The sequence below is a fragment of the Mustela erminea genome, chromosome 2 (assembly GCF_009829155.1).
Source record: "Mustela erminea isolate mMusErm1 chromosome 2, mMusErm1.Pri, whole genome shotgun sequence".
Taxonomy (NCBI): domain Eukaryota; kingdom Metazoa; phylum Chordata; class Mammalia; order Carnivora; family Mustelidae; genus Mustela; species Mustela erminea.
In genome coordinates, this window is record NC_045615.1 from 28,483,887 (window position 1) to 28,772,244 (window position 288,358).

The window sequence follows — 288,358 nt, forward strand, 5'->3', positions numbered from 1 at the left end:
GACACAATGTATATATTCTCTTTGGAAAAATGTCTACTGAAATTCTTTACCAAATTCCAATTATGCTGTTCTCTTTGTTCTTGATTTGTAGATATTCTTTGTATATTTTATATAAAAATCCTTACCAGATACATGATTTGCAAATATTTTCTCCTAGAAGGTATCTTTTTATTTTCTTGATAATGTTCTTTCGTACACAAATGTTTTTAATTTTGAGGAAGAAAGAAAGAAAGAAAGCGAGGGAGAGTGGGGGGAGCAAGGGGGGCAGGGGAGAGAAAGAGAGAATCTCAAGCAGATACCCTGCTGAGTGCAAAGGCCAAAACAGGGCTCAGTCTCACCGCCCTGAGATCATGACCTACGCTGAAATTAAGAGTTGGATGCTTAACCAGCTGAGCCATGCAGCCACCCCTCTACCTATGTTTTATTTTTTTTTTAAAGATTTTATTCATTTATTTGCAGAGAGAGATCACAAGTAGGCAGAGAGGCAGGCAGAGAGAGAGAGGAGAAAGCAGGCTCCCCACAGAGCAGAGAGCCCGACGTAAGGCTCGATCCCAGGATGCTGGGATGGTGACTGGAGCCGAAGGCAGAGGCTTCAACCCACTGAGCTATCCAGGTGCCCCTCTACCTATGTTTTCTTATAGGAATGTAAAGGTTTAGCTATTGAATCCATTTGAATAAGTTTGATATGTATCACTGATGTATATATATATATACACACGCACACAGACCTATGTGTGTATGCATGTATATATGTGTGTGTGTGTGTGTGTGTGTGTGTGTGTGTGTCTATGGCTTTTACTGATAAGAACAGATACTACACTTGATCTTAGCCAAAAGGCCGAGAAGCAGTGTGTCTATGGCTTTTAAACCAGGGGAGTTCTCTTCCAAATTTATTCTTTGTATTCAATATTGTTTCGGGTATTCAACATCCTTTGCTGTTCTATTTAATTTAAGGTTTGTCTTTTCTACTTCTTCAAAAGGGATTATGGGGATTCTGATAGGGATTGTAGTGAATCTATGGATCACTTGGTAGCATTGTTGTTTTATCGAAATTAACTCTCCCAATCCATAAACAAAATGTGTACTTCCATTTTTAGCTCTTCTGTAATTTTTTTTAGCAATGCTGTAGTTTTCAGCATACAAGCCTTTAGCCTTGGATGAATTTATCCTTAGGTATTTTATTTTTTGGATGCTATTGTAATTGGATATTTTTCTTTAGTATCCTTTTCAGGAAGTACCTTGCTTGTGCATAGAAACATAACTGATTTTTGAGTGTTGATATTGAACTCTACAACTAGGAAATTTACTAGCTCTGATACTTATTTTGTGGACTCTTCAGGATTTTCTATACATGGGATCATGTCATCTGTGAGATGTTTAGCTTTCTCCTTTCTAATTTGGATGCCTTCTTTTTTTTTTTTTCTCTAATTGCTCTGGCTAGTACTGTTGGTAAAATGTTGAATAGCAATGGTGAAAGCAGACATCTTTGTTTTGTTGCTGATTTTAGGAAATGTCTTTTAGTCTTTTAACATTATATTAGCTGTGAGCTCTTCATAAATGTTCTTTCTTATATTGAGGAAGTTCTCTAGTATTCTTGGTAAAATAAGTGTTTTTATTGTGAAAAAGACTGTTTTCAAATGCTTATCCTACACTAACTCAGGTGATCCTATGGCTTTTTTTTCACCTTCATTCTAGTAATGTAGTATATCACATTGATTGATTGTCTTATGTTGAATTACTCATGCATTCTTGAATAAATCTCACTGAGTCATAGCGTATAATCTTTTAAATATGCTGTTAGACTCTCCGTTGGTATTTTGTTGAGGATTTTGCGTCCTCAACTATTTTATGTTTTAAAAATAGTCTAAAATAAGGTATATTGGTGTTTACTTTTCTTTTCTTGTGATGTCTCAGTATGATTTTAGCATCAGGCAATACAGAGCTAACAGATGAGTTATGACATATTTCTTCTTCTTCTGTTTTTTGGAAGAGTTTGAAAAAGATTGGTACTTATTCTTTACATGTTTAGTAGTATTTGCCAGTGAAGCCAGCTGGTCTGGTCTTTTCCTTGTTGGGAGGCTTTTGATAACTGATTCAATTTCTTTACCTATTATAAGTTTTAATAGATTTTCTATTTCTTTTGAGTTGGCTTTGGTAATTCATGTATTTCTAGGAATCTGTCCATTTTGCCTGGATTATATAATTTTTTTGGTGTACTGTTAGTTGTATTTCATATTTTGTATTCCTGTAGCATTAGTAGTAATGTCCCCATGTTCATTTCTGATTTATTTATTTGATTTTATTATCTGATTTTATTTACATCATTTTTATTTTCTCTGTCAATCTAGTTAAATGTCAGTTTTGTTTATTTTTTTTCTGAGATCCAAATTTGTTTTATTGAGCTCTCTATTGTTTTCCTATTCTCTGTTTTATTTATCACCAACTAATATTTTTTTTCTTTAATTTTAATTTTTTATTTTTTTTATAAACATATATTTTTATCCCCAGGGGTACAGGTCTGTGAATCACCAGGTTTACACACTTCACAGCACTCACCAAAGCACATACCCTCCCCAATGTCCATAATCCCACCCCCTTCTCCCAAACCCCCTCCCCCCAGCAACCCTCAGCTTGTTTTGTGAGATTAAGAGTCACTTATGGTTTGTCTCCCTCCCAATCCCATCTTGTTTTATTGATTCTTCTCCTACCCCCTTAAGCCCCCATGTTGCATCACTACTTCCTCATATCAGGGAGATCATATGATAGTTGTCTTTCTCTGCTTGACTTATTTCGCTAAGCATGATACGCTCTAGTTCCATCCATGTTGTCGCAAATGGCAAGATTTCATTTCTTTTGATGGCTGCATAGTATTCCATTGTGTATATATACCACATCTTCTTGATCCATTCATCTGTTGATGGACATCTAGGTTCTTTCCATAGTTTGGCTATTGTGGACATTGCTGCTATAAACATTCGGGTGCACGTGCCCCTTTGGATCACTACGTTTGTATCTTTAGGGTAAATACCCAGTAGTGCAATTGCTGGGTCATAGGGCAGTTCTATTTTCAACATTTTGAGGAACCTCCATGCTGTTTTCCAGAGTGGCTGCACCAGCTTGCATTCCCACCAACAGTGTAGGAGGGTTCCCCTTTCTCCGCATCCTCGCCAGCATCTGTCATTTCCTGACTTGTTGATTTTAGCCATTCTGACTGGTGTGAGGTGATATCTCATTGTGGTTTTGATTTGTATTTCCCTGATGCCAAGTGATATGGAGCACTTTTTCATGTGTCTGTTGGCCATCTGGATGTCTTCTTTGCAGAAATGTCTGTTCATGTCCTCTGCCCATTTCTTGATTGGATTATTTGTTCTTTGGGTGTTGAGTTTGCTAAGTTCTTTATAGATTCTGGACACTAGTCCTTTATCTGATATGTCGTTTGCAAATATCTTCTCCCATTCTGTCAGCTGTCTTTTGATTTTGTTAACTGTTTCCTTTGCTGTGCAAAAGCTTTTGATCTTGATGAAATCCCAGTAGTTCATTTTTGCCCTTGCTTCCCTTGCCTTTGGTGTTGTTCCTAGGAAGATGTTGCTGCGGCTGAGGTCGAAGAGGTTGCTGCCTGTGTTCTCCTCAAGGATTTTGATGGATTCCTTTCACACATTGAGGTCCTTCATCCATTTTGAGTCTATTTTTGTGTGTGGTATAAGGAAATGGTCCAATTTCATTTTTCTGCATGTGGCTGTCCAATTTTCCCAGCACCATTAATTGAAGAGGCTGTCTTTTTTCCATTGGACATTCCTTCCTGCTTTGTCGAAGATTAGTTGACTGTAGAGTTGAGGGTCTATTTCTGGGCTCTCTATTCTGTTCCATTGATCTATGTGTCTGTTTTTGTGCCAGTACCATGCTGTCTTGATGATGACAGCTTTGGAATAGAGCTTGAAGTCCGGAATTGTGATGCCACCAACGTTGGCTTTCTTTTTCAATATCCCTTTGGCTATTCGAGGTCTTTTCTGGTTCCATATAAATTTTAGAATTATTTGTTCCATTTCTTTGAAAAAGATGGATGGTACTTTGATAGGAATTGCATTATGTGTAGAGTGCTTTAGGTAGCATAGACATTTTCACAATATTTATTCTTCTGATCCAGGAGCATGGAACATTTTTCCATTTCTTTGTGTCTTCCTCAATTTCTTTCGTGAGTACTTTATAGTTTTCTGAGTATAGATTCTGTGCCTCTTTAGTTAGGTTTATTCCTAGGTATCTTATGGTTTGGGGTGCAATTGTAAATGGGATTGACTCCTTAATTTCTCTTTCTTCTGTCTTGCTGTTGGTGTAGAGAAATGCAACTGATTTCTGTGCATTGATTTTATATCCTGACACTTTACTGAATTCCTGTACAAGTTCTAGCAGTTTTGGAGTGGAGTCTTTTGGGTTTTCCACATATAGTATCATATCATCTGCGAAGAGTGATAATTTGACTTCTTCTTTGCCGATTTGGATGCCTTTAATTTCCTTTTGTTGTCTGATTGCTGAGGCTAGGACCTCTAGTACTATGTTGAATAGCAGTGGTGATAATGGACATCCCTGCCGTGTTCCTGACCTTAGCGGAAAAGCTTTCAGTTTTTCTCCATTGAGAATGATATTTGCGGTGGGTTTTTCATAGATGGCTTTGATGATATTGAGGTATGTGCCCTCTATCCCTACACTTTGAAGAGTTTTGATCAGGAAGGGATGCTGTAGTTTGTCAGATGCTTTTTCAGCATCTATTGAGAGTATCATATGGTTCTTGTTCTTTCTTTTATTGATGTGTTGTATCACATTGACTGATTTGCGGATGTTGAACCAACCTTGCAGCCCTGGAATAAATCCCACTTGGACGTGGTGAATAATCCTTTTAATGTACTGTTGAATCCTATTGGCTAGTATTTTGTTGAGTATTTTCGCATCTGTGTTCATCAAGGATATTGGTCTATAGCTCTCTTTTTTGATGGGATCCTTGTCTGGTTTTGGGATCAAGGTGATGCTGGCCTCATAAAATGAGTTTGGAAGTTTTCCTTCCATTTCTATTTTTTGGAACAGTTTCAGGAGAATAGGAATTAGTTCTTCTTTAAATGTTTGGTAGAATTCCCCCGGGAAGCCGTCTGGCCCTGGGCATTTGTTTGTTTGGAGATTTTTAATGACTGTTTCAATCTCCTAACTGGTTATGGGTCTGTTCAGGCTTTCTATTTCTTCCTGGTTCAGTTGTCGTAGTTTATATGTTTCTAGGAATGCATCCATTTCTTCCAGATTGTTAAATTTATTGGCATAGAGTTGCTCATAGTATGTTCTTATAATAGTTTGTATTTCTTTGGTGTTAGTTGTGATCTCTCCTCTTTCATTCATGATTTTATTTATTTGGGTCCTTTCTCTTTTCTTTTTGATAAGTCGGGCCAGGGGTTTATCAATTTTATTAATTCTTTCAAAGAACCAGCTCCTAGTTTCGTTGATTTGTTCTATTGTTTTTTTGGTTTCTATTTTATTGATTTCTGCTCTGATCTTTATGATTCCTCTTCTCCTGCTGGGCTTAGGGTTTCTTTCTTGTTCTTTCTCCAGCTCTTTTAGGTGTAGGGTTAGGTTGTGTACCTGAGACCTTTCTTGTTTCTTGAGAAAGGCTTGTACCGCTATATATTTTCCTCTCAGGACTGCCTTTGTTGTGTCCCGCAGATTTTGAACCGTTGTATTTTCATTATCATTTGTTTCCATGATTTTTTTCAATTCTTCTTTAATTTCCCGGTTGACCCATTCATTCTTTAGAAGGATGCTGTTTAGTCTCCATGTATTTGGGTTCTTTCCAAACTTCCTTTTGTGGTTGAGTTCTAGCTTTAGAGCATTGTGGTCTGAAAATATGCAGGGAATGATCCCAATCTTTTGATACCGGTTGAGTCCTGATTTAGGACCGAGGATGTGATCTATTCTGGAGAATGTTCCATGTGCACTAGAGAAGAATGTGTATTCTGTTGCTGGGATGAAATATTCTGAATATATCTGTGATGTCCATCTGGTCCAGTGTGTCGTTTAAGGCCTTTATTTCCTTGCTGATCTTTTGCTTGGATGATCTGTCCATTTCAGTGAGGGGAGTGTTAAAGTCCCCTACTATTATTGTATTATTGTTGATGTGTTTCTTTGATTTTGTTATTAATTGGTTTATATAGTTGGCTGCTCCCACGTTGGGGGCATAGATATTTAAAATTGTTAAATCTTCTTGTTGGACAGACCCTTTGAGTATGATATAGTGTCCTTCCTCATCTCTTATTATAGTCTTTGGCTTAAAATCTAATTGATCTGATATAAGGATTGCCACTCCTGCTTTCTTCTGATGTCCATTAGCATGGTAAATTCTTTTCCACCCCCTCACTTTAAATCTGGAGGTGTCTTCGGGCTTAAAATGAGTTTCTTGGAGGCAACATATAGATGGGTTTTGTTTTTTTATCCATTCTGATACCCTGTGTCTTTTGATAGGGGCATTTATCCATTAACATTCATGGTAACTATTGAGAGATATGAATTTAGTGCCATTGTATTGCCTGTAAGGTGACTGTTACTGTATATGGTCTCTGTTCCTTTCTTATCTACCACTTGTAGGCTCTCTCTTTGCTTAGAGGACCCCTTTCAATATTTCCTGTAGAGCTGGTTTGGTGTTTGCAAATTCTTTCAGTTTTTGTTTGTCCTGGAAGCTTTTAATCTCTCCTTCTATTTTCTATGATAGCCTAGCTGGATATAGTATTCTTGGCTGCATGTTTTTCTCGTTTAGTGCTCTGAAAATATCATGCCAGCTCTTTCTGGCCTGCCTGGTCTCTGTGGATAAGTCAGCTGCCAATCTCATATTTTTACCATTGTATGTTACAGACTTCTTTTCCCGGGCTGCTTTCAGGATTTTCTCTTTGTCACTGAGACTTGTAAATTTTACTATTAGGTGATGGGGTGTGGGCCTATTCTTATTGATTTTGAGGGGCATTCTCTGAACCTCCTGAATTTTGATGCTCGTTCCCTTTGCCATATTGGGGAAATTCTCCCCAATAATTCTCTCCAGTATACCTTCTGCTCCCCTCTCTCTTTCTTCTTCTTCTGGAATCCCAATTATTCTAATGTTGTTTCGTCTTATGGTGTCACTTATCTCTCGAATTCTCCCCTCGTGGTCCAGTAGCTGTTTGTCCCTCTTTTGCTCAGCTTCTTTATTCTCTGTCATTTGGTCTTCTATATCACTAATTCTTTCTTCTGCCTCATTTATGCTAGCAGTGAGAGCCTCCATTCTTGATTGCACCTCATTAATAGCTTTTTTGATTTCAACTTGGTTAGATTTTAGTTCTTTTATTTCTCCAGAAAGGGCTTTTATATCTCCTGAGAGGGTTTCTCTAATATCTTCCATGCCTTTTTCGAGCCCAGCTAGAACCTTGAGAATTGTCATTCTGAACTCTAGATCTGACATATTACCAATATCTGTATTGATTAGGTCCCTAGCCTTTGGTACTGCCTCTTGTTCGTTTTTTTGTGTTGAATTTTTCCATCTTGTCATTTTGTCCAGATAAGAGTATATGAAGGAGCAAGTAAGATACTAAAAGGGTAGCAACAACCCCAGGAAAATATGCTTTAACCAAATTAGAAGAGATCCCAAATCGTGAGGGGGGAGGAAGGGGATAAAAAGAGGTTCAAAAAGGAAGAAAGGAAAAAAAAAAAGAAAAATGAAAAAAAAAAGAAAAGAAAAGAATTTAAAAAAAAGAAAACAAATAAGAAAAATATAAAAAAGAAAAAATATATATATTAGATAAACTAGTTAAAAAACGTTAAAAAAGAAAAAGGTAAAAGTTAAAAAAAAGATTTAACCAGAAGGTGAGAAAAAAAACCCAAAAAATGAAAAAGAAAAAAATTAAATTAATCCCAAGACTAAAAAAAATCACAGGGAAAAAGCCATGAGTTCCGTGCTTTGCTTTCTCCTCCTCTGGAATTCTGCTGCTCTCCTTGGTATTGAAACCGCACTCCTTGGTAGGTGAACTTGGTCTTGGCTGGATTTCTTGTTGATCTTCTGGGGGAGGGGCCTGTTGTAGTGATTCTCAAGTGTCTTTGCCCCAGGCGGAATTGCACCACCCTTATCAGGGGCCGGGGTGAGTACTCCGCTCGGGTTTGCTTTCAGGAGCTTTTGTTCCCTGAGCGCTTTCCGTAGAGTTCCGGAGGATGGGGAATACAAATGGCGGCCTCCTGGTCTCCGGCCCGGAGGAGCCGAGAGCCCAGGGCCCCACTCCTCAGTTCGCCCTCGGAGAACAGCGCCCAGTTACTCCCATCTGCCTGACCTCTGGCCGCACTCTGAGCTCACCGAGTCTGCGACCAGTTCAAGGTAACACCGAGCTGTGAGCTTACTGTCGGCTCTGTCTCTGTAGCCGGCTTTCCCGTTCCAATACCCGCAAGCTCTGCGACACTCAGACACCCCCGATCCTTCTGTGACCCTGCGGGACCTGAGGCCATGCTGACCCCGCGTGGGCTTCACCCCAGTTTAGCCTCTGGAGCATTGTCCCTCAGTGGAACAGACTTTTAAAAGTCCTGATTTTGTGCGCCGTTGCTCCGCTGCTTGCCAGGAGCCGGCCCCTACCCCCGGGGTCTATCTTCCTGTCGCTTTGGATTCACTTCTCCGCCGGTCCTACCTTTCAGAAAGTGGTTGTTTTTCTGTTTCCAGAATTGCTGTTCTTCTTCTCTTCGATCTGCCGATGGATTTTCAGGTGTTTGCAATCTTTGGATAAGCTATCTAGCTGATCTCCAGCTAGCTGAAGTAGTCTCAGCCTGCTACTTCTCCGCCATCTTGACTCCTCCCCAACTAATATTTTTTATTTATTTATTTCTGCTACTTAAGTTTTAGATTACTGTCTTTTTTCTAGTTCTTTGGGGCATAAAATTAGGTTGTTAAGATCTCTCATTTTTTTCAATGAAAAAGGCATTAAGTGGTATAAATTTCCTCTGAGCACTATTTTCCTTGTGTCCTATAAGTTTTGGTATGTTGTGCTTTGACTGTCATTTACATGATTTTTTTTTTCTAATTTTCCTGTGATTTTTTGTTCTCTGACCCATTGTTTGTGTGCTATTTAATTTCCATATATTTGTCAGTTCTCCAATGACCCTTCTGTTGACGAATTTTAGCTTCACTCCTTTATGGCCTGAAAAGATACTTTGTATGACTTAAGTATTTTTAAATATATTGAAACTTGTTTTGTAGCCTAACATACAGTCTCTTCTGGATAATGTTTGTATTCTCTTCTGGATAATGTTTGTATATGAGAAGAATGTATGTTCTGCTGTTATTGGGTATATTGTCCATTAGGTCTACTTGGTTATGGTATTGTTTAAGTTAGTTATTTCCTTATTGATCTTCTGTCTAAATGTTCTATCTATTATTGGAAGTAGGGTATTGAAGTCTATTATTTTAGAACTGCCAGTTTCTTCCTTCCATTTTGTAATGTTTACCTCATATATTTGAAGGTTGCTTTGTTTGGGGTTTACATATTTTTACTTGTTATATCTTCTAGATGAATTAAAACTTTTATCAATATATAGTCTTTTTAAAATCTCTTGTAACCGTTTTTTTTTTAAAGATTTATTTATCTATTCCAGAGAGAGAGAGAGAGAGAGAGAGGAAAGGACAGAGGGAGAGGGACAGAAAGAGTCCCAAGCAGACTCCCCACTGAGTGCAGAGCCCAACGTGGGGCTTGATCTCACAATTCTGAGATCATGACCTGAGTCAAAATCAAGAATCAGATGCTTAACTGACTGAGCCACCTAGGGACCCCCTCTTGTTACAGTTTTTGACTTAAAGTCGATTCTGTCTGATATTAGTATTAGCTACTCAGCTCTCTCTTATTTGTTATTTGTGGGGAATGTCTTTTCCCATCATTTCACTTTTAACACCTTTTGTCTTTGGATCAAAAGTGAGTCTCTTACAGTCAACATATAGTTGAATTGTGTTTTTTTTTTAATCCAGTCTACAATCTTTATCATTTGATCCATTTACATGTAATCCATTTTATATTTAAAATAATTACTCATAATGAAGAACTTACTTTTGTTGTTTTAATATTTGACTTTTATGAGTTTTATGCCTTTGTGTTGTTTGTTTCTTGGGGATAGTTTTTAGTAATTTCATTTGTTAATGAGTATACTTTTGTGTTTTTTCATGCTTCATAAAATTTTTTGAGAACTGTATGTTTTGAATATTATGATGTGGTAATTCTAGAATTTTTTTCTTCTTAACATTTGTTTTTGTTTCTAGCTGTTCACTGTAGCTGTAGTTTTATTTAGTGACTTTTATAAATAATCTTTATAGTGTCTATATTTTTCATCCTATGTGGTCTCTGAAGCCCTTGTCTCTTTAGCTTATATTCAGCCACTGTTTTGACAGATATTTCTTTGAACACAGGAATGAGCAAGAAAGAGAGAAGAAGAGGTGGGGGAGGAGGAATTAAAAAAAAAAAATTCTTCCATGTTTTGTAGATTGGCTGTGCACTGGGTTACCCCTTTCAACATTTAGACCATTTACAACTCTGCCTTGCCCTTCACTTTCCGCTTGGACTAATTCTAGACACCAGTCAGTTGAAAACTTAGTATTTTTTCAAGTGTTTTTAGTCATGAGTCCTGCCTTAGGCATGTGCATGGCTTTCTAAATCCCCTATATATGAGGAATGTATAGATTTCCCAAATTTTCTTCACAGGTTTTCGTTACTTAATTGTACTGCTTCAACTGTAATCTTTTGCCCTAGACAGCTGCAAGTGGTTCATTTGTCTTAAGATTTTTCCTCCTTGAGTGAATTCTGAGTTGGACAAAACAAAGACAAGTGCCTCACCTTGGTCCTTTAGGAAGCTCCCAGACAGAACAGACAAACATATTCTTTGTTAATAAGCCAAATCTGCTCATTCTAGAACAAGGAGCCAGAGGTCCACCTTGGGGACAGGTTGCTGTCCTCAAGACGCCACTTAGCTAGGAGGAGAATGGGGAAAGAATGAATAAAAATGTCACAAACTTTTCTTACCTTCTGTAACTTTTTTCTTGACTTAGAGTTAATTACTATTTTCCAGAGTTCTGGCAAATTTAATACTGACAGTTTTTGCGTGATTATTTTTGATGCTTCTGTGGAGAGATGGGCACCTACTGTGCCATTTTCAGTGACATCACATATTTGGCACTGTTGTTAACATATGTGAAATATTTAACTTTGATAATAACAATATGCTATTATCTAAGAACACTACAAGTTTAACTGATTTAGAGCTAAACTGAGCATAGTAAAATACTGAATGCAGTGGACATAAACACCTATCTGCAGTCTTTCCATATCTGATTTTATTTTGTCTCTGGAATGGCCAGCAATTCAGTGGTAATTTACTTTCCTTTATTGTAGACTGGTAACACACCAAAAGCAAATTTATTCCTTAAAATTTTTTTTCTCTATAGGTTAAATATGGGGGAAGTTTTTAATTAAATCAAACATATTTCACTTGTTATACAGTCCATCAGGTGTAGTAAACATTTGAAGATGATATAAACAGCCAAATATCATTTAACACAAATAACAATGATAATAATTTAAATACTTGATTTTTTGGAGGACTTCACTAAGTCCTCCAATTCACTAAGTGAATTATATGATGGTGAAGATGATAATGTTGTATTAGCATTTAAACAACTGAAGTGAAGCATTCAAGACAAAAGTTTGAAAAAAAAAAAAAAGACATTGATGTTGTTAATCTTTACCTAAGCACTGTGATCCTGGAAAATAGAAATGACCCAGAAATGTTCCCGCCCATTTGTATTTCAGAAAATGGCTTAAAACTTAGAACCATTCTTTCTCATATGACTCAGGCGACTTGCTGATGATCCCCTGTTTACCAATAATAGTCCTCAACACACCCATCAAATTCCTGTTCTTTGCCTCATAAATGATTAGCTGAACTGTTTTCCCCTACTGACTAATCTGGACAAAATACATAACTTGACTAAACTTTACTCAAGTTTCTTTCTTCCCCATAGATCCCTGGACTTTAATCCACCCTTTAGCTCCTGCTGAAAACTAACTGGAGGCTTTCCCAGATGAACTGAGATCCACTGTCCAATCTCAGATCAATGACTGGCAATGTTAACCAAAGACATTCCCAGATGAATTGTCCAATCACACCACAAATTCATCCCTTCTCCCACAACTGATTTTTTTCTAGCCATGTCTATAACGTAAAAATCCTTTTCTGGCTGGCCCTTGAGACCCCTGTAAATCTCACAGTCAGAACACCCTCTTTGTGGCAGTCGTCCCTCTTTCCCTAGTGCAGCTCTTCCTCCTACTTACTTGCAATATCTTTTTGAATAAAACCCCTTTCTGTACAAGTCCAGATTTGTTTTTGATTTGATGACACCATGCCTTACCAAAGAAATAAAAGGTATTACCTAGCAAAAGTATAAATTTTAGAATTTATTGAACTACTTACACAAAAATGTCCTAGTGAGGAAACATTTCATTTAAATATCTAAATTCTCAGTAGGAATTCTAACATTTTTCTTGTATTAAAACTCTTATCTAAAAAAATTATCTGGAAGAATAGCTATGCTAAATATCTCAAATAATTACTACTTTTGACTAAAATATTAAAGTTTTTTAAAAGATAAAAATCAAAGCCAATTTAAAATGATGTGACATCATATGTCACAGCAGTAAGTTCAAACCTCGAAAGTGATTTCAGAAGTCTAATTATTCTTAAATGTTTCATGTTGTGCCCAGTCGCTGTGTTCTAAATGTCCAATATCATTTTGCCTGTAAGAAAACAGGTTCTGAATACAGCTTTCACTTCTCCTGAGACTGGTGAAGACAGATCTACAGGGACTGGATTATAAGCTATTGAAAAAGAACCCTCCATGTGGAACAGAGCACTACCATCAACTTTGCCAGGTCATCTAGATTTATTGCATGTGTCCTCATTTTCCTTGCTTGACTTCATTTACTGCTGCTTCCTGTGATCTTGGGTTTTTTTGTGTTTTCCCTTGCATATATTGGGAGCCCTCTCTTGTGGATTCATCCATATCTGTTTCTGCTTTTAGTCTTAGCTAGTTTGTAGCATCAGTCTAGAATCTCTCCCAAACCTACTTCAATGTTTTTCCTTTGTTGTTCCTAATTTACTGAATTTTCAGACACATAAGGAGCCAGCCTTTACTGATGATACAAAGCACATAATAGCTTCTAAATGGCTTTGATGTTGATGTTAAGCAGGGAAGACAAAAGCAATGAGCAATGACTTTTCTGACACTGACAGGCAAATACTGGGTTGGTGAGGCATTCAAAAAAAAAAAAAAAAAAGTTAGGTAGGGATAAACTGCCTTTATTAGAATGGTTGTCAAATACAGCCACCAGACACACACACATCTACATTCACACACAGACCCATACACCCATTTTTACACCCAGGTCTCTTACATATCAAAGCCTGACAAGGATCTGTATGGCTGCACTTTGCTGTTTTATATCTTCATTTTCTTTTAAATGGACACAGCTTTAGTTGTTAACTTTAACTTTATTGCATTTGTACAAAAATTTTGAAAATTTCTCTAAGGGGGTTGGCCCCACACCATGTTTTCCTCTCCCCAACCATGCTAAGGACAGGTATAAGCAGATTTTCTTGTAGGCAACTGACAGTTTGCATTTAGATAAAATATATTTCAATGAAATTATTTTTATTATTCCATTATTTTATTATTCCATTTAGTAAACTGCTGATTTGGGTGATAAGTATATACCCACTGTCATATATTTTATCAATAGATTTTTCTTTGGCTTAGAATAATTTTAAAGATAGAAGAGAAAATTAATTCTATAATTTAGCTATAATGCTTCTAACAAGGCAAACTTCTCACAAACTCTTTATTTAGACAGGTCTGTAAATAGGAATGCTGTGTCCTCTGCCTCCTTCTTTTGACTCAGTAGTCTTCAGCATCACCAGCACAGATGGCAAGCAGAGATTTTTCATAATGCCCTGAAGCAAAATTCTGAAACAACCAAACAAAAAAACAATGTATCTGAAATAAAATGTTATAGTATTTCTAAAAAGAAGCATGGTTCCTCTGAATTACAACGAGAAAGATCCATGGGCCATTACCGTTTCCAAAACTTCACTCTTTTCATCTAAAAATTTAATATGTTCTGAGAACTATTCCCACTGGAAGTTATTGGAAAATAATAGCATGGTTATAGTCAATATAATAGGGTTTATATAAAGTTGATTGAACCCTAATGTATGTTTATGAAAAGAATAACTCACAGTAGAATTAAATCTCAACTTTAAAAGAGGTGTACTAATATTGTTGTTATAAATCAGCTTACAGTCTGGAGGGCAAATTGACAATACGCCTCCAAAGTCTTAAAAACATTTACACTCACCAATGCAGTAATTCTACTTCAAGAAATGTATCCTAAGGAAATAATGATCTATTATTGATGAGCACAAAAATTTACACTAAAAAATATAGACAACATTATGCATAATAGTGAAAAAGGAAAAATCAATATTTAAAATTTGGGATAGTTTATGTATTTTCTAACTTATACAGTGGAATACCATGATTCAGTAAAAGTATTCCTTTTTGTAGTAAAGCATATTAATTTTATATATATTTTTAAAAACATAGCACCTACAACATTTCATTACTGATTGTGGTGAAGAATAAGGGCAATTTTTACCTCCTTTTTATGATCTTCTATAGTTTCTAAGTTTTTTAAAACAATAAGAGTAAGAAATAAAAGGGATTATAAAAACTATGTTAAAAATCAACTATCATATTAATGTTCTCTTACAAAAGTCATGCAATTATAATTCAGTGTTTTAAATGCATTTAGTAAAGTTATATTAATTACATGTAGACTTTGAGGTGGCTTGGTTAATTGAAGTATACATGTTAGAATCCACTTATTCATTTAGAAAATGAGTTATGACATTTCTCAATGAGAAATGTTCATCGCCGCTTAAAGTTTAGGGTTTTGAAGGTAGGTGCAAGGGCAGTTTTATCAAAATAAAGGAATAAAATGTCTCTTAACGCCTGCAATGTCTTTTTTGGAGTGACTTTGGTTATGCAAAGGCTTACAGGGTCTTCTGTTATTTTTATGGTCTTTTGGTCCTTAGGTTGTCAAGTTGCTTCTGGATCACTTTTAATATAATAAACTAAAAAGCGATTTTATGCAATTGAAAATTTCAGTGTAAAGCAATGTGAACAGGTAACAGCACTCAGCTACATGCAAAGTATAAGGTAAGATATATTATCAGGGCCTTGTGCTTGGTTTAATACTCTGGTGATGCCATCCCCAAATTCTTTATAATTATTTGAATGAGAGGTGAAATATTTTAATTTTAGACTGGGTGCCAAAAATTACATGTGTAGCCCTGTATATCCTAATAATTCTTTGCTAAGTTTTATCAAAATCCAGACTAAAGCTTAGACATATTAGAATGGAAAAATTTGTTTGTTTACTTCAGAATCATTGCTGCTTTGACCTTCAACAGCTAAAGGGGTGCATAGAATTTTACATAACTATCAAAGTTAAATTCCTGCACGTTACCAGTTTATGAGATTCCACTGGCTGCTCTGCCTTCTATGACAATATGAGAAGAGAACTGAACTGATCTAAGAAGCCTTTTCACAATTAGTGTGGCCTTATTGTAAATTGTACCTTTCCTGATACTGATCATGCTCAAAATTTAACTCACAAAGCCCAATTACACAATTAAGGGAAGAATACTTTACATGACTCCATCAACAATTTTTGTTTGAAACACATAAAAAATTCCCTTACTGAGATGAAGGGCGTTCCTCAGTTAGCCCTTGTTGATGCACTAAATACTGTCCAATGGACTAAAGTAGATCATCTTGTCAGAATAGTTAACTTTTTAGATTCTAACACAAGGTTACTTAAAGCTCTCATATCAGTTTTAAAAATGATAATGAACATAAATCACGTGTAGGAGATTTACTTTGATGTCATGAAACAGCGATTTTCCATATCTCTCTTTGTATCGTTTCCTGATGGTCATCAGATCTATTTCACTTCTGGCGATTAGAATCCTGATTACAGTTTTATTATGGAAACCGAAGTCCTAAAAGATACAGAAAAGGAGAGAAAAAAATTGGAAAACGGTACCTTAAAGTTAATCTATCTAATATAGACTCAACCTCTTTTCTGTGGCTGTTTATTCATGCTGTACTCCTCAAACACTGGCCTGATGATTGGGGGAGTGCCCAAGTCAGACTCCCATATCCTCCGAGACTTCGCCTTCTCTCATACGTGTACACACAGTGAAGTATTCTACCTGTTTGACTTCTTTCCTTTGCTTTATTTATTTATCTTGTTGAAGTAGAATTGACATACTTTTGCCTATTAGTTCCAGATGTATGTCATAGTGATTCTGTATTTTTATACATTACAAAATGTTTCCCATCAATCTAATTTTTCACCATACAGTTTTTTGCCTTACAGTTATTGCATTCCCTAAACTGTATGTTAAATCAGAGTGAGTTATTTATCTTATAACTGGAAGTTTGTACCTCTGAATTCCCATTAGCTATATCACCTGTTTCCCCATCCCTCTCCCTTGGTGACCAGCAGTTTGTTTCTTCTATCTGTGAATCTGTTTCTGTTTTGTTTATTCATCTGTTTTGTTTTTTAGATTCTACACATAAATGAAATAATATGGTATTTGTCTTTCTCTGACTTATTTAACTTAGCATAATGTCCTCTAGGTCCATCCATGTTGTTGCAAATGGGAAGATTTCATTCTTTTTAATGGCTGAGTAATATTCCTGTGTCTGTGTGCATGCATGTGTGTGTGTTTGTGTGTGTTTGTGTGTGTGTGTGTGAAACACTCTTTATTGATGGAAACATAGGTTATTTCTTGGCTATTGTACATAATACCACAATGAACATAAGGTCACTTATATATCTTCAAATTGGTGTTTTTATTTTCTTTGAATAAATACTCAGAAGTAGAATAGATGAATGGGATGGTAGTTCTATTTTTAAGTTTTTCAGGAAACTCAATACTGTTTTCCATATTGGCTGCACCAATTTACACTCACACCAACTCTGTATGAGGATTCTCTTTTCTCCACATTCTTGCCAACGCATGTTATTTTTTGTCTTTTTGATAATAGCCAATCTGGCAGGTGCAAGGTGATATCTCATTGTGGTTTTGATGTGTATTTCCCTGATGATTAGAGATATTGAGCATCTTTTCATGAGCCGTTGGCCATCTGTATATTGCCTGTAGTGGAACTGCTGGAGTGGTGTGGGTCAGGGGCCTAGGGCAGGCTGGGGCTGCGCTAGCAGGCCGGGTAGAGCATCTGGACCCTGTTTCTGTCTCTGCTATCAAGGTGGAGGAGAAATGTGAAAATTGGTACTTGTTCGCACCTCTGACCCTGGAGAGACTTCCAACAGTTCCTCACCCATGTGGTGGATGTTTTACGGTTAATGAATGAATTTCCTTTACTTTTACTTACAGTATATTTGCCCTTTATACTGCTGTTTCATCGCTATGCCCAGTGAATCTGGTTCATAGTGATCTGTGCACAGGCACCTCAGTGATATCCCTCCCTACTATAGGTCTTTGTGTAGAGGTGACTCTGTCTCCAACTCTCCTATCCTTCTCTGTGTGGACTCTTCATTATTTGTTGTGCAGAAGCTGCTCAGCTTTCAGTTCTTCTTCAGGAGGAATTGCTCCATATATAGGTGTAGATTTGGTGTGTTGGTGGGAGGAAGTGAGTTCAGGATCTTCCACATTAGCATTCGAGCCCCCTTCCTATTTTACTTCTTAAATGTCCCGTAATATCTATTTTCATTGTCACTACCTTGATCCTGGCCCTTATCATTTCACCCTGATTCTGCAGTAGTTCCTTCCTTTCACCACCTGGCCAACCTTCACATTCTCTCCTTCCTGATTCTGCAATAGTTCCTTCCTTTGAGCCTGGTCAACCTTCACACTGTCTCCCTCACACTGCATTATAAAATACAAATCTGATCATTTGCTCTTTCTACGTAAAAATTCTAGACCAGGGAGGGAGGGGGTTTCGAATTATGTTAGAGGAACATTGATATGTCTGAGTGAGACAGCAATTACATTTTTATTTTACAGTCTATTACTAAAAATTGTAAAAATAAAAATTACAGGTATTTGAAATATTTTTGGATTTAAACTCAAATACTGAAAAATAAAAAATCGATTCCTGTATACTAGCTCCAGAAAGAATATTGCTTTATAAACCAAGTTCAATTTGTCTTTTCAAATGGAATAATGGGGACATCCAGTGGCCAAGAAGCATAATGTATATATGTGTGTAGAGATACACGTGTGTGTGTGTGTGTGTGTGTGTGTGTGTGTATAGGCATAATAAAATTTTTGATGTCTGAATTTTTTGGGTATAGACCTCTAAGCAATCTTTTCATAATTTGAGGTAAATAAATTATTTACCCAAGTTTCCATATTTAAATTGTGTATCATTCACTTAGAATGCACCAGAGAAAAATACCTGCAGTTTTCTTTGGTTAGGTGTAGTGTAAACAGCTTTGACCAATATTTTACTTTTAAGGTAATCATATGTCAAAAATTAAATTATTTGAATATACAATCCTCCTCTTTACCTCTAAACCAGTTGTAAGTACTTGCATTTTCATTTTTGCATTGAAACACACACAGAAAGAATCTTTATTTATTATTAGAATAAGTAGCCCTCAACTTGGACAAATTTGGAATCAAACTAATTATGCTTATTTCCTCATGGTCATTCACAAGTGAAACTTCATTTTTTTTTTTTTTTTGAGAAGGACACTGTTTAAATAATTCTATAGCATTGCCCAATACATTATTTAAAATTTTTTAAAAAATCAAGTCAATTTTTTTCTGCTTGGAAATAGAATAAAATAGAAACAGAGAGCTGTGAACATTGGATACATGTGTCCTGAGGATACATAGGTTGGTCCTTGTAAGTAAATAAAAAATACTCTTTACAAAAGATATATAATAGAAATATTCTCAACTATTATCATATTATCCCAGCTTGCTAGCTACTTTTAATAAGTTGGTCTGCAAAAACAACTTTGAGGATAAAACAGACTTTTAAAACTACTGACTTTTAAAAAATTAATTTTCACAGAATTTTTGAGATATGATATATGTATAATGATTTGTATCAGAACTTTTCTTTCTCTAAAAATGTGTTATGCATATTATGGATAAAATATGCATTGTCTCATGCATTTAAATGTTTGTTTCTTTGAAGATAAATGCACCAAAGGAAGTGTGATTGACTGTCACACTAAATATGAACAAATTTTCATTTAATTACAAAATAGATTATTATTGTCTAACCATCTCTTCTTAAAGTACTTTCTAAAATAACACTTCAAGTTTAAAAATGGCATTATTTCATGTTTTTTTTTTTTTAATTTCAGAAATGTAGCAATTTCTTAATAAGGGTTTATAATGTTTTGAGTTATGTGTGAAGTAGGGGTCTTTGGCAAAATACAAAAAGCTTTTGGATTTACTAGCTTCTTCATATGCTAAGAAGTGCTAAACCACCTGGGGGAGATAGATCCCATGGAGTGTTACGTCTCAAGTAACTCAATTTGACACAGAAAGTAGAGCATTATTTATTTGGTGTTCTCATTTTGGTGTATAATACATTTTTCCCCACTTGAGCATATTTTGTTTGAAACAAATATATTTGTATACAAGTCCAAAAATGTAAACCTGGCGATTCACAGACCTGTACCCCTGGGGATAAAAATACATGTTTATAAAAAAATAAAAAATTTAAAAAAATGTTTAAATAATAAAAGTAAACCTAGTGCTTTGAGAAAGTAAACATGATTATCTTGGAAAATTTTAAAAATATGTGGGTCATACTTACATGGATTGCACTATATAGTCTATAAGCAAAATAGGCTGGTTTATCTCGAATACAGAGAACTAGGAAAAATCAGAAAAAAAAAGAAAATTTGAGAGTGACAACATATATTTTCTTCAGAATTTGGGAAACAATGAAAACACTTCTTTTTTTACTGTTAAAATCCTGGGAGAGTGAAACTTTTTGAGTCCTATGTGGGAAACCTCATTGTACATTGTAGTAAAATTTCAATATTTAAAATAGTGGTAAAACCATAACCTATAGAAACATGTAAAGCAACAATATTATAATGACTCATTCAGGTTTTCATTTAGTCTATGTCTTTCTCTTGGAGATCTCTTAGTTCTTTCACAGTGTCTAGTGAAGAAAAATGTGTCCCTTTTACCTGAAAATTAAATAAAGCTTCAAAGAGATCCAGGCTGTCACCACTATTATAGATTTTTATTATTATAAAACTCAATATACAATTGATTCATTTTCCCAAACACTATTTTTAGTCCCTCACAGACTTGTGAATAGATCTGAGGTTTTTCTCTCTTCTTTTTAAAGATTTTTTAATTTATTTGAGAGAGAGGAAAGTTGAGACTGAGAGTGGGTGGGGAGTAGGAGAAAGAAAGTGAATTTCAAGCAGACTCCCCACTGAGACTGAATCTCCATGGGACTGAATCTCCAACCCTAAGATCATGACCTGAGCCAAAACCAAGAGTCGCATGCTCAACCAGTTGAACATCCCAGGCGTCCCAAATCTGAGATCTCTTAAAAACAAACAAACAAACAAACAAACAAACAAAAATCTGGATGGGTCATAAGGGGCGTGGAGTAGTGTTAGGAGTCATCTAATCAAAACCATTATGACATTAGAACCATTTAGAGCCTAGTGAACAGTTGTCCTTGATGGAGGTCATTTGATGATTACTGACAATTCAATAATGTTTATTTGAATAAGTAAATAAATTAATAAAAAAATGAGTAACATATGTGAGGCTATAACTTTTGGGCAAAATAAAGTCATCACAATAGTTGTTTTCTCTACAGTTCAAATGATAATTTTAGGTTGTAAGACCATGCCTTCATCTTTTACATTTATGTATAACTGTGAACTTCATAGAACACTCTTGAGTCTCTGCTAGAATGTGGACACTTTCAGGAGAAAGAGCTTTTGTTGTTGCTTTTATTGTTGTTTTACTGTTCCATTTGCACAGCCTACATCAATGGCCACAATAGTGGATGACTCAATAAATGAATAAATGAATGAATCAGTTAAATTATTTTTTGCTATTTCTCATGTCCACCATTTCCTCTTACCTACTGCTTTGTTTGTGGTTTGGTATATAGTGGAAAGAGAACAATCTTGGAATTCAAATGACATGGGTTCTAGTCATAACTTTGTTGCTCATTAGTTGATGGACTTTGAAGTAGTCAATTAGCCTCCTTGGCCTTGTTAAATGAGTTGCAGTGTGATATGTTATTAAACTATTTTCATACTCATATATTATATAGTATTTTAAGGATTTCATAGACCCCACCAAACCTTTTTAATGGAACCCTAGCTTGAAACTCCTTTAGAAGCTAAGATATAAAAATTATGTTTCTTGCCATCTCAAATGCCCATGTATGTTTGTGCCATTCTAGGAATGGAAAATCATAATATACATTTATTCAACAAATGTAAGTGGTTACTTGATGTGTGTTCTTTATGGGGACATTTCACAAAGACGTTTTGTTTGTAGTTCCTACAATGTATGCTGTCAAGTCACAGCACAGAACAAGGTACAGCATAGTGGTTTCATAGTAGTTGTTATGGAAAACTGCCACTGTTTTCCTCTCTATGGGAAGATATCTTTTCTTAGAAAAGAGATGGAAGTATGTTCCTTTCACAATAGCCTGGAGAAATCACTATTGAGTTACAACTTGGTAAATTTTTGTTTATGGTAGAACTTACTCCTAAAGGCAATATATTAAAGATGATGACAAAAAGACTCTTCCACTTGGAGAAAAGGAAGCCAAATTTCTAGCATTTATCTGCTTTTTAACAAGGGAATGGAAATCAGTACATATAAATGAATTCAAAGGTGTGAGATCCCAGTTACCTGAGAGAGTGAGATTTCAATGTTTCCCAGTATGAAAGTTGAACCAGCTATTAGGGAAGGGTATTTGTTCATTCAAGTTATCAAGTTGCCAGTTTAGTGCATTGTATGAGTAGCTAATGTGCTTTTCCTCTATAGAGTTAACATCTTCACTAAATAATTAAATTCAGAGAAAGTAACTCAATGAAGAGCAAAGTCATGCATGTTTAATTCAATCAGAGCTAATCAGCACTTATTGTGGAATCCAAGGTCTGCTGTACACCAAATAAATCATTACTCACCAATTGCAACTAGCAACTCTTGGAAGTATCCATCATAGCATTCATTAATGGCATCTACTATGTCTTGCCCAGAAATATTTTGAAATTCCTGGAAAACTTCAACAAATTCATATAATTCAAAGGAGATTTTGTACATATTATGATTTTAAAATATAAATATTGTAAATTTAAAATATAAATATTGGTTAGCTTGTTACACATAATGAAAGTAAAGTATAGGGGTACAGGTTGAGTTGGAGTAGGCTATCTTTCACAATTTTTATAGTGTTTTATATATGTAGAAAAAAAAAACAATTTTTTTAACTGAAAGAAACAGAAAAGTATAGAAGCCAAACAATATACAAGCTAATATGAGTGTACCTCTAAGACAAATATGATGGCTTCACATAAATCATGACATTAATAATAATCTCCTTGACTTGTAATGAACTAGTTAAACCATGATTACTATATTCTCTTCAAGAAAACATCTAATACGCCTAATAGAAAATAGCTAATTTATTTGGGTAAGTTCTCCATCAGAAATAGAGATGATTTTGAAAGATTCAATATTTAAGTTTATATAATTCAATTTTTGGAAAAAATAAAATTATAAGAAAAAAATCATTCCTTAGTAATGTCATTAGATAAGACATTCTGTATAAATATAATTCAAAATAAGTACCTTTGTGATCACTGACTTTCCTCTATATGTAACATTTCCCTTTTTTCCCCTTCTAGTTAACTACTTGCTTTCTATTAAACTATCAGTTAAGTAGCTGAAAAGAAACCTGATTAATAATTACCAAGCCACAGTTGTTGATAGCTTTTGTTGCACAGGATCATTTGCAGCATGGTTTTGTGTTCTCCTGTCTTCTGCTGACAGGCTTCCCACAGGACCTGAAACATCATATTGCTAGGAAGTAGCCCCATAACCACCACAGACCATTTTAACAAAGGTTTTTCATAGTCCCTTTGAGATCTGGTTCTAGTTACCATTGCATCCTGAGCAGCCATAGCAGGGTCTGTATATCCTTCCTCTCTGGTTCCCTGTAAAATAAGCACAGGTTTTCCCTTGTCAATTTTCTTAATTAACAACCCATATAGGATTATTGGGACAAAAATCTTTGAATCACCAAAAACATTGGTAATTTCTTAAAAAATTCTATCATTATTTGAAATTAGTCTACATTTGTTGAATATTATATGAAACATAGGTCCTTTTTAAAAATGTGGGTTTAATCTTTTCTTTGCACCAGTGGTAATCTTTCAAAGGCATTGAAGTGTTTTTACTCTTATGACTCTCTGTGCAGTGTCTTCTTCCCATCAAACTGGGCATCATCCAAGGCCTGGCAGTGGGTAGTACTATTGGATTTAACGTTGTTGGAGTGAAAATGCAGAGAGAAAGAATGAGTTAATATTCAGTCTCTACCTTGTCAAATAGGATACATGCAACAAAATAATAAAGAAATCCAGATTTTGTGGAGTAAGAATATTTTACAAATTTGTATCATGACCATCACTCCCACCCATTTATCATATAAAGAATAAATATGGCCAAGTTGATTAGAGATTCCATTACAAACAGGAGGGAAGGAGGGCTAGCCAGTGCAGGAGCTTCTGATCTCCAAGGATTATGACTATACGGTCTGGGTGGAAGAGTTCAAAGAGACATGCGATTAGACCATTCGTTTACTATTGCCCTTGGCTTGAGATCTGGAGGGAAGGCTTTTTCTTTTCCCTTCCCTTCTCTTCTCTTCTTTCTCTTCTTCTTCTTTATTTTTTTCTCCTCCCTCCCTCTCTCCCTTTTTCTCTTTCTTTCTTTTTTTTCCTTCTCTTCCTATTTCTTTCTTGTTTAACTATGCTGAGAGAACATTGAGAATACAGTGGCTTCTGATCCTATCATCTTTTTGGACTCTTGAAATAACCACATTGCTAGGAACTCAGTGATATAGCAAGATCAAACAGAGGGAAGTCCTAAATACAACTCTCTTGAATTGATCTCAATCCCTAAGTAGCATCAATGGGCTCCAAATTTCTTATCTGCTTCTAACAGAGGAACTTGCATGTTAGCTAGAACCTGGTTGGGAAGCTTGACAGATGGAGTTGTTTAGGGCCATAGCAGGGACAGATTGTTCTAGTAGCCAGGAGCTATAAAGTAGATCACATTGATAGACTATGTGAGACTGAGAACTTAGGGAGATTCTTTAGTTCCAGTAAGAGGAAAGATGAGGCTAAAGCAACATAGAAGTTTACTTGGCTCTGACAAAATTGAGACAAAAAAGATAGTAAATTAACCAGCTGTATGGTTTGGCAGCTGATTTTGAAAAATGCTCATACTGTGGACTTCTATATCTCATCACCTACATGTCCAGAGTTGTCCAGAACTACCATTCCAAAACCAAGATGAGCAAGGATGCAGGAAATATCTTAATGACCCGAGGCATTATCACTCTCATAAACTAGCTCCTAAATATTCAGATTTCTCTCCACCAAGTGTTCTCTTGGTGAGAAGGAGAGGGGAGGGTCAGAAATATGAGAGTTGTGTGTTTAATCAATAACTGTGTAAATGATATTGAACATACACTCGCATTGACTATTCAAAGTATTATATGGATTAAATTTGCTATATTAAATTAAATACTAGGCTTTTCCCCTTGCTAACCCAAAGCTGGAAGCATATGAGAAAGATCAACTTATTCATAGAGAAATAAATAAACTACAAACTTTTGTAAGTAAATGTAGCCCTAGAAGAGTTAATATGTTTAATCATAACTTGGAAGTTGTGTATCACTTAGAAGTGTCCAGCTAAGGAAAAGTTGATACAAACTTTTAAATTTCAGTACCATTTCTGGCCTGAGATTTGGTTACTATACTCTCCCCTTAGCCTAAAGAATTCAATATTTTCAGATAATATCCTTTGGTCAGTCCCTTATGATTTTAATTTGCTCAAGCAACAAATGATTAAAAGCAATAAATATGCTATATCTTCTATGGGTATATGCCATTTCTTTAATAACATAAACTTTTCATGGTAATTCATAGTCTTCCTCTTATTTGACCATCAGTAGGATTTGATGTAATTGCTCACTCTCCTCCTTGCTATGTCTTCATCTCCGGGCTTCTAGAATCTGCACTCTCATTCTCCTTCCTTCTACTTCCTTCTCAATCTTGTGTATTGGTCCCCTTTACTTTTTAATCTCTTAAATACTGGAAAGTTTTAGTACTCAGTTTTTGGTACTGCTCTTGTTGGCATCTACAGTCCTTCCCTTGTTAATCCTGTTCTTGTGGCTTTATATTCCATCTATGTTGTAATGATATCCAATTTGACATTACTAGCTTAGATCTACCATCTGAATCTCAGGTGCATATATTCCAGTTGCCAACCGAACATCTTCACTTGGATTTCTAATATACATATTAGACAAAACATGTTCAAAATCTATTTCCTGGTTTCCCTCAAACTCAAAAACCTCTTATAAACCTCCACATCTCGGTTTATGACAACTCCATCATTCCTACTGCTCAGACTTAAGAATTGAGTAACATTTTATTCCTTCTTTTTTACATATGCTACACCTAATTTCTCAGGAAATAATATAGACACTACCTTCAAAATACATGCAGAATCTGGGCACTTTTCATCACTGCCAGTGCTCTCCTATGGGTCCAAATTAATATTGACAAAATTCTTTGCTGGTAGCATCCTTACAGGCTTGTTTCTATCCTACGTTTCTCCCTACTTTATTGTCAACATTGCATCTAGTGTGAACACTTTAAAGCATAAGGTCATATCATCGTTTCTCTCAAAATCCAGTAATGATTCTCCTCTCCCCATTTCATTCAGAACAGAAGTAAAAATCCTTACGAGGCTACAGATTTGACCAAATTTCATCACCTGTTACCTTTCTGACATTGCCACTATTATAGAACATTTCCTTGGCTTGCTCAGATGGCACCAGCTGCTCTTCTTGCTATTCTTCACAACTGGCAGCCATTCCCTTGTCCTAGAATTTTCCCGTAACTTTTCCCTTTGCCTGGAATGTCCTATCATCACCACTCATTTGTCAACACATTTTTTCCAAATGTTTGCTCATATAACCTCTTCTCAATGAGATTTATCTGACCATTCTATGTAATACTGCAACCTACCTACTATGCCCAGCCTCAAGATGTCCATTTCCATTATTCTCCTCTGCCATATTTCTCACTGCCTTCTAACATTCTATATAATGTACCTGTTTGTTAGATTTCTCTTGAATTTTTCCTATTCCCCCATTAGAATGTAAGCTTCTCAAACACTGATGAGGTCTTTGTCTCTTGTTCACTGACAATTCTCTGTTGCCTGGAATCATGCTTGGCACATTGTAGGCACTTGACAAATACTATTTAAATCAATACTAAATGAATGCAGGAAAGCTAAAGAAATAATTTTTAGATAACAGAATTCAAAGATCAGTTATATTAATATAGCTTTGTAATATAACTTGAAGTCTGGAATTTTGATACTTCCACTCTTGTTTTTCTTCCTTGAGAGTGCTTTCACTGTTTGGGGTCTTTTCTGGTTCCACACAAATTTTAAGATTGTTTGTTCTAGTTCTATGAAAAATGTGGTTGGTATTTTGATAAGCATTCCATTAAATCTGTAGATTGCTTTGGGTAGTGTAGACATTTTAACGATATTTGCACTCCATAAGCATGGACTGTCTTCCCATTTCTTTTCTTTTTTTTTTTTTTTAAAGATTTTATTGACAGAGAGAAATCACAAGTAGATGGAGAGGCAGGCAGAGAGAGAGAGAGAGAGGGAAGCAGGCTCCCTTCCGAGCAGAGAGCCCGATGTGGGACTCGATCCCAGGACCCTGAGATCATGACCTGAGGTGAAGGCAGCAGCTTAACCCACTGAGCCACCCAGGTGCCCCTGTCTTCCCATTTCTTTATGTTGTCTTCAATCTCTTTCATCAGTGTTTTACATTTTTTCAGACTACAGGTCATTCGCTTCTGTGGTGAAGTTTATTCCTAGGTATCTTATTATTTTTTGTGCAATTGTGAATGTCATTGTTTTCATTTCTTTCTCCTGCTTCAGTATTAGTGTATAGAAATACAACAGATTTTTATAGATCAATGGACCAGAATAGAAAGTCCAGAGATAAGCTCACAATTATATGGTCAATTAAACTTCAACAAAGCAGGAAAGAATATCCAATGGGAAAAAGTCAATCCCTTCAAAAAATGGTATTGGGAAAACTGGACAGCTGCATTTGAAAAAAATGAAACTGGACTGCTTTCTTGCACCATAAACAAAAATACACTCAAAATGAATTAAGGACATAAATGTGAGACCTGAAAACTTAAACACTCCAGAAGAGAACAAAGATAGTAATTTTTCTGATATTGGTCATAACAACATCCTTCTAGATATGTCTCCTGAGGCAAGGGAAGTGAAAGAAAAAATAAAGTACTGGGACTACATCAAAGTTTAATGCTTCTGCACACTGAAGGAAACAACCAACTAAGCCAAAAGACAACCTACTGAATGGAAGAAGATATTTCCAAATGACATATCCAATGAAAGGTTAGCATCCAAGACATGTAAAGAACTTATACAACTTAACACCAAAAAACCCCCAAGTAAATCCAATTTAAAAATGGGCAGAAGACCTGAACAGACACTTCTCCAAAGAATACATCCATATGACCATCAGAGGCATGAGAAGATACTACTCAATATCACTCATCATCAGGGAAAATAAAAACCACAATTAGGTATCATCTCACACTTGTCAGAATGGCTAAAATAAAACCCTCAAGAAGCAAGTGTTGGCAAGGATGTGGAGAAAAAGAAACCTTGATGCAGAGAATGCATCAAGAATCCTAACTGGTGTAGCCACTGTGAAATAATATAGTGGTTCCTCAAAAAATTAAAAATAAAGCTACCCTGTGACCCATTAGTTGCACTACTCTGGGTGTTTAGCTAAAGAATATGAAAACATTAATTTGGAGGGTTGTAAGCACTCCTATGCTTATTGCAGCATTATTTACAACAGCCAAACTATAGAAGCAGTCGAAGTGACCATCAGTAGATGAATGAATAAAGAAGATGTGCTATATATACACAATGGGATATAACTCATTCATAAAAAGAATGAGATCTTACTGTTTGCAAAGATATGAATCTAGCTAGAGAGTATAATGCTAAGCAAAATAAGCCAGTCAGAGAAAGACAAATACCACACAATTTCACTCACACATGGGATTTAAGAAACAAAACAAATGAACAAAGGGAAAAAAAGGGACAAACCAAAAAACAGACTTTTAAATATAGAGAACAAATGGATGGTTACCGGTGGAGGATGTATGAAATAGTTGAAGGGGATTAAGAGTACATTTATCTTGATGAGTACTGAGTCAATACATGAAATTGTTGAATCACTATATTGCAGAGCTGAAGCTAATATAACACTGTATGTTAACCACACTGGAATTAAAAAAGAATAATAAAAAAAGGTCTAATATAACTAATATAACACTGTATGTTAACCACACTGGAATTAAAAAAATAATAATAATAAAAGGTCAGTTAGTAGATGCAGGAAAATTTTATGGATCATTGAAATTTTCTTAGTGATTTCTGACCAAACTACATGGCTAAGTAAACACCTACCCTTACAAAGTTTGTGAGAAATATTTAAGAAATTTCTGCAGTTCTCTGTGCAGAAATGAAATATTTTTGAAATGTAAGTTTTGACATCGAACTTGAAGTGGTGCTTGTCTGTTTACTTTTTTGTGCAGTTAATTACCAAAAGCACTTTAAGCAGACTGGTAGATTTAAAAATGTGAATAGGTAGGTTTGTGTTTTAGCTTTTTCCACTGTCAGAGTCAAGCTGTCATGTAAAAAGCCTAAGATAACAACATGGTGTGTCTAACAGAGAAATGGTATATATGAGTACAGAATTTGAGTTGGGGCAAAATAAAACTGTGAAAAAAAGATGTTAAGGGAATGAGAATCTAGCTGAAAATATTTGAAATGTGTAAGTTGACTACAGATGATTACTGAAATCTGATGGCAATAACATCCCCAGAAGTCTTGCTGTACAAGTTTGAGAAACCATCGTAAGGAAAATCCTAACAGCTATGATGAGTAAGCATTCAGTTGGGTCATTTCCACCCCTTCCTTGAGAACATTTATCATCTCCTGTGTGATTTGCACATTAATTAATCTCCAAGTGATTAATTTTTTACTATTTGACAGATAATTACATCTCCCATAAATCTAGTTAATAAAAGCAAGCATGGAATGTTGTAAGCCCATTTAATGATTGGCATTAGTTTTCAAGAAGAAGGTGTTCCAGCTGAGTTGTTTCCTTATTATAAATATCCCTTTTGGAAAATACTTTAAGATTAAGTAAAAAATCTTCTCTCCCAGAAAAATATGACAATAATTCTCAACACTTTCCATTTCATGAATATCTTAAGGTTCCTATGCTCCAATTCTCTTGGTCTCTATTAATTCACAAAAGAGATGTGCCTGATTTTCATGATGTTAAGAAGTTGAAAGCCACAGACAGTCTTTACTTGGATTCTGAGAGTCAAATAAATGCAGATGGAAGTAGTGGATGTAATTAAAATAATCGAATTTTAGAATATTTGTGTTGGAAGAGAATTGAGGGAAGAATGGTTCACATTCCTTAATTTACAAAGTAAATCTCATCTGAATCTCAAGAAGGTAAATAATAAATATAAGGAAATACAACCATGGCTAAGAGGAAAATCATCTATATATGAGAAAAAGGGAGATTGAGGAAGAGAAAGACAAAGACAGACATAGAGAGATTGAGAAAGAGAATAACGATTCCAACTACAGGGTAGAAGAAATTTGTTCACACTGAAGTAACCCTCAGTTATCTGGCTGGAATCATCAATCTAAATTGCACAACCTTTAGGAAGGAATTCCATTTCCTTTTTGTAAAATGTCTAGCCAGTTTCTCTCTGAAGTGATTTACACCACAGATAGTGGTGAGGGGCAATGATAAACTTTTCCGTTCCCTAACTCACTTTTTATCTTTTCCCAACCTTCTAGATTTACTAATCCAAATGGTAAATCAGAGGCTCCAAACAGAAGAACCATTAATGTAGAAGTTGGGAGTCAATGGGAAATCTTTAAAATATTAAAAAAACTAAGAGAAATTGTTCATTTAATTATATGTATAATTATTTATACATAAGAAGTATGGATTAACATGAGACTTCTGATCTTCAAAAAGACTATTATTAGAGGAAATTATACTAAGATACCTCTTTTTACTTCCATTTTTCTATAGTAATATAAGTAATTTCTATGAAATGCATATTGTTTTATACTTGTAAAATTTGTTTTACATTTTAAGAGAAATGTACTATGAAACCTTATAAGTATTTAATCCTTAAGTAAACTTAATTATTTTTCCTTGGCTTCTTATAAAATCTAGGTTTCTATTCACCCTCATTTTTTGATGTTCTCTATTGGAAGGAAAAACTTTACTACATTGAAAAGCTATTTCAAAGTTAAACACACAAACACAATTTAATGTTCCAACTCTAGAAACTGAAATTAATTAATAATACTTTATACTATAAAGTCATAATCCAAATTAGGTAAAACCATGTTAACATAAATTAGTGCATTGTTTTAAAATATGTATGTCTATATAGATAATATTACTATATATAAATATGCATAAACACATATATACTTTATCAATAATAAGCATTATTATTTAATTTCATGGAAAAGGAACCACAATTATTAATAAGATTGATTGCCTTATTACATTGAGAAGACATTGTTCACTGATTATTTCCCTCATGACTTATTTTCTGTCATGCTTAATTTTCAGAACTTTTTTTTTTTTCTGGAATATAAGAATCTTTGCTTTAAAAAAATCCACTGCAATTCTGATTCTGAGAGGTCAGTACCTCTAAGTGATTTATAGCTCAACTATTTAAGAGGTAGAGAAATTTTAAGAGGTTATTTGGGTATTGGTCATTGACATTTTATCAAATAGAAGTAGAACTGGAGTGGAGTCAAATGGGGCTGAAGATAGAAATTAGATTTAAACAATGGGGTGATAGTACTTAGGCCTGTTTTCATATTGTCCCTCTCATTCAGTAGATATGTAAACATAATCCCTCTAAACCTGGGTCTCCTTGTCTCTACATGGTGGGGATATAGCCTTTGGATTCCTTGGAAAGCTGACTCTGATATGGAGATCAGCACATGTCTTATTTATTATGGAGTGTTCTTGGGAGAAACACTTATGGAAAGGAGAGGAAGGAAGCAGGATTTGAGAGAAACTGGACTGTGATATAGCTTTAATGGAATACAAAGTTATCCTAATAAAATAAATTTTATTTCCTACCAGACAATGTATATTTTTCATCAATAAATTGAAATAATTTTCTATTTGAATATTAAGAAAATAAAAACTTGTTTGATATTAGGATTCAACTTATGGATTTACAATGGGATGTTGGCTTTTCTTTATTAGGGCAATGCCTATGCCAATATGAATTTCTGACTGGGAAATTGTTCTTTTAATTTATATTTTGTAGCATTACTTGTTGAAAATTTAAAGAATTATAACCTTTTTAAATTGAGAGAATTTCAAGAAATTTTTGTTTAAATTCCAGTTAGTTAATACATAGTATAATATTAATGTAATGACACAATGATTCAGCACTTTGGTGCTTTCAGCATATTGGGGGCTCATCACAAGGACCCTGGGACCATAACCTAAGCTGAAGGCAGACACTTAACCAACTAAGCCCTCCAGGAGCTCCTGAAAATTTTAAATTTAATTGAAAGTGGATTTGCTTAGTACTATATCATCTTTTTCAAGTGAACAATTTGAAGAAATCCAATTAGTCCAAATTACCAATATCTCCTTGATCTGGTACAGTTAATACTTGGCTTTCTCAGCAATGTTTTCCTGAGAAATTTTTATTCCTAATTCAAAACTGACAACAACTTGGGCACACACACCCATACCACATATAAGAATATAAAATAATTAAAATCCATGTTGTCTGGCAATGAGTGGAGAGTTAGTGTGCCAATCTAATATATTTATTAATTCTTGAATTCAATCATACAAAATAGGTGTGAAGTACAACAATGAAGTTTTTAATCACAAAGGACACATATTAAGGGAAACCATACCACCTGTGTTTGATAGACATGTTAATCCACCCTGAATGAGGAAGACAGAAAAATAACATAACAAGAAAAGAAGGAAAATGAAGCAATAATTCACTGCTATTGACTTCTTAAAGGAAAAATTCTTTAATAATTCTGATGCTTTCTAACTACTTTTGTATACACACTAGTTCTAGACAAGTAGAAACAATTCTTAATTTTTATCTCTCTTGTGTGTAGTAATACAATACTTAACTTCAGAAAAGTTTAAGAAACTTTGTTTTGTTATAGAATTAAAAAAATAGAAATCTCTGTAAATATTTGAATTTGTAGCGGTGCCCGGGTGGCTCAATCCTAAAGTTTCTACCTTCCGCTCAGGTCATGATCTCGGGGTCCTTGGATTGAGCCCCACATTGAGCTCTCTGCTTGACAGAGAATCCTGCTTCTGCCTCTCAATCCCCCTATTTGTGTACCCCCCATCAAATAAATAAGTAAAATCTTTAAAAATTACTTGAATTTGTAATTTTGGGGAAAAATCAGCATATGGCTGTGGGTCTATTTTCCTGAAAAGCTGGGGAATATTCTTTTTTTTCCATTATTTTATTTTATTTTATTTCTTTTCAGTGTTCCAGCATTTGTTGTTTATGCACCACACCCAGTATTCTTTATTTTTTCCCTAAACTGAATGCTTCCTTCTTTCTTTTTATTCTTTAATCTTAGCGGAATATCAAGAATTCTAACTTTGCTTCCTGCTGAAAGATGGCCAGTAAGACAATCTGAGTCATAAAAGAGAGGAATTTTTAATAGCTTTTTCTTGCCTAAATACATGTTTTCTTTGTCTCCTGCTGAGACTTCTCATTGTTTCTTGTCTCACTTCAGCATATATTCAGGTTATATCTGTTTGATTTGATCAATATGAACTCAAAAAGAATGGAATTAAGACTTAAAGATGATAAAAAGGGGAAGTCAGTTTTTATTTTTAATAAGTCAGATTCTCTTAAATTAAGTCATACGTGAGGCTCTCACTATAAGTTTCTTTCTATTTGTTGTAGTAAATTATCATGACGTATGCAACTTAATTTTTTTTCCTGCTTACACAGAGATGATAATAGATAAAATCTTCCCAATCATCTCACATGCTGCCGAAAATATGTCCTTGTGGCTCTCTACTGCTTACAAGAACCTTGTCAACCTGGCATCTCAACCAGCAATTTAATCAGACAAATTTTTCCTATTAAGCAGGAGTCCTTCAAGCCAGCTTGTATGCTCATGCAGGACCTCTCCATTCACCCTGAACCACCTTCCCTCCTCTTCTCCAGATGTGTGAATGATGCTCACTCTCCAGAACCTTGGTACAAACCCATTGTATATGAAGCCTCTTACTTTAGCAAGCATTGAACTTTATTTACTCAGACTTTTAAAAAATTTTTTATTTTTTAAAAATTTCTTTGCAATGTCCCAGAATTCATTGCTTATGCACCACACCCAGTGCTCCATGCACTATGTGCCATCCATAATACCCACCACCAAGCTCACTCAATCTCCCACTCCCCTCCCCTCCAAAACCCTCAGTTTGTTTCTCAGACTCCACAGTCTCTCATGATTTGTCTCCCCCTCCAATTTCCCCCAACTCACTTCTCCTCTCCATCTCCTCATGTCTTCCATGTTATTTCTTACGCTCCACAAATAAGTGAAACCGTATGATAATTGACTTCCTCTGCTTGACTTATTTCACTCAGCATAATCTCTTCCAGTCCCATCCATATTGATACAAAAGTTGGGTATTCATCCTTTCTGATGGAGGCATAATACTCCATTGTATATATGGACCATATCTTCTTTATCCATTCGTCTGTTGAAGGACATCTTGATTCTTTCCACAGTTTGGTGACTGTGGCTATTGCTGCTATGAACATTGGGGTACATCTGGCCCTTCTTTTCACTACATCTGTATCTTTGGAGGTAAATACCCAGTAGTGCAATTGCAGGGTCATAGGGTAGCTCTATTTTCAAAATTTTGAGGAATCTCCACACTGTTTTCCAAAGTAGTTGTACCAACTTGCATTCCCAACAATAGTGTAAGAGGGTTCCCCTTTCTCCACAACCACTCCAACATTTGTTGTTTCCTGTCTTGTTAATTTTTGCCTTTCTAACTGGTATAAGGCAGCATCTCAATGTGGTGATGATAAACTTTTTTTCATGTGTCTGTTAGCCATTTGTATGTCTTTTTTGGAGATGTGTCTGTTCATGTCTTCTGCCCATTTTTTGACATGATTATCTGTTTTGTATGTGTTGAGTTTGAGAAGTTCTTTATGGATCTTGGATATCAGCCCTTGGTCTGTACTGTCATTTGCATATATCTTCTCCTATTCCATGGGTTGCCTCTTTATTTTATTGACTGTTTCTTTTGCTGTGCATGAGCTTTTGATCTTGACAAAATCCCAAAAGTTCATTTTCACTTTTGTTTCCTTTGCCTTTGGAGACATATCTTGAAAGAAGTTGCTGTGACTCATGTCAAAGAGATTACTGCCTATGTTCTTCTCTAGGATTCTGATGGATTCCTGCCTCATGTTGAGGTCTTTTATCCATTATATATTCACTCAGACTTTTAAAATAATTTGCTCTTTGCAGCATTTACTTTCAAAAAAATCTGACTTGATTTCCATGTATCATACATAAACCCTTGTTCTAAGACTATAAAGTTGAATAGGACATAGTTCTCATGATTGGGATACTAAAGCTACTGGGAGAGGTGGATGTGTAAACACATTCCACATTATATGCTAAGATAGAATAGAAATACATAGGACAGGCTTGGAGGAGGGCAATTCCTATGGAGCAGAAGGAGGCTTTGAAGAGTAGGTTCAGTGAGAGGTCTCATGAGAAACGATTACTTCCATACTAGCTTCCATACTAGCACTTTTGAATTTTGCTTGTGGAACAACACAGCAATTAATCAAGCAAATACAAGTAAATGTTGGACTAATTTTTTTTTTTTTACACATTCATTGTTTATCTAGGCCAAGAAAGAAACAGAAAGAATAAAAGATTAAAATGGAGTTTTTAAAATCTCATTGAATTAATTATTCATGATGGGATTAGTTATATAGAAATTTAAAATATATCTAATATATTCAGATTAAAATTGTAGGTTATATATAAATATATATATATATATATATAATGTATATATAGTATATAGTATAATAAACACTATCATTCTACAGGTAAGATTAGGAGTAGGGCCAAGAAACTTCCACACAGTTATCTTTAAAGATCATTTAAAGTGGTGTCATGATATGGATATGTCAAAAAACACAAAGCATGAATAAAAATGTAAAGACATTTACTTTATAAAGTTCTTTTTTTTTTAGTTTCCTTTAATCTTTTTTTTTTAATTTTTAATTTTTTATAAACATATATTTCTATCCCCAGGGGTACAGGTCTGTGAATCGCCAGGTTTACACACTTCACAGCACTCACCAAAGCACATACCCTCCCCAATGTCCATAACCCCACCCCCCTTCTCCCAACCCCCCTCCCCCCAGCAACCCTCAGTTTGTTTTGTGAGATTAAGAGTCACTTATGGTTTGTTTCCCTCCCAATCCCATCTTGTTTCATTTATTCTTCTCCTACCCCCTTAAGCCCCCATGTTGCATCACCACTTCCTCATATCAGGGAGATCATATGATAGTTGTCTTTCTCTGCTTGCCTTATTTCGCTAAGCATGATACGCTCTAGTTCCATCCATGTTGTCGCAAATGGCAAGATTTCATTTCTTTTAATGGCTGCATAGTATTCCATTGTGTATATATACCACTCTTCTTTATCCATTCATCTGTTGATGGACATCTAGGTTCTTTCCATAGTTTGGCAATTGTGGACATTGCTGCTATAAACATTTGGGTGCACGTGTCCCTTCGGATCACTACATTTGTATCTTTAGGGTAAATACCCAGTAGTGCAATTGTTGGGTCATAGGGCATTTCTATTTTCAACATTTTGAGGAACCTCCATGCTGTTTTCCAGAGTGGTACACCAGCTTGCATTCCCACCAACAGTGTAGGAGGGTTCCCCTTTCTCCGCATCCTCGCCAGCATCTGTCATTTCCTTACTTGTTGATTTTAGCCATTCTGACTGGTGTGAGGTGATATCTCATTGAGGTTTTGATTTGTATTTCCCTGATGCCGAGTGATATGGAGCACTTCTTCATGTGTCTATTGGCCATCTGGATGTCTTCTTTGCAAAAATGTCTGTTCATGTCCTCTGCCCATTTCTTGATTGGATTATTTGTTCTTTGGGTGTTGAGTTTGCTAAGCTCTTTATAGATTTTGGACACTACTCCTTTATCTGATATGTCGTTTGCAAATATCTTCTCCCATTCTGTCAGTTGTCTTTTGATTTTGTTAACTGTTTCCTTTGCTGTGCAAAAGCTTTTGATCTTGATGAAATCCCAATAGTTCATTTTTGCCCTTGCTTCCCTTGCCTTTGGCGATGTTCCTAGGAAGATGTTGCTGCGGCTGAGGTCAAAGAGGTTGCTGCCTGTGTTCTCCTCAAGGATTTTGATGGATTCCTTTCGCACATTGAGGTCCTTCATCCATTTTGAGTCTATTTTCGTGTGTGGTGTAAGGAAATGGTCCAATTTCATTTTTCTGCATGTGGCTGTCCAATTTTCCCAACACCATTTATTGAAGAAGCTGTCTTTTTTCCATTGGACACTCTTTCCTGCTTTGTCGACAATTAGTTGACCATAGAGTTGAGGGTCTATTTCTGGGCTCTCTATTCTGTTCCATTGATCTATGTGTCTGTTTTTGTGCCAGTGTCATGCTGTCTTGATGATGACAGCTTTGTAATAGAGCTTGAAGTCCGGAATTGTGATGCCACCAACTTTGGCTTTCTTTTTCAATATCCCTTTGGCTATTCGAGGTCTTTTCTGGTTCCATATAAATTTTAGAATTATTTGTTCCATTTCTTTGAAAAAGATGGATGGTATTTTGATAGGAATTGCTTTAAATGTGTAGATTGCTTTAGTAGCATAGACATTTTCACAATATTTATTCTTCCGATCCAGGAGCATGGAACATTTTTCCATTTCTTTGTGTCTTCCTCAATTTCTTTCATGAGTACTTTATAGTTTTCTGAGTATAGATTCTTAGCTTCTTTGGTTAGGTTTATTCCTAGGTATCTTATGGTTTGGGGTGCAATTGTAAATGGGATTGACTCCTTAATTTCTCTTTCTTCTGTCTTGCTGTTGATGTAGAGAAATGCAACTGATTTCTGTGCATTGATTTTATATCCTGACACTTTACTGAATTCCTGTATAAGTTCTAGCAGTTTTGGAGTGGAGTCTTTTGGGTTTTCCACATATAGTATCATATCATCTGCGAAGAGTGATAATTTGACTTCTTCTTTGCCGATTTGGATGCCTTTAATTTCCTTTTGTTGTCGGATTGCTGAGGCTAGGACTTCTAGTACTATGTTGAATAGCAGTGGTGATAATGGACATCCCTGCCGTGTTCCTGACCTTAGCGGAAAAGCTTTCAGTTTTTCTCCATTGAGAATGATATTTGCGGTGGGTTTTTCATAGATGGCTTTGATGATATTGATATGTGCCCTCTATCCCTACACTTTGAAGAGTTTTGATCAGGAAGGGATGCTGTAGCGGAAAAGCTTTCAGTTTTTCTCCATTGAGAATGATATTTGCGGTGGGTTTTTCATAGATGGCTTTGATGATATTGATATGTGCCCTCTATCCCTACACTTTGAAGAGTTTTGATCAGGAAGGGATGCTGTAGTTTGTCAAATGCTTTTTCAGCATCTATTGAGAGTATCATATCATTCTTGTTCTTTCTTTTATTGATGTGTTGTATCACATTGACTGATTTGCGGATGTTGAACCAAACTTGCAGCCCTGGAATAAATCCCTTGGTCGTGGTGAATAATCTTTTTAATGTACTGTTGAATCCTATTGGCTAGTATGGCTAGTATTTTGGTGAGAATTTTCGCATCTGTGTTCATCAAGGATATTGGTCTATAGCTCCCTTTTTTGATGGGATCCTTGTCTGGTTTGGGCATCAAGGTGATGCTGGTCTCATAAAATGAGTTTGAAAATTTTCCTTCCATTTCTATTTTTTGGAACAGTTTCAGGAGAATAGGAATTAGTTCTTCTTTAAATGTTTGGTAGAATTCCCCCAGGAAGCCGTCTGGCCCTGGGCTTTTGTTTGTTTGGAGATTTTTAATGACTGTTTCAATCTCTTACTGGTTATGGGTCTGTTCAGGCTTTCTATTTCTTCCTGGTTCAGTTGTGGTAGTTTATATGTTTCTAGGAATGCATCCATTTCTTCCAGATTGTCAAATTTATTGGCGTAGAGTTGCTCATAGTATGTTCTTATAATAGTTTGTATTTCTTTGGTGTTAGTTGTGATGTCTCCTCTTTCATTCATGATTTTATTTATTTGGGTCCTTTCTCTTTTCTTTTTGATAAGTCTGGCCAGGGGTTAATCAATTTTATTAATTCTTTCAAAGAACCAGCTCCTAGTTTCGTTGATTTGTTCTATTGTTTTTTTGGTTTTCTATTTCATTGATTTCATCTCTGATCTTTATGATTTCTCTTCTCCTGTTGGGCTTAGGGTTTCTTTCTTGTTCTTTCTCCAGCTCCTTTAGGTGTAGGGTTAGGTTGTGTACCTGAGACCTTTCTTGTTTCTTGAGAAAGGCTTGCACCGCTATATATTTTCCTCTCAGGACTGCCTTTGTTGTGTCCCACAGATTTTGAACCGTTGTATTTTCTTTATCATTTGTTTCCATGATTTTTTTAATTCTTCTTTAATTTCCCAGTTGACCCATTCATTCTTTAGAAGGATGCTGGTTAGTCTCCATGTATTTGGGTTCTTTCCAAACTTCCTTTTGTGGTTGAGTTCTAGCTTTAGAGCATTGTGGTCTGAAAATATGCAGGGAATGATCCCAATCTTTTGATACCGGTTGAGTCCTGATTTAGGACCGAGGATGTGATCTATTCTGGAGAATGTTCCATGTGCACTAGAGAAGAATGTGTATTCTGTTGCTGGGATGAAATATTCTGAATATATCTGTGATGTCCATCTGGTCCAGTGTGTTGTTTAAGGCCTTTATTTCCTTGCTGATCTTTTGCCTGGATGATCTGTCCATTTCAGTGAGGGGAGTGTTAAAGTCCCCTACTATTACTGTATTATTGTTGATGTGTTTCTTTGATTTTGTTATTAATTGGTTTATATAGTTGGCTGCTCCCACGTTGGGGGCATAGATATTTAAAATTGTTAGATCTTCTTGTTGGACAGACCCTTTGAGTATGATATAGTGTCCTTCCTCATCTCTTATTATAGTCTTTGGCTTAAAATCTAATTGATCTGATTTAAGGATTGCGATTCCTGCTTTCTTCTGATGTCCATTAGCATGGTAAATTCTTTTCCACCCCCTCACTTTAAATCTGGAGGTGTCTTCGGGCTTAAAATGAGTTTCTTGGAGGCAACATATAGATGGGTTTTGTTTTTTTTTATCCATTCTGATACTCTGTGTCTTTTGATTGGGGCATTTAGCCCGTTAACATTCAGGGTAACTATTGAGAGATATGAAGTTAGTGCCATTGTATTGCCTGTAAGGTGACTGTTACTGTATATGGTCTCTGTTCCTTTCTGATCTACCACTTGTAGGCTCTCTCTTTGCTTAGAGGACCCCTTTCAATATTTCCTGTAGAGCTGGTTTGGTGTTTGCAAATTCTTTCAGTTTTTGTTTGTCCTGGAAGCTTTTAATCTCTCCTTCTATTTTCAATGATAGCCTAGCTGGATATAGTATTCTTGGCTGCATGTTTTTCTCGTTTAGTGCTCTGAAAATATCATGCCAGCTCTTTCTGGCCTGCCAAGTCTCTGTGGATAAGTCAGCTGCCAATCTAATATTTTTACCATTGTATGTTACAGACTTCTTTTCCCGGGCTGCTTTCAGGATTTTCTCTTTGTCACTAAGACTTGTAAATTTTACTATTAGGTGACAGGATGTGGGCCTATTCTTATTGATTTTGAGGGGCATTCTCTGAACCTCCTGAATTTTGATGCTTGTTCCCTTTGCCATATTGGTGAAATTCTCCCCCATAATTCTCTCCAGTATACCTTCTGCTCCCCTCTCTCTTTCTTCTTCTTCTGGAATCCCAATTATTCTAATGTTGTTTCATCTTATGGTGTCACTATTCTCTCGAATCTCTCTGGTCCAGTAGCTGTTTGTCCCTCTTTTGCTCAGCTTCTTTATTCTCTGTCATTTGGTCTTCTATATCGCTAATTCTTTCTTCTGCCTCATTTATCCTAGCAGTGAGAGCCTCCATTTTTGATTGCATCTCATTAATAGCTTTTTTGATTTCAACTTGGTTAGATTTTAGTTCCTTTATTTCTCCAGAAAGGGCTTTTATATCTCCTGAGAGGGTTTTTCTAATATCTTCCATGCCTTTTTCGAGCCCGGCTAGAACCTTGAGAATTGTCATTCTGAACTCTAGATCTGACATATTACCAATGTCTGTATTGATTAGGTCCCTAACCTTTGGTACTGCCTGTTGTTCTTTTTTCTGTGGTGAATTTTTCTGCCTTGTCATTTTGTCCACCTAAGAGTATATGAAGGAGCAAGTAAAATACTAAAAGGGTGGCAACAACCCCAGGAAAATATGCTTTAACCAAATCAGAAGAGATCCCAAAACATGAGGGGGTGAAAGGGGATAAAAAGAGGTTCAAAAAGAAAGAAAGAAAAAAAAAAAAGAAAAGAATTAAAAAAAGAAAACGAATAAAGTATAAAAATATATATATATATATTAGATAAACTAGTTAAAAAACGTTAAAAAAGAAAAGGGTAAAAGTTAAAAAAAAATTTAGCAGAAGAAGAGAAAAAAATGAAAAAGAAAAATATTAAATTAACTGCAAGACTAAAAAATCACAGAAAGAAAGCCATGAGTTCCGTGCTTGGCTTTCTCCTCCTCTGGAATTCTGCTGCTCTCCTTGGTATTGAAACCGCACTCCTTGGTAGGTGAACTTGGTCTTGGCTGGATTTCTTGTTGATCTTCTGGGGGACTGGCCTGGTGTAGTGATTCTCAAGTGTCTTTGCCCCAGGTGGAACTGCACCGCCCTTACCCGGGGCCGGGGTGAGTAATCCGCTCGGGTTTGCTTTCAGGAGCTTTTGTTCCCTGAGCGCTTTCCATAGAGTTCCGGAGGACGGGAATACAAATGGCGGCCTCCTGGTCTCCGGCCCTGAGGAGTCTAGAGCCCAGGCCCCCACTCCTCAGTGCGCCCTCTGAGAACAGTACCCAGTAACTCCCATCTGCCTGACCTCCGGCCGCGCTCCGAGCTCACTGAGCCTGCGACCGGTTCAAGGTAACCCCGAGCTGTGAGCTTATTGTCAGCTCTGTTTCTGTAGCCGGTTTTCCCATTCCAATACCCGCAAGCTCTGCGACACTCAGACACCCCCGATCCTTCTGTGACCCTGCGGGACCTGAGGCCACGCTGACCCCGCGTGGGCTTCGCCCCGGTTTAGCCTCTGGAGCAATGTCCCTCAGCGGAACAGACTTTTAAAAGTCTTGATTTTGTGCTCTGTTGCTCCGCCGCTTTTCGGGAGCCGGCCCCTCCTCCTGGGGTCTATCTTCCCTTCGCTTTGGATTCACTTCTCCGCCGGTCCTACCTTTCAGAAAGTGGTTGTTTTTTTAAAGTTCTTCTAATAAATAATGCAGGTCATTTCATTTGTTTCCTTGTTTATATATTGTTATCCTTTGTGACATTCTCTATTTTATGACCAAAATAATCATCTTCATAGATTTCCTGCTTATTGTTGTATGTGTCTTCATTTTTCCATCTTCTGTTGTTCACTGGCCTGTTTTGGTTGCAGCTTTTCAAGTCTTGTTTTCACATTGATAGCTGATCTCCAATCTTGTTTCATCTTCTTTGAAGACAAAGAACTGTACTATCATCTTACTGCCATGCTTGGTATTAAGGGGAGTTATCTGATGGAGGTCTAGCCAATGAAATGTGAGCAAAAGGGATAGACATCACAGTGAGACTCATAAACATTCCCATGAACAATCCTCCAGTGTCTTTCTGCTTCTGTAGATTGAGGACAGGCATGATGAAATTAGAAGGAAAGTGGAAAGAGGGATTAGCCACTAGATGGAAAGAGACTGATTCTCTGAATCACTTCTTGGAGGACAGCTACAATCTGATCAGTAGCACCTGTTCTGGTCTCCATGGGAGTTTGAGAAATGACATTACTTTATGCTTTTGGCTATGTATTACCAGAAAGAGATGAGCTCAGTAAATAATTGGCTGGTTTGCAAGCAGAAGTAAAAGAGAATAGAGAGAAAGACACCAGATATTTGGTGTCTCTAACAGTTCAGAAATCACCGATCCCAAGCAATGTGAGCTGGGACTTAAAGAAGATTTGAAAGGCAAACACCTTTTAAGACTCACCCTGCAGTAAGTATCGGATTATCTTTATTATCTGAGAGGACTTTCAAGGAACTGAAAAACAAGAGGTATGGTCAGGGAGAGTGAAAGGATGCAAAGAAATATGTCTAGAAGAGAAGTTTGAGTATGGCTAAGTGGTATACATTATTCCCTGGAAGCGGTTACATTAGAATTCTTTGAGTTTCTTAGAGATTGATATTTTCAAAGACATCATGAATCCAGACTGAATGAAAGTGGGCTACTCAATCTGCAAACCGACTGCTAGATCTCTAAATTTTCCAAAATAGAGCTGTAAAAGAGAATCAACCTTCAGAGAGGATATAGTTCACCATACCACTTCAGATAAAGTGGAAGAGGAGAAAGGATGAGGAAGAACCTCTCAGAGTTTGTCAATAATGGCCATAGAAATGTTTAGGTTAAAAAAAATCCAGCAACTCATAGAAACAATTGATACTGGAATGGCTCAGAGAAAAGAACATTCAATGTTATACCCCATGTTTTCCACCTGGTGATTTGGATTCTCCACCTAAACGTGTGGAGTCCTGGATTCCCCAGGTCCTCAAGCAGCTTTCTCAGCCTAGCCTTCTTCTTCTTGATCTTTCTCTTTCTAGGTATCACTCTTCCACCATTGTTCCCTAAAAGAGCTATCATTTATTCTTTTTTTCTTTAAAGTCAATGAAGTCTTTTCTAAATAAAATTCTATCTACTCATGGTTCTTAGTGAAATTTTGTGGTAACTACCAACTACTTGATTTATGTTCTTGACATAAAGAGAAAAGTTTGGGGATTTATTTATTTATTTATTTAGGTTTTGTTTACTTATTTGTCAGAAAGAAAGAAAGAACCCATAAGCAGGGGGAGCAGCAGGCAGAGGGAGAAGCATGTTCCCTGCTGAGCAAGGAGCCTGATACTGAACTCCATCCCAGGATCCTGGGACCATGACCTGAGCTGAAGGCAATGCTTAACCAACTGAGCCACCCAGGTGCCCCAGGTTTGGGGGATTTACAAATGCTTCTTTCATTACACACACACACACACACACACACACAAAACATAAAACCAAACCAAAATACTGGTTCTTCAGACATTTTTCCCAGCTATAAACTTCTCAAAGTCCACAAGAGGTTGCTTCATGGCTTTGCTAAATTGGATGACAGTCATATTTAAGAATATGCATAAAACAAAGGTTAACTATATCTAAACATATTATTAGAATGCTAATATGTGGGATGTTTTCAAGAAATACTAACTGAATAGAAATAATCACATACCATGTTTTCAGTGCAGAAAAATAAAACAAGTCACAATTTTAATTTTAATTTAAAGTAGTGCTCTTTTGTGGTAAGGTATGGCACAGCAGAAATTTTAGAGGCAGTGCTGAGGATCATATGCTGGCACTTGGGAGTCTATAGGTCAGTTCAAATTCTGGATTTCTACTTATTAGTTCTTTAGACAGAAAGCTAGAACCTAATAGTTTTGATTTTCTGTGTTTTTTTTTTTTAAGATTTTCTATATTTATTTGAAAGAGAGATAGAGCACAAGCAGGGGGAGGGGCAGGCAGAGGGAAAAGCAGGCTTCCTGCTGAGCAGGAAGCTCCATGTGGGGATCAATCCCTGGGATCATGATGTGAGCTGAAGGCAGACGCTTAACCAACTTAGTCACACAGAACCCCGAATCTCTGTTTTTTTTTTTTTTTTTCTAAAATGCTTCTAAGAATGTTTATATTACAGCATTTTGTAGTTCTCTCCTCCCATAGTACTAGACCGTACTAAGATCTCAGGAGCTAGTATGCACCCTACCTTTTTAGTAGTTTTAAAAAATAGAATTCTAATTTCTAATCTTTTAAAATAATTTAATCTTTTAACATCCTTATAATATATAATTATTTATGTATATTTCTGTAATCATCATCATCTTATATATAGTAGATTTTTTTAGAATAGAACTGGTGTATTATTCATATTCATTTGTTTCTGTATCCAAGGCAAGTTTCTATTACAGCGCTCTGTGTTTAGCTCTTATTCGGTAAATATTATTATATAGAATTTACTGTTAAACTGAAGTTTTCTGTCCTAGTTTTTGAAAATGAAACATATGTTTTCTTAGTAATGCAAAAAGACGTGAATTTTTGAATTTCGTACCTGGACCAGATTCATGAGTGTATCTCTGAAGTGTCCTGAGGTTTCTGAGTAAATGTCTTCTTGAAGGTTGCTGCTGTATTCTAGGAAAACAAAACAAAATGAAATAAAAAAAACTTCCATGTTAAAGGTGAGATTTACTAAAGAACCACATATCAACATACTTTGGATAAGTTAATATTATTTCCCCAGTTGTGAGTGGGAAGCACAGGAAATACAAGCTATTGACATTCCTTTGTCACTTATTGCCTTCTACTCAGATGAAGTCAATCTCCTAAAGATTCCACCAAAGTCATGTGGACACCTAACAGTAACATAGGAAAAGTCTTCTTTCTTAAAAAGCTATTATCTTTATTCCAAAATTGAAAAACAACACAGGGAGTCATTTCAAGTTTTCTAATTCTCAAAATTTGAAATTCTGCATTCTATTTCCATAGACTGCTACTCATCCCAGCACTTTTCCCAAGTGCTTTGTGTCCTTTTAATATTTTATATGAAGGTTCTTACTTCATTCCCTTTGGGAAATTCCCATTGTTCTTGTTCAAATGCAACAGGGCTAACTGTCTAGAATAGTTTCTTGACATTCAGTGAGAGGTAATACACACTCAAAGCCATGTAAGGCTTTAAACTTTTTTGAAAATGAAGATAGTTAACTTTTCTACTTTTAAAATATGTAAAAATCACAGTGACTATGAGATTTAAAGTGAAGTAGTTACCCATATTTGTAGAATTTGCTGAGCGGTTATTGTCCATTGCTCTGTTTTTTCTATATACCTGGTCTCTCCTGGGTCAGAAATAAAATGCTCCTGAAGCTCGGTGCTACGAACTTGCCTGCATTAATATAAACACTCACCTCATAGAAACTTGCAATTACTTTCCTGGAAATTTTGCTTAACTTGATTGTCTAGAGAATCATTTCAGTTTTGATAACCTAATCATCAATTTAACTTACTGAGTTAATTGGTCTTGAGTGAGTGATATTTCAAACATAAAAGTGTCTTAGAAAAAAATTTAAAAACACATAAACTGAAATATTTTGTGTGTTATTTGAAAAAAAAAAGTTTATATGTGTGTAAAATATAGCTCCTTACGCAAACAGTAGGCTTCTCGCATTTGGAAAATTTCTCCATTTGTTCTTGAAGCTAAAATATCAATGAGACAATTTTCTTCAGTGCCTGCTCCCTGTAATACAGAGAAATGGAGAAATATAAAGACAGTTGTACTGGGAATAATAGTGCATCTTACATATAATAAGGATTTACAACATTTCTGGTATTCTGAGAGGCAACAGAAGAGAAAGAAAATGTGTTTGGGATAAAGATAGGCCCAGTTTAGTTCTGGCTCTGCTATTTATTAGTCACTTGAACCTCGGAAGATACTATTTTCTTTCTTTCTTTTTTTTTTTTTTTTTTTTTAAGATTTTATTTATTTACTTGACAGACAGAGATCACAGGTAGGCAGAGAGAGGGGGGAAGCAGGATCCCTGCTCAGCAGAGGTGGAACTCTACCCAGGACCCTGAGATTATGACCTGAGCCGAAGGCAGAGGCTTAACCCACTGAGCCACCCAGGTGCCCTGATACTATTTTCTAAAACTCTGTTCCTTCATTTAGAATAAAACAATATGGACATTTCTAAATAAAATGGTAAAAGATATTTGAACAAGGCTCATGATGCTCATCTTTTTTTTTTTTTTTTCCTGCTAGAATATCAGTCTTTGGAAAGCTGGAATTAGAATCAGGGTCTCCAAGTTTTCTGAAGATATTTCAGGGCCCGCTCCCTGCCTCTCCCTAAATGTGAATTTTTTTATATTAACATATAATGTATTATTTGCCCCAGGGGTACAGGTCTGTGAATTATCAGTCTTACAGATTTCATAGCACTCACTATAGCACATACCCTCCCCACTGTCCATAACCCAGACACCCTGTCCCTACCCCCCCATGCCCCAGCAACCCTCAGTTTGTTTCACGAGATTAAGAGTCTCTTATGTTTTGTCTCCCTCCTGACCCCATCTTGTTCCATTTTTTCTCTCCCTACCCCCCATGAACGCCCACCCTGCTACTTAAATTCCTTGTATCAGAGAGATCATATATTAATTGTCTCTCTCTTATTGACTCATTTCGCTTAGCATAATACCCTCTAGCTCCATCAATGTCATTGCAAATGGAAAGAGTCCATTTTTGATGGCTGCATAGTATTCCTGTGTGTGTGTGTGTGTGTGTGTGTGTTCTTTATGCATTCTTCTGTTAATGGACATCTAGGCTCTTTCCATAGTTTGGCTATTGTGGACATTGCTGCTATAAACATTGGGGTGCATGTGCCCCTTTGGATCACTACATTTGCATTTTTAGAGTAAATACCCGGTAGTGTGATTGCCGGGTGTAGGGAAGCTCTATATTCATCTTTTTGAGGAGCCTCCATACTGTTTTCCAGAGTGGCTGCCCCAGCTTGCATTCTCACCAACAGTGTAGGAGAGTTCTCCTTTCTTCACATTCTCACCAACATTTGTCCTTTCCTGACTTGTTAATTTTAGCTGTTCTGACTAGTGTGAAGTGGTATCTCACTATGATTTTGATTTGCATTTCCCTGATGCTGAGTGATGTTGAGCACTTTTTCATGTGTTTGTTGGTCATCTGGATGTCTTTTTTGCAGAAATGTCTGTTCATGTCTTCTGCACATTTTGTGATTGGATTATTTGTTCTGTGGGTGTTGAGTTTGATATGGTCTTTATAGATTTTGGATACTAGCCCTTTATCTGACGTGTCATTTGCAAATATCTTCTCCCATTCTGTCAGTTGTCTTTTGGTTCTGTTGACTGTTCCTCTGCTGTGCGAAAGTTTTTTGTCTTGATGAAATCCCAATAGTTCATTTTTGCCCTTGCTTTCCTTGTCCTTGGTGATGTTTCTAGGAAGAAGTTGCTGAGGCTGAGGTCAAAGAGGTTGCTACCTGTGTTCTCCTCAAGAAATTTGATGGATTCCTGTTTCATAAGGAGTTCTTTCATCCATTTTGAGTCTCTTTTTGTGTGGTGTAAGGAAATGGTCCAGTTTCATTCTTCGGTGTGTGGCTGTCCAATGTTCCCAACACCATTTGTTGAAGAGACTGTCTTTTTTACATTGGACATTCTTTCCTGCATCATCAAAGATTAGTTGACCATAGAACTGAGGGTCCATTTCTGGGTTCTCTATTCTGTTCCATTGATCTATGTGTCTGTTTTTGTGCCATATACTGTTTTGATGATTGCAGCTTTGTAATAGAGGTTGAGGTGGAATTGTGACGCTGCCAACTTTTGTTTTCTTTTTCAATATTCCTCCAGCTATTTGGGGTCTTTTCTGGTTCCATATAAATTTTAGGATTACTTGTTCCATTTCTTTGAATAAAAATGATGGTATTTTGATAAAGATTGCATTAAATGTGTAGATTGTTTTAGGTAGCATAAACATTTTCACAATATTTGTTCTTCCAATCCAGGAGCATTTTTCCATTTCTTTGTGTCTTCCTCAATTTCTTTCATGAGTACTTTAGTTTTCTGAGTACAGATTCTTTGCCTCTTTGGTTAGGTTTATTCCTAGGTATCTTATGGTTTTGGGAGCAATTGTAAATGGTATTGACTCCTTAATTTCTCTTTCTTCTGTCTTGCTGTTGGTGTATTGAAATGAAACTGATTTTTGTGCACGGATTTTATATCCTGACACGTCACTGAATTTCTGTATGAGTTCTAGCAGTTTTTGCATGGAGTCTTTTGGGTTTTCCACATAAAGTATCATATCATCTGCAAAGAGTGAGAGTTTGACTTCTTCCTTGCTGATTTGGATGCCTTTTATTTATTTTGTTGTCTGATTGCTGAGGCTAGGACTTCTAGTACTATGTTGAATAGCAGTGGTCATAGTGGCTAGCCCTGCCATGTTCCTGACCTTAGGGGAAAAGCTCTCAGTTTTTCCACTGAGAATGATATTCATTGTGGGTTTTTCATAGATGGCTTTGATGATATTGAGGTATGTGCCCTCTATCCCTACACTTTGAAGAGTTTTGATCAAGAAAGGATGCTATACTTTGTAAAATGCTTTTTCTGCATCTATTGAGAGTATCATATTGTTCTTGTTTTTCTTTTATTAATGTATTGCATCACATTGATCAATTTGCAGATGTTGAACCAACCTTGCAGCCCAGGAATAAATCCCACTAGGTCGTGGTGAATAATCCTTTTAATGTACTGTTGGAGGTTATTGGCTAGTATTTTGGTGAGAATTTTTGCATCCATGTTCAACAGGGATATTGGTCTGTAATTCTCCTTTTTTTAAATTTTTAATTTTTTATAAACATATATTTTTATCCCCAAAGGTACAGGTAATTCTCCTTTTTGATGGGGTTCTTTGGTTTTAGGATCAAGGTAATGCTGGCCTCATAAAATGAGTTTGGAAGTTTACCTTCCATTTCTATTTTTTGGAACAGTTTCAGGAGAATAGGAATTAATTCTTCTTTAAATGTTTGGTAGAATTCCCCTGGGAAGCCATCTGGCCCTGGGCTCATGTTTGTTGGGAGATTTTTGATGACTGGTTCAATTTCCTTACTGGTTATGGGTCTGTTCAGGTTTTCTATTTCTTTCTGGTTCAGTTTTAGTAGTTTATACCTCTCACGGAATGGATCCTTCTTCCAGATTGTCAAATTTGCTGGTGTATAGTTGCTCATTATATGTTCTTATAATTGTTTGTTTTTCTTTGTTGTTGCTTGTGATTTCTTCTCTTTCACTCATGACTTTATTAATTTGGGTCCTTTCTTTTTTCTTTTTTATAAGCCTGGCCAAAGGTTTGTCAATCTTTCAAAGGACCAGCTCCTAGTTTTGTTGATTTGTTTTACTGTTCTTTTGGTTTCTCTTTCATTGATTTCTGCTCTGATCTTTATTATTTCTCTTCTCCTGCTGGCTATAGGCTTTGTTTGCTGTTCTTTCTCCAGCTCCTTTAGGTGTAAGGTTAGGTTGTGTACTTGAGACCTTTCTTGTTTCTTGAGAAAGGACTGTATTCCAATGTACATTCCTCTCAGGACCACATTTGCTGTGTCCCAAAGACTTTTGAACACTTGTTTTTTCATGTTCATTTGTTTCCATGAATTTTTCAATTCTTCTTTAATGTCCTGGTTGACCCAATCATTATTTAGTAGGATGCTTTTCAGCTTCCATGTATTTGAGTTCTTTCCAACTTTCTTCTTGTGATTGAGTTCTAGCTTCAGAGCATTGTGGTCTGAAAATATGCAGGGAATGATCCCAATCTTTTGGTACTGGATGAGACCTGATTTGTGACCCAAGATGTGATCTATTCTTAAGAATGTTCCATGTGCAATAGAAAAGAATGTATATTCGGTTATTTTTGGGGATAGAATGTTCTAAATATATCTCTAATGTCTATCTGGTCCACTGTGTCATTTAAAACCTTTATTTCCTTGTTGATCTTTTGTTTAGAAGATCTGTCCATTTTGGTGAGGGGAGTGTTCATAATAAATAATAATATATATAATAAATAATAAAGTTATTATTGTATTATTGTTGATGTATTCCTTTGTTTTTATTATGAATTGGTTTATGTAATTGACACTTCTCTCTCGAATTCTCCCCTAATGATCCAGTAGTTATTTATCTCTCTTTTTCTCAGCTTCTTTATTCTCCATCATTTGGTCTTCTATATCATTAATTCTCTCTTATGGCTCATTTATCCTAGCAGTTAGAGCCTCCATTTTTGATTACACCTCAGTAATAGCCTTTTTGATTTTGACTAGTTAGGTTTTAGTTCTTTTACTTCTCCAGAAAAGGATTCTCTAGTATCTTCTATGCTTTTTTCAAGTCCAGCTAGTACCTTGATAATTGTCATTCTGAACTCTAGTTCTGACATGTTACTAATGTCTGTATTGATTAGGTCCCTAACCATCAGTATTGCCTTTTTTTTTTTTTTGTGGTGAGTTTCTCCACCTTGTCATTTTATTTAGATAAGAATAGATGAATGAAAGAACAAAACTCTAAAAGGGTAGCATTGACCCCAGAAAAATATACACTAACCAACTTGGAAGAGACCAAAAGCTGGGGGGAGAGAAAGGGGAGAAAAAAAATATATTAGATTGGTGAATAAAACAGAGCCACACACTTGATTTTGGTTGTATTTTGGTCTGTTAGAAGAAACTACCTCCCAAAATTTTAAAGAAAGACAAACTTATATATATACAAAAATAAGGGTAAACATGATGGGAAGGAATACAACTGTAAAGATGAAAATTAAAAAAGGTTCTAAAAAAGGAGTTGATAAGAAGTTTATTGAAAAAAGAAAATTAAAAAAAAAAAAGAATGTGATCAGACTGGAGACTAGAACAAAGTCATGCACTATATTTTCATCTATTAGAAGAAATTTGATCCCAAAACTGTAAAGAAAAAAAAACCTATATGTATACAAAAAATAAAATGCAATAAAATACAAAAAAATAAAATACAATGAAGGGATAAAATATGACTATAACAATGAGAATTTTATAATATTTTTATAAAAAAGTATTGATAAGATAAAATAGTTTAAAAGCATTAAAATAGGAAAGAGGAAAAAATTTAAAAAATAGAATAAGAAAACAATAAAATTAAAAAAAATTAACTTTGAAAGACTAAAGGATCGTGGGAAAAAAGTCATGAATTCTATGTGTTACTTTCCCCTAGTTCTGGAGTTCTACAGTTATCATTGATTAGTGAACTTGGTCTTGGATGGATGCTTTTGTTGATCTTCTCGGAAGGGTCCAGTTGCAGTGATTCTCAAATGTCTTTGCTTGAGGCGGAATTGCACCGACCTTTCTAGGGGTCAGGCTAAGTAATCTGCTCTGTTTTGCTCTTGGTAGCTTTTGTTCCCTCAACACTTTCTGTATGGGAATGAAGACGGCGGCTTCCCAATCTCTGGTCCCATAGGAGTCAAGAGCTCAGGGCGCCACTCCTCAGTACACCCGCAGAGAAAAACAGTCAATCCCTCCTGTCTCCCTCATCTCCAGCTACACTCTGAGTCCACCCAGCTTGTGACTGTTTCTATCTCTGGTACACGGCCCACTTTGGAGTCTCCAAACCCAGCAGATTCCTGCAATGCACTCCCACACCACTCCTCTCAGAGGAGGGATGTGAGTCTCCCTGGATCTGCTGCTTATTGTGTCCCTGCCCAAAAAGCAGTGGCCTGATTGTGCCTTGGATCATGGTTTAGGGTAACAAGGAGCTGAGAACCTACAGTTCAGCTCTCTCTCTGTAGCCGGCTTCTCCATTCCCATACATGGGAGCTCTGCCATACTCTGATCTTTTTGTGACCCTGCAGATCCTGAGAACACGCTGTCTCCATGAGGTCTCCACCTCCCTCTTAGCCTCTGGAGCAACGTCTCTCAGTGGAGCGGACTTCTACTGTGCTCTCCCTTGCCGGATATCTTCCCAAATGTTGCCTCAGATTCACTTCACATTTCCTACCTTCCAGAAAGTGGTCAATTTTCTGTTCCTAGAATTGCTTCTCTTCTTATCTCTTCTGTTGAGTTTGTAGGTGTTCAGAATCATTTGATATCTATCTAGCTGAATTCCTGGGACCTGATGATATTTAGGCCTCCTTCTCCTCTACTATCTTGCTCCTCCTCTAAATGTGGATTTTTGTACCATTTGTCTAAGCATTGGATTGGGTACTTTCTATAGTCTCTTATATCTATTATGCATCCATTATTTTGCTTTAGTAATTAAAAAGACAACACATCTTCCAGAAAGTTTCATAAATCCTTACCATTCCATGTAATACTGATAAAATACAACAGTTTATCTAAACTGTAACCTAAGACTTCCTTCTTATAGTTTGTAGTCACATTATTTTGCAAGAGGTAGGCATTGCCATATACAACTTAGAAAGAAGCAATTGGTTGAAATGTATATGAATTATATACAATGACTATTCTCATCTGCAAACATGATGGCTAAAATCCAGGTTCCCTTAATTTGTTCCCCTTTCCTCTTTTCTGTCACACATTGTTCACAGATTGAGTAATCTGGTCATTGGCAGGCATTGTATTGGAATGATTGCACCAGTTCTGCAGGTGCTTAATATCGGCATTTGCAAAGATGTAAAAATCTTTTGTACCCCATCCCTAGCCAACAAAGTCTCTAACAAATCTGTAGTCAATTTATTTCATGGAAATGACTTTTCTGTAAGGAAAAATTAAATTCTTTAGAAGTAAAATTTTTATACATTTGAGCAATAGTTTTTGTAAAGGAGTAACTTAAGGTCACAATAATAAGCAAAGATATCATCTATATTTTGTCTCTGACTCAGTATACTATTTTTACTTAGTGAGTACAGTTTTTACAAATAATTTAAAGAGGTTCACATGATTTAGAACATTTTTGCTTACTATATGAGTATATACCAGGGAGAGATGAATATGAATAGCCCTGGAAACTTATTCAGGTTTTTCTTTTGGTAGTTTGGCATTGAGCTGGGTCAGTGGATTTGAGTTTGTACAGCGACAGAACAGGCTGATCCCAGCTACTAGGGTGCAGAGGTCCGTCTTCCTAACATGGTCACTTCTCCTGAGTGCAGCATTTTCATTGTTTAATTTTTGCTCAGATATTCCCTCCATTACCCCTGATCACACAGTAACATCACAGGACAGTTCCCTTTCTACTGAAATACTGCCTTGTACTTATTACAGGTATATTTTTGTGTTAGACCACTACCTTCATGGCATGCCAGAGTTCATGAGCATCATAGGATGGTGGTGGGTACATGAGGCCAACCATGACGTCTTTGAAGTGATCTGAAAGCTTCTCCTTCAGGTCACCAATTAGGTCCTATGAATGGAAAAGTAAATACTTTTATTACATTAGTTACCAATTTTACAGGAGAAATGGGATAGTTATAGAAAGTTTTTTACTAGGATGTTCTTTTCTATGTCATTTCATGTAGTAAAAAGCCAGGTTTTGATGCACATATATGCACATACATGGATTATAGGAATGATGGACTTGAAAATGATAAATGTAATCACATCTCTGCATGAGAGGTCATCTACATGGACATTCTAGTCATGTAAAAATAAAATGATCTTGGGCGCCTGGGTGGCTCAGTTGGTTGGGCGACTGCTTTCGGCTCAGGTCATGATCCTGGAGTTGCAGGATTGAGTCCCGCATCGGGCTCCCAGCTCCATGGGGAGTCTGCTTCTCTCTCTGACCTTCTCCTCGCTCATGCTCTCTCTCACTGTCTCTCTCTCAAATAAATAAATTAAAAAAAAATAAAATATTAAAATAAAAAATAAAATATTTTATAAAAAAAAAATGATCTTCTTTTCCTAATCCCTACACTTCTACAACTTCTCTGTTGATCCATTATGAAAATAAGTAAAAATTGTAACCTAAAAACATTGTTGTTGGGAATTCTTAGTTTTCTTGTGTGGAATTAATGAAATATTAAACCTTAAATAAAATATGCATTTTATTTTATCATTGCAGCAGGGTCTTTTAGCAGGAGTTTCTGGTTATCCTATTGCCAAAAGCTTGTATAAATGAGTTGAGTAATCTAAGAACTTTCATCCAATAGCCACATTAATATGTATATTTTATAAATATTAAAAATTAAACAGTTAAGGAAAAGAAGAAGCATGCTAAATGTTTGTTCTTGGAATACATATTACAGATGATCATTTTAATTTTGACTTTTATTTTACTAGTGTAGAATGGATATTTTAAAAACATACATGTTAGGGGTGCCTGGGTGGTTCAGTAGTTAAGCATCTGCCTTTGGCTCAAGTCATAATCCAGGTATCCTGGGATGGAGCCTGGGATGGAGCTCCAAGTCAGGCTCCTTGCTCAGTGGGAGATCTACTTCTCTCTCTCCCTCCACTCTTCTTCTCCTTCTGCCCCTCTCCCTGCTCGTGCTCTCTCTATCTCAAATAAATAAATAAAATCTTAAATATATATATATATATATATATATATATATATATATATATATATATAAGATGTATTTTTTTTAAGGTTACAAAGGCATCTAAAAGATGTTTAAAACTGAACATTTTTTGCTAAAACATATAGTATATTAAATTTTACTTTAAAAAATACAATATTTTAGTTCTGAGGTGATTCAATGATAGAATTCAAGTGAAAGATGCCAATGAGGCACAAGTTTTATTAGGACAAAAATGAAATAGTCATAATTTTTATTTTATTTAGTATAATCTGACAATACCATTCCTATATTGTGGATTTTCTTTTTAGCAAATAAAAGCACTTATCTAATAAGGTGGTAACTGGTAATACAGAGAATCTGTTGAATTTTTGCTAAGGTCAGTGTACTCATTAAATGAGCAATTAATAATGTCTAGAGTTGTGTGTGCTTGGAGTATATACAAGAAGCATAAGATACTCTCTTCCACAGAATTTACATTGTATTTAATTCTAATTTTTGTACCATTTGTCTAAGCATTGGATTGGGTACTTTCTACAGTCTCTTATATCTAATAAGATATAAGAAATAATATTTCTAATTTCTTTACCAGATGGTTGTTAAGGTAATATGAGCCAGGCACTCTTCTAGGTACTCAGGTTGATATCAATGAATAAAACATATATATGTGTTTTTAAAAACACATATATATGTTTTTATGTTATATATACACATATAAATATATTAGCTTGTGAAACATATTCTCATGCAGGAGTCCAAAAATTTTTTTTGAGTGAAAGATCGCAGTTTTTCAATACTGTTTGATTTAATACTGTTTCCAACACATAGTGGAAGGTGCTGGAGAAAAGCAACAGAATCTCTGGGTTGTGTTTTGTTTTATTTTTTTAAGGTTTTAATTTATTTATTTGACAGAGAGAGAGAGATCACAAGTAGGCAGAGAGAGAGGCAGAGAGAGAGAGGAAGGGAAGCAGGCTCCCTGCCTAGCAGAGAGCCCGATGCGGGGCTCGATCCCAGGACCCTGGGATCATGACCTGAGCCAAAGGCAGAAGCTTTAACCCACTGAGCCCCCCAGGTGCCCCAAGAGTCTCTGTTTTTAAGGACATTCACATTTCACAAACTCAGAGATAACAAGTAAAAAGTGAGCTGAAACACTTTCTAGGGCTTTCAATATAATTTTTCACAGCATAAGATCCAAAAGCAGTAGTTCAAAACAGAAGAATTAAGATAAAAGATCAGAATGAATTTATAGGATTAGGGAACCAGGTCACTTTTAGACCAGAAAAGACGAGTAGCACCGTGACAGGAGATGGAGAAGCCATTTGTATGGTTAATGTTATATGTCAACCTGTCTGGGTCACAGTACCCAGATATTAATTAGATCACACTTGATTCTAGATGTTTCTGTGACAGTTATTTTGTAGGCAAGATTAACATTTCAATCAGTAGACTTTGAGTAAAGCATTATCCTTCAAAATATGGGTGGCTGTCATCCAGCCAGTTAACAGCTTTAATAGAAAAAAGCTAACCTCCCCTGAAGAAGAGAGAATTCTGCCAACAGCCCACCTGTGGAATTGAACTGTAGTTCCTCCCCCGGTCTCCAGCTTGCAGGCCTATCTGTAGAGTTTGAGCTTGCCAGTCACCGGGACCACGTGAGCTAATTCCTTAAAATCTCTCTCTCTACTTAGAGATAGGTCATGCTGCCCTCCTTGAACTGCTCGCCATTGCTCTTACAAGAAATTTTGAGCTCCTTATTATATCCTTGCTATAAGGTCCTTCATGATTTGAACAAGGAGAAAGCGAGGGGGAGAGAGGGGTTAAGGGAGAGAGAGAGATTTTTTTTCCCTTTTATTTGATACGTAGGAGGAGGAGGTGTGGGTCTAGACGGCAGGGCTGGGCCAGGATGGGCTGCGATGCGCTGAGCCTCAAAGGAGGCTCAGAGCCCAGCTGAACCGGCCTCTGGGAGGGCGCAGGTGAACCATTCGCCCTGAGGGAGCCTCATCTCTCGGGATCTCCGCGCTCCTTCACAGGTGCCCAGCGCCTGCCCAGGATTCCTGGGATGAGAAACAGCTGCGTGCGGCAGGTGCCAGAAAGCCCCTTCCCAGGCTTGTCCATAAGGAGTCTGGCTCCTGCCACCTAGCAAGCAGATGTGCCAATGTATGCATATTATGTTAGTTGTGTTTCTCTGGAGAACCCTGACTGATCCACATTTGTAAAGTTAAGTGAGTCAGTAAAAGAGAAGTGGGCAGCTGAGGGTAATCCTTGTGTCTGCATATGTGTGTTTTCATATGCGGTGTGAATAAGTCAATCTGAAGGGACTGAAAGATCCACTTGAAGAGAAGATGAGTATTAAATAAGATTTATAGCACAGAATTACGTGATGATTGGATCTTTGCTCCTGTGGGAGCTCAGGAAGCAGGGCAGCTTTTGGTGACAAAGGAACTCTAAGCCTATGTTCCTTTAATTCACCAAGTCATTATGCTCTTAAAATGATGATTTTATAAAAAAGATTTTATTTATTCACTTGAGAGAGGGGGAGAGAGAACACGTGAGCAGGGAGAGGGGCAAAAGGAGGGGGAGAAGCAGGCTCCCCATAGAGCGGGGACCCCAGTGTGGGGTTCCATCACAAGACCCTGATCATGACCTAAGGTGAAGGCAGATGGTTAACTGACTGAGCTGCATTAGCACCCTCAAAATAATGATTTTTTTTCTCAATATGTATTATCAAGAGAGAATAATCTTAATTAATATTAGCTATTTTATTTTTTTTTAAAGATTATTTATTTATTTATTTGACAGAGAGAAATCACAAGCAGTTGAAGAGGCAGTCAGAGAGAGAGAGAGGGAAGCAGGCTCCCGGCTGCGCAGAGAGCCTGATGCGGGACTCGATCCCAGGATCCTGAGATCATGACCTGAGCCGAAGGCAGCGGCTTAACCCACTGAGCCACCCAGGCGCCCCAATATTAGATATTTTAACTTTAATTTCTAATTTTTAAAAATTTAAATGTCATATCTTTTATGTAAAAATAAAAACAAATGTGCCCTTGGAATAATTTCTACAAATTATTTCCCATTATTTAGTTGTTTAAAACATCTAGGATACAATACTTACTTCTTTTCTTAATGGTCTCTCCCAGATAAAATTTTACAAAAAAATAGTTTTTTAAAAGGAATCACATATTCATGTAGGGAATCTGCCAAAGTTTGCAATAAATCTAATAACTATCTTTTATTTAAAAATTACGAAATAATTTTAATTTCCTTTACTCTTCCCCATCTCTAAGTCAGTTGTATTTTGCATAGGTGTTTTGAGGGTCAAGTCAAGTACGTGTGGTACTTGGCTCTGGAACTCAAACTTCTGCTTTGTCCTTAGGATTCTTCTTTCTGTCCTAGACATGGAAATAGAGGACTGCCCACTTATGCTGTCCCGACTGGGTTTTCTTTGCTTTCTCAATACTCTCTGCCCCTTCACTCTTTCCCATGTCCAGCTGTAGCTCCTTCCCAGTAGCCAGGTCCTTACATATTTGTAATAACCCATGATTGAGAGATTTCCTTCAATATGGCTTATAATGTACCTCTTTGTGAATTTGTTCTTTCACTACAACACAATTAACTTCAAAACTAATGATAAAAATATATCTGGAAAATCTCAAATATTTGGAAGTTAAAAATGTATTTCTGCATGGTCTAAAGATAAAGTAATAAATCACAAGGAAATTAGGAAATACTTTCAATTTACTGAAGGTGAAAATACATGTTACAATTGTGGGATGCAGTGAAGACAGTTTTTGAAGATAAATTCTTAGCTTTAAATATTTATAGGAGGGACTCCTGGGTGGCTCAGTGGGTTAAGCCTCTGCCTTCGGCTCAGGTCATGATCTCAGGGTCCTGGGATCGAGCCCCACATCGGGCTCTCTGCTCGGTGGGAAGCCTGCTTCTCCCTCTCTCTCTGCCTGCCTCTCTGCCTACTTGTGATCTCTGTCTGTCAAATAAATAAATAAAAGTTTTAAAATAAATAAATATTTATAAGAAAAACATATGAAATAAATGACCCGTTTCCATATCAAAAAACTAGAAAGTAAATTAAGTTCAGAATAAGAAGGAAGAAAAGAGGATCAGAAACCAATAAAATAGAAAATTGATAAATGCTAGAAACTGTCAATAAAGGAAAAGTCTGGTTCCCTAAAAAGATCAGTAATGTTAATAAAATTCTAATTAGATTGATTAAGAAAAAAAGAAAGAAAATACAAAATATCAATATTGGGAATGTAAGAGTGGTGTGTAAAAATACCACAGACATTAAAACAAAAAGAAATGCCACGAATACATTAATGTCACTAAATTTTAAAAATTTAGTTAAAATGGGCCAATTTCTTGAAAGATACAAATTATCAAAGAAAGCTCAAGCAGAATTTTATACTCAATTTGAATTTCCTTATATTAATTAAAGAAGTTGAATTCATAATTAACTCCACATTGCCTATCTCTAGACCCCAGTGGAATCACTGATAAAATCCATCAAACATTTAAGGTAGAAATAATAAACATAGTAAAAACTCTTAGGAAAGAAGGAACAGGACTCTCCTTCACACTGAGGCAAGCTGATGGAGGGCATTTATAAAAACTTTACAGATGAGATGATACCTAGTAGTGATAGTGAATACTCCTGCCCTAAGATTGGGAACAAGGCAAAGACTTGCTCTTACTATTTGTATTTAATGTTGTGTAAGAGGTATGCACCAAAAAAAAAAAAAGCTTAAACTGTAAACCTAGTAGAAGAAAGCATAGGAACAAATCTTTGAGTCTTGATGTGGCAAAGAATTCTTGGATAGTACATGAAAGTAACAATACATAAATGAAAAAAAATGATAAATTTGACTTTATCAAGATAAAAACTTCAGTTCTTCTAAGGAAACCGCAGGTGTCATTTCACATGTCTGACAAAAGACTTGTGCCCAGAAGGTATAAAAATTTCCTAAGCCTCAATAATAAGAAAACAACCTGATAAAAATATGGACAAGGGATTTGAACTGACAGTTAACCTGAGAAAATAAGCCAATGGAAAATAAGCCCACGAAATGATGCTTAACATTTGTCATTAGAGTAATAGGAATTAAAGCCCCAATGAGGTAACACCACATTTTCTTTAGCGTGGCTAAAATTACAAAGACTCATAATATCAGGTATTGGCAAGGATATGGATGGTTTGGAACTGTCATATTTGTGAAAACAAAGTTACTTTACTGTATTTATGTGCTGTACTAGTTAATACCCAGTTTCAGATTATCATATAATTTAGTAGTTTTTAGCATTTTTTTCCGCACTAGAATTATACACCCATCATAACATTGGTGCCATAAAGCAATGATTATTTAATTGGGCTGGGGCTGGAGGCCCATATGAGAATCTTAGGTGAGAGGAAGAGTTTGTAAAGTTATTCAGATGAGTAATATAATATCCTGTTTGGAGGTAGGGTGCTTATTCTTTCATTCCAACTGAATATTAGTGAGATGGAGAAAAACATTTAAGCACAAGAGTGTGATGATAACATTAACCACTAAGATTTAATGTTTAGTATCTGTTATACAGGATTCTGTGTATTAGAATAACTGTGATAGTTCTTTACAACATGAAATTATAAACATCCCATGATATAGGTGACATAGAGCTTAAGTAGCAAATTGCATGTAACTAAACAAGTTCAGTGATGGAGCCAGGATTCTGGCCTTCTGGTCTCTTTTTCCTGTTATGGCCATAAAAAGCCACTAGTGATTTATCAGCAAGGTGATGAACATAACATATAGGTGGTGAATGTGTATTTATGAACTTTTAAATCTAGTGGCAAGGGATCAAAGTTTTAAATGCAGACAGACCAACATAATATACTTTTATTGTGAGAAGATAATGGTAGCTGGCAGTGGATAGAAAAGTAGAAACATTAGAATTATCATTTCTTATGAGCTTTCCTTTAACTCTAGGTGAAGCTGATTATTTCTTTGCCACCATTGCTCTGTCTTTGCATTTATTGTACTAAATTTTCATGACTATATTATATGCATTTTTCCCCCCAAAGTCTATCAGGACAGAGATTTTCACATAAATTTTACTAAATTGATCATCAATCTGTAGCACAGTGCTGAGTATAGAATGTACAAAGTATGTAGTATATACAATGTATAAATGAATATATAAACAAGTGCAAGAATAAATCAGTGAGTGTTCAGTCATTTAGAGAAAAACCCTATTTTACTGATTTTATGTAAAGGATAAAGTCAGTGTTCAAGCTGACAATCACCTGGGCATTGCAAGTCGTTTACTTATCGTTAGTTACATATCTGTGATGACCATTCCTCCCCAGTGTTTATAACGACATCTTCCATTACTCTGCGTATTATGCCATCCTATGTATTGGAATACTGAACCCGGATCTATGTATTCCACTGCAGACTGAGATGAATGGTACCACTAGATGGCGCTGGTATAATATCTTTGTTTTGTAACTCAAGTGTGTGTGCGCGCGTGCAACACACAACTGGCTGTGGTAAACCGATTTTATAAAAGATGTCAATAAAATTATGTAATTTCTGTGAAAGAAGCAGTATCAGATATCAGCTAATGCCATTAGAGTGTACAGATTCTGGAGGTAAAGTATTTAGGTTTGAATCCAGGCTGTGTAAAAGAGCAGCTGTGAGATTGCAAGCAGGTTACTTAACCTCTTTGTGTCTGCTTTCCTAGCTCTAAAGTGAACATAAAAGCATCTACTTCATGGTTTGATCTAAGTATAAAAATATTTAACTCCGGTGAAATTCTTAAAATATTTTCTGGAACATATTAGGTACTCAAAAATGTGTTTTTATTTCCTTCAAAAACTACTAATTTGTGGCAGATAAAAATGGCGGATACTGGACTGTCTCCCTCTCTCTCCTCTCTTTCTATCTCTCTCCTTTCACATCAGAATTTTGTCTATTATATTGCATTTCTCACAACTTTTATATTATCCAATTGTCAGTAAATTCTGTTCTAACTAGAAATATATCCAGAAAACTGAGGATTTATTACCACTTTCACTGCTACAACCCTCATCAAGGCCACCATCATCACTCCCCTGTGTTAACGTAATAGCCTCCAAAGAGTTTCCTTTCTGTCTTTGCACCTTACAGCCTCCCTTCAACACACCCTGACAGTGTGATCCTGTAAGAATACAAATCAGATCAGTCACTCCTCTGCTCAAAGTGTCCTTTCCCGCTCTACACTCCAAGATAAAATACAACTGCTTTCATGTAGTTGATCTCAGATTAAGCAAATGTGCCAGCTATTTATTCCGTGCAAATACCAGTGTCTGTACAGTGACTCACATGGTACATAGTATGTTCTTGGGCACTTCTCTGCCCTCATCTCCTACTCATCTTCTCCATGCCCCTGATTCCTCTACTCCACCTACAGACGGCTTCTTACAGGTCCTGGAAAAGCAGACCTATTTCCACCCCACGGCCTTTGTTTTTGCTTTTCACTCTTCCTTGAGTGTTCTTTCTCTAGATATTCACGTGGATCACCCCTCCCTGCCTTAATAAAGCTTGCTTTTGTCACACCCTTTGAAATTATACCTGGTTCCCTAGTACTGGCTCTATTTTCATCAGGCTTTATTTTTTTTTCCATAGCGCTACTTACTTTCTAACATGACACATTTTACTAATTTTTTTTTTTTTTAAATCTGTCTTGCAAAGGTAGGATGTAAGCTCCATCATAGCAGGTCTGTTTTATTCATGGCTATTTCACCAGCCCATAGGACTTTACTTGATGCATAGTAAGCACTTACAAAATTGGTATACAATAAATAAATGAATGAAGACTACTTATAATTCAACAATTATTGTTTGGAGTCATTTATGGCTATTCAAAGATGAAAAAGGGAAGGTCCCTATCCTCAAGCAGTTTTATTTAGTGGAGGGGCCAGAAAGCACAGGAATTACAATTACCTTGCAATGCAAAATGTGCTAAGAGCTATCTAGTGGAAATAGTGTGATATTATCAGCACATCTGGAAGGAGATATTGCTTTCTGTGGGGAAGATAAATATTGAATAATATGTTTAAATAGCTAAACTCTGCATGTTCAAAGAGGAGCCTTCAAATGGGTGCTCTAATTAAAACCTTAAATTTTCACTTGGAGTTATATAAATAACTTTGTGGATGGAACCTTTGGAGTGTTACTTTCCCCAGCCTGACTGCCTCTCCTTTCTTGTTTGCCAAAGATTTGCCCTAAAGGGACTCTGTGGGAATCACAGCTTGGCCTTGCATTAAGCTAATGAGTACTTTCTTTTCAAATTGAGCTGTTCTATGCTGCTGATGAAACTGTAGATTACCCATGGTGCAGCTCTTCTGACCACTCCATTTAAACTAAAAGTAAAATGGTAGTTTCTTCCTCCTTATTCCTCTTACCTTTATATAATTATATGTAATCAGGGGCAGGAAGTAGACCTATGACTGATATTTTGCTTTTCTGAATATGTTCAGGGGAACATTTTTATATGCTTTTAAACTTATATGCCTTTTCCTATTATCATAAAAAATAATACTTGCTCTTTAAACACTCAGTAATGTAGGCCCATATAAAGTGTGCCTTAGAATTTCTCTTAATTCTGCCTACCCTAATATTCATTGCATAAATACTCACATGATTTTATAATCTATCATAAAAACACTTATGTAAGCTGCATTGTCATCACAGTGGTAAGTGAATATTCTTTTGAATAGCTCCATTTTATAGATGTTTTCGCAGTTTACTTAATGATTCAATTTTCAGTGGAAATTTGAGCTAATTTTTGTCATGTAATGATGATAATACTTTGGTTTTCCAGAGAAACATAGTATTTTAAAGCCAAAGTCCTGCTCCCCGACTCTAACACCACAATAACAATAACATTCTTTTAAAAGGATGCTTGATCTCAGTATAAAGAGAAACCCCTGGGTGTAAAAACCAGGGGATAAATGAAAATCAGAGGATAAGCAAAGGAGCTGACCTTGCAGATGACCTTGCAGGTGGCTGGGGAGAGTCGGGGTTGGTTTTGAGATTTGTATTGGGTTTCAATGTCCAGTGTGGGACATTATATGAGGACAAGAGAGAATGTAGTGTAGTGTAGTGTAGTGTAGTACAAGGAATGGAATCTGAAACCTCTATGAGGTTGGGATCCTCAAAGAATTACACTGTCAGTAAAAGTATGAACTAGAAAAAAAAATCAGCATTGGAAAACAAGCAGAAAGCTCACCCTTCATTTTCTAAGTTTTAAGTAGAAGGATATTTTCCCTGTGAATTCAAAGTAATAGAGCTGTGTCTCCCTTGGGCATGACTTTTAAATTCATCCTACTGTACCCATGTGAACTGAGCCCTCCATGAAGAGAAATCATCATGAAAGTTGATCCAGGGCTGATGATTCTCCTGGGACACCAGGAAGAAGAAAATGTCAAACAATTCTAGAGAGATTCTCTTACTTTCCAGGAAGAAAAAATTCACACTGAAAAAAATGAACAATCACTTTAAAAGTTCTCACAATAAAAATATAGTATGTGCGTAGAATCAATATTCTGAAGGATAGACAGTGGACCTTACAAACAGCTGAATTAAAACCTCAATTTGAGACAATTGATAAAAATAGAAAGAACACTATGAAAAAAAATGACAATTAAAAAGAAAGCAAATAAAACTCTAGAAATGAAAAACTTCTAGAATTGAAAAATACAATGTGTACTTCAAAGAGTAGCTAATAAATAACTGAGTTGGAATTCCTAAAACTACCTGAAAAAACTGTAAAAAATCCCACAGAAACAGATAAGAAATAGATATGGATATAAGGTAAGAGACTGCAAAGACTGAATGGCAAGAATAAACTTTTGTTGAATAGGATTTATAGCAGGAGAGAATGTGGACAATATCAGGGAGATAGTATTTCAAGTATCATATAATATGTGAATTCTCAGTTTTATGAAGTACATGAACCTGTTGACTAATAATGTGAAACTACACAATACCAAAGATTAAAAAAAAAATCTTAAAAGCAAACAGAGAATAAAAGGTAATCTACAAAGGAGAACTATTAAGGAAAGAAGGGATTTCTCAAAATTTACCAAGGAAGGACAGGAAAAAATTTAAAATTACATCTGCAAAGACCTAAGAAATAGTAACTGGAATTCAGCCAAGAATGTTATAGCCATCTAAACTAATATCCAGCAAAGAAGAAAAAAGATAAAGGTATTCTTAAGCAGAAGACTGAAGTAATTTAATAATCATTTGTTGTTTCTGGGAAAAAAAAATGCTAAGAAATGCCTTAGGAAAAATGACATTGAGATCAGAAACATGGCATTGGATATTAGAAGAAAACTGAACAAGGAAATAGAAAATTATGAATAAAACTTAAGTAATAACTTATCAAAAACATAATAATGTTTAATTTGGGGGAGTATAAAAAAAGGTAGAATAAAAATATTCAACAATAATAGTATATTGCCTGGAAAAGTCCCCCAGCTCTTACGTTAACACCAGTCAAACATGAGATATTATTGCAAAGACACAGCAGTATTGCTAGAGAATCCATTTCTAAGATGGACTCATTAAAACATTCTTTAATATGATCTCCCTGATATGAGGAAGTAGTGATGCAACATGGGGGCTTAAGTGGGTAGGAGAAGAATAAATGAAACAAGATGGGATTGGGAGGGAGACAAACCATAAGTGACTCTTAATCTCACAAAACAAACTGAGGATTGCTGGGGGGAGGGGGTTTGGGAGAAGGGGGTGGGATTATGGACATTGGGGAGGGTATGTGCTTTGGTGAGTATTGTGAAGTGTGTAAACCTGGTGATTCACAGACCTGTACCCCTGGGGATAAAAATATATGTTTATAAAAAATAAAAAATAAAAAAAAATCACATTGAGATACCACCTTACACCAGTCAGAATGGCTAAAATGAACAAGTCAGGAAACGACAGATGCTGGCGAGGATGCGGAGAAAGGGGAACCCTCCTACACTGTTGGTGGGAATGCAAGCTGGTGCAGCCACTCTGGAAAACAGCATGGAGGTTCCTCAAAATGTTGAAAATAGAGCTACCCTATGACCCAGCAATTGCACTATTGGGTATTTACCCTAAAGATACAAACGTAGTGATCCAAAGGGGCACATGCACCCGAATGTTTATAGCAGCAATGTCCACAATAGCCAAACTATGGAAAGAACCTAGATGTCCATCAACAGATGAATGGATCAAGAAGATGTGGTATATATACACAATGGAATACTATGCAGCCATCAAAAGAAGTGAAATCTTGCCATTTGCGACAACGTGGATGGAACTAGAGCGTATCATGCTTAGCGAAATAAGTCAAGCGGAGAAAGACAACTATCATATGATCTCCCTGATATGAGGAAGTGGTGATGCAACATGGGGGCTTAAGTGGGTAGGAGAAGAATCAATGAAACAAGATGGGATTGGAAGGGAGACAAACCATAAGTGACTCTTAATCTCACAAAACAAACTGAGGGTTGCTGTGGGGGAGGGGGGTTGGAAGAAAGGGGTGGGGTTATGGACATTGGGGAGGGTATGTGCTTTGGTGAGTGCTGTGAAGTGTGTAAACCTGGTGATTCACAGACCTGTACCCCTGGGGATAAAAATATATGTTTATAAAAAATAAAAAATTAAAACAAAAAAACAAAAAAACAAAAAAACATTCTTTAAATGTTAACCAACTCCAATTAAGTCAAAAGGACCAAACCCTGTGCCTGGGCGAGAGTGAAATGTGGCTCTGGGTACTGAGTCAAGAGTGTACAAAGTTGAAACATGGTGACAGCAGTGATGAACTTACCACTCAATGTAGAACTTTGTGTGGGCCCAAAACATTGAAGTGCATTTGATTGAGGTGGGTACATATGACACACAGAAAGTAAATACCTTGCTTACTGATGCAGATCCTCTTTATTTCCTCATGTGCCCTTTTCCCTCCTCCCTTCTACCCCAGGCTCTACTGCTTTCAGAAGAGAAATAATTAGAAGTGGGACCAAGGTGTTCTTGTCCCATTGCGGACTAACACAATGTCTGAGGATGTCTGAGGATGCTGGGGGACTTCAGGGGATGGAAGGATTCAATTTTTTATGAATTTGTTGGATACAGCTGCCAAGTCACCATTCTGTGCAGACCTGTTGGTTGAATTTGGGTCTTTCCCAAATTCAAATGGTGGGTTTGGGCAAGGTTTTCTGTGGAAACAAGGAAGCTAAAGGAATCTGTGATCAAGCCTTTTGGACTGCTTCCACTGTACTCTTATAATAACTTCCGTTATTGAATATAGTTGGAATTTATGTTTATTTTTCTCTTCTGGGAATGCTTGTCAGTACCAAAGGAGATTCTCTTGATAAGAAAAGAGCCATGTATAGGGAAGTGCTTCTGCCTATAGCACAAATGGGGAAGGTCTCATAACCTTAATAACTACTATCTGCTACACATCTCTGTGACATGGTTTGTTGATTGGAATCTCTGGTAAAAAGAGGCAGCATACCACAGGTGCCTCTTGGTGTCTTAAACTTGCTGCTTTCCTCATAAAAAATCTGGGTACATGACTTTTGAAAAGCAGTATTGGCTGCTGCTGGACTTAGAAACTGAATGGCTGATAGTCTCATTTGGTGGGCCAACTGGGACTCGATGACTAGCAAGGTGGGAAGATATCAATAAGTCTCATCAAATGGAAATGGCACCCTGAAGAAAACAACTGACCTGCCCCCAGGAGTATCATGATTTTACATGAAAAAATGGCAGCTTTTCCTTTTTGGAAACTTTAACCCCACTCTGCTTCTTGAAACAAGCTGATGAATCAACAGAGACTTCAGTCAGTTGCCCTGAAAGCCTTGACTTGGGTTATTGATGATTCAGATATCCTAAAACCAAATGATGTCCACAGGGCTGCTGTGGTTGTTCAAATCAGTAATAGCTGTGAGGAACCAAAAATGGACCATTTTTGTTCAATGGGCAGAAATCACGGTTGTTTTCATAGTTCTGGCCAGTGTTCCCCTTGATAAATTTTCTAATCTCTTTATTTACTATTGGGCTCTTAGACCTATCTAGGGTTTAATACTTGGAAAAGTACAGTTTCCATATGAAAAAGGAGTTTCTTTAGGACAGTAGTCTTTCAAAACAAACTGTGGCTGCTGATAGGAACTTTGGTGTCACACTCTCACAGATGTCCATACTAAGGGTTTATTCCCTGGTGAGACCAACTAAAATTCAGCTACTGATCAAGCCTGCATTTGCCCAGATTATACTGTTGCTACAGTATAATGGATCCATCATCACACTGGACATCACAACACATATACCATCATAAACTGAACATGTAGTGAAGTATTTTATGTGTCTGCGGCAAAGGTTAACATTTCTTGCCCAGCTTTGTGAGTTGAGTCAAAACCTGACTTGCCTTACTCATTGCAAGAGAAATCATCATTCAGAGGGCATGGCTCCTGCATAGCCTTGGCGAATGGAATGCATCAGACTTGATCCCCTCTTGAGGTTTCTAGAAGTCCTAGAAATTGTTAACACTTTTTCAAGTTATAGCACTGCTTGGTCCTTGAATCTAATCTGTGTCATGTGTTTGACTTTCCAGACTATTTGCAGTCTCACCATGGTTCAGTGCATATTACAAAAGTCACTCAACAATAGATTGACAGTTAAGCTATTTGATTGAACTTCCATAGTCTCTACCATCCATAGGCTTCTGAAATTGGTGATAATTGATTGACTCAATAAAATTTCTGGCTCTGTCTTCTTTACCTCCTTCTGATATACACAGCTTAGTAGGGCAGTTGGTCACTGAATGCAGTTTTCTCTCCTGGATAATCATAATGAAGTGTGGGAGACCATTATTGTGATATAATAAAATATATATATATATATATATATATATATATATATATATATATATATATATATATTTGAGCTCCAACCCCCATGTCTGGCACAGAACTACTAAAACTTTGTCCTTTTTTTGATAGGAGTGAGAGGATAATCTTTTGCTGTTCATAATAACCCCTTTTCAGTCATATCTGAGTTTATGCTAATAAGGTGCTCTTGAGGAAAGGGGCTGATTGCTAGAGGATTGGATTGGAATCCTCAGCCCTACTCATCTCTAGGGAAGAGAGAAGGGCTGGAGACTGGTTTATTCACCAATGACCAGTAATTTAATCAATTGTGGTTATATAATGAAGACGCTGTAAGAACTCTAACTACAGAGGTTTGAAGTGATTTCAGGTTGGTGGACACATCAATGTTCTGGGAGAGTGACATGCCCATAGAACATATGAAAATCCATCATCCTGTCCCACATGCCTTGTTATGCACATCTCAGTCATTTTTCTGTTCCTGAGTTATATCCTTTATAATAAACTAAGAATCATAAGTACAGTACTTTCCTGAGTTCTGTGAGCCATTCTAGCAAATTATTGAACTCAAGGAGGAATATGTGGGAGCCTCCAGATTACAGCCAGTCATTCAGAAGTACAGGTGACAATCTAGGATGTCTGAAGTGAGAGAAAATTTTGGGAGACAGCCTTTAACCTGTAGGATCTGTGGTAAGTCTGGGTAGTTAGTATGAGAATTATTTAGTTTGAGGAAAATAATCCGTACATTTGGTGTCAGAAGTGAAGTGTTGCATGGTGTAGAGAGAAACAGGAGTTTTCCTCTAACTATGTAGACCTATTTTGAAAATTTGGGATTCTATTCTGACCATTCCTGGTCATGATGATTCTTTTCCTTCTCCTAACATTGTCAGCCTCAGGGTGTACTTGTTGGTCTACTCTGTGGGTGGAAGTCTAAGGAAAAGTGGGCTCAGGATTTCAAACAATTCTGGTTAAGCCACCAGAGTACCTCTGGACTTTCATGGTCCTAGATCATAAGGGTAATGACTATTTAGTTGAGTACACTGCTTGTGTGACCTAATGGCTTTTTTGAAATTTTATAAAAATATGTTTGTCCCTCTTGCATCTGAGCTTTCCAAAAGAAAGTTTTTGGGTGTGAGTTGGAAAAAAGAAGGAAAAAAAAAAAAGGAAGAAAAAAGAAAGTTTTGGGTGTGAGTTGGAAAAAAGAAGAAAAAGTTACAACTACTAGAATAGTGACAGTATTCTAATGGTGGAACAAGAACAACCACCTTGGCACCTGGGGTGGGAATACCTAATCACGCCACTTTGGCTCTAGAAGGTATTTAGGACAACTTCAACTCACTAGCCAAGGTTGTTACGGATGATAGACTTGTTCGAGACTCCCTCCTTGTGGGCCAATTTGAAGTCTCTGCCATCACTAATACATCTTGCAGTACCTAGATGAAAACTTCAAACCAAGTAGAAAGGTCATTACTAAAACTTCAGAATAAGCCACTCAGCTTCTTAAGATAGGCTTGATGGTTTGTGGGATTAGTTGAATTCATTGGGTCCAGGTCCCTGTGGGGGCATGGTTGGAATCAATACTGCCAATTGACCTCCCCTGCTGCTTGGAATTCTTTGATAATTAAATACCGTATGAGACAAATTGATGGATTTAGTCTCAACCTTTGTTAGTCAGAATGATAAGAGTGGCCTGGGGACTGGTGTGCTCATAGGTAAAAAAAGCCAATAGCGAAAACGGAATGTGGTGAAATGAAACAAGAGGTGATGTTGTTGGAAGACAATTTTCTGTAGATCTCATGTTTCTGAATGTTACACAGAGTGAGGCACTGACAGCCTTTGTTCTAGACTAGCTTTCCAAGGATGTTTATATAGTAATTAGCATCATGAAACAGAGATGAGTGATGGGCAGCCATCCATTCTGGCTGAAGTTTCTAATCTCATGGTTTCTCTTCTGAAGTAGAACCCACTGCATGTGCAGGTGTTATTTGGTCATTTTTGCCTTGAATTTTGGGATTGAGGCTCAGGGAACTGGTGCAAAAATTCTGACATTTTGGCAGCCACTATGACTGTGAATGATAAACTGTATTTTGTCTTTGATTCAGTAGTCTTCTGTCTTCTAACAATATCTGTGATTATCTTGGCTGGTTAGCTTGCTATCTTGTATGTCAAAGGCTCATTACCTTTCACAGTTTTTGACAGAAGATTGTACAACAACCTAATTTGAAATTAATCCATATATTTGGAGAAAATATTTATAGTCTATATACACAAGAAATAACTGATATCCAAATTATGTAAATAAATACAAATCAATAAATGGCAAGCTACTGAAAGGAAAATAAGACAATGTAGAGTTAATTTATAAAAGGGAGAAACCTTGAAAGAATTCTAGCATTGCCATTTTTCTGAGATTCAACTTATACTTCATACTTTGGACAAAAATCATTTCCTTTAAAAGATTTGTTTCATTGGGGCACCTGGGTGGCTCAGTGGTTAAAGCCTCTGCCTTCGGCTCAGGTCATGATCCCAAGGTGCTGGGATCAAGCCTCACATCAGGCTCTTTGCTCAGCAGGGAGCCTGCCTCCTCCTCCTCTCTCTCTCTCTGCCTGCCTCTCTGCCTACTTGTGATCTGTCTGTCAAATAAATAAAAATCTTAAAAAAAAAAAAAAGATTTGTTTCATTTTCTACTCCTCATTAATTACCAATAAAAGACAATTTTCAAAACAAAAAAAAGAAAGGAAGAAACCAAGAGGTTAAAAAAAAAACATGAAAAGATGATCAACATTATATTTTATCAGGGAAAAATGCAAGTTAAAACCAGAATGAGATCCCATTTATATCTATGAAACTGGTCACAACTTCAGAAGTTTTATGAAGATTTAAGGGAAATGGGAACCATTATATATTTATTGCAGGTGGGAGTATAAATTTACGGAACTGTTTTAGAGAGTGTTTTGAAGACTAATTAGGCCTGGCTTTAGGAGTATCGAATTTTCTTTTTCCGTTCTTAGTTCCCTCTCTTCCTCCTTCCCTCCCGTCTTTCCTCCCTTCAGTTCCCTGTTCCTCCATCCCTCTCTGGCAGACATTGTATGTTATTTTAAAGATAAATAATTGCTCAGGCTGTAACAAACATATACAGAGGTTTTTCTAAACTTCTAAAATTTTGATTGATTCTACAGAAAATTTTCTTTAAAATTATAAATTATTTTCCTGGTAGTAAAGATTCACCAAAAGGAGTATATCTAATCCATTATTTATTTGAAAGATAAGGTTAATTGTACCATTTTAAACGACTTATTTCATGCTTAATTGATCTGTGATAAATTGTATAATGAATTTAAACTTTTGAGACTAAAACTATATCCACCCCTCACTTCTAAAGTAAAAGTGAGGATGGACGAAAAGATGTCACACCTATTACTGGTGCTAGTGACATCATGATGCTACTTGTAAGTAGCTAAGGTAATTTTTTAGCCAGCTACTTCCTAGGTATGTTGATAGCTCAAGGTCAATATTTTTAACCATGAAACTGAGACATAATAGGGAAAAAAAAGTATTATGAGAACAAGATGGGTCTGAAGAGTGAACTTGAACTCTTCACACATTCACATGTCTGTTTTTTTTTCCCCCAAATTTTATTTAAATTCTAATTAGTTAACATACAGTGTAATATTGGTTTCAGGAGTAGAATTTAGTAATTCATTACTTACATATAACTCCCAATGCTCATCATAACAAGTACCCTCCTTGATACCCATCCTCCATCAGCCCTCAATTTGTTCACTATGGCTAAGAGTCTCTTATGGTTTCCTTCCGTCTTTCTCTCTTTTTTCCCCTTCTCTTTTGTTTATCTCACATGAGTAAAATCATATGGCATTTTTCTTTCTCTCACTGGCTTATTTTGCTTAGCATAACACACTCTAGCTCCATCCATATTATTGCAAATGGCAAGATTTCAGTTTTTTGATGGCTGAGTAATAGTCCTTTGTGTATACCACTTCTACTTTATCCATTAATCCAATATCTGTTTATCCAATGGACCCTTGAGCTCTTTCCACAGTTTGGCTATTGTCAATAATGCTGCTATGAACATCAGGACACATGTACTCCTTTGAATATGCATTTTTGTATCCTTTGGGTAAATACCTAGTAGTGCAATTGCTGGGTGATAGGGTAGTTCTATTTTTTAACTCTTTGAGAAACCTCCAGACTTTTTTCCAGAGTGACAGAAATAGTTTGCATTTCCACCAAAAGTACAAGAGGACTCCTCCTTCTCTGCATCCTTACCAAAGTTTGTTGTTTCCTGTGTTGTCAATTTTAGCCCTTCTGACGTGTGAGGTGGGATCTCATCTTGGTTTTGATTTATATTTCCCAGATGATGAGTGATATTGAGCATCTTTTCATGTGTCTGTTAGCCATCTGGATGTATTCTTTGGAAAAGTGTTTATTCATGTCTTCTGTCCATTTTTTTTTTTTAAAGATTTTATTTATTTATTTGAAGGGAGAGATCACAAGTAGACAGAGAGGCAGGCAGAGAGAGAGGGAAGCAGGCTCCCCGCTGAGCAGAGAGACCGATGCGGGACTCGATCCCAGGACCCTGAGATCATGACCTGAGCCAAAAGCAGCAGCTTAACCCACTGAGCCACACAGGTGTCCCCTTCTGTCCATTTCTTAATTGGATTATTTGTATTTTGGGTGTTGAGTTTGATAAGTTCTTTATAGATTTTGGATACTAACCCTTTATTAGATATTATTTTCAAATATCTTCTCCTATTCCATAGACTGTCTTTAGTTTTGTGGATTGTTTCCTTCACTGTGCAGAGGCTTTTTATCTTCACTAAGTCTCAATAGTTCATCTTTGTGTTTGTTTTCCTTGCCTCCAGTGATGTGTCTAGTAAGAAGCTACTATGGCCAATGTCAGAGAGTTTGCTGCCTGTGTTCTCCTAGTATTTTGATGGTATCCTGTCTCACATTTACGTCTCTTATCCATTTTGAATTAATTTTTGCGTATGGTGTAAGAAAGTGGTCCAGTTTCATTTTTCTGCATGTTGCTGTCCAGTTTTCCCAGCACCATTTGTTAAGGAGACTGTATTTTTTCCATTGTATATTCTTTCCTGCTTTGTCGAAGATTAGTTGGCCATAGAGTTGTGGGTCCATTTCTGGATTTTCTACTCTGTTCCATTGATCCATGTCTCTGTTTTTGTGCCAGTACCATACCTCTCTTGATCCCTACAGCTTTATATCTGTAACTTGAGGTCTGGGAATGATGCCTCCAGTTTTGGTTTTCTTTTTCAGGATTGTTTTGACTATTTAGTGTCTTTTGTGGTTCCATACAAACTTTAGGATTTTTTTTGTTCTAGCTCTGTGAAAAATGCTGTTGGTATTTTGATAGGGCTTGCATTAAATGTAGAGGTTGCTTTGGGTAATACAGACATTTTATGATGTTTATTCTTTCATCCATGAACATGGATTGTTTTCCCATTCCTTTGTATCTTCCTCAATTTTTTTCTTAAGTATTTTTATAGTTTTCAGGATATAGATCTTTTATCTCTTTAGCTAGGTTTATTTGTAGTTATATTGTTTTTGGTGCAATTGTAAATGGGATTGATTCCTTGATTTCTTTTTCTGCTGCTTCATTATTGTTGTATAGAAATGTAACAGGTATCTGTACATTGATATTATATCCTGTGAATTTGTCATATTTATGTATTAGTTCTAGCAATTTTTTGGTGGAGTCTTCTGGGTTTTCTATAGAGAGTGTCATGTCATCTATAAATAGTAAAAGTTTGACTTCTTCCTCATGATTTGGATGCTTTTTATTTCTTTGTGTTGTCTAATTGCTAAGGCTAGGACTTCCAGTATTACATTAAATAGTAATGGTGAGAGTGGAGATCCCTTTTTTGTTCCTGACCATAGAGGAAAAGCTCTCAGTTTTTCCCCATTGAAGATGATATCAACTCTGGGTTTTTTTGATATGGCTTTTATGATGTTGAAATATATTCCATCTATACTGACTTTATTGAGGATTTTTATCAAGAAAGGATGCTGTATTTTGTCAAATGCTTTTTCTTTAATCTATTGAAGGGTCATATGGTTCTTAACTTTTCTCTTATTAATGTTGTATATCACATTGATTGACTTGTGAATACTGAACTACCCTTATAGCCCAGGAATCAATCCCACTTGGTCGTGATGAATAATCCTTTTAGTGTACTGTTGGATTTTATTTGCTAATGTCTTATTGAGAATTTTTGCATCCATGTTCATCTGGAATATTGGTCTTTAATTCCTTTTTTAAGTGGGCTCTTTATCAGGTTTTGGAATCAAGGTAATGCTGATTTCAAAGATTGAGTTTGGAAGTTTTCCTTCCATTTCAGTTTTTTTGAACAGTTTGAGAGGAATAGATATTAACTCTTTTTTAAGTGTTGGAATCTCCCTGGGAAAACATCTGGCCTTGGACTTTTGTTTGTTGGTAGATTTTTATTACTGATTCAATTTCTTTGCTGATTATAGGTCTTTCAGGTTTTCCATGTCTTCCTATTTCAGTTTTGGTAGTTTGTATGTTTCTAGGAAATTGTCCATTTTTTCCAGATTGCCTAGTTTGTTGGCATATAATTTTTCGTAATATGCTCTTGTAATTGTTTGTATTTTTGTGGTGTTGGTTGTGATCTCTCCTCTTTCATTCGTGATTTTATTTATTTGGCTCCTTTCTCTCTTCCTTTTGATAAATCTGGCTAGGGATTCATCAATTTCATTAATTCTTTCAAAGAACCAGCTCTTAGTTTCATTGATCTACTATTTTTGTTTGTTTGTTTCTGTATGTTTATTTCTTTCTAATCTTTATTATTTCCTGTCTTCTGCTGGCTTTAGGCTTTATTTGCTGTTCCTTTACTAGCTCCTAAAGGAATAAGGTCAGGTGGTGTATTTGAGACTTTTCTTTCTTCTTGAAGTAGGCCTGTATTACAATACATTTCCCTCTTACAACTGCCTTTGCCGTATTCTGGAGGTTTTGGACTGTGGTGCTTTCATTTTCATTTGCGTCAATGTATTTTTATTTTTATTTTTATTTTTTTTTATAATTTTTTTTTAATTTTATTTATTTATTTGACAGAGAGAGATGACAAGCAGGCAGAGAGAGAGGAGGAAGCAGGCTCCCTGCCGAGCAGAGAGCCCGATGCGGGACTCGATCCCAGGACCCTGAGATCATGACCTGAGCCGAAGGCAGTGGCTTAACCCACTGAGCCACTCAGGCGCCCCACGTCAATGTATTTTTAAATTTCTTTTTTCATTTCCTGGTTAACCCATTTATTCCTCAGTAGAATATTCTTTAACCTCCATGTATTTTTGGTCCTTCCAAAATTTTTCTTGTGATTTACTTCAAGTTTCATAGCATTATGGTCTGAAAATGTGCATGGTATGATCTCAGTCTTCTTGAGGGATTGTTGAGGACTGATTTGTGACCCAGTATGTGATCTATTCTTGGGAATGTTCCATGTGCACTCAAAAAAAAAAAAATGTGTATTCTGTTGCTTTAGGATAGAATGTGTTCTAAATAGATCTCATATGGTTCAGTGTGTCATCCAAAGCCATATTTCTTTGTTGATTTTCTGCTTAGATGATCCATCATCTATGCTGTAAATGGGGTGTTAAAGTACCCTAATATTATCATACTGTTTTTAATGAGCTTCTTTGTTTGTTATGAATTGATTTATGTATTTGAGTGCTTCCAAATTAGGGGCATAAGTATTTATAATTGTTAGATCTCCTTGGTAGATAACCCCCCTTAATTATGATACAATGTCTCTTCTAGGCAGCATATAGATGGGTTTTTTTTTTTAAACCATTCTGATACTCTGTGTCTTTTGATTGGAACATTTAGTCCATTTACATTCAGAGTGATTATTGAAAGATATGAATGTGGTGCCATTGTGTTAACTGTAAAGTTGGTGTTTCTGCTGCTGTTCTCTCTTCCTCTGTAGTCTTTGTTGCTTTTGGTCTCTCCCCTCCCCCCACAACTCAAAGAGCCTTCTTTAATATTTCTTGCAGGGCTGGTTTAGTGGTCATGAACTCCTTTAGTTTTTGTTTATGTAGAAAACTCTTTATCTCTCCCTCTATTCTGAATGACAGCCTTGCTGTATAAAGTATTCTTGGCTGCATATTTTTCCCATTCAGCACATTGAATATATCATGTCACTCTCTTCTGGCCTGCCAAATTTCTGTGGACAGATCTACTGTAAACGTAATCTGTCTTCCATTCTAGGTTAAGGGCTTTCCCCCCTTGCTGCTTCCAGGATTCTTTCCTTATCTGTGAATTTTGTGAATTTGATTATAATATGTCTTAATGATGACTGGCTTTTTTTGAATTTAATGGGAGTTCTCCATGCTGCTTGGATTTCAATGTCTGTTTCCTTCCCAAGATTAGGGACGTTTTCAGATACATGCTGAACTATAAGCTGTATCAGCTATAAGCTAACCTGATGCTCCCTTTTCTTTCTCTTCTTTTTCTGGAACTCCTATGATATGAATGTTATTGTGCTTTAAAGAGTCACTGAGTTCCCTAAGTCTAGATTTGTGATCCAATACCTTCCTTTCCTCTTTTTTTCAGCTTCATTATTTTTCGTAATTTTGTAATAACTGGTTCATTTTCTGCTTTGTCCATTCTCATCATTGTATCCATTCAGTTTTGCATCTCAGTTATAACATTTATTTTGGCCTGACTAGTTTTTAGTTCTCTTATCTTTTTAATAAGGGATTCTCTAGGGTCTTTTTTGCTTTTTTCAAGCCCAGCTAGTATTCTTATAATTATTGCTTTAAATTCTGGTTCAGACATCTTACTTGTATCTGCATTGGTTAAATCCCTGGCCATGACTTCCTGTTCTTTCTTTTGAGGTGAATTCCCCCATCTTGTCATTTTGTTTGGGTCACTATTTTGTGTGTGTGTGTGATTATTAGGAAAGTCTGTTTTATACTGGCTCCTATGAGTAATAGCTGTATTAAGAGGTAAAAAGAAAGAAAGAAAAAGAAAATAAAAGCTAGGTGTGTTTTGGTCTGCTTGCTAAAAAAACCTAGATCCCATTCCCCCCTGCTCCCCACCAAAAAAAGATTCTATTTTCCCTAGGGTTGAACTTTTGCAGCGCTCTATTATCAGTAGACTTGGTGCTTGCAAGAAGTTTGTGCTACTCTTCTGGGAGTGGGTCATGTTGTGCTGATTCTCAGGTGGACTTACCCTGTGGAGATACACCTGAAGCATGCTGGGGTGGGGAGTGGGGCTGATGTAAATGACTCCAGCCTCCACTGGGTGGCACTGTTTTGCTCACTGAAGTCAGTCAGTTGGGGGGAAATGTTGGGAAATGATGGTGCCAGTCTCTCGCTCTCTTGTCCACAGAGCAGGGAGTTTGCATCTGCTATTCTTCAGAATGCCCTCACAGAAGATCAAACAAGTACCTCTCTTGTGTTTCTGGCTTCTGTCAGACCCGTGCCTTCACCCTGCCTGCATCGGAGCTGTCTACCTACCTGCCAAGTCGCACAGTACTTCTGTGTTTTATCTCCGGCGCACAGCTGAGTTTCACAACTCCAAATTTTAGAGATCTGTGGGGTAGGGACCCATGCTGATCCCCTGGGGGGAAGGTCTTGTTCCACTGTAGCTGGTGCCAGTTCGTCCCAGAACTCAGTTGTGCAACCATGCAACTGTCAAAGTTTTTTTTTTGTGTGTGTTTTTTAATATTTTATTTACTTACTTGAGAAAGAGAAAGCATGAGTGCTTGAGTGGGGGTGGGGGCAGAGGGAGAGAGAGAAACAGAATACCCAATAATCAGGGAGCCTGAGGTGGGGCTCAATCCCAAGACCCTGGGATCACGACCTAAGCCAAAGACAGATGCTTAACCAACTGAGCCACCCAGGCAGCCCTCAACCATTCTAAGTTTATGGTAAAGTCTAGCCAAAAAGCTGGCACCAGGGTTTGTTGTCCCAGTTGGTGTTTTGGTTCCTATGCTAGGGAACTGGGCAGCATGTTGGCACCAGCAGTGTTTTTGTCCCTGGAGAGGCTGTGTCACTACTCCCAAATGCACTCCAAGCAGGGAAACTGTTTCTCCCTGTGTGACCTAGGGTATCGCTTGACCATGCTGCCCACTCCCAGGTCTCCACATTCCTTTCCCACCAGAGCATAGCCAAGCCCATCTAGGGCATGACTCTAGAGATGGGGTGGACCACCAAGACTTCAGACTTTGTGTTCCACTGTTTATAAAAACTTGTGGTAGATAGTCAGTCTCCTTTTTCCAGTCAATGGTTTCGGGGAAGAATTTTTCTTGTGCAACCCCTGTGTGTGCGCTCTCTCTCTCTCTCACGTCTCTGTGATCAGGGCTCTCTCCCCTTCACAACACCTATGATTCTCTTCTCCCCCAAATCAACTCTCCTCTGTTCTGCCTTCCATGATGTGGCTGATTTTCTATCTCTAGTTGTGTAGTTTTGCTCTCTCAGTCCTCAGATCAATTTCTTAGGTATTCAAAATGATTTGATATTTAACTAGCTGTGTTTGAGGAATGAGGCAAGCTTAGGGTACCCCTACTCTTCTGCCATCTGAACTTCTCCCCACATCTCTGTATTGAGTATCAGCTGCATTAGTCTGCTCAGGTTGCCCTGACAGCTGACCATACTGGGTGGTTTAAACAAAGAAATTTATTTTCTTACAGTCTGAGGTCTGGGAGTCCCAGATCAAGGTACTGGAGAGGCTGGTATCCAGTGAGCATCTTTTTTTGGCTTACAGATGGCTGTCTTCTTCTTGTATGGTGACATGGTCTTTCCTTTGTTCATACACTCTGCTGGTATCTCTTTTCATTTAAGAACACCAGTCCTATAGAATTAGGGCCCCACCTTTCTGACCTCATTTAACCTTAATCACTCCTTCAATGCCTTATCTTTAAACACAGTTACTTTGGGAGATTAGGGCTTCAACATTTAAATTTTGAGGGGATACACCAACCATGGGCCTGCCACTGTCATGAGTGCTTTGGGCATGCTAGTGAACAAAACAAAGATTATTCTCCTCGTGGGGCTTATGTTAGGGAGAGGTGGCGAAAAATAAATAATAATTATATATAAATAAATTATGTAGTATGTTAGAAGGCAGTGAGTGTTATAGGAAAAAGTAAAGAACAGGGGGAAAGGATCTGGGATGCTGGCATGGGCTTTGGGGTGGGTGACAGTTTTAAACAGGGCAATCAGATGAGGTCCTCCTGAGTAGCTGACATTGAGCAAAGCCTTGAAGAATAGGAGAGAGTTAATAGTATAGATAGGTATCTGCTTTTGTTATATCTGGTGTTTATTCAGTTAAGATATTGAGAAACTTTGAAAGACATAATTTAGAGTCAGATAACCTTGGTTCAAGTTCTAACTTCATGTGACTCAGGGCCACTTAGCCGCTGCACTAAATTATATAACCAACACTACAATTTTAATGAATTCCAGATGCCAGGATATTTCAGAGCTGATTATCCCTGTTTTGGATGAACACTGAGAGAATAAATTACTGCAAGGTTGAATTTGAACCCCATTCAGGAATCATTGTCTAATTGCTAAACTTATCAGATATGTAGTTTCCCCGCCTAGCCCCAGAGGTGTTTCATTGCTCCCTTGGTTTCACTGCAAGGCTACAGTGAAGTACTTTACTTTGGTGAGGAAGATCAGGAATGACCTCGTTAATTATGTTGATAAATATGTCAGTCAGAGGCATTCCAAAAGATTTTTCATTTGAATGTAGGGATTAGTGTACTTCGGGTGAGAAAAAGTTGATGAAATTTAGCAGCTTTCCATTAATGTAACATACCGAGAAGTAAGTATTTAAGAAGCATGCCTAGACTTGCACTTTGCTCAGCAACCAAAAAGATAAACACATAAATAAATTCTCTCAAATCTTAATTATCCATATTAATAAAAAATATCAAAGACTAACTTATAAGAAATCTATAAACTCTCACCACAGAAAGGGAAAGATAGCAGAAGATAACAAAAGTATAAAGTAGATAATACTTTAGTATATATAAGTGGATGTACCCTCCACTTTTTAAAACAAAAATGTAAATAGACAAGATATAATTTCTTAGATTCCCTTATTCTGTAATGAAATTCATCTTCTATGTTAGACCCTGGACTGAGCTCTGCAGGGATAGTAGCAAATAATCTGGTCCCTGATCTTCTAGGGGATTACAGTCTAGTCATCAAGAGAAAAAAATAAACCAATACAACCTAGTGTGTCAAGGCCATGGTAGCAGTATGCACAGGGGATTCTGGGACCCCAGCAGAAAGTACCTAGCCCAGGGCAGAGGGTGAGTGTGACAGCAGAAAATGTTTATAAGAGCAGCCAAAGCTATACCTTCACAGTGTCATTCAACAAACATAATTAAACAATCTTGGCATGTTAGATAGATACTTGTGCTGAACTTTCTGGATGAAATGCAGTCCACCTTTTGAGGATTTAAATTCTGGTAAGGGAAGCCCATATAAACAAGCTCACTAATGTGTCATTAGGTATTGAGGGGGAAGTTATGTAAAGAATGTGGTAGCAGCCTGAGTCCATTCCATTCTGTTTAGGGTTAGTGGTGTGAGGAAGTGTACAGTGTCTGGGAAGATGAGCAGGTATGCAGCTTGCGGAGCGGAGAGTCAGGACATGGTAGTAGATGGAACACCCTGATTAAAGGTAAGGGAGCAGGTACAATTAATTCGTAGAAGTACAGGTAGTTCAGGGCGCCTGGGTGGCTCAGTGGGTTAAGCCGCTGCCTTCGGCTCAGGTCATGATCTCAGGGTCCTGGGATCGAGTCCCGCATCGGGCTCTCTGCTCAGCAGGGAGCCTGCTTCCTCCTCTCTCTCTCTCTCTCTGCCTGCCTCTCTGCCTACTTGTGATCTCTGTCTGTCAAATAAATAAATAAAATCTTAAAAAAAAAAAAGAAGTACAGGTAGTTCAGAACTGTGTGAAGAAGGGGGAAAGGGAATAAAATGGAGAACAGAAACAAGGTAAGCTTTGTATGCACTGGGAAGGTATTGGTTTATTCCATGGACTTGTGGATATTTGTGAGGCGAAAATACGATAAACTTTCAGGGACCGAATGAGGAAAGCAGAAATCTAGATTTGAAATCATTCTGGCTTCAGCGTGGGGATAGATGAGAACGGGAAAGCACGAAGGTAGGAGGTACCAGTTACAAGTTTCACCTTAGTCTGGGTACCAAATGAATCAAGATGGTATAAGTGAGGGAAAAAGAGAGAAATGTGAGAGGAGAGATAACTTTCAAGGCTTGAAGTCTGTATGACAAAGGTATTTTAGAGGAAAGGGGCCAGCATGACTCACTTTCTTCCATTGGTGTGATTGTGTTATTAGTCAAACTTTTCCACACAATATGGATTATTCAGCAGAGGTAGAGTTTAACAAACGTTGAGACCTTTGAGGGTATAAATTGTTCAATGGATTTTTTACTCCTTGAGTTTAAGTACTTCATTTCTTAATGCTTTAATCTGCTTTAGTGTAATTTTCTAGACTAAAGTAAAGTAATGTCTTCAACCTAAATTAACCTGATGTATAAAATGCAAAGATGTATGCAAACCTTTGAGTTAAAAAATACTGAAAAATGACCACTCTTGTAATAATATGCATATTAGACAATATTAGATTACTGATGCTAGAACTTTTATAGTTTTTATGTTCTCTTTCAAAAGAAAACTAGCACTGTTATCATGGGAACATAAGCTATGGTAGCAGTTTACCTGAAAAAAAAAAAAAACTGGTTTCCTTCTATGGCTAAATTCAACTAATATAACTAGTAGTAGTATCTTCAATTATTAATTTATTCTACAACAGGGGACTACCCTTTGTTTCATGTATTATAGCTGTTCAAAGACTGAGGTTTAGAGATGGAGTGAATTTATAAGAGCTAACTCTACAGAGAAAGTTTTATGATAGTGTTTCATCAATAATGCTCAGTTGACAAAGTAATTGCTATTTCAGGCCCTTTTGGCCTGAAGAGTTTTTGTTCTGAATCTGTGGTTTAAATGCATAACAAAAGAAAGGAATCTTTAATGGTACTTGCTTTGAAATTAGAATGTGATTACTTTAAAGCACTATGGATAGTTTTATTGCCTTAAACTATTTTTAACTGCCATTCTTTTTTAATGGTCTCTATAACAGCATGCTGTGAGAAGAAAAGCTAGTACAGAATTCACTTTGGTTGAGAGTTAGGTGAAGACCTGTGGAGAAGTGCAGGAAAGATCTTATTTTTTTGACCTAGTGATCATTAGCTCTTTCTATGCCTTCCCTAAAGCTTGACACAGGGGTGTTTCCAGTACAACATTTTTAGCCTAATTGGACCAACTAGCAGTGTAAGACTATCAGAACTTTCATTTTATGAAGCTGAATGATTTTTGAGAAAGGACTGATGGAGTAACTGTAAGTGTGAACATGCCTCACACATAGATACGTCTTTCTTATATTCCTTGGAACATGTCAGAGGCATAGGAACTGTTTCTGACATACATTAGAGTCTGAGATCTTTGTAATCTGTGAGACTGAAAAGAATAACAGTATCTGTTTTCTGAAAGGGTTGTGATTTCCCAGGAGTTTGCCCTAGAACAGGTCACGATGAAGAGACCCTACCCGGCCATACATGCTCTGGTATGCGTCCGCAATCATCAGCCTTTGTGCATTACAGCGTTGAGTTAGAATGTCGATCAGCATGTCTTTGTCACAGCCTGGAAAGGAATAATATTTGAAGATTAGTAAAGTTGCTACTGTGTAGTTTGTAAGAAGCCATTATCTAAGGATCAAAAACTATGTTGCAAGCATTATCCCTGAGGGTACTTTAAAGCAGTGAGCAATTTTAACTAAAATTGGAAATCACAGAGCAACACTTGATGAAGGCTAGTTTCCTCCTATCTCTCATTTTGGTGCTATGCCTACAGATTTTCCTTTAAAAAGATCCAACTAAAAACTACGGAAGAACAAAAAATATGGTCTTTCTTCAACCACCTCTCCAACCCACCAAAAAAGGCTTCCTTGACCTTCAAGCTGATTAGTATTTAAATGGGTACAACATTTTTCTTATTTTACAATTAAGGAGATGTAAATTATAATGAACATACATTAAGACAAAAACAACAGGTACAGTTCAAAACCTCCAGAAGAAGGAAGAGTCACGGAGAAGGAAAGTATAAAAGTACAAGGGCTGTGTAACCTTCTGAGATACTGTGTGAACCTCTTATTGTTGGCGTGGAATGTGGACTCTTTTTCCTATAACCAGGGCTGATTCTGGGAAGTATGAGGCCTTTATTTCCTTATATGCCAACATACTGTACCGGTAGAACACTGAAATGTGCAACAAGTTTAAACAAATTTAGCTCTAATTATAGTCATAGTAGAGTGAACAAGAAGGCCTTAACATTTCCCTCAACTTGACTAAAATTTAGACAAATTTCTTTCTGACTGAATGCCTCTGATCCCCCTTTTCTGAGAGCATTTACTTTGGAAAACTTGTAACTGTAAATTTTTCTTTACTCTTTTGGGATATAAATCTGCCAATCACTTGCCAGTTTTACAATCCAGAAATGTCTTTCCCCAAAGATTGGGAGCCATCTCTTTGAAATATAATCATCAGGAAAGATAGAATCCCTACCTCCTAGTCTCCGTGGGAGGATAGGAACCCAACTTTCTTAAGAACTAATTAGCAAACACAGATGTCCTAATCGCATTGACATACACCCCCAACTCCCAGTATTCTCCAGTACTTTTCAACTAGTCCCCCACCTCCCTCTGTCCTTAAATACTCTCTTGCCATTTGTTTCAGAGGAACTGAGTTCTTTCCTCTATTGTAAAGTCTTGATTTCTATTGCAATTGTCTTGAATAAAGTCTTCCTTGCCTATCTAATTCTGTATAGTACAATTTTTCTTGGACAAAAGTAGATATTTAATGAAGAGGAGAAAAAGGAATTGAATATTCCTAGGATATTCAAAGGAATTGCATATTGCTAGGATATTAAGCAGATCATCTTTTTGGAAATTAAAGCTATCCTGGATGCCCTTAGGTTCTTAGGAAAGCTGAGTCAGGTACTGAAATATCCAGTGAATGAAGGCTGGTCACCAGGATTTACATACATAACTATGCCCTGTGAAACAAAAGGGAGAGCAGGATGTTTTACATAGGTGAGAGGAATGATCTGAAGGTATAAAATGGAAGGAAGGAGGCATAGAGTTGGCTCCAAACACTGAGATTTATAGCTTGTGAGAGGCATAGAGCAACGAATGGCCCTGGACCTAGCTGGTTAATGGCCTGGACACAAAGGACACTAAATAGTTCTATGGAGTCTGTTAACTGCATGATGGGAATTCCAAAGGGAAGACATTTTTAATAATAAACAGAAGATTTTTCAGTTATATCCATTGTCAGTTTTAGGAATCAATTTTAAAAAGTTGTCTTTTTGTCACCATCTTTGCTAAGGATTTTTAATTAAAATAACTAAATTTAGGAATCAATTTAAAAAAGTTGTCTTTTTGTCACTATCTGCTAAATTATTTCAGTGTTTTCCTTTTCTGAAAGAGTTAGTAAAGGTTTGTGGATTTTTTGTAAATGGCAAGAGACTTAATTTTGTTAAAAAATACTCATATTTTCATTTATGTTGACATTTACTTTGTTTTTATTTTGTTTCTTAACACATAATTGCTAAATTAAATAAATGATATTGAATTTGTAAAACAATTTATAAACATAAAATTACCTTGTATTCAGAAAAATTATTGTACTCATAATTTTTAATAACATTTTATTTGATTAGCTTAGATTTCTAGATACAAATGATATACTCTGCACATAATAGGAATTTTGATTTCTTCTTTACAATCATTTTAAATTTTTCTTTCCTATCCTGTTGTATTCTGACAAGAATTTCTAGATAATTTTTGTTACCTGGTTTAACAGAAAAGCCTGGTATAACAAACCGTAGCAATATTATAGGTTTCTATGATACACAGTTGATTCTTGTTATTTGTGGTAGTTTTCTACAAAGTTGTTATGAACGTTGAATTAATAGAGATTAAACTATTGCTCTGAGGGGGAATATACAGTTAGATTTCTGTAACCTCTGGTCACAATATTTTTGTCAATAGAAATGCCATTTATAACATGTTTGTTTGTTTGTCAATGTCCTTATAAAAAGAAGCCTGTCTCTTCAGCATTGAATTCTGTCTTTTTCTCACATGCTTTTTTCCTGTATAAAATTTAGGAGATGTTTTTAAAGAATAATCTTAAGGAGGTATTCTATATCTTACTGATCTACAGAACTCGTTCAGCTAAAAGTGTAACAGTTTTTATGCTGTATTACCTTTTGAAACATGCGAGCCATCCATCACTACTTTCAAAAGAGAGCTGATCACTACTTTTTATATTATCAATTATTATCTCATGAACTCACAAATTTAGCTGCTTTTCCATAGCTTTATAACATAGAACAGATGTTACTTTAGCATTTTTCTGGACAGCTTCATCCATAAATCAGTGAATTTAATCTTTTTTTCTGGATGTACTATGTACTATATTAACATAGCCAATAGCACTAGAACTTATTTCTGAATGAAGCTTAGCTGATGTACATATCTTCTCAATAATATTTCTTCTTGTGCTTGGGAACTCTTGACAGTACTTCAGCACAACATTTGGGAGGCATTTTAAAGAACATAATCATCAGCAAAAAATATAGACCTACAAAAAAATATGTAGCATTAAATTGATCACAAAAAGGACACATTTATAGTATGAGAACTGAAACAAGAAGACAGAATATCATCTTGTCTAATCTCAGCTGGAATATGCACTCTGGTAACTCAAAGTTTACACATCTCTCCAAACATCTGTTAATGACCATGAAAGCAATGCAAATGTTGATTTTGGTGTAATGAATGAATTTTAACAAGTAGGCAAATTGGCAAGTGTGGAATCTGTGAATAATAAACATTGACTATATAGTCAAATAGGTAAAAGGGGTTTACTAAACAAGAAAATAATTATTTCTAAAATTTCAAATTATATCTGAATAGCACTGAGATAGATGATAATGGGATAGAGGAAGATATACTATGCTAACATATTGGAAAAAAAACCAGAGCTGCTTTATTAATTTTAACACAAAAGACTTCAGAAGGAAAATTACCAGGGATAAAAAGAAACATCACATAATGGTAAATGGGTCAGTTCTCCAGGATGATATTATAAATCTTCATATGTGTGAGCCCAATAAAAAAGCATCAAACTACATGAGGCAAAAACTGATAGAACTGCTAGGAGAAATGGATGAATCCAATATTTTATCTGGAGTTTAATACCTCTTTATCATAAATGGACAGATCCAGAAGGCAGAAAACTTATAAGAATATGGCTGATCAACAACACCATCCATCATCAGTCAACTTACTATCATTGATATCTATAGAATATTTCATCCAAAACCAACAGATTATCTATTGTTCTCAAGCTTACATGTAATGCTAAGATAGACTTCTTATAAAATACACTTTAACTCCTGCCTCCTGATGGCGCATGGGAGAAGAATGAGGCACAAACAAGTCAGCTGCAAGAGAATGGGAGTAGAAAAGATTGTCATCCCCTGCTCCCATTCTCTTTCAGCTGACTTGTTTGTGCCTCATTCTTCTCCCATGCACCGTCAGGAGGCAGCACTTAACCAGTTTAAAATAATAGAAGCCATGCAAATTATGTTCTTAGACCAGAGTGTCATTAAACGAGATATCAATAACAAAAAGATAGCTGGACAACCCTAAAATTCTTGGGGATTGAAAAACACACTTGTAAATAATACATGGGTCAAAGAAGGCTCAAGAGAATTAAAAAAAAATTAAATGAAAATGAAAATATAAGCTATTAAAATTTATGAAATGAGGCAATGGAATACTTAGAGGAAAATTTATGGCCTTGAGTAAATATGTGGGAAATAAAGACCTAAATTAACTAATATAAACTTCCACCTTAGGAAATTAGAATAATAGAACAAAGTAAGTCTGAAGTAAGCAGAAGCAAGGAAACAATGAAAATTAGAGTAGAAATTAATTCAACTGAAAGCAATAAATTAATAGAGAAAAATCAATTTATCTGAAAACTTATTCTTTGAAAAAATCAATAAAATTGATGTCCTTAGCCCAGTTAACTCAAAGAGAGAGAGAGAGAAGATACAATTACTAATATCAAAAATGAAAGAGGGTATGTTACTGCAGATACTATGGATATGAAAGGATAAGAAAGGAATACTAAGAACAACTCTGTACTCATAAATTAGATACTATAGATGAAACACAATCTACCCAAACTTACACAAAGAGAAATAAACATATGAATAGACTTATATCTATTAAAGAAGTTAAACACAAGTTAAACTTGTCAAAACTTGTCAAAACAGAAAACACCTGGCCCTGTTGGGTTCACTGGTGAACTCTACCAAACTTTTAAAGAATAAAATTATATGATTCTTTTGTTTGTTTCTTTATGGTCTCTTCCAGAAGATAGAAGCAGAGGGAATACTTCCTAAATCATTCTATGAAGTTATTATTATTCTAATACCAAAATCAGAGAAAGCATTACAAGAAAGGAAAACTATAGACCAATATCTGTCATGAACACAGATATAAAAATTCTTCAAAAAAATTGCAAATTGAATTCAACACTGTATAGAAAGAATCGTGCATTATGACCAAGTGGTGTTTATTTCAGGTGTGCAAGTCTTATCTCAACATTTGAAAAATCAGTTAACATAATTCATCACATCAATGGAATAAAAAAGAGAAACTGTTGACTGTATCAAGAGATGGAGAAAAAGCGTTTTACAAAATCTAACACCTGTTCAAGATAAAGACTCTCAGCAAAACCTACAGGGAACTTAAAGGGGTCAAAGATCAGGAACAAAGCAAAAATGTCCATTCTAAATAGCACTGAATGTTCCAAAAAACATTAATTTTGACTTGTATGTAGCTTTGTCAAGAATTAAGAATGTAGGTTAAAAATAGTTCCAGTTGTCCAGCATCTCACATGGATGACTTGGAAATTACATATGATAATTGAGACAAAATAAACACAGTTATTCTAAGGCTGCACAGATTGCGAAAGTAGTTTTTAATGGTAAGGAATTAGATATTGGACTGAACTATTAAGGACTATAACTGAAGGTTATTCCCTTTTAGAGTGACTGGTGAATTTTTACACAACTTAAGGCAACTATTGTTAAAACTACTCATTTTCATTTGCTTTAGAGTATTTTTTTGCTTTCTGATTTTTGTAAGAAAAATACAGCAGCTAAGTCAAAAAAATCAACAAGTGGAACTACAGCATCAAACTAGAAAGCTTCTGAAGAGCAAAAGAAACAACAGAAAGAGGGGTGCCTGGGTGGCTCAGCCGGTTAAGCCTCTGCCTTCGGCTCAGGTCACGATTTCAGGGTCCTGGGATTGAGCCCCACATCAGGCTCTCTGCTCAACAGGGAGCCTGCTTCCTCCTCTCTCTGCCTGTCTCTCTGCCTACTTGTGCTCTGTCTGTTAAATAAATAAAATCTTAAAAAAAAAAAAAAGAAACAACAGAAAAAGCAAGCTACAGAGAGGGGGAAAATGCTTGCAAATCATATACTTGATAAGGGATTAATATCTAAAATACATAAGAATCTCATAAAACTCAAGAGCAGAAAAAAAATAATCTAATTAAAAATGGGTGAGGAACCTAAATAGACATTTTTCTAAAGAAGACATACAAATTGCCCATAAGTACATGAAAATGTGCTCAACATCACTAATTGTTAGGGGAAAGCAAATAAAAACTATAATGAAATATCACTTTATACCTGTTAGAATGACTATTATAAAAAAAAAAGAAGAAATATGAAGAAAGGGGAATTCCCATTGGTAGGAATGTAATTTGGTATAGCCACAATGGGAAACAGTTTGGAAGTGTTTCAAAAAATTAAAAACAGAATGATATAGCAATTCTACTTCTGGGTGTTTATCTAAAAGAAATGAATTAATTATCTCATAGAGATATCTGTACCTCCATATTCACTGTAGTGAAAACCACTGAAGTTCCATCAACAGATGAATGGACAAAGAAAATGTGACTCTCTCTCTCTCACACACATATACTTATGTGTGGAATATTATTCAGTCATATAAAAGAAGAAAATCCTGCTATTTGAGAAAACATGGATAAATCCCAAGGGTATTATGTTAAGTGAAATGAGTCAGAGAAAGGCAAATATCGTATGATATTACTTATATGTAGAATTTAAAAGAGCTGAACTCATAGAAACAACCAGGGGCTGAGGGGTGGGGAAATGGTGACACGCTGGTCAAAGGGTACAAGCTTTCAATTGTAAGAGGAATAAGTTCTGGGGATCTAATAATACACATCAGGGTGACTATAGTTAACAATACTGTGTTGTATTCTTGAAAGTTGCTAAGAGAGTAAATCTTAAATATTCTTACCACAATAACAACAACAATTATCATTTTGTCAGGTAAAGAGATGTTACTAGCTTTATTGTGTTAATAACTTCACTGTATACACACACACACACACACACACACACACACCCCTGTCCTATTATTGCATTGTACATTTTAAACTTATACAATGTTAGATATCCATTATATATCACTAAAACTATAAAAAATATCCTCATAGTAGCCAAGGAAAACATTAACAATTATTTTTTAAAGTTATACTTTGCCAGGGGCATCAGGATGGATAGACTTCACAGCATTTTGAGATGTGTTCTGGCTCTGCAATGCTGGAGTGGACAGTATGCAATCAAGCCCTAAACACCCTGAAATTCTTCAGTCTAAAACACTGACAAGCAAAAACTTACAATGGTCAAAATGAATCCACATTCGGACCCTAATGTTGCTATGACAGGAGAATTGAAACTGGAGCAAAGAAAATTTTTTTCAGTGAATAGATTGATGTATAGTTTTAAAGCAAAAATTACTCTCCTGAAGACAAAGTTAATCCATATCTTTTTGTTAACTTGCCTCTATTTTTCTAATGGTGACTAGATTTTAAAAGGCATAAAAGCATCACAAAGTCCTAAAGTCAGCTTTATAGAGCATGTTTAAAGTCCTTTACTGTTTTCCTGTGAGATTCTGTTAGTGAATAAAACATGAAAATGAGCGTGCATACATGTGTTCGTGCTCACATACACACATACACAGGCACACTCAGTACAGTTCTCATAAAGGCGATCTTGTCTTCAAAGTTAAGAGCTTGCTTTCTTATAAAAGGGTTTGCATGTCTTATGCAAAATTTCAGTGTTTATCTTCATGCTCACCAGAAGTCTTCAAACAAGTTTTAGTTAAGGGAAATATATGGATGCTTACCAGCTCCATTTCATTTCTTAAAGATTAATTTTTTTTTTTTTAAGAACTCAACAGTTTTCCTCCCTTATCTCTACATTCCTTTTCTGAACTCTAGTTTTATTCATTGAACATCCATTTATTAAGCACCTGCATGCCAGACTCCATGCTCTGGGAGCACTCTGAAGTCTGGGGTGACACAAAGGGACAAGCACAATGAAAATGAGATCAGTGACACAGGAGTGTAGGGGAGGGTGCCTTGGGCGTTGGTACGGCTGGTTGAGTTTGGAGTGCCCAAAGTACAATTCAAAAAGGAAGAATTATTTGAACGGAATCTTGAAAATAATTTGGAAGCAAAGTACAGGAGAAGAAAATGGCATTCCAGACTGGGGATTATTGGATTAATTTTATAGAGATGAGGAAACACAGATCCAATTTGGGAAGAGCAGAAAGTTTGATTTGGCTGGAAATGGAAGTATTCCCTCCAAACAAACAAACAAACAAACAAGCAAATAAATGGCTAGTAAACAAGGGCAAAGTAAGATGTTTTTTCCTAGGATGATTTTAACTACTAATGTAGTTAGTGATGAGACATCTAAGGATTTAAGGGAAAAACATGTCAAGATCATACTTGCAATTGAGAGAGCAAATAGGTCACCATGATTGTCCTTTTCTATTATTTTTCTTCTTATTCTAGTTTTTTGCCTAGCTTTTTGTTTTAATCTGCTTTTGCCTTCTGTTACACATCAACTTTTTACATCTGTATTACAATCTTAAAACAAGGTAGAGTGAAAAAAATTACAATAAAAGATGATGGAAATGATCAGGCTCACCAAATCCTTGGAGTGCTCCCCCTAGCATTTGGGCATCCATTATGGGATTGAAATTTGGAGCTGGGAAGATGGTTCCTTGAACCTAATGGGAAGAGTCAATGAGAAAGAAATAACAGTATTTTATAAGAAATATTTGAACATTTTTTTTTTTTGCAGATAAATGAAAACAAAAACAATCTATATGTTTAAATTACTCTAAAGCACACATACAAGCCTATCAAACAAATGTGTTAATTGTATGTTAATAATATGGAGCAAATTGATAGAATTTTTAAAATCCAATGACCTCTATTATATTAGCTCTATTCCATCTAGAAATCTGAAATACTAGAGCCATCTAGAAAATGTGAGAATCAAATAAATATAAATCTTTGTAATAAGCAGTGAACATTTTCTTAGGAATTGGGGGCTAGTTAACAAAACTGAATGGGAGAGCTCTATTGGGGGAATTCATGACATTTTTATGCATCAGAAGTAGCACTTGCCACCACAGCTTTTTTTCCACATCAGGGGCCCTAAAATCATACTAGAGAAAATTGAAATGTTTGAATTTAGATTATGAGATTCATGAAAATCTGGGTGATATAGATAGGGCAGAGATTTTTTAGTTGGAATTTGCAGCTGCAAAGAAAAACATAAAAACCTGACAGACATTCCATTTAAATTTTCTTTCTTGCTAATAATAAAAATGGCAGCACATTTATGTTAGGCTTTGAATCCACATGGTCTATTATTTCAGACAGAGCCAGTCAGGACTGGGCACAATAACATCACACTCAGCACAGGAGAACCATCAGTCAAAATTTATTAAGAATGGGGCCTCTCCCTGTTTGTTGTCAGTGTGTCTAGGAACATTGGGAAAAAATGCCTTCCCATAGCAAAGGGGTCTACTAGCCCTCGAGAAATCTGGCATTAATGAAGCTCTTCTATAAGAATGGTATCTTAACAGAAGGTAAAGTTTTCTAGTGCCCATTTTCTAACAGTAAATAATTAATTAAGATTGCACCATAATATTTAGCCCAAGAAATATACATATACTTATATACTATACCAAAATATTTATGAAAAGATTTTGAGTGACTAAGAATATTGTTCACTTGAGTTAAAACTAAAAAAACAACTCAGTTTGGATTTCATTTGATTAATATTAATGATGATGAAGTTGTTTATTTGAAGTAGACTGGAAACTACATAATAATTGTGATATGGCTATATTTTCTTTTTTATTAACATATAATGTATTACTTGCCCTAGGGATACAGGTCTGGGAATTATCACTCTTACACAGTTCACTGCACTCACCATAACACATACTATCCCCAATGTCCATAACCCAACTACCCTATCCCTAAACCCGTCAACCTCCAACAACTCTCAGTTTGTTTTGTGAGATTAAGAGTCTCTTATGGTTTGTCTCCCTCTCTGGTTTCATCTTGGTTCATTTTTCCCTCCCCTGCCACAAACCTCTACCCTGCCTCTCAAATTCCTCATATCAAAGAGATCATATGATAATTGTCTTTCTTTGACTTATTTCACTCAGCATATTATTCTCTAGTTCCATCCATGTTGTTGCAAATGGCAAGATTTCCTTTCTTTTGATGGCTGCATAGTATTCCATTGTACATATATAATGTATCTTCTTTAACCATTCATCTGTTGGTGGACATCTAGGTTCTTTCATTGGTTTGGCTTTTGTGGACATTGTTGCTATAAACATTGGGGTACACATGCCCCTTCGGATCACTGCATTTGTATCTTTAGTGTAAATACCTAGTAGTGCTATTACTGTGTTATAGGGTAGTTCTATTTTTAACTTTTTGAGGAACCTCCATATTGTCTTCCCAGAGTGGCCACACCAGCTTGCATTCCCACCAACAGTGTAGGAGGGTTCCCCTTTCTCCACATCCTCGCCAACACTTGTTGTTGCCTGACTGGTTAATTTTAACCATTCTGACTGGTGTGAGGTGGTATCTATTCTTAAGTACAACCATGTTAATAATATTTTTAATGCCTTTTTAAATGTCTATATGGACAGATATATGTAATTAAGATTACATATATTAATTAAGAATATGGTCTGCATCTTACATTGCTAAGGTGCATGCAGTTTGCTTCTGATATTCAAATTTATTGGAGATGATCTAGAGGCTAAGTTCTCTTGAGCCAATCCTCAATTCTGTGTGCTATATATTAGGAACCAATATGAGTGTTATCTCCTTTATCCACTAACCTGTTTCACTGGGACTCTGTTAAGAAGATAGACTTTGGTTCTTCTTTTATTTATTAAATTAATTTTAAATAGTAAGGTCTAATGTAAATTCTTAAGTTGAGGTCTCCTTACCTGAAGCATTTTCCCTTGAATCTTGTTATCCTAGAAAAATGAATGCTGTAAACTTTTGAAAGAACAGCTATATATGGAATGTGAAAATTGTTTTCTGCTATTTGTCACTGCCTTTTTGTCTACATAGCTCTTTCTCAAAAATTTTCCCCACTGGGAAAATAATTTTTTTTTCTTTTTTAGTCATGGAAAAAGAGATACTTTATTTCCCCTATTTTAGGACTTGGAAGATTTGTTTGGACAAATCTTATATGGATAATACCATTTTTTGCCTGGTGACCTTAATTTTGCTGACTACTATCAGCTAAAAATATGTTTTAAACTATAGAAAAGGGGTGCCTGGGTGGTTCAGTCAGTTAAACATTTGCCTTTGGCTTAGGTCATGATCTCTGGGTCCTGACTGAGTCCCACTTTGGGCTCCCTGCTCAGCAGGGAGCCTGCTTCTCCCTCTCACTCTCCCTCTGTACTCTCTCTCTCAGATAAATAAATAAAATATTAAAAAAATCCATAAAAGAGAGAATATTTTTGAAATAATGAGATGTATTGTTAAATATGTGTAAGTTATCTGGGCAGTTTTAGACGTTTACCATAAAGCATTTCATTACTGGCTAGACTAGGATTTTCCAGAATTTTCATTGGAGTAAGTGCTATAAAATAAAAGCATATACTTTTATAGGGAAGAAGGAAAAAAAGCTCTAAAATTTATAGATAAAGGAGATTGCAAATATTTACAGTGATTTATTAGACACAATCTGTAAGTGAAAGGAAAAAGTTCACGGTTTTTTCCTTTGGAGTTTTTGTCGTTAATTTTTATACAGATTACTAGTACAACATATTTTTACAATATAATGTAAAAATTACTATATTCTGTTTTCATTACAGTTCTCAACTTTTTTTGCCATTTCAAATCCTTATTTCCTTGTCAACTGGCATTAAAATAATACACTAAAGATGTTTCAGAAAAAAATTTAAGACAAGTAAAGAAAATTATAAATGCTTAGTAATTCACAAAACATAGTTTTTCTAGAAGCATTTGTCATTTATGCCCATTTATATTGCAAACTATTATATTTGTTTTTAATATAATAATAACCCATTTGAATGTATTTACTATTTAAATATAGTTGTAAACCATTATATTTATTTTTATGCCAATTATTATGTTTCATTTAAGCTCAGGTGAGCAACACTATTCTATATATGGTTTATATTAATGTTCTTTTTACTTATTTTGTCATTGGAATATTGATTTTGTCTATTGATGATAATATTTTTCCAGCTTTATTAAGAGGTCATTGATATATAACATTGTATAAGTTTAAGTTGTATAACATGATATAATATATGGATATATTATGAAATGATTACCACAGTAAGGTTGATTAACACATCTACTACCTCACAGTTGCCTTTTTTTTCCTTATGAAAACATTTAAGAGCTACTCTTAGAAACTTTCAAGTATATAATATAGTATTGTTAACTATAATCACCATGCTATACATTAGATCCCCAAACTTACTTTCCTTATAACTGGAAGTTGGTACTCTGTTACAAACATTTCCTAATCCCACTGTACCCACCAATCACATACACTCCTCCAAAGCCCTGGCAATCACCATTCTTTTAATGATCATTTTGACTAAACTGACCAGTTAAATTTATTGAAATGGTTAATTATTAGTTTTTAGTGTTGTCTCCTGAATTAAAGTTATTTGAAAAAAAATTGATTAATTATTTTGGACCATAAAACTTTTTCTAATAACTATGATATACCTATAGGTATATATTCATCTATTTTTAAGGTAATTTGATATTTCTTTTGGATATTTTTCTCAAAATTTGTGCTCAACCATAGTCTATGCATTCCTTAATATCCAACACCAGTCTCTCTGATGAAATGAATCTATTCTGACCTTTTCTTTTACTAACCCCTTAGAACTTACTGCATTTTGATTTAAAATCAGTACCTTATATTTTCCCATTTGCTATTTATTCTTAAAACTGATAATTTCACTATGTAATACATGGTACATGTTTTATAACATAGTGTCCCTCTAATTTGATTTTATGTCCCTTGACTATGGTATATCAAATCTATACTGTGACTTTCAATGTGAGACTTCTTTTCAAAATGTTTACATCTACTGGTGATGTCACTTAAGTTAAATGATTTCTTTAAAAAATGAGATTTTTGGCTGAACGACCTGGCATTATACACAATAAACATGATAAAACTTGTTTTTTACAAATACAGTATATACATGAATTAAGCAGATTTTTAAAAATTTGTTATACTTATCATATTTGTTGCTTTATGTTAGGAAAACTGAACAGAGACAAATAAAGGAGATGGACAAACAAAAATTAAGCTGGAGAAGAGGATGCAGGGGAGGGAGGTGTTCCTAGTTTGATAGGGCAAAATTTTTTCCCAGCCTTACATATGAGCAAGTAAGTGATCTGGAAGATGGGAGCACAGTGTCTCAAGACTCTCTTGTGAGAGTAAACTAATCTGATTTGAGTTCCAGTAGTAATATCCTAAAGCAGCATGAAGGATGAAATAAAAGAAGTGATATGGGTGGCATAGGTAGCTAATTTGGAAACCCAGTTGAAATTCAGTGCATCCCTGAACTGAGACAAATAGCATGTTCTTAATAAATATAGATTGCTTAGTTAACTGAATGTAATTTAACTTACTAATTTTTAAGATTTATTTTAACTTAACACAGTAACAGCAGTTAAATTTTTTGAAAGAGGCAGAGACTTTAGTTTCAGGTGTTTTTGAGCATATAAACCTTTTAAAGCAGTGTTACTTTTTATATATGTGTTCTTAATTTTTCACATTTTAAAGCAAATTGGAAATTTTGAAAAATTTGACACTTTCTGGTGTGACATGAAAAATAATGTGCATATGGTAAAATTATTTTCTTTTTCTTGCTCTGAAAATTGACAGATTTAGACATAGTATCACTTGTCTAAGGCAAAATAAATTCTAATGTCTGTCATTTCAATTTAAATTCTTACCACAAGGCAATCAAAATATAATCTTTGCTTCTAGTCATTTGTGAATTTAGGTTTTGACAGAGGAATACAAAATACTCCCTTTTTAAAAGACAGAATAAACTGCCTCATAAAGTCACTAAGCAGAAGAGCATGAGTAATTTATAGATTTAAAGTTGGTTCTAGAATCTACCCTGAATAAATAATGAATAGATTTCTTTAACTGACAGAAAAAATTTTAAATTATTATCTGAAACAGAATACAAGCTGACAAAAAAATCACACATATTTTTCTCATGAAATTGAAAAAATTATTTGCATCATCTCATATCAATAGGTATATCAATAAGTACCTCATATTTCATTTATTCACAACTAATCCAGGGGCTAGGATCCATAAAACCATATCCCTCCAAAGTCAACACTGATAAGCTACCCAATGTCATTGAAATGAAGGGTCATCTGTACCCCAATGTTTATAGCAGCAATGGCCATGGTCGCCAAACTGTGGAAAGAACCAAGATGCCCTTCAACAGACGAATGGATAAGGAAGATGTGGTCCATATACACTATGGAGTATTATGCCTCCATCAGAAAGGATGAATACCCAACTTTTGTAGCAATACAGACGGGACTGGAAGACATTATGCTGAGTGAAATAAGTTAAGCAGAGAGAGTCAATTATCATATGGTTTCACTTATTTGTGGAGCATAACAAATAGCATGGAGGACAAGGGGAGATGGAGAGGAGAAGGGAGTTGAAGGAAATTGGAAGGGGACATGAACCATGAGAGACTATGGACTCTGAAAAACAATCTGAGGGTTTTGAAGGGGCGGGGGGGTGGGAGGTTGGGGAACCAGGTGGTGTGTATTAGAGAGGGCACGGATTGCATGGAGCACTTGGTGTGGTGCAAAAACAATGAATACTGTTACACTGAAAAGAAATAAAAAACAAACAAAAAAACCCCCCCCCAAAACCCAAAAAACCAAAAAAATATACTGTTCCTCTCTCTTACCTTTCCACAACTAATTTGCCCTTCAGTCCAGTTCCATCAGCCCTTTCCTCACAATAGCTTTCATGTGTTTCACCTTTATAAAACTTCTGTTACTACTACCTTAGCTTTTACCACTTTTCTTTTAAACTTATTTCAATATGCTGCTACGTATGTCCAATTTTCCTTCACTGCTACAATGATCCTTCTAAAAGATCAAACACATCATTTGTCTTTCCATGCCAAAAATTCTTGATATACAAAATATTACTTCTCAATATTTGTTTTTTACTGTGGTGCACAGAATGGATGATTTTCACATGAAAGAAACATCCCTGGGAACATCTGGGGTTATGAACACATACCAGTATGCTAGCCTTAATGACATTTTATTTTTGTCTACTCAACAGAAAGTATACTGTAATGCTGAATGAGACCCTCAAAACATGAATTGTAAAGAATAGAAAAATACACTCATACTTTAGCTTATTAGTATTAATGGCAATATTTATTTTCAGTGCTTACTGCAACTCATTCCTATGTCTGAACATAGATGACTTGTGGGATTTGATTCAAGTATTCTAATAGAATAAACAAGGTTCTTTATGACCTGGTCCTTCACTGTCTGTATGGGTTTATGTTTTATTTTCTTTCTCCGGAACAACTCCTATACCATACACACACAGCTACGCACTGCAGCTAAAAGGGACACCTACATCATTGTTCTGTTCAGTGTTTGTGGAATATCCCCCTTCATCCCACAATACATACACTCATCTCTTGATTCCATCTTATGATGCTGGTAAACATCTATTTCAAGACTTAACTTTAGAGCTTTAGTTCCAGTGTCATCTTTCATAGGGAGCCCTTCCTGATGTTTCTAGTAGAATTGTCTACTCCTTCCCTGGTGCCTACAATTTATCCTGTGCCAGAGCAGTAGTATATCCTGTTAGAGCATCAGTAGTATATCGGCAGAAAATGCTCATTTCTATTTTTACCAGGTTTCTAAGAATAATGAGTTGAATTAATTCGGCTTCCTTTGTTTTGTTGACAATGAACCTTAATGTGAGTGGTTGCGCAAATTTGGAGATTGAGCTGTTCTTATGAATAAAGGAACAATATTTGGATTTCTAGGAAACAATTTGGGAAGAGATGTGATAAGCAGCAAGCATGGGTAGTGAGGAAGAATTACTTTCTGTGATTTCTCCCTGATATTCACAATTTTTCATTAATAGTTGTTAAAAGGTATTGTATATGGATTTTTTCTTTTTAGACTAGGGAAAAGGATGAGGCTTTGGGTTCAGTCTGGGTGAAAAAAAATAATATGTTGCTGTACAGGTTCATATCTTGACAATATAGGTTGCTAAGAATTTGAAGCCTTAGGAAGGCTTTAGAATTTACCTCACATAATCAGGGTATTTAAGGTAGTATCATGTGTACACCCTCCACACAGATGCTGGCTTATGTTGTCTCTCTGCTCCTTCAAGACTTTTAAGTCCCCCCAAACATAGATTGTATGGTGTATTTTATTAGAGATGCTGTATATGATTTGACATCATTGCTGATGTTAGCTTCTTCTAAGTTTTCAATAGACTGTAAGAATTTTGATATCACCAAATTGACTTAAAATTTGGCAAAATATATTATAATTCACATCGATTTTAAGTGTTGCCTCTCAGCATTTAAAATTCACAACTGAAATTTAGTTTTACACTATGTAATGTGATGGACTGGACTTCAAGTTTATGTGCAAATTCCCAGTTAAATTGCTTACAAGGCAGGGGTCCTGAGTGACTCAGGTGGTTAAGCATTGGACTCTCGATTTTGGCTAGGTTATGATCTCAGGGTCATAAGGTTGAGCCCCACATGGGGCTCTTTGCTCAGGGGGAGTCTGCTTGAGATTCTCTTCTTCCCTCTCCTACCCCTCCCATTCCTACTCTCTCTCTCTCTAAAATAAATAAATCTTGAAAAAAAATTACTTACTAGGCAATCTAATAGAAAAGTAATTCTTTCCGAATCACCTTAATCTCAGTCAGAAGCACCCTTTCCCTCCTCTTACTACCCTTATATCTCTAATGAGATTAAGAGGCTTGGAAACAAGGTTAAGATCCAAAGATCCAAACAAGGTCACTGATCCAAAGAGACTTGCAATTCACATGGACTTTAGAGAATGAGTCTTATTAGTACAGCGTGAAAATGGAGGATAAAAAGTTGAGCAACGAAAAGAGAATGAATGTGAATTAAAAAGACATACTCAAGGGGAAAAATTGAGATTATATGGGAAATAAAAATATTTTTAGTGTATGCTCTAGAATATAAGAATGTGATCTTTAATATCCTAAAAGGCTTAAACTTGGAATTCAGTTGAGTAGCACAGCAAATGTTCTCAACTTTTAACTCTAAGTATTTAGTGTACAGTAATGTGTTTTAAATCAACTTTTGGAGTTAAGTTTGACATTATCGTAAATAGAACAAGACAATTAGCTTGAAGAAGTGTGTATATTGATATACAAAATTGCAGCTCATACTTATTGTAGTATTATAGAATTTAAATATTCTATGTCTTATATTGAGGAATTAGATTAATTATTTTGTGTTCATAGGTAGAATAATTTATTTTTATGCAGATCGTTACTACATAATTAAAGGTACTTTAAATGCTTACTTATTTTAGCTTTACATATAATAACTTATCATATCTCCTATCAATTTATCCAGTTTTTCTTTAAAGAAAGTTAAAATAAGCAACAATATGTGTAATAGATTGTGCTATATATTATAATTAGTTTTACTACTGTAAATAGAATGCATATACACAACTGATTCAAGGCAGATGATAACATATCATAAAAATCTAATAAAATACCAGAGTTTGGAGGAAAGAGATAAACTGTGAAGATAGGAAAGGGTAAAAGGAAGTTTTTCTTGAAGAAGTTTTGAGTCAAAAATCTCATATTTGATTAGATTTTGAGAAGTGGAAATGTGCTGTTTGGAAGTCTCATGTTTTTTCATGAGGTTCTACCTCATTTCCTTAGATAGTTTTACGGACTGATATTATTCATTTTTTGCTATTTCATATGATTTCTAGCCCAATTTTCTCCTCATAATTATAAATAATATTAAATGCTTGAAACTAAGAGAACAAAAGATGTATAAGATATTCTTATACATCATGGAAAAAATATACACCTTACCATACATTTATATTATATATAATGTTTCTAAGGAAAATATTAGATAAAAATAAAGCCACTGATAATTAAATATAAAAACAAGCATTAGAAGGTTTAAATGTATTCAACTAGTGGAGTTTTAATTATCTTTTATTGTTTGCACAAATATTTTATATTATCCAGATAGTTTAGAATTAATAGTATAAAATTTAGAGAATTAGAAAATCATGGATAATCATTTTTATTTCTTATATTATCTTTTCCTCCAAACAAAGAATATATCATAAAGGTATCATTATGCATTTCAACAATATCTTCAGAATTGGTTTTTTTCTCACTTAATATATATTTCTTTCTTTCTTTCTTTTAAGTAAATCTCTGAAAACCTCCTTCCACATCATGAAATGGTTTTGAGGGAGAAATTCTCCATAGAACAGAATATGATCTATAAGTCTTAATATCTTTCTCTGAGTGAAACACCGGAAGGATTCTGAATAATTTAGGCAAAAACTCCCCATTCATTAGTTTGACTTATTAGAAAAGACAGAATACTGGTGCCATCATGCAATCCCTCCTGCTCTGAGAGAGCAATCACATTACAATCACTTTGCCTTCTGTTTGGTCTAAAGGATTTTTCAGGACCTGAAAGCACAGCATAAATCAAAGTGAATAAAAAGAACCGGCAGGTTACAATAGCTTCCTCCCCAAAATAGAAACACAGGCTGGGACCACTGTGAGACTAATCATTAGATGGTACTCTTCGTAACTATTTCAGCTGAAAGAGAGGAACTTGGGTTTTTATATGATTATATGATCTTTTTGAAAGCTCTATTGTTTAACGTCCCATGCCAATAAGGCTAAATGTGCATTTTTGCCTTTTCTTTTATAGCTTTACAACACTCCCCAACCCTTAATACAAAGGCACAGCTACATGTGTTCACCAGAAGCTTCGTACTTAGTTGGGAAGACAAAGATTATAAGAAACCTGGAATGATATGATTTATTCCTGCTAAAAACTGGAAGACTACAACATATATTTATTATTTAATAGTGTGGTACATTTTTAAAAGAAGTTATTTTGGAGTACACACTATTATTCTAGTTCAAGTATCCTTATGGGGGCATCTATTTCCATATTGCTTTTAGAGCTATTTGAATATTCATCAGTTAATGATGGATTTGGTATTTCTAATTAGCTGAAAGCAGGACTAATGATATAAAAAGTAATGTAGTTGGATAATTCCCCCCTTTTTTTCTTTTAGTGAAAAATACACTGTGAAATTAGTGAACCTGGAGGCAATTATTAAAATTAAATAGAAAATAAAATTTTGATAATAAGTTGCATAGTGTTTCATTATCCTATGCTTCAATAAACAAAACTTCATTTAGCTAGTGGGTTCACAAAATGAATGGATTAAAAAATGTGAATGGAGTTAGCTTAAACCTATCCCAACTTCTAGAAAAATATTTGCCTTACTGAGCTCTGGTAGTCATCCTCTAGTAGGAATGACACAAATTTCTAGCAGTTTCATTTTATTATAAAGAATTTTTTCTTAGTTATTAGAATATTTTAGATTTGCAAATCAATAAAATTTTCTCTATATAGTAAACATATAAAATGTAAAAATAGTTCCTTTTTTAATTTATAGTTACTCAGACATATCAGATCTAGTAGTTTAGTCAGAGAAAGTTATTTCTTTTATTTTATTTCTTTTATTTGGGAGTATAGTAATTCTTCTTTTGCTCTATTATTCTGGTGATAGAGAAGGCAGTGGTAAACATCACACCTTCACTTTTATAAAAGTAAATGATCACTGACCTTATACCATGTGCAATATAATTGGCTTGGAGGGAAACTGAAAATAGTTTGTCCTTAGAGGGATAGTTGCAGAGAAAGAAAGCTGGAATAAATGATTTTGTGCAAAATCTCCAAACTAGTCAACCTCTAATCTCAGTCTTTGGGTTTCATTCATACTTGTCACTAGACTGTTTAATATTCATTGACCACATACTTCTCGGATTGGATTTAAAAAACAGAACTCTTCACTTGCTCCATCTACATGGATTATATCTTACCCGAACGCCAGAGTCATCTCAAACTCTGCCGATTATGTGGTCTTCTCAGATTGTATCAAGTATTATTTATCATTTACTTTACATCTCTATTATACATGGCCTTGCAGTTTTTGCATTTATCTTTTCCTTTAAATTTTAAACTTCTGGATGGCAGGTACTTTTTTTTTTTCTTCTTGTTTTGTAAAGCATGGGCTAGTGCTTTAGATACAGGCTCTTGGAATGTTTACAAAATATAAAAATACATGTACCATAGTGACATCTTTAGTTTATCCAGTGATTTTTAAAATTCATTATTCATATAAGCAGGCTATGCTCTATGTATTTTCACTTTCACTTTCTTGGTAATCACCTCAGCAGTCTTGTGAGACTGATAATACTAATCTTATTTCACAGATGATGAGACTGTGAGGCTGAGTAAGTTGTCTAAAGCCATACAGGCAGTGTGTCATGAAGCCAACACTCAAATCCAAATTTAACTTCATGGCTAGTGCCCTTTCCATTATAGCTGTAATTGATGTAAAATAAAATAACATGTACTATTGAGGCCTTTTTTTTTTTTCATCTTTGTAAGAAAAAATTTCTGTTTGCAAAGAATCTTGCAGGTAAAAATAAAACTCTAAAAGCATAAGCTCTTGCCCTTAAGTCGGTTCTAAGAGAAAAAGAAAGATGTGTGTGTACATGTGTGTGTTAGAAGGAGGGATTGAAAGAATATGAAAAAATAGCCAAAAATAGATTTCCATTGGCTGGATCACCAAAATGCATTTAAGAACAGAATGTGTAATATTTAAGTTCAAAGTATTTGTGGAAACCCCAAAATAACCCACCTGTTATCATAAATCTCCAATAAATGTTGGTTGTGATGGCTTTTAGTTGATGGTATTTTGAGAGAGTGAATGAATTTAGGGTTGTGTCCATGGTAGGGTTATCAACCCGTAGAGAGGGGATAGCATGCATGGGCTAGACTAAAAAGAAATAGAAACATAGCTTGAAATGAGAGACTTGTTAATCTTTATTCCCTGTGTTCCTTTAGACTCAGACAAGTATCTTTAGGGAGACAGAGTCACAGAGATAATATTTTTTGTGAACTTAGTTTAAATCTTAAAAGACGGTATGACTTCAATTTACTTCTAGGTTATGCTTGCAAAGAAAACTTGTATATATTATATAATTAAAATAAAACCTAATGATCAGATGACTAATACAGATAATGATATTAAGATAGTCTTAGTTACATTACTTTTTCAAATTGATGCAGAAGTATTTATAAGTATGAATTAATTACGAAATTAGTCATTGTAAAGTCTTAACAACTTAATGAATAGATGTCAAGTAGTTTAAGAAAGAGAATTGAATTCACCCATACAGCCTCATATCTAAGACCTGAGAGTTTTTTCATTAACATGACTTTCCTTTTTTATAAAACAATTTCCTAGGAAGAGACGATTGAAAATAACTTATCTTCGTAATAGGTAGTATTAACTTTATCCTAATAATATGTAATAGACTACTAAAATTAACCTAATTAGAGTGAAATTGAGAGCATTGAATGACTACTTACTCTTTAAGGCTCAGGATAGCTAATTCCTAATCCTGAGGTTTGTGAATGTTACCCTATTTGGCAAAAGGGACTTTGAGTTAAGGAATTGAGATGGAGAGATTATCCTGGATTACCTGGTTAGGTCATAAATGTCCTAAATGTCCTTATAATACTCAAGAATGATTCCAAGCTGGTGAAATCTGAATCAGTGTTAATACAGGAAGTGAACAAAAGAAGTAGTTTAATACTATTAATACCACAATTCAAAAATTTCATAGAATTTTCAATGTATATCAAGATTGTGGTAAAATAATTTATATTACCTATTTTAACTCCTAGAAATTAAACAAACAAATATGTGAAGAAGTGAGGTTGATACTATTGCCACACATATATAAATTGGGATTTTGAGAGGTTAATTTCTGTTTCTAGGTTACATGATTAGTAAATAATGGTTCTCAGATTCAGACCCAGATTCTGTCTGATTTTAAAGGCTGTGTCCTTAATTGCTAGACTAGACTCCATAAATAGAAGAAATACAAATGAAAAAATTTTATCATTAAAAAATTAAAATGTACTCAACATAATTGATTTGGCAAATAAGGAAATCTCTGACAAAAAAAGTTAAAAAATAATTTGTGATCTTCTTGCCTACAAATTATTGTTAAATATCTTAATGGTTGTAATAAGTAGAAATTTCTTCCAAGTACTCTTTCATATGTTTACATATAGCTAAATTTTTCTAAATGGAGTCATATATTACATATCATGTGGTAATCTGTCTTTTCTTCTCATTTTGTACCACTCCATAGTTATTAAAGTCTATTCTGCTATTTTCTTATCTTTGAAGATAAAAATATCATGGGACAGATCTAAAAATACTACTTGACCTTTCTTATGAATGGTCTAATTAATAAGTTCTTTTATAGCACTCTTTTAATATCATTAATAATATATTATTTAAAAAGAAATAAAAGAACATTTATGTCTAATGAACATATACATGCACTAAAATAAAATAATGAGTAAATGTATTTTGCAAACCATAGCATTCTAGAGGTGAAGGAGGCATTTTTCTTCTTACTATTTGTATAGCTACTTCATAGTTTAAACAGTACTTTTACTTTCTTTATTTAATTTGCAGTTATCTACAAGGCTGTATCTGGCAAGGTAAGTGTCTTATTTCTATATTACATATAAAAGTGACTCAGTATTTATACAAACCCATTGGCTTCATAACTGGCAACTCAGAATAATAGAGTTCTGACTTTAAAACCAATGCTTTCTATTTGTTTTTTTATTCTTTGTTGATTATTATTCTCATATTTCAAAACATTAATGCTGCTTTCATTTTTGCTTATGTCTCATAAAGTGGTTGAAATTTTCTAATGCATGTAATGTAATCTAGAGGACATAAAACATATAATAACATTTTTGGAAGGTTAAATGAGAAGCACATTCAGTGTAGGTTCTAAGTGATTGCTCATACTCATAAACACATGCTGTCTTGGATTTCCTACTTAAGACAGAGATTATGCTGATATTTAATATGTGAAGAATTGAATTTCATGGATTTATTAAAATAATTTCTATAAAGTGATGTTGCAGCTCTTAGATGAATAGTGATTCTAAAATTTGAGCAACTTTCCTCTAATTTGATATTTTTAGAGAGGTTAGTAACCTGTACTCTCAAAACACAGTAATTTATTTCATAAATAGAATCAGCCTCCTAGTAATGAAAATTTCTTTAGCTCTTAATACAGAAATCAAAGATAACATTTTCTACTGAACTGTGTATTTTGAAATGATAATGAGAAAAAAATGACCTCTTTTGCCTACCATTTAGTTCCTTTTAGGACAGTGGAAGACAACTATGGAAAATATAGTATTCTATTTCCACCCAATTTTACTTTTATAATAATTCTTGGTTTTAGCTGGCTTTATGTTTTTTTGTTTTTCTGAGTTAGTATTAACAAGAGTAAGAGAATATGATTTTAAAGAAAAGCTGGTTTGCAGCTAAATAAAATCTTGCCTTCGGTAATCCATAAATAAGGTGGTTACCTACATAATAAGGAACATCTATATAATAAGGAAGTTTTAAATTTCTGAATTAAAGGAAATTTAACCCAAACAAGTTTTAGAACTTTGGAATTAATCTTGATACACATGTGACTAATATATATTGGAGAATTAAAGTAATGGTCAGTTCGTTTAGGGTAATATTTTCTTTGAACTGTTTTAAATATTTTTTTAAAGATTTTTAAAAAATCTATTTGACAGAGAGAGAGACCACAAGTAGGCAGAGAGGCAGGCCGAGAGAGAGGGGAGGAAGCAGGCTCCCCACAGAACAGACAGCCCAGTGCGGGACTCGATTCCAGGACCCTGAGATCATGACCTGAGCTGAAGGCAGAGGCCTAACTCACTGAGCCACCCAGGCACCCCTGTTTTGAACTGTTTTAAATAAATGATATAAATAAATAAATTATTTAAATAGACATTTAAATAAATGTTTTAAATAAATAAAATACATGGTATTTTATTATGTTTGGTGAGCAAAGATGTACAAATATAAAAAAAAATTTTTAAAAGGAGGTATTATAATAAAGGGAGGAAGAAGTTTTCTTTATAGACATTAGTTGTACATCTAGTCATAATTTGTTCTGGCGGTGAAGGAAACAAAAAAAGCACATTATGTCTTGATTGGTTTAGTGTCAATTGGTTCATCGCTTTCTACTTCTTTAATAAAATGCATTGATGGAATTAGAGTAAATAATCTAGGATAAGAGATATCTTAATTTTATTAATAGTTAAAATAATTTAAAAGTATTTGAATGCAATTTTGAATTTCTTAAGAGCATCTGGTTTTATGAGGACATTGGACCTAAATTGTGTTATCCCTTTCCTTGTAAAATTTCATTAATATTCTGATAAATACTGTGATTTCATTGTGAAGTATAAATCTCAGAAGTCATCAAATGTTTAGGAAGTAAAAGATTATTCAGAAAATATTGATGATCACAATTATATGGTAAGGTGTCCCTCAAAAAAATTTTTTTTTTTTTAATTTTGAAGTAATCTGTTAACCATTTGCCAAATCACACAAATGATACCAGGATCAATTCAGGAAATGATAGTTGTCCACATAAAGAGGGAACCCAGTCTTGTTATTTTACTTTTAAAAGTAATACTCAATTGCTTATTTTTATACTTCTAAGCACCTAACATTTTTGTATTATGTACTCAACTACAATTCCATTTTCTGTTCTAAATTGCATTTGCAATGTTTCTACATTCCTTTTCTTCATTTAAAAATGTTAACAGTTAAATGTAAGAGTTAAAGCAGTACTAGTATTTAGATAATTTAGGAAAATTGAGAACATATGCTAAAATCCATCAATGTTCATATGGTACCATATTTTAAGGGAAAATCTCTGCCAAATAAATATGGTGTGTTGAATAAGAATTAGTTATGGGTTGCTCCACACAAGATCTATATTAATCTGCTTTTTGGAAAGTGAAGGTTGATAGAAATATTCTATTTGATATACAGATAACAGCCAAAAGGGGCAGAAAATCAATATGTTTATATAATACTATAACAGGATTTAACTTTGCTCCCTTTAGAATCAGTTTTCATCGAGGCTCTAACCTGCTGGCAGAATAGTAACTGACAAGTGCATCCACATTCCAAAGTGAAGTATAAACCATCTGGGTGGGTCTTGCAAAGAAATCTCTAGATACCAGTTTTCTAACTCTTAGCCATTCACCAAACCTAGAGGATTCAAGAGGGTCTTCTTATAGATGCTTATAGATGGAATTTATTTTGGTAGAAATCATAGTGTTCTGTGAGACCTTTCTACTGTGTCATGGTAAGGGAGGTAAAAGCTGAAGGATGATAATATCACCTCAAGGAGACCACATAGAGAACCCGATACCTGTTGAGGAACATAGTAGGCTCATGCTGGGAAAGGCTCAAGGTGTGACTGAATGGATAACTAGCTGCTTTAAGTGAAGAGGCATGACTTCACAATGAATGCCTGAACTCCCAAGAATTTATGTACCTCCAGAGTTTGTCACACTCCCAGAACTTCTTGGGACATAAGATGTCTTGAGTGTTTATCATAGGCCAATTGAGAACCACAAAATAGGAAGAGTTTTTCATAAGTCACTTTGAAGAATCTGGCCCAAATCTTCTTTCAGAAAGACTAATAGGAAAGGAACAGACTGATAAGAGTCCCGGCAATGAGAGGTATCCCCAAAACTGACTGTGGTTCCAAAGAAACATCTTCTTTGGCCAGAAAGCATCAGTGCTATGTGACTAAAATACCTGTTAAATAAGACCAAAGACATTCCTGAACATTTTCCCACATACTTACCCTTCCCTAAACCTGAAGGTATTGAAAACCTATCAGACTGCTTTCAGGTGTGAAGGACTCACCCAAGTAAGGATAAAAAAAGTCAATCTTGCTCTTTATAATGTAAGAGTTTGGCCTGAAGCTGGCAGGAGCAGGTGAGGGAGAGAAGCTTTAAAAATATTCAAAATTTTTACCTCCACAAACGTAGAAATTTTTAAAATTTCTATAAATTTTTGTGAGCAGAAGTGACTTATTAATATTTAATTAGGTAAAATAATCAAGTCATGATATCTCCAGTGAACTGAATATTTGTGTCTCTCAAATTCATAGGAGGAAGCCCTAATTCCCAAGGTAATGGATTTGGAGGTGAAGGCTTTGAAAGGTAATCAGACTTAGATAAGGTAATAAGTGTGGATCCCTCATGACAGGATTAATATCCTTCTAAGAAGAGATGAGAACAGAGTCTCTCTCTGCCATGTGAAGACCCAGGGAGAAGAAAGCTTTCTGCAAACAGGAAAAAGGGCTCTCACCAGAAACTGAATCTACTGTCACCTTCATCTTGAACTTCCTAGTCTTTAGAACTGTGAGAAATAAATATCTCTTGGTTAAGCACCAAATTTAATACATTTTCTTACAGCAACCGGAGCTAAGACATGACCTCTGGGAAATTAGCCTTAGAATTTAAATGGATAGTGTAAGATTAAACAAACAAACAAACATATATTTTTCTTTCTAATTAATAGCCCAAGCTTAACTACCTGAAAAATTCTTTTTGTTTTCCAAAAATGCCTGTTAAATAAAAGATAAATAATATAATAGTGATTTAATTTGTATAATCAGAAGGTTAAATTAGCAATGTGTCAGAGATGCTCATTTTAAAAAATCTAAAGCTAAATTGCTTTGTAACTTTCACTGAAATTCTTTGTTCTGCTTCACCCCATTACCCCCCTTAATTGGCTTTCTCAGTCTATATTTCATTCCTAAAGAAATATTTAACAGTGAGAAGTGAAACCAATTAATAGCCACCAACTCACCAAGTTTTGTTCTTCCTGTTTTTATTTTATATTGAATTATTCAGTCTTTGATTTGTTATCAAGTAAATCCATACTTTCTCTTTTTAAAAAATATTTTATTTATTTATTTGACAGACAGAGATCACAAGTAGGCAGAGAGGCAGGCAGAGAGAGAAGGAAGCAGGCTCCCTGCGGAGCAGAGAGCCCGATGCAGGGACTCCATCCCAGGACCCTGGGATCATGATCTGAGCTGAAGGCAGAGGCTTTAACCCACTGAGCCACCCAGGCGCCCCCATAGGTTCTCTTTTTGATTGGTCTGCTTATACCATTGTCAGTGAAAAGAATACTGATATGGCAATGATTTCATGGTATATTTTGGTCTTTTGATGACTCCCCAGAAAAAGTTATGAAAAGTTATGAGGTCCCCCATCTAAAGTGGAGTGTTAACTATACTAGGAACTTCATGAAGTTGTTAGTGCTTTCTGCCACTAATATAAATACCTCCACTTCTATATCTAATGCAGGTTAATTTTCTATGGCTTATCATATTCCTAAGTAGAGGAGGTGGGTAAGAAGAGAAACCTCTACAAGTAAACGAAAAATAAAACAAATATGATGTAGCATATAGCTAGGAAACATCTGATAATTACCTTTTCTGGATATTGTAATAATAATAATAATAATAATAATAATAATAATAATAAAGAGTAGCCAGTAAAAGTTAAGGTCTTCTCTCCATTTCCTTTGTTGATGAACACATGTATCTCACTAGAATAAGATTGGCTTGGTTTGAAATAATCATTATCCTTTGTTGGACAATGTAACAAGTTACATAAACTCTCCTGATTCACGTTTTGTGGACTTAGAGTCATGGACACATTGTACACTTGAGTTGTTATAGAGATTAATAGGATATGTATTCCAGTAAGTAGTAGTTTTTATTAATCCTATTCTCCTCTTCCTCTTCCTCATTATCATTAGCTTCAATTTATAATTCTACTTAGGTTTTAATTGTTCTTATGAGAGTTCCATGGGACAATATCATTTTCAAAAATCATTTCAATACAAAATTAGAAATAATAACTTGAGTTATAAAATAAGAACTTGCAGTCTTTTAGATAACCACATATATTTATAATATTTTCCCATTTCTTATGTATCTTAGAAATTTGTAAATTCATAATAAATGCTTTAAAGTATTATTGATCTAAAATAGTTAATACCATGCAACATTAAGAAGTTGATCACAGATTCTAGCAGCTTTCAAGACTATGGACTTTTTGTGATCAAAAACAGATGAGAGAAACAAAGTCAACCATCTACATTCTTCATGTGAGTTTGGTGTCTACAGTGTTTAAAGAAGAATTTATAGCATAAATGCATATGTTAAAACAAAAGCAAGTTTTCAAAAAAAAAATTTAAGCTTTTACCTTAAAAAATTAGAAAAATAATAGAAAATTATACTCAATGCAAGCAGGAAGTTGGAGGCAACAAAGACAAGAATAAAAATAAATAAAACAAGAAAAACAAAGAAAATACATGAAATCATAAGCTTATTCTTTGAACAACAATAAAATTGATGAATAGACCAACAAAGAAAATTAGAAGATACAGAACGTAAATATGAAAATCACTGAGGAAATCATTACCAAAAGGAATGCTATGAAAAATTCTGTGTCCATAAATAAGAAAATTTGAATTCCTTAGAAGAAAAAAACTATCAAAACTCACTCAAGAAAAACAAATAACATGATATGCCTAATATCTGTTGAAGGCCCTGAATTCATAGTTTAACAACAAAGAGAACTTCAGGGACAGTTTCACTGGAGATGTCTACCAACCATTCAAATAATAAATAATAACCAGAGTTACCAAATCTCTTACAGAAGATAGAAGGTAATACTTTCTTACTCATTTTATGGAGCCATAATTACACTTATACCAAAACAAAACCAACATTACAAAAAAGAAAACTTAAAAGACAGTAATCTTTATGGACAAAGATGCAAAAACACACAACCTCATATAAGAAAATCCAACACAAAAATATATAAAAAGAATAATGTAGCATGACTAAGTGAGGTTTATTTCAAGTATGCAAAGCTGATTTTACATTAAAAAACTAATCAATTTATTTTATTGTATTAATTAAGAAGAAAACTCATATTATCATCAAAATATGCTATAAAAACTCAGGGATAACATTCATTCATGTTCAAAAAAATCTCAGCAGACTTAAAGAGAAGGCAATTTATTTTATTTTATTTTAATTTTTTTAAAAGATTATATTTATTCATTTGACAGAGAGAGAGATCACAAGTAGGCAGAGAGGCAGGCAGAGAGAGAGGGGAAGCAGGCTCCCCGCTGAGCTGGGAGCCCGATTTGGGGCTCGATCTCAGGACCCTGGAATCATGACCTGAGCCAAAAGCAGAGGCTTAACCCACTGAGCCACCCAGGTACCTTGGCAATTTATTTTTTAAATTTGTTTTTTTTAATTTATTTTGTTATTTTTTAGAAGACAACTTATTTAATTTGATTAAGGACATCTACAAAAACTTTGCAAGCTAGCTTATACATAATGGTGAAATATGAGGGCACTCTATCCACTTGCCCCCATCACTGCCCCATTGCTTTGGAAACAAAGGAAAGATGTCTTTTCTCATTACTTCTTCAACATCCTACAGAAAATCCTAGTGCAGTAAGAAAATTTAAAAAAAAGCCATATATATTATACAGGTCTTTTAACTATTTTGTTGAATTTATTCCTAGCTATTATTTATTATTATTATTATATATTTAAAATTATTATTTTAATTTCTCTTTCTGCTGCTTCATTATTAGCATAGAGAAATGCATTGGATTTCTGTACCTTGATTTTTGCATTCTGCAACCTTGCTGAATTCATTTATTAGTCCTAGTAGTTTTTTAGTAGAGTCTTTAGAATTTTCTATACATATATTATCATGTCATTTGCAAGTAGTAAAAATTTTACTTCTTCTTTACCAATCTGGATGCATTCTTTCCTTTTTCTTTTCTGATTGCTATGGCTAGGATTTCAAGTACTATGTTGAATAGAAGTGGTGAGAGTAGACATCTTTGTCTTATTCCTGACCATAGGGGAAAAGTTCTCAGTTTTTCAACATCGATTATGATGTTAGCTGTGAAAACTATAAAATACTGATGAAAGAAATTGAAGACAACATGAACAAATGGGAAGATATTCCATATTCATTTATTAGAGAAACAAATATTAAAAGCTCTATACTACCCAAAGCAATATATATATGTGTAATGCAATCTTTATCAAAATACCAACAGGATATTTCACAGAAATAGAACAAACAATCCTAAAATTTGTATGGAACCAAAAAAGACCCCAAATAGCCAAAGTGATCTTAAGAAAGAAAAATAAAGTTGGAGGTATCACAATTCCAGATTTCAAGTTATATTGCAAAGCTATAGTAATCAAAATGGTATGGTACTGGCACAAAAATAGACAGAATAGATCAACAGAACAGAATTGAAAGCCCAGGCATAAACCATGATTTTATAATCAATTACTCTTTCACAAAGGAAGGTAGACTATGCAATAAGAAAAAGTCTCTTTAACGAATGGTGTTGGGAAAACTAGACAGCTACATGCAAAAGAATGAAACTGGACCACTTCCTGAAACCATACACAAAAGTAAACTCAGAATGGTTTGAACACCTAAACGTGAGACTTAAAACCATAAAAATTCCAGAAGAGAGCAGAGGCAGTAATTTCTCTGACATCAGCTGTAATAGTATCTTTTTAGATATGTCTCCTAAGATAAGGGAAACAAAAGCAAAAATAAAGTATTGGGACTACATCAAAATGAAAGCTTCTGCATAGCAAAGGAAAGATCAAACAAAACTAAAAGACAATGTACTGAATGGAAGGAGATATTTGCAAATGATGTATCCAATAAAGGTTAGTATTTAAAATATATAAGGACCATATATAAGTCAACACCAGAAGAACAAATAACCTAGTTAAAAATGTGGGCAGAAGACATGAACAGACATTTCTCCAAAGAATATGTCCAGATGACCAAGAGACACATGAAAAGATACTTAGCATCACTCATCATAAGGAAAATACAAATCAAAACTGTATGAAATATCACCTCACACCTGTCAGAATTGCTAAAATCAGCAACACAAGAAACAACAAGTGTTGGTCAGGATGTGGAGAAAAAGGAACCCTCATGCAATGTTGGTGGTGATGCAAACTGGTGCAGTCATTGTGGAAGAGAGTATGAAGCTTCCTTAAAGAATTAAAACTAGAACTACCCTATGATCCAGAAATCAGAATATTGGTTATTTACCCCAAAGAATACAAAACACTAATTCAAAGGGACATATGCACGCCCTATATTTATTGCAGCATTGTTTACAATAGCCAAATTATGGAAAGAGATCAAGTGTCCATCAATAGATGAATGGTTAAAGAAGATGTGGTATATGAATATTATTTAGCCATAAAAAAGAATGAAATTTTATTATTTACAACAAATGGTTGGATCTAGAGAATATAATGCTAAGCAAAATAAGCCCATCAGAGAAAGACAAATACCATGTGGTTTCATTCGTATTTGGAATTTTAGAAACAAAATAAATGAACACAGGAAAAAAAAACAGAGAGAGAGAGAGAGAGAAAGAGAAACGAAAAAACAGACTCTTAACTATAGAGAACAAAATGAGGGTTACCAGTGACATGGTGGATGAAGAGACTGGTGAAATAGGTAAAGGGATTAAGTGTACATTTATCTTGATGAACACTGAGTAATATATGGAATTGTTAAATCACCATATTGTAAACCTGAATCTAATATAACACTGTATGTTAACTATACCAGAATCAAATTTTTTTTTGAAGATTTATTTATTTGAGAAAGAGAGAGAGAGAATGCATGAGTGGGAGGAGGGGTAGAGGTAGAGAAAGAGGGGAAGCAGACACTGCACTGAGTGGGGAGACCATTGTGGCCTAAATCTCAGGACCCTGAGATCGTGACTTGAACCCAGATTAAGTGAGATGCTTAACTGACTGAGCCACCTGGGCACCCCATAAAATCAAAATATTTTTTAAAAAGGCATGTATAATGGAAGAGAAGAAACAAAACAGTCTTGATAAAAATTAAAGGAGACTATATATATCTAAATCTATCTATCTATCTATATACATACCATTTTCATGGCTGAAAAAATATTGTTAAGATGTCAGTTCTCCCCAAGTTGATCTGTGGATTTAACAGAATCCCAATCACACTCCCAGCAGCATTTTATGTAGATTTGAACACTTCGATTCTAAAATACCCATGGAAATGCAAAGAACCTAGAACAACTGAAACAGATTTGAAAAAAAAAATTGAAGAATAATGCTAACTGATTTTAAGAATTGTTGTGAAGCCACAATATAATAATGTGCTACTGATCAGTGCTCTAGAAAAATCAGTCAATGGAGTAGAAAAGGGAGTCTGGCAATAGAGCTGCATATATATAGACAAATAGCTTTTGACAAAGTTGTGGAGCAATTCCATGGAGAAACAATAGTTTTTCCAAGAAATGGCATTATAAAAGCTGGATGTTCACATGAAAAAAAAATTATGCTTGAACTATAGCTCACACCTTACACAAAAATTAACCCAAAATTGATCATAGCCCTAAATAGAAATGTAATTGTATAAAATATCTGGAAGAAAATATAGGAGAAATTCTGCATGACTTTGGGTTAGTAAAAGAATTTTTAGATATGACAGTAAAAGTATAATTTGTAAAGTAGAAATAAATTGGGCTTTGTCAAAATTGAAAACTTTTAATCTGTGAAAAGCACTGTTAAAAGAATGAGAAGACAAGTCACAGAATTAGAGAAAATATTCATAAATCACATTTCTCATGAAGACCTTTTATTCAAAATATATAAAGGACAATAAGAAATAAAAAGAAAAACTGAATTAAAAAATAGGTAAACATTATAAGCAGACATATTCTCAGTGAAGTTTTGGTAAATAAGCATATGAAAAACTACTAATATCATTATACATAAAGAAATACAAAGTAAAACTGCAATGAGATCCTACTACAATACGTTGTCACTGGAATGCAAAATTGTACAGCCATTTTGGAGTATTTTCAGATTCTTACAAAGTTAAACATATTATTACTATATAACCTGGCAATCCCACTCCTAGATAATTATCTAAAAGAAATAGAAACTTAGCTTCACACAAAAAACCCGAGTTTTCATAGAAGCCTACTTTGAAATTGGTAAAGATTGGAAACAACCCAGATGTCCTTCAAACTGAATGAATAAACAAATTGTGGTACATTCATACAACAGACTGCTATTCAGCAATAAAAAGAGAAGCTATATTTGTAAGATTCCATAGTCTTTGATTCTTTTTATATGACTATCTAGAAAATGTAGAACTAGAGGAATGGAAAATAGAGGACTATTTGCCCAAATTTGAGGGTTTGGGGATGTAGCTGACTATAAATGGGAACTGAGGAGGGATTTTTGGATGATTAAGGTCTTCTATAAGGAAAGGTAGTACTAGATACATGGCTCAATAGTCATACAACTGTATACCACAAAGAACATATTCTGTTACACATAAATGTAAATTTAACAAGATCAACTATAATGTACAAGGAATCCAACAAAGAATAAAGATTGTAGCAAACAACTAAATTACAAATGAATCTTATAATCATAGTAAAGTGACTTAGGAGAAGGGACATGTCCTAACTTTGGTAAATAGCTTTTAACTGGATATTGTAGAGCTAAAGATGAAAAGAACCCAAACAATGTCCTGTTTTCGGCAAAATTGTTTCTCAAAGGGCTATGGCTTAGCACATTTTAAACTGTGTGTATGATAGTGTTGAACAAATAAGCATGTTTTAGGTAATGATAGTCGGATTTTTACTGCGTGAGAAGTTATAAATAATAGAAGAGGATAAAATTTTGGTGCAGGGTTAGATTGAAGTTATCAATATGGAGATAGATAATAGCCAGAGAGAGAGAGAGACAGAAACAAAGAAAGTAAATAGTAGATAGATGAATAGATAGGTGGGTAGGTAGGTAGACCTAAACATATACGTATGTACAGAAATAAATATAGATGTGTGCAGAAATATGGGTATTTTTATACACTTCATTTCTCTGTCATCTCAAAGAGCTTATAAACAATGATTCCACTGTAGAAATGAGCACACCCAGCATTCATATCTCAGTTTTTAAACATTATTATTCAACTAAGAGAATCAGGGCTCCTTGGAGAAGTGGTTAATTCCAGAGCTGGGACAGGAAAAAGTACAGTAGACCATTTAACACATTATCCTACATTATACCTACTGTAACAATTAGTTCCTACATTACCATTTAGTGAAATGGTCTTTTTCTTATGTATAATACTGATTTGGAATAATTTGAATGCTTCAGAGATGGGAATGATTTTAGAAAATGTTATTTAACTTATTTAGCAAAGGGAAGTAAATATTAAAAAAATACCTCTTCTCATAATCACATGGTTATATATAACTTGTCTGCCAACAACAGCCAAGAAGCAGGTGAAGCAGTCTCGCTCTCAAATATTATGTTTCATCCCCTAAATTATAAAATTACCACCAACCTACTATTCACAATATCTGGGATGAATCAAAATAATAACTGGAGGGGTGTGATATCTTGAAGAGTTTCTGGTGGACATTATGTTGTGATAGGTTCAGTTGTGAACTTGGTTGCACACAAAAAAATCCTCAGTTCAAAGCCAATAATTTGCCTATCTTGAGCATATATAAATATGACCTTTTTTTGCTTTGAAGGGATACTGTATTCACTATGAATATTTACTTTTTAATATACCACTACAGGGATTAAACATACAGCAGTCAGTAAAACAGGTGATGAGAAGTACACAGAGGGTGTGTGTACCTCCAGGTACCAATTCTCGATCTTATATAGCACATTTGTCTGTTTTCTTATTTATTCTTTAAAATACTGACATTTTAAGACTCACAGCTAAATGACAGCCTAGAAGAATGTATATATATATTCAACATCTCTGAAGAATTGAATAATAATTCAAGAAGATTACTATTGTAGTGATGACATCAACACAAGAATCATCCAACTAGAAAATATAATGGTTTATATATTTTTTAAACCATTACTAATACACATTTCTTAGAACAATGTGTCTAATTGGGTTAGAGTGTCTTTTATTTTAGCTTGAAACAATATTTCTACAATGCTTCCACTTCTGGCTTATTTAAAAATAATATAACACAAATGTTGCAATCAATTAATAGGATGATAAGGGTGCGTGGGTGGCTCAGTGGGTTAAGCCTCTGCCTTCAGCTCAGGTCATGATCTCACGGTCCTGGGATTGAGCCCTGCATTGTCCTGTCTGTGCAAGGAGCCTCCTCTCCTCCCCCACTACCGCCTGCCTCTCTGCCTACTTGTGATCTTTTTCTGTGTCAAATAAATAAATAAAATCTTTTTTTAAAAAAGAAATAGGATGATAAAATACATTAAGACATCCTGTTGCAGGAAAAATTTGGAAGGAATTCAAACACTTGGAAGCTAAAGACCACCCTGATTAAGAATGTCTGGATCAATCAGGAAATCAAGGTAGAACTTAAACAATTCATAGAAACCAATGAGAATGAAGATACTTTTGTCCAAAACCTATGGGATATGGCAAAGGTGGTCCTAAGGGCAAAATATATAGCCATCCAAGCCTCACTCAAAAAAATTGAAAAGTCCAGAACACTAGTTCTCTTACACCTTAAAGAACTGGAGAGTCAATAACAAATTAAGCCAACCCCCCACACAAGAAGGGAAATAATCAAGATTAGAGCAGAGATCAATGAGATATAAACTAGAGATACAGTAAAACACATCAATAAAACTAGAAGCTGGTATTTTGAAAGAATCAATAAGATCGATGAACCACTGGCCAAACTAATCCAAAAGAAAAGAGAGAGAACCCAAATTAATAAAATTATGAATGAAAAGAGAGAGAGATCATGACTAACACCAAGGAAATAGAAACAGTATTCAGAAATTATCATCAATAGTTATATGCCAATAAGTTAAGCAACCTAGACAAAATGGATGCATTCCTAGAAACCTATAAACTTCCAAGACTGAAATAGGAAGAAATTGACAACCTGAGTAGACCAATATCTAGTAACAAGATTGAAGCAGTGATCAAAAGATATGGGGACTTAGAGTGGAGAAGGGAGTTGGGGGAAATTGGAAGGGGAGGTGAACCATGAGAGACTATGGACTCTGAAAAACAATCTGAGGGTTTTGAAGGGACGGGGGGTGGGAGGTTGGGGTACCAGGTGGTGGGTATTATAGAGGGCACGGATTGCATGGAGCACGGGGTGTGGTGCAAAAATAATGAATACTGTTATGCTGGAAATTAAAAAAAAAAAAATTGAAAAAAAAAAAAAAAAAAACCTCTCAAGAAAACAAGAGCCCAGAACCTGACGGAGTCATGTAGAATTTTACCAAATATTCAAAGAAAAAAGTAATACATATTTTCCTGAAGCTGTTTCAAAAAATAGAAACAGAAGGAAAACTTCCATATTCTTTTCATGAAGCCAGCATTACCCTGATCCCCAATCCAGGCAAAGACCCTCCCCCCAAAAAGGGGAGGATTTCAAACCAATATCCTTGATGAATATGGATGCCAAGATTCTCACCAAGATCCTGCTAATAGGATCCAACAGTACATTAAAAAGATTATCCACCCATTACTAGGTGGGATTTATCCCTGGGATGCAAGGGTGATTGAATTTTCACAAATCAATCAATGTGATAGAACAAATAAATAAAAGAAGAGAGAAGGACCACATGGTCCTCTCAATTAATGCAGAGAAAACATTTGACAAGATACAGCATCCATTCCTGATTAAAACTCTTCAAAGTATAGGAGTAGAGGGAGCATTCCTCAAACTCATAAAATCTATCTATGAGAACCCCAAAGTGAATATCATTCTTAATGGGGAAAAATTGACAGTCTTTCCACTGAGATCAGGAACATGACAAGTATGCCTACTCTCACCACTTTTGTTCAACATAGTACTATAAGTCCTAGCAATGGCAATCAGACAACAAAAAGAAATAAAAGGTATTCAAATTGGCAAAGAAGATGTCAAACTCTCTCTCCTCACAGATGACATGATTCTTTATATGGAAAACCCAAAAGACTCCACCCCCAAACTACTAGAACTCATACAGCAATTCAGTAATGTGACAGGATACAAAAGCAATGCACAGAAATCAGTTGCTTTCTAATACACTAGCAGTGAAAATACAGAAAGGGAAATTAGAGAATCGACTCCATTTACCATAGCACCAAGAAGCATAAGATACCTGGGAATAAACTTAACCAAAGAAGTAAAGGATCTGTACTTGAGGAACTACAGAACACTCATGAAAGAAATTGAAGACACAAAAAGATGGAGGAACATTCCATGCTCATGGATCAAAAGAATAAACATTGTTAAAGTGTCTCTACTACCTAGAGCCATCTATACTTTCAGTGCCACCCCAATCAAAATTCCACCAGCATTTTTCAAAGAGCTGGAACAAACAATCCTAAAATTTCTATGGAACCAGAAGAGACCCTGAATTCCAAAGGAAATGTTGAAAAAGAAAAACGAAGCTGACGACATCACATTGCCTGATTTCAAGCTTTACTACAAAGCTGTGATCACCAAGACAGCATGGTACTGGCACAAAAAACAGACACATAGACCAATGGAACAGAGTAGAAAGTCCAGATACGGGCCCACAAATATATGGTAAAATAATCATTGACAAAGCAGGAAAAAATATCCAGTGGACAAAAAGAGTCTCTTCAATAAGTGGTGCTGGGAAAATTGGACAGCTATGTGTAAAAGAATGAAACTCGACCATTCTCTTACACCATACAGAAAGATAAACTCGAAATGGATAAAAGACCTCAATATGAGGCAAGAATCTATCAAACTTCTAGAGGAGAACATAGGCAGTAACCTCTTCGACATTGGCCATAGCACCTTCTTTCAAGACATGTCTCCAAAGGCAAGGGAAACAAAAGCAAAAATGAACTTTTGGGACTTCATCAAAATAAAAAGTTTCTGTATAGCAAAGGAAGCAGTCAAAAAAACAAAGAGGCAACCCGTGGAATGGGAGAAGATATTCACAAATAACACTACAGACAAAGGGCTGATATCCAAGATCTATAAAAAGAACTCCTCAAACTCAACACACACAAAACACATAATCATGTCAAAAAATGGGCAGAAGATATGAACAGACACTTCTCCAATGAAGACATACAAATGGTTAACAGACACATGAAAAAATGTTCATCATCATTAGCCATCAGGGAGATTCAAATTAGAACCACATTGAGATACCACCTTACACCAGTTAGAATGGCCAAAATCAGCAAGACAGTAAACAACAGGTGTTGGAGAGGATGTAGAGAAAGGGGAACCCTCTTACACTGTTGGTGGGAATGCAAGTTGGTGCAGCCACTTTGGTAAATAGCATGGAGATTCCTTAAGAATTTAAAAATAGAGCTAACCTATGACTCTGCAATTGCACTATTGGGTATTTACCCCAAAGATACAAATATAGTGAAAAGAAGGACCAGATGTACCACAAGGTTCATAGCAGCAATGGCCACAGTGACCAAACTGTGGAAAGAACCAAGATGCCCTTCAACGGACGAATGGATAAAGAAGATATGGTCCATATATACAATGGAGTATTATGCCTCCATCAGAAAGGATGAATACCCAACATTTGTATCAACAAGGACGGGACTGGAGATTATGCTGAGTGAAATAAGTCAAGCAGAGAGAGTTACATATCATACGGTTTCACTTACTTGTGGAGCATAAGGAATGACATGAGGACGTTGGGAGATGGGGAGGAGAAGTGAGTTGGGGAGAAATCAGAGGGGGGAGACAAATCATGAGAGACTGTGGACTCTGAGAAACAAACTGGGGGTTTTGGAGGGGAGGGGGTTACGGGGTTGGGTGAGTCTGGTCATGTGTATTAAGGAGGGCATGTATTTCATGGAGCACTGGGTGTGGTGCATAAACAATGAATTTTGGAACACTGAAAAAAAATAAAATTAAATTAAAAAAAGACATCCTGTCACTTTATTATAAATTGCCTCAAAATAAAGAGGAAAAGTCCATCCAAAGCAGTCTCTGAGTGAGATTGATTCCCATTATTCCATAATAGTACATGAAACACATCTTATGTACAAATAACCTGTAATTATTTTTATGTTTTACACTTAATACTTATCATACTGTTAACATTTTTTTTCTGGTTCCTTCTAGCATAATTACCAGAATGTCTTAAGGACCTAAATAGAAGGGTAATTTAGAAGGAATACATTCATAATCATGTATTGTGATAAGATGGGATGTTGGTGAAGAAAATGGGTCTTAAGAGGCAATTTTTTTAAGTGCCCGAATGAGAAAAGCATATCCACAGATTATAAGCAGAGTTTTTTCCCCAAGATTTTAATTATTTATTTGACAGAGAGAGAAGCATAAGCAGGTGGAGCAGCAGAGGGAGAGGGGGAAGCAGGCTCCCCAGTGAGCAGGGAACCCAATGCAGGACTGGATCCTAGGACCCCAAGATCATGACCCAAGCCGAAGGCAAATGTTTAACCAACTGAGCCACACAGGCACCTCTATAAGCAGAATTTTAAGAATCTTTGGAAATGATTTAAAAGAGACTGAGTCAGGGAGATTGATAGCATGAACTCTGAAATACTTTCTAAAAAATCCTGCAGTCCATTCTTTTTTGATGACCCAAGCTAGGCTTTTCCTGATTACAGGGGAGTTTCTGCTGATAGAAGAAATCTATGGTAGATAGAGGTCTGGGGTGTTGGTCTGGGAGGTGCTAATACAAAAGGAAAAACCAGTAAGTAATGCCTTCTAAATAGTGTCTTTCTATTTGCTTTCTCCATTTCACCTAGTCCCGGAAATAGCTGACTCATTAAAATAACTATGAGTCTTATTGCTCAAACATAATTTCTTAAGACTTTAATCTTGTGATTTAGTAAAAGAATAGTTTTAAAAAGTGATTTGTGATAATCTGATGACTGTTTTCCTGTGCTGTTTGTTAAATAGGTTGATGAATTAGAAAAAATAAAAATATAGTCAGTCATTTTTTTCTGTTGTGGCTTTTACAGCTTTTAATAAACTTGAAGAGGGTTTGGGTTTAACCTAATGTTTATTTAAGTGAATGTATGGTATTAGTGTTAATAGTAGAAAAATAATGTCAAAATAACTTTCTGAATAACTTTAAATCATCTGGACACTCTGGAATTTAAGTGAAGTCAACAGATCTAGAGAGGAAAAGGTGGTGTATCTTCCACAGGCCCTATGTTCTGTATATATAAGCACTTTTGAAAATGGAAATGATTTTACAAATTTAAGTATTATTATTGTTCTTGCTATTATGGTGAATGCTCTAAGAATTTGTAAACCTGGACCAAAATCTTTCTTACAATCTCTTCTTTAATGTTTTTACTTCCTAGTTCATGACTGTTTAATTCTGAAATAATGATAGTTACTATACAGCAGTGCAATACAGATTTCAATAATGCAGAGGTTTTAACAATCATATTCACTGTTGTATTCTTAGTACCTAGAATTGAGTGCAGAGGTAGAAGTAGGGAGACCAGGTAGGAAGCTCTTTCATAAAGTTGGTAAGTGAGATAATAGTAGCTTGGACCAGGTAGTTGTAGTGGAACTGGTGAGAGGTGGTCAGATAATGAATATATTGTGAATGTAGAGCCAAAAGATTTTGATAAATGAACTGTTTTTAAGGTATGAGAGAGAGGAGTCAGAGATAACTTCATTTTTAAACAAAATTTTAATGTATTTACTTATTTTGGCCTGAGTTGTTAAGATAATATAGTTTCCACTCACTGAGTAGACGCCTGGTTATATGACTCTGAGATTGAAGCACGGATGCTGGGTTGAGATACAATTTCAAGGAAGACTGTGTGTGTATACGTTGCAGTTAAACCATTACACTGGATAAAATGACAAAAGGAGTGGCTAAGAACAGGAAACAGGAAAGTTTCAAGAATTGAAACCTGGAACATTCTTGGCAAAGGAGACTGTGTCAGGAAACACTCACATATAAGATGAAGAATGAGACCAGGGCAAGGGATTCAGGCACATGGAGGTCACTGTTGATGTTCATAGGACATTTTAGGTGAGGAGGATTTGGGTGAAAACTGAGTTAAAGTAGATTCAGAGAATTGGAAGAGACGAATGGAATATAATGAATGTAATGCACTTCTGAGGAACTTTGCCATAAAAAGGAGATTGTGGTAGTGACTAGTGAGGGAGGAAGTGAGGAAGTGGGATTATGAAAATTTTAGCATGGGAGAAGCTATTTACAAATAAAGATTATGCTGAGTTCAAGAGACTCTATTTCTGTTCCTGAAACTTCTGATGTTATTCAAGCATTAATAAATTTTATGAATAGTTACATACATATATGTGTGTATATATGTGTGTTTGTGTGTATATACATATGTGAATGATTGAACACGTATATGTGTGTGTGTATATGAAAACAAACTTGGCAACAAACTTAACTTCATCTCTAGAAATAGTGCATTGGGTTGCTGAAGGCCAGGGCTTTTGAGTTAGAGTAGTGTTAAAACATGGGAACTGCTACTAAATAAACACTAACCTAGCATACATTTTTGGAGTAGTGTTTATGTGTCAAGTCTTCTTAGTGCTTTATTTGCCACTTAATTCTTAAGAGGTTCTTATAACATAGGTGCATTATTACATCCATTTCACAGATAGGAAACTGAGATGCAGAAAGACGAAGTAAATTGTTCTGTCGTATGGATTCTGTGGAGTAAAGCTGGTTCTGACCTTGTGTTTCATTTCTATTCTACAGTTCTATTTGCTCAGCCTTTACCTTTAAAAGCCATTATAGCTATTATAAGAGGGCTTAAAAAATTAACAGCATGCTCATATATCTCTTTAAGGAAAAAATACTACATTTAATTTTTCCAGTCCAATTCAACAGAGGCTTCTGTAAAAGTTGAAGCATAACCAGCATGATTCATAACTTTTGTTGAATCAAAGTGTGTAAAGTTCAGACAATGTAGTCTTGTGATAGTAGAAAGCAATCTAAAGTATGAATAACCTTTTATTAATATTTGTTCAGTAAGTCATACTACAGATAAATAATCAAAGTCAGATTTCTTGGATGGAAATACTTCTCTCAGGAATACCCTTCAATAGGAAAAGCCTGCTTTAAAAATAATCTTGCATAATCAACAGCTTCTGCTCCCATGGGAGGTCTTCTCAGCTTGCAATCACCCTTGGATAGAATGCCCTGAATTTGTTTCTGATTTACTGAGGACTCTTCCTTCATTACATATAATTCACTGCTAAGTACCAATGCATTTACTCCATATTAGTTGGGCTAAAATGCAGACAATCATGTTGTACACACTAGATATTACCTAAATTGCTGCTGTTTGGCTTTGGCGCTCTTTGGGGAGTCATTCTAGGGGTGCATTTATGAGTAAAAGCATCTTTGTAAAGTTACTGCTGCTAATTTTCTGCCTCTTAATTGAGTTCCCAAAGGACCCACTTTTTGCTTTGTAACATGAAGTCAGTAATGATGTAGGATAATTGCACTTAGGTATTTTTACTTTTTGTGTGTATTAGAAATGGTTTTGGAGTTAGACAGAATCCTCCTGCATGACCACTTCCTGGTTTTTCACTTGGAAGAAAGTATTGACATTCTCTAATTCTCAGTATATTCATGTGGAAAACAAAAATACTTTCCTTGAAGGTGTGAAGACTAAAAATAATATATTATAGAACCACTGAATAGAATATTTGGTGTTTCCAAAAGGAATGTTAAAACTTTAGCATGTTAAATGATACTTTTGTGAAGAGATTTGGTGTGACAGTTAAATTAGACAAAGTGTGCAAAGCTCCTGATGTATAGTAGATATTCAAATAATTTTAATAATTGTTTCTCTACTGTAGGTATAATACATACTGTTAATTCAGATATGGACTATGATATCAGTATGTTATATTGCTTGTAAAACTCCAACAATTAATATTTTTCTATCAATCAATAAATATAGTAGAAATAGGAAAATTATTAAAAGGTTTGGAAAAAGAAGATGATTAAAGTTGACCTTGAGTCAAAAAGGAAGAGTATAACCAAATAAATCAATCTGTAGTAAATAAAATGCTACTATATAAAAATGGGATCAGTTAATGACAAAACAGGACAAAGACAGCCAACAATTTTCATTAGAAGATTCAGGCCAATATATTTGAATGAGGCGGTATATTATAGTGGATAAATGTTCAAATTATAAGGACACAGTGATAACTGGGTTTGGATCCTGGCTTTGGAAAATGTATATATAATATAATTTATATATTTAACAATTAAGTAAATATATTTACTATTAATATTTAAGAGTTATATAAACACAAATAAATAATTATAAATATAATTAATAATATTCACAAATTTAATAATTTGTAGATTATTATATAAAATACATATTTATATTTATCTAATATTCTACAGTGCAATTTCCCTCAATGTAGGAGGGATATTATAATAACATCTTCCTGAAAGATGATTTATATCTGATGAATTAATAAAACATATTTGTTTTGTCATAATGATTTAATTAAATCTTGCTTTCAATAGACAGTCTTATGGTCAAGCACATAAGTAAAATACACTTATTGCATAGAAGGTAAATTTACCTTCTTAATCTAACTAACCCACTGAAACTACTTCAATAATTAAGTGTTATCTACCTCCATAATTATAGAAAATAATTTTAAAGGATTACATATGATTATTTCTTGCAGAAATGCAGCTACTTTTCTATGACTCTTGCCTCTTGCTTGACTTATACTTAAATTTTCTATATTTTGGGGGCACCTGGGTGGCTCAGTGGGTTAAGCCTCTGCCTTTGGCTCACGTCATGATGCCAGTATCCTGGGATTGAGCCCCGCATCGAGCTCTCTGCTCAGCAGGGAGCCTGCTTCCCCCATCTCTCTGCCTCTCTGCCTACTTGTGATCTTTCTCTCTGTCAAATAAATAAATAAAATCTTTAAAAATTTTTTCTATATTTTTAATTGCTACTAATGAATTACCTCAATGGCTCACAAAAATGCTCACCTATTTTTATCAAGCATTTAAGTTCAGATGTCATATATTTAATAGAAACTGCTCAGTGGAGGACCTACAAGTGTATTTTTTTTCAAAGATTTTTATTTATTGATTTGACAGAGAGAGATCACAAGTAGGCAGAGGCAGGCAGAGAGAGAGAGAGGAAGGGAAGCCGGCTCCCCGCCGAGCAGAGAGCCTGATGCGGGACTCGATCCCAGGACCCTGAGATCATGACCTCAGCCGAAGGCAGCGGCTTAACCCACTGAGCCACCCAGGTGCCCCTACATGTATATTTTTAAACAGCAATCCAGTCAATAATCATCCACACCATAATATGGAAATTTCTGTTTTATTGCCTATGGAAGAGCTTATCTTTTGCTTGAGAACACCAGACTCAAAATGGAGATTAAATAGATTAATTTAACCTTGACTGTTGGTCTCTTTAATACCAACTTTTTTTTTAAGATTTTATTTATTTATTTGACAGATAGATATCACAAGTAGGCAGAAAGGCAGCCAGAGAGAGAGAGATGGGAAGCAGGCTCCCCGCTGAGAAGAGAGCCCAATGCAGGGCTTGATCCCAGGACCCTGGGATCATGACACTAGCCAAAGGCAGAGGCTTTAACTCACTGAGCCACCCAGGTGCCCCTTTAATACCAAATTCTAATCACTTAGACCATATATTTCAAATTAATAAATAATTACCTTAAAATATGACTTTGATGATGTAAAACTATTTTATCATCAAAATGTGCTGAGATAATACATAAAACCTAACATTTATCTCTTAAATATAAAAAAATACTTAAAATGCATATTTAAGCATGCTCAAATCCACCTCTTTAGTCTCTGATATTCTTTACCAGCTCCAGAATGATAGCCAATCATTTCATGTTTTTAATATCTTGTCATCATCATAACTTTTAATATTCCCTGAAATATAACTTAAATATTTTCTAAATGTTCCTTTGATAAATTGGCATACACAGTATATAGTGTATTTCCAAATGATTACACTTGAATAATATTTCCAAATGATTATACTTGAATGAACAAAAAAGGGAGAAAACAGTAGCTTTTTATGAATTAAATCATTTTACCATGCTGGTCTGAGTTACTTCATGATTCATTTCTCTGTAGTGAAATGTAACTGCTGCATGATTAACAGAATAGTAATGATAAATTTCAACTGCTTATGAATCCTAGAATCTCAAGACAAAATTAAGCTTCTTAAGGCAACAATGATGGAAATTGGCCCTCCCTTTTTTTTTCTTTTCAGCGCAACAGTATTCATTGTTTTTGCACCACACCCAGTGCTCCATGCAATACGTGCCATCCTTAATACCTACCACCTGGATCCTCCAACCTCCCATTCCTCGCCCCTTCAAAACCCTCAGGTTGTTTTTCAGAGTCCATAGTCTCTCATGGTTCACTTCCCCTTCCAATTTCCCTCAACTCCCTTCTCCTCTCCATCTACCCTTGTCCTCCATGTTATTTGTTATGCTCTGCAAATCAGTGAAACCATATGATAATTGACTCTCTCTGCTTGACTTATTTCACTCAGCATAATCTCTTCCAGTCCTGTCCATGTTGCTACAAAAGTTGGGTATTCATCCTTTCTGATGGAGGCATAATACTCCATAGTGTATATGGACCACTTCTTCCTTATCCATTCGTCCGTTGAAGGGCATCTTGGGTCTTTCCACAGTTTGGCGACCATGGCCATTGCTGCTATAAACATTGGGGTACAGATGGCCCTTCTTTTCACTACATCTGTATCTTTGGGGTGAATACCCAGTAGTGCAATTGCAGGGTCATAGGGAAGCTCTATTTTTAATTTCTTGAGGAATCTCCACACTGTTTTCCAAAGTGGCTACACCAACTTCCATTCCCACCAACAGTGTAAGAGGGTTCCCCTTTCTCCACATCCTCTCCAACACATGTTGTTTCCTGTCTTGCTAATTTTGAAATTGGCCCCTTTTTTGATCCTTATTCGATATTTGATTTGAAAAACAAAATAAATAAAATTTTCTTGGAAATTAATACTTTCAAAAATTAGATATTATTTGTATGCCAAAGTTTAACCAAATAATTATGTTGTGACCTTTTTACTTAAAAAATTGCAGTAAAAATAAAAAGCTTCCTGAAAGCATTTTTTATTATATAGATTCAAAAAATTGTCATCAACACAGAGCATAATTACATATAATTTCCAAGACCATATGTAATGGATATCTTTTTTTAAATGTATATTTAGATAGCTCAGTGTCTATGTTAGCTCTTCAAATCTTAGAGGACTAAGAGTGGTTGCATTGAAATGATTGAAATAAGAAAACAAAATACTAAACTGAGTTATACATTGTTTAAATTCAACAGATAATCATTCAAAATAAACTCTTTTCTGAAAGATCATAGATTTAAAATAAAAATTAACAATCATATTTATTTTTAGTCTCTCTCTCTCTTTTTTTTTTAAGATTTTATTTATCTGACAGAGAGAGACCCACAAAGAGGCATAGCGGCAGGCAGAGGGACACGGAGAAGCAGGGTTCTGGCTGAGCAGGGATCCCAACATGGGGTTCAATCCCAGGACTCTGGGGTCACAATCTGAGCTGAAGGCAGATGCCCAGCTAACTAAGCCACCCAGGTGCCCCTATTTTAGTTTTGATAGAAAGATATATGGGGAAAAATCTTATAACTTTAGTGAAAATTAAGTCAGATTACTCATGAAAGTAAAGGCAGTCTAAATTGCCTTTATGGAATAATAAAATTAGTATAGATTTCAAAATTAGCATAGGTTTATATTTAACAATATAACTGTTTAATAGCTGTATTGAACATCTATTAATTAAAAATTTAATGAAAATAAATTAAAACATTAATATTTCCTGATTAAAATTCAAGCACCACACATGAAATTTTATAAATAAGGCTCAAATCTCAAGAAACTGGAAAAGCTTTATAGAAATAGCCATTTTACTTACATAATCTCCACAGAACATTTTGATGATGGTGGTTAACTTCAGAGTAGAACAAAGGAGTTTTAGTAAGTGACCAATTGCATAGGCTTTTTTCCTATGTAGCGAGAAAGAATTGAAGTTCCCTGTTCAGTCAGATTTTTATGTCTACTGTTCACCTCAGTTTCTCAGGAAAGAAAAAGTAGGGTCAACTCTGGATACAGCATGTCTCAAGATACAGTATTTACACTGAGCTATGAGTCATAGGTGTGCAGGTAGAATTGTTGCATAAAATAAATAGAACCCCTGCTCCTGTGTTGATTTAAGAAACATACATTAGCCAATCAATGAAAGAAGTGTAATCTTCAGAAAAGGACTTATGGAAAGGTAAGTTGATTAAACACAAAATTAATGATTTATTTTCTGCTTTATCATTTTTAGATACTCTTTCGGGTACTCTGACCCCTAGCTTCATGTTTCAAATTGCTTGCTAAGTTCTTGGTGCATCTATGCTATTCAGTAGTATTTTTAACTACTATCTGATTATAAATTAAAAAAATAATGTGTCTAAGTCAGAATTGAATACCCAGTAACAAACCATATATATATTCACTATCATTGGAGAAACCATGTATATTCACTATCATTTTCACACTTCATATATATTTTTATTTTAATATTTAATTTCATTACATTTTAAGGAAACAATTTAAAAAATAACTTCAAATTCTAATAAATTGTTTGGATATATCTGTGCCCATAAGTTTCATGCACTATTCCAGGTATCACAAAATAAATGTGTTACATCATTTTACTGCCATTTAGTGAACAATGCAGTGTTCATTTGGTCTATAAAAATTTTAAAAGATTTTGAAAATATATTACAGATAAACAACTTCTGGTTGAAAGAACATAAAATTACAGTAGGTACCAATGGATCAGCATCCATAACTACTTTGCCCAAATCAATCTGATGTTAAAATATGGATAAAAATCATTAAAAAGGGGGTGCCTGGGTGGCTTAGTGGGTTAAAGCCTCTGCCTTAGGCTCAAGTCATGATCCCAGATTCCTGGGATCAAGCCCCGCATTGGGCTCTCTGCTCAGTGGGGAGCCTGCTTCCCCCTCTCTCTCTGCCTGCCTCTCCACCTACTTGTGATCTGTCAAATAAATAAATTTTTTAAAAAATCATTAAACAGGATATCTTAATATAATATGTACACTGAGCAGAAAAATATCTGATGTCTGCAACATTTAATTCATAAGATTCTGATTAACTTAATAATATACTTGGTACCATATACCATGTAAAGAAGAATTTTGCCTGCTTTTGAAGAAGTTATAATCTAATAAATTATTCTACATACATGTGAATACACATGTATGTATGTATATCTGTGCCTGTGTCTGTATTTGTGTCTGAATTTGTCTTATATTTCTCTGCATATATTTAAAGAGCATATAGTAATTACTAAATAACTTTATACTTATATGTATGAGATTCAAAATGAAAAACAAAGGAAAATTTGTTTTTCAACTAAAAGCATCATTTTTTTTCTTTTTAAAAAAGGTTTTCGCAAATGGCAAGATTTCATTTCTTTTGATGGCTGCATAGTATTCCATTGTGTATATATACCACATCTTCTTGATCCATTCATCTGTTGATGGACATCTAGGTTCTTTCCATAGTTTGGCTATTGTGGACATTGCTGCTATAAACATTCGGGTGCATGTGCCCCTTTGGATCACTACGTTTGTATCTTTAGAGTAAATACCCAATAGTGCAATTGCTGGGTCATAGGGCAGTTCTATTTTCAATATTTTGAGGAACCTCCATGCTGTTTTCCAGAGTGGCTGCACCAGCTTGCATTCCCACCAGCAGTGTAGGAGGGTTCCCCTTTCTCCGCATCCTCACCAGCATCTGTCATTGTGCTTTGGTGAGTGCTGTGAAGTGTGTAAACCTGGTGATTCACAGACCTGTACCCCTGGGGATAAAAATATATGTTTATAAAAAATAAAAAATTAATTAAAAAAGGTTTTATTTATTTGAGAGAGAGAGAGAGGCAGGGGGAGGGTCACAGGGAGATAATTCTCAAGCAGACTCTGTGCTGAGAATGGAGCCTGACATGGGACTCAATCCCAGGAACCCCTGGGATTATGACCTGAGGAGAAACCCAGAATCGGCCACTTAACTGACTGATCCACCCAGGTTCTTCCATTTTCTTTCTTATGATTATTTTCAAAAGTTGATTGATTTTTGGCTCTAATTATAGACTAAGTACGTTAATGTGAAATGAAAATTTTCAAAATATTTGAGGCAAACATATTTTTCTAATTTTACCACATAATTGAGAAAAAAGAGATTTGGTAATATTTCCTAATTTCCTTCCAGACATGGTTACTTTATTTTTACTCATCATTACTTTATGAGTTAGCTTTTCAAAAATGGACTTAATTAATACTATGATGTCTGGGATTTGCTTTATAACACTTCAGGCAAAAAAGTTATGAGACATATTAATGCAGTAGGACAAAACTTTGAAAGTTGTTGAGGAGATGGTAGTCCATTAAATAATTCTATTTTTGTTTATATTTGAAGATTTTCATAATAATTTTTTGAAGTTTGAGTTTAACTCATTTAAATATGATTTAAATATGTAACATACGGAAAGTAAGAAATGACAATAACCATTGAGCTTTTATTCTATATTAGGCACTGTTTCAAGCAAATTTACCCATGTAAGTGAATTTAATTCTTACAAAAATCTATGGACTAGGTAATATTACCCATATTTTCATGAGGAGAACATTGAGGTACTCAATGCTGTAGTCAGAAAACATGCCTAAAATTATACCCTAAGCAGTGCTTCAGTGGAAATTTCAGTCTAGGTAGTCCAACATCAGAACCTATAACCTCAATCTCTATGCTATGCAGGTATTCTGTTAAGAAACAAGACAACAAATACATAGTATAAAATTTAAAGGCACATTTCTTGATTCAAAGGTATTTATATTTTGGTTGATAGGTAAAATTCATAGACTACAAGATGAGAAATGATAAGTACCATAAGCAAGTTACGGAATATATTATGGACAATTTCATAAGAAGTAAATTACTATAGGCTGTGAGTAAAGCAAGAAATAGCTTTTGAAATGTGGCTTAGAAGTACAGAAAGAGTCCTCCAGTAGAGAAACCAAGAAACAAACACTCAAGGTTAGAGTATGAAGCTGGGAGGTCTGAAGTGTGTACTTTAATTGTATTAATTCTAAATCGGACTTTGAATAATTCTATATGGCCTATATAAAAGTTTTTTCTTCTGCATGTATTTGAGTAAAAATTCAGCCTTATAGGTATGAAGGAAATATATTACCAGCTTTCAGTGTCTTGGAATTAATACTGTCACCTTGTCATAAATCAGCACATACTGGATAGGAGAGGAGATATGCTCAAATAGTCTGAAAAGACAAAAAGACTTCTAAGCCAAAAAGATGTGTTTGTACCTGTCAAAGTTAATAATTTATTTATTTTTATTTTAAATTTTTATTATGTTCAGTTAGCCACTGCATAGCACATCATTAGATTTGATGTAGTCTCAATGATTCATTAGTTACTTATAATATCCAGTGTTCATCACATGTGCCCTCCTTAGTACTCATCACCTTGTTACCCCATCCCTCAACCCCCTCCCCTCTGAAACCCTCGGTTTGTTTCCCAGGTTCCATAGTCTCTCATGGTTTGTCTCCCTCTCAGATTTCTCCCCCTTCAGATTTCCCTCCCTTCCCCTATGGTCCTCTGTGTTATTGCTTATATTCCACATCTGAGTGATATCATATGACAATTGTCTTTCTCTTCTTGACTTCACTTAGCATACTACCCTCCAGTTCCATCCATGTTGTTGTAAATGGTAGGTATTCATCCTGATGGCTGAGTAATATTCCATTGTATATATGGACCATTCATCTTCTTTATCCATTCATCTGTTGAAGAACATCTTGGCTCCATCCATGGTTTGGCTATTGTGGACATTGCTGCTATGAACAATGGGGTGTAGGTGCCCCTTTTTTTCATTACATCTGTTATCTACAGGGTAAATACCTAGTAGGGCAATTGCTGGGTTGTAGGGTAGTTCTATTTTTAACATCTTGAGGAAACTCCATGCTGTTTTCCAGAATGACCATACATTACATTCCCACTAGCTGTGTAAGTTAATAATTAAAAAAGATGTGGGGCACCTGGGTGGCTCAGTGGGTTAAGTCTCGCCTTCAGCTAAGGTCACAATCTCAAAGTCCTGAGATCAAGCCCCGCATCGGGCTCTCTGCTGCTTAAGCAGGGAGCCTGCTTTCCCCTCTCTCTCTGCCTGCCTCTCTGCCTACTTGTGATCTCTGTCTGTTAAATAAATAAATAAATAATCTTAAAAAAAAAAAAGATGTGAATGTATCCAAAGGCAGGTGGATTAGTTCTCAAAGCATAGAACAGTGTGGCAAATATTGGTAATACACACTAATAGTTGCTTAAGTTAGAGGTACATTGACCTGAATATGAGGTACATTGTAGGTTATGCTATCATTCATGATCATTCACTTTTTTCATTTCTGTTATATGTATATACTTTTATGTGCCTTTGATTTTGGATTTAGTCATGCGACTTGCTTCAACCAATGGAATATGACCAAGTTGTGGTATGGTATATCTGAGCATAAGCTTTTAGATATCTGTTGGTCTTTTCTGTTGCTTCTGCTCTCTGGCACCATTCTCTGCCAGAATTGTAGAAGCTTAGATGAGAAGCCAGTAGATTTAGGTCATAGGAAATCTGCAACCTCAGACTTGCAGTAGCTAACTAAAGCAATCCCAGTTCAAGCTATTCTGGCTGGAAGCCATTCCACAGTAATCTTCTGATTTTTTATTTTTGAAAACTATTCATCAGGCAACCTTCTAGATAAAATTTAAATTCCTCCTAGGAGTCAAATTTTATATGATTTATTTGATTTATTTGCAAATATTTATTAGGCAACTAATATGTGCCTGGAAATGTAGTAGGTGCTTGGGGTATTTCATTGAACAAGACAAAGATTCTTGTCTTGTGGTGTTTATATTTATTAATAATTTGGAATTTTAATTTTATGCATTATTCAAAAAATGAGTTATTAACAAAACTTGTTTAATATAAATTTTATATACTTGTATAATAACACTGCCTCCTTGGGCACCACAAGATACCTAAAAACAACAATTGTAAGAAAGTGTCTATAAATAGAACAAATTTCCTTCTAGTTAGAGAGTGATTTTGTCTCAGTATTCCCTAATGAAGATTAAAAAAGAAAATTTAAGATTTTATTTATTTGTCAAGACAGAGAGAGAGCACAAAGCAGGGGAGTTGCTGGCAGAAGGAGAAGCAGGTGCTCCACTCAGCAAGGAGTCCAATGCAGGACTCAATCTCAGGACCCTGGGATCATGACCTGAGCTGAAGGCAGATGCTTAAATGACTGAGCCACACAGATGTCCCACTAATGAATATTTTAAAATTCTTATTTATTTATTTGAGAGAGAGAGAGAGAGAGAGAGGGAGAAAGCACATGAGCAGAGGGAGGGACAGAGGGAGAGGAGGGAACAGACTCCTACTGAGCAGGGAGCCTAAGAAGGGGGGTGCTCAAGGTGAGCTGGAGGCAGGGATGGATCCCAGGACACTGAGGTCATGACCTGAGCTGAAGGCAGACACTTAACTGACTAAGTCACCCAGGTGTCCCTTCTCTAGTGAATTTTGAAGAACTATGTACCACTTTATCCTTTTTAAAGGTGTCATATAAATATTTTTATTCAAGATTAGATAGTTGTATTTTATCTTTCTGTTCTTCTAAAAGCATTCACTGATATCCAAATACCATAGCAACTCCCTTTCCACTATCATTTAAAAAACATATAATAAGTTCTTATATAACAGTTGAATATTCTGTGTCCTTCCTCTGCCTCTCTGAGCTCCTATTTCTATTCTACTTCCCTTTTAGATGTTTATCATGAGGTAATTTATGTTTGTATATTTTTTGGAGAGTTCATAGTATTAAATTATGGGTATATATATTTTTTCTAAGCTTACCTGTAAAGGTTTTCATTTAAATCTCTAAGGCGCTAGTTCTTTTCCACTAATCTTTGTTGTTTTTATAAACAACTTTAAATTTTCTACAATTAACTGCATCCATTTAAGGTGTATTATTTGCTAATTTTTGAAGGTATATGTATCTGTGAAACTGAAACCACAATCAAGATTCAAAGTACTTCCATCATCCACAAAGATGTTCCCATATTCCTCTGTAGTTTCTTCTTCCATCCATGTCTTGCCCTAGGCAATCACTGATCTGTTTTTTGCAACTGTAAATTAGTTTGCTTTATCTAGAATTTCATATAAATGGAATTGTATGATATGTATTCTCTTCCGTTGGGACGTTTTCAGTAGAATATTTTTGAGATTGAGTCATGTGTATATCAAGAGTTCATTCCTTCTATTGCTAAGTAGTATTCCATTATACGGATATACTAATTATTTACTCATTTACCTGTTGATCACCTGGTTGTTGCATAAATAAGGAAAGTTTTAAGCCAATATTTGACATTATCACCTTTTAAAATTTTAGTTTTTTAACTGTAGTTATATCACATTATGCTTCTAATTTTCAATTCCCTTATTACTGAGAATACAGAGTATCATTTCATATACTTAATGGCTATTTTTATGTCTTCTTATGTAAATCGTTCAAATTGCTTATCCATTTTGCAACTGAGTTGATGGTTTTAGTACTGAGTTGTATGAGATATTTGTACATTCTACACATATTCTTTATCTTTTTTGATTCAGAAATTTATGCTTTCAGTGTGTGCCTTGTCTTTTTGTTTTTGAAATGGAGTCCTATGAATGGGAAAATTTTCTTCATTTATTTTTAATTAATAGTCGGACAAAGTCTACTTAATAATTTTTAGGTTTCTGCTCTTTGTGTTTTAAAAGATTTTTGTCTACTCCAGTGTCACAATGTTTCTTTTAGAAATTTATAGTTACACCTTTTACAAGATATATTGCCAATACTCATATTTTGTATGGCATAAAGTAAGAGTTATGCTTTATTTTTTCCCCATAGGAAAACTCAGTCTTACAGCCCTATTTGTTTAAAAGGTTTTCTTTTATCCATTAATTTGTACTGGTACTTGAGTCAAAAATTATTATATCGTGTATGTATGGGTCTATTGGACTCTACATGATGCTTCCTTGACCTGAATATCTTTCCTTTTACCAGGATTACACTGTCTTAATTAATAACAGTAGCTTTATAATAAGTGTGAAAATCAAGTAATGTGAATTTTCCAAACTTAACATTCTCTTCCTTCTGCTCCTCCTCCTTTCTCTGCCTCCTCCTTTTTTTATTTCTCTGGCTCCTGAGAATTATTTCCATTATTTTTTGGGTTTTAAAACAGTTTGCCAGTTTCTTTTGAGATTGTACTGAATTCATAGGTTCATTTTGAGGAAAAATGATCTTTATACAACATTTAATCTCATGATTCATGAACGTAGTGTATTTCTCAATTTACTGAAGTCTATTTTTTACATGAATATTTTGTTGTTTTCAGTGAATTAATTTTAATTTTATCTGAAATACCTCACATTTTCTTAACCACTGAAAATCATATTATAATTGTTATTTTATTTTATAGTTAATTAGTACTAATAAATGGGTATGCCATTTGTACAGATTTACATTGTATTCTGTGTTTTTGCTAAAAACTTGTCAGTTTTTGCAGGTTTTTTGTAAATCTTTAAGATGTTCCACATTAATAGGCCAGTTTAAGGAAAAAAGATAGTTTTACCCCTTACTTTCCAATCTATATTTTTTTAAATTTATTTTTCTTTATTTTCTTGGCTAGGAATTCAGTGTAACTTTGAATAAATGGGAAAGTAGGCATCCTAGCCTTTTATGAATCCTAGAGGGGAGTATTCAATTTTTCACCATTAAATTATTACACTATTGCGGCGCCTGGGTGGCTCAGTGGGTTAAGCTGCTGCCTTCGGCTCAGGTCATGATCTCAGCATCTTGGGATCGAGTCCCACATCGGGCTCTCTGCTCAGCAGGGAGCCTGCTTCCCTCTCTCTCTCTCTGCCTGCCTCTCTGTCTACTTGTGATTTCTCTCTGTCAAATAAATAAATAAAATCTTTAAAAAAAATTATTACACTATTAACTACAGGTCCTTAAAAGACATATTTTCAGTTTGAGGGCATCATCTATTCATAGTTTACTAAGAGTTTCTTTTTTTCATCATGAATGATTAGTGATTTTTAAAGTTTATTTTTCTGAAACTATTAAGATTATTAAATGAACTATTTCCTTTATTCTATCAAAATATTGAGTTATATTAATTTATTTTGAATGTTACCCTGTATTCCTGGAGAAAACTGTTTTTGGATTTTATGTTTTATATTTTTAATATATTGTTGAATTTGGTTTGCTAATATTTTCTTTAAAAATTATATCTAATATTCATAAAGGTTATGATGTTGGTATTTTCTTTTTCATAAAAGATTTGTCTAGTTTTGTTATCAGAGGAATCATGACTTCATAAAATTAGTTATGAGATATTTCTTTTTCATCTAGTTTTAGAAGAATTCGTGCAATATTAATATTATTTCTTTCTGTAGTAGTTGATTGATTTCAACAGTGAAGCCGAACTTGTCTGGAGTTCTTTGTAAAGTTTATTCCTATTATGGATTTAATGTTAATAGCTACTCAAATTTCCATTTCTTCTTATGTCCAAATGTTTATGTTTGGGGCTTTGAGGTCTTCTTCTAAATCCACATGTGGGCTTATTTAGAATTAGCTTCTACTGACAATCTGCTAGACATGTGTCACACTTGGTTATTTTATTTTATTTTTTTTTTGAATGTCCAATATTTTTGATAAATTATTAGTTCCTCTTTCAATCCTAAACTCACTTCTGGTACTCTGACCATGTAAGACTATTTTTTTTTTTTTTTCATACCTGTTTGCCTCATTGTAGCTGTGGGATTTAAGAGGACTAGTAATCCCAAAACTACAAACTCAAACTCCAAAGTCTCAAACATAAATTTCTTATTGTTTTTGAGCTGAATTTTGAGAGTACAATTTCCTATGGCTTCTGGCTGGTTTTGGAGCACCTTCTAGAATATTTACATAGTTGATTTTTTATTTTATGTAGTTGTGTCATTAATATAATTATTATCTATCTAAAGTGGTTGAATCTACACAACTACTTCACTTGGACACCATTAGTAGAAATTCTTACTTTATACATTGAAATTTTATTTAAAAAAAATTCTCTGAACATTTGGGGCACCTAGGTGGCTTAGTTGGTTAAGTGGCATACTCTTGATTTCAGCTCAGGTGATGATCTCAGGTGGAAAGATTGAGCCCTGAACTGGGTTCTGCACTCAACAAAGAGTCCAAGCCTGCTTGCGATTCTCTCCCACTCCTTCTTCCTCTCCTCCTGCTTATGTGCTCTCTCTCTTTTTCTCTCTTAAAAGTAAATAAATAAATCTTAAAAATATCCTGTGAACATAAGCCTCTAAGTGTTAAAATTGTTTCTTCTTGATAGATTTCCTTGGAGTAATGTTTTACCAAAAACATAAATGTCTTTAAAATATGGGACGCCTGGGTGGCTCAGTTGGTTAAGCAGCTGCCTTTGGCTCAGGTCATGATCCCAGGGTCCTGGGATCGAGTCCCACATCGGGCTCCTTGCTCGGCAGGGAGCCTGCTTCTCCCTCTGCCTCTGCCTGCCTCTCTGTCTGCCTGTGCTCGCTCGCGCTCTCTCCCTCTGTCTCTGAAAAATAAATAAAATCTTTAAAAAAAAAAAATTTAAAAAAAAAATAAAAATAAAATATATTGTAATGTAATGAAATAGATAAATTACTTTCTCATGAAAGTAATTGGATACATGAGTCCATGTATCCAAGGATGAATGTTGCTGCAGCCAGAATGAGAGAGAGTATAATACACATTCTAGTTTTACTTTTTTAGTAACTATAAACTCCAAGAAGTGTATTTGAATATGTATTTTGGTGGGAATGGTTGTTTTATTACAAGAATGTAACTTGGGGGTGCCTGGGTGGCTCAATTGGTTAAGCATCTACTTTTGGCTCAGGTAATGATCCCAGGGTCCTGGGATGGAGGCTTGCATTGGGCTCCCTGCTCAGCAGAGAGCCTGATTCTACAGCTCCCTCTGCCGCTCCCCCTGCTTGTGCTCTTTCTCTCTCTCTCTCTCTCTCTCTGTCAAATGAATAAATAAAATGTTTAAACAAACAAAAAAACAACAAGATGTAACTTGGAATATCTACCATTTATATCAACATGGATGGACCTGGAGGGATTATGCTAAGTGAAATAAGCCAATTAGAGAAAGACAATTATCATATGGTTTCACTCATATGTGGAACCTAGGAAGTATTGCAGAGGACCATAGAGGCAGGGAGTAAAAACTGAATGGGAAGAAATCAGAGAGGGAGACAAACCATGACAGACTCTTGACTCTTGGAAACAAACTGAAGGTTGTGGAAGGGAAGGTTGTTTGGGGGATGGGGTAACTTGGTGATGGGTATTAAGGAGGGCATGTGATGTGATGAGCACTGGACATTATATATGCAACTACTGAATCATTGAATATCACATCGAAAGCAAAAAAAATAAAAAGAGTAATGTAACTCCTGGCACCTGGATGGCTCATTTGGTTAGGCATCCAACTCTTGATTTTTTTTTTTTTTGTTGTTCAGGTCATGATCTCAGAGACATGGGTTCCAACCCCACTTTGAGCTCTGTGCTTAGTGGGGAGTCTTCCTGAGATTTTCTCTCTCCTCCCTCTGGTTCTCTCCCTCTGTTCACTCTCTTTCTCTCTAAAATAAACAAATCTTTTCTAAAAAAAAGAATGTAACTCAATTCTATAAAGCTGAGTGATTTGAACATTGTAATTTATTATCAAAATATTTATCAGTTTATTAGTTGACAAATATATTTGTTTCAGAAGGATTTGCTACTCAGTCATAATAATCCTTCATTTCAATTTCTAGTAAATACACCCAAAAACAAGACCTTTAAATAACTCTTGATTTTGCTCTTATTCTTTTCTCATATCCATCTTGTTATCATAGTTAAAAATAAACATAACTGAGAAAAAGCAACTCTACAAACAGGAAAAATTTTGGTCAAACTTTGTTACCTGGTAACAGAGACCTATATATTTATTCTGATGTTTAAATTTTTCTTATTGTTTAATTATCTCTAAGTCCCTTAAAAATGACAAATGAAAAGAAGATATATTAATAATTTCATATTGTGTCTGGAGATAATTAGGTTTATAATTTTGACTTCAACAGAGTTAGAGCAGCAATAAACATCTGAGAAAAAGTAATTACTCTAATTTTAAATGATGCTGGTTTTCCAAAGTCCTATGTCTCAGACTGGAGTATAGGGTATTTTTTTCTATAAACATAGTTAAGTGGATGTTCTTTTTAGAATGCAGATTTGTGTACTTTGCAGACATTAACACTAATGAAGTGAGTAACTATTGGACCATTAAAAAGTGCAGGGCTTACAAATTACACTAATAATTCTTGCTAAGTCAGTTTACTATAAAATTCACATGTTTGTGTTATGTTGGTTGATCTACATCTAATAAGTATGTGGTCAAAATATTTATGGAAAGAAAGAACTATATATGGTCACATCACAATCAACAAGGAGAACATATAAATACTAAAAACACTAAATTGGTTGAGTACAACTTAAATATACGACAGAAAATATCAAGTGTGTGATAACCGGGTCTGAAAGTCCTGCTCATCTTTTCCAGTCTCTTGAAGGTCTATTTCACATATGAATTTTCACAAACCTCAACCTCCCACACTCTTCCACACTTCTAATTTGTGGCAGGTGCCTCTTTTATTGTTTCATTGAGAAAATATGCATTAATAAAAATCATGAAGTTTTCATCCATCATGTATATCTATATGATTATATTCTTCCTCACCCCCTGTAATAATGGTAATTGATCCTAACTTAGGCTCTTTTCCTATCTGTATCCAAGCACTTGACTTGAGCATTCTTGCTTAACTTGTACAAGGTCTTTACTCTTTTTTTTTTTTTTTTAAAGATTTTATTTATTTATTTGACAGAGAGAGATCACAAGCAGGCAGAGAGGCAGGCAGAGAGAGAGGAGGAAGCAGGCTCCCTGCTGAGCAGAGAACCCGATGCGGGCCTTGATCCCAGGACCCTGAGATCATGACCTGAGCCGAAGGCAGCAGCCTAACCCACTGAGCCACCCAGGCGCCCAAGGTCTTTACTCTTGAAATTATCTCATTTTTTTCATCATTATCATTTTATTCTTTTAATATTTCCATTTCCATTTTAATATTTCCATTAGTCCCAAAATGTGTCATTTTAAAAAGCAAGCAACCAACAAAACAGAAAAGAAATTCCCTTCACTCTACATTCTCAACCAGCTACAACTCCATTTTTCTTTTCCTTTACATAGGAAAAGGTCCTTCATAGAGTTAGCTGTCTTCCCTCTTTCTACTTTAACTATTCATGCTTCACATCACTTCAATCAGGTTTTTCCCTACTACCCCCAAATTTCTTTTGTCATGAATGATGGCGATCTTTGTAAATCTGTGGTTAAATCTTTGTTTTCATCTTATATGGGTGTTGTTCACTTGGCTTTTGGAACACCTCTCTTTCTTCTGGTTTTACTTTGACTTCATAGTGCAACTTCTCAACATCCTTTATTGTAAATTCCTCTTACCAATTTCCATATTTAGAACATTCCCAGGGATTGGTCTTTAATCTTTTTGTTTTTTTTCTTAAATGTAAACACTTGCCCTTTATTATCAAATTTAATCCCTGAAATTTAAAACCATCTATGTATTTATGGATCTGAATTTCATGTCTTATCTCTGAGCTCCAAAATACTCTTTCAACACCTTCATTTAAATGTCTGAAACTGTATTTAAAAAAACTATACATTTTTGCCTTACACCACAAATTTGCTCTTCCATGTCAATGTCATTACCATCCACTGAGTTGCTTAAACCAAAAATCTAGGTCTCATCTTTTACTACCTTTGTGAACCCGGAAGCATCAGCAAGTTCTATTGATGCTATCTTTATTACATATCCTGAATATGGCCATTCATTTTCATCCCTTCCACCACAACTGTCTTAATCCAAGCTGAGACTGCTGCAAAATCCTCCTCACAGAGATTCTATGACAACTTGCCCTACTATATAGAGTCCATCCTCTACACAAGAAACAGAGAAAATGGGATATATTATTCATTTTTTCAAAATCCTTCAGTGGCTTCTGAAAACTCATCAAACACCTCCCCAAGTCATACAAGATCATCCATGATCTAACCCTATCTTTCTGCCCTCTTCTCCAACCTCTTCTCCAATGGCTCATTCTACTGCAGACTGAATTCCATCTTCTTGGTGTCTTGCAGACACCAAGCTTGCCTCATACTCAAAACCTTAGCAATTGACATTTAACTCGATTTTCATTTATGTAGATCCCTATCTCCATGTTTTGGCAAGGGTGGCCCTTTCTCTTGTCTAGACCTTTGCTTAAATATTGCCTCCTTAGAAATATCTTACTTGCCCTATTTTTAATAGATCCTTCCACTTACAGCACTGTTTCTACCTTTTTTTACTTTCTTCATTTCATCTGTAATGAAAATGATATTTTTTCCTTTCTTAAAAACATATATGTCCCTACCATTAATTAAGCCCTAGGGGGAGGACAATTCCTTGGTTTTACTAGCATACTCAAAGTATATAAAAAAGTATATAAAATATAAAATACCACAAAAATATTTTTTGAATGAATGAATTCAATTTTCTCAAAATTAAGAGCTGAGGGCAAGGGGACCTGGGTGGCTCAGTTGGTTAAGTGACTGCCTTTGGCTCGGGTCATGATCCTGGAGTCTTGGGATTGAGTCTGAAATTGGGCTCCCGGCTTGGCGGGGATTCTGCTTCTTTCTTTGACCTTCCGCCTCTCGTGCTCTCTCTCTTTCTCTCATTCTCTCCCTCTCAAATAAGTAAAAATCTTAAAAAAAAAAAAAAAAAAGCTGAGGGCAAGATCAGTAATCATGCTGATGAGGCCATTGGACTTTCCCTGGTGGCCATCCTCTATGACAGTTCTCTTAATTTCTAATGTACATAAAAATGATGTGTTAGTTTAAATACCAAAATTATATGTCACCCATATCCATGTACTGTTTTAAAAAAATTTCTTGTCCTAGAACTTTAAAAATATGATTATTGGTCATCCTAGCTAGCGATCTCTATAATCTCACTTTTTGTTTACTTCAGAGTTCTTTCTGCTACAGAATAGCAAAAATTTATCTTTCCTGAATTATATTGCTTCTCATTTATAATAATAGATTTTTTACTTAGTGTATCACAGGTTTCCTATTCAAAATGCCATGTCAATTTTTATAAATTGATGAAGGTAACTGATGTTGAAATTTAAAGCAGTTCTTTAAGTGAATTCACATATAAGTAATAACATATATCCATGTCATGGATAAGTGAACAAAATGTGATTTTAAAAATTATCTTTATCTCTACACTTTGGACTTATTCTGATATTCTAAAGTCCATTTAAATTTCACTCTAATTGGTGACCCTTTCCATTTTTTAGCAACAGAATTCATGAATAAAAATAACCCATTTTTAATTATTTTTTAAATCAGATCTCCAAATCCTTATAGAAGAAATTTAATTAAAAGTCGAGGAAAAAAGTAACATAACTATAAAATTATTTTCATCACATTGAAAATTAGATTCTAGCACATTAGTCATGTATATTAATTTGAGACAAAGTTCATATTCCTGGAATAATAATTCTATATATTTCACAGAGATTAGAATTCAGAGAATCATTATCATTAATGAAGAAGAAATATTTGTGCTGCTAAATTGGTCTTATCTGAAATTATTATTAAAAGCAAAGTATATTAAAAAGCAGTGTCAAATATTTCTGGATCATATTTAGCTTTTGGTTTATAAATGCTTTTTCTGTTTTGAAATAAAACACAAGATGCATCCTATTCATCTTGGGCATGTTTAACCTGGTAATAGGAAAAAACATGGATTCTTATACAGAAAATATGGCCAAAGTAGAGCCTTACTTAAACTTGATTTAACTTCTCTTGAAATAGAAAATAAAGCTCATATCATAGTATGAAAATATTGTTTCCAACATATATGTATGCTAATCTTTTCCATTGAAATAAATACGTTTTTGGTTAAATAACAGATTCTGTTATGATGTTTGACTATGAGGTAATTTAAAAATAAACACTAGAATTCATACATCCAAGTATGTATGATTATTCGCTTTGGGAGGTTATATATCTGACTATACTAATGATGCTATTGTTCCAGTGATAAAAAAATATTTTTAAGCACCTATTGTTATAGCTTTGTTGTAAACACTTGCTTTTTCCAGTTTCTTGGGCTCATTTTCTCGACCATATTGCAACACCATTGGTTATTGCCCAGGAATGGGCAAAAGGTAACTTTGCTGTTACCTAGTTCCTCTAATGTCTCAAGGAAAACTCAATTCTGCCCATTGAACAGATTTATCTTTTACCTATTTGATTACTGTAATGCCATCAACACTCTCAGGGTAGCTGCTTTCTAGGTACAGTGCAGTTTTTCTTGTCTTTTGCCTTGATGTCCATCTACAAACCATGCAGTTTTTTTTTTGGTCACACTTTGATAATGTGTCATAGGGAGGGAGCCATACTATTACATCCTAATGTAACTCCACAGGAAGATGTAGGACCCAAAGGGACAAGAGCTTCCTATTAAGCTCTTCCTAGTCGTCCTTACTCTTCTGTGTTCTTGAGTATGCTATTTTCACTCAAAAAGGAAAAATTTCTTTCCATTTTCCTCCATGATATGACATAATCCACAAAAATGGCTATCTGAAGTCTTAAAATAAGTTTGTATCTCCCATAATAGAAACAGTTTCAATTAAAGCCCCAATAACAATAAAAGCTGAGTTGTTTTCACGTGATGAAATTGCATCAGGTTACTTTGTAGTCCAAAATACAATAAATTACTTCTGGGTGGCAATAATGGACCTTTAAGGGACATTTCCCAAATCATTTGGGTGAACATGGGGGGAGAGAGTTTTGTTTCATGATGAGTGTGGGGAAATCGGGTTATAAAAGGGATTGATTATGCTATGATTTTTAGACCCCCCCCCAAAAAGAACAAAAGAACACCCTACTATTTCTCAAAGCCCCACTCAAATTTGGCTCACTCTTTTTTTTTTTTTTCTTTCTTCTTTCTCCCTTTTTCTTTCTTAATTTTATGAATAGGAGCTAATAAATTTCTCAGACAGTGTATGCGATTTCTATGGAAACTGAACAACTTAATCAATTTTAGTGTATTTTACTTTGATTTTGGAATTCGTAGGAATAGCAACTTATTTTTGGTTGTCTGAGGAATGCCTGGTCACCTCATCCAAGAGATGTTTACGTATTTTACCATTTTTGTTGAACTCTGTTCAGAAATTCTGAAATATGCTTTTACTGTGTTTTCAGAAAAATATTTGTTGAACCCTGTTGGGTTAATCAGCCATCCTCTGGGGTCATATGACTAACAAACTTTTTTTTTTTTTTTTTGACAGTCAGAGATCACAAGCAGGCAGAGAGGCAGGCAGAGAGAGAGGAGGAAGCAGGCTCCCCGCTGAGCAGAGAGCCCGATGTGGGGCTCGATTCCAGGACCCCGGGATCATGACCTGAGCTGAAGGCAGAGGCTTTAACCCACTGAGCCACCCAGGCACCCCATGACTAACAAACTTTTATAATTAAGTTTCAGCTTAGGGTTCAGATTGATATATAAATAATATATCACTAGTATAATAAGTAACTGTACTTTCCAACTGAATCAAGTCCAAGTTTATCTCTAATAATCACAATAGATAAAGAACATATACAACTCAATAGCAAATAAAACAATCCAATTAAAAATGGGGTTGGAGGGGCGCCTGGGTGGCTCAGTGGGTTAAGCCGCTGCCTTCGGCTCAGGTCAGGATCTCAGGGTCCTGGGATCGAGTCCCGCATCGGGCTCTCTGCTCAGCAGGGAGCCTGCTTCCTTCTCTCTCTCTCCCTCTGCCTGCCTCTCAGTGTACTTGTAATTTCTCTCTGTCAAATAAATAAATAAAATCTTTAAAAAAAAATGGGGTTGGAACTGAGTAGACATTTTTCCAAAGAAGAATAATGATACAAATGGCCAAAAGGTACATGAAAATGTATTTGATATTACTACTCATCAGGGAAATGCAAACCAAAATCATGAGATATCACCTAACCTGTTGGAATGGATATTATAAAAAAAGACAGGAGATAGCAAGTTTTTGCAAGGGTGTAGAGAAAGGGAATTCTTCTTCACTGTTGGTAGGAATGTGAATTGGTGAAGTCAGTATGGAAAATAATATGGAGTTTCCTCAAAAAAGTAAAAATGGAACTACCTATGATATTAACTAGTAATTCTACTTCTGGGTATATATCCAAAGGAAATGAAAACAAGATATTGAAGAGTTGTCTGCACTCCCATGATCACTGTAGGATTATTCACAATAGCTAAAGTATGGAAACAATCTAAGTGTCTACCAGTGTATGAATGGGTATAGATGTGTTTTATTTATATAATGGGATATTTTTCAGCCATGAGAAAAAAGGAAATTCTGCCATTTGTGGCAATATGGATGGCCTTTATTGGTATTATGCTAAGTAATATAAGTCAGAGGAAAACAAATACACTGTCTTGAATGTTCTCATATGACTTTCGTGCGGGAGCCACAGGAACAGAGAGTAGAATGGTGATTACTAGGGCTGGTGTAAGGTAGGGGAAATGGAAAGATAGATGTTGGTCAGGGGTTTACATTTCCAGTATGATGAGTAAGTTTTTTGGGTTTTAGTGTATAGCAAAAAACAAAACAAAACAAACAAACAAAAAAAGTCTTTAATTCATTAGGTATAAGGATAGCAGAAGAATTTAAATGTCTTTCTGAAAACACAGTAAATCATATTTTTTCATCCATGTCACATGAATGCAAATTGGCCTTGAATTTCTTTATGAGTAGAAATAGAAAAGAAAGCATTAGTTAAGTTGATCACAAAATTAGAGATTCCCTTATTTAATTGCACCGTTTAAATATGTAATATCATATTGTGTACTGCTTGTTGCATGGGGCTATAATTTATTAAGGTTTCTATAATATACAGTGAATCTCTCCAGGATTTATCAGCTTTTCTCACAGGTCATTATGTAAGGAATTTGTGAATACTGATATACCTGCATCTAAAAGAACTTTAATTAAAATTAGAATTTCTTTATGCACCTCAGATGTCCAACCGTAGTCTATCTTCATTGTTTTAAATTAGCCACTTGACTGGGCTTAGATAATTTTAAATGTTTCAATCTACCATGTACCATTAGAAGAGAATGAAACACAGATGTTCAAGACAACTTTTTCCCCCAATAATTTGGGTAAGTTAAGAGTTTCCCATTTTTTTTTAAAGATTTTATTTATTTATTTGACAGATGGAGATCACAAGTAGGCAGAGAGGCAGGCAGAGAGAGAAAGGAAGGGAAACAGGCTTCCTGCTGAGCAGAGAGCCCGACACGGGGCTCGATCCCAGGACCCTGAGATCATGACCTGAGCCAAAGGCAGAGGCTTAACCCACTGAGCCACCCAGGCGCCCCAAAAGTTTCCCATTTGAACATTACCTCTGTTCCTGTGATATATTCTGGCCGGGTAAGACAACCATAAAAAATTTGTTAGTAAATTCCTATATCTTAAGCCATAATTTTACCTGTATCCTCTACAGTTGTTCATTACATCTTCCCAGATGTATTATACTGCCTGTTAACTTTTCGTTACCAAGTTTTAGTATGACGTTATATTGGGTACCAGTATCCAGCAATCTAAGCTGCTTCACCACCCTCAGGACATTTTACTCATATTAACAGCTTTGCCTCCCTTGCGAGGGGGTTGATCTAAGTGACTTCGGCCATCCTGTCACCCAGACTCATCACAGTCTTCACTTTTCTTCCACTCAGTTTTAATTGCCATTGACTCAAGGATTATAAATACCTTGTTTTATAGTAATCAGAGTTTTCAAGAATTATTAAGGCTAGGGAAAATTGAGCAAATCTGTCACAGTGTTTTCATAGTTCGAAGAGTGGCTGGGGCAGTCAGAACACCTAACCTTTATACAGTGATTCATTAAAATTTTAGAGTTATAGCATCTATTGCCTCCTTTTTAGTGCTATTTTAAATCAGTCTTCTGAATACTTAACATTCAGTGTAATATTTTTTGAGTTTTTTTTTAAAACTCCTTTTATTCTTATTTTCTTTCTTTTGAATAATTATAACTATTTTCCCATCATGAGTTTTTATTTGTCGTAACCAGGCAAGGACTTCCCCATAGTTCCTCTAATTTCATCTTGTCTCTACAACAATTTAGTCATATCAGGGGAGTCTCTTCTATCTAAGCATCAACCATATCTTGAACAAAAGTGCAGAGTTAGGAGAAGTTTTAGAATTATTATAGTTTATCAAAGTTAATTATACTCGCTACATCTCAATGGCCTTAGGAGAAGTATGCTTTAATATTTAAGGATAGATTTGGACAACTTTTTTTAGGTGTGTTATTTACTTTCACCTTCATAGAGCTTAACAAATTAGGTGTTTGCCCTTCCATCTATATTTCTGCAAAAGCTTCAGTAAGTGAGAGTCCTGAGTAAAAACTAACATGGTTGTCTATTTAACAGCATCTGATACAGGGGAGATAGCTCTGATTTCCCAAGCACAGTGGCTGATTTAAGTAGAAGTTCAGAAATGAGTTTGGAATAATCTATAAAGTAGCTTAATGATTGAACTGAATATGTTTGTGTTTCTGTAGTCTCTTGATTTTTTCCCACATTTGTAAGCTTTTAGTAATTTTATTCATATAGGGATTATATTTTGGCAAAAAGAGTCACTTTCCAAACTGTCATTGAGCATTACTGGCTGAATCGCATGCAGCAAGTCTATGGCCCTGAAGCCACCAGCTGTTTCTGTTGCTTTACTTTTTTCTAGAAAAGACAAAAGCAACTAAAGTACAATATGCTTGGTTGACTTGCCCTCTTTTTGAGTTTCTTCCCTAAGTTTATTTAGCTCTTTGCTTTAGCCAGGGATCCATGTCTCCAACATCCATTGGTAGGCATTCCTCATAAAAATTATTACAACATTTGTGCAACTTCATGCCAGGAATGAGCGGGAAGTCATCTGGTAACAATGGTTCCTTACCTTTCCTCTTTTCTTTATTTTTCCATCTGTACAAATTGCAATGAATCACATAATGTAAAGGACTACAAAGCTTCCATAGAACATACACCTAGAAGGTTTTAAAAGGCAGTAGAGCAGTAGATAGAGTGTGTGGAAGTGCCAAGATCCAGGAGAGATTTCCAGGTTCAACTTCTCAAAGTCTTTCTCCTTTGCACAGAACACACTGCATGTCCAGATTGAACCATCATGATATGTATGATAAACCTTAGTGTTGAGAGACATCCCGAAAAGTTTCCAGTGGGATTTTTAATGCTCCTAATCACTTACTTAATCGAAGGTGTCTAAGTGAAAATACCAGTATATGCCATAAATAACTTCACCAGTTTGGTGTCACCAGGGAGGAATTTTTAAACTTTAAATAATACATAGTAAGTTATTAGTTATAACACTTTTTTCCCTTATTTGGACCATGGGTCAGTTCCAGACTTCCATCTGTCCCCAGAGATAAACATACAGGTTCTTGAGGAGACAGGATGACAGGAAAGTAGGAGGAGGCACCGTTTCAACCTATATTCTAAAGTGAGCTGATTACCTACCAGAGAACTCCGATCACCCATGAAATCAGCCTGAGACCAGAATTATACATGTCTGGATATCTACAGGGGCAGAAGATGCCAGTGGGCAGGTAAAGCAGAGTGGGAAGGACGGACCTATATCGGAAGATAAGCAAAAGAGCGAGGGAGCCACCAGAGGCGACCGATTGGAAAGAAATACCCCAATATGAAAGTGCCCTGCATCTGGGGACCAGCATTAACGTGGGGACTGGTTGAAAGCACTCAAAAAGAGTAGAGGATCTGAGCAATTCCCACGGGGGGAAATTGTGGGAATTGGGGCAGCTAGGGACAGGGGCTTAAGTCCTTGGACCCAGGACAGCCTCCCCTGGCGCTGAGCCAGAGAAAGTGCGGTTGAGAAACCAGGTCTTGGTCCCTGATCTGCCAGCACGCCTGAGAACACGTGGAGTCTGGCTCCTGTGAGGGGATGGGAGCCTCGCCAGATGGCAGAACACCGAGCCCTGCTAACAGACCTGAGTCACAGGCGCCCCTCACCCTCCCCTGAGAAAGGTGTGGGAAGGCCCAGCCTGGCGCTCTTAAACCCGCGCCATACTATTAGAGACTGAGACGCATGCGTGCCCCACACCCTCCCCTGAGAGAGGGGCGTGCAGGCCTGGTGCTCTTAGACCCAGAAAGACCAGGCACTCCCAGCCTGGGCAAGTGGGAAAATCTCTGTGCGATCGCTGCTTGGAACCTCTCTGGAGGTCTGGAGCAGCCCAGACAGCCACTGCTGCCATGGTTTGGGGTACAAGCAGGAGATCCCCAGGGACCCTGACTCGGAACCTCCTCTGCCAGTGGCCAAGGGGAAATTTATATGGGCTCTGCAGCACCCACAGGAGAACAGACTGAGGCTTCTCTCTGAGAGGGAGGTCGGGGTGCAGTTTGCTTTCCTCTAAACCTCCAAAAACCATCAAAAGTGGTCAAGGTGAGAGAAAAAAAGTGAACAAACATAAAAACCTCCAGAGAACAAAAGCCTGAAAAAACCAGTTTCCTCAGAGCCCACTCCCTTGAGGGGGACTGGAGGACTTAGCTCAGGAGACATCATTGACTGAAAACCCATGTGGCAGGCCCCTCCCCCAGAAAACCAACCAGGAAAGAAAGAAAGAAAGAAAAAAAAGACTACAAGAGAACAACCACCACTACTTCATAGACACAACTTTTATTTTTAATAAGTTCTCACTATTCTCGTTCATTTTTTTATATAGATAATTTCTTAACCTATTTACCATCACAGTGAGATGTCCAGTACATCAAATTCCATAATAACCTTCTAACCTGAACTTTTTGATACATACACCTGTGTTTTTCCTTTGCATTTCTATTTTCTAATTTTCTTTAAAATTTTAGTTTAGTTTAGTCTAGTTTACTCCTTTTTTATTTTTATTTTCTAATATTCATATAGAGTCAAACTTCAAGGTAATCCCCTTTCCCTAATCAATGCTACCCCTATAGGTAAACCAATTTTTAATCCCCCTTTATCTTAGGAAAGTTGACTCCTTTAACAAAGATATCAAGATACATCCAGGAAGAATCAAAATAACCTTCCTCACCCACACTGAGAATTTATAACCACTCTCCCAACTTTTTCTTCTGCCAGTGTTTCTGTGTATTTGTGTTTGTCCTGATAGTATATAAATCTTATACTTGGGGTTCTTTTTGACGAGGTTCTTTCTTTATTTGCATATATATATATATTTATATATATATATATTCTTTTTTTCTCTTGTCATATACTTTTATCAGTCTTTTTTTTTTTTTTTTGCTTGTCTGTTTTTGTTTGTATACTTCATAAATCTTACCTTGGGGCCCATTTGGGCTGAACCTTCTCTTTTATCTTTCCTTTCTTTCCTGTCTCTCTCTCTCTTTTTTTCTTTTTCTTTTCTTTTTTCTCTCATTTGGGTGGGGAATCCTGATTGCTCAGAAGCGTTCCAATGTGCACCTTGAGTGCACCATGGTCGATACATCCAGCTACATCTGTTCAGTCATCTCTCACCAAAATGACTAGGAGGAAGAATGCCCAATAGAAGAAAAATACAGAGGATGGGCCTTCTGCAACAGAGCTAACGGCTATCAACATAGACAATATGTTGGAAAGAGAATTCAGGCTAACAATTATCCAGGCAATAGCTAGGTTGGAAAAAGCCATGGATGACCAAACAGAATTGATTAGGGCAGTACTGAAAGCGACCAGGGATGATGTTCACAATGTTAGGGCAGAGCTGAAAGCTAGCAGGGATGAGGTTCACAATGCTCTCAATGAGTTCCAATCTAATTTAAATTCTCTCAAAGCTAGGGTATCTGAGACAGAAGATAGAATTAGTGATCTGGAGGACAAACTGATAGAGAGAAAGGATCAGGAGGAAGCCTGGAGCAACAGCTTAGAAGCCATGAAAACAGAATCAGGGAAATAAATGATGCCGTGGAACGTTCCAACGTCAGAATTATTGGAATCTCTGAAGGGGAGGAGAAAGAAAGAAGTCTGGAAGATATAGTGGAACAAGTTCTTCATTAAAATTTCCCCAATTTTATGAATGGAACCAGTGTTCATATACTAGAGGCCGAATGGTCTCCCCCCAAGATTATAGATTCCAAAAAAACATCAAGGCACCTAATAGTAAAATTGAGCAATCATAATTACAATTATGAACAAGCATAATTTTTTTTTTTTTTTTTTTGCTCCTCCAGACCGGCAATTTTTTTACTCCAATACTTTCACTCTTACAAAAACACCCAGCATCAGAGCAGCTGACACCTGCCCGCCTTCCCCCCACCCCCATCCCCCGCCCCGCGGACAGACATCCTGTCCCCTCTGGAGGCTCGCTCATGCGGGGTCTGGGGTCCAGGTGGGGCTCAGTACCCAGGCGAGGTCATCCCAGGGTCCAGAGAAGCAGTAGTGAGGTTCCTCCTGTTGGGGGGGTGGGCACAGCCCCATCTATCTCCAGGCCACAGGGAGGGAGAGAGACGGGCAGATGACCACGTATCAGGCCTGCTGTGCGAGTCGAGCCTGGCGGGGCAGGAAGTGGGGCTGCCTCCACGCACCCCCCACAGGGAGGTGACAGAGACAACTGTGGGGTAAGAGGAGAGGAAAGCTAGGGCTCACTCCTGGACAGGCAGGCCCCGCGGCCACATGGCGTCTCACCGGCTTGCAGGGTGGCTATTGCACCAGCCAGTAGCAGTAGGTGATGTACCTGCCGGCAGTCTCACTGGGCCGGATCACCTTCACCACCTGCCCTCGCTTTATCTTGAAATAGAGGGCCACCAGGTCTCCGGTCTGGATCCTGGGCAGCTGGTTCTCCTGAAATTTATACCTGGCCAGGAACTCTGTCACCTCCTCCTTGGTCATGATGACATACTCTGGGACCAGCTCCTGCTCTGTGATGTTGATGAGCAGCTCCTGCTGCAGAAATTGCTCCAAGACGTTCTTGGGGACCATGTCCACCAGAGACTGCTTGGCAGATGGGGTCATGCCTTGCTATACCACGATGAGGGTCCGCTTGATGTTCTCCTCCTGCATCCACTGGCAGTACACCTTGATTGTCTTGATTCCCAACTTATGCTCCTCTAGGAAGAACACAAACATCTGGTCAGTGGGGTCATCGTTGTGGGCCACCAGCACCGTGAGGTCTGTGTGCCGTGGCTGCCCCTCACTCGACTTGTCCCCAAACTGGACCTTGAATTCTTCCAGGGTCTGGATACAATCAAGAGATACAATCTCTTGAAAGCCTCTAGGACAAAGAGGCTCCTTACTTACAGAGGAAAGCCCATCAGAATAACATCAGACCTGTCCACAGAGACCCGGCAAGCCAGAAAGGGCTGGCAAGATATATTCAGGGCACTAAATGAGAAGAACATGCAGCCAAGAATACTTTATCCAGCAAGACTGACATTCAAAATGGATGGAGAGATAAAGAATTTCCAAGACTAGCAAGGCTTAAAAGACTACAACCACCAAGCTGATACTGCAGGAAATATTAAGGGGGGTTCTATAAAAGAGGAAAAATCCTAAGAAAATCACTGAGCAGAAATATAGAGACAGTATACAGAAAGAAAGACTTCAAAGGTAACACGATGTCAATAAAAATGTATCCACCAATAATCACTCTCAATGTGAATGACCTAAATGCGCCCATAAAATGACACAGGGTTGCAGATTGGATAAAACAACAGGACCCATCCATATGTTGTCTACAAGAGACCCATTTTGAACCTAAAGATACACCCAGACTGAAAGTGAAGGGATGGAGAAGCTCTTTCATGCCAATGGGCCTCAAAAGAAGGCCAGGGTAGTGATTCTTATATCAGATAAATTAGATTTTAAACTTAAGACTGCAGTCAGAGATACAGAAGGCCACTACATAATTCTTAAAGGGACTATCCACCAAGATGATCTAACAATTGTAAATATATATGCCTCCAATATGGGAGCAGCCAACTACATAAGAAAATTGTTAATCAAGATAAAGAATCATATTGATATGAATACACTAATAGTAGGAGATCTTAACATGCCTCTCTCAGAAATAGACAGATCATCGAAGCAGAAAATCACTAAAGAAACAAGAGCATTGAATGACACACTGGACCAGATGGACCTCATACATATATGCAGAACATTCTACCCTAAAACAACAGAATGCTCATTCTCAAGTGCACACAGAACCTTCTCAAGAATAGACTACATACTGGGTCACAAATCAGGACTCAACTGATACCAAAAGACTGAGATGATTCCATGCATATTCTCAGATCACAATGCTTTGAAACTGGAGTTCAATCACAAGGAAAAGTTTGGAAGGAGCTCAAACACCTGGAAGCTAAAAATCACCTTGCTTAAGAATGCTTGGATCAGCCAGTAGATCAAAGAAAAACCGCAACAATTCATGGAAACCAATGAGAATGAAGACACTTCGGTCCAAAACCTATGGGATACAGCAAAGGCGGTCCTAAGGGGGAAATACATCCAAGCCTCCCTCAAAAAAACTGAAAAATCCAGAATACACCAGCTGTCTCTACACCTTAAAGAACTAGAGATTCAAGAACAAATCAAACCAACTCCACACATAAGAAGGGAAATAATCAAGATTAGAGCAGATACCAAGGAGGTAGAAGCCAGAGATACAGTAGAACGTATCAATGAAACTAGAAGCTGGTTTTTGAAAGAATCAATACGGTTGATAAACCATTGGCCACACTAATCCAAAAGAAAAGAGAGAAAGCTCAAATTCATAAAATTATGAATGAAAAGGGAGAGATCACAACTAACACCAAGGAAGTAGAAACTATCATCAGAAGTTATTATCAACAGTTATATACCAATAAGTTAAGCAACCTAGATGAAATGGATGCATTCCTGGAAAACTATAAACTCCCAAAATTGAACCAGGAAGAAATTGACAACCTGAATAGACTGCTATCTAGTAACAAGCTTGAAGCAGTGATCAAAAACCTCCCAAAAAACAAGAGCCCAGGACCTGATGGATTTCCTGGGGAATTCTACCAAATTTTCAAAGAAGAAATAACACCTATTCTCCTGAAGCTGTTTCAAAAAATTGAAGCAGAAGGAAAACGTCCAGACTCTTTTCATGAAGCCAGCATTAACCTGATCCCCAAACCAGACAAAGACCACACCAAGAAGGAGAATTTCAGACCAATATCACTGATGAATATGGATGCTAAGATTCTCAACAAGATCCTAGCAAATGGGATCCAACTGCACATTAAAAAGATTACCCACCATAACCAGGTGGGATTCATCCCTGGTCTACAAGGATGGTTCAACATTCGCAAATCAATCAATGTGATAGAACAAACCAATAAGAGAAGAGAGAAGAACCACATGGTCCTCTCAATTGATGGAGAAAAAGCATTTGACAAAATCCAGCATCTGTTCCTGATTAAAACACTTCAAGATATAGGGATAGAAGGAACATTCCTGACCGTCATAAAATCTATCTATGAAAGACCCACAGCAAATATCATCCTCAATTGGAGAAAGCTCACTGCCTTCCTGTTGAGATCAGGGACACAACAAGGATGCCCACTCACACCACTCTTGTTCAACATAGTATTAGAAGTTCTAGCAACAGCAATCAGACAATAAAGAGAAATAAAAGGTATCCAAATTGGCAATGAAGAAGTCAAACTCTCTCTCTTCCCAGATGACATGATTCTTTATATGGAAAACCCAAAAGACTCCACCACCAAACTACTAGAACTCATACAGCAATTCAGTAACGTAGCAGGATACAAACCTAATGTACAGAAATCAGTGGCTTTCTTATACACTAACAATGAAAATGCAGAAAGGGAAATTAGAGAATTGATTCCATTTACTACAGCACCAAGAACCATAAGATACCTGGGAATAAACCTAACTAAAGAGGTAAAGGATCTGTACTTGAGGAACTACAGAACACTCATGAAAGAAATTGAAGAAGACACAAAAAGATGGAAGACCATTCCATGCTCTTGGATCAGAAGAATAAACATTGTTAAAATTTCTATACTGCCTAGAGCAATCTATACTTTTCATGCCATTCTGATAAAAATTCCACCAGTATTTTTCAAAGAGCTGGAGCAAATAATCCTAATTCCAACCCTGTATGGAATCAGAAGAGACCCCAAATTGCTAAGGAAATGTTGAAAAACAAAAATAAGACTGGGAGCATCACGTTACCTGATTTCAAGCTTTACTACAAAGCTGTGATCACCAAGACGGCATGGTACTGGCATAAAAACAGACACATAGACCAGTGAAACAGAGTAGAGAGCCCAGATATGGACCCTCAACTCTATGCGCAAATAATCTATAACAAAGCAGGAAAAAATATACAGTGGAAAAAAAAGTCTCTTCAATAAATGGTGCTGGGAAAACTGGACAGCTCTATGTAGAAGAATGAAACTCGACCATTCTCTTATACCATACACAAAGATAAACTCAAAATGGATAAAAGACCTCAACATGAGACAGGAATCCATCAGAATCCTAGAGGAGAACATAGGCAGTAACTTCTTTGATATCAGCCACAGCAGCTTCTTTGAAGATATGTCTCCAAAGGCAAAGGAAACAAAAGTGAAAATGAACTTTTGGGAATTATCAAGATCAAAAGCTTCTGCACAGCAAAGGAAACAGTCAACAAAACAAGAGGCAACCCACGGAATGGGAAACGATATTTGCAAATGACAGTATAGACAAAAGGTTGATATCCAGGATCTATAAAGAACTCCTCAAACTCCACACACACCAAAAAGACAATCATATCAAAAAATGGACAGAAGACATGAACAGACACTTCTCCAATGAAGACATACAAATGGCTATGAGAAACATGAAAAAATGTTCATCATCATTAGTCATCAGGGAGATTTAAATTAAAACCACATTGAGATACTACCTTACACCAGTTACAATGGCCAAAATCAACAAGACAAGAAACAACATGTGTTGGAGAGGATGTGGAGAAAGGGGAACCCTCTTACACTGTTGGTGGGTATGCAAGTTGGTGCAGCCACTGTGGAGAACAATGTGGAGAATCCCCAAGAAATTAAAAATAGAGCTTCCCTATGACCCTGCAATTGCACTACTGGGTACTTACCCCAAAGATACAGATGTAGTGAAAAGAAGGGCCATCTGTACCCCAATGTTTATAGCAGCAATGGCCACGGTCGCCAAACTGTGGAAAGAACCAAGATGCCCTTCAACAGATGAATGGATAAGGAAGATGTGGTCCATATACACTATGGAGTATTATGCCTCCATCAGAAAGGATGAATACCCAACTTTTGTAGCAACATGGACGCGACTGGAAGAGATTATGCTGAGTGAAATAAGTCAAGTAGAGAGAGTCAATTATCATATGGTTTCACTGATTTGTGGAGCATAACAAATAACATGGAGGACAAGGGGAGATGGAGAAAAGAAGGGAGTTGAGGGAAATTGGAAGGGGAGGTGAACTATGAAAGACTATGGACTCTGAAAAACAACCTGAGGGTTTTGAAGGGGTGTGGGGGTGGGAGGTTGGGGGGAACCAGGTGGTGGGTATTAGAGAGGGCATGGATTGCATGGAGCGCTGGGTGTGTTGCAAAAACAATGAATACTGTTAACGCTGAAAAAAAAAATATACAAGTTCTTGTTTCATCTGTAAAATAACTCTTTTCCCCATGCCTAAATGGCACAGGAGTCCTGACCAAAGTTTACTCAGTTAATAGGGAATAGAACAAGAATTTGAACTGAAGCATCCTGACTCAGAAGGCCTACACTAAGCCCTAAGTCTTTGGACGCTTTTCAGCAGTATTTTGTAATTACTATAGAGTCATTTGGAGAGTCAGAAGACAAAAGTCACTAAAACCAACAGCTACTAGTAAACAACTGAAGTGCTCTATATGATTGTTAAATTATTAAAAGTGTATTAATGAGATTTAATATTGTATACAGATTCCAAAACACTGAATTGGGATTTCAACTTTCAATGAACTCACAGGAGAAGAGAGAAAGGAAGATGTGGGGTCTTGCGAACCTCCATTGATCTGTGCTCTTGTTTAACTTTTCACCAGATTTATGGGTTAATCCCAGCCCAGGACACAGCTACATGCTACTTGAAGTAGATCACTTAGAACTATTACCTGCAGCTACTTGCAAGGTGCCATTCTTCAGAAGCAGCAAATAGCTGTCTGTGCTTCAAAGGGAGTCCCAAGAAAAGTGGCTCAGACTGTTTAAGTCTCCCAATAAGCTGGACCTCAATTATTTTTCAGTTTTAAGCACCTTTTAAAACATTTTATGTAAAGCTTTCGTATTAACTAATTAATTTTCTACTTTCACTTGTGTAGAAACTTAGTCCAGTAACTAAGTCCAAGTTAATGTAAATTGTTAAAATTTTTAAAATGGTGTTTTTGTTTTATATTCCTCAAATAAATTATTACTTTCTCATGTACTTACTTTAATATGATGAGATATAAATATATGATTGTTAATTATTATAATTTGATTAACTTCTTGAGGCTATATCCATTATTATGCAAGTTTAGCTTAATGCAAGGTTCTTTCTCTCTCTCCCCTTCCCTCCCTCCCTCCCTCCCTTCCTTTCTAAGAGAGAGAGGCTGAAAGCAGGGAGTGAGTGTGGAGGACAGAGACAGAGCAAGTGTCTTTTTTTATTTTTATTTTTATTTTTTTTATTTCCAGCATAACAGTATTCATTATTTTTGCACCACACCCCGTGCTCCATGCAATCCGTGCCCTCTATAATACCCACCACCTGGTACCCCAACCTCCCACCCCCCGTCCCTTCAAAACCCTCAGATTGAAATAAGTCAAGCAGAGAAAGAGCAAGTGTCTTAAGCAGGCTCCACACTCAGCACAAAACCTGACACAGAGCTTGATCTCATGACCCTGAGATCATGACCTGAGCCAGAACCATCAGTCAGATGCTCAACCAAAGGAGCCACTAAGCATCCCATTGTTCTTTATGTTTTTAAAACAAGCCTAATGTGGGGTGCATGAATGGCTCAGTCAGTTAAGCTTCTGTTTCAGCTCAGGTCATGATCCAGGAGTTTTGGATCAAGCCCCACATAAGAATCCTTGCTCAGCAGGGAGCCTTCTTCCCCTGCTTGCACACTCTCTCTCTCAAATAAATAAATAAATAAAATCTTTAAAAAGAACAAAAAAATAAAACAAGGCCAATGATGTCAAGATATTAAGCTATCTTAAAATAGATCAACAGGGACAATATTAATAGTTTTATTTATATGAATATATGGTCAAATCTTTTTCCTCAATAATTTCTAAGTCTATTGGGAGCTATCTTTATAAGAAAATATAGGGAAATTTATAGCAGCCACACAAAGGTAAGAATGATGCATTTATTTCTAACCCAGTGCACAAATTCTGTTAAAATGCATCATAGACACACAAATTACTAAAAAGGTAAATACCAGCTTAATACAATGGTTCCCCCAAACTGCTTTAACCAGCAGGGATATTTCACTTGAAAAACTAGGAAATGTAAATTTTTTCCGGCCCTACCCCATACTTAACTGAATCAGAAGTTCTGAGGAAGAAACCTGCAATCTTTGTTTTAAGCAAATAATTCTGATAAATACTAGTTTGAGAACCATAGTTTTAAAGGATGATTGTTTTTCCCATAAATTGTCAAGGAATAGGATTTATAATTTAAGTGAATCTGTTCTTTGTTTCCGATTTCGACTAATCTTCAAATGTTAAATCTTTCTTCATAGCCTTCATCTTATCCTTAACTTGGCCAAAACCTGATGGCACTAAAGTTGTGTTACGGCTTTGAGAACTAGAGTTTGGGCCAAAGACAAATTTGTTTTGGGATGAGTGAAAATAGGTGAAAATAATGTAGCTTCCACTTTGAATTGTAATCAAACTGAATTGACTTTTAGCTTTTTAATTTATACCTTGCTTTACCCTTTTGTTCTGGGAAATCTTTAGGAATCTTTAGGAACATGAATTTCCTTTATTTAAATATATTTAATCTTTCTCCTCATCATTTATTAAATCTTCATTTATTAAAATATATACACTTAAAATATAAAAAATGGTCCTTTCAATCACATTAAATTCTGAACCTTGGAGAAAATATGGAAAATATATCAAGTATTCACCTTTTACTAATTTGGTTGAAATTAAATGGGCACACCAATAAAGCAAGAACACAATTTTGATAAAGCACGGTATATTTTTCTACATGCACTCTGCATGAAAATCTCTTATGTTGCTCCTGATTTACTCTGAATGTTGACTATTTCCCAAACTGAAATTTGTGATATTATAAATTGATGATTTTCATTTGCTGTAGACTGACTTTGCAAACTGGAAAAGACATTTTGTTGTTTATTGATCACTACCTATTCTAAAATAAATAGGAAAGGACAAATAATGAAGAATAGCACTTGATTCATGGTATGTTTTCATCAGATGGGAAAAATTTGTTCATACACAATTTTTATTTAATTTTTCTTCTAGATAGACTTTTAGATATCTTTCTTTACAGTTGTTTTGCTCAGGGTTTGTTGAAGTTTTTGAATCTGTAGGTTTATAATTTTTATGTTGTTTGGAAAAATTTTTGCCACTTTTCTTGAAATATTTTTTCCTAGTTCTTGACTTTTCCCCCCTCTGTTCTGGAACTTCAATTACATGTCTGTTAGGTTGATATTCCATAAACTACTCAGAATTTGTTAACTGCCAATTTTTCTTTTTTTGCTTCAATTTGCATAGTTGATATTACTATATCCTCAAGTTTGCTGCTATTTCTTTCTATAGTGTTTAATTTGCTTTTCATCTCAAACAGTGAATTTTTATTTCATAATTTTCAAGTTTGTTTTTCTGTATGTTTATGTATATGTGTTTTGTATTTTTCCCTGCCCTTTTCCTTTTTATTACTGGTTTCAGTTTCCTGGATATTTTTGCAATAATTGTTTTAAGGTTGGAAATTGATCATCTCCTACCCCTGTCCAGCCTCTAGGGATTTTTCAGCTGATAGCTTGCATACAGCTTTTCTTTGCTTGATCTTGTGGATTTTCATTCTATGCAGTACAGTTTAGTTTTCAGGCAAAGACTTAAGAAGAAACTTGTGTAAGTTTCTTAGACTCTTTAGTTTCCTATGACTGGAACAATTACTACAGACTTGATGGCTTAAAACAACAGAAATTTATTCCCTCACAGTTCTGGACACTACAAGTCTAAAATTAGTATCACTAGACTGAAGACATGGGGCCACTTATAATTATATTCATCTAAAAATGAGCAGGTTCTTAGCATGTGCAGCATACTACTGTCTGTTCTTCAAAACACTCTGTTTCTCACTTTCTTGCTACTCACTGTCTATTAACATACTATTCCACATACTTGAAATGACATTTCCCTTGTTCACCTAATTTCTAATTAGCTTTCCTCTCTTCTGGGAAACTCTACTTTGATTCCATTAGGTAAAGATCACATCCTTATCCTGTGTTTACCTGTTACATTTTATATCTTTTGTAAATACCATTTATATTCCTTTAATTACTTATATACACCATCGTAAAGTTAGAGGGAACACAGTCAACAAGATTAGTTTCAGATTTGGTAATTTGCTGGGAGGACTCACAAAATCCACTGAAAGCTGTTATACTTACAGGAATGGTTTATTAAAGCTAAAGGATGCATATTGAAACCAGCCAAGGGAAAATGTGCATGGGGCAAAGTACCGGAAATCTCTAAGTGTGGGGCTTTTAGTTGTCCTCTCCCTGTGGAGTCGTGGACAGCCTTAGTTTTTCTGGTACTGATGTGTAATGATACACATGGAATATTGTTAACCAGAAGAGCTCACTTGAATCTGGCTATCTAGAAATTTTATTGGAGATTTATTGTGGACTGTCTGCAAAACTGACCTTCAATCTCTAACCCCTCCTGAGATGGAAAAGATATTATGTGGCTAATCTTTAGACTCCAACCCTTCCAGGGTTTGTAAAGCATATACTGTGTGGCACAAATCTCCTGTCAAAAACCACATTGTTAGTTTGTTCAGTGGCCAAGGCCTCCACATACTCTCTTGGGTGGGACATTCCAAACATATAAAGACACCTCCCAGGAGTCGAGGTATATCCAGATTTCTCTTTGGATAAGTTTAATTTTTTATCATTATTTTTGCTTACTAGATTCTCATACGTTTAAAGGACTTTAACATATATGTTTTATAATCTTTGCAGAAATAATAGACATTCCATAGAGCTTCTCATATTAATGAATAAATATTTTCAAGTGAATGAATATGTAAATGTAATATAAGTTAATCTAATTTTCAGTATGTGATGCGTTGTTTTCTCACCAAATGTGGTACTATTTTAGGATAAAAAGCAAGAGTAATATATCAAAATCTAAGTAGTGAACTCTATATTTATATTAATGAATTAGCATAATTCTAATTTGAGGCAAAGATTATTTCTTATTATGTATATGAGAGAAAGTATGAGACAGAGTAAAGGCAGTGAAACTAAAAGATTAGTTCAAACCAAGATCACTGACTTCTGAAGGATTGTTGTGGACTGAATTTTGTCTCTGCAAATTTCATATGTTGAAGTCCTAATCCCAAGGGACACCTGGGTGGCTCAGTGGGTTAAGCCTCTGCCTTCAGCTCAGGTCATAATCCCAGGGTTCTGGGATCGAGTCCCACATTGGGCTCTCTGCTTGGCGGGGACCCTGCTTCCCCCTCTCTCTCTGCTTGCCTCTCTGCCTACTTGTGATCTCTCTCTGTCAAATAAATAAATAAAATCTTAAAAAAAAAAAGAAATCTTAATCCCCAGTACCTCAGAATATGACTGCATTTGCAGATGGGATCTTTAAAGTGATGAGTAAATTGAGACCATTAAATAGATCCTAATCCAATCTGCCTGGTGTCTTTATAAAATGAGGAGATTGGGGACACATAGAGAGACACCATGACACATGCACAGAAATAAGATCATGTGAGGACCCAGCAAGAGGCCATCTACAAGCCAAAGAGAGACACCTCAAAAGATACAATACCTGCTGTTACCTTGGTCTGGATGTTTAGTTTCCTCACCTGTGAGAAAATAAATTTCTGTTTAAGTTACCCAATCTGAGGTATTTTTTATGATAGCTCCAGCACGCTAAAACAGAAATCCTTCTGCAAACTCCACAAAAGGCTATTCATTTTATTTCCAAAACTAGTCCATGAAGAATCAATTGAAAATTAAATACAAGTCAAAGCTCTAAATCTTGACACCTGCTAGAAATGACTCATCTTGAATTGTTTATACTTACAAATCAAAGCAATAGTAGTAAATGAGGGTGAGACTTCAGGAATTCCTGCTCACAGATTTCTGAAAGCCTGATGCTGTTTGAGACTGCTGGGAGTAATTATACATGGGGATATAATTCCGCCACAGATTTCAGACACTCCAAGTTAAAATACAGCAGGAGTCCTTATATATAGCAAGAATCACCACAATGTAATCTTGATTAAAAGCAGTCAGGATAAGTGAGACACTGTTGCATAAGAGAAGGATCATTGAAAAGATAAATTAATATGTATGTGTGTCTAAACTTTTTGTAGAGTTGCAGGAGCCCCTAAGGAGAGAAAAATGCAGTAAGGTGAGAGAAAGAGAAACGGGGAATGGAGGAGGATGAGGGGTAGATGAAAAGTGTTGAGTGTATATTGTATATAGCATATGCCAAGCAAGCAGTGGACATAATGTCATTGACTAGTTATTATTGGAAAGAAACTAAAATTATCTTCCAGATATGATATGATAGATTTTAAATGAAATTTTCATGGGATAAGAAATTATTGATACAGTGTTTTTCAAAATATTTATATTATCAAAACAGTGAGAAATGAAGATGATAGTGTGAGAGGAAAACCATAGACATGTGACCTTACTCTGGGCCTTTGAGTCTAGCTGCAGAGGGACTTTCCTCCTCTGTTCTTTCTATGGAAAATTGCCTGAAGAGTATTCTTTTACAAAAACATCCTGATAATTTATTCAAAAATTAATTCAAAAGTATTTATGGACGATTCCTCTGTGCCAGGCTTTGATATGAGTGCTAAGGTTACAGCTATGAAGAAAACGGACAAAAATCACTACCTCACTACTATCACAAGGTTAAACACTGAAAGAGGGAGAGTAAAAATAAAATAAATGTTAAAATATAAAGAATGTTAGATGCTATAAGTACCATAGAGAAAAATGGTAGGAAGGGAAATAGGGAGTGATATGATTGGTGGAAGTTTCCATTCTAAACAGGTAGATTAGGTTCATGGAGAGAAAATGTCTTTTGGTCAAAGACTTATAGGAGGTAAGGGACCACACCATGAAGATGTTAAGAGAAATGTGTTTCAGGCTTAGAAAAGAATAAGGTCAAATTCTCCAAACTTAAAAAAAAAATAAGTCAATAAAACAACATAAAGTTTCCAAACCTAAAATGTCCCTGGTATGTTTTTTGTTTGTTTGTTTTTTAGGATTTTATCTATTTATCTGACAGAGAGAGAGAGAGAAAGAGGACAAGCAGGGGGAGCAGTAGGCAGAGGGGGAGGGAGAAACAGGCTTCCCGCTGAGCAGAGAATGGGTGGAAGCTCAATCCCAGGACCCCTGAATCATGCCCCAAGCCAAAGGCAGATGCTTAACCAAGTGAGCCACCCAGGCGCCCCTGTCCCTGGCATGTTTAACCAAACCAAACCAAACCAAACCAAACCAAACCAAACAAAACAAAACAGGAGGCTAGTGTTATGCAGTTGAGGATACAGAGAAAAGTAGCAGGGAATAAGCTAGAAGGAGGAAACAATTGGTGAACTCATCTAGGGACTCATAGGCAAAAATAGGACCTTTGGCTATTGTTTTAGGAGAGATCAGAAGACAATGGAGGTTTTGGCCTGAGAAGTGACGTGATCTGACTAAAAACCTCTGATTACTGGGTTGATGATAGACCAAAGTGGGTAAGAGAGCAAGCAAGTAGAGTACTTAAGAGGCTAAAATGTAAAAACAGTCATTATTTAAGACAGGGATATAGCACAAATACAGTGAAAGATACTTAGAGTTTGAAGGTAGAGCCAACTTGATTTCTTGATAAATTAAAGATGTGAGAAAAAAGATGAGTGAAAAATGGCTTCACATTTTTTGGCTTCAGTAGTTGAATGGATTTAACTTCTAATAAGTGATACGGAAAATTTGAGAGTTGATTTTGGGGAGAAATGAGTGCTGCTTTTTTTGGGATATATTTAGTTAGATCCTGCTACACCTTGATGTAGAGATAAAATATATGTGTTGTATTAACTCAACTGGCTTCTGATGTGAGGTCAAGATCAGAGGTATGTATTTGGAAAACTTCAGCATATAAGATCTTATTTACAGACATGAGACTTGATGCATTCACCAAGGGCACTAGTTATTTAAATATTGAGACTTGATACAAATAAGTTTAAGAGGGCTGGGAAAAGGGAAAAAAAGTAGTCAGTGAGTAGGAGTAAAATTAGGAAATCAAGTGAAGAAGTGTTTGAACTCAATTATGAGGTTATTTTTTCTTCCTTAAATGCTGTGGTCTACAAAAAGGATCAGTATCTTATCATTGGATTTTGAGGGAGGTAATTAATGTCCTCAATAAAAGCACTTTCTGTAAGTTGAAAAAGCGAAGCCCAATTTCAGTGGATTTATAACCTATCAGGCTTGATGTTAATAGCAAATCCCATAAAACTCAGGAAAGATGTTTAGAAGGCAAGCCCTGACCATATTGTAGCAAACAGTATTTCTTCAGTGAACTCCACCTTTTCTATATTCAGAATCGTTGTGCTCTTGTGCTGATCTCATTGATGTTGGAAGACAACAGGTAACCTATTAAAAACAGTCTTACTATAGTGATCACTTAAGATCTAGGACAAATTGAATTTTTAAAGGGGGATATTTGGGAAAGGCAACAATTAACAACACATAGGAATGATGTACTATTTAAAAAGTTTATTGACACAGATTTGGAATTTTGTCCAGCTCTACATATAGTTAGTTAGTTGACTTGAGAGGTTTTAATTTTGCTATGTCACTTTCATATCAATGAATAGAGGGAGTGGACATCAATCAGTAATTTACTCACCGTAAACCCAATATTCACCGCTTACTGACAACAGAAAAGAAAAATATTAAGAATGGATACAGAGTTCCAAGTTTTTAATATTACTAGAAAGCACCTTTAAAAGAGACTATCACCAATATTTTAATAAGGCAAATAAATATAGCCTAATACCAACAAATACTCTAAGATGACATCTTAGAAAAATTTAACATTTTCCTAAGAAAGTGCTGCTGGCTTTAATTTCTTCCCTGATGACAAGTGGTATGATTTTGTCATTAATCAACATTAGTCTATAGACAAGTGTTTGGGAAACACTAGTCTAGTCCAGTGGTTTTCAAGCTTGTGCATGGATCAGCGTAACCAGCAGGACAAGTTGGAACCCATTACTGCGGCCACCCACAAAATCTTTGATTCAGTAGTGCTGGATCGAGGCCTGATAATTTGCACTTCTATTATGTGCTCTGGTGATGCTGATGTTACTTATCCAGGGACTATACTTCAGAAACCACAAGTCCTGATAATTTGTAATATCCTCAGTGTGCTAACGTTTATGATTGTGCTGATTCTTTTATAACTAACCATAAGCAAATCGGAGATAAGGCAGAAGTTATCATGACTAAATATATATTTTCCACCTACCAAAGATTTTTAAACATCAAAATTTTATTGAAGTATAATTAGCATATAGTGTTACATTAGTTTCAGCTGTATAATATAATGATTCAACAATTCTGTAGAGTTTTCAGCACATCAAGATAAGTATATTCTTAATTCCCTTTATCTGTGTCACCCATCTGCCCACCCATCTTTCCTCTGGCAACCATCAGTTTGGTCTCTGTATTTAGGAGTCAGGGTTTTTTTGTTTGTTTGTTTGCTTGTTTCTCTTTTGTTTTGTTGGTTTGGTTTGTTTGTTTCTTTGTTTTTGTTTGTTCACTTGTTTTGTTTCTTAAATTCCACATGTGAATGAAATCATATAGTATTTGTTTTTCTCTGACATAATTATTTCACTTGGTATTATACCCTCTAGATCTATCCATGTTGTTGTAAATGACAAAATTCATTCTTTTTAATGTCTGAGCAATATCCATTATGTGTTATATATGTGTGTTTATACATGTATACACATATGTATACATACACACACACATCTTCTTTATTCATTTATCCATCAGTGAACAATTGGGCTGCTTCTATATCTTGGCTCTTGTAAATAATATTGCCATAAACATAGGGTGCATAATCTTTCTGAACTAGTGTTTTCATTTTTTTTTTTTCTAAAGATTTTATTCATCCACCTGACAGACAGAGATCACAAGTAGGCAGAGAGGCAGGCAGAGAGAGAGAGAGAGGAGGAAGCAGGCTCTCTGCCAAGCAGAGAGCCCGACGCGAGGTCCGATCCCAGGACCCCGGGACCACAACCCGAGCCGAAGGCAGAGGCCTCAACCCACCGAGCCACCCAGGTGCCCCTGGTGTTTTCATTTTCTTTGGGTAAATACTCAGTAGTGGATTACTGGATCATATGGATCATATGGTAATTCTATTTTTAACTTTGAGGAACCTCCATGCTGTTTTCCACAGTGGCTGCACCAATCTGCATTCTCACCAACAGTGCACAGTGCTTCCTTTTTCTCCACATCCTAACCATTTGTTATTTCTTGTAGTTTTGATTTAGCCATTCTGACAGGTGTAAATTATATCTCATTGAGGCTTTAATTTGCATTTCTCTGATGATGAATGACGTTGGACATCTTTTAATGTGTCTATTGGCCATCTGTATGTCTCCTTTTGAAAAATGCCTGTTTAGGTCTTCTGCCCATATTTAATTGAATTATTATTATTATTGGTGTTGAGTTGTATAAGTTATTATATATTTTGAATATTAATTCCTTATAAGATATATAATTTTAAATATCAAAATTTTAAAAACTAATTTATATAATGTGTTCAACTTATAGTTAATATGAGAAAATTTGAACTTAAGTATTACTTTATTATCTACAGTTGCTACAAATTATGCAGTCCTTACACAATTAAAAAATAAGACTCTATCGAAGAATAACACCAGACAATGAAAAGTAGTTTGCACAAAAATTCTCTAAATAAATAAATTTTTAAAGCTTAAAAAATATAAATCAGAAAAAAATTATGATCAAGTGATTCTTTTAAAGTCTAATATGTAACTTTTTTGGTATATGATTTATGTGAAAGTGAAATGGATATACAAACCTTTTTAATTTTCCATAAAGTGTTTCTTTCAAAAGGAGGAGAAATCTCACAATATTCTAAAGCATATTTTTCTAACTAGTAATATAGAAATGTTTTAGGATATAAATACTCTGTAATTATTTGCTTTAAAACCTAGACAAGGATACAATCAAGAATAATTAATAGTGTTTCAATATAATTTTAATGGTAGTGTTTAAATGTCAAAGGAAGAATATCTGACCTAACCATTGTAATCTCATAGATGTTTGACTTATATCCTATGCACCCATCTAGCAAGCAGATTGCATAAACTAAAGAAGCAAAATACCCGCCTTTTAGTATTCAGCTGTTTCCTTGACAACTGATAATTGGTATTAACTGTTGTTTCATTTGTAAAGTGAACTGATTTTTTAAATAAGCACTTTTATTAACTGGAGTTAGTTTAAATATATAATTGTGGACATCTCAACATAATTGGCATTGTACATGCAGATGGCTGAAAATGTCAGTGTAATTGCTTTTTATGATTTTAACTATAATATTCATTTATCAAGCAAATGTATTGCATTTTAACTTTCTAAGGGTTAGGGTATGAAAATAATTTCTTTTTCTTATTTGTCCTGTTTTTCTGCCCCTAACAAGTTTGATTATCTATCTACCTATCTATCATCTATCTTTCACACATATATACTTGTGCTTGGTTTTTCATTTTTTAAAAAACTACTTTTGCAGACTATAGATTTTAGGGATATGGCGTGAGTAGAAATTAAAAAGAATAAAGAAAATTATGTTACGATAACATTATTAACAGTTTAAGTTTCTAATCTTAATTTTCACCTGATAATTTTCCCTGTGGATCTAAAGCTTTGCATGAAAAGCCTGAAGTTTTACACCATTACTGCAGGAAATAATTAAGGAGAGGATGCGTTCTTAATTGAGAAAAGGATAGTATTAACCTTAGGCAGAGCTTTTACATTATCAAGGGATAAGGAAAAGAAAAAGAGTAAGTACCAATAAAGTACATGCTACTCTTCTTTATGACAATGATACTGAGGGCTCTAAAAGCCAGGCTGCTTTGGCAGATAATTGCCTTTCTATTGATTGAAAATTTCACTTAGAAGTTGATGGGCATTCTTGCTTTCACCTCTAATACTCAAATAATGCCTTTCAGTTGAAACACATAATCAAAAGTGGCCCCAAAATAAAAACAAAGAAAGCAGTTGAGTGAACAGTTTACTCCAAGTGAGAAATAATGACTCTAATCAGAGAAGAATAATAGAAGAAAAGTTCAAGGGATATATTGGAAGTAGTGTTATAAGATTTGGTATTCATTAAATATGTAGTGGTGAAAACTAGATGTACATAGGTCTATGGCTCTGACTGCACATAGGGGGCTTTTCCTCCATTAACCCAGGACAATTTGGGTATTTGAATCACCAGTCAACAATTAGATACAAATAGCCAAAATGCAGTTGAAAAGAGAAATATAGAACTCAAGAGGGAAATTTGAATTGAAGAAACATTGGGAAAACTTGAGCCTACAAACTGCAGGCTGACCGTATGTGGGTGGATTAGATCATTGAAGGAGGATAGATGAAACAATGCTAGAACAGAATTGGAGCAAATACCTGCGGGGGAACATCAATATTTGAGAGGAATTAAAAGAAAAATCATTCTATAAAATACTTAAGGAAGATGTAATACCAGTACCCCATAAAATCTTCCAGAAAATGGAGAAACCATGTCTTAACTTACTTTATGAAGCCAGTAATGCCAAAGACAGACAAAGATATAAGAAAACTGGAAGCCAACATTACTAATGCATATAGATGAAAAATTTCTTAACAAAATATCAGTAAATCAAATCCAGCAACATATAAAAAAGGTTCTATCCTATGATCAAGTAGACTTTATCCCAGTAATTCAAGATTGAATTATCATCAGAACATTAATTAATGCAAATATACCATATTAGTAGAAAAAGGAAAAACTACATGATCATCTCAGTAAAAATTTAAAAATGACAATATTTGACAATATTTTTGATAAAAACTATCAATAAAATAGGAATAAAAATGAGCCCTTTCAATCTGATATTGGATATTTATGAAGAAACTAGAGGCAAAATCATATTTATGGAGAGAGTGGATGCTTTCCCCTCAAGTTTGGGAACAAGAGGAAAATATTTAACCTTATTGCTTCTATTCAACATTGAACTGGGGTTCTACCTGTGCAAAAAGGGAACAAAAAGAAACTAAAGGAATCTGTATTGGAAAGGGAAAAATAAATGTCTTTATTTATAGATGACATGACTATATATATAGAAAGTCTTAAGGAATACAAAAAATCACATCTAGAGCTAATAATCAAGTTTAGCAAGTTCACAGGCTATAAGAACAAAGTACAAATATCAACTACATTTCTATATTCTAGCAATGTACAAGACTAGAATGACATTCAGAACTCAGTGCACATTGGCATTGAAAGAGTAAAATGCATAGAAATAACTTTAACAAAAAGGTGCAAGATTTGTACACTGAAAGCTACATAATATTGTAAAGAGATATTAAAGATTGGTTGATTGATTGGGGGGTGGAGGGAGAGGGAGAGGGAGAAAGAGAATCTTAAGCAGGCTCCATTCTAGGTGTGGAACTTGACATGGGGTTTGATCTCACAACACTGAGATCATGACCTGAGCCAAAATCAAGAATCAGACACAACTGAGTGAACCACCCGGTGCCTTGGGAGACATTAAAGATTTAAATAAATTGAGTCATGTTCATGGATTGGAAGATTTAATGTTGATGAGAATGCTTATTTCCATAAAAATCTCAACAGGCACTTAACAGAAACTGACATGTTAATCCTAAAATCTACATGGAAAGGGAAAGGATCCACTATAGTCACAATAGTTTTTAAAGAAAAGAATGAACAAAGCGTACTTATACTTCCTGGTTTCAAAATCTATTTATAAACTGGCAGTGATCAAAATATGGCATTTCTATCACCATAAGCATTTAAATCTATAGACTAGAATTGTCTATATAAAATTTTACATTTATAATCAGAATTGTCTATATAAAATTTTACATTTATAATCAGTTGATTTTTGGTGAAACAGGGGACTTCAGTGAAAAGAAGATGGCCTTTTAAATAAATACTTCTGGGACCAATAGATATTCATGTACACACAGATGAATTTAGACCTGACTTCATAAAACACACATTCACCTAAAAATAACTCACAGTGGCTTGTTGACTTAAAAATAAGAGACAAAATTATAAAATTTAAAGAAAAATGTAAGAGAAAATCTTCAAAACCTGAGTTAGGCAAAATGTTCTAAGATAGAGCTCTAGAAGCACAATAAAAAATGATTAATTAAACTTCATCAAAATGAACAGCACTTAACCTTAAAAATATGCTATAAAGAAAATAAAAAGAAAAGCCACAGACTGCAGAGAAAATACTTCAAAATTAAATTTCCTATAAAGGATATGTATACAACAAATAAAGAAATCGGAGAACTCAATAATAAAAGGACAATGTATTTTACAAATGGGCAAAAGATTTACATAGCCATTTCACCAAAGAAGTTATGCAATACAAAGAAGATATGTCAATAAACACATCAGATGATTCACATCGTCATTATTTGTTAGGAAAGTACAAATTAAAACCCCAATGAGATATCACTTCACACCCATCATAATTTAAAAAATTGGAAAATAGCAAATGTTGGGAAAGATGTGGGGAAATTAGAACTCTTTTACATTGCTAGTGGGAATATGAAATGGTATAACCACTTTGGAAAGACTTTAGCAGTTTCTTAAAATGTAAAATATAATTTTACCTTACAACTCAGCAATTGTACACCTAGGTATCTCTTCCAAAGTAAGGAAGACACACACACACACCCCAATACACGCCCATGCAAAACCCAATCCTCTGTTTCTGTATATGTAAAATCAGACAATGTGTAATTTTGAATTAGATTTTTTCATGTAACATAATATTTTTGAGGATTATGTATACATATGGGATCTCTTTGTAGTGATGGAAATGTTTTAAAACTGAATTCTGTTGCTAGTTATGCAACCCTGTAAATTTATTAAAGAGCATTCAATTGTATACATTACTTATTGGCTTAAATGCAGTTCAAAACCAGAGACAGTAAAAGTTTAGAGAAGGAAGAGATTTTTTTTTTTCCTTCATTACATTCCACAGCAAACAACAATCAAAACAGAATTCTGTGAGCATTACTATTATAGAAGTTATTTAAGAATTTTAAAGGGAAAGGTGTTTCTCTTAAACACAGCTGTAGATATATATAACACATAGAAACATATTTAATGCAAATTTTATCTGGCTTTAGAAATTCACTGAACTGAAAACCACTTTGTAGACCTCTTGACCATCATATGTATATAGTTGATAAATTTATATATTTAAATAATCACTTTCTTTATCTGGATAGCACGGTTGGCTACTAAGACTCACCCCAATAAAGATTTTAAGAAAACCATTGGCATTTAATAGTATAAATAAATGAATTAAGGGTAATGATTTTAAATTCATTTAGTGCTAAATGAATTGCTAAAAATGTTTAGAATAATTTTGATAATTTGTAGGAACAAATGTTTTCTTTTTTCCATCTGAACCCCCTGACAAAAAGAGCCTGGTTGCTACAAATGTGTGTGTATATGCGTGTGTGTGTGTGTGTGTGTGTGTGTGTATTTTGGGGGGGTGTGTAGCAGGTACAGACAGACGGATGGTGGGTAGAGAGAGGGCATGAGGGTATAATGGGAGGGAAAAATACAATTATTATTTTTTCCAAGGAGATTTGTTTAAAGTATTGTCTTGAGTACATTTTCTTTTACTATTTTTCTCAATTGTTGCTTGTGTAAGTAGCATGAACTCATTAGAAGAAAAAATCTGGTAAGAAAACCTGCAGAGAGACTCATTATGTAAAAACCTTGAAAAATGCTTCATTTCAACATGCTTCAATCATGTTTTTCTTGATTATTATTGAGGCAGAAGCTAGGCTGGTTATTTTGTTACATTTTTTTCTTTTGGCAGAAATTCTTCATCAGTTGTAATAAAATTGTAGGTAGTTTCCAGATCAGCAAATAACTAATTGAATACTTAGGGATTTTACTGCTATAATTTTTCAGTTTCATAAAAGCACATTTTCTTTCATTTCAAATACTATTTTTTCTTTAAAATTTGATGGTGTAGTGATTTTTCACTCTTAACATTGTAACACTATGTTGTTAGTCATATAGAGAGCAAAGGCTGAATATATACATAATTTAATTATGTTGAATCTGATGGTAAAATATTGCAAACATCTTTTTTATTATAGAATATGTTTAATTTTTGTAAAGTTTGGAGGCAATTCAGGATGTAGTGATTTTTGTCTCTTTTTTTTAACAATGGAGTTAATTACATCTGTTTTGCAGTAATAACGTTTAGAAGATATGGTTTATAATTAAAGTACTTTCAAATACAGAGGGTGCTTTTGGTTGGACAGATTCCAAAACTGTCATTACTTTAGTTTGTTGCTAAAAACAGTGTTTAACTGTGAAATTAGAAAGTAGTATAAACCATTCCATATAAAGAAATGTAGTCTTAAATCTATTGTTTTGATACTTATTTCCCCCATATTGTGTTTTTTGTTGAAATCATAAAATATCAGTTTTATCTTTGAGATTTTATTCTCTCAAGTTTCTGTATTCATTTGACTTTACAAACTGTTTGTTTTACATCTATGATAGTTATAATTCTCTTTTATAAATATTTATCTTTTATTTCTATAATTTGGTTATTATGTTTTTTATTATTCTACTTATATTTTTTATTTAGGTAATCTATATGAAAAAAATTTTATTTTGCTGTATATAAATGGATATTTAATGCATATATTTTTATGCAAAGAACATTTTAACATGAGATCTACCCTTAACAAATATTTAAGTATATAACACAATATTATTAATTATAAGCATGATATTAACATCAGATTCTAGAACTTATTCATTTTATACAACTTGGATATTATTTTTAAGTTATTTTTAATAAAAGTTAAATTTGGTGCAATGGAAATAAATTTTTTGCATTTTATTATGACTTTATTATTATTTCTTTGATAAACTTGGCATGTTACAATTATAATTTTAAAGTGTAGAGTATTGATTTAAAAAGAAGAATGTTTGGTAGAATTCCCCCAGGGAAGACATCTGGCCCTGGGCTCTTGTTCTTTTTGGGAGATTTTGATTACTGCTTCAATTTCCTTGCTTCTTATGGGTCAGTTCATGTTTTCTATTTCTTCCTGTTTAAGTTTTGGTAGTTTATAGTCTCTAAGAATGTATCCATTTTTCCAGATTGCCTGATTTTTTTGCATATATTTACTTATAATATGTTCTTATATTTGTTTATATCTCTTTGGTGATGGTTGTGATCTCTTTTATTCATGACTTTAACTATTTGGGTCTTTTCTCTTTTCTTTTTGATTACTCTGGCCAGGGATTTATCAATCTTATTAATTCTTTTAAAGAATGACCTCCTAGTTTTGTTGATCTATTCTACTGTTCTTTTGGTTTCTATTTCATTGATTTCTGCTCTAATATTTATTATTTCTTTTCTCTTGCTGGGTTTAGTTCTTATTTGCTATTCTTTTTCCAGCTCCTTTAGGTGTTTGGTTAGGTTGTGTATTTGAGACCTTTCTTGTTTCTTGAGAAAAGCTTGTATTGCTATATAATTCCTTCTTAGGACCGCCTTTGTTGCATCCAAAAGATTTTGAACAGTTGTTTTCATTTTCATTTGTTTCTTTGAATTTTTTAAAAAATTTCTCTTTAATTTCCTGGTCATTCATTCTTTAGTAGGATGCTCTTTAGCCTCCATGTATTTGAGGTCTTTTCATATTTCCTCTTGTGATTGAGTCCCTGTTTCAAAGCATTGTGGTCCAAAAATATGCAGGGAATGATCCCAATCTTTTCGTAACAGGCAAGACCTGATTTTTGTCCCAGTATGTGACCTGTGCTAGAGACTGTTCCATGTGCAGTGGAGAAGAATGTGTATTCTGTTACTTTAGAATAGAATGTTCTGAATATACCTGTGAAGTCCATGTGTTCCAGTGTGTCATTCAAAGCCCTTCTTTCCTTGTTAAACTTTTGCTTAGATTATCTGTCAATTGCAGTGAGGGGGGTGATAAAATCCAAAATACTATTGGATTATTATTGATGTGTTTCTTTAGTTTTGTTATTATTTGGCTTATATAATTGGCTGCTCCCATGTTAGGGGCATAAATGTTTACAATTTTTAAACCTTGTTGTTGGAGAGACCATATAATTATGTCTCTTATTACAGTCTTTGGTTAAAATCTAATTTGTCTGATACAGGGATTGCTACCCCAGATTTCTTTTGATGTCCATTAGCATGATAAATGGTTTTATACCCTGTGACTTTAAATCTGAAGGTGTCTTTGGATCCTAGATGAGTCTCTTCCAGACAGCATTTTGATGGGTCTTATTATTATTTATTTTTTTAACCATTCTGATATCCTTTTCTTTTGACTGGGGCGCTTAGCCCATTTACATTCAGAATAATTTTGAAAGATATTAATTATTGTCATTGTATTGCCTGTCAAGTGACTGTTTCTGCCACTTTATTGTCTCTATTCTTTTCTGGTCTATGATATTTTTGTGCTCTCTCTTTGCTTAGAGGATCCCTTTTAGTATTTCTTATAGGGCTAGTTTGGTGGATACAAATTCTTTTAGTTTCTCCTTGTCCTTGAAGCTTTTGATTATTCCTTCTAATTTGAATGATATCCTAGCTGGATAAAGTATTATTGGTTGCATGTTTTTCTGATTTTGTATCCTGCATATAGCATGCCAGTCCTTTCTGGCCTGCTCGGTCTTCACTGATAGGCTTGGTGCCCAATCTAATGTTTCTTCCCTTGTAGGTTACAGACCACTTGTCTTGACTTGCTTTCAGGATTTTCTCTTTGTCTCTAAGATTTGCAAGTTTCACTATTATATGTCAAGGTGTTGACCTATTTTTATTGATTTTGAGGGAAGTTCTCTGTGCCTCCTGTACTTGGATGCTTGTTTCTTTCCCCAGATTAAGGAGTTTCTCTGCTATAATTTGCCCCAATATGCCTTCTGCCCCTCTCTTTTTACTTCTGGCATCCTAATTATTCTAATATCGTTTCACTTTATGGTATCACTTTTCTCTTGAATTCTTCCCTCATGATCCAATAATTGTTTATCTCTTTTTCTCACTTCCTCATTTATCCTAGGAGTTAGAGCCTCTATTTTTTATTACAGCTCATTAATAACCTTTTTGATTTTGACTTGGTTAGATTTTAGTTCTTTTATTTCTCCAGAAAGGGATTCTCTAGTGTTGTCTATGCTTTTTTCAAGCCCAGCTATTATCTTTATAATTATTATTCTGAACTTAGTTCCAACATCTTACTTATGTCCATACTGATTAGGCCCCTGGCTGTCAGTACTGCCTCTTATCCTTTTTTTTTTTTTTTTTTGAGATGAGTTTTTCTGCCTTTTTATTCTTGCAGAAAGTGGCTGCTTTTCTATTTGTAGAGTTGCAGCTATTCTTTTCTTAGATCTCCAGATGAGTTCACAGGTGTTCAGTATGATTTGATAGCTATATAGCTGAATTCCTGGCACCAGACAAAATTAAGGTCTCCTACTCTTCTGCCATCTTGGACTCCCAAGCTCCTGGTCTGTATTTCACCTATTTTGCTCTGATTTTTATTATTTTCTTCTGTTAACATTGAATGTAATTTGTTCCTATTTTTCTGGTTCTTTGAGGCATCAAATTGGTTATTGATTTGAATTCTTTCTAATTTCTCAATATATGTGTTTATTGTTATAAACTTGCCTCTCAGAACTGCTTTTCCTGCATTCCACAAGACTAGTATGTTGTATTTTCATCTTCATTTGTTTCAGGATAATTTTTATTTTTCTTTTGATTTCTTCTTTGACTTCTTGGTTTAGAAATATATTGCTTAATTTCCACATATTTGAAGATCTATTTACTTCCTTCTTATGCCATTGTGATCAGAAAAGATTGTTGGTATAATTTAAATCTTAACTTTGCTAGGACTAGTTTTATAGTGTATCTTGTGATCTATCCTGGAGAATGTTCCATGTGTACAAGAGTAGAAAGTATATTCTATTGTTGTATGGAATGTTCCATATATGTCTGTTAAGTCCATTTGTTCTAAAATGTTGTTCACTTCTAATGATTCTTAGCTTTCTGTCTGGACGTGTAGCCATTGTAGATATTAGAGTCCCCTCCTATTATATTGTTATTTAATTCTCCTTTAAAATGTGTTAATATTTGCTTACTATATTTTAGTGTTAAAATGTTGGAAGCATATATAGTTATGACTGTTATATTTTCTTGATATATTGACTCTTTGTTGTTATATAATGACCTTTGTCTCTTGTTACAATTGTTGCCTTGAAGTCTGTTTTGTCTGATGTAAGTGGGAATACATCAACTTTCTTTTACTTATCATTTACCCATCGACTTTGAACATGTTTGTCTTTGGAGCTTAAATGAGTCTCCTGAAGGGAGCATATAGTTGAGTCTTGCTTTTTAATTAATCCAGATACTGTGCATATTGATTGGTGAGTTCAATCTGTTACATTTACATGTAGAGTGATTATAAGAGGACTGACTGCCATTTTATTTTTTTCTGGTGGTTCTATATTTTTGTTATTTTTTTCTTCTGTTATTTTAATCTACCTTCTCAAGTTGGTAATTTTCTATAATGACTTCCTCATTTCTGCCTTTTTTGTTTTGCATCTTTCCTCTGGATTTTTGTTTTGTTACCATTAGGTTTATAAAATTTCTTATCAATAAAAATAGTATGTTCTTTGCTGATAGAACTTATCTGCATTTGCCTATATAGGTTTCATCATTTTCTCCTCCCCTATTGTATTTTTATTGTTACAAATTATCCCTTTTTGTGACGTTTGCTGCCAAATTATACTGGTTGTTTTTAATGCCTTTCTCCTTTAACCTGTATGCTATAATTAAATGTTTAATACTGCATTTAAAAATAAGTTATAATTTTTTATTTTGTCTGTCTAGCACCTTACTCAGTTTTATGCACTAATTTTTTTTATATCAGGTAGAAGAACTTTCAATATTTCTTATAAGACAGATCTAGTAGTAATGAGCTTTGGCTTTTGTTTAGGAAAGCCTTATTTCTCCTTTATATCTGAAGGATTACTTTCATGGTTAGAGTATTATTGGCTGTCAATTTTTATCTTTTAATATTTTGAATATATTCCACTCTCTTCTGCCCAGATTCTGCTGAGAAATCTTACTTCCTTTGTAAGTTACTTTTTTTTCTTTTTTTCTTTCCTTTTTTTTTTTTTTTTTTTTTTTAAGCCTGGCTGCCTTTAGGATTGTTTGTCTATCATTGAATTTTGACAGCTTTATTGTAGTATGTCTTGAAAATGGTCTTTTTGCATTGAGATAGCAAAGTGATCTATTAGCTTTGTGCAGTTGTATGCCTACTTCCTTCCTCATGCTTGAGAAGTTCTCAGTTATTATTTCTTTAATTAGCTCTCTGTTCCATTCTCCTTTTCTCTGCATTCTGGTATACCCATTATTCTTATGTTGGCTCTAATGGGATCTGATAGATTTCATAAGGTTTTAAGCTTTTAAAAATCTTAGTTCCCTCCTTCTTCTACCCAAATCATTTCTAAATTTCTGTCTTCCAGATTGTTTATTCTTTGTTCCATCTGATCTAATCTATTACCACTGCTTTATAATGAATTGTTCATCTCATTTATAGAGTATATCAGTTCTAGAATTTCTCTTTGGTTCTCTTTTGAATTTCTCTTTGGTAAAGTACTCCTTCTGTTCATTAATTTTATTCCTGATTTCAATGAATTGCCTTTCTGAGTTTTCTTATAGCTCATTGAATTTCTTCATAACTGCTATTTTGAATTCTTTTTTTTTTTTTTTAAGATTGTACTTATCATAGAGAGAGAAGAAAAAGAATAATGGAAGGAAGAGCAGAAGGAGAGGGACAGGCAGACTTTTCTCTGGGTGTAGAGCATGACATGCAGCTCAATCCCATACATTGAAATCATGATCTGACCTGAAATCAAAGGCAATTGCTTAACCAACTGAGCCATACAGGTGCCCTTTGAGTTCTTTATCAGATCCCAATCTTGACTTTGAGGTAGTTGTTGGAAAATTTCTATTTTCTTTTACTATACATATTAGCATGATTTTTTTTCAAGATTTTATTTATTTATTTGACAGAGAGAGAGAGAGGGAGTATGAACACAAGCAGGTTGAGCAGTAGGCAGAGGGAGGTAGAGAAGCCAGCTCTCTGCTGTGCAGAGAGCCAGATGTGGGCTTGATCCTAGGACCCTGGTATCATGACCTGAGCTGAAGTCAGATGCTTACCTGACTGAGGCAGCCATGTGACCCACTTAGCATAACTTAAAAAAAATTAACATAATGTATTATTTGCCCCAGGTGTACAGGTCTGTGAATCACCCATCTTACACACAATTCACAGCACTCACCATAGCACATACCCTCCCCAAAGTCCATAACCCAGCCACCCCATCTCTTCCACCACCTCCCCTCCAGCAACCCTCAGTTTGTTTCATGAGATTAAGAGTCTCTCATGGTTTGTCCATAACATGATTTTGTAATGGTGTTTGAAGAGATATGCTTCTGTCAGCAAATTAGAAATACGAACTGCCTTTTTTATGTAAAGCTTTCTTTACTTTGATTTTAAATTTTTTTTTTATGATTTTAAATTTAACAGGTAAGCAGTTAGTGGCCTTTCTTTTGTTTTCCAGCAGGTGGTGATATAGCACAAATTTTTGTTTCTTTTACCTGCCCTGCCTTAAGCTATGTTTGGAAGTGCACACTTTCTGACCTCCATCCCCTCTGCCAGAGGAGTGACTGGCACTGCTGCTCTTGCTGTTGGTGTTGCCAGTGTCCTCAGTGCTGCCAGGGTTTCTGAGTAATGGGTATTGCTGCCAGGGTTGCCTGGGATTCAGGGGCTGTCCTTGCTTCTGGAGCTGCCAATCATGGGTGCCCACCACTGGTCCTACACTGGTTCTAACACCTCCACCAGGTCAAATCCATCCACCTTCAGGTGTACAGATGTATGGCTCTCTCAAGCATCTGTTGTGCTGGCAGAGGGGCCTTTGTTGGTCTGTGTCCTGATGTTTGTTATTTAAAGGGGAAAGACAAAGGTAACAACTTATACTGCCCTGATGCTGACCAGTGACTATACCTTTAGCATGTTGAATGGTCTATGAAGAATCTTGACTTTGATTTCACAGACTTACAAGGGATATTATAATAGTAGTGTCCAGAAAATTCCTTATGTTCTAGCAAAATACTTAAACTAAATTTATTTTATTTCATATACACTAGTAATAAAATGAGCTTTTTTTTTTTTCATGTATTTGGTTGACCAGTATTTTAAAGAGGTAATGTTTCTTAAGGGAAACATGGAATTTTCAGTGTTTACTTTATTTATACTTTTAGAAACTAATTTAAGGGGCACCTGGGTGGCTCAGTCAATTAGGCTTCTGTTTTTGGCTCAGGTCATTATCCTAGGGTCCTGGAATCAAGCCCGGTGTTGGGCTCCTAGCTCACTGGGAAGCCTACTTCTCCCTCTCCTCTCTGCTCATGCTCTTTCTTGCTATCTCTGACTCATTCTCTCAAATAAATAAATAAATAAAATCTTAAAAAAAAGAAACTAATTTAAAATTACTTCTGGTTTACTAAATGATAAATTGAAAGATGACTTCTTTGATAATATTTAGATCAATAAAAGAGAATTCTTAAAGAAAATACCTGCTGATTGATCTAAGAGCTTGTGATGAAGTTTTAAGAGCTAAATGAAACACACACACACACACATACACACATCTCTTGGCTTATGGATTTTCCTAAGAGAAATGACCCATAAGGAGATTTTATTAATCATTGGAATTTCTATCTCGTGGATGTGATATATGTGGTTGTCAATTTAATACGAAATTCTTGGTGTGTTTATATTTATTTATTTTTTTCTTTTTACTGTCTATTCTAGTAAAATGCATGATTTAAAGTAAAAAAGATCATAGAGGAATTTTTAATTATTATAATATAAAACTAATTGGGATATAATATTTAGGCTTTTTCTTTTTTGGTCAAGCCATATCAAATAAATAAAACTTTTATATACTTTAGTCCAAAATTACACTGTAAAATTTGAATTTTAATCTCTTAAGAACAGTACAAAAATTCTTTTGTATACATTAACTGTGTATATAAATTCCATTTGAAGTATTCTTTGTTCAAGAGCTCCAAAATTATGTGGAAAGAAAAACAACGGGGGGTTTAAGTTATTTTTTAAAATATTGTGATCAGTCTCACTCCCAACTAAATGAATAGACTATTTCCCCCCTACTAAGAGGATAAGTTTCAATCAGATTACTGAAGCTAAACTGCTTTCACTATTTTTATTTGTTCTAATAAGTCAGTGGTTGAATATGGTTGACTAGCTGTGACAAAGAAAATGCAGATATAACCTAGGGCTATAAAACAGAATTCCATAAAGGGACTGTTTGTTATGAAAATATCTCAATTATACCAATCCGCATCACAACCCTGAACTGAAATCTCAGTTGATTCTCTGAGGTTGTTATTTTAATAAAGGAATTTCCTCCTGATTAATGAGCATGCACAAGATAGGCTCCTTTGTGTTTGGAATTGCTAACTATATGGCATAATTTTTGAGGTTCTTTGCATTGGCAAAGAGCAAACAGTCAGGGCCAGGAAAGGGAATTAGACCAAGCACATCTAGGGTGTTAACTCAGCTGGGGCAGAGAAATAATCTGGTGAATATTTGACCTTGACAATATATGACCCATTTGTGCTTTCTAAATTCAGCCAATGGTGAAGCTCAACTAATGCTTCTGGCCTGAGAAGGGCATTGAGAGGACATGATGATGTTTAACAAACCTGGACCATCTATGCTTCAGCCCACAAGATTTAGCTCCTGTGTCTTTGATGAGGGTTTTTTTTTTTTTTTTCTTGTCTGTCATTAAATTCAGTATAATCCTCACTATGCTATGCCTCAAGTTGTTATTTTTTCTTTATTATTTCATACTTCTAAAAAATTTGCAAATTAAGACCAACTCCTATAAACCATTATCTGTCACTCACTTATAAACATTATTTCTTATTATCTAACTGGCTTCCTGAGTTAACTAGGCATAGTTTTGGACTAAATGATGGCTTCTAACTTTGATGATGGCTGAGAGCTTAGCATGGTGTGTCGCTCTCGACCCGCAAGAACGACCCGTAGGCGAGGTGAGTGGCAAACTTCTTTATTCACAATCTTCAGCCGGGGACCCCCCCCAGTCTAAGACCCCCAAGTATATATCCACCAAGTGCGAACTATATCCAATCAGAGTATACCACGACTAACAAAACTACCAATCAGAAGGACTATCTATGTGCATGCATCGTGCTCGTGAGCACGTACGTGACTCCATAGGTTTTCTTTGTTCTACAGATCATGCGCCTTTCCCTTGACTCCTGGTATCTATCAAACGTCACCCGCGAATGCACTCACAGTCCTTGGGTTAATCTCTCACTCCTCCCACTCCTCAGACCTCGCTTAGTACGTGACTCCCTGCATCTGCTCGCATTCCTTAGGCAAACTATCTACAGCCCTGGCCCCTCAAGCCTTGCTTAGTACGTGACTCCTTGCTCCTGCTGCATGGCTCTCCACAGCTCCCCCTTTTTGTATTTTTATATGGCAGGGATCGTGCCTGTCTTAGGTCGCCAATCCTCTGCACACATGCTTACCCGTCATCGGGTACTCCCCCTAGCCGAGGAGCCCCTGTCTTAGGTTGCTATGGTGAGGGATCAGTCTTACCCGTCTTTGGCTACCGATCCAGCATTGCCAGCTATAATTTTGAGGGGGAATGGCTAGTCTCTGGAGCCACCATGGCCATGTCTGCCATGTGTTTTTAGCAGCAACAGCTTTAAGAACATCAGAGTCACTCTCATTAGGCTTGTTTGTTTTTCCAGCCTGAGGAGGAATAATGTCAAACACTTTCTTATAATACCAGGGCCAGAGGGCACCTATGTGGTGATTAAGGTCGCTCTTTGAGCTTCCCACGATGGACCTGCTGTTGTTTACGCACGATGGCTCTCAACTTGTAAACTTCTACAAGTATAATTTTAGCCGCACACGGTAAAAGGCACATAAAAATAACAACCACTACTAGCACACCTATAATAGATCCTATAACATACCATGCATGCGTCAGAGAGGGGAAATGAGACAGGAAGAGGGCTCATAAAGCTTTTAGCAAGCTTGCATTAAAGTAAGCGTTAGTAACAAACATGAGTTAGGGTGAGAAGATTGCACTCTATGCTGAGCCATTTGAAGAAGGGCTTGAAGCTGGGCAGTCTCTTGTCTCGGCCACAGTTGAACTGGCTCCGCCTTCATGGGAACAGGCTGCAGGACAGTCATCGTCGCTATCATCACCATCACCAGCACCCTCCACAGGTTCCACGGCCACCAGCCTGGTGAGACGTTCCGGCACCCAGAGTGGAGCAGGCGCATCCTGTGGGAAAACACAAAGGGAACCTCGGTGCCACCTAAGCACCGGGTCGGGTTTGGATAATTGGCCTTGCAAGTCTCCTGCCCCTCTCAGAGTCTTTTAAGCCCTGAGGGCCGCCGTGGCTATCTGTTGATACACCGCAGGGGGGTATGTACTCTGCACTTGGGCCCCGAGGTATGGCCCTGTGCCTGTCAGCATTTCCAAATTCTATTGCGGGTTACCCGCGGCTGCATTTCTCCGTGCTGTGTCCAGACAATTGTCCTGATTTTGGATTTTCCATTCTAGATATTGTCCTCCACTTAATACCGCCCTGGCCAAGTTGGCCCAATCCTCGGGAGCGAGGTAGAGTGCTCCCAGCGACTCCACAAGGGAGACTGTAAAGGCTGCCTGGGGCCCATAGCTGCTAACTGCCTCCTTCAGCTGCTTTACCAACTTAAAATCTAGTGGCTGGTGGTACCTCTGCTGATTCTGATCTTCTAACACTGGAAAAAAAACCTTTTCCCGGGCCAAGGACCTCTCTCCAATTCTCCGCGGCGCAGCCCGAACAATAGCACGTCTTGGTGCAGCTGGGCTTATAAGGCAGGGGCCACTCATGGGGTGGCGCCGTGGAGCTAGAATGTGGAAGCGGCGTAACTTTCGTTTTTAATTTCGATTGCGCCACAACTGCGGCTTCCGTCCCTGCTCTCAGCTGCGCCATTACTTCTCCCTGCACCCTTAACTCTCCTAATACCTTTTGCAATTCCGCCTCTTTATCCTCAAATCGTTGCCTCATGGCTTCTAAGTCTGTCTGGAGACCGGGAGATTCCTCCTTCTTGTTGTTTGCCTCTATCTTTCCTAGCTCCTGCAACTCGCTTTCTGACATCCCTTCTGAGCTTTCGCTTTCGGAGTCAGAGTCTCGGGAGGAGCCCTTACGGGATTCTTCTTTCACTTGCAAAAAAATTTCCCCTCCCTGTAGTACTGCTCGCTGCAGGGGCTCTCGGGGGGATTGCAAACATACTTTCACCAGGGACCACACGGCGAGAGTCCCCGGGGATGTAGAGGGGCAGAGTTTTAAGTCCTCGCCCAGGTGTTCCCATTGTGGCACATTTAGGAGCCCTTCTTCTATAAACCAGGGGGCAATCTCTGCTACTTCTTTTAAAAAGGCATGAGCCGTCTTAGATTTTAAAGGAGTGCCATTTGCTTTGAGAATGTCCTTTAGAGGACCTTCCATCCTATATCTAGCAAGTTCGTTTCCCATCCTGGAAATCTTTTGTTACTATAGTCCCTGAGGAGCCTAAATAGCTTTGTCTATGATCGTCCCCAGAGAACCTTCCCTGTCCAAAGACAGAAATGGGTGCACACTTTCCTTATCGTTGCTCTTACCCCAATCCTCGCTCCATGTCCGGCGTCTCGGTCCCCGGGTTTTCGGCACCAGTTGTCGCTCTCGACCCGCAAGAACGACCCGTAGGCGAGGTGAGTGGCAAACTTCTTTATTCACAATCTTCAGCCGGGGGACCCCCCCCAGTCTAAGACCCCCAAGTATATCTCCACCAAGTGCGAACTATATCCAATCAGAGTATACCACGACTAACAAAACTACCAATCAGAAGGACTATCTATGTGCACGCATCGTGCTCGTGAGCACGTACGTGACTCCATAGGTTTTCTTTGTTCTACAGATCATGCGCCTTTCCCTTGACTCCTGGTATCTATCAAACGTCACCCGCGAATGCACTCACAGTCCTTGGGTTAATCTCTCACTTCTCCCACTCCTCAGACCTCGCTTAGTACGTGACTCCCTGCATCTGCTCGCATTCCTTAGGCAAACTATCTACAGCCCTGGCCCCTCAAGCCTTGCTTAGTACGTGACTCCTTGCTCCTGCTGCATGGCTCTCCACAATGGTGTGTTGTAGAAATGATCATTTGGAGTTTGTAAGATAATTCATTAATAAAATGTTTATTTTTCCTTAAAGCATATTTTTGATCAGTGTGTAAATGGATTTGAAAAATGAAACTTTATTTCTCATATCTGATTATCTAAATTGAGATTATTCTACTTGAAATTAATAGATGATAACATTTAATGTATATGTGATAATTTTCTAATAGGCACAAAATTGTTCAAGAACATTATTATTGTCTTCTGAAAATTAGATCTCATTTTTATTTCAAGCTCCGTGTTCCCATAAATCTCAAAAATTAGTATGAGCGTTATGCCTCTTTTTATGTACTTTAACCAGGGGATTCTTCTGTGTGCATTTGAAGAAAATGTGTATTCTCTTCTTGGATGGAATATTTTATATATGTCTTTTAGAACCACGTATTCTGAAGTATGTTTCAAATTAAAAAAATTATATTCTTTTTTATGTGAATTTTCTTTTTTTAATTATTTTTTTAAATTTATTTTATTTTTTCAGCATAACAGTATTCATTGTTTCTGCACCACACCCAGTTCTCCATGCAATCTGTGCCCTCCTTAATACCCACCACCTTGATCCCCCAACCTCCCACCCCCTGCCCCTTCAAAATGCTCAGGTTGTTTTTCAGAGTCCACAATCTCTCATGGTTCACCTCCCCTTCCAATTTCCCTCAACTCCCTTCTCCTCTCCATCTCCCCATGTCCTCCATGTTATTTGTTATGCTCCACAAATAAGTGAAACCATATGATAATTGACTCTCTCTGCTTGACTTATTTCACTCAGCATACTCTTCCAGTCCCGTCCATGTTGCTACAAAAGTTGGATATTCATCCTTTCTGATGGAGGCATAATACTCCATAGTGTATATTGACCACATCTTCCTTATCCATTCGTCTGTTGAGGAGCATCTTGGTTCTTCCCACAGTTTGGCGACCATGGCCATTGCTGCTATAAACATTGGGGTACAAATGGCCCTTCTTTTCACTACATCTGTATCTTTGGGGTAAATAGCCAGTAATGCAATTGCAGGGTCATAGGGAAGCTCTATTTTTAATTTCTTGAGGAATCTCCACACTGTTCTCCAAAGTGGGTGCACCAACTTGCATTCCCACCAACAGTGTAAGAGGGTTCCCCTTCCTCCACATTCTTCCCAACAAACATTGTTTCCAGTCTTGCTAATTTTGGCCATTCTACTGATGTAAGGTGGTATCTCAATGTGGTTTTAATTTGAATCTCCCTGATGACTAGTGATGATGATCATTTATTTATGTGTCTAATAGCCATTTGTATGTCTTCATTGGAGAAGTGTCTGTTCATGTCTTCTGCCCATTTTTTGATATGATTGTCTTTTTTGTGTGTGTGGAGTTTGAGGAGTTCTTTATAGATCCTAGATATCAACCTTTTGTCTGTACTGTCATTTGCAAATATCGTCTCCCATTCCGTGGGTTGCCTTGTTGACCGTTTCCTTTGCTATGCAGAAGCTTTTGATCTTGATAATTCCCAAAAGTTCATTTTCACTTTTGTTTCCTTTGCCTTTGGAGACATATCTTGAAAGAAGTTGCTGTGACTGATATCAAAGAAATTACTGCCTATGTTCTCCTCTAGGATTCTGATGGATTCCTGTCTCATGTTGAGGTCTTTTATCCATTTCGAGTTTATCTTTGTATATGGTATAAGAGAATGGTCGAGTTTCATTCTTCTACATAGAGCTGTCCAGTTTTCCCAGCACCATTTATTGAAGAGACTATCTTTTTCCACTGTATATTTTTTCATGTTTTGTCAAAGATGATTTGACATAGAGTTGAGGGCCAATATCTGGGCTCTCTACTCTGTTCCACTGGTCTATGTGTCTGTTTTTATGCCAGTACCATGCTGTCTTGGTGATCACAGCTTAGTAGTAAAGCTTGAAATCAGGTACCGTGATGCTCCCAGTTTTATTTTTGTTTTTCAGCATTTCCTTAGCAATTCAGGGTCTCTTCTGATTCCATACAAATTTTAGGATTATTTGCTCCAGCTCTTTGAAAAATACTGGTGGAATTTTTATCAGAATGGCATTAAAAGTATAGATTGCTCTAGGCAGTATATACATTTTAACAATGTTTATTCTTCCGATCCAAGAGCACGGAATGGTCTTCCATCTTTTTGTGTCTTCTTCAGTTTCTTTCATGAGTGTTCTGCAGTTCCTTGAGTACAGATCCTTTACCTCTTTGGTTAGGTTTATTCCCAGGTATCTTATGCTTCTTGGTGTTATAGTAAATGGAATAAATTCTCTAATTTCCCTTTCTGTATTTTCACTGTTAGTGTATAAGAAAGCCACTGATTTCTGTACATTGACTTTGTATCCTGCCATGTTACTGAATTGCTGTATGAGTTCTAGTAGTTTGGCGGTAGAGTCTTTTGGGTTTTCCATATAAAGAAACATGCCATCTGTGAAGAGAGAGAGTTTGACTTCTTCATTGCCAATTTGGATACCTTTTATTTCTCTTTGTTGTCTGATTGCTGTTGCTAGGACTTCTAATACTATGTTGAACAAAAGTGGTGAGAGTGGACATCCTTGTCATGTCCCTGATCTCAACGGGAAGACTGTGAGCTTTTTCCCATTGAGGATATTTGCTGTGTGTCTTTCATAGATAGAGTTGATGAAGTTCAGGAATGTTCCCACTATCTCTATACCTTGAAGCATTTCAATCAGGAACAGATGCTGGATTTTGTCAAATGCTTTTTCTGCATCAATTGAGAGGACCATGTGGTTCTTCTTTCTTCTCTTATTGATTTGTTCTATTACACTGATTGATTTGAGAATGTTGAACCATCCTTGTAACCCAGGAATGAATCCCACCTGGACATGGTGGATAATCGTTTTAATGTGCTGTTGGATCCTGTTTGCTAGGATCTTGTTGAGAATCTTAGCATCCATATTCATCAGTGATATTGGTCTGAAATTCTCCTTTTTGGTGTGGTCTTTGTCTGGTTTGAGGATCAGGTTAATGCTGGCTTCATGAAAAGAGTCTGGACGTTTTCCTTCTGCTTCCATTTTTTGAAACAGCTTCAGGAGAATAGGTTTTATTTCTACTTTGAAAGTTTGGTAGAATTCCTCAGGGAATCCGTTAGGTCCTGGGCTCCTGTTTCTTGGGAGGTTTTCGATCACTGCTTCAATCTCGTTACTAGATATCAATCTATTCAGGTTGTCAGTTTCTTTCTGGTTCAGTTTTGGGAGTTTATAGTTTTCCAGGAATGCATCCATTTCATGTAGGGTGCTTAGCTTATAGGCATATAACTGTTGATAATAACTTCTGATAATTTTTTTCTACTTCTTTGGTGTTAGTTGTGATCTCTCCCTTTTCACTCATAATTTTATGAATTCGAGCTTTCTCTCTTTTCTTTTGGATTAGTGTGGCCAGTGGTTTATTGATCTTATTGATTCTTTCAAAAAACCAGCTTCTAGTTTCATTGATACGTTCTACTGTATCTCTGGCTTCTATCTCATTGATCTCTGCTCTAATCTTGATCATTTCCCTTTTATTTGTGGAGTTGGTTTGATCTGTTGTTGATTCTCTAGTTCTTTAAGGTGTAGAGACAGCTGGTGTATTCTGGATTTTTCAATTTTTCGAGGGAGGCTTGGATGGCTATGTATTTCCCCCTTAGGACTGCCTCTGCTATATCCCATAGGTTCTGGACCGAAGTGTCTTCATTCTCATTGGTTTCCATGAATTGTTTCAGTTCTTCTTTGATCTCCTGGTTGATCCAAGCATTTTTTTAAAAAGATTTTATTTATTTGACACAGAGAGGGAGATCACAAGCATGCAGAGAGGCAGACAGAGAGAGAGAGAGAGAGAGAGAGGGAAGCAGGCTCCCTCCCAAGTAGAGAGCCAGATGCGGGGCTCGATCCAAGGACCCTGAGATCATGACCTGAGACAAAGGCAGAGGTTTTAACCCACTGAGCCACCCAGGCGCACCTGATTCAAGCATTCTTAAGCAAGGTGGTCTTTAGCTTCCAGGTTTTTGAGTTCCTTCTGATCTTTTCCTTGTGATTGAACTCCAGTTTCAAAGCACTGTGATCTGAGAAGATGCAGGGAATAATCTCAGTCTTTTGGTATCTGTTGAGTCCTTACTTGTGACCCAGTGTGTGGTCTATTCTTGAGAAGGTTCCATGTGCACTTGAGAAGAATGAGTATTTTGTTGTTTTAGGGTGGAGTGTTCTGTATATATCTATGGGGTCCATCTGTTCCAATGTGTCATTCGATGCTCTTGTTTCTTTATTGATTTTCTGCTCGGATGATCTGTCTATTTCTGAGAGAGGCATGTTAGGATCTCCTACTATTAATGTATTCAGATCAATATGACTCTTTATTTTGATTAATAGTTTTCTTATGTAATTGGCTGCTCCCATATTGGGGGCATATATATTTACAATGGTTAGATCATCTTGGTGGATAGTCCCTTTAAGAATTATGCAGTGTCCTTCTGTATCTCTGACTGCAGTCTTTAGTTTAAAATCTACTTTATCTGATATAAGAATCACTACCCCGGCCTTCTTTTGAGACCCATTGGCATGAAAGAGCTTCTCCATCCCTTCACTTTCAGTCTGGGTGTATCCTTAGGTTCAAAATGGGTCTCTTGTAGACAACATATGGATGGGTCCTGTCGTTTTATCCCATGTGCAACCGTTGGTCATTTTATGGGCGCATTTAGGACATTCACATTGAGAGTGATTATTGGTAGATACATTTTTATTGACATCGTATTACCTTTGAAGTCTTTCTTTCTGTAGATTGTCTCTACATTTCTGTTCAGTGATTTTCTTAGGATTTTTCCTGTTTTATAGAACCCCTCCCCCTTAATATTTCCTGTGGTATCAGCTTGGTGGTTGCTGTCTTTTAAGCCTTGCTGGTCTTGGGAACTCTTTATCTCTCCATCCATTTTGAATGTCAGTCTTGCTGGATAAAGTATTCTTGGCTGCATGTTCTTCTCATTTAGTGCCCTGAATATATCTTGCCAGCTTTTTCTGGCTTGCCAGGTCTCTGTGGACAGATCTGACGTTATTCTGATGGGCTTTCCTCTGGAAGTAAGGAGCCTCTTTGTCCTAGCGGCTTTCAAGAGATTATATCTACAATTATGATTCCTCAATTTGACTATCAGGTGCCTTGATGTTTTTTTGGAATCTATAATCTTGGAGGGAGACCATTCAGCCTCTAGTACATGAATGCTGTTTCCATTCATGAGATTGGGAAAATTTTCATGAAGAACTTGTTCCACTATATCTTCCAGACTTCTTTCTTTCTCCTCGCCTTCAGAGATTCCAATAATTCTGACGTTGGAACGTTCCATGGCATCATTTATTTCCCTGATTCTGTTTTCGTGGCTTCTAAGCTGTTTGTTCCAGGATTCCTCCTGATACTTTCTCTCTATCTGTTTGTCCTCCAGATCACCAATTCTATCATCTGTCTCAGTTACTCTAGCTTTTAGAGAATTTAGATTAGATTGGAACTCATTGAGAGCATTGTGAACCTCATCCCTGGTAGCATTCAGTTCTGCCCTAACATTGTGAACATCATCCCTGGTCACTTTCAGTTCTGCCCTAATCAATTCCATTTGGTCATCCATGGCTTTTTCCAACGTAGCTATTGCCTGGATAATTGTTAGCCTGAATTCTCTTTCTGACATATTGTCTATATCGATAGCCATTAGCTCTGTTGCAGAAGGCCCATCCTCTCTGTTTTTCTTCTGTTGGGCATTCCTCCTCCTAGTCATTTTGGTGAGAGATGGCTGAATGGATGTAGCTGGATGTATCCACTGTGGTTCAGTCTAGGTGCACCCTGGAACGCTTCTGAGCAATCAGGATTCCCCACCCAAACGAGAGAAAAAAGAAAAGAAAAGAAAAAGAGAGAGAGAGACAGGAAAGAAAGGGAAGATAAAAGAGAAGGTTCAGCCCAAATGGGCCCTAAGGTAAGATTTATGAAGTATACAAACAAAAACAGGCAAATAAAAAGACTGATAAGAGTAGATGACAAGAGAAAAAAAAAGAACCTCATCAAAAAGAACCCCAAGTATAAGATTTATATACTATCAGGACAGTCACAAATACACAGAAACACTGGTGGAAGAAAAAGATGCGAGAGTGGTTATAAATTCTCAGTGTGGACTAGAAAGGTTATTTTGATTCTTCCTGGATGTATCTTGATATCTTTGTTAAAGAACTCAACTTTCCTAAGATAAAGGGGGATTAAAAATTGGTTTACCGGGTGCCTGGGTGGCTCAGTGGGTTAAAGCCTCTGCCTTTGGCTCTGGTCATGATCCCAGGGTCCTGGGATTGAGCCCTGCATGAGGCTTTCTGCTCAGCAGGGAGCCTGCATTACCCTCTCTCTCTCTGCCTGCCTCTCTGCCTATTTGTGATCTCTGTTTGTCAAATAAATAAATAAATAAAAATATTTTTAAAAAATTGGTTTACCTATAGGGGTAGCATTGATTTGGGAAAGGTATTACTTTGAAGTTTACCTCTATATGAATATTAAAAAATAAAAATAAAAAAAAGATTAACCTAAACTAAACAAAAGTAAAATTTTAAAAAGTTTAAAAAATAGAAAAGCAAAAGAAAAACATGGGTATATGTATCAAAAAGTTCAGGTTAAAAGTTATAATGGAATTTGATGTATTGGACATCTCACTATGATGGTAAATAGGTTAAAAAATTATCTATATAGGGCGCCTGGGTGGCTCAGTGGGTTAAGCCGCTGCCTTCGGCTCAGGTCATGATCTCAGGGTCCTGGGATCGAGTCCCGCATTGGGTTCTCTGCTCCGCGGGGAGCCTGCTTCCTCCTCTCTCTCTCTCTGCCTGCCTCTCTGCCTACTTGTGATCTCTCTGTGTCAGATGAATAAATAAAATCTTAAAAAAATAATTACCTATATATAAAAAAAGAATCAGAATAGTGGGAACTTATTAAAAATAAAAGTTGTACCTATGAAGTAGTGGTGGTTGTTCTCTTGTCGTCTTTTTTTTTTTTCCTGGTTAATTTTCTGGGGGAGGGACCTGCCACATGGGTTTTCAGGCAATGTTCCCTGAGTTAAGTCCTCCTGCCCCCCTCAAGGGGGTGGGCTCTGAGGAAACCAGTTTTTCAGGCTTTTGTTCTCTATAGGTTTTTATGTTTGTTTGTTCATTTTTTTTTTCTCCTCTCACCTGACAACTTTTTATGGTTTTTGGAGGCTTAGAGGAAAGCAAACTGCACCTGGACCTCCCTCTCAGAGAGAAGTCTCAGTCTGTTCCCCTCTGGGTGTTGCAGAGCACATAAATTCCCTCTCAGCCACTGGCAGAGCAGGTTCTGAGTCGCAGTCCCTGGGGACACAGGAACTCCTGTTTGTACTATGCTGGAATTAAAATTAAAAACAATAAAAAATATATTTGTGTCCCTGAGACATCTTATCAAGAGACTGTGCCTAAATTTTGGAAGTCAGGAAAGGCTTTCTAAGGTCAAAGATGTTGGAATGGAGCATGCTGTCCTGGAGTTATCAGCCATTGACACCAGCTTCTGCTGGTTCATCCTTGTACTTGGTTGTACTTGTTCATCCTTGTTTTAGGTTATTGGCCCAAATAAGGGAGACAGTAAAACTCTTCATTATTTCTAAACTTCATTATTTCTAAGCTTCAAGCTGGGCCTTTCCCTTGTTGGTCTCAATTGTTTCATGTAGGGAATTCTAAGATATTTTTGATATAGATATATGTACATATATCTATATATCTAGTATATATATATAGGGGTAGCATTATACCCATATATATATATATATATATATATATATATATATATATATATATAGGGGTGTATATATATATATATATACCCCCTTATACCATGATGGTTGAGGGAAAGAAAGACTTGGATCTTACTGGGTCAGTAGGCTTTATCATGGAACAATGCCTTTTACTCTTATACTCCTGAAGCTGGTTCTCTTATCCACTTTCAACCACATTCCCAGTCTTGATACAAGATTGTATCTCAACTTCCCAGGGATCTGCTAGCATCTCAAGTCTTCCTTTTATATTAACTTCCTTATGCTCAGGAAATCTCAGTCTCATCAAGGTCCTGAGATCCCACATGATGGTGTCTATCCCACATTTTCCCAAACATTTGGTTATATGTGTCATATATGAAAGTTAAGACTCAGATTTGATTTCTGCATTCTTCTGACTTCCCTCTCCTGAAGCAAATGAATATCTGCAGTGCTTGGGTTGAGGAAGAGACCATGGGGTGTAGGAACTGCCTTGGGAAATAGTCTAGATCAAAGTTTTACAGTATTCTGCCACAATTATGAGTCATAGATGGTAAAGACGTGTCAGGGAACTAGATGGATATTTCTGTCAAGATGTAACTGGTGATATGCTATAAGCACTATGGCATTGAATAGGAGCTTCAACAAAATACATACCCTCTTGTTATGAAACTTAACTTGCTATGGTGCAATATCTTGCTTGGATGGGGACTTTTTTCAAATATCTATAAAACTGATTAAGCTACTCTGCCAAATTAACACAACCCAGTTAAATTCACTGAAGATGGAATTATGAGTTAGAATGCCAATGGATTAATATCCAAAAACCAATTAGCAGTCATTCTTAGAGTGTACATCCTTTTGCTGAGAACTTGTGGTCAGACAATCATGTTAAAAATGTGCTTTGGAGGGGGAGGAGTCAAGATGGCAGAGAAGTAGCAGGCTGAGACTACTTCAGCTAGCCAGAGATCAGCTAGATAGCTTATCCAAAGATTGCAAACACCTGAAAATCCATCGGCAGATCGAAGAGAAGAAGAACAGCAATTCTGGAAACAGAAAAACAACCACTTTCTGAAAGGTAGGACCGGCAGAGAAGTGAATCCAAAGTGACGGGAAGATAGACCCCGGGGGGAGGGGCCGGCTCCCGGCAAGTGGCGGAGCAACGGCGCACAAAATCAGGACTTTTAAAAGTCTGTTCCGCTGAGGGACATCGCTCCAGAGGCTAAACCGGGGCGAAGCCCACGCGGGGTCAGCGTGGCCTCAGGTCCCGCAGGGTCACAGAAGGATCAGGAGTGTCTGAGTGTCGCAGAGCTTGCGGGTATTGGAATGGGAAAGCCAGCTACAGAGACAGAGCCGACAGTAAGCTCACAGCTCGGTGTTACCTTGAACCGGTTGCAGGCTCGGTGAGCTCAGAGCGCGGCCGGAGGTCAGGCAGACGGGAGTAACTGGGCGCTGTTCTCTGTGGGCGCACTGAGGAGTGGGGCCCTGGGCTCTCGGCTCCTCCGGGCCGGAGACCAGGAGGCCGCCATTTGTATTCCCCGTCCTCTGGAACTCTACGGAAAGCGCTCAGGGACCAAAAGCTCCTGAAAGCAAACCCGAGCGGATTACTCACCTCGGCCCCTGATAAGGGCGGTGCAATTCCGCCTGGGGCAAAGACACTTGAGAATCACTACAACAGGCCCCTCCCCCAGAAGATCAACAAGAAATCCAGCCGAGACCAAGTTCACCTACCAAGGACTGCGGTTTCAATACCAAGGAGAGCAGCAGAATTCCAGAGGAGGAGAAAGCAAAGCACGGAACTCATGGCTTTTTCCCTGTGATTTTTTTTAGTCTTGGGGTTAATTTAATTTTTTTCTTTTTCATTTTTTGTTTTCTTTTTCTCGCCTTCTGGTTAAATTTTTTTTTAACTTTTACCTTTTTCTTTTTTAACGTTTTTTAACTAGTTTATCTAATATATATATTTTTTCTTTTTTATATTTTTCTTATTTGTTTTCTATTTTTTAAATTCTTTTCTTTTTTCTTTTTTTTTTCTTTATTCCTTTTTGAACCTCTTTTTATCCCCTTTCTCCCCCCTCACGACTTGGGATCTCTTCTAATTTGGTTAAAGCATATTTTCCTGGGGTTGTTGCCACCCTTTTAGTATCTTACTTGCTCCTTCATATACTCTTATCTGGACAAAATGACAAGATGGAAAAATTCAACACACAAAAAAGAACAAGAGGCAGTACCGAAGGCTAGGGACCTAATCAATAAGACATTGGTAATATGTCAGATCTAGAGTTCAGAATGACAATTCTCAAGGTTCTAGCCGGGCTCGAAAAAGGCATGGAAGATATTAGAGAAACCCTCTCGAGAGATATAAAAGCCCTTTCTGGAGAAATAAAAGAACTAAAATCTAACCAAGTTGAAATCAAAAAAGCTATTAATGAGGTGCAATCAAGAATAAAGGCTCTCACTGCTAGGATAAATGAGGCAGAAGAAAGAATTAGTGATATAGAAGACCAAATGACAGAGAATAAAGAAGCTGAGCAAAAGAGGGACAAACAGCTACTGGACCACGAGGGGAGAATTCGAGAGATAAGTGACACCATAAGACGAAACAACATTAGAATAATTGGGATTCCAGAAGAAGAAGAAAGAGAGAGGGGAGCAGAAGGTATACTGGAGAGAATTATTGGGGAGAATTTCCCCAATATGGCAAAGGCAACGAGCATCAAAATTCAGGAGGTTCAGAGAACGCCCCTCAAAATCAATCAGAATAGGCCCACACCCCGTCACCTAATAGTAAAATTTACAAGTCTCAGTGACAAAGAGAAAATCCTGAAAGCAGCCCGGGAAAAGAAGTCTGTAACATACAATGGTAAAAATATTAGATTGGCAGCTGACTTATCCACAGAGACCTGGCAGGCCAGAAAGAGCTGGCATGATATTTTCAGAGCACTAAAGGAGAAAAACATGCAGCCAAGAATACTATATCCAGCTAGGCTATCATTGAAAATAGAAGGAGAGATTAAAAGCTTCCAGGACAAACAAAAACTGAAAGAATTTGCAAACACCAAACCAGCTCTACAGGAAATATTGAAAGGGGTCCTCTAAGCAAAGAGAGAGCCTACAAGTGGTAGATCAGAAAGGAACAGAGACCATATACAGTAACAGTCACCTTAGAGGCAATACAATGGCACTAACTTCGTATCTCTCAATAGTTACCCTGAATGTTAATGGGCTAAATGCCCCTGTTAAAAGACACAGGGTATCAGAATGGATAAAAAAACAAAACCCATCTATATGTTGCCTCCAAGAAACTCATTTTAAGCCCTAAGACACCTCCAGATTTAAAGTGAGGGGGTGGAAAAGAATTTACCATGCTAATGGACATCAGAAGAAAGCAGGAGTGGCAATCCTTATATCAGATCAATTAGATTTTAAGCCAAAGACTATAATAAGAGATGAGGAAGGACACTATATCATACTCAAAGGGTCTGTCCAACAAGAAGATTTAACAATTTTAAATATCTATGCCCCCAACGTGGGAGCAGCCAACTATATAAACCAATTAATAACAAAATCAAAGAAACACATAAACAATAATACAATAATAGTAGGGGACTTTAACACTCCCCTCATTGAAATGGACAGATCATCCAAGCAAAAGATCAGCAAGGAAATAAAGGCCTTAAACGACACACTGGACCAGATGGACATCACGGATATATTCAGAACATTTCATCCCAAAGCAACAGAATACACATTCTTCTCTAGTGCACATGGAACATTCTCCAGAATAGATCACATCCTCGGTCCTAAATCAGGACTCAACCAGTATCAAAAGATTGGGATCATTCCCTGCATATTTTCAGACCACAATGCTCTAAAGCTAGAACTCAACCACAAAAGGAAGTTTGAAAAGAACCCAAATAAATGGAGCCTAAACAGCATCCTTCTAAAGAATGAATGGTTCAACCGGGAAATTAAAGAAGAATTGAAAAAAATCATGGAAACAAATGATAATGAAAATACAACGGTTCAAAATCTGTGGGACACAACAAAGGCAGTCCTGAGAGGAAAATATATAGCGGTACAAGCCTTTCTCAAGAAACAAGAAAGGTCTCAGGTACACAACCTAACCCTACACCTCAAGGAGCTGGAGAAAGAATAAGAAAGAAACCCTAAGCCCAGCAGGAGAAGAGAAATCATAAAGATCAGAGCAGAAATCAATGAAATAGAAACCAAAAAAACAATAGAACAAATCAACGAAACTAGGAGCTGGTTCTTTGAAAGAATTAATAAAATTGATAAACCCCTGGCCCGACTTATCAAAAAGAAAAGAGAAAGGACCCAAATAAATAAAATCATGAATGAAAGAGGAGAGATCACAACTAACACCAAAGAAATACAAACTATTATAAGAACATACTATGAGCAACTCTACACCAATAAATTTGACAATCTGGAAGAAATGGTTGCATTCCTAGAAACATATAAATTACCACAACTGAACCAGGAAGAAATAGAAAGCCTGAACAGACCCATAACCAGTAAGGAGATTGAAACAGTCATTAAAAATCTCCAAACAAACAAAAGCCCAGGGCCAGACGGCTTCCCGGGGGAATTCTACCAAACATTTAAAGAAGAACTATTCCTATTCTCCTGAAACTGTTCCAAAAAATAGAAATGGAAGGAAAATTTTCAAACTCGTTTTATGAGGCCAGCATCACCTTGATCCCAAAATCAGACAAGGATCCCATCAAAAAAGAGAGCTATAGACCAATATCCTTGATGAACACAGATGCAAAAATACTCAACAAAATACTAGCCAATAGGATTCAACAGTACATTAAAAGGATTATTCACCACGACCAAGTCGGATTTATTCCAGGGCTCCAAGGTTGGTTCAACATCCGCAAATCAGTCAATGTGATACAACACATCAATAAAAGAAAGAACAAGAACCATATGATACTCTCAATAGATGCTGAAAAAGCATTTGACAAAGTACAGCATCCCTTCCTGATCAAAACTCTTCAAAGTGTAGGGATAGAGGGCACATACCTCAATATCATCAAAGCCATCTATGAAAAACCCACCGCAAATATCATTCTCAATGGAGAAAAACTGAAAGCTTTTCCGCTAAGGTCAGGAACACGGCAGGGATGTCCATTATCACCACTGCTATTCAACCTAGTACTACAGGTCCTAGCCTCAGCAATCAGACAACAAAAGGAAATTAAAGGCATCCAAATCGGCAAAGAAGAAGTCAAATTATCACTCTTCGCAGATGATATGATACTATATGTGGAAAACCCAAAAGACTCCACTCCAAAACTGCTAGAACTTATACAGGAATTCAGTAAAGTGTCAGGATATAAAATCAATGCACAGAAATCAGTTGCATTTCTCTACACCAACAGCAAGACAGAAGAAAGAGAAATTAAGGAGTCAATCCCATTTAAAATTGCATCCAAAACCATAAGATACCTAGGAATAAACCTAACCAAAGAGGCACAGAATCTATACTCAGAAAACTATAAAGTACTCATGAAAGAAATTGAGGAAGACACAGAGAAATGGAAAAATGTTCCATGCTCCTGGATTGGAAGAATAAATATTGTGAAAATGTCTATGCTACCTAAAGCAATCTACACATTTAATGCAATTCCTATCAAAGTACCATCCATCTTTTTCAAAGAAATGGAACAAATAATGCTAAAATTTTTATGGAACCAGAAAAGACCTCGAATAGCCAAAGGGATATTGAAAAAGAAAGCCAACGTTGGTGGCATCACAATTCCGGACTTCAAGCTCTATTACAAAGCTGTCATCATCAAGACAGCATGGTACTGGCACAAAAACAGACACATAGATCAATGGAACAGAATAGAGAGCCCAGAAATAGACCCTCAACTCTATGGTCAACTAATCTTCGACAAAGCAGGAAAGAATGTCCAATGGAAAAAAGACAGCCTCTTCAATAAATGGTGCTGGGAAAATTGGACAGCCACATGCAGAAAAATGAAACTGGACCATTTCCTTACACCACACACAAAAATAGACTCAAAATGGATGAAGGACCTCAATGTGCGAAAGGAATCCATCAAAATCCTTGAGGAGAACACAGGCAGCAACCTCTTTGACCTCTGCCGCAGCTACATCTTTCTAGGAACAACACAAAAGGCAAGGGAAGCAAGGGCAAAAATGAACTATTGGGATTTCATCAAGATCAAAAGCTTTTGCACAGCAAAGGAAACAGTTAACAAAATCAAAAGACAACTAACAGAATGGGAGAAGATATTTGCAAACGACATATCAGATAAAGGACTAGTGTCCAGAATCTATAAAGAACTTAGCAAACTCAACACCCAAAGAACAAATAATCCAATCAAGAAATGGGCAGAGGACATGAACAGACATTTCTGCAAAGAAGACATCCAGATGGCCAACAGACACATGAAAAAGTGCTCCACATCACTCGGCATCAGGGAAATACAAATCAAAACCACAATGAGATATCACCTCACACCAGTCAGAATGGCTAAAATCAACAAGTCAGGAAATGACAGATGCTGGCGAGGATGCGGAGAAAGGGGAACCCTCCTACACTGTTGGTGGGAATGCAAGCTGGTGCAGCCACTCTGGAAAACAGCATGGAGGTTCCTCAAAATGTTGAAAATAGAACTGCCCTATGACCCAGCAATTGCACTATTGGGTATTTACCCTAAAGATACAAACGACAAACGTAGTGATCCAAAGGGGCACGTGCACCCGAATGTTTATAGCAGCAATGTCCACAATCGCCAAACTATGCAAAGAACCTAGATGTCCATCAACAGATGAATGGATCAAGAAGATGTGGTATATATACACAATGGAATACTATGCAGCCATCAAAAGAAATGAAATCTTGCCATTTGGGACAACATGGATGGAACTAGAGCGTATCATGCTTAGCGAAATAAGTCAAGCAGAGAAAGACAACTATCATATGATCTCCCTGATATGAGGAAGTGGTGATGCAACATGGGGGCTTAAGTGGGTAGGAGAAGAATAAATGAAACAAGATGGGATTGGGAGGGAGACAAACCATAAGTGACTCAATCTCACAAAACAAACTGAGGGTTGCTGGGGGGAGGGGCTTTGGGAGAAGGGGGTGGGATTATGGACATTGGGGAGGGTATGTGCTTTGGTGAGTGCTGTGAAGTGTGTAAACCTGGTGATTCACAGACCTGTACCCCTGGGGATAAAAATATATGTTTATAAAAAATAAAAAATTTTAAAAAAATATGTGCTTTGGAGCAGTAAGTAGAATGGGATGAGATAGATGGTCCTGAAGAATATTTTATTAAACCTGACAAAAAAAATTTGGGATATTTCTGCCTACACAGTAACTGTGGGTGCTTCAGATCACTGTCTTTTTGCACACATTATTGCACTGTCCAGCTACAGATTTTCAGTCTCCAGCTTCCTTAAACATAAAAAATACACACTTACTAAAAATGTATTCCCACCATTCCAGACAGGTTGCATTACAGTCAAATGATGTTATTGTTTTTTTAAGATTTTATTTATTCATTTGACAGACAGAGATCACAAGTAGGCAGAGAGGCAGACAGAGAGAGAGAGAGAGAGAGAGGGAAGCAGGCTCCCCACTGAGCAGAGAGCCCGATGTGGGGCTCGATCCCAGGACCCTGAGATCATGACCTGTGCTGAAGGCAGAGGCTTAACCCACTGAGCCACTTAGGAGCCCCAAATTGATGTTATTTTGCTTTAACCACATTAAGTGTATCTTTTTTTGTATATGTTCCCTATTTACAACTTAGATTTGTATCTTTCTCATGTTCTCATCACCAGCATATACACAAATAATTTCTTAGAATAAGTTAATTCTATAAATGGATGAGGTCATCCATTACAATGCCAACTATAGGCAGTCAAGGTTTTTTTTTTTTCCTCTGTTTTTTTTACTGCTTTATATGGTTTTTGGAATATTGCTTGATATATCATAGAGACTCAATATATATTTGTTAACAGAATAAACAAATCTAGGCATGCTGACTGTACTGTTATAGAAAGTAACTCTGCCCCTCTATTCTGGGAACAGCTTTTTGTATAGCTTTGCATGTAGTAGCCCCGCTGATTACATAGCATTTTATCTAGCATTTTGTGTAGCAATGCTTGTGTAGAACTCTCAAAACTAGGTCAGAAATGAAGCATGTTATGTTGTCCGCTTGGCTTTGTCCATGTAGATTACATACTTTGCTAAGCTAGTGTAATTTTATTGCTTTGGCTTCTGCCAGAGGAGGTATGAAGATGGGTGTATTTCTAATTGTCTACTGTATTTAGTGACCAATATCACCTGCACACACTCCAAACTACACATTTCAGACACATTGTTAGTTCTGCTATTTACCTGGTCTCCAAAGCCAGAAATCTGTGAGATATACAAAACATCCAAAAAATCACCCAAAACTAAAGGATCTTCCCTTTTATTACTGTCATGTAGTTTATGACCCTTGTTTGATCTATTACATCAGTCTACTTTATGGCAAAGACTATATGTTAGCTACACTCGTGGTGAGCCTAATATAATGTAAATAGTTGTCAAATCACTTTTGTACACTGAAAACTAATCAAAAATTGTGTGTCAACTATACTTCAAGGAAAAAACCTCCTAATTTATCTCATTACTAAATTCCTTTTTATAACTAATACATACCACTCATTTTCATATGGCTGCCAGGGTTTTCTTTCTAAAGATATTTTTCTACAAAAAAATCAATTTTTAAATTGGTTAATGTTTTTCTTGCCTGTAAGATAAAATCTAAATTTCTTATCTTGATTTTATGAGGTGATTTAGAATCTAACTTTAACCCATCACTCCAGGGTTTTCTCCAGTCATAATCCAATTTTCTCTCCTTCCTTCCTCTTTATATGTCTTGTCTACATTGAGCCACTCTAACTATGCCAGATCTATAACCCCAAAAGGACATTTCTCTCTTTTCACTTTCCAGGCACCTGCTCATTCTCAAGACTTAGCTATATGTCAATAGGTTTTTCCTGTGGGGTAGATTAAACATCAACAAGAAAAATTTTGAAAATAAATAGATTTGATCTATTAAGAAATAAGAAATACATGGGGCACCTGAGTGGCTCAGTGCGTTAAAGCCTCTGCCTTCGGCTCAGGTCATGATCCCAGGATCCTGGGATCAAGCCCCACATCCAGCTCTCTGCTCAGCAGGGAGCCTGCTTCCTCCTCTCTCTCAGCCTACTTGTGATCTCTGTCTGCCAAATAAATATAGAAGATCTTTAACAAAAAAAGAAATAAGAAAAACAAATTATATTATTAAAAGTATTTTGTTTCAGAAGTTATTTTGTATAATATCTGTAAAATGATCATAACTTTTTAAATTCTAGTGAAAGTCATCATCATTAAATAAAACATTAAGTATGCTATCTAATATAAATTTCATGTCATAATATTAATTTCTTATTATATTTTGTCAGTGTTTCTGCTGATGTTCTTTATTTCTGTCGTAAATTATTCCAATATTCATCTTTAATAAGACAATACCAATTAGTTTGATTGTCTTACTTAGAAATATGTTGTAAAATTTATATTCTATAGTTCTCACATTCTTTTATTTCTGAATGATGCAATGTTTAATTAGCAATTTTCAACACTTCACTGTCAATATTGTATTTCAAAGGGACTTAGATAATTGAATACATAAAATTAACCACTGGCACTTAAATTATTAGAGAAAATGAAAAACTGTATAATGACATGTGCTTTGTGAATTAGAATTTACACTCTTGCAGTATATCAAAGAGCATAAATAATGTTTTGTTAACATGATTACATTTATAATATGGACAAGTTTCTTTTAGTAATTTAAGAAGTTATGTAGAATTTGTTTTAAAAAGGCACATCTTTTGTTGTATACTTTAGTTTTAAACTGATTACTTAGTCTTAAGGTGACTTCTATAGTAAAACAGAATTTTTGAGACTATAAGCTCATGATTATCATAGTTTAGATGTGAGGGTAAAGGTAATTGTCCTATAATAATTAAGCATACATAGAAAAGTCTGTTCTTTCGAGTTGGCAGTGTGTTTGGTCTGACTGGCCTGAACATTTCAGGTTGACATAGATACCTTTTATTTTAAATTGAGGGATGATTTTATTTTATAATTTCAAACTTACAGAAAAGTGATAAGAACAGTACAAAAAAATCCCAATAACCCTTGCTCAGCTAGACAATTTGTTAACATTCTCTTCATTTGCTTTTCGTCTGTTCATTCTTGCTCACTGTCACTCTTTTCATTTTCTCTTTCATGATCTTTCTTTGTTCTCTCCATTTCTCTATTTCTACTCTACCACACACATAAACATATTGTGTCATTTGAGTAAACAGAGTGTAAATTTGTGTCACTTGAGTAGAGTGTAAATAAATTGGGAGTAAAATATTGAGTCATTTGAGGGCAAATTACAGGCATTAAATATGTACTTTATCCTTAAATATTTTACTCAGTATTACCTAAGGACAAAGAAAATTCTTATTTCAGAACCATAACACAGGTATCTAAATCAGGAAATTTAATATTATACAATGCTATTATTTAATCTGCAGTTTATATTTGAATGTTGCCAATTGTCTCATTAATGCCATTTATGGCTGTTTTTGTTTTTAACTCAGGATTTAGTAAAATATACATTGATTTCAATTGTAATGTCTTTTTAGTCTCCTTTAACCTGAGAAAAGTTCTTAAGATTTTCTTTGTATTTTAGGACCTTAACATTTTGAAGACACAGGCCAGTTTATTTTCTAAATACTTTTTGGCATATGTTTGTCTGAAGTTTTTTAATGATTATACCAAAGTTAAGCATTTTTATTAGGAATACAAGAGCCTGTGTTACTATTTCCTATACACTGCATGTCAGGAGGTGCATGGTTTCAGTTTGTCCCATTACTTGTGATGTTAAATTTGGTCACTTGGTAGTTTTTGCTGGATTTCTTCACTGCCAAGTTATTATTGTTCTCATTTTAATCAATAAGTAGTTTGTGGGGACATGAGTCTAAAACTGTGTAAGTAGCTTATTCCTCATAGAAACATTTATCCTTTAGGTTTAGCCTTCATTGATGATTCTTCCCTGAAATAATTACTGTGTGGCCAAACTCATTTTCTAACTCCATGATTTGTTCTACATTTATAAGTTGAAATTCCACAGAGTAAGGAAGAGCTCCCCAACCCTTCCTTTTTAAATAAACATTGTCATTTATTTATATCAATATGGACTCCAGATTATTTTACTCACATTTTATGTACTTCAATGCTTCAGTTGTCTCAGATTTGGCCAGTAGGAGCCCCTTGAAGCTGATTTCTGTATCTTTTGGACAATATTCCATCATTTTACTTTTTAAAGATTTTATTTATTTATTTGACACACAGAGAGAGAGGTCACAAGTAGGCAGAGAGGCAGGCAGAAAGAGGGGGAAGCAGGCTCCCCGCTGAGCAGAGAGCCCAATGTGGGGCTTGATCCCAGAACCCTGAGATCATGACCTCAGCTGAAGGCAGAGGATTAACCCACTGAGCCACCCAGGTGCCCCTATCCCATCATTTTTTGAGAACACCTTTTCTTTAATTCATAAAGTATTTGTAAATAATAATATTGTAAATAATTACATTACTTTATAAAGTAATTAAGTAATTAAGAATCATCTTATCTTGTACTTGCTCTACTTAGACTTCTCCAAAGACATTCGGTTCTTTTGACTAGAAAATTGTATTTAGGAGACAAGATCTATACCCGTGACACTAAGGTTTCATTACTTTTAGGCTTTCTTAGAAGACAGGCTTAGGAAACCATTTATCTATCTATTAGCTATCATTTATCTATCTAATCTATCATCTATCTATATCTATCTGTCTATATCTATCATCTATCTCTCTTCCTCTACCTCTATCCTCCCTCTCCCTTTTCTCTTCCTCCTCCTCCTCCTTCTTCTATATACCAATATTGTACATATATAACTTTTATCTATCATCTATTTTCCTATCCAGCTTTCATTATATTAAAAAATGATTCCACAGTGATACTTTTAATTCCAATGTAACACTTCATGATTGATAATTAGTTTCCACATTTTCTGTATTTGTAACTTCTTTCTCTAACAGTGAGAAATCGCCTCTGTCATCCAATATATTAATCATTTGATTAATCTTATAGAAATGCCAAGTAGTTCAGAAATGTTAGCCCACACTGTGAAAAAGATACTAAATAAAGGTCGATACATCTTTTTGGCTATGTTTTGACTTTGGGCAAATTATGTTACTTGAGTTTGTTCTCTCTCTCTCTTTTTTTAAAATTAACATGTAATGTAATTACATACAGGTCTATGATTCTCAGTATTACACAATTCACAGCACTCACCAAGCACGTACACTCTCCAGTGTCCAGCACCCAATCACCCCAACCACCCTACTCCATTCCCTCCAGCAACCCTCACTTTGTTTCCTGAGTTTTAGAGTCTCTTATGGTTTGTCTACCCCTATGGTTTCATCTTGTTTCATTTTTCCTTCCCTTGCCCTATGATCCACTGTCCTTTTCTCAGATTCCTCATATCAGTGAGATCATATGATAATTTTCTTCCCTTCCCCAAATTAGGGAAATTCTCTGCTATAATGTGTTTCAATATATCTTCTTCCCCCTCTTTTTCTCCTTCTTCTGGGGTCCCAATTATTCATCTTATGGTGTCACTTATCTCTCGAATTCTCCCCTCACAGTCCAGTAGTTGTTTATCTCTCTTTTTTGCAGTGTCTTTATTCTCCATTCTTTGGTCTTCTCTATCACTAATTCTCTCTTATGCCTCATTTATCCTAACTGTACAAGCCTCCATTTTTTTATTGCACCTCATTAATAGCTTTTAAAATTTCAACTTGGTTAGATTTTAGTTCTTTTATCTCTCCAGAAAGGGATTCTCTAGTATCTTCTATGCTTTTTCAAGCCCAGCTAACATCTTTAAAATTTCATTCTGTACTCTAGTTCTGATATCTTACTAATGTCTGTATTGGTTAGGTCCCTAGCAGTCAGTACTGCCTCTTGTTCTTTTTTTTTTTTTTTTTTAGCTGAGTTTTTCTGCCTTGTCATTTGTTCAGAGAAGAATAGATGAATGAGAGAACAAAATGCTAAAAGGGTAAACAACGAATTCAGAAACATATACCCTAACCAAATCAGAAGAGACCCAAAACCAGGGGAGAAGAAAGGGGAAAAAAAAAATATATATATATATATATATATATATATATATATATATATATATATGAATAGAATAGAGCCACACTTTTGATTTTGGGTATGTTTTGCTCTGTTAGAAGAAACTGCCTCCCAAAATTTTAAATAAAGAAAAACATATATATATATATATATATATATATATATATATATATACACACACATATATATATATAAAATATATATTATATATATATAATATATTACCCTTATTTTTGTATTATATATTATATATATTATATATAATACAAAATAAGGGTAAACATGATGAAGGGATGGAATATGACTGTAAAGATGAAAATTAAAAGATTTTTAAAAAATAATTGATAAGAAGTTGTTAAAAAATGAAAAAAAAATTAAGAGAAAGAAAAAAGGAGGAGAAAATGTGGAGAATATGATCAGGCCATAGACTGGAACTAAGTTATACACTAGATTTTGGGTATATTTTGGTCTGTTAGAAGAAACTGAATCCCAAAATTTCCAAGAAAGAAGAACTTATATGTATACAAAAAATAAGGTTAAATACAATGGAGGGATAGAATATGACTATAAAAATGAAAATTAAAAGATTTTTAAAAAGGTATTATAAGATAAGATGTTGGTTAATATAAGAAAGAGGAAAATTTTTAAAAATAGAAAAAAATAAATTTAAAAATTTTAACTTTGAAAGCTAAAAAATCATGGGAAGAAAGCTATGAATTCTATGAGCTTTATTTCCATAGCACTGGAGTTTTGCATTTCTCATTGATTGTTAAACTTGGTCTTGGCTGGATGTTCTTACTGATCTTCTGGGGGAGCTGCCTGTTGCAGTGATTCTCAAATGTCTTTGCCTGAGGCAGAATTTCACAGCCTTTGCCAGGGGTCAGTCTAAGCAATCTGCTGGGTTGGTTTTGCTCTCAGTAGCTTTTGTTCCCTGAATGCTTTCCCTACAGCTTTGGAGGACAAGAATGAAAATGGCGGCCTCCCAATCTCAGAACCCATAGGAGCTAAGAGCTCAGGGCCCCACTCCTCAGTGAAGTCCATCCCTCCTATCTCTCTGGTCTCTGGCTACATTCCCGTCCTCACCTGTCCTGTGACCCAGCATTTCTATCTCTGGTGCAGAATCCTATTTGGAATCTCCAAACCCAGCTGATTCCTACAGCATGCTCCTGCACCTCTCCTCCCAGGAGAGGAAGGTGAGTCTCTCTGGATCTATAACTTGTTGGGTCCCTACTTGAGCAGTGGCCCGACAGCTGTGGATCACAGTTTTGGCAATTCTGAGCTGAAAGCCCACTCCTTGGCTCTCTCTCTGTGGCCAGCTTCCCTGCTCCAATACCTGGGAGCTCTGTTGCACTCAGGCACTCCTGGTCTTTCTGTGGCCCCAAGGGACCTGAGACCATACTGTCCCTGTGAGGGTTCCACCTCCCGCTTAGCCTCTTGAGTGATATCCCTCAGTGAAGTAAATTTCTAAAATTTCCAATTTTGTGCTCCACTGCTCTACATCTTGCTGGGAGCCAGTGCCTTCCCCTGTGGTCTATCTTCTCATGTATCCCATTGGCATGTCTTATCTTCCAGAAAATTGGTCACATTTCTGATCCTAGAATTGCTGCTATTCTTCTCTTTGATTTCCTGTTGATTTTGTAGGTGTTTAGAATGGTTTGATATCTATCTAGCCGAGTTCCTGGGACCAGACAAAATTTAGGTCTCCTACTCCTCCACTGTGTTGCTCCTCTCCAAGTTTGTTCTTTTTACCCCTTTAAGTGTAGTAACTGTATTTATCTGAAACGTTGTGTGGTTCATTTGTTTCTGTTTAGTATTCTATTTTATGTCAATTATCCTTATTTCTAATGGAAACTTAACATACTGTTCCAGCTAGTGTTGCTGACTTTAAAAATAATACCCAAACAACAGTGGCATAAAATTCCATTTTATTAATTTTATAGACTCTGTGGGTCAAAAATCCAGACAGGACACAGTGGAAATATTCCTTGATTTCTAAATCTCTAATTGGGAAACCTTGAATATTGGGGTCCCTCAATGACTGGGTCTAGAATAATTTGCAGCTTCCTTCACACACATGTTCTGTGGGTGACTTGGTGTTGACTATGACCTTAACTGGGGCTGTTGACCAGACTGTCTGTGGCCTCCTTGTGTTGTCTGGTCTCTTTAAGTGTAGTCAGACTGTCTACTGACCCAGCCTCAGAAGTCACACATTTCTGCCACATTCTATTGGTTAAAATTGAGTCTTAATCCTGCCCAGATTCACAAAGGGAATTATATACCTCCACAGATGAAATAATGACAAGTTTCTGGAAGAGTATATTAGATGAATAATATTGTTGCACCCCCTCCTTGGAAAATAAATCTGTAGTCTGCAGGCTGGCCATCACAGTTTGCATTCCTACCACATGTAAAATACATGTTCTTTTTCCTAGCAAAATGCAAGAATTTTTTCTTTCACTGCATCAGGCTCAGGCTAGAGTTCCAAAATATTATTTATTTCACATCTAGGCTTGTATAAGTCTCCTTAGATATATTATCTTAGGTATAGCTCTTTGAATACTCCTCTTGATATTAAATCTGAAGACTCATAAACTAAAGAGGCATGTTATCTGCCCACACCAAACATACAACAGAAGGATAGATATAGGATAAATAGTATGTACTTTTCAAAACTCAGAAAAATAGGAAGTAAAAAACAGCTATTGGTCCACAGTAATGGTGAAATCAAGTCAGGGATATTTCTCAATTCCTTGGTTAGAGCTCAGTCTTCCTTACAGAGAGCTGTTTTTTGTAGCTCTCATTTGTGTCTATTGGAATTTTGGCCTACTCCTTAAATTAATGACTTGTGTGAGCAATTGAGTTTCTCAGCCTACTACCTGCTAGAAAAATAAACAAACAAACAAATAAACAAACCAAACAAACCCAGGGATCCAGGAGTATTTTTTTTTTGCACTGTTTCTCTCTCTTGCAGTATAATCTCATTCAATTCCTGTAAAATAGTATGGGATTAAAAAATTATGGATATCAAAAAATATGCATATCAATTTATCATCCATGAATTTAGGCAAAAAGTATATTGACAGTCCTTTTGAGATAAGTCCTTACTGGATTTTCAGTGAGTATATTGTTGTGTAGTACCCTTAATTTTTTTTTTTTAAGCTCAATTGTATAATGGAGTGGATTTGGAATTCCTTTAAGACCCTAAAAAAACCTTTGTCAGTTTTAAATGGTCTATAATGCTTCCTTATGGTCTATGGTCTATAATACTACCTTAGACCTTTCTGAGTTCTTAGTGAGAATTTTATAGCCTCACCTCAAATTTAATCTATGCTCAAAGCCATTTTTTAATTCAAGAACTTTTTGCTGGCTGAAAACACTGGTCAGATCCTTTATATTTTCCCATAATTCCACTAAAAAAAACCCTAGTCATTATTTCATTTATCTCTCCTCTCCCATTTCATTATAGACTGGAAACAACAACAACAACAAAACAAAACCTGATAATACCCTAAACATTGTGCCTGGAAATCTCAACCATATTATTAAGTTTATTAATATATTTTGTATTTTCTACATTACTATGAGAAATAGTTTTTTTCTAAACGTTGTGTCACCACATAAGAAGAGTTATTTTTCTTCCAGGTTCCAATACCATTTTAATCACTGTCCTTTAAGCCCTTACAAGTGTCCTTATAAAGGTGTTTAAGGTTTTTGCTAACACTTTCCCTGAGGTCCTTTTTGCTTTCATTGACAGTTTCCGTAATGCCTTGCCATCTCAGCTTTCTCCCTACTTCACTACTCAATGCCAAAGCCTGGGCACCTATTTTATCTCCTTTGTAGGTTATGTTTTCATTTTGTTTATGGTTCTCTGTGCCATGCAGGAGCATTTCAGTTTCATGTTGTCTCACTTGTGTATTTTTGCTTTCATTTCCCTGGCTTTGTTGCCAAATCCAAAATCATTGCCAAGACCAATATAAAGGAGCTTATTCCTGTATGTTCTTTTAGGAGTTTTATAGTTTCAGGTTTTGCAGTCAAGTACTTAATTATTAATTTCTGTACATGGTATAAGGTAATGGTTCAGTTTCATTCTTTTGTATGTGGCTGTCCAGTATTTCTTTTTTAATTTATTAATTTAATTTATTTTCAGCATAACAGTATTCATTGTTTTTGCACCACACCCAGTGCTCCATGCAATATGTGCCATCCTTAATAACCACCCCTGGATCCCCCAACCTCCCATCCCTCGACCCTTCAAACCCCTCAGATTGTTTTTCAGAGTCCATAGTCTCTCATGGTTCATCTCCCCTTCCAATTTCCCTCAACTCCCTTCTCCTCTCTAACTCCCCTTGACCTCCATGCTATTTGCTTTGCTCCACAAATAAGTGAAACCATCTGATAATTGACTATCTCTGCTTGACTTATTTCACTCAGCATAATCTCTTCCAGTCCCGTCCATGTTGATACAAAAGTTGGGTATGCATCCTTTCTGATGGAGGCATAATACTCCATAGTGTATATCGACCACATCTTCCTTATCCATTCACCCCTTGAGGGGCATCTTAGTTCTTCCCACAGTTTGGCGACCGTGGCCATTGCTGCTATAAACATTGGGGTACAAATGGCCCTTCTTTTCACTACATCTGTATCTTTGGGGTAAATAGCCAGTAGTGCAATTGCAGGGTCATAGGGAAGCTCTATTTTTAATTTCTTGAGGAATCTCCACACTGTTCTCCAAAGTGGGTGCACCAACTTGCATTCCCACCAACAGCATTAAGAGGGTTCCCCTTTCTCCACATCCTCTCCAACAAACATTGTTTCCTGTCTTGCTAATTTTGGCCATTCTAACTGGTGTAAGGTGGTATCTCAATGTGGTTTTAATTTGAATCTCCCTGATGGCTAGTGATGATGAACATTTTTTCATGTGTCTGATAGCCATTTGTATGTCTTCATTGGAGAAGTGTCTGTTCATATCTTCTGCCCATTTTTTGATACATTGTCTGTTTTGAGTGTGTTGAGTTTGAGGAGTTCTTTATAGATCCTAGATATCAACCTTTTGTCTGTACTGTTATTTGCAAATATCTTCTCCCATTCCGTGGGTTGCCTCTTTGTTTTCTTGACTGTTTCCTTTGCTGTGCAGAAGCTTTTGATCTTGAAGTCCCAAAAGTTTATTTTCGCTTTTGTTTCCTTTGCCTTTGGAGACATGCCTTGAAACAAGTTGCTGTGACTGATATCAAAGAAGTTACTGCCTATGTTCTCCCCTGGGATTCTGATGGATTCCTGTCTCAAGTTGAGGTCTTTTATCCATTTCGAGTTTATCTTTGTGTATGGTGTAAGAGAATGGTCGAGTTTCATTCTTCTACATAGAGCTGTCCAGTTTTCCCAGCACCATTTATTGAAGAAACTGTCTTTTTTCCACTGTGTATTTTTTCCTGTTTTGCCGAAGATTATTTGCCCATAGAGTTGAGGGTCTATATCTGGGCTCTCTACTCTGTTCCACTGGTCTATGTGTCTGTTTTTATGCCAGTACCATGCTGTCTTGGTGATCACAGCTTTGTAGTAAAGCTTGAAATCAGGTAACGTGATGCTCCCAGTTTTATTTTTGTTTTTCAACATTTCCTTAGCAATTCAGGGTCTCTTCTGATTCCATACAAATTTTAGGATTATTTGCTCCAGCTCTTTGAAAAATACCAGTGGAATTTTGAACGGAATGGCATTAAAAGTATAGATTGCTCTAGGCAGTATAGACATTTTAACAATGTTTATTCTTACAATCCAAGAGCATGGAATGGTCTTCCATCTTTTTGTGTCTTCTTCAATTTCTTTCAAGAGTGTTCTGTAGTTCCTCGAATACAGATCCTTTACTTCTTTGGTTAGGTTTATTCCCAGGTATCTTATGGTTCTTGGTGCTGTAGTAAATGGAATCAATTCTCTAATTTCCCTTTCTGTATTTTCACTGTTAGTGTATAAGAAAGCCACTGATTTCGGTACATTGACTTTGTACCCTGCCACATTACTGAATTGCTGTATGAGTTCTAGTAGTTTGGGGGTGGAGTCTTTTGGGTTTTCCATGTAAAGAATCATGTCATCTGTGAAGAGGGAGAGTTTGACTTCTTCATTGCCAATTTGGATACCTTTTATTTCTCTTTGTTGTCTGATTGCTGTTGCTAGGACTTCTAATACTATGTTGAACAAGAGTGCTGAGAGTGGGCATCCTTGTCGTGTGCCTGATCTCAATGGGAAGACGGTGAGCTTTTTGCAGTTGAGGATGATATTTGCTGTGGGTCTTTCATAGATAGATTTGATGAAGTTCAGGAATGTTCCCTCTATCCCTATACCTTGAAGCGTTTTAATCAGGAATGGATGCTAGATTTTGTCAAGTGCTTTTTCTGCTTCAATTGAGAGGACCATGTGGTTCTTCTCTCTTCTCTTATTGATTTGTTCTATCACATTGATTGATTTGTGAATGTTGAACCATTCTTGTAGCCCAGGAATGAATCCCACTTGGTCATGGTGGATATTCGTTTTAATGTTGGATCCTGTTTGCTAGGATCTTGTTGAGAATATTAGCATCCATATTCATCAGTGATATTGGTCTGAAATTCTCCTTTTTGATAGGGTCTTTGGCTGGTTTGGGGATCAGGGTAATGCTGGCTTCATAGAAAGAGTCTGGAAGTTTTCCTTCTGCTTCAATTTTTTGAAACAGCTTCAGGAGGATAGGTGTTATTTCTTCTTTGAAAGTTTGGTAGAATTCCCCAGGGAATCTGTCAGGTCCTGGGCTCTTGTTTTTTGGGAGGTTTTTTGATCACTGCTTCAATCTCATTACTAGATATCGGTCTATTCAGGTTGTCAATTTCTTCCTGGTTCAATTTTGGGAGTTTATAGTTTTGCAGGAATGCATCCATTTCATCTAGGTTGCTTAACTTATTGGCACATAACTGTTGATAATAACTTCTGATGATTGTTTCTACTTCCTTGGTGTTAGTTGTGATCTCTCCCTTTTCATTCATAATTTTATTAATTTGAGCTTTCTCTCTTTTCTTTTCGATTAGTGTGGCCAATGGTTTATCGATCTTATTGATTCTTTCAAAAAACCAACTTCTAGTTTCATTGATACGTTCTACAGTATTGCTGGCTTCTACCTCATTGATCTCTGCTCTAATCTTGATTATTTCCCTTTTATGTTTGGAGTTGGTTTGATTTGTTGTTGATGCTCCAGTTCTTTACAGTGTAGAGACAGCTGGTGTATTCTGGATTTTTCAATTTTTTTGAGGGTGGCTTGGATGGCTATATATTTCCCCTTAGGACCATCTTTGCTCTATCCCATAGGTTTTGGACCAAAGTGCCTTCATTCTCATTGGTTTCCATGAATTGTTTCAGTTCTTCTTTGATCTCCTGGTTGATCCAAGCATTCTTACGCAAGGTGGTCTTTAGCTTCCAGGTTTTTGAGTTCCTTCTGATCTTTTCCTTGTGATTGAGCTCCAGTTTCAAAGCATTGTGATCTGAGAATATGCAGGGAATAATCTCAGTCATTTGGTATCGGTTGAGACCTGACTTGTGACCCAGTATGTGGTCTATTCTTGAGAAGGTTCCATGTGCACTTCAGAAGAATGAGTATCCTGTTGTTTTAGGCTGGAGTGTTCTGTATATATCTAATATACCTATATATCTATATCTAATATATTCCAATGTGTCATTCAATGCTCTTGTTTCTTTATTGATTTTCTGCTTGGATGATCTTTCTACCTTTGAGAGAGGTGTGTTAAGATCTTCTACTATTAATGTATTTATATCATTATGACTCTTCATCATGATTAATAGTTTTCTTATGTAATTGGCTGCTCCCATATTGGGGGCATAGATATTTACAATTGTTAGATTATCTTGGTGGATATTCCCTTTAAGAATGATGTAGTGTCCTTCTGTATTTCTGACTACAGTGTTTAGTTTAAAATCTAATTTATCTGATATGAGAATCGCTACCCCAGCCTTCTTTTGAGGCCCATTGGCATGAGAGATGCTTCTTCATCCCTTCACTTTCAGTCTGGGTGTATCCTTAGGTTCAAAATGGGTCTCTTGTAGACAACATATGGATGGGTCCTGTCGTTTTATCCCATCTGCAACCCTGTGCCGTTTTATGTCTGCATTTAGGCCATTCACATTGAGAGTGATTATTGATAGATTCGTTTTTATTGACATCATGTTACTTTTGAAGTCTTTCTTTCTGAAGATTGTCTCTATATTTCTGTTCAATGCTATTCTTAGGATTTTTCCTCTTTTATAGAACCCCCCTTAATATTTACTGCAGTGTTGGCTTCGTGGTTGCATAGTCTTTTAAGCCTTGCTGGTCTTGGGAACTCTTTATCTCTCCATCCATTTTGAATGTCAGTCTTGCTGCATAAAGTATTCTTGGCTGCATGTTCTTCTCATTTAGTGCCCTGAATATATCTTGCCAGCCCTTTCTGGCTTGCCAGGTCTCTGTGGACAGATCTGACGTTATTCTGATGGGCTTTCCTCTGGAAGTAAGGAGCCTCTTTGTCCTAGCGGCTTTCAAGAGATTATATCTACAATTATGATTCCTCAATTTGACTATCAGGTGCCTTGATGTTTTTTTGGAACTATAATCTTGGAGGGAGACCGTTCAGCCTCTAGTACATGAACGCTGGTTCCATTCGTGAGATTGGGAAAATTTTCATGAAAAACTTGTTCCACTCTATCTTCTAGACTTCTTTCTTTCTCCTCCCCTTCAGGGATTCCAATAATTCTGACGTTGGAACATTCCATGGCATCATTTATTTCCCTGATTCTGTTTTCGTGGCTTCTAAGCTGTTTGTTCCAGGATTCCTCCTGATACTTTCTATCTGTTTGTCCTCCAGATCACTAATTCTATCTTCTGTCTCAGTTATCCTAGCTTTGAAAGAATTTAGATTAGATTGGAACTCATTGAGAGCATTGTGAACCTCATCCCTGGTAGCATTCAGTTTTGCCCTAACATTGTGACCATCATCTCTGGTCGCTTTCAGTTTGGCCCAATTCCATTTGGTCATCCATGGCTTTATCTAACTTAGCTATTGCCTGGATAATTGTTAGCCTGAATTTTCTTTCCAACATATTGTCTATGTTGATAGCCATTAGCTCTGTTGCAGAAGGTCCATCCTCTGTATTTTTCTTCTGTTGGGCATTCCTCCTCCTAGTCATTTTGGTGAGAGGACTGAACAGATGTAGCTGGATATATCGACCTTGGTGCATTCAAGGAGCACCCTGGAACACTTCTGAGCAATCAGGAGTCCCCACCCAAACGAGAGAAAAAAGAAAAGAGAAAGAAAAAAAGAAAAGAGAGAGAGAGAGACAAGAAAGAAAGGGAAGATAAGAGAGAAGGTTCAGCCCAAATGGGTCCCAAGGTAAGATTTATGAAGTATACAAACAAAACCGGACAAACAGAAAGACTGATAAAAGTATATGACAAGAGAAAAAAAAATATATATATAAGCAAATAAAGGAAGAACCTTGTCAAAAAGAACCCCAACTCTAAGATTTATATACTATCAGGACAAACACAAAATCACAGAAACACTGGTGGACAAAAAAGTTGGGAGAGTGCTTATAAATTCTCAGTGTTGGCGAGGAAGGTTGTTTTGATTCTTCCTGGATGTATCTTGATATCTTTGTTAAAGGACTCAACTTTCCTATTAAAGGGGGATTAAAAATTGGTTTACTTATAGGAGTAGTATTGATTGGGGAAAGGGTTAAACTTCCAACTACTTTGAAGTTTAACTCTATATGGATATTAGAAAATAAAATAGAAAAGGAATAAACTAGACTAAATTAAACTAAAATAAAAAAAGAAATTTAAAAATAGAAATGCAAAAGAAAAACACAGGTGTATGTATCAAAAAGTTCAGGTTAGAAGGTTATTATGGAATTTGATGTACTGGACAGCTCACTGTGATGATAAATAGGTTAAACAATTATCTATGTAAAAAAAAAAGAGGCAGAATAGTGGGAACAAATTAAAAATAAAAGTTGTCCTATGAAGTGGTGGTTTTTCTCTTGTAGTCTTTTTTTTTTTTTTTTTTTCCTTTCCTGGTTGGTTTTCTTGGGGAGGGTCCTGCCACGTGGGTTTTCAGTCCATGATGTTCCCTGAGTTAAGTCCTCCCACCCCCCTCAAGGGGGTGGGTTCTGAGGAAACCGGTTTTTTCAGGCTTTTGTTCTCTGGAGGTTTTTATGTTTCTTCACTTTTTTTTTTCCCTCTCACCTTGACTGCTTTTGATGGTTTTTGTAGGGTAAGAGGAAAGCAAACTGCACCCTGACCTCCCTCTCAGGGAGAAGCCTCTGCCTATTCCCCTCTGAGTGCTTCAGAGCCCATATAAATTCCCCCTTGGCCGCTGGCAGAGCAGGTTCCGAGTCATGGTCCCTTGGGATGCAGGATCCTCTGCTTGTACCCAAAACCATAGTAGTGGGGGCTCTCTAGGCAGCTCCAGACCTCCAGAGAGGTTCCAAGCAGCGATCACACACTGAGATTTTCCTGCTGGCCTGGGCTGGGAGTGCCCGGTCTTTCTGGGTCTAAGAGCGCCCGGCTTGTGTGCACCTCTCTCAGGGGAGGCTGTGGGTCACGCACACGTCTCAGGCTCTGAGAGCGAGGCGCAGGTCCAAAAGCACCAGGCTGGGCCTTTGCGGGCCTCTCTCAGGGGGGAGTTTGGGGCCTGCGTCTGAAGCTCTGAAACAATGGCCTGAGTCTAAGAACGCTGGGTGGGCCTTTGTGCACCTCTCTCAGGGGAGGGTGAGGGGCGCTCATGTCTCAAGCTCTGTAGCATGGCTCGGTGTTCTGGCATCTGGCGAGGCTCCCATCCCCTCACAGGAGCCAGACTCCACGTGTTCTCAGATGCGCTGGCAGCTCAGGGACCAAGACCTGGTTTCTCCACCACACTATCTCTGGCTCAGTGCCAGGGGAGGCTGTCCTGGGTCCGGGGACTTAAGCCTCTGTCCCTAGCTGCCCCGATTTCCACAATTTCTCCCCCATGTTCCTTTGCTGTTTTGGAGTGCTTTCAACCAGTCTCTAGGTTAATGCTGGTCCCCAGATGTAGGGCACTCTCGTATTAAGGGTATTACTTTCCAATCAGTCACCTCTGGTGGCTCCAGCCTCCTTTTGTTTATCTTCTGATATCAGTCTGATGTTCCCACTCCACTTTACCTGCCCACTGGCGTCTTCTGCCCCTGTAGAGATCCAGACATGTATAATTCTGAAATCAGGCTGATTTCATGGGTGATCGGAGTTCTTTGGTAGATAATCAGCTCACTTTAGGGTACAGGTTGAAACGGCGCCTCCTCCTACTTCCCCGCCGTCTTGTCTCCCCGCTGTCCAGTATTTCTAACACTATTTGCTGAAGAGACTGTCCTTGCGCCATTGTATACTCTTGGCTCCTTTGTCACAAATTAATTACCATATATGTATGGGTTTTTTCTGGGGCTATCTGTTCTGTTCCATTGACCTACGTGTCTGTTTTACTTTTTTATTTAAATTCCAGCTATTTAACATACAGTGTAATATTAGTTTCTGGTGTGTAATATAATGATTCAACACTTCCATACAACACCAAATTCTCATCACAGCAAGTGCACTCCTTAATCCCCATCACATATTTCACCCAACACCTCACCCATGTACCCTGTGGTAATCATCAATTTGTTCTCTATAATTAAAAATTTGTTTCTTGGAGAGCCTGGACGGCTCATTCAGTTAAGCATCCGACTCTTGATTTCAGCTCAGGTTGTGATCTCAGGATTCTGGGATCAAGCTGCAAGTCAGGCTTTGCACTCAACATGAGTCTGCTTGAGAGTCTCTCTCTCTCTCTCAACCCCCTCTTCCACCTCTCACACACACTCTCTCTCTAAAATAAAAGTCTGAGTGACTTATTTTGCTTAGCATAATACCCTCTAGTTCCACCCACATCATTATAAATAGCAGAATTTCATTTTTGATGGCTGAGAAGTATTCCATTGTGTATATGTGTGTGTGTGTGTGTGTGTGTGTGTGTGTACTTCATATATATTCCATATATATAGAATATATATATAGATCTCCTTTACCCATTCATCTGTCAATGGACATCTGGACTCTTTGCATAGGGTGATTACTATTGTTGACATTGCTGCTATAAACTTTAGGGTGCAAGTGTACCCTCAGATCACAGCATTTGTTTCTTTGAGCTAAATATTCAGTATTCAAATTTCTGGGGGAATCTCCATGCTGTTTTCCAGAGTGGCTGAACCAGGCTGCATTCCCACCAACAGTATAGGAGGGTTCCCCTTTCTCCTCATCTTTTCCAACATCTGTCATTTTAGCTATTCTGACTGTGTGAGTTGGTATCTTACTGTGGTTTTGAATTGTATTTCCATGACGCTGACAATGTTGAGCACTTTTTCATGTTTCTGTTGGCCATTTGTATGTCTTCTTTGGAGAAGTGTCTGCTCATGTCTTCTGCCCATTTCTTGATAAGGTTATTTATTCTTTGGGTATTGAACTCAGCAGTGACAATTTTTATTATAAAGAAATAAGTTCCTTGATGTTGGAAGTGCTTCAATAAGTGCACAGATGGGACTACTACAGAAATGTTTAAAAATGTCATTTTTAACTCCTCCTTTATAACATTTTCAGCTATACAATTTAGTGAGCCCCATTCAAACTGATTAGAGGTTATGGTGGTTTAAATATTCAGCTTCAATTCTGTTCAGACTATTCTCAAGGATAAAGGAACTTTTAATTTTCTTCTAGATTTATTGATATTTGCCCTGGATAAGATAAATTTGTGACCATACACTATTGTTATTTTTAATTCTGTGAAATAATGTAGAAATAAAATATCTTTGCCATAATTTTAAAATTTTAATTAGAAAGGTAGAGCCAAGAAGTAATTTCATTTGGTAATAAACATAAGTTAGTTAGTAACGTAGATGAAAGGGAATGTTAAGGTTATATATTATTTATGATCTCAACTACTATTTTTAATTCTATCCCTAACACCTAAATTTTACTTGAAACAAAGCAATAACTAATATAATACTTTGTACAAGTATATGTAATATTTGGTGTAATTGGACAAAATTTTAAGTTTTCTACTGAAAGAAAGAATTTAAAATTATTTTATTTCTGTTTAGGATGAACTGCTGGACTTTCTATTGATTTCATCCATTTATCCTTTATTTTAAAATGTAATGGAATTTTTAGAGTTAGAAAGGAAACTAAAAATTAGATTAGATAAACATTTTTTGCTTTGTAGGTGAGAAAACTAAATTTATGACTTGCAAGAGTTTGCAAAATTTTTCCTCCAATGCTCTCAAAACTAGAAATAAGGAGTAGTCTATTTTCTCTTTACTACTCTTCTTGTACTCTGCAAAGTGAAATACCCTAAACTACTACAGTTGGCATTGCATGGATAGATAGAGTTACCCTCTACTGATATTTGCCTTTGGTTAGGTTCACCTTTCTGGATTATTGTTCATGCACTAGCATGACACACGATTTTTTATCATTTCGTACTTGAAAATCAAATCATAAGAGATTTTAGCAATATTAAGTTCTAATTTTTTAAATTAAAGTCAACTTCAAAGTGAATTTAATAATTTATTTTTTAAATTGACTAAAGTCCACCAACTTCAAGTTTCAAGATAGCTTGCACATTAATACACTTATTTGTTTTTCTTTTTTCTTTTTTTTTAGATTTAATTTATTTATTTGACAGAGAGAAACAGTGAGAGAGGAAGCACAAGGTGGGGAAGTGAGAGGGAGAAGCAGGCTTCCTGCTGAGCAGGTAGCCTGATGTTAGGCTTGATTCCAGGACTCTATAATCATGACCTGAGCCGAAGGCAGACACTTAATAACTGAGCCACCTAGGCACCCCTCAACTGTTTTTCTTAGTATTCGAAAGCTTATTTTTTATGACTCATTATTTCAGTTCATTAAAAGTTAACTACTTCCCCAGTCCTGTCTACTGTAAGTACTCCATTAATACTGTAAGTACTCCAGATTACTCCATAATCTGGAGATAGATAGGATGTACTAAAAAATGTTTGTGCTAGGAAAATTTCATTTTTTGATATTGACTTTTTCTTTCTCTCTCTAAACTTTGAGTGCTGTAACTCATATTTGAGTTTCTTTTCTTAACAATAGCACAGATTATGTGCCTGAACACATGTTTTGGCTGTTATTTTTTTTTTTCCTTTTTGCTTTTAAATGCTTTTCGTTTTTGCTTTTAAATGCAAACTGACAAAGTAGTCTTAGATGTTTAATGAAACTATTGCCAGATTGTGAATTCTTATGGAGATATACACAAGTGAAGACAAAATATTTCAACATTTGTCATAAATGTTTGTTAATGAAAATGGCCTTTAAAATGTGAATAATTTCAACTCCCTCTCATTTTAAAAATACATATTCAACTAATGAAAAACACAATAGTGTCAGTTTTCTAAGAATCTTTTTTAAAAATAAAATATGCATGAAAAATTACCTATGTTTTTCAACATTGGAAAGATGTTCTTTGTGAGGTATTCTGCAGTCTTTCTGTTTGTCACAAATTTGCTTGAACATTAAAACTTCATACTTAGTTTTTTTTTCCCCGAGACAAATAAAAGCTGTTAGTGGCAAATTAGAATTGTCATTACTGCATCCTACTGGTATAGCAATACCCAATTTCCTTCCAAGGATTCCCTTTAGTAATTATCATGACTCTAATTTTTCTCTAATAAAGAGAATCTTAGTATCCCTTGTAGCTCCCATAAATTCATTCCATAAACTCATATGAAAATCATTGTTGAGATGATTTTAAATGCATTTTCAGATCTCTGTTGTATATTATTTGCTATTTCTCTTTGATATTAAGATATTTTGTGGCAATAGCTGGGACATGACTGATTTATTATATTGTATTATAGGGGATTTATTACTTCCTGTGACATAAGAACTTTGCCTATTTGTTTTTTAAAGATCCCAGTCTACTGTCTTTTTTACTGTTTTGTTGTTCCTAATGATTCCTTATATTGCACCTAAAAGAATATTTAAATTTGGCATATTTTACATCTTTTTTTTCATAAATGTATGAGGTTGGGGTTTTTATACCTGTTTGAAAAAAAAAAAAAGCCTTAGGAAAAATTTTGCATGATTGTGGATTCGGTAATGAATTTTAACTGTCAGTTGGGTTTGATTCACGAAGGTCATGATGGAAATAATAAGAATAATCTGCAAGATACTTACATACCAGATATAAGTTGGAAATCAGAGATTATAAGTGCTTCTCTGTTGCTTCAAATACAACTGTCTGTTGTTATTAGAATGATGCCTCACAGCATCAGTTGGGAGAGGCAGTTAATATATGAGTAACTACTTTTATTTGATGGTAAGTTAGGATAACAGACAGATAAAATCTGTAATTAAAAACCATGCCATGTGGGGGTGCACCTGGGTGGCTCAGTGGGTTAAAGCCTCTGCTTTCGGCTCGGGTCGTGAACCCAGCATCCTGGGATCAAGCCCCACATCAGGCTCTCTGCTCAATGGGAAGCCTGCTTCCCTTCCTCTCTCTGCCTGCCTCTCTGCCTACTTGTAATCTCTGTCAAATAAATAAATAAAAAATATTAAAACAAAAACCAAAAAACAAAAAAAACCATGCCATGGGGGCGCCTGGGTGACTCAGTGGGTTAAAGACTCTGCCTTCAGCTCAGGTCATGATCTCAGGGTCCTGAGATCAAGCCCCACATTGGGCTCTCTGCTCAGCAGGGAACCTGCTTCCCTTTCTCTCTCTCTGTGAGTCTCTCTGCCTACTTGTGATCTCTGTTAAATAAATAAATAAAATCTTCAAAAACAAAACAAAACAAAACAAAACAAAACACCATGCCATGCTTGACTTCTGTTTCTGTCCATGTAAATTTCTGGGACAGATCTTATTGTCTGCTAAAAAAAGCTAGATAAAATATATGAAACATCTGTGTCCAGTCACTGGCACAACAGGAAACACTGACTGCAAACCTTGAGAGAAGGTATAAATGATATGAGAACTAAAATTTCACTGTACTTCTTAACTAGATGTACTTTTTAGACCGCAGTACAAAAAGGAAGAATACAAACAGAACTGGCCATTTTTCAAGATGGGGAGAAAAAGACAGGAGTTGTTAGAGTCTGAAGCAGCTGAAATTTGCAGATCAGAATAATATAGTGAGATAAGTATAAAGTAAAAAGAACTCAAGAAATCAGCAGAAGAATCCTACTGAGACTTTGGCTATTTACTGATCTATACCTACACAATGTGTGACTCCAGGAATCCAAGCAAGACAACTCTCAAGGAACTATAAATTGAATAATCCCTAGTGCTCACACAGAGCTGGGAATTATTTGCATTTCTTTCAGCCAAATAGGATTCTGAATTAAGCATGCAAAGTCAAGCATCCAATACAAAATTACTAGACATATGGAAAGTTTCTAATGTGACCCACAATCACGGAAGAAAATCAGTTAACAGAAAAAGACCTAGAAATAATAGAGATCATGGGATTTGAGACAAGACTTAAAATATTTATTGTATGTATAATAAATATGCTTAAGGACATAGAGGAAAAAAGAACATAATTAGGAGAGAAATGGCATTCATAGAAAAGAACAAAAAGAATTTTTTTCCAGATGAAAAATGCAATAGCTGAGATGCAGAATTCACTGTGTAAGCATAAAATAATGTAAAATATTGGAGAAAAAAATGGAGGCAGGGTGAAGTTAAAGGACTATTTATGTCAAAGTATAAAGATTAAAAAAAAAACCAGAAAGGAAAGGAACCCTACTAGTTACTTGTAAAGCATTATAATATAGTCTAGCATATTTTGAACTGCAGTTCTAGGAAAAGAGGAGAGAGGAACAGAAAATGATTTCAAGGAATAATATTTCCAAATTTGATAGATGCCATTAATCCACATATCAAAAAAAAAAAAAAAAGAAAAAGAAAAGCTCAGTGAATCTCATGTAGAATAATCACATATATGACCACAGCAAGAAACATTTTAATACATTTTCTGAAATCCAGGGATAATGAAATATAAATTTTATTATAAAAGCAGCCAGAGAGAAAAGAAACACAATATAGTTAGGAAATAAATATACACAGCTATCTCATTAAAAATAATTTGACTCAAATAATAGTGGAATTATTATTGGCTGCTACTTCAAAGCCATCATGCTGCCCAGCCATGGTTAACCCCTCTGTGTTCTTTGACATAACTTTGGATGGTGAGTGCCTGGGTTGCATCTCCTTTGAACTGTTTGCAGACAAATTTCCAAAGACATCAGAAAACATTCCTGCTATCGGCACTGGGAAGAAAGGATTTGACTATAAATGTTCCTGATTTCACAGGATTATTCTGGGATTTAAGTGCAAAGGTGGTAACTTCATGTGCCTTGATCATACTGGCATCAAGTCCCTCTGTGGGGAGAAATTTGATGATGAGAGTTTCACCCAAAGCATACAGATCCTGGCATCTTGTCATAGCAAAAGATAAACCCAACACAGAGTGTTCCCAATTTTTTTTATCTGCACTGCCAAGACTGAGTAGTTGGATGGCAAGGATGTGGTCTTTGGCAGGGTGAAAGAGGGCATGAATATTGTGGAAACCATAGAGTGCCTTGGGTCCAGGAATGGCAAGACCAGCAAGAAAATCACCATTGCTGACTGTGGACAAATGTAATAAATTTGACTGTGTTTTGTCTTAACTACTAGACCACTCCTTTTATAGTCCAGGAGGCACCTTTTTAAGCCCATCTGCTTGAAATATCCTATAATCTTTGTGCTCTCACTTCAGTTCTGTGGCTTCCATAATTTCCTTATTATACTTATAATAAGACTTATACTTATAACAAGACTTATACTCTATAAGTCTTGCTGGATTGAAGAGTTAAGATTATGATTATGAAATAAAAACTAAACAACAACAAAAAGAATAGTGGAAGAACATCTTTAAAGTGCTGAAAGGAGAAGAAAATGTGCCAAAGTATAAATTCCTGCACAGTATAACTACCATTTAAAAGTGAATGTGACTCAGTCAAGCTTTCCTCAGTCCCAGCATGGCAGGCCCCTTACCCAGATGACCAGTACAAATCCCTGCCCACACCTTGTCCCTAAAGCCTAGAGTTTTAAAAGTCTACAAGTATGACTGGGATAGAGCCCAGAGGGCACTTACTTGGTCCTGGACAGAAGGCAGGCAAACAACTCCCGGGGAAGACATCATGGACGCAGCATTCTGAAAAAATGCCTGGGGCACAGAGTGGGAAATTATTAATTCTTCTCTAAGCATGACCCTGAGAGGCAACATTCACAGTGAGTCTTCTTGACACCATTTCTACCCCCAAACCTGTTACCGTAAACACAGACACTAGGTGGATGCAGCACAGCATGAACACTGGCTGCCTAACTTGCTTACATCAAGCCTCCCCCTGTTGCACTGTGGTGTGACTGCCTTTCTCAGTCAAGCTTGCTTCAGTCCCAGTGAGGCCTCTCCCCAAGAAGACCAGCACACATCTCTTGACCAGAGTGCTTTAGTTCTGATGGAGTTCCTCTCAGGTCTTATTTCACAAGAAGACTAAAGCACACCTAGTTAAAATTCATCACATTCAGGCCAGAGAAAAAATGCTGTCCATAGCAAGCAAGGAGAGCCTTTGAAGACAACTGGCCTGAAGGAGAGAGTAGCCAAAGCAAAGCAGCAGAGTGCATGCAGCACACACGGAAGACAGTCCCCAAAGAACCAGGTCCTTGGCACTTCATGTCTTCTTCAAAAGTCATTTCTTTTGGGAGCAGGAGACATGCCTGGCTCTTTTAACACACAGAAGAAGGCAAGAGACAGACAAAATACTAATATGGAAGAATTCTTTCCAAATGAAACAACAAGAAAGGACAAGGTCAGAGATCTAAATGAAATAGATATAAGTAACATGTCTGATGGAGAATGTAAAGCAGCAATAATAAGGGCTCAGGAAAAGAATAGAAAACATCAGTAAGACTCTTACCACAGTGATGAAAAAATTAAAAAAGAATAATTAGAGGTGAAGAGTGCAATAACCAAGTTTGGAAACAGGCTTGATGCAATGAACAGCAGGGTAGAAGAAACAGAGGAAGTACTGACATAGAAGACAAAATAATGGAAAAATAATGAACTGAACAAAAGAGAGAAGGAAGAATTATGCAACACAAAAAAGGGAACTCAGTGACTCCATCAAGTGTGGTAACATTTATATTATAGGAGTCCAAGGAGAACAGAAAGAAAGGGGGCAAAAAAATTATTTGAAGAAATACTAGATGAAAAATTTTCTAATCTGAAGAAGGAAACAGATATCCAGATTCAGAAGGCACAGAGATCACCCATCAAAATCAAACAAAAGCAGATCCATACAAGACATATTGTAATTAAATTTTCAAAATGTGATGATAATGAAAAAAAATCTTAAAAGCTGCAAGACAAAAAATGTCCTTAACTTACAAAGGAAAACCCACAAGGCTAGGTGGAGATTTTTCAACAGAAATGTGGCAAGCCAAAAAAGAGTGCCATAATACATTTAAAGTGCTATTTAGGAAAAAACTGAAACCAAGAATACTCCATCCAACAAGACTATCATTAAGAATAGATGGAGACATAGTTTCCAAGAAAAACAAAAAAATAAGGGAGTTCATGACCACTATACCAGTCCTGCAAGAAATATTAGTGACTCTTCAAATGGAAAGAAAAGACCAAAAGTGACAAAGGCAAGAATGGATCAGAGAAAATCTTCAGAAATAACCACAAAACTAGTAATAAAATGGCAATAAATATGTATCTATCAATAATAATGTTGAATGTAAATGGACTAAATACTTTAATCAAGACACAGGGTTACATAATGGATGAAAAAACAAGACCCAAGTATATGCTGCCTATAAGAGATTGCTTTCAGACCTAAAGTCTCCTACAGATTGAAAGTGAGGGGATGGAGAAATGTTTATCATGCAAATAGTTGTCAGAAGAAAGCCAAAGTAGCAATATTTACACTGGATAAAGTAGACTTTAAGACAAAGACAGTAACTAAAGGGGAAAAAAGGCACTATTATCATAATCAAGGGGAAAATCAAATAAGAATTATAATATATATATAGTTTATAATACCTATAAATATTTATTCACATAACATGGTAGCATCCAAATATATGAAGCATAACAAACAGGAAGAAACTATTTGATACCAATACAATAATAGTAGGAGATTTTAATATCTTACTCCCATCAATGGACAGATCATCTGAACATAAAATCAACAAGGAAATAACAGCTTTGAATGACACAGTGGACCAGACAGACTTAACATCTATTCAGAACATTTCATCCTAAAACAGCAGAATACACATTCTTTTCAAACACACATGGGACATCCCCCAGAATAGATCACATATTAGGTCACAAAATAGGCTTCAACAAATACAAAAAAACTGAAATCATACCATGCCCCTTTTCAACCACAACACTATGAAACCAGAAGTGAATCCCAAGATAAAATCTGGAAAGACCACAAATACATAGAGGTTAAATAACATGATATTGAACAATGAATGGGTCAACCAGGAAATCAAAGAATAAATAAAAAAAATACATGGAAACAAATGAAAATGAAAATACATTGGTCCAAAACCTTTGGGATGAAGTACAAACAGTCCTAAGAGGAAAGTATATAGCAATACAGGCCTCCCTCAAGAAGTAAGAAAAATCCAAATAAAAATCTCAACCTTATACTTTGAAGAGGTAGAAAAAAGCTACATAAAAAGCCTAAAGTCAGCAGAAAGAAAGAAATAATAAAGATTAGAGGAGAAATAAATGGTATATAACTTAAAAAAAAAAAAAAACCAGATGAGCTCAGTGAAACAGGTACTAGTTTTTTAAAAAATATAAAATTTGATAAAGCTTTAGCCAGACTTATCAAAGAGAAAAGAGGAAAAACCCAAATAAATAAAATCACAAATGAGAGAGGAGAAATAACAACCAACATCACAGAAATAAGAATGTTAATAAGAGCATATTATGAAAAACTATACGCTAACACTTTTGACAAACTGAAAGAAATGGATAAATTCCTAGAAACATATAACTCAATAACTAGTATCAAAACCCAAACAGGAAGAAATAGAAAACTCAGACATAGCAATAACCAGCAAAGAAATTAAATCAGTAATCAAAAAACTCCCCCCACCCAAAAAAAAGTCCAGGACCAGAGAGTTAAAGCTGTTCTTCTCAAACTGTTCTAAAAAATAGAAAGGGAAGGAAAGCCTCCAATTCATTCTATGAGGTCAGCATTATCATGATAACAAAACCAGATAAAGACTCCACTAAGAAAGAGAACTACAGGCCAATATCCCTGATGAACAGAGATGTAAAATTTCTCAATATTTAAAAAAAAAAAATCTCAATATTTTACTAGCAAACTGAATCCAAAAATAAATTAAAAAAATCATTCACCATGATCAAGCAGGATTTATTCTTGTGTTACCAGGGTGATTCAGTATTCACAAATCAACCAATATGACATATTCCATCAATAAAATAAATGATAACAATGAATGATCATTTCAATAGATGCAGAAAAAGCATCTGACAAAGTACATCATTTATGATAAAAACTCTCAACAAACTAGGTTTAGAGGGACCATACCTCAACACAGTAGGGTCTGTATATGAAAAACCCACAACTAACATCATCCTCAATGGGGAAAAACTGAGAGCTTTCCTTCTAAGGTCAGGAACAAGACAAGGATGTCCATTCTCACCATTTTTATTCAACATAATACGGGAAGTCTTAGCCACAGCATCAGACAACAAAAACAAATAAAAGGCACCCAGATAGCAAAGAAGTAAATTTTTCACTATTTGCAGATGACATACTATATATAGGAAATATGAAAGGCTACTAAAAAACTGCTGTAACTGATAGACAAATTCAGAAAAGTTGCAGGATACAAAATCAATGAACAGAAATCTCTTACATTTCACACCAATACACCAACAATAAAGCAGCAGAGAGAGAAATTAAGGAATCAATCCCATTTACAGTTACACCAAAATCAAAGGAATAAAACTGACCAGAGGTAAAAGACATGTACTCTGAAAAGTATAAAACACTGATGAAAGAATTAAAGATGACACAAAGGAATGGAAAGACATTCCATACTCATGGACTGGAAGAACAAATATTATTAAAACATCTGTACTACTCAAATCAATCTCACATTTAAAGCAATCTTTATCAAAATACCAAGAGCATCTTTCAGAGAACTAGAACAAACAATTCTAAAATTTGTATGGAACCACAAAATACCTTGAAGAGCCAAATAGTTTTTAAAAGAAAAGCAAAGCTGGAGGCATCACAATTCCAGACTTTAGGAGTTTAACAAAGCTGTAGTAAAACTGTATGCTATTGGCACCAAAATAGACACATAGGTCAATGGAACAGAATAAAAAACCCAGACATGGATCCATAACTCTTTGGTCAATTACTCTTCAACAAAGCAGGAAAGAACATCTAATGGGAAAAAGACAATCTCTTCAACAAATGGTATTGGGAAAACTGAATAGCATGTGGAAAAGAATGAAACTGGACTGATTTCTTACACCATAAGCAAAAATAAATTCAAAATGGATTAAAGCCCTAAATGTGAGACCTGAAGCCATAAAAATCCTAGAATAGAATACAGGCAGTAATCTCTTTGACATTGGCCATAGCAACTTCTTTCTAGGTATGTTTCCTGAGGCAGGGGAAACAGGAGCAAAATACACTACTGGGACTACATCAAAATGAAAAGCTTCTGCACAGTGAAGGGAACAATCAGGAAACCTAAAAGACAACCTACAGAATGGGAGAATTTATGTGCAAATGACATATATGACAAAAGGTTAATATTAAAAATATATAAAGAACTTACAAAGTTCAATATCCAAAAGACAAATAATCCAATCAAAAAGTGGGCAGAAAGTATGAACAGATATTTTTCCAAAGGAGATCTCCAGATGGCCAACAGACACATGAAAAGATGTGCCTCATCACTTACCATCAAGGAAATGTAAGTCAAAATCACAATGAGATACCACCTCACACCTGTCTGAATGGTACAGTCAACAGCACAAGAGAAAACAGGTGTTAGGGAGGATGTGGACAAAAATGAACACTCATGCAACATTAGTAGGAATGCAAACTGGTGTAGTCCTTGTGGAAAGCAGTATGAAGGTTCCTCAAAAAGTTAAAATAGAGCTACAGCACAATGTAGCAATTGCACCACTGATGTACCCAAGGAATATAAAAACACTAATTCAAAGGGATGCATGCACCTCTCTTTTTGTAGCAGCATTTTCTATAATAGCCTATTTATGGAAGCAGCCCATGTGTCCACTAAGGAAAATAGCCTATTCATGGAAGCAACCCAAATGCCCACCAACTAAGGAATGGATAGAAAAGTTATTTATACTTAAAATGGAATATTATTCAGCCATAAAAAAGAATGAAGTCTTGTCATTTGCAATGACAAGTAGCTAGAGAGTATTATGCTAAGCAAAATAAGAGAAGAGAAATAGCATATGATTTCACTCGTGTAGAATTTAGGAAACAAAACAAATGAGCAATGAGAAAAAAAGAGAGAGTGAAAATATGAAACAGACTTTTAAATATAGAGAACAAACTGATGATTACCACAGGGAAGGTGGGTGAGGGAATGAGGTAAGTGGTTGATTGGAATTGAGGAATGCTGTTATTGTGATGAACATGGGCTGTTGTATGGAAGTGTTGAATCATTATATTGTATGTTAATATTACACTGTATGTTAACTAACTGGAATTTAAATTGAACTAAACTAAACTAAAATAAGAGCAAAAAAGAATGCAAAATAAATACATTTAAGACAAAGTAAAACTGAGAGAATTGCCATAAATTAAAGGCAAAAAAATGCAAAGTATATTCTGCAAGACTACCAAATATAGAAAGCTAGAATGACTCTATTCACATCAGTTATAATGAAATAGCAAGTTGTTAAGAAAACATAATATAAGCAAACTCAACACCCAAAGAACAAATAATCCAATCAAGAAATGGGCAGAGGACATGAACAGACATTTCTGCAAAGAAGACATCCAGATGGCCAACAAACACATGAAAAAGTGCTCCATATCACTCGGCATCAGGGAAATACAAATCAAAACCACAATGAGATATCACCTCACACCAGTCAGAATGGCTAAAATCAACAAGTCAGGAAATGACAGATGCTGGCGAGGATGCGGAGAAAGGGGAACCCTCCTACACTGTTGGTGGGAATGCAAGCTGGTGCAGCCACTCTGGAAAACAGCATGGAGGTTCCTCAAAATGTTGAAAATAGAACTGCCCTATGACCCAGCAATTGCACTATTGGGTATTTACCCTAAGGATACAAACGTAGTGATCCAAAGGGGCACATGCACCCGAATGTTTATAGCAGCAATGTCCACAATAGCCAAACTATGGAAAGAACCTAGATGTCCATCAACAGATGAATGGATCAAGAAGATGTGGTATATATACACAATGGAATACTATGCAGCCATCAAAAGAAATGAAATCTTGCCATTTGCGACAACATGGATGGAACTAGAGCGTATCATGCTTAGCGAAATAAGTCAAGCAGAGAAAGACAACTATCATATGATCTCCCTGATATGAGGAAGTGGTGATGCAACATGGGGGCTTAAGTGGGTAGGAGAAGAATAAATGAAACAAGATGGGATTGGGAGGGAGACAAACCATAAGTGACTTTTAATCTCACAAAACAAACTGAGGGTTGCTGGGGGGAGGGGGTTTGGGAGAAGGGGGTGGGATTATGGACATTGGGGAGGGTATGTGCTTTGGTGAGTGCTGTGAAGTGTGTAAACCTGGTGATTCACAGACCTGTACCCCTGGGGATAGAGTATTATGCCTCCATCAGAAAGGATGAATACCCAACTTTTGTAGCAACATGGACGGAACTGGAAGAGATTATGCTGAGTGAAATAAGTCAAGCAGAGAGAGTCAATTATCATATGGCTTCACTTATTTGTGGAGCATAACAAATAGCATGGAGGACATGGGGACTTAGAGTGGAGAAGGGAGTTGGGGGAAATTGGAAGGGGAGGTGAACCATGAGAGACTATGGACTCTGAAAAACAATCTGAGGGTTTTGAAGGGACGGGGGGTGGGAGGTTGGGGTACAAGGTGGTGGGTATTATAGAGGGCACGGATTGCATGGAGCACGGGGTGTGGTGCAAAAATAATGAATACTGTTATGCTGGAAATAAAAAAAAAAAATAGAACTTCCCTATGACCCTGCAATTGCACTCCTGGGTATTTACCCCAAAGATACAGATGTCGTGAAAAGAAGGGCCATCTGTACCCCAATGTTTATAGGAGCAATGGCCACGGTCGCCAAACTATGGAAAGAACCAAGATGCCCTTCAACGGAGGAATGGATAAGGAAGATGTGGTCCATATACACTATGGAGTATTATACCTCCATCAGAAAGGATGAATACCCAACTTTTGTAGCAACATGGACGGGACTGGAAGAGATTATGCTGAGTGAAATAAGTCAAGCAGAGAGAGTCAATTATCATATGGTTTCACGTATTTGTGGAGCATAACAAATAGCATGGAGGACATGGGGAGTTAGAGAGGAGAAGGGAGTTGGGGGAAATTGGAATGGGAGGTGAATCATGAGAGACTATGGACTCTTGAAAAACAATCTGAGGGGTCTGAAGTGGCGGGGAGGGGGTGGGAGGTTGGGGTACCAGGTGGTGGGTATTATAGAGGGCACGGATTGCATGGAGCACTGGGTGTGGTGAAAAAATAATGAATACTGTTATGTTGAAAATAAATAAATTTAATTAAAAAAAAAGAAAACAACAACAAAAAAAGAAAACATAATATAGGAAATATAGGAAAAAATCCTATACATGAATGTGACTAACTCAAGAGTAACACATGAAATAAATCTAATAAAATTAAAAGGAAATATATAGGTACATCCACAATTACAATGAATGATTTCAACATTCTTCTTTCAATATTCTGTTTAATAAAGTAGTCTAAAATTCTTTAGAATAAAGAAAATTTGAAAACTCCTCCATAAATTGAAAACTAGATTGAACAACTACAGAACAACTGTATTTTATAAGTGTACAGGAAATGTTGACCAAGATAAACATTATACTGAGCTACATAAAAAGTCTCAACAAATTTCAAATGATGCAATTCATACAGAATATGTTTTGTAATCCCAATGGAATTAAATAAATAAGAGGAGTTATTTGGAAAAATCCTGACAATATAGAAACCATGTAACATGATTTTAAGTGACAACAAAATTAAAACATTACAAAGAAAATTTTAATAAACATTTCAATCCAAGCAAAGAGAAACAGAACACATGATAATTCGTGGGATAATCTAGCACAATATTTAGAAAGAACTTGGTGGTTTTAAATGCTTAAATTAGAAAATTGGAAATTTATGAAATATCTAAGCTTTAAGCTTAAGAAAATAGGAAAATAAAAAAATTAACACCAAAGTAAGTAGAGGACAAATAATTAAGAGAGGATATTTGTGAAATTCAAAAAAAATAAAACAACAAAAAAAAAAACCTTAAATATGGCTCTTTGACAAAGTCAATATCAGTAAACTACTAGATTAAATGATGCAAAAATAAATTTAAAAAGGAAACTATCCATTATCAGAAATGAAAATGTGGAGTCAGTGAAGAACCACAGAAACAAAATGCTTTTACAAACATAAAATGAAAAAAATATATATATATAATAAATTCAATTTGAAATATTGGGAAGTCCTTGAAAATCACAAGTTAAGTAAAACTGAAGTAGGATGAAATAAAAACTCAAAACAGTCCTATATAGACTAAGGAAATTGAATATGCTGCTGAAAACTTTCTCATAAGGAAAATATCAGGATCAGTTGTCTTCAATATTGAAATATAGCCAAAACTTTAGAAAGAGAATATATTAACACTATACATTTTCTTTTTTCAGAAAATTAAGACAGAGGGGAAAATTCCCAACTGCTTTTATCAAGTTAGCATTTTCTTGAAGGAAAAATCAAAAAGGCTTAAAAACAAAAGAAAACAAAACAGAAACAACTTTAGAACAATATTCCTAATAATTACTGATGCAAAAATTCTTTTTAAAATATTAGGAGATTCAATATAGCATAGATAAAGGATAATATGTCCTAACCATGTGGAGTATATCTCAAAGATGGATGACTGGTTTAGCATTAAAAAAATCACTGAATAGGGGCACCTGGGTGGCTCAGTGGATTAAAGCCTCTGCCTTCCGCTCAGGTCGTGGTCTCAGGGTCCTGGGATGGAGCCCCGCATCGGGCTCTCTGCTCAGTGGGGAGCCTGCTTCCTCCTCTCTCTCTCTGCCTGCCTCTTTGCCTACTTGTGATCTGTCTGTCAAATAAATAATAAATAAAATCTTGAAAAAAATCACTGAATATAATTCACTCAATGTAAATTTTAGAAACTCAGAGGCAGAAATATTTGATTGTCTCAATACATGCAGAAAAAAAATCTTTGTGATAATTCAACATCAATTTATGATAAAAATTCTTAACCTATTATAAAAGGGAACCTCTTCAGTCTAATAAAGGACAAGTGAATATGAGGTGATTTCATTGTAAAAGGTGAAAAACTGAATGTCATGATCTTATCATCAGGAACAAGAGCAATGTGTGTTGTCACTACTATGCCCTTTTACAATGGAGGTTTTATCAGTGCATTATAGCAAGTAAAGGAAATGAAATAAAAGCTTAAAGATTGAGGGGCGCCTGGGTGGCTCAGTGGGTTAAATCCTCTGCCTTGGGCTCAGGTCATGATCCCAGAGTCCTGGGATCCAGCCCCACATCGGGCTCTCTGCTCAGTGGGGAGCCTGCCTCCCTTCCTCTCTCTGTCTGCCTCTCTCTGCCTACTTGTGATCTCTGTCAAATAAATAAATAAAATCTTCAAAAAAAAAAAAGCCTAAAGATTGAAATAAAGTAGTAAAACAGTCTCTATTCTCATATTATTATTGAGAATGTTGAAAATACTAAGGAATCTATGAAAAAGCTAAAAGAACTTACAAATAAATTTTTGAGGCAATAAAATAATGCTTAATATTAAAAAATGTAGCAATGAATAGTTAGAATATTAATTTTTATTATTTATTTTTAAATTATATATATATATATTTTAGATTTTATTTATTTATTTGACACGGAGAGAGAAAGCACAAGCAAGGAGAGCAGCAGGCAGAGGGAAAGGGAGAAGCAGGCTCCCCACTGAGTCGAGAGCCTGACATGGGGCTTGATCTGATCCCAGGACCCTGGGATCATGACCTGAGCCCAAGGCTGACACTTAAGCAACTGAGCCTCCCGGGTGACCAGAATATTTATTTTTGAGAGTGAGAGCACGAGCAGGAGAGAGGCAGAGGGAGAGGCAGACTCCCCTCTGAGCAGGGAGCCTGATGCAGGGCTCGATCACAGGACCCTGGGATCATGACCTGAGTTGAAGGCAGATGCTTAACCAGCTGAGCCACCCAGGCGCCCAGAATATTTATTTTTAATAAATTCAAGTTAAATTAGCATAAAAAACCATGGAATACTTATTTGCAAATTTAGAAAAATATGTGCAAGACCTGTGTACTGAAAACTGCAAAACATTGCTAAGGAAAATAAGGAAATCTCATATAATTTTTTAAAAGATTTTTTGTTTATTTGAGAGAGAGCAGGAGAGAGCAAGAGCTCAGGGAGGGGCAGAAGCAGGGGGAGAAGCAGGGGGAGAAGCAGGGACCCTGCTGAGCAGGGAGCCCTTTTCAGGGCTCAATCCCAGGGCTCTTGAGATCTTGACTTGAGCTGAAGGCAGATGTTTAACCAACCGAGCCACCCAGGTGCCCCTCAAATAAATTTAAAGACATGTTATGTACTTGGTTTGGAAGACTCAATCATTTGTAGATGTCAGCTCTTCCCAAATTGATCTAGAGCCAATGCAATAATTTTCAAAATCTCAGCAGGCTTTGTTTTTGGGAAGGATAGAAATTAAAAAGTTTATTCTAATATTTAAAAGAAAATGTTAAAGGAAAAATATACAACTTGGGAAAAAAAGAACAAACTGGGAATATTTATTTTCTTTGACATTAAATCATACTATAAAGGTACAGTAATCAAGACAGTGTGGCATTGGCATAAGGATGGAGCTACAGAGGAATAATATAGACTATGGTACAGAAATGGACCCATAAATGTGGTAAGTTGCTTTTCAACAAAGGCACCATGGTAAATTTATGCAGAAAGGATAGTTCTTCAACTTCAAAAATGGTGCTGGAAAAACTGATATCCATTAAACCAAAATAAAAAAACCTTCAACCTTTTCATCCATTAAAACAAAACAAAACTCTCAGCCATTTCCTTGCTCTATACACACATAGAAAAATAACTTAAAATAGATCAGAAAACTAAATGTGGAGACTAAAATACTTGTAATGAGAAAACAGAAGAGTATCTTTGTGATTTTTGAGTTGGGCACAGATTTCTCAGGTAAGGCATAAAAATGCATAAAACATAAAAACATCTATATATGTGGGCATGTGTGTATGTGTGTGTGTGCATGATATGTATACACAAGTTGTATATGTATACATATACACATATAGAGTTTTATCAAAATGAAAGCTTTCTTATTCTCAAAAGACATTGTTAAAAAAATGAAAAGAGAACCCACATAATGGGAGGAAATATTTGCCACACATACAGCAGGAAAAAAATTGTATATTGAACACATAAAAACTGCTCGATATTATATAATAATACAAACAACTCAGTTACAAATAGGCAAAATAATCATACCAGCTTTTCACAATTGAAGATATAATAAAAGGCCAATATTCATGTCAAAAGATGTTGAACAACTTTATTCATTAGGGAAATATAAAACCAATGAGACATTTTACACAGCATAAAATAGAATTAAAACTAAAATTACCTGAAAGTAGCAAGTGCAGTGTAGAATGTAGATTATTGGAATTCTCATACATTGCGGGATGAAATGTAAAACTATTTTAAACAACAGTTTTCTAAATTTTTAACTTCTGACAAAGTTAAATACCTTATGACAGCAGTTCCATGTTCCTGGAGCTATGTAAGCATTTATCCACCCAGACATGTGCACAAATAGTCATAACATCTTTATTACTAATAACCCTAAACTGGAGAGAGCGAAATGTATCTCAACAAATGAATGAATTAACTATAGACATATATAGTTAAGTAACTATATACATTTATAGGTAATATACTATAGACGTCTATAGTATATTTATTCATTTGTTGAGATATATATAGTTAGCTATATATAGTATAGAGTATATGCTATAAACCATAGTATATTAACACAATAGAGTACTACTTAGCATTAAAAAGGAATAAGCTACTGGTAAAAGAAACAACATGAATTAATATGGAGAAGATTATTCTGAGCAATATAGTCTGAACAAAAAATAAATAAATAATGTGAGATTCCATTTTAATGAGATTCTAGAAAAGGCACAAGTAATCTGTAGTGAAAGTAGACACATCTGTGATGCCTGGGGCTCTAACTGGGTGGGGATGATTGTTGAGGGACTTTAGGGAATTTTCTGGCATGATGACATTGTTCTTTATCTTGATCTTGCTTGTGGTTATACGTTTTGGTATCCATTAAAACTTATTAAACTGTTTATTTAAAAATTAGTGAGTTTTATTTTATGTAAGTTGTAACTAAAAGAGCGACTTGAAAGTGTCTTGCCTCAGGTGGTTTTTCTTCTATTATCTCTCTTTTACTTCCTGAGATGCAGTTTGCCTAGAGTTGTTCCTTTCTGTCTTTGGAGAAAAAGTCATAATATCAGATGTCCTTAAAGGAACCTAATGATAAGAGTGATATTCAATATTTATTGAATATTTATTTGGCTTCAGGTAATGTTCTAAGGGCTTCAGTTGTATTAATCCATTTTGTCTTCTCAGGAGCCCGAGGAGATGGTAAACAGTAATGCTCTGATTTTATAGATGAGGAAATGCAGTCTGAGAAATATAAAATTTGTCCAAGGTAAAACAATGAACAAATAAACTAAATAAGAAGATTTTAAACTCAAGAAGTTTATTTTTAGAGCCTGTCCTCTTGATAATATAAATACAAATGGATTTTTTAAAGATTCTTTTTTTTTTTTAAAGATTTTATTTATTTATTTGACAGAGAGAAATCACAAGTAGTTGGAGAGGCAGGCAGAGAGAGAGAGAGGAGGAAGCAGGCTCCCTGCTGAGCAGAGAGCCCCATGCGGGACTCGATTCCAGGACCCTGAGATCATGACCTGAGCCGAAGGCAGCGGCTTAACCCACTGAGCCACCCAGGCGCCCACAAATGGATTTTTAAGGTTTGCAGCAAAGGCAAGAGAAGAAACAAATTGGACAAATCCTTATTTCCAGTGTTATCCTTAAAGTCATAATCTCATAAAATAGAAACTGAAAATAAAAAAGCAAACTAGACCTTAATTTCGGAAGTGTTGACATTTTATAAAATATATTTAAAAACTATTTAGTTCTAATTCACCAATAAGAGCTAAGTAATTTGTCACTTTAATCAACTCTTATAGTTGGCAAAGGTGAATTAGTTGGTCTTGGGATATCATGACAATAGGACACATTTATCCTTTATTTTTGAGCATCTGATCTGTGGGTTGCAGCCTTGGTTATGGACCAACTGGACCTGCTTACCCAAGAATTTTCTTTTGGATTCCTATCTCTTTTATCCTTTTTCACTAGTGGTTTCCATATCTTCAGAATCTGCCTCTTGGTCAGAGAAAATTCTCTTCTTACTTGAGCAAGCTCATTTATTTCTGAGTTGGTCTTACAGACAAGCATTTCTTATATTTCTGTTGTAGTTTGTCCATAGAAAAACTCAGACACTAATGGCAACAATGGTGGTGATGGTGATGGTATGTGGAGTTGGGGAAGCACTGGGTTTCTAGTGTTCAAGCACAGTCTCACAATATCCTATATTCACTCATAATGCCCTGCTGAATTTGGTCCTCCCACACCTGCCTTATTTTTTTGCTGCTATTATCAGAGACTTGCCTCATGGCTTCCCTAAGACCATTCCATTGCATGACCCAACAGAAATGCTTATGAATTTTCTAACCTCTGTTGAGGTCATATTTAAAATATAAAAAATAACTATTTCCCAATAGTTACAATAACTCCAGATGAATTAGAGAATGTGGTTAGACCCCTGTTTACATAACCCTGAATACTTTGTGAAAATTAAGAAGCTTGTCTTTCACAGGCCACACAGAGGATTTCTCAGCTGGTGGTAGTTACTATATGTTGGACTGAATGTCATTGTTGAACTGAATGTCACTTTGGGCTCAGTAAAAATAAGGAGTCTGAAATATAAATTATTTCCTCCACTTTTTAAACGGAGTTTCTACAAGTTTTGAGAGAAGGAATTACTCATAGTAAAATTAAAAAAAAATTAATTCCAATTAGTTAAGCTACAGTGTTATGTTAGTTTCAGGTATAAAATAAAATGATTCAATAATTCCATATATCACCGTTGCTCATTATGACAAGTACACTCCTTAATCCCCATCATCTATTAACACAAAACCCACACTCTCCCCACTGCTAACCATTAGTTTGTTGCCTGTAGTTAAGAGTCTATTTCTTGGTTTAGCTTTCTTTCCTTTTTTCCCTTTGCTCATTTGTTTTGTTTCTTAAATTCCACACGTGACTGAAATCATATGGTATTTGTCTCTGATTGATTGATTTTGCTAAGATTATATTCTTTAGTCCCATCCATGTAGTTGAAAGGCAAGATTTCATTCCTTTTTATGGCTGAATATGACACTTTACATTTTATATATATATATATTTATATATACATTATATATAAATTATATGTATAAATTTTATAAATTATATATAAATTTATATATAAATATATATAATACACACACACACACACACACACACACAATACCACCTTTTAATCCATTCATTAGCTGGTGGACACTTGGGCTGCTTGCATAAACAGGCTATTGTATAAAATGCTGCTATAAACATAGAGGCACATGTATCCCTTTGAATTAGTGTTTTTATATTCCTTGGGCACATAAGTAGTGCAATTGTTACATTGTACTGTAGCTCTATTTTAACTTTTTGAGGAATCTTCATACTGTTTTCCACAAGGACTACACCAGTTTGCATTCCTACTAATGTTGCATGAGTGTTCATTTTTGTCCACATCCTCCCCAACACCTGTTTTCTCTAGTGTTATTGATTGTACCATTCAGAGAGGTGTGAGGTGATATCTCACTGTGATTTTGACTTACATTTCCTTGATGGTAAGTGATGAGGAACATCTTTTCATGTGTCTGTTGGCCATCTGGAGATCTGCTTTGGAAAAATATCTGTTTATACCTTCTGTCTAATTTTCACTGGATTATTTGTTTTTTGGATATTGACCTTTGTAAGTTCTTTATGTATTTTGGATATTAAGCCTTTGTCAGATATGTCATATATTTGCATATATATTCTCCCATTCTGTAGGTTATCTTTTAGGTTTCCTGATTGTTCCCTTCACTGTGCAGAAGCTTTTCATTTTGATGTAGTCTCAGTAGTTTATATTTTGCTCTTGTTTCCCCTGCCTCAGAAAACATACCTAGAAAGAAGTTGCTACGTCCAGTGTCAAAGAGATTACTGCCTGTGTTCGCTTCTAGGATTTTTATTGCTTCAGGTCTCACATTTAGGTCTTTAACCCATTTTGAGTTTATTTTTATTTATGGTGTAAGAAATCAGTCCAGTTTCATTCTTTTGCAGATGCTGTCTAGTTTTCCCAACAACATTTGTTAAAGAGACTTTTTCTCATTGGAAGTTCTTTTCTGCTTTGTCCAAGAGTTTTCTGCTTTGTCCAAGAGTTGGGCCATAGAGCTGTGGGTCCATGTCTGAGTTTTCTCTTCTGTTCCAGCGCACCCAGCAACTGGGTGGAGTGCGGGCACCGCTTTAATAAAATTTGCCCTGCTGCATGGCATGAGGCTGGGAATATTTGTGAAGTCTTGCCTCCTGCAGTTGGCTCTGCGTTTAGGTGGAGCAGGAGGGGGTGCTTTTTGGGAGGGTGCAGTGAAGGAAAATGCTCTCATTTTTGTAGAAGTCCCCCAATATGCTCTGAAATCAGTATGAACAGATAGGTCTCCTGTTTGCCTCCAGCACCGTGTAAACTGCCATTTTTATGCTGCCTATCAGTGCAGGCTTTTGTGTCTTTAATGGCTACCATCCAGCTGTGACGCCCCCTCCAGCCTCACCCAATGCTGAGTCAGCTGACTTCTAAATCTTCAGGGTTCAAGTCCCACTGGTTTACCAACACAGAATTTGGCCTCGCTGGCTTTTAAAACCAAACATCACAGGGTTGAGTCTTCCCTGTGTGAGATCTCCGATGTGAGGGCTCTTTACTCTGCCCTTTCCATGCACGCAGTTCCCTTCCTCCTGTGGGCAGTCTTCCTCCACTTTTCTGACCCTCCTAAACTTTCCATATGGCTTCTACTCTATGTTTAGTTGTGACTTTTTTTTTTCTCCTTCCAGTCTTTGGATCATTCTCCACTTTACTGAGTTGGAGGTGGATATCTAGTTGTAAACGTGGGATAGGGCCCTTAGCTCAGGGTCCTCCTACTCCAGCAACTTCCCAAGATCCTAGCCTGTATAGCAAAAGTTTTAATGTCAGTGGTGGCATATTCCAAATGTCAAGAGCTTTATTTTAAAATTCTTTTGTTTAAGTATAGTTGATGCATAATGTAACATTAGTTTTAGGTTTTCAGTGTAGGGATTTGACCAGTTTGTATGTTATGCTGTGCTCACTGCAAGCGCAGCTATTGTCACCATCCAATACTAATACAATGTCATTGACTATATTCTTTATGCTGGGTCTTTTATTCTCACAACTTACTCATTCCATAACTGGAAGCCTGTACCTCCCACTCCTCTGAGCCCACTTTTCCATTGCTCTCCCCCTCCCTTTTGTTCTCTGTATTTGCAGATCTGATTCTGTTTTTTGTTTCTTTATTCATTTCCTTTTAAGATTGACATGTGAGTGAAATCATATGGTATTCATCTTTCTCAGTCTGATTTATTTCATTTAGCAAGATGCCCTGTAGGTGCATCGATGTTGTTGCAGATGGCAGAATCTCAGCCTTTTTTATGGCTGCATAATATACTTTTATCTCTATCTATATCTCCCACATCTTATGTATTCATTCATCTATAGATGTGTGGGAGAGTTTAGTCCCATAATCACATAATAGCAGCTATGGAGAAAAGGTCAGTTGGTAAGAGAACTGAAGTCTCACCGTATAATTTTCACATATTCATAACTCTCAAATATTCCTTTATTAAAATTGTTCTGCTTCTTTTCCTTTCAGTCTGGGAGAAACAAGGAAAGCTGATCTTTCTTTCTTTAGATTTTCTACAATGGTGAACTTGATAAAACCATTATCTACACCTTTTGTTTTCTTCTTTTTGTTTTTTAGAGAATATTAAAATCTCTATTAAAATGTATGTTTAACATCAAGTGATCAGTTTATATATTCACTAGACTTTAAATCTCAATAGATATATTGATGAAGAAACAAATTCTGCTTATATATTTCATATTATATCCATATATTTATACTTATAATTAGATTAAGTAAATTATTTCATATATCATAATAAAATAAAGACTATCCCCAGTTATGGATGTGGTATATACTTAGTAAGAGTATTTAAGGAGGAAAATCAGTTGCAACTTCTTAATTTTAATCAATGATAGCTCCTCAGTGAACATTTTAAAGGATATTTAAAAAAACCAGGCACAAAAGTTCTGGTTAATATCTCACTAATAATGATGATGCTAAGAGGAGATGGGAGGGTTACTAAGTATACCTAGAAAAGGTAGAGAAGATTGGAGAAAGGTAGTATAGAGATTAGTACATCATAGAACTCTAGATCTCTAATATTATTAAACCCAATTTTGCAAAGTGTAGGCAAAGTGGTGAGGAGGGAGACAGAATTTACTGCTGCTCCGTGACAACATATTTCATGATTCTATCCTTTCATATCCTTTCACTGCCATGCATGACTGCACACTCATAAAGGAATTGGACCAGATTAATGGGAATTGAGGGGTAAATAAAGGTGACATGCAGGCAGAAAATGGTAGTTCAGTAAGGAAATCCTTTTCACTTCTCCTTGGAACTGTATAATTAAAAGTTAAAACTTTAAAGAGAAGGATTGGATTCTTAAGGTAACACTGAATATGTAATCTCACAAATATAACTTTGAATAGATGAAACAGATTTCATTCCTTCTGATACATCCATTTTACATAGAGAATATTGCTTAGTAGTAAGCAAGAGAGATGCAGTTTCTGCAGCTGCAGACGTAGAATATAACATTAAGAGTTCTGCAAGAAAAATTACTCAGAAAAACCTACATATTCATAATCCTCCTTTATTCAGAAAAAAAAAAAAAAGACACAAAATGATTCTCTGTGTGCATGTTTTTCACTAAGCACTCTTTCTAAGTCCCTGGCTTTGGTCGCCATGAAATGAGCCCCTCAGATCTCTTACTTTGGGAAGCCTAATGGCTGATGGCTCTGAATATACCACTAAGTTTATGAAGTGGCCAAACTTCTAAAATCAAGTTTCTCGGAGTCACTGAAAGAGCATGGCAGGGAGATTAAGACAGGTCTATTCCTGTGAGACATGAGATTCCTTTGACAAGGGACTTGGACTCAAGGACTCTCCATTGACCTTGACTAAACTTGTAAAAAAATGCACTGTTGTCTAAGCCTCTTCCTGCCTCTATCCTCTTTTGTCTCCCTCCCTCCCTCCTTTACAGGTCTGCCCCTCGACAGTCCTGATGGTTCTTTAGTCTCTTTTGGCTCTTTCTCTGTTTTCTTTCACAACTATTTGCTCAATGAATCACTTGTATATCAAATCCTGTTGGCACCTCCTTTCTAGATGAACTGAATTGGTAGAAATGACCCAAGAAAACAGAAAGTATAATGAAATTCTATGATCAGCTTACTCACTGCCTGCTAGGAAAAAACACACTATCCTGAGTGGTATTTGGGATAAAGGAAATCCCTAGCACCTTTTTGTTGTCTACTTGCTGAAGATTTCACTGGAGTAACCTGCGAAAATGTCACGGTGGAGAAGAATGCCCGTGCAGGTGCAATGATTGAAAGATATGGAGGAACAAATCCTATGAAAGCTGTAGAGGTGTTTGGTTTCTATTTCCTTTTACTGATACGCTGCCTAAGAATAAAAAAAAAAATACTGAAAACCATTAAAAAGCAGCTAAAGACTTTAAGAGTCAGAGTTTCTTTTGTGACTTGCAAGGAAGCTTATATCTCCTGCAATGATACAGTGGAAACAGCTGAGTTGTAAAAATTTGAAGAGTTCCAGAGAAGTTTAAAGGCTCAGCTAAGATGGGTCTGTAATGCTAAGTTTACAACTCTGGCTGAGAAAACCTGAGATGCAGAAATATGGGATAGGGACATCTAGATGGATGTTCCTAAGGATATTGGCTACTACACTGGAGACCTTATGTTCCAGAGGATGGGAGATGCATATTCGGAAGATTCGGGGGCCTACCTGTTCAGTGAAGTTTGTAGGGGTTCAATGTTCAGGAGCATTCTAAGGTATCCTCTAGACAAAGGAGGAAATTGCTCCATCTTGTATTTCGTGTCACAATAATAACAACAAAAAGGAAGCATGGTGCGTGGAATACCTCTTTGTGTTCTGGAGGTAAAACATTTCACACATATGAATACTACTGTAGCCCAGATACCAGGTGACATGGAGATTTGCCACTGCTGGGAAGAGTTTGGAGTAGGAAAGGGCTCTCCAAACCAGCCAAGGCTTTTGTGCAAACAACCCTGCCCCTTATGTTAGAGTCACTCTGACTAGAAATTATGTGTGTCAAGCAAATACAAGGGATTTTTCTTAAGCTACAGGAATACAGATTTTTGTTATCTAAATCTGGCATCTTCTCCTGGCAGAGGACATAGAAACAGATTCATCCGTAGGTAATCCAGTAGATGGAGAGAAAACAGTATTAAGTTAGCATTGGAGGGACTCTATGAGGAATGCTGGCACTGTAAACTTCAGTCAAACAGAGCTCAATTGCTTGTCTATGGAAAATTGGGAGTGATCCAGTCTTGGGCATGTGAACAAAGCGGGTGGTACTTGTGTCACTTGCAGATCTTGTGTCACTTGCAGATGAAGGCCAGTGACATGCTACCATAACTCCCATCACTACTGGTACCTTACTTTGGTGAATTTATTTATTTTTTGAATGTCTTCACTAGATACAGATCCATGAAAAGTACCATACTATTCAAATTTTCATTTTGGGAATTGCTTGTTAGTGACTCTTGGTTCGAGGATATTATAAAATTAATTGAGTTACCTAGTTTCTTCTCTGGCTGGCATATGAAGATTGTTTGTAATCATCAAACAATGCTTGATCTAACAATACTAGATCCAATATGGGTCTGTGTCTTCCGAAGTTTAACATATCTAACATTCAGGCTTTTAGCTTCTGATATGAAAGTTTAAGTTATTAAATGGAGAAGCTGTGTAAATTTAAATGTTAATGAATCCTAGGGATTATGATTGTGTCTCCCACAAGGTATTTCATGCCATACAGTCACTGGAAGATCTTGTAGAGTCTCTTTATTTTTTTCCATTTAATCCCTATTCCCCAATTCCTAAAATTCTGTAAGTTCATGCATTATTATAGAATATATAGTGTTGTTTTTATGCTTTATGAATAATATGCTGAGAGTTGCCTGGGTAACTCAGTTGGTAAAGTGTCTGCCTTGAGTTCAGGTCATGCTCTCGGTGTCCTGAGGTTGAGTCCTGCATCAGGCTCCCTGCGAAGTGGGGACCCAGCTTCTCCCTCTTGCTCTGCCCCTTGCCCCCACCTGCCACTTGTGCTCTCTTTCTCTTGTTGTATCTCAAAAAAATAAATAAAATCTTGAAAAATATGCTGAGTTTCTGATGTAAAACTATTTATGAGATAAAAATTTAAAAACTTTACATTTGAATTCATGTAGTGATGTAGCTTCCTGGTTTGTGGACAACAAAAGTCATCTCTAGTTATAATTACCAAAAACATTGTGAACTATAAAATATATAATAATAAATAAATAATACATAAAAATACATAATAGAAACATATTTAAGTGATATGCAACACATTTTAAGGATGGTGTCAAGCTTACTTGCAATCACAATGAAATGCCTACAACAAATTTAGGGTGCAGTCATATCTTCCAATGGAAAAAAGCACAAATTGTCTAAATGTGTGAAGGAAAGTTCATTCTCAGCAGGACCATCATAAAGAATCAACTTCAAGTTAATGAATGTTAATGATGTCAGTCCTCCTGTAAGAATACTTAAGGAGACACAAGGCAATAAAAAATTTATGCCCATTCAATGATGTGCGCATATATTCCAAAAGAAGAAAAACTATTAATTATGTGCTTTATAGAATGGAGATGTTAAAGTCTTTTAATTAATTCAGATTTACCAATGACTATCTCTGAAAGAATATTTTACATCCACAATAACATGATTAATGCAAGTGTAATGAGTACCAGATTAATTAATAATATCTGACAATTTATCTCAAACTGATATCAGTCACACATTTTAATGATGCATTATCATTAAAAAATCACAAAAATTTTTAAAGAACATATGACAGACTCTTGTACCACTTTATTTCATTAGAATTAGTACTAGTTGGATAAAGCAGACCATAATTAATACTGAATTTTTTAGTGTTTAGCACAAACTTTTTATTATTATAGATATGTATTATATAGATCTAATTTTTATTATTATAAATCTATTTTTATGATATTTTCAGGTTTTAGAAGAGGAAAATTTTCAGTTCAGTGAAACATTAATATTTTAGCATATAATTAAATATTATGTGAAGGAATCAGCTGAAGAGTGAACATCATTTCAGAATTGAGCCCAACATTTCTAGTTATTTTTTCTAAATAGGCAGTAAGTTATGTCTTAGGGAACCATGGATACTCACACATTGAAAGCAATTTAGAAATGATAGTAATGCATATGCACAAAACCATAAAGTCATTGCATATATGGTGTTGACTGGGGGCAGTAGGTGAAGGAACTAAAGAATGAAGAGGGCTACAAGCAGCAAAGTAAAATACCCTTTACTGAGATTTTCCGTTTTTAACCAGTTGTTTTCACATTGGACAATGCAACTTGTATGGTAGCTACAGCTTTGCCCTAGCATTCAGAGTCTATCCCTTTGTAAGGTCATACCATCAGAGTAAATTTGACAGTTGTGAAAAATAAAAATAATAGTGAAAATTGCTAATATTTATGAGTACTTACTATTTCTATTTAAAATGCTATAGGAGTGCACCTGGGTGGCTCAGTGGGTTAAGCCTCTGCCTTTGGCTCAGGTCATGATCCCAGATTCCTGGGATCGAGCCCCGCATCGGGCTCTCTGCTCTGCACGGAGCTTGCTTCCCCCTCTTTCTCTGCCTGCTGCTCTGCCTATTTGTGATCTCTCTCTCTGTCAAATAAATAAATAAAATCTTTTAAAAAATGCTATAGGATTTCACAGCTGGAAAGCAACAAAACTGGTGTGTGAATACAAGTAGACTGGTGTTAAAGTGTCTTTAAGGAAAATAAAAATGTCTTTAAAATATCTAGTCCAACCTGTTTCTAAAGTGTGCCATATAGCTTACAGATATTTTTTTTTTTGTAGAAAGTGAGGTTCAGTAATCAAAAAAGGTGGGAAACATGGGACTAAAAATTATATATCTCTTTTCTTCAGGTCATGTCAACTTTGAATATACGAGTGCAATTTTGATCTCTAAGCGGGGAATACTTACTATATACATCAGGTATTTTCCCGGTTCAATTCCAGGCCACCACAAGAAAGTGACTATCCCAATAAAGGAGGTCATTTTGGTTTCCCAGTGCATATAAAGGTTACATTTACACTGACTATAGTCCATTAAGGATGCAATAACATTATCTAAACATTTACATGACTTAGTTAAAAATACTTTGTTGCTAAAAAGTGCTATCATCTGAGCATTCAGTAAGTCATAATTACTGCTCAAAGATCACTATAACGAAAATTTAAAGTTTGAAATATTGTGAAAATTATCAAAATGTGACTATTATCAAAATGAGAATATGAAGTAAGCAAATGCTATTGGAAAAAATGGCACCAATAGACTTGCTGTAAACAGGGTTGCCACAGATCTTCAATTTATAAAAAAGACAAGGTCTATGAATCACAATAAAACTAGGTATGCCTGTAATACATAGACCTTCTAAATCTTTCACCTCAATTGGAAAGACCATCTTCATTGTTGATTTTTTGTTTTTGTGAGTTTTTAAAAATTAAAATAGTCTATTAAGACTATTTAAGTCTTACAAAATAGTCTATTAATACTATTTAAGTTTTACAGAATAATTGAGTGGGAAGTAGAGAGATTTCCTGCATAACCTACTTTCCCCTTCACCTCCACTCCTCACCTCCCCTATTAATATCATTGTGCATTAGTATGGTACATTTATTACAATTGATAACTACTGTTGATACATTATTATTAACCAAGTCTATAGTTTACATTAGTATTCCCTCTCAATATTGTGTCAAACTGTGAGTTCGACAAAAAATATCATGCTATTATCGTCTCATACAGAACACTTTCACTGACTTGAATATCCCCTTTGCCACACCTGTTCATCCCTTCTTTCTCCCCTGCAATTCCTGATTCACTGATCTTTTCCGCTAATCTTTTTACTGTCTATAATTTCAAATTTCCAGAAGGTCACATATTGAAGTTATACAATATGTGGCCTTTTCAGAATGAATTCTTTCATTTAGCAAAATGCATTTCTAGATGTCAATGTCTTCTTTTTCTTTTTGTTTGATAGTTTTTTTTTTAATTAAAAAATATTCGGTAATATTCCATTGCCTGAATAAACAGTTTATCCTTTCAACTATTGAAAAACATCTTGGTTGTTTCTAGATTCTGGCAGTCATGAGGTTTTTGTGTGGAAATATGTTTTCAGCTCATCTGGGTAAATACTTAGGGGAGCAACAGCAGATTGCTTGGTAAGACCATGTTTAACTTTTTAAGAAACTCAGACTGTTCCAAAGCTGTACCATGTTGTATTTCCTACTGGCAGTGAATGACAGTTCCCCTTACCCCATGTCTTGACCAGCGTTTAGTGTATTAACATTTTGAAATTTAGACATTCTGATAAGCGTATGGTAGTATTTCATTGTTTTGACTTACAATTATCTAATTATATATGATCTGGAACATCTTTTGATATATTTATTTCCATCTGTATATCTTCTTTTGTGAAGTGTCTGTTTAGATCCTTTGTCCATTTTTTAAATTTATGCTCTTTGTTTTTAGTTTTTGTTGTTTGTCAAGCTTTAATTATTTTAATATCTTGGATACAAGTCCTTTTTCAGACATATATTTTGCAAATACTTTCTGCAAATCTGTGACTTGATCATTGTTTAATTTGTGAGTTTTAAATAATTAAATATAATTTTAAAATATAATACTTTGCATTTATTTACTGATTTTTATTTTGCACAGTCTATACTCGTACACATTTGACTTCAATTAACAATAAGTCCTCTTTAAAATGAAGTGATGAAGTATATTTAGTGTTTTGGGCTTTCTCTTTTCCATGCCCCACTAGAAACTAGAGGAGTGATGCCTTTGCTCTTTCAGGCTGCTTGGTGATACTGATGGCTACCATTTATTATCTGCTACACCACAGGTGCTGTATTAATACAGATTACATATTTAGTTACCTAATCTTTATAGTGACCCTGAGAATTGTAAGATATTATGTATTATTTTGCAAAAATGTAAAACAGGTTCTGAATATTTAACTTATTCATCCATAATTTAAAAATTCGTGGTTGGTATATTTGGGATTTTAGCTTACTCTGCATGGTCCAAAGCCCATGTTTTTCCTACTATGCTAGATGATTATAACACATTTTTCCAGTATTCATGTAAGAACCATTTCTCAGGGGAGGAACAATATGACGGGTCACTATGCAAGAAGGCTTTATTGGGTGCCTGGGTGGCTCAGTGGGTTAAATCTCTGCCTTTGGCTCAGGTCATGATCCCAGGGTCCTGTTATGGAGACCCACATCTGGCTCTCTGCTCAGCAGGGGGCCTGCTTCTCTCTCTCTCTTTCCTCTCTTTCTCTCTGCCTGCCTCTCTGTCTACTTGTGATCTTTCTCTCTGTGTCAAATAAATAAATAAAATTAAAAAAAAAAAGAAGCCTTTATCATCAGGTATTAGCTCCAGTGATACAAGTCAACCCCTGTTTATCTAATGTCTTATTTATTTAAACCACTGTTTCCTACTATGGTCGTAGAGGTTATAAGGCTTAAACAGCACGTGTGAAACGTCGGCACATTTTTTTCTCATAGTAACAACTCTATAAATTGTAGACATTCCTGCAACTAGTAACATCATTGTCATTGTCACTGCTTTTGTTTTAATTACAATTATTAGCCTTTGTCACTTGCAGAATGTGGTACTTTGAGCACATCAATTACCTTGTCAGTACTCCTGGTTCCTCAGAAATAAAATGGGGCCTATGATGCACATTTCCTCACAGGGCTGTTGTGATGTTTAAAATGGATAACACATGTAATTGACTCAGTGGAGTAACAGATGCAAGGTCTTTGCTCAGGGAAGGTAGTTTCCTCCTCTTCTCTCTTCCTTGGAGGATGTTTACCTGAAGCTGTTCAGTGGTTGCCAGATATGTGTATGATTTGATTACTGATACTGAGGATTTCACTTCCCTCTCCTTTCTGGAACACAATACATTTCTTTGACGTTTTAAACTGGTAAATGACCTCTGTCCAGATGAGATAAAATGAATTTGTTGGTTGTGTACAAAATCCAGGGTAAATTTTTGAGTAAAAATAAATAAAAAATATCTTGGCATCTGTAAGTGTAAATTTAGAAAGCGACATTCTAGCAGTTTCTATGTGAACATCAGGTAGAAGCAACAAAAAAATTGTCAACAAAATAGCAGCATTAATGGAAAGAAAAGGACTTGCTAACATAAGATAGAACATGCTTGTATACTTCTAAAATGTAGTTTGCAGACAGAAATGGAAATCTCTTCTGCAAATAGCTCTCTTAATGTTGTTCATAAGTAAAAAATTTTTTCACTCAAATCTTCCCAGTCTCATTCTGACCCTACAACCTGTAGACTTTCATCATTTCCAGGATTTGATGATAGGGTTTATATTAACGTGTCCTCTCTAGATTCTAGGATGCTTTCCATTTCTTTAAGGTTAAACTCATTTCTCTTTCTTCTTTTTTACTTACCATTCTATACAGTACACTAAAATACAAGGTTGTTGGTCTCACTTTCATTATCTTTCCCCATTTCTCTAAGATCGAAAGTGTAAAAGAAAGATAAGTGAGAAGGAAATAAGAGGAAATGAACTCTGGTCTTATGTAAGATGTTGGGAAAAAAGAACTATTAGTTAAAGGAGGCAAACTAAAGACTTTTTAGATGAAACAAAATTTTATGTCAAAAAAAAATATATATGTATACACCCACCCATACACACCCACATTGAGTGTTTAAGTATTAACCAATTACTGTTGCATTCCTTTCTTCTAGTTCTGACAATTTAGTTAATTCACTCAAGGAACATTTATTGAAACCTGCTAGGTGCCAGTATTTGAAGTAGCATGATTTCAGAGTTCAGCCTTAGCCGTAATGGTTGCTGCCTTCCATGATGTATGTATACATGTCTCTACAGCATGAATGTAAGTGCTTCTTGGGCAGATTATAGCATTTTACTCATATTCATACAGTGCATAGTGATACTTTACTCATTGAAAGCAAACTGAAATGTCTAATTAAACTGGAGAGAGTTTTATTTTTGACCAACATTCAGTGGTCATTTAATAATTTAATAATTCAAGCACTAAAGTGGATATTTGATCTTTACTTTCTAGCTGATTATTTAACACACTCCATGTAAACAGAAATCCTAATCAGTTTCTTCCCTTCAGTTCTGTGAACTCAGCCTCAGTAAATATCATATCTCATAATTTAGCTGATTTGGATCATACAATAATGGACATAATTTGCAAGAATCAAAAGAAAAATTTGTGTGAATTTGCTTTGGAAACCCTCAACAATATATAGTAAGACATTATGTTATCATTACCTTAAAAAGTAGCCAGTCACCCAAATGGTAATAAAAATTTCAAAAATACTTTTCACGAGGTTAATATTGCCCAGTTATAATTTGTTGAAACTGAAAGGCATGGGATTTCTCTTATGGAAAACAAAGTTCTGTTAAGAATCATTTATAGTCTTTGCTACACATTACATAATAGAAAATATCCTCTATCTTGCTCTTTTTACCATCCTGAAAAAGAACTTTTATATTTTCTGCCACCAAGGATGCTCAAGGATAAAATATGTCATTTTCACATGTACTTTATTGGTGCTCCGATGCAGAATTAATTTATAAGAGCTTTATCTGAATTGAAAAAAAAAATAACCTAGTAGATGCTCCAACCAGAATGAGATCAGAACCAAAGTATAAAATCTCTTTTGTTCTCTGTTGCATTTTGTTCTCTAACTGTGCTTATTTCCCATGAGATCAGCCCCTCAAAGTTAGTGGTCTCCTCATTTACTGTCACTCGGTTTACCCTGCTGACTTAAAACTAGAATCTGGAAGCTGCTGTAGTAGAGGAATTGTGGATGTCTGGTATATTGCTTGTGGGTCGGGGTTAGCTATTTGCCTGTCAAGTATGTTCCATAACCTTCACTGCCTGTTCTTCCCAGTCTGTAAAAATTATTGAAGATAATCAACCCAGAAACTAATTTTAAATGTCCAAACAATAATGATGGATTCCCAAGACAATTTGTTGTAATTAATGATTTGCTGACTATGTTTATGACCTTCAATAATATCTGAGACAATTAACCTCAGACAAACATCGATTCTTACAAATTCAGTAAAAATGTCAACCCGGAGATTTCAATGTGATGTTTTAACATTTATTTCAGGATGTAGGAGTGATTATTGGTAATAGGTACTATAGTCCTTTTCTCAACTATTCTTTTGCTGCTTCAGAGAGCTTTTTAAAAACAAAAGCATTCTACATTAGAGAAAACATATTTTTCAGTTTTGAATTTTCCATAAAGTTCATATGAAAATTGAGTAGAAATTTTGATGCAATTTATTTTTCTTTTTTTTAAATAAAAAATGTCTAATAGATAGTAAGTATTAATAATCTGGAACCACAGCCTCCTTATATGATATAAATTATCAATTTAAATGCTAAAAGCAAAGTTTCAAAATCTAGCCCTCACATTGTACAGTCAGATTAATTTCTCAGTTAATCCTCATTTCAAGATGAAGAGTAAGACAATGAGCATTAGCAATCCTAGACTGTCATCTTTTTGTCCTCTGGGGAAAAGTTAATTTGGGGGTTCTGCAAGATTTTGCTCCATCAATTACTGTTAATTTTTTCCAACTTCAATTTTTTATTTTCATCTGTAAAAATACGTAAAACTTCTTTCAAAAATGATGTTTTTCATAATTCTGTTGAGTTTTCTAGATGATGTTTCAATTATTTCCTTCCCTTTATTGTGAAGTTTCCCAAAAAGATGATTCATGCTTTGTATCACTTATCTTTTATTTACTCCAGACCTTTCTTTCTTTCCTTCCTTCTTTCTTACTTCATTTCTCTCTTTCTTCCTCCCTCCCTCTCTCTCCCTTTCTTTCTCTCCTCTCCCCCCTCCCCTCCCCTGCCCTCTCCTTTCTTCTTTCCTTTTCTTTCTCTTCTTTCTTTTCTTTTTCTGTCCAAACTACATTTTTTTTTCAAAGTCATAAATGTCTCCCTAGTCCTTAGATCCTTTTGTCAGTCTTAATATTTAAAAGCAAGCAAACAAACAACAAAACCCAAAAAACTCTCTTCATTTAGTTTTTCACCCCTCTTTGTTGCCAATTTTCCCCTCTCGTCATATGAAATGGTCCATATTTGATCCTTATTTAAGAAGATTTTCCCTATATCTGTCTCCACTTTCAGTTTTTCTTTCCCTTCACTTCCCTTCCTCTCCTGTCTCTGGGAAAGTCTCTTGTTGTCCTAGGACTTTAACCATCGCCTCTTTGTAGATATCTTATTCCCATCTGTAGTTGTAATCCTAATTCTTAGTACCATATTTGTAAAGGTCTGCAGACTAGTTCAACATGAAGAGTTTATTAGTGATGTTTCATGTAAAAACCATTTTTATTATCTTTACCATAAAATAAATTTTTCTTTTAGATCTCCATGTCCCACTTTTTTTTTTTTTTTAACATTGATACTTCTAATTTCCACTATTTCCTGAGTTATTAGAAACCTTAACTTTATCTTAGAGCCTGCTCTGGGTCCATTCCCACATCCAACTGAATACAAATCTCGTTATTCCTCTATCCATAATTTTCCCTGTATCCAAGTCTTCTCACTTTAACAACATAACTGAGTCCCTACTTCTTAGAATATTTTAATACACCCCCTATAGCTTTTCCTCTTCCAGTGTTTCACATTATGGGTCCAAGTTTGTTTTCTTGAAAGTATAATCAGAATGATGTATTTTGGCTTTAGCATGTAGACATACGCATTTTAAATATTTTTTTCAGAGTTGTCTAACAAAAATAACAAAAATGAGTATTTATTCAAGATTATGTATTTTCCAAATACTTATAAAAATGAGGAAGTTTTTCGGGGTGCCTGGGTGGTTCAGTTGGTTAAGCAACTGCCTTCAGCTCAGGTCAGGGTCCCAGAGTCCTGGGATTGAGTCCTGCATCAGGCTCCCAGCTCCATGGGGAGTCTGCTTCTCCCTCTGACCTTCTCGCCTCTCATTCTCTCTCTCACTGTCTCTCTCTCAAATAAATAAATAAAAATCTTTAAAAAAAATCAGGAAGTTTTTCTGTTGCATTTTTTATTTTTATTTATTTATTTATTTTGAAAAAAATTTATTTATTTTTTGACAGCAGAGATCACAAGCAGGGAGAGAGGCAGGCAGAGAGAGAGGAGGAAGCAGGCTCCTTGCTGAGCAGAGAGCCTGATGTGGGGCTCCATCCCAGGACCCTGGGATCATGACCTGAGCCGAAGGCAGAGGCTTTAACCCACTGAGCCACCCAGGTGCCCCTTTGTTGTATATTTTAGTATCAAAATATCCACTCATGAAAATTTCAGTCCTTTGGAAAAATATATACTCTAAAATATCATGTAAACTCTAACAGCTTCAATCTAACTACTAATTTTGTTTATTTCAAATAACATTTTAAAATTCCTAGTGAGGCATTTTTTTCATTATAATACTTTTATGGGAACAGAAAGAGGGAAATGGACTTTTAATTAGTATTATTAAATGTGGAGAAATAAATTATAATGCTTCATTTTGATCCATATACCAAATATAGCATTCATCCAGGAGATTATTTTTAATATTGTTATTGCAGAATTACTGAAAAAGACAACTGGCATAGTCCTCTGTTATGTATTTCTGAGGCTACTTAAGAAATTATCCAGTTTGTGATATTACTAAAATTTACAATAGATGTCTATAGCTCTTTACATCTAGCTTCCAAAAATTAATGTTCTGGGGGTTCAAAAGTAAGGGATAAAGGATTCAGCCTATTGTTTGTACAAATGGAAATTGGCCAAAACTGAAAGTATTACATACAATATCTTTGCAGCAGTGCTTTTTTTCTCCCAAAATACTATAACTTTATTCCATATTTGTATGTCAATTAATATGGGTCTTTCACAATTATAATCTTTTTTTTTAATTTTTAATTTTTTATAAACATATATTTTTATCCCCAGGGGTACAGGTCTGTGAATCACCAGGTTTACACAATTATAATTTTTTATACATTAGGAAAAAAAGTGAATTGTGGACCACATATCAGAGCTAGAAAATAATTCTCTCCTAATACATGATTACTTTTGTATTTGCTTCTTGCTCTTTCCAGCTCCATTTCCATATGTAGTCAGATTTTTGAAAAATACTCTTTATATATTGGTCCAGAAAAGGAAGTTAGTCAGTAAAAGCGTGGCTTCTACAGTTAATGTTTCATCAGGATTATGAGATATATTTATTTCTACATAGTAGCTTATATATTTTGTATTTACGATCATAAGTTCTTATACGCAGAGATTATATCTCTCCCTTTCTTTCTATATCTGTCTGTGTTTAGTGGGCTATGACAGTGCATGGCTGATTGTCACTTGTTAAATGTATATTGAATGAACAAACTTGGAATTTAAATACAATACTCTCCCATTATTTTTCCTTTTTTTTTTTTATTTTGTTTATTCCAGTTGATGGCAGTAAAGAACTTTTGCTCCAGTTACAAGAATAAAAGGGCAAATTAAGCTTCCTCCATAGAAAACATAAATATTCCCCTACCTGCCAAATGACATACCTGCACGCACGCCACAATCATACTAAAGATGTTTGCAAAGAAACAGAAAATTATTAGACAATGTATCTGTTAATCTTTATAAATAACAAGTTATGTGTGTGTTTTCATTCAATTTCTCATCTGTTTCTAGTGCATGGCATGTTTGAGCGTAAGATTCAACTCATTTATATAACTTGATGAGCTAGTAGAAATATTTATACTCCACCTTAGGCATTTTAAAGTGCACCTGGATGAAAATAATATATGGTATGTTCAGGGAAAGATGAGACCTCAATAAAACTGTTTAGTGCAAATCTGTCACATAAGGCAGATGGCACCAGAGCTGTGTTATGTCAGTGACAGTCTTCAAATAAAAAACATTACCTTGAGCCTTGAGAATGTCAAGTGGAATTGCTATAGATACAGCACTGAAGAAGGAATGAATGGTAGAGAAGATGCTCAAAATGAAAAAGGTAGACTTATAAACACTACAGAAAATGAATTAATTTTGGTGTTTTTTAATTGCTGACACACAAGTATATTTTGACCACTTTTTTCAACAAGGAAGAAGTAGCCCTGAATTTGTGCTATTTGCTAGTAAATATGTACAATAATGATTATAAGAAAGGAAAAGAAATATATATTATTACTTACTGACATTGACTAATAGCTGGATTTTTTCTTTTGTAAAAATGAAAATACTTTTTCATTTTTTCAAAAATGAAATGCTAGAAGGCCTCATTATAACTGCTCAAAGTTTTATTGTTATCAGACCTTTCATACATTGTCTTATTTATAAGACAGCTTTTATCATTCTAACTTTGTAGTTGAAATGTCCAAGACTCAGAAACATTCCGTGCCTTGCTCAAAAACAGAGAGCTTCCTTAGAAGACCTGGAAATAAAACTCAATACATATTCTTTCTTCTGCATCATGCCGTGCTTCTTTGACTGTGATCAAACAGAGAAACAAAACCTGGTACTTTTGCTTGTTGTGGTCAGCTTCTCTTCTGAAATGAGGTTTATGTTTAGTTGAGGGAGAAATTGCCCAACTACTGCAGGCTTCACACACTGGGATGCTTGCATTCAGGAATCTTGATTACAGAAAGTTCACTTAAAAGGACAGTGATCCTCTCCCTGTCAAGTTACTCTTAATCATGGCCCTTGTTAGGACTCAAGATACGATTGCTTCTGTTCTGGGTTTTCTCAAAAAAATCTTGGAACAACTTCTTCTCTTCCTCCCTCTGCTCCCCCTTGCCCCTCCCCCTGCCCCTTCCCCCCACTCCTCCCCCTCCTCCTCCTCCTCCTCCTCCTCCTCCTCCTCTTTCTTCTTCAATTATGTTCAGCGTTCAATGACTCATTAGTTGTGTGTAACACCCAGTGCTCATCACAACATGTGCCCTCCCGGGTTTCAGAGGGGCGGGGAGGTGGGAGGATGAGGTAACTGGGTTATGGATATTAAAATCTTGGAACTTCTTTTAAAATACACTGCCTGTTACACCTATCTGCCATAAGGAAAATGTCTACCTTCTTTTTTAATTACCTCAGCTTCAGCATCATGCACCCTTACTTCATATAAAGACAAATTTTTGAAACTTAAATTTGAAAACTGGCCACTTTTCTCTATGAATGGGTGCCTTAAATAAGGAACAATGTAGGAAACTCAAAATTAGTAAAGTGAGGGAACACGAGTGTGAGCCAGACACAAACCTCACTGTGGAGGGGATCTGGACACTAGGAGGTGCACACTACTCACCAGTTCTGTCTTTAAGCCCCAGGAGCAGGTGCAGATGGAGGTTATGGGCAAGATCCTTTACATTTTTTCTATGCTAATTGTAGTAATAGAACATGGGATTTTTTAAAAAAGATTTTATTTATTTATTTGACAGAGAGAGAGAGATCACAAGTAGGCAGAGAGAGAGGAGAAAGCAGGCTCCTTAATGAGCAGAGAGCCTGATGCCGGACTCCATCCCAGGACCCTGGGATCATGACCTGAGACGAAGGCAGAGGCCTAACCCACTGAGCCACCCAGGCGCCCTTGAACATAGAATTTTATGTAAGGTAGAAACTGTGTAGATACCATTATATTTAGCAGGTAACAGATAATTTTCTTATTCTATAAATGAAAGCACTGAGCAGAGAAGGCTGTAATTTACCTAAGATCTTAAAACGGCTGCAGACCTTGGCATGGGGACTCCACCATGACGTTGCCATCCTGATCTCAGAATGCACAATAGTCTAGTGTTCAATAGTCTCCTTCAAACAGAGTCAGACTTGCATGATGGTCTGATAGCTTTCCTGTTCTTTACTGGCTTTGTCCCCATTTTCTCTCATATAGGCATTTTACCTGATGAAATTTTTGCACTTTTTTTTTTTTTTTTTTTTTAAGTAACCTCTATGCCCTGTGTGGAGTCCAATGTGGGACTTGAACTCACAAACCTGAGTTCAAGACCTGAGCTGAGATGAAGAGTTGGATGCTTTACTGACAGAACCACCCAGGTGCCCCAAATATCTGCACATATAATATCATCTTGGGATCAGTTTCTCAGAGGACTCAGAAGAATAGAACGGCCAAGGAGTTGCCAAATTTCAGAAGTCTTTCTCTTAATCTCCAGCATCTATACTGTCAAATGTATAGCTGATTATAAGCTGGGTATCTTACAAGTTGTATTGTTATTGTCAACTAACAAAATATATGTGTGTGAAAAATGAAGTCAGAGTATATATATCAAGCATTTGATCATTATCTGTCTTACTATAGTATTTTTTAATTCTTTAAACTTGTCCTGCTAAGAATTATCCTCTCTTTTAAATACCATTTTCTTAGTGCCTAAACACAGGAAAAGTTATCTTATGTAGTTTATTGCATAAGGTTAACATACAGATTGAGAAGCAGAAACTGTAATTGATAAAAGAAATGTCAATGTCTCAGTAATTTATTGCATGTAGACTGTTTCCTTCTGATCCCCAAGATATGTCTGTTGTGTATATTCTGAAGCACTTCCCTGAAACAAAAATGAACAGTATCAAATGCAGTTTTTATTACAGGGAAATTTTTACAGCAGATTCATCGTGAGGGTCAATCCTGTTGAACAGGGACTAATTACATGTTCACCTGTGGTAAATGGCTCTTTGGTTGTACAGTTGACTCCTCTTCCCTGCTCCCTAAAGCCTGTTAGAATAGCTATAGAGGCAGACTATTAAATAAAGGCGGTCGGACTGCAGAGTCTAAACTGTTGTTACAGTTTCTCCTCTGAAATAACACAAGAATAGACAATTATGTGCACCTAAAAAGCTTTGTTGTTGACCTCCAAGTGAGAGAATGGATGCTTATCTGCAGAAATTGTTTATGGAATGTTCTCAAAAGTCAGCTTTATAACTGGGGCAGCTTCTACTGAATGTCAATGTAGTCTGTGCACAATCTGAATTTCTCCCTCCCCTCCAAAAAGGGAAAAAAAAACCAACAAAACAAACAAAAAGCAACCTTTAATGGTGAAAAGAGAAGACACTAAAGTACCAAATAAGCTTAGAAATATACACATATACATAAAATTACAATAATCCCCACAATAAAAGACTTTCTTCTCAGTTTAATTTGTGCCACTTAAATAATAATAGTAATAAAAATCTACATAGGAAATGTCCTCTCCTTCAAACAAAGCATCTGTCTTTTATTTCTCAGAAAACTCTTAATTTGGAATCTGGCCCTTAAGAAGTAAAATTTGCACAAACACACACACACACACAGACACACACAAATGGTGGGCAAACAAAATAAATTTCATGTTGTTTGTTTAATGTTGCTGACTATTATTTAGTTAGCGGTTGCTACAGCTGCTGCAAGACTGGAGACCTTAAGGTACCCAATGTCAAAAAAATTAACTGAACTTTTGATATAAAGAGCCAATGCTCTATCACCTTTCCCACTTGAATAATATAATCTTTGAGCCCTGTAGACAATTTAATAGAACTTGAACTTGCTTTATTCTCTCCTTCTAGTCCCAATGGACTGAGTTTCAATCCATCAAGCCCGTATCATGTTCATACAACATTCTTTTACTGCTTGTATCTTGAATTTGCCTCTTGCTCTCTAGGGATCGGAGTGAAACTGCCAGAAGTCATTTCACTTGTCACCTTTAACAATCATCAGAAAGATGGAACTACATCTATCTGCGATAGGTTTGAGTTTTCACCTGACAAAGCACAAGGCACAGAAAGATACTTACTTCTGATTTGCAACTATATTGACTAGAACCCTGTTCCAACAGTTTGTGATCATGGCCTGGGACATATTCTCTTTTTTGAAATGGTCTAGGGATTTTTCTTCACCTCGCATTCCACATTAGTAAATTAAAATCTAGAGATGATGGATAGAATTTAATCTGTTTACAGTTGCTCTTGCACAAATCAACTTAAATTCCTTTCTATTTTCATTTCAGTTCTTATCCTTAGGATTCTGTAATTGGAATTTTGTGGTATTTAAAATATTTGAGTCCTCAGATTCATTGTTTACAATAATATTAGCAACTACTGAGTGCTTACTATACAAGGAACACTGGTCCAACTGCTTTCTAGGTAATGACGTATTTATTCCTCACAATTACCCCACAAAAGAAGCATTATTATTATTATTCCCATTTTATATACTCAAAACTAGTGACAACCAGAAAAAATTTACCCCTCCACCTATGTTAATATCTTAATATCAATTCTCAGCCATCTTTCCTAGGATTTGAGCAGTGTAAGGACATGTTTTAACTGAGGAAACAAAAGAGAGAAATCGTCTCACAATGATGGCATAGGTTTAGCTGCTTAAATAGAGCAATTCTACTTCTTGCAAAGGCTAATTTAAAAAGCTGTTTAGTCTTTCAAACCACCAGAGTCAGTATATAAGCCATAACCGCTATTTACTGAATATATGTCTATGTGAAAACTATATATATATGTGACACCTTCAGTTTTTATCTGATTTACAAAGTATCGCTTTGTCAGGAGGGAGTAACTTGTAACAATGAAAGGGAAATAGTGCCAAAGTATGTCATTTTTGTCTGCCTCTTTGTGTGAGGCAAAAGTACTCCCATGGAGACTCATATAGAAAAGGCAGGCATATTCCAATGTGTTATCTGATAGTCTTTCTTCCTGTAGTGGAAATCACATTCAGGCAAGAACCATTATGCGGACCTGGAACTTGTAAGAAGGACAAGAAAAATTTAAAAGTACCGTTCTCTTCATATGTGTGGGCAGATTCACCTCTGAGTGAATACTTGAGGTTATCTTTTGCAAATAACATATTATAACACACACAGTGGAAAAACTTTTAGGGATGTGGGGAAAAAAGTAGAAGGCAGATGTACCTCCTCTGTTCTCTGTTTATTAGATTTTATTTGTTGAAAAAACTCTACTTTTACATTTTATAAAAGTGAGATAGTTAAAATTTGATTTATACTTCAATTATATGAGCTTATGAAGATTGTATTTTTAATGAGATACATAAAAAAGCATTTGCTATAATGAATCTTTTGGGGAACAAAGAAAATAACAAAAACTGTGATCACATTCTTCCAAAGAAGATAAAGGGAAAAATAAGTAATAAATAAAGAAGCATATAAGGAAAATAAAGAAGCATAACTATTTTGTATATTGTGCTTTTAATATAATAGTAACTTTCTGATTTGCACTTAGATGACTAAGAATAGGCAATCATTTTTTACAAAATATTTTCGAAACACATGATGTAACTCCTTTGTAATAGGTAATATTTCACTACATATCTGTGGAGTGGCAGTCAGATCCTAGGGTTGCTTCCTGGTAACTCCTGCCACTGAAGTATCCAAGCTTTTGTGCAATTTTATCACTTTGAGTTCAGGTGGAGTCTATGACTTGCTTCTTACCATTAGAATGTGGTGATGGGATATCATTTTTTGGCTAGGCTATACGATATGACAAAGATAATGGGATGCCACTCCTGTGATTATTATTTTATGGTATATGAAATTTTCATCTTCACCTACTGTGAATCTCCTGTTGATAAAGCATACAGTCTTGTCTTGACTGCCTATGAAGGCCAGTCGCATGACAGGGAGCTAGGAGTGGCTTCCAGGACCTGGAGGTGGCCTCCAGCAAAGAGCCAGTGAGAAGCAGAGGCCGTCATGGATATAGCTGTGAGGAGAGAATGGCTATGAGCTGTGAGGACCTCGTTAAGCCATGCCTGGACTCCTGACAGAAGCTGTGAGATAATGAACATGAAGCCACTAAATCCATGGTAAATAAAACATTTTTAAAAAATAATGTGTATTTTAAAAAACTTTATGTACAAATATAAATTGTGAAATCATATTTGATACTGAGTCTATGTGTGTGTCTGTGTGTCTATAGTTCACTCAAATGAATCTCCCCTTCTTTTCAGGTTAAGAGAGAGTAAGGAAAACCAGATAATGATTAAAACCATTTTAATCAAATGCTTTGACAAAATCCACACTTGATCTTAGCCAAAAGGCCGAGAAGCGATAAATGCTTTGACAAAATCCAGAGTGGTATAAGGGGGATCTCTAACTAGCATTTGGGGTAGCTTTGGTCTCTCCTGAGCACTGCCTCAGTATTTTCATGATTGTCCTAACTGGAGAGTCATGCAGGTAGTCCCACCCATCACCACTGCTGATAACTTAAACTTAAAACTTAAAACTTGGGTTTTCCCAAGGTATGTAATGAAGACTGGTAAACACAGAAGGTCAGCTGCTTTGTTGGAAGCCGCAAAACACTTTCCTTAGTGCCTCGAGTAAAAAGGGAGTTGGGGGAAATTGGAAGGGGAGGTGAACCATGAGAGACTATGGACTCTGAAAAACAATCTGAGGGGTTTGAAGGGGCGGGGGGTGGGAGGTCGGGGTACCAGGTGGGGGGTATTAGGGAGGGCACGGATTGCATGGAGCACTGGGTGTGGTGCAAAAATAATGAATACTGTTATGCTGAAAATAAAAAATAAACTAAAAAAAATTAAAATACAAAAAAAAAAAAAAAGGAAACAGTACTTCTGCATCATTCCAGAAAACAGATAAAAACAAAACAATAAATGGAGAGCTTAGGGTGAAGGTGAAAGGGGGCGGGGCCCCATGTTGGTAGCAGTTGCTATGAGGTATTGTGTACACACAAAGCTTTCAAGGGAGAGGGAAAAAAAAAATCAGGAATCTCAAAGAGGAATGCCTTAGATCACCTGACAAAGCCCACCACACCATAGGAATATAGTAGATAGGAACTCCGGTAAACAAGAAGAAGTGTGAGATACAAACCTGTCCATGTTTCTTTTGAGCAGCATGATTGCAAGATGGAAAAATTCCCGTAGCTTGTTTACACAGGCCATGGAAGAAGACTGGAGTGTGTTTCTGGAGGAGGAGACAGAAAAGGCTGCTCTTCAAAGCCCTTCGCAACCCAACACTGTTTAGAACATTTCACATTATCATTTGTTTCTGTAGCTCATGTTGTTAGAGCTTTTAAAATTCTGCTAAATGCATACATGGTGGGCTTCGATGCTTATTTCTGTCAGAAAATAGCATCTATTCTTATATTTCTGGTCATTTTAAATTTATGTATTATTTAACAGATCCACGGAGATATTTATAATGAATATTTAAGTTGTGAAAGAAACATAACAATAAAACATTCTTGAGGTTACCACCAATTGTAAAGCTGCCGATAACACACCAGCGGTACACTATTGGAGTTTCTCGCTGACCCTGCCACCTCCACGGAGGAAACTGCTCTTTTATGTATTTTGGTTTTTTTTCCTTCAATTTTTGCAGTCTTATGCTTTCTACACAATAGGTTGTTGTTTTGGTTTGGTTTTGAGCTTTATAAAAATGACATCACCACTCTAATTTTCTGAGATTTGCAAACATTTCTGAGACTATCTGAAATTAAAATTCATTTTCATTTCTACTTTGCTGTCTTCAATTTTTTATTTAAAGGCATATTTTTAGCTCCATCCACGTCATTGCGAATGGCAAGATTTCGTTCTTTTTGTTGATGACTAACTACAGAGAACAAACAGGGTTGATGGAAGGAGGTGGGGGAAGGGCTAAACGGGTGACCAGCAGTAGGGAGGGCATTGTTGTGATGAGCACTTATGTGTAAGTGATGAAGCACTAAATTCTACTCCAAAAACCAGTATTAGGGCATAAGTTAACTAACTAGAATTTAAATAAAACTTGAAACAAACAAAAATAATAAAGGCATGTTTTTAAACTTTTAGGTTAATGACATTTAAAAAATTTTTTTTTCTATTGAGTCTCTTAATTTCATAGATATATTCTATCAATTCTTTGATATCTGTTTCACCTTGCTTCATGATCCTTTACATGGTCAATTTTTATAAATGTTCCCTTGAATACAATGTTTAGGTTTAAAATAACTTGGGGCAAAGGTCTGTGTATCACCTCAAGCCATATATTTGTTACTTTGTTTTTACTATCAGTAGCAGAAAAATTTGTCTTGAATTCTTTTTTTTTTTTTTTATGATAACATTTAATATCTTTTTATTATGAAAAAATTCTCAGCTAATTAGGAACTGAAAGAACTTCCTCAGTCTGATAAAGACAACTCAAAATATCTAATACTATACTTTATGGTTAAAACAGGGAAGGTTGCCAGTACTCTTTTTTTTTTTTTTTTTTTTCCAACATAACAGTATTCATTATTTTTGCGCCACACCCCGTGCTCCATGCAATCCGTGCCCTCTATAATACCCACCACCTGGTACCCCAACCTCCCACCCCTTTGAATTCTTACATTGAATTGTTTTATCTATTGGTTTCACCCTGGAACACTTTTTTTTTTTTTTTTCTTTGTAAAATACGTAGTTATGTTGTTAATGCATACACATTTAGGATAGAGACTTTTAAATTTGTGAATAAAGGCTTTTAAATTTATCCCCGAAGAGGTTTTTATCTTAGCCTGAAATTTCTTTTCCTGTCCTTTACTTTGAAATTTTCTGTATCCTTACCTCTTAGGTTTATCTTTTGAAAATAGTATATGGCTGTGTTGTTCTTCTTATCAATCCTGTTTCTTTTAATTGGTAAATCTGTGATTGTGACTTTTCTCTAAAATCTTATTTTGGACTTGATAATGCCCTGATGTTTTAATTCTTTTTTACTTTTTTGAAGGTTAGAATTGATTTTTTTGTGTTTTCTTATGCTATTTTTAATTTTTAATTGTTTTTTAAAGATTTTATTTAACTATTTGACAGAGAGAGACACAGAGAGAGAGGGAACACAAGCAGGGGGAGTGGGAGAGGGAGAAACAGGCTTCCTTTTGAGCAGGGAGCCCAAGGAGGGGCTCAATCCCAGGAGCCTGGGATCATGACCTGAGCTGAAGGCAGATGCTTAATGACTGAGCCACGCAGGTGCCCCAGCTTATGCTTTTTTTTCTTTTTTTTTTTACTATTTTTATCACTTACATTTGACATGATAATCTATACATTTATTATTAAACTTAATAAAGTTTAAAGTTAACTACTAGCTTAACATTCCCCGCAAAGCTCTTTAATATATAGTTTTAAGTCGTACAAACTTTCAAACCTACAGGCTCTTTCTGTCTAGTATCTTGTTCTCTATTTTTCAAAATCTATGTGGTAGGCAGCACTTTGCCCTGGTGACGTTACTCTGAATACATTACGTCACATGATAAAAGGGGCTTTGCTGATTTATTTAATGTTATTAATTATCTAACCTTGAAATAGGTTGGAATTAGGCTGGATTCTCCAGGTGGGTTTAATCTAATCTAATCCTATGAGCTCTAAAAAGTAGAGATTGTTCTCTGGCTAGCAGAAAGTTAAGTTAGAGGGTTTATTAGGGCTGAGAGGGATCGGCGTACAGTTGTTGCTTGAAAACGGAGATGACCATGTGCAAAGCATGGGAAGGAAATGAATTCTACCAACAACCTGAATGAGCTTGCAAGCAGAATTGTTTCCAGAACTTCAAGATAAAGGCCCCTACCAGGTAACATCTTTATTTCAGTCTAGTTAGGTTCTGAGCAGAGGGCCCAGATAAGATATACTGGGATTGGATTTCTGACCCATGGAAATGTGACAGAATAAAGGCATGTTGTATTAAGCTGTGAAGTTCGAGGTACACTTTTGGCCACCTCCGTAGTAAATGAGTAGAAAGTGCAAGAGGTGCAGTGTATCTTCACTCTTTGCAGATTTCATTTGTGCAAATTCAGTTACCTGCTAAACATGTTTGTTGCCCTGGCACTTTTCGTGGCCATTGATGGACATGCATAAAGAAAGGAAACATTTGAGTGGCCTAATGAGCACAGTCCCAGCGGAGGTCAAACCAGGCTACAGTCTGTCTTCTTGTTTCAGCTCTCATACTATAAATATGTATCCTTTCGGCAGTCTATTTCATGCCACGTGTTTCTCATTTTTGTGCTTTTTGTTGGTGAGTTTGCTGTTTGGAATGTACCCCCAGCACAGTACTGAAGTGTTATCTGGTGTTTTTAAGTGAGGGAAGGCTGTGATGTGCCTTACAGAGAAAATACATGTGTTAGATCAGCTCCATTCGGGCATGAGTTACAGGGCTGGTGGCAGTGAGTTCAGTGTTAATAAATTAACAATATGGTGCATCCAGATAATGGGAGAGGAAAGTCTCCAATCTGTACTTGAGGCCACTCCAGAAAGTAACATCTATGATGTGTGAAGAAGCTATGGAAAAGCAGCTAAATTTGTAAATTTGTAAAATAACCAGTAATGAAAAAGTGTAGTGACAGCATTGTGGTGAGGGTAAAGGCCAAAGAAATTTATAGTCGCATCATCCAGGGATGGGACTGGGAAAATGTTAAACCCTTTTCAGCTAGTTCAGGCTGTCTCACACATTTCAAAAGACAATATCGCATGAAAAACATGTGCAGGGCGCCTGGGTGGCTCAGTGGGTTGAGCCTCTGCCTTCGACTCGGTTCATGATCTCAGGGTCCTGGGATCGAGTCCCACATCAGGCTCTGCTCTGCAGAAAGCCTGCTTCCTCCTCTCTCTCTCTGCCTGCCTCTCTGACTACTTGTGATCTCTCTGTCAAATAAATAAATAAATTCTTAAAAAAAAACAAAAAAAAAAACAAAAAAAAATGTGCAGCTGAAGGTGAGTTCTGAAGATCTGGAGGCTACGGCTCCAGAAGAGTTATTCAGAAAAGCATATATGAAGTACAGGTTTTTAGTGCAGGTGACACTGACTTGTTTTATAAGGATATTGGCAATGTTAAACTCAATCCATCGCTAGTGTCTAATACTTCAAAGGTAGAGTCAGATAATTAACTTTTCATTGAAACTAACCTCTGATCACTGGTAAGGAAGAACTTTATGTTTAAAAACATGTTTAAAGTCTTAAACCTTGGGATCTGTCTCTCTTCAAGTATGTATGTGTATATATACTTCTTTAAAAAAATTCTTATTTATTAACTAATCTGTACCCCCAACATGGGGCTTGAACTCACAACCCCAAGATCAACTGTTGCATGTTCTTCCAACTGAGCCAGCTAGGTACCCCTATATATATTCTTTTTAAAATCTCTGTCTTCCTCTATGTTTTTTTTGTTTGTTTTTTTCTCTTTTTAATATCTTATTTATTTATTTGAAAGAGAGAGAAAGAGAGTGAGCCCAAGTAGGCAGAGTGGCAGGCAGAGGGAAAGGGAGAAGCAGGCTCCCTGCTCAGGGCTTGATACCAGGGCCCTGGGATCATGACCTGAGCCGAAGGCAGACACTTAACTTATTGAGACACCCAGGTGCCCCATCTTCCTCTATGTAGTAGAGTAGTTAAGAAACATACTCTTTTGTGTTTTTTTTTCTCTCTGTTCTTCATGTAAAATAATTTCTTCAGCTTTATCTTTAGATCACTAATTATCTTTTTGCTGTGTTTGACTTGTTTTTTTGCCAATCTACTGTTTTTTTTTTAAATTTCAATGATTATACTTTTCATTTCTAGAGTACAATCTGGTTCTTTTTCAAATAAGCCAAGTCATTTTTTAAATTTACTTTTTGATCTCTCATTTTCTTGAGTTTATTTCTTTCTCTACACATTTTAGAGTAGGCAAAGTAGAACGTCTGTATAAGTTTAATACCAAAAGATTTTGGAGAGGATCTACTCTTTGTTCTGCAACTGCTTTTCCTTTACTTATCTATTTGGTAATTTTTTATTGTGAGCTCATATTTTAGTTATTTCAATTTGTGGCAGATCTGGGGGTCTAAAGTTGGAAATTTTTACTAAGATGATTTGTACTTGCTACTTTGTGAGCTTGAGTGACAGCAACCTGGGACTATATTAGGCTTTTTAATGATCCTGGTTTAATGTAGGAATTTTACATGTACATCCAAGTACTTGTCCACATATCCTAGGCAAATGTGGCCAGTTGGCCCTTTGAAGTCTTGATTGCTGTTTGTTTATGTCACAATTCCTTGTTTGGTTTTCTATAATTATTTTAAAAATATATTTTCCTTTCTTTGTGCAGAAATAGTAAAGCATTAAAAAGTATGTCTATTTAAAATTTAAATTTATTCAGGATCTTATCTCTATAATTAAGGGTTATTTCAGAATATTTATCCCATCACATACTGGAAGAGAGGATAATAATGACTAGTCACCTAAAATTCTTGGCTACATTACTAAGTACTATATACAGCACCCAAAAATTTGCCTGAAATACACATGCAGAATATTTGGTTGAAGCATAATGTGCATATATGCATATGTATACACATATATGTATATGTATTTAAAACAAATTTTGAATGTTCAAATTGATGATTTTTTTTTAAGATTTTATTTATTTATTTGACAGAGATCACAAGTAGGCAGAGAGGCAGGCAGAGAGAGAGAGAGAGAGAGAGAGAGTGGGGAAGCAGGCTCCCTGCTGAGCAGATAACCTGATGTGGAGCTCAATCCCAGGACCCTGAGATCATGACCTGAGCTGAAGGCAGAGGCCTAACCCACTGAGCCACCCAGGCGTCCCAAATTGATGAATTTTATATATAAATTTTACATACACAATATTGCATATTACACATTACATACCCGTGTAACCACCAAGGATATAGAACATTTTCAGCATCATAGAAGTCTTCCCGGGGGCCTCTTCCAGTCAATAACTCCAATGGTAACCACTATTTCACTCTCACACCAAAAATGAGTTTTGCACGTCCTTGAATGCTTTTAAATGGAATTTTAAACTGTTTGGGGATGTCAACAAAATGGCAAAATAGGAGACTACTGTTTTCCTTCTCCCACAGATACACTGAAGAGTTACACATGTATTAGCTCCTTCTGAGAGATATCCAGAAACTAGTTGCCAGACTCCTACATTGGACATCTAAGAAAATATACCAAAATGAGTAAGATAGGCTGAGATATACTCTTTTTATGACCCTTACCCTGGCATAGCACCTTAAAATCAATAGTGAGCCCCAACTCTCAGCTTCTCCCTGAGAAGTAAAGTGTTTGGACACCACATATAACACCTGAACTTTCAAGGCTACCACCTGAGGGATGGGCGCCCCAAATCACCTAGCTCTGAAAGCTAGTGGGCTTGCATTCAGAAGTCCCATTGGACTATAGCAACTAAAGAATCTGCTGTTAAACCAGCATTGAAATATTTCTGGTGGCTGCTTCCTTGCGTTCAGCACAGAGGTTGCTGGGAAAATACCCATATCTGAATTTTTCCTTGGAAGGTATTTGGCCGCATATTTGCCAGTTGCTGGCTGAGATCAGGTTTCTGATTAGCTCAATCTAGGTGCTAACTGGAAATCTCCCCAGAACTCCAAAGAGTTGGTGGATGCTTCTTCACCTTTTTGTTGTCTCTTGCTCCAACTATAAAACCAAGTCACCAGCCTCACCCAAGAAGGAGCTTGTCCACAATCTGGCACCTCAACTTTTACAACTGCCTCTCCAGAGATGAGTCCCAAATCACTGATTACTGATAGCTGACAGGGCTTTCATTTAGGAGTCCCACAGAACTTCAGAGAACAAACAAGGAGTTGTTAAATGGACACCTGACCACCTGCTGTGGCTCTACAACCCCCCTGCCCCAACCCCCATGATCAACACAGAGGAAACAGGCAAGACTGCCCATCTCCCAGCCCCTCCCCAGGAGAGATCTGACTGCATACTTTCTCAGCTACTGCTTGAGTTTCCACCTTGTAATCAGCCTGTTTGTGGGAGCTGACTGGGATCCTCCAGGAGCCTAATAGAGCTGGTGGGCATGTACCCTGCTCTCTCCCTCTGGAGATCGAATCAGTTAATCAAAAATCTCCCAACAACAAAGGTACAGGGCCAGAGGCCTTCACTGGTGAATTCTACAAAACATTTAAAGAAGACTCAAGACCAATTATCACAAACGCCTCACAAAATTCTACAAAACACTTAAAGAAGACTCAATATGAATTATCACAAACTCCTCACAAAATTGAAGAGAATGAAGAGGAGGGAGTTCTTCAAACTCATTTTTCAAGGCAAGCATTACCCTGATGCCAAAAGCCAAACAAAAATATTACATGAAAAGAGAATTATAAGCTAACATCCTTGATGAACATAGATGCAAATGTAGCAAACCAAACTTAACAATACACAAAAAGGATTGTACTTCATGATAAAGGAGGATTTTTTGGGTTACAAGGATATCTCAACATACACAAATGCATCAATGTGATATAGCACATAAATGAAATATAGAATAAAAATCAAATGATCATCTTAATAGATGCAGCAAATGCATTTGACAAAATTCAACATCCCTTTGTGATAGAAAATCTAAACAAATGAGCTATGGAAGGAATGTACTTCGATATAATAAAGGGCATATAAGAAGAACCCAGAGCTAATGCACTCTATGGTAAAAAGCAGAAAGATTTTCCTCTAAGATCAGGAATGAGACAAGGATGTCCACTCTCACCATGTTTATTCAACATAGTACTTAAAGTCATAACCAGAGAAATTAGGAAAAAGAGAGAAATAAAATACATCCAAATCAGAGGCAAAGAACTATATGGTCTGTTGGCAAATTACATATTACATATATTATATACATATATAAAACCCTGCAGATTCCACCAAAGAACTGTGAGAACTAATAAACTCAGTAAAGTTGCAAAATACAAAATGTAAAAATCATTTGTATTTCTGTTCACTAACAACAAAATACTAGAAAGAGAAATTAGGAAAATAATCTAATTTATACCATTCACAATTGCATCAAGAGAATACAATACCTAACAATAAATTTAACCAAGGAAGTGACAGATCTTTACACTGAAAACTATAAATCATGCAAGAAATTGAAGAAGACACAAATAAGTGGACAGATAATCTGTGTTTATGGATTGGGAGAGTTAATATTGTTAAAATGTTATATTATCCAAAGCAATTGACAGATTCAGTACAATCGCTATAAAAATATCAATGGCATTTTTCACAGAACTAGAATAAACAATTTTAAAATTTGTATAGAACCACAAAATACCTAGAATAGCCAAAGTAATCCTGAAAAAGAAGAACAAAGTTGGAGACATTTTATTTCTTGAATTCAAACTACATTAAAAAGCTAGGGTAATCAAAAAGAATGGTGCTGGCATGAAAACAAACACATAGATCAATGGAATAGAATAGAAAACTCAGAAATAAATTTACACATATGTGGTCAATTAACTTTTGACAGAGGTGCCAAGAATATATAGTGGCAAAAGAATAGGCTCTAAATGGTGATGGGAAAACTGGACAGCCACATGCAAAAGAAGAGAACTAGACCTCTATCTTTAAGAAAAAAAAAAAAAAAAGGGAGAGAGAGAGAGTGGAGGTGGGATGGGGCAGAGGGAGAGGGAGAGAGAGAATATTAAGCAGGCTCCACCCCCAACTCAGAGCTAGACTTAGAGCTTGATCTCATGACCTTGAGATCAAGAGGCAAGCCAAAATCAAGAGTCAGTTGCTTAACTGACTGAGCCACCCAGGCACCCCAACCACTATCTTATACCATACACAAAAATTAACTCAAAATGGATTAAAGATTTGAATGTAAGACCTGAAACCATAAAGCTTCTAGAAAAAACATAGGTGTAAGCTCTTTTACATTGGTTTTAGCAATGATATTTTTGGATGTGACATCCAAAGCAAAGACAACAAAAGCAAAAAAAAAAAAAAAAAAAAAAAAAAAAAAAAAGTGGGACTGCATCAAACTAAAAAAATCTTCCACACAGCAAAGAAAACCACCAACAAAATGGAAAGGCATCCTGTATAATAGAAGAAAATATTCACAAACCACATACCTGATAAGGAGTTAATATCCAAAATATATAAGAAATTCATACAACATAGTAGCAAATCCCCCAAATAATCCAATTAAAAATGGGCAAAAGGGGGTTCCTGGGTGGTTCACTCAGCTAAGCATCTGACTCTTGATTTCAGCTCAGGTCACAATCTCAGGGTTGTGTGATTGAATCTCATGTTGAGTTCAGCACTGGGCATGTACCCTGCTTGGAATTCTCTCTCACTTTGCTCCCCCCACCCCCATGCTTGTGTATGTGTGCACATGCTCTCTCTCTCTCTCTCTCAAAACAAAATAACAACAACAAAATGAAAAAACACAAAAAAGGGCAAAGGACCTGAATAGACATGATTCCAAAAAAGACATTTTCCAAAGAAGACATATAAACAGCCAGTAAGTACATGAAAAGATGCTCAACCTCACTGATCATCACAGAAATGCAAATCGAATCACAAAAATACATCACTTCACACCTGTCTCTGTTATCAAAAAGAGAACAGTTAACAAGCATTGGTAAGAATACAGAGAAAAGAGAAGCTTTTTATACTGTTGGTGGGGATACAAAACTGCTATAGCCACTAAGGAAAATGATATGGAACCTCTTCAAGAAATTACAAATAGAAATACCATATAAACCAGCAATCCCACCTCTAGTTATATATTCAGGAAATAAAACCAGGATCTCAAAGACATATACTCCTATGTTCATTGCAGCATTATTCACAAAAACCAAGGTATGGCAACAACCTAAGTCTCCATCAACCAGATGAATGGATAGACAAAAGCCATATACATATATATGGAATATTATTATGGAATGATTGAATATTATCCAGCTTTAAAAAAGAAGAAAATCCTGCCATTAGCAACAATGTGAATGAACCTAGAAGAAATTATACCGGGTGAAGTAATGCAGACAGGAAAGGCAAATACTGCACAGTATCACTTACATGTGGAATCAAAAATAAACAAACCAAAAAGTCAAATCAAACTCATAGAAACAAGGAGAGTATAATGGCAGTTTTCAGAGGTAAGGGGGTGAGGAAAATAGGAAGAGTTTGGTAAAAGGATGCAAACTTTTAATTATAAGATAAAGCCTGAGGATCTAATGTATAACATGGTGACTATAATTAATCATACTGTATTGTACAGTTGCAATTGGCTAAAAGTAGAACTTAAGAGTTCTCATAAAAGTAAATATGTGAGGTGATGGATGTGTTCATTAAGTCAACTGTAGGAGTCATTTCACAATGTATATCAAATCATCACATTGTGTACTTTAAACATATTACAATTTTATTTGTCAACTCTACCTCATTAAAGCAGAAGAAAAAAGTACATAATATTTGGGGTCTGGATGTTTTTGTGTCTGCACCATGCACATGAAATTCATCAGTGTGGTGGCACATTTCAACAACTTATTTATCACTGTATAATTTTGTATTTTTGGGATGGGCATATTGGTTGTTTATAGTTTTGAGTTGTAAATAACGTCGTTAAAAACATTCTTATATGTGTCTCTTGGTTCAAATCTATATTAGTTACTGTTGGGTATATATTTAAGAATGCAATCATTTGATGATAGGATATATATTATATTCAACTTTATTAGAAATTGTTAAGGAGATTTTCAAAATGGTTTTATCAAGCATGTTGCTTGAAAGATACGGTTGCTCCTTATTTTTTCCAGATTTGTTTTTGTCATTTGGATGAGATTGTAGTAGAATGTACTTCTGGCTTTAATTTGTATTCTTGATGATGATTTAATTTTCTTACCGCACACTTCGGTAAACTCTTTTGTGAAGTGACTGTTCAAATATTTCTCTCCGCTTCTTAAATTGGGTTGCTTGGCTTTTTTTTTTTTTTTTTTTTTTTTTTTTAAAGTAGCTCCACACCCGGCATGGAGCCCAAAATGGGGCTTGAACTCATGACCCTGAGATCAAGATCTGAGCTGAAATCAAGAGTTGGACACTTAACCAACTGAGCCACCCATGTGCTCAAGGGTTGCTTGTTTTAAAAATCGACTCGTAGAGTTTCCTTATGCATTTTGGAAGCAGTCCTTCATCAGATTTTGTATGAAAGAGAAAAGGTTGGTGAAGGAAAGAAGCTGTGAATCAGATGGAAAAGTGTCTCACGTAGTGTTTTATTTCACTTAGCGAAACACGACCTAGTCCACATCAGTGCAAACTCATGGTCAAAGTGTGTGAGCAGCTTTGCCTTAATGACTCGTCACCTGTCTTTCTCTGTCAATCTAGTCTTCAGCAGCTCCTGAGAGCTGCATGGAACATGTAGACTCTGCAGGTGATGGGGGGAAATGAAATCCAAGAATCTGCAGGGTGAGTTAGTTCAATATCTGCCTAAAAATGATCACTTTTACATTGCCTACTCTCATTGCCCCAGTTATTTTCCATTTGTGAAATAATACTTCCAAGGGCTTCCCAGCAAAAAGGTTTTATTTGTACATGTTAAATTTAGGGGAGTCCTGAAAATTCATGTCCCTAATGAATGGGGATTCAATTGGTGCAGGTTTCCAACCTGATAATTAAAATAGTTCTAAAAGTAGAGGAAAATTAAATTTCAATTTACTTCTCTTTCTGCATCCATAGCATGATTTTAGAAACTTTTTAAAAATAGCTATAATATGCTCAAAGATTTCATTATAGCATGACATTAATGATCTTGTAAGTAGGTTAATTGTAGATTCCACTGCAAACCTCCCTTGGAGATACTTCAGTTTGATGCTTTGAACCAGAGAATAGATTTAGTTCAAAGTCCACCCTGGTATTTCAAAGATTCTTGACTTTCTTAAATCCACAGGAGTTAGAAACCAAACTTTGTGTGCAAGTATAGATGCCTTTAAAATACAAGAGAGATTTTTACATCTTTATATGACCTGGGAAATTATTTTTGGGTTTTGCTATATTTTGCATGAGGCAAAGTACATATTTCCTTATGTTCTCTATTTATGCAATAATGACTTTAATAATTTTATCACATTTATTTTTTTAAGTTTTTATTTAAATTCAGTTAGTTAACATACAGTGTGACGTTAGTTTCAGGTGTACAAGGTAGTGATTCAACATTTCTGTACACCACCAAGTACTCATCACAACTGTCCTCCTTATTCCCCATCACCTATTTCCCCTGTCCACCCAGCCACCTCCCATCTGGTGGCCATCAGTTTGTTCTTTTTTTTTTTTTTAACATCTTAATTAAATTTTTTTCAGTGTTCCAAGATTCATTGATTATGCACCACACCCAGTGCTCCATGTAATTAATACGTGCCGTACTTAATACCCACCAACAGGCTCACCCATATCCCCCAGCCCCTCCCTTCCAAACCTCTCAGTTTGTTTCTCAGAGTCCATAGTCTTTCATGGTTTGTCTCCCCCTCCGATTTCCCCCAATTTACTTTTCCTTTCCTTCTCCCAATGTCCTTCATGTTATTCCTTATGCTCCATAAGCAAGTGAAACCATATGATAATTGACTCTCTCTGCTTGGCTTATTTCACTCAGCATAATCTCCTCCAGTCCTGTCCATGTTGATTCAAAAGTTGAGGATTCATCTTTTCTGATGGAGGCATAATATTCCATTGTACATATGGGCCACATCTTCTCTATCCATTCATCTGTTGAAGGGCATCTCAGCTCTTTCCACAGTTTGGCAATGGTGGTCATTGCTGCTATGAACATTGGGGTACAGATGACCCTTCTTTTCACTACATCTGTATCTTTGTGGTAAATACCCAGTAGTGCAATTGCAGGGTCATAGGGTAGCTCTATTTTTAATTTTTTGAGGAATCTCCACGCTGTTCTCCAAAGTGGCTGCACCAACTTGCATTCCCACCAACAGTGTAAGAGGGTTCCCCTTCTTCCACATCCTCTCCAACTGATTTTGGCCATTCTAACTGGTGGAAGGTGGTATCTCAGTGTGGTTTTGATTTGACTTTCCCTGATTGCTAGTGATGAGCACTTTTTCATGGGTCTATTAGTCATTTCTATGTCTTCTTTAGAGTAATGTCTGTTTATGTCTTTTGCCCATTTTTTGACATGACTACCTGTTTTTTAGGTGTTGAGTTTGAGAAGCTCTTTATAGATCTTGGATATCAGCCCTTTGTCTGTAGTGTCATTTGTGAATATCTTCTCCCATTCTGTGGGTTGCCACTTTGTTTTGATGACTGCTTCCTTTGCTGAGCAGAAGCTTTTAATCTTGATGAAGTCCCAAAAGTTCATTTTCACTTTTGTTTCTTTTGCCTTTGGAAGCATGTCTTGGAAGAAGTTGCTGTGGCCAATGTTGAAGAGGTTACTGCTTACGTTTTCCTCTAGGATTTTGATAGATTCCTGCTTCACATTGTGGTCTTTTGTCTATTACGAGTTTATCTTTGTGTATGATGTGAGAGAAAGGTCCAGTTTCATTCTTCTATACATAGGTGTACAATTTTCCCAGCACCATTTATCGAAGAGACTGTCTTTTTTTTCCACTGTATATTTTTTCCTTCTTTGTCAAAAATTAGTTGACCATAGCATTGAGGGCCCATATCCGGACTCTCTACTCTGTTCTCTTGGTCTATGTGTCTGTTTTTGTGCCAGTACCATGCTGTCTTGGTGTTCACAGCTTTGTAGTAAAGCTTGAAATCAGGCAATGTGATGTTGTCAGATTCGTTTTTCTTTTTCAACATTTCCTTAGCAATTCAGAGTCTCTTCTGGTTCCATAGAAATTTTAGGATTGTTTGTTCCAGCTCTTTGAAAAATGCTGGTGGAATTTTGGTTGGGATGGCATTGGATGTACAGATTGTTCTGGGCAGCATAGACATTTTAACAATGTTTATTATTTTGATCCATGAGCATGGGATGTTTTTCCATCTTTTTGTGTCCTCTTCAATTTCTTTCATGAGAGTTCTGTAGTTCCTCGAGTACAGATTATTTACCTTTTTGGTTAGGTTTATTCCCAGTTATCTTAGGGTTCTTGGTGCTATAATAAATGAATTGATTCTCTAATTTCCCTTTCTATATTTTCACTGCTAGTGTAAAAGAAAGCAACTGATTTTTGTACATTGATTTTGTATCCTGTCACATTACTAAATTGCTGTATGAGTTCTAGTAGTTTGGGGGTGGAGTCTTTTGGGTTTTTTATATAAAGTTATGTCCTCTGTGAAGAGAGTTTGATGTCTTCTTTGCCAATTTGAATGCATTTTATTTCTTTTTGTTGCCTGATTGCTGTTGCTAGAACTTCTAGTACTATGTTGATTAACAGTGGCAAGAGTGGACATCCTTGTCATGTTCCTGATATCAAAGGGAAGGCTGTCAGCTTTTCCCCATTGAGGATGTTATTCACTGTGGGTTTTTCATAGATAGCTTTTATGAAGTTGATGAATGTTCCCTCTATCCCTATACCTTGAAACATTTTATTCAGGAATGGATGCTATATCTTGTCAAATTTTTTTTTCTCCATCAATTGAGAGTACCATGTGGTTCTTCTCTCTTCTCTTACTGATTTGTTCTATCACATTGATTGATTTGCAAATGTTGAACCACCTTGCGTCCCATGGATAAATCCCACCTGGTCATGGTGGATAATCTTTTTAATGTACTGTTGGATCCTATTAGCTAGGATCTTGTTGAGAATCTTAGCATCCATATTCATCAAGGATATTGGTCTGAAATTCTCCTTTTTGGTGGCGCTGTTGCCTGGTTTGGGGATCAGGGTTATGCTGGCTTCATGAAAAGAGTCTGGAAGTTTTCCTTCTGTTTTTTATTCTTTGAAACAGCTTCAGGAGAATAGGTATTATTTCTTCTTTGAATGTTTGGTTGAATTCTCCAGGGAATCCATCAAGTCCTGGACTCTTGTTTTTTGGGAGGTTTTTTGATCACTGCTTCAATCTTGTTACTAGATATTGGTCCATTCAGGTTGTCAATTTTTTCCTATTTCAGTCATGGAAGTTTATATGTTTCCAAGAAATGGATCCATTTCTTCTAGGTTGCTTAACTTGTTGGCATGCAACTGTTGATAATAATTTCTGATGATTGTTTTTATTTCCTTTGTATTAGTCTTGATCTCTCCCCTTTCACTCATAATTTTATTAATTTGGGTCCTCTCTCTCTTTTTTTTTTTTAATTTTACTTATTTATTTGACACACAGAGATCACAAGTAGGCAGAGAAGCAGGCAGAGGGAGAGAAGGGGGAGGAAGCAGGCTCCCTGCCGAGTAGAGAGCCCGATGCGGGGCTCAATCCCAGGACCCTGAGATCATGACCTGAGCCGAAGGCAGAGGCTTAACCCACTGAGCCACCCAGGAACCGCTCTCTTTTCTTTTGAATTAGTTTGGCCAGTGGTTCATTGATCTTATTGATTCTTTCAAAAAAACAGCTTCTAGTTTTGTTGATGTGTTCTACTGTATCTCTTGTTTCTAACTAATTGATCTCAGCTCTAATCTTAATTATTTCACTTCTTGTGTGTGAGGTTGGATTTATATATTGTTGATTTTCCAGTTCTTTAAGGTATAAAGAGAATTGGTATATTCTGGATTTTCAGTTTTTTTGAATGAGGCTTCGATGGCTATGTATTTTCCACTTGGGACTGCCTTTGCTGTATCCCATAGGATTTGGACAAATGTGTCTTCATTCTCATTGGTTTCCAAGAATTATTTAAATTCTTCTTTGATTTCCAAACATTATTTAGCCAGATGGACTTTAGTTTCCAAGTATTTGAATTCCTTCCAAACTTTTTCTTGTGGTTGAGTTCTAGCTTCAAATCATTGTGGTCTGAAAGTATACAAGGAATAATCTCAATCTTTTGGTATCAATTGAGCCCTGATTTGTGACCCAGTATGTTGTCTAGTCTGGAGAAAGTTCCATGTGTGCTTGAGAAGAATGAGTATTCTGTTGTTTTGGGGTGGAATGTTCTGTATATATCTATGAGGTCCAACTGGTCCAGTGTGTCATTTAAAGCTCTTGTTTCTTTATTGATTTTCTGCTTGGATGATCTGTCTGTATCTGAGAATGGCATGTTCACATCCCCTACTCTTAATGTATTCACATCAGAATGAGTCTTTATTTTGTTTAACTGTCGACTTACGTAGTTGGCTGCTCCCATGTTGGGGACATAAATATTTACAATTGTTAGATCTTGGTGGATAGACCCTATAAGAATTATCTAGGGTCCTTCTGTATCTCTGACTACAGTCTTTAGCTTAAAATCTAATTTATCTGATACGAGAATTTTTACCCCATCTTTCTTCTGAGGCCTATTGGCATGGAAGATGCTTCTCCATCCCTTCACTTTCAGTCTGGATGTATCTTTAGGTTCCAAATGTGTCTCTTGTAGACAACAAATGGATGGGTCCTGTTGTTTTATCCAGTTTTCAACCCTGTGCCTTTTTATGGGAGCATTTAAGCCATTCATGTTGAGAGTGATTATTGAAAGATACGTTTTTATTGACATCATGTTTCCTGTGAAGTCCTTGTTTCTATACATTGTCTCTGTACCTTTCTGGTCTATGTCACTCTTGGGTTCTTCCTTCTTTTATAGAATACCCCTTAGTATTTTTTTTTAGTGCCGGCTTGGTGGTCACATAATCTTTTAAACCTTGCCAGTCTTGGAAGCTCTTTATCTCTTCATCCATTTTGAATGTCAGCCTTCCTGGATAAAGTATTCTTGGCTGCACATTCTTCTCATTTAGTGCCCTGAATATGTCTTGCCAGCCCTTTCTGGCTTGCCAGGTTTCTGTGGACAGGTCTGATGTTATTCTGATGGTCTTTCCTTTGTATGTAAGGAAACTCTTCCACCTAGCTGCCCTTAAGACATCTTGTCTGAAATTATGATTCATGAATTTTATAATTAAGTGTCTGGATGTCTTTCTAGACTCATTGATCTTGGGAGATGCCCTTTCTGCCTCTAGGACATGAACACTTGTTCTATTCCCTGGATTAGGGAAATTTTCATCCAGTATTTGTTTCATCCAGTATTTGCTATATCTTCTAGTCTTCTCTCTTTTCCACCCCTTCAGGGATCCCAATAATTCTGATGTTAGAATTTACTTCCCTGGTTATTTATTTATTTATACCATTTATTTCCCTACTTCTGTTTTCATGGCTTCTAAGTTGTTTGTTCCAGGCCTCCTCCTGATCCTGCTTTTCTATCAGTTTGTCTTCTAGATCACTAATTTGATCTTCTACCTTGGTTACCCTAGCTGTTAAGAGTATTTAGATTAGATTGGATCTCATTAATAGCATTTTTTACTTTGGCCAGATTAGCACTCACTTCCACCCTTAGAGATTCTATTTTGCCTCTAATGATCTTCTCCAACCTAGCCATTGCCTGGACAATTTTTACCCTGAATTCTATTTCCAATGTATTGTTTATGTCCATATCCAATAGTTCTGTGGCAGAGGTTGCAGTCTCTGAATTTTTCCTCTGTTGGGTGTTCTTCCTCTTAGTCATTTTGGTGAGAGATGTTGAGGGGATGTACAGCTGAATATATCAACCACGATCTAGTCATCTCCATGGATGATCTCTTGCCCCTATAGAGATCCAGAAGTGTATAATCTTATATCTCAGGCTGATTTCATGAGTGTTTAGAGTGTTCTGGTAGATATTTAGCTCACTTCAGGGGACTGGTTGAAACAGGGTCTCCTACTTCTCCGCATCTTGCCTCTCCTCCCAGTTTGTTCTTTATAGTTAAGAATATATTTTTTGGTTTGCTTCTCTCTCCACCCCTCCTTTTGTTCATTTGTTTTGTCTCTTAAATTTTATATATGAGTGAATCCATATGGTATTTTTCTTTCTCTAACTTATTTCACTTAGCATAGAGCTCTCTAGCTCCATCCATGTCATTACAAATGTCAAGATTTCATTCTTTTTTTATGGCTGAGTAATGTTCCATTGTAAATATATATATACACACCACACTTATAATGCCACATATAGCTTTAAGGGTTTACAGACCTGAGATCCCCTGATACATATATACACACCACACTTATAATTCCACATATAACTTTAAGGGTTTACAGACCTGAGATCTGTGAATTCTCCTTGGACCCATGGATCCATGAATTAAGAAGCCCTGCTCTAGAGAATGTGAAGGCTTCCTATTATAGCGCCTGACACAAGGACTTTGCTGTGAGTATCACAAGTATCCATTTCTCCTGATTGTTTTCCTGGAATAGTTTTGGGGATAAGAGGAGGAGAAAGAACAGCACAGGGAAAGGAAGTGAAGGGAACTATATTCTGAGTGTTAACAAGACACCACAGAGACTTTTCTAAGGCCCTGTTTCCATCATTGATGTGGAACCGTATAAATTTACTGACTGCAAATCTAAATCTGATGAACTGCTTCAAAGTCACAGCTTCCTGGAGCACCTGGGTGGTTCACTAGTTTAAGCATCTGACTCCTGGTTTCATCTCAGGGCTGTGATCTCAGAGTTATGAGATTGAGGACCATGTCAGTCAGGCTCCACACTCAGCATAGAATCTGCTTGAGATTCTCTCTCTTCTTGCTTTGCTCCTCCTGCTCATGCTCTCTCTGTCTCTCAAATAACTAAATAAATCTTAAAAAACAAACAAACAAACAAACAAACAAAAAAAAACAAAAATAAAGTCACAGCCTCCTATGCTTATAGCTTTATCAGCTTTAGGGACTTCAATCAATATAAATAGTTCATGTGTTTCAGAAATGTACCTTTAAGACTTTTGCCTTATATTTTTTGAAAAGAAAAGAGAAAAAGAACCAAGTGCCTAGGCCAATAAAAAAAGATTTATATATCTACATGTATCTCTCTCTATATATATATGCCTAAAAACTGTTTGCCAGTGATTAACAAAGAGCCATGGAAATTTCTAGAGAAAAGCTATTCTCATGAATTATATTGCTGGATTTTTAGGAAATTCAAAATTATGTAATCTAGGGATCCATTTGAATTTTAAAATCTTCATGACAGACAGTAAACTGTATTCAAGAAATCTTCCAGTGTATCATAGAAATTTATTCTTGCTCTTTATATGTGAAATGCTTTCAGTAATGAAAAATACCAAAATTCAAATCAGGCATACCCTCCTTTATCATTTTTAATTTTTTCTTGAAGCTTCTTAATCTGAATTTGTCATTGATTCATAAAGTACATATAACTCTTTCTCTCTTAATCTCTCTCTCACTCATATATGTAGGTATATATGAAAAGTTTGAGACTATGAGACCTGGGAAATTAGAAATTTCTGCTGACTTAAATATAAATGAATTAGAGAACATGGAAATTAAAGTTTAATTATATATAGCTAGATTTTTAAGTCATGATATCAATAGTGATGACTTTTTGACAGCTATAAATGCATTACTGCTGAGTCACTCTTATGTTTATAATTAGTGGGAATAGAAATGGAAAATATGACAGTAATCCACCTATCTGTAAAGCTTATTATATCATAATTGCAGGTATGATTCAATTTAGGATCATGAATCCTAAGAGTGAGACTAATATTCTAATGGATTTATTATACTTATGCATTTTATGGTGTTGTTTGTAATGGACTAGTTGGCTAGCAAGAATCCTAGATTTTGGCAAATCAACTTCAAACCAGAGACAACATATTGTAAAAGGTTTCATTCAGAGATAATAATTCCATCTTATTCTCTTTCTAGTTTTGCAAAGAGTGCCATACTTTTGAGTCTTAGTTTCCTTATTAGTAAAATCAAGATAATTAACTCAGCATTATAGTGGATATTATATAATATATAATGTTTTATCAAAGTGTGAAACTCAACATAATCAACATTTCTCTTAGTAATGGTGGTATATTCATTTTTTAAACTGTGGTAGAATAGTAAAAAGGACAGTATGTGCCAGTTAGCCAATGCCACAAAAAAGGTTTCCTAGAAAACCAACCCAAAACTCAGTGGCTTTAAACAAGGATTAATTTAATCACAGATCTGAGGGTTGTCTAGGGCTTGGCTGATCTAGTTTGGGCTCAGCAGGGAAGGTTCAGCTATGCTTCATGTATTTTTCTCCTTGTGTGACCAGTGAGCATAATGATGGCAGTGAGTCAAGAGACGGAAGCCATGTAGAGCGAGAAATTTTCAAACCTCTGCTTGCTTTACATCTGCTGACATCCTATTGGCAAAAATAAGTGCCATGGCCAAATCAAGGTGTGAGGAACTATACCCCTATCAAGGGTTAGGGATGGGCAGTGAAAGGATTTCAAACTGCAACAGAGAATTAGAAATTTAATGCAATTTACCAGAGTCACTTGTCTCAAATTGTTTATAATTTAATGCAAGAAGGACAAAAGAAAACCATTTTAATAACAAAAAGACATTGGGCAAAAAAAACAAAAAAGAAAAATATCACCAGTTGAGGTTTTGAGCAAGGCACACAAACCACTGAGTCCTGAAGAGGAGAGTCAAGAGCCATTTTCAGTCACCGCTTTGCTCTGCCATCACTACCTCCAGCTTCATGCCGCAGGGTCTTTTTCCTGTACTGCTGTAGACAGCTGGGCATGGGGACGGTGCATCCAACTCAGCCTGAGGATTCCTGGCACTGGGAAGGGCTCATCACACAGCCTCACCAGCTGGGAGCATCACCTGCATCTGCTAGCAGACCTGCCCAATCCTCCAATAAACATGTCTGAAACTTGAAAAAAAAATTTTTTTTTTTAAAGTGTCTGCTTCTACCTCTATAAAATGTAATTCTAGGACCCACAGGCAAATAATCAGCCAGTTATCTCAGACATCTCAAAGAAAAATTTGTTTCTAAGGCAGAAAGGAGCCTAATTACATAACATTTTCCCAATTGTTATCCTCCTGAAGTTAACAAGGGAAATAAAGAATCCTACTGTCCTTACAATGTACCACCTGAGGCAGACTACCATTATTAAATAGGCTGCAGAGCTTCATATTCAAAATTTCTGGGTGGCTGGCTCTGGTGGTGTCGGGCATAGAAATAATTAATCATTGAGGCTAGGAAAGCATGCAGAAATGTGATTAAATGTAAGTCAGAACCCATGGATCAAAATCTCCTACAACCTAAAAACAGATACTACTATAAGAACAAGGTATGTTCAGAAGAACTAAATAAGGAAAAGGCAGGACTGTATCTTACAGGAAATGGTATAGTCACGATGCTTATAGTGGGATAATAGTAACAGAGTGGAAAAATCATGTGATATGGAGCCAGAACACCCAAGTTTGTCTATGGTTCATCAGTTAATAATGTGAGTGTTCTAAAGTTTTTTTAACCTTTCTGATCCTATAACCACAGTTCTAAATACATATCGGTATCACCTATAAGGTTGTTAAGAAAATCAATTGAAGTAATATTTGTGGAAGGGTAATACCAAGTATAAGTGTTACAAGTTACTATTTTGTTAACACACTGATATCACGGCACCAAGTTTTTGTCAGTTAAGTTCACAGAAAGAGTAATACAAAAGGGATGCATGATGGACTGGACCACAAAATATAGGCCCCTTAAAAGGTGTTTTTTTGTTTGTTTGTTTTGTTTTGTTTTAACTTCATCTGGAAGAAAGAATAGCTTTATTCCTAGTTTAATCTTTGTTCCTTGGCCATTGAGTGCATTGCTCAATGGCCCAGTATACATGGCTAATGTTCCACAAGCATTAAGAGAGGTGGTTTAGAAATGATGCTGTTAAGTCTCTGCATTTCCCATCAGTATCCATTTGTTTGAAGATACTCAACTTTGGCATTTCTGAAATAATAGTAGCCTCAATTATAGGAAAAACCTACAAAGGTACACCATGATGGTTAGCTTTATGTGTCAACCTGACTGGGCTAATGGATATACTGGCCAGAGAGGTGGTAAAACATTATCGCTAAGTACATTTGTGTGGGTGTTTCTGGAGGAGCTTAGCATTTAATAGGTTGACTACTCAGGATCTCAAAAGATAGGCTGATGCCCACTTTCACTGGTGAGAAAAGAAGATTGTTCTCACCAGTGAAAGTGGGCATCACCGTATCCTTTGAGATCCTGAGTAGGAAAAAAAAAATGGTGGAGGAAGGGCAGGTATGTTCTCTGTTTGAGCTGGGACGTATATTTTTTTCCCTTACCCTCAGATACCTGGCTTCTCTTTTCTTAGGGTTTCAGACTCTGACTGAAGTATACCCTCAGCTTTCCTGGTTATTCAGCTTGAAGATGGCAGCTCCTTGTAGGACTTCTCAGCTTTGATAATCAGGTAAGCTAATAAGTCCCATATGTAAGAGGTTTGCTTCTGTTTTTCTGGAGAACACTGACTGATACACAGACGTAATTGTGAGAGAACTCAAACATGGATGAGTTGCTATTCTAAATGTGCCTTGAGTTAATCTATCCCTCTTCTCTCCTTTCATTATATTTGCT

At 35.9% G+C, this 288,358-nt stretch overlaps 1 protein-coding gene and 3 pseudogenes across 1 annotated transcript; 1 reads left to right on the forward strand and 3 right to left on the reverse strand.

Annotated features, from left to right (window-relative positions):
• Positions 1 to 647: 647 nt before the first annotated feature.
• LOC116585315 lies at positions 648 to 850 on the reverse strand (annotated as a pseudogene).
• A 12,709-nt stretch (positions 851 to 13,559) lies between these two features.
• Positions 13,560 to 131,001, reverse strand: ANXA10 (annexin A10). Its single transcript, XM_032332595.1, has 12 exons — positions 130,814 to 131,001; positions 92,103 to 92,184; positions 83,542 to 83,636; positions 53,772 to 53,885; positions 46,149 to 46,239; positions 45,061 to 45,140; positions 23,283 to 23,336; positions 23,093 to 23,186; positions 22,308 to 22,403; positions 19,943 to 20,001; positions 16,015 to 16,137; positions 13,560 to 14,038 (listed from the first exon to the last, which is right to left on the reverse strand). Exons 1-12 carry the CDS (start codon positions 130,829 to 130,831, stop codon positions 13,970 to 13,972), a joined length of 975 nt encoding a protein of 324 aa, XP_032188486.1. The 5' UTR covers positions 130,832 to 131,001; the 3' UTR covers positions 13,560 to 13,969.
• Positions 131,002 to 154,657: 23,656 nt separating this feature from the next.
• On the reverse strand, positions 154,658 to 187,543 carry LOC116581980 (annotated as a pseudogene).
• Positions 187,544 to 226,314: 38,771 nt separating this feature from the next.
• Positions 226,315 to 226,809, forward strand: LOC116583008 (annotated as a pseudogene).
• Positions 226,810 to 288,358: the final 61,549 nt, after the last annotated feature.

Coding starts and splice junctions, on each gene's coding strand:
- ANXA10 (XM_032332595.1), bottom strand. Junction 16,138..19,942: donor GACTATATAGTGCAATCCAT/GTAAGTATGACC, acceptor TGTATCTTTTAG/GACTTCGGTTTCCATAATAA. Junction 14,039..16,014: donor CGCTGTTTCATGACATCAAA/GTAAATCTCCTA, acceptor TGGTTGTTTCAG/AATTTTGCTTCAGGGCATTA.